Source organism: Chlorocebus sabaeus, chromosome X (genome assembly GCF_047675955.1).
Source record: "Chlorocebus sabaeus isolate Y175 chromosome X, mChlSab1.0.hap1, whole genome shotgun sequence".
Lineage (NCBI taxonomy): Eukaryota > Metazoa > Chordata > Mammalia > Primates > Cercopithecidae > Chlorocebus > Chlorocebus sabaeus.
The window spans coordinates 136,963,953-137,211,190 of record NC_132933.1 but is presented as its reverse complement, the minus strand read 5'-3'; the positions used below and the strand labels follow the sequence as shown (position 1 = coordinate 137,211,190).

Here is a 247,238-nt window from a genome sequence, read left to right as displayed (position 1 = left end):
TCCTCCTCCTTCTCCTTCTCCTTTCTTGACAGATTCTTGCTCTGTCACCCAGGCTGGAGTACAGTGGGGTAGTCTCGGCTCACTGCAACCTCTGCCTCCCAGGTTCAAGTGATTCTCCTGCCTCAGCCTCCCAAGTTGCTGGGATTATAGGCGCCCATCACCACGCCCAGCTAACTTTTGTATTTTTAGTAGAGGGGGGTTTTACCATGTTGGCCAGGCTGCTCTCGAACTCCTGACCTCAAGTCATCTGCACGCCTCGGTCTTCCAAAGATCACAGACGTGAACCACCATGCCCAGCCAATATTCTGCTTTCTATCTCTATGAATCGGACTACTCTAGGCACCTCATATGAGTGGAATCATACAGTATTTGTCTCTTTGTGACTGGCTTATTTCACTGGGTATAATGTCCTCAGAGTTCATCCATGTTGTAGTGTGTGTCAGAATTTCCTTCCTTTTTAAGGCTTAATGATACTCCATTATGGATAGACCACATTTGTTTATCTATTCCTTACCTTTTGGCTTTTGTGAATAACGCTGCTATGAACATGGGTGTACAAATGTCCCTTTTTGTTCTTTTGGGTATATGCCCTGAATGGGCTTTCTGGATGATCATTGGACTCACTTTTCAGTGTATGGAAAAATTCCCTTCTCTTTTTTATGGACGTTTCCTTCTAGTATAGGTAATATTTTTTTATTAACAAATACATATATCTCTGTGTACAGATTTTGTAATTGGTATAGAAGAAAGGGCATGAGATGAAATGAAAGCTTTACCAGAAATCTATTTTCTGTGTGTGTATGTGTTGAATAATGTACTAGTTTTCCTCTGCTGGCCTACTTTGCAAATAACTTCTATATTAAATAGTAATTCTATTTAATTACATTTTAAAATATAAGATCACAATACAGAGCAGAAGGATAATTAGGCAAGAAAAACACATTTTATATTTGTGGCCACCTAATAACATGTATGAATTTTATCATTATGTATCCAACATTTTCTGAGCGGCAACTATGTGCAAGGCACTGCACAAAGTGCCAGGAGTACTAATTGTCAACCACCCGAAGGGCAAAGTCTAGTGAAGGAAGAATACTTGAAATTAAAATTATAAAGCAAGTGTGATTTGAAAAATGTTTCTAAAAGGGCTATGGGACCACAGAGTAAGGCGTGTGATACAGACTAAGAGGAGTCTATGATGATTTCACTAAGGAGGAGCCATTTATATTAGGTATTAAAGGATGTATGGAAGTTTGCCAAGAGGATTAGAAGGGCATTCTGGACTGAGGGAATGTTGTGCAAAGGCAGATGTGATAGAATGTTCAGGAAATGACAAAAAAAAAACAACAAAAAACAAAATGATGCGGCCAGAATGTTGAATGTGTGTTGTGGGGAGAGGCAGTGAGATGTGATCATCGAAGCATAATAGGGTAGATGGAGGGCAGGCTCATCAGAAACTAGTTATTTGTAAACAAGAGAGTGGCATAGCATGATTTTGTCTAATTAGCCAGTTATTTTATGTTTTTAGATTAACCCAGGCAACAATGCAGGGCCACAAGTTGAGATTAATCCAAGTGATAGGTGGTTGGAGATTAAATGAAGGCAATAGAAATATAGAAAATAGCAACTTTTAAAAAGCATTTCTGAAATAAAAGCAACAGAACTAGGAGGTGACATCCTCTTCCAGAGAACAGAAAGCAAAGTTAACCAAGACCTTGAGGCGTCTCACTTAGGAGACTTGGGGGAATGGTGATGCCAGAAAATAAGTTCATGAGTGGTGGACAAGGAATGATTTGTAGAGAAGTTATCTTAATCCATTTGTGTTGCTACAAAGGAATATCTGAAACTGTGTAATTTATAAAGAGGTTTACTTGACTCATGGTGCTGTAGGCTGTACAGGAAACATGCTGCTCACATCTGCATCTGGTGAGGTCCTCAAACTGTTTCTCCTCATGTTGGAAGGCCAAGGGGAGCCAGCATGCAGAGATCACATGGTAAGAGGCAAAGGAGGAGGTACCAGGCTCTTTTCAGCAATCAGTTCTGTGACTGGACGCGATGGCTCACACCTGTAATCCCAGCACTTTGGGAGGCCAATGCGGGAGGATCGCTTGAGGCCAGGAATTGGAGACCAGTCTGGGCAATATAGTGAGACCTTGTCTATACAAAAAAACATTTTTTAAAAAAAAAACAAAACAGAACAGCCAGGCATGGTGGCACATGCCTGTAGTCCCAGCTACTTGGGAGGCTGAGGTGGGAGTGTCACTTGAGCCTAGCAGGTCAAGGCTGCAGTGAGTCATAGTTGTGCCACCGTACTCCAGCTTGGGTGACAGAGTGAGACCCTGTCTCAAAAAAAGAAAAAACCTAAATCAGTTATCTTGGGAACTAAGAGTAAGAACTCACTTCCACCCAAATGGCACCAAGCTATTTATAAGGGATCTGCCTGCGTGATCCAAACACCTCCCATGAAGCTCCACCTCCAGTATTGGGGAGCAGGTGTCAACATGAGACCTGGCAGAACCAAACAGACCATATGCAAACCATAGCAAAAGTATAGGGAGATCATAAGGAAATATAATTGCTTCTTATAACTTTTTTGTAATTTAGGTTTTGTTTAGTTTGTTGGTTTTGCTTTTTTTTTAATAGGATCTCACTTTGTCACCCAGGCTGGTGTGCAGTGGTGCAGTCATAGCTCACTGCAACCTTGAACTTCTTAGCCCAAGTGATCCTTCCGTCTCAGCTTCCCAAGTAGCGGGGACTACACAGTTGCGTACCACCATACCCAACTCACTGTAAAATTTTTTGTAGAGACGAGGTCTCACTGTGTTGCCAAGGCTGGGCTTGAACTCCTGGCTTCAGGTGATGCTCTTGCCCCAGCCTCCCAAAGTGCTGACGTGAGCCAACGCACCTGGCAGTAATTTAGTTTTAAATGTAATATCAACAATAAGAAGAACATTTTAAGTGGTCATCTCAAAGAAGTGTGTCTTCAACTTTTTTTTTTTTTTTTTTTGAGACGGAGTCTTGCTGTGTCACCTAAGCTGGCGTACAGAGGCACGATCTCGGCTCACTGCATCCTCTGCCTCCCAGATTCAAGCAATCCTTCCACCTCAGCTTCCTGAGAAGCTGGGATTACAGACACCCGCCACCACGCCTGCTGATTTTTGTATTTTTTTTTTTTTAGTAGAGACGGGGTTTCACCATGTTGGCCAGGCTGGTCTCAATCTCTTGACCTCAAATGATCCACCCACCTTGGCCTCCCAAAGTCTTGGGATTACACATATGAGCCACTGCACCCAGCCAGTCTTCAAGTGTTGTCTAATTCCTATAAGGATAATTTATTTTTCTCAATATAAACATTTTCTCTCCTTTAAATGTAAATGGATTTTAGATGTTAGTATTTCATGGAAAGCAGAATGGGAACGAGCAAATGTTGATCCCTTACTGAAATGCGACTCAGTTTGCTATATGAATTTTTTTTTTTCTCCCTAAGTCCTTTTATTCCAAAGAAATATTAATTGCTGTTCTTGCCTAAATTTCTTCCTGATCTTTGTTTCTATCTCATTTTAGATTGTCATATGCTTTTCTTGGTGGCTTTACTTTGGGTGAAGAAATGTGTTTAAATGTCGTAGGTTGATTGAGGCTGTGGGTTTATTCTGGAGAGAGTCTGTGTAGTCATGTGTTAACCCTCTTTCCATGGTGTTTCAGCTGCACTTAGTGCATTGGAATGCAGTCAAATTTGAAAACTTTGAGGATGCAGCACCGGAAGAAAATGGTTTGGCGGTGACAGGAGTATTTTTAAAGGTAAAAAATACTCACCAGCTTTAAATGATGTGTTGTATTCTAGAATGAAAAGATAGAACATTATAATATTGTTTACTTTAAGAATATTGGGATCCATACACTGTAAGATAAATAGTGCTTGAAATACAGGAGGATTGTTAAGGATATATTTTAAATGGCATGAAACTGTGCCGTCCAATAGAGTGGTCACAAGCCACATGTGACATTTGAGCTCTTGAAATGTGGCTGGTGTAACTTAGGAAATGAAAGTTTAATTTACTTCTAATTCACTTAAATTTCAATTAAAAAACTGATATTCAATTCAGTTATTGAAAAACTTTTGGGTCGGACGTGGTGGCTCACACCTATAATCCCAGCTCTTTGGGAGGCCGAGGCAGATGGATCACTTAAGGCCAGGAGTTCGAAGCCAGCCTGGCCAACATGGCGAAACCCCGTCTCTACTAAAAATACAAAAATTAGCCAGGCGTGATGGCAGGCGCCTGTAATCCCAGCTTCTTGGGAAGCTGAGGCACAAGAATTGCTTGAACCCACAAGGCAGAGGTTGTAGTGAGCCAGGATCGTGCCACTGCACCCCAGCCTGGGCGACAGAGCGAGACTCTGTCTCCAAAGAAAAAAAGAAGAAAAACTTTTAAGAATGTTTGGAACCATTTGGATATGTATATATATGTTTTCAAGTATAAATTTTTTTAAATCTAAATATAGATCAAGTATTTTGATGAAAAAAGTAGCATCCAAATTGAGATGTGCTGAAGTATAAAATACACAACAGATTTTTAAAACTTAGTATGGAAAAAACATAAACCATCTCAGTAACTTTCCTTACTGATTACGTGTTGAAGTGATAATATATTGAATATATTTGGTAAAATTATATTATTAAAAAGGATTTCATCTATTTCTTTTTACTTTTTAAATGTGGCTACTAGAAAATTAATTACCTCTGTGGCTTGTATCATACTTCTGTTTTTAAGCACTGGTATAAAAGGATAAAGGCGAATAAATAAATAATGGTTAAAATGTAAAATGTATTTTAGGCCAGGTGTGGTGGCTCACGCCTGTTGTCCCAGCACTTTGGGGAGGCCAAGGCGGGCAGATTACTTGAGTCCAGGAGTTTGAGACTGCCTGGCCATCATGGCAAAACCCCGTCTCTACTGAAAATACAAAACTTAGCTGGGCGTGGTGGCTGGCACCTGTAGTCCCAGCTACTCGGGAGGCTGAGGCAAGAGGATCACTTGAACCCGGGAGGCAGGGGCTGCAGTCAGCCGAGATCACACCACTGCACTCCAGCCTGGGTGACGGAGTGAGACTCTGTCTCAAAAAATAAAAAAATAAAAAAGAATACATTTTAAACAGAAGAATGTATTTTAAACAGAAAGATAAAGGCAGATAACTCTAGGAAATCCTCATGAAGGCAACTAATATTTATGAGTGCTAAGTGAGTCCATATTTGCCAAGTACTTAGTTTATCTTTCTAAGAACTCTCTGATGGCAATATTGTCTCCATTTTTCAGATGAAGAAAGTGAAGCTCAACGAAGTTAAGTGCTTTCCTGCTAGGTCACACAGCTAGCTAATGGAGGACTGGGGTTAAAAATCCATAGGCCACACTCTCATGGGGCCACTGAGTTCTTGCAGGTTCGGTAGCTGCAGGCTTCCTGCATGCTCCCACCTTTAATCTGCACTGGAGGCTGAGTGTTTTAATTGCCTGGGATTTGTTTTAATCAGGTATAGTAAGACATGCAGACATGGGAATGACTGTCATGAAGGAAGAAGTTGATCCTATTCCCAGATCCCTAGAAGCTGGAGGCATGACACACCGTGCAGGGCCACATAAGGAAGTACCAGGGTTGGTCAAGAGGCAGAGAAAGTACGGGGAAAATGCGGGCAAGAGCTTTTATTGTGTTTTCAGTGGGAAGGAACAGGCGAGGCAGGGTATGCAGGCTTGGGATTGGCTACTTCGAATAATTTCAGAGTGTTCTGTGGCCTAGGGGGCTGTCCCCACTTGGCTGATACCTGACCGTGGGGTGATTGGTGCAGGAGAACAGTGGCCCTGGTGTAAGAGCCTGATAAAGTAGATGGTAGGGCTGTAAGCTCTGGATTGCACATGAAGGGCGCTCTTGCAGCTGTCTGTTCTCTCTGGGAATTAGCCAACCTTGGGAGGGACAGTGCTTGTGGTGTCCCCAGTTGTCAAAGCATTAAATACAAAAGCTATTAATAGAAAACGTGCTTTATATACTGAGGCTCCTGGAACATGCCCTTGAGGACTTAGGGGTCTGTGCCGAAAGCCTGGCCTTCATGTGCTGTAGCCTGTTTGAAGAGCTTCAGCCTCCAGGGTCCCTGTGGGCCAAGGCTTAGAAAGGCCGGGGGAGGTGAGTGGAGCAGGAGCACCTTTCCCTGTGGACTACAGGCACAACTTCAGACAGCCTGCTCATGTGTTCTGTGTCCAGTTTAATTTGGCGATGTTTATAACATTCTAAATTGCCAGTTTCAGCAGTTTCAGACTGTGATTTGTTTTTAGATAATCACCAGATGGTCATTTTTAATTCATATTTCATTCCAATTCTACAGTGAGATGTCCGTTGTTTTTAATGTTTTCTCATTTGTTGTTGTTTAGCTAGGCAAACATCATAAAGAGCTATAGAAATTGGTGGATTCCATACCATCAACTAAGCGTGGGGTAGTATTTTTCCTAAATTGCCTGAAATATATTTTATGTTTCAATCTCAAGAGTGGCGACATTACCAAGGCACTTTGAATTGGGAAGTTTAACTAGGGGAACTGTATTCCGGTTCTCTTTGAACATTGCCTTAGAAGGAGACCTGTAATTTATGAATGACCCTGGCCCTGGGTCACATTGCAGGTGACAGAGGTGATCGTGTGGGTGGGCCAATGAGCTTCCTGGTTTTGCTGCAGTGCCGCTGAGGACTTGGGGACTCAGGAACATATTGCTGTCCCCTCCTCTGTTCCTGACACTGCCTCCTTCTAAGTCCTTGTGAACAGACCCAGAGCAGCCTTCTTGTCTGTAACTGTCACCCACAGGCAGGGAGCAGAGAGCAGGTCTACAGAAACTTGCCTTGTCCAGCTGGAAAGAACAATGACCCACATCCTTCAGGTCGGATGCCTTTGTCCAGCCCCCCAAGATTATTTCTTCTGTATTCAGAATCTCAAAGGGCTGTGCTCTGGAGGCCCATATATTCTCTCCTCCCTTTATTCCCCCACTGTATCCTTCTGGTCCCCACCTCTTTCCCCCTCTTTTCCTCTCCATTTCCCTCTTTCTTCCTCTCTCCCCTTTTAGTACAGAATTCTGGCTCCTCCTGATCTGCATTTCATTTTTTTGTTTCTATCAACTTTTACTTTAGATACGGGGGTACCATGTGCAGGTTTGTTACATAAGTATGTTGCATGATGCTAAGGTTTAGGGTACAGATTCCATCACTCAGGTAATGAGCACAGTACCCAATAGGTAGTTTTTTAACCCACCCTTCTCTCCAGTAACCCCCAATGTCTATTGTTCCCATCTTTATATCTGTGTGCTGAATGTTTAGTTCTCTCAAGAACATGCAGCACTTGGTTTTCTGTTCCTGCATTAATTCGCTTAGGATGGTGGCTTCCAGCTGCATCCATGTTGCTGTAAAGGACATGATTTCATTTTTTTTTTTATGGCTGTGTAGTATTCCATAGTGTATATATTATCACATTTTCTTTATCTAGTCCACCACTGATGGGCACCTAGGTTGATTCTATGTCTTTGCTGTTGTGAATAGTGTAACAATGAACATATGAGTGCCTGTGTCTTTTTGGCAAAATGATTTATTTTCCTTTGGGTTTATACCCAATAATGGTATTGCTGCATTGAATGGTAGCTCTGTTTTTAGTTATTTGAGAAATCTCCAAACTACTTTCCACAGTGGCTGAACTAATTTACATTCCCACCAACAGTGTGTATGCATTCCCTTTTTTCCACAGCCTCACCAACATCTGTTGTTTTTTGACTTTTTATTAATAGCCATTCTGACTGTTGTAAGAGGGTATCTCATTGCGGTTTTGATTTGCACTTTTCTGATGATTAGTGATGATGAGCATTTTTCATGTTTGTTGGCCACTTTTATGTCTTGAGAAGTGTCTGCTCATGTCCTTTGTCCATTTTTTAATGGGGTTATTTGTTTTTCTGCATTTCATTTTAAAAGGAAAATTCTCAGTCTCCCTTGAAGAAGTGAAGCCTCCTCCTTTATGCGCTGGCCACTGTCTAATACCTCCCAACAATACTTAGAGGAGACTACCTGCTGGAGCCTCACTAGAATTGAGGGATCAAATGGTTTTGGTTGTTTTCCCACTGGGGAATATTAAAAATACACAGTTAATTGCAGAAACAAAGGCTGGGCATGATTCCATCCTAAGCACCTCTGGACCACTGCTGATCTCCACATACTCCCTGAGAACCATCACCTCGTCGTCTGATTCCTGAGTGGTTTTCACTACTAAATAATGACTCAGTAACCCAATCTCTTGACCAGGACGCTCTCATGGAATTTGGGTCATTTGGCACTTCCTGCCTGGTGCCCACCTGTCTAGACCTAAGTAGGTCCAGTATCTCCCTGGTCCAGCCCTGTCTGAGTCCATCACCTGGATCATTAAGAAGCAGCCAGTCGAGGTTGATCATGATCAGGTACATTCTCTCCACAATTTTCATCTAAGGAAATCCTCGTCTCCCCTTTTAAAACAAAGCTGGGCTCAGATGTGGCATCAGTTTTAACATGTTGTAATGCTTATGCATTTTTATTGAAGTGTACCAATGTCTTATCTCAGGTTGGACATGAATTTAGAGGTATTTCAAATCAGCGAGAGAAGAGTTAAAGTGACATGTGTTTATTATACATGCATTGTGTAGTAGATTCTCTATGAAAATTAATACCCTTTTAAATAAAAAAAGAAGGCTGGAAATGGGTGTATTCAAAACCCTTTAAAATCCTTAAGGGAGTTTTGCTATAGAATCTCAGGGTAAAGACAGACTCCAGCAATATTCATCCAGAAATTTTCATGTAAGTCAGTTGTTTGAAACTTGGAATTTATTTTTCTCTTAGAAACTAAATCTAAGTAGTGGTCACTGCATCAGCACACAAAATCCTGTTTAATTCATAAACTAAACTGTAATAATAACAGCGTATACTTGTTCATATTGGATTTTTATTGACTAACAGCTTCCAGCCTCTTTTTTATGCAGCCAGGGTAACAGTGATACCAAAACCTATCAAAGATTAGACCATCCTGCCGGGCGCGGTGGCTCAAGCCTGTAATCCCAGCCCTTTGGGAGGCCGAGACGGGCGGATCACGAGGTCAGGAGATCGAGACCATCCTGGCTAACAGGGTGAAACCCTGTCTCTACTAAAAAATACAAAAAAACTAGCCGGGCGAGGTGGTGGGCGCCTGTAGTCCCAGCTACTCGGGAGGCTGAGGCAGGAGAATGGCGTAAACCCGGGAGGCAGAGCTTGCAGTGAGCCGAGATCCGGCCACTGCACTCCAGCCTGGGCAACAAAGCGAGACTCCGTCTCAAAAAAAAAAAAAAAAAAAAAGACCATCCTACCCCCAAAAAATAACAATAGGCCAATATCTCTGAAAAATATGTAACAACAACAACAAAAAAAGCTAAATAAAATACTAGAAATAGAATCTAGTAGTGCATTAGAAGAAATATATACTTTGTCCAGGTAGGGTTTATTCCAGTAATCCAAAGAGGGTTCAGTACTAAGAATGATATACTTACGATTAATGGATTTCATCCTGTCAACAAATCTATATGATCATTTCCATAGATTTCCTAAAATACATTAGATAAAACCCACCATCCCTTTAAAAAAATTTTTTTTAATAAAACAGAAATGGAGAATTCCCTAACTGGATGAAGTAGATTTATCTCAGCTCAAAAATAAATAGTATGTTTAATGTGGAAAGGATATCATTAACTCCATGATTATTAGTATACTAAATGCTAAATTTAATTGAATTAACCTCTTGCAGGAGCCAATAGAGTTAGACCAAAAAAGATAAAGAACATTAGAGAAACACTAAAAACTCCTACAAAGATAATTCAGCAATTAGTGGAGTACCATGTCAGTTTATAGACATCAATTCCTTTGACACATGTAACTCAACAATCAGAAGACAGAAGAAGGAAGCCTATTTATAATAGAAACTGAAAAACTAAAATGCTGTTGATAAACAACATAAAATGTTAACAAGAAAACTATAAAACATTTCTGAGGGACACAGAAGACTTGAATTTATAAAATTCATGCCCTGTTTTTAAATAGGAAGATATCATAAAGACACCTTTGATGTCAATTCTCCTTAAGTTGTGATTCCATAAATTTAATATGGTTTTAATAAAAATACCAACAGAATTTTAAAACTAGATATAGTACTTCTAGAGTTCATGTGGAAAAGCAAATAAGCATGAATAGCTGGAAAAATTCTAAAGGAGAAAATAAGGAATGATTAGACCCATAAGGCTTTAAAGCCGCAATAATTAAATAGTATGATACTAGCACATGAATAGAAAGATAAATCAAAGGAAGAAAATAGTTCAGAAATATGGCCAAGTACATGAGAATTTACTTTATGATAAAGATAGCATCTCAGCTCAATGCAGGAAAAGATAAATCCAGTAAATGGTATTGGGGGACAACCGAGCAGGCATTTAGGAGAAAAAGTTGGACCCATCGTTCAATCCTGACAAAAATATATTCCAGATGGAACAAAACTTTAAAGGTAAAAAAATGCCATAAAAGTACGAGGGTAGGAAGATTCTTTCATACATCCAAATGGAGGAAGCTTTTCTAACTATAAATCAAAACCCAGAAGTAATCAAGAAAACAACCAGCAATTAGACTACATACAAAAATTTTAAAATCCTTTCTGATGAAAATCACCATAAACAAAAGATAGATGACATACAGGGAAAACATTTGCAACTCTGTTTACTCATTCAGCTACTATTTATTGAATGCCTACTGTATGCCAGCTACTCTTCTAGGTGTTTGAGACATCATAGTGAACAAAACAGAGAGTTAATTGCTTTAATATATAAAGAGTTTCTAGAAATCAGTTTTTAGATAATCAAGAGCTAACGGTATAAACAGACAGCTTACAGTTAAGGAAACAAGAAGCCCAATACCATGTGAAAAAATTTTCAACCTTATGAAAAGCGACGAAACAAGATGAAACTACACTGAAATACAAATTTTCACGTATCAGATTAGCAGAAACCCCAAAATTGTACTGGTACAAGTGTGGAGCATGGGCAGCCTCATGTGTTACTGGTAGGTGGTAATGACACATGAATAAAGATGTAAGAGACTAAAAAGTATGTTGTTTTACTAACAGTTAATTACAATGTCAAAGGAAGATACAATGCTAAGTTGGTACTATTGTAGTAGCTATCAGAGGGCAATTTACCAAACAGCAATTTAGCCTACACATAAACTGCAGACCTAAACAATAATACATATACATAATTATTCTTTGCCCCATTGTTTGCAAACAACCTAAATACCAGTCACCTCTATGGCATTCCTCCTCCAAAATTTGTATCCCCCATCTAAATCATGAGAAAAGACAAAACCAAACTGAAAAAGGACTTCTACAAAATACCTCACCAGCCCTCTTCAAAAGCATCAAGGTCATGAAAAACAAGGCAGAAAAACTCAAGAGTGGAGGAGACCAAGAAGGAGTAGGTTCTGGAGAAGACAAAGGACACTGGGGCGGTCTAAATAAAGTCTGGAGTTTACTTAATAGTATCAACCCAATGTTAATTTCTTAGTTTGATGAATGCATCGTGATTATGTAAGATAACGTTAGAGGAAGCTGGATGCAGGGTCTCAACCTCAGCACCACTGACATTCAGGGCAGATCATTCTTGGTTATGGGGACTGTCCTGTGTATTGCAGGATGTTTAGTTGCATCCCTGCCTTGACTCACTGGATGCCCATAGTACCACCTCCGGAGGTTGTGACAACCAAAAATGTCTCCAGACATTCTCCACTGTCAATTGCAAACTCACCCCTTGTTGAACACCAAAAACACCAATGATATACATTAACCCCTAATATCAACTAACCAATAAAATGCTGTACCTCTTAGTGTATGAGAAGAAGAAACACATCTTCAATGTCTATGAGAATGGCTTTTAACTAATCAACACCTTGATTAACCAGTAGAAGGCATATTTAGTGGTGATTCACTTATGACTGCCTGTACCTCACCACGACAAAATTGTGGTTTGTCAAGAGAGTCTTTAGTCACAAACAGAATAAACAACCACTGGCTTATGTTGCAAAAAGGATATGGGAAATTCTATAGACATTGGAAAGAAAAAATACATTAAAAGAAGTCCACACCAGGCGCAGTAGCTCATGCCTGTAATTGCAGCACTTTGGGAGGCTGAGGCGGGCAGATCACCTGATGTCAGGAGTTCAAGACCAGCCTGGCCAACATAGTGAAAACCCCGTCTCTACTAAAAATACAAAAAATTAGCTGGGCGTGGTGGCAGGCGCCTGTAATCCCAGCTACTTGGGAGGCTGAGGCAGGAGAATTGCTTGAACCCGGGAGGCGGAGGTTGCAGTGGGCCAAGATCACACCATTGCACTCCAGCCTGGACAAGAGCGAAACTCAGTCTCAAAAAAAAAAAAAAAAAAGTCTATACCCACTCTGATGCCATTATCTTGAGACGTCTTAGATATGAATAAAATCCATTCCAATCATTATGAGAACCGTCTTTAGAAGAAAATTATACCATAGGAATATCTCTAGATTTTGAAAATCATATACCTAGAGATCATTCCATAAATATGGAGTCAGGCAAAAAACCAAAGGAATTCGTCGGTGAGTGTTAGGAATCTCATTCCCCCACAACTACTGGCTGACCCCAACCCTGCATTGCAAAACACTTGGCCCCCTCTGACCTCAAAAAGCATTTAGTGCTTCCTCGTTAAGCTCTATTTAGTGTTTTTACTATTCACCCATCTTCCTCAGTCTGGACCAAATCTATTGCCCGATCTTCACATTGGTTGCGACGTTTTTGTCTCTTCCCAATTCTGGCATTCCAGAGGGTCAATAGGTTCCTTCTGCACGTGCTTTTGAGGGAAGTGTCCCCCCAAAAAATTGTTTCACACTACCTTGAACAGAGTCTAAACTTAAGCACTACAGTTACTAAGCAGCCTTTGGATTCTTTGTTTTTGAAGTTAGATTTTTTCAGCTATTAGTGGAAAGTGTGCCTCACTCTACTCCAGGATTACCAATAGAAATGAAAGGACAGAAATGGCATTAGTGTTCAGAGAAGATGATCCATACATGGCTGTATGAACACTGAAAATTACAAGAGGGTCAACATAAAATCAGCATTACAGGTACTAAAACATAAATCCTGATGGCTTTCACCATTTTCTTAAGAGCAAAATTGCAAAAAGTGATATTAACAGCCATCCTAGACGAATATGAGTAAATGATTTGTTTTTCCTTAAAAGAGCATCCAAGTGTATTGTAATCGTTTTCACACTGATCAAAGAGAGCACCCTTCTGTCAACAGGTATCTCTGGTTTTCAGGACCTGGCAGAAATTCTTCTGTGTTCTGCCTTTAAAGGTCAGGTACAAAAAACTAGAGGTAGCTGCCAGGCCCCTTTGCCCAGAGCTAAGTGTCTGGGACACTTAGTGAGTGGGAAGGATTGAGGCTTGAACCTCCTTGGTCGGCCAGACAGCATGGGGCACCACCCGCCCGTTCTGCAGCTGCGTGCCGCAAAGCTCTGGCCTGGCCGTGGCCTCCTGCCCCATGCGACACTTGCTGGCCAGACCATACCCAGCACACGGCGCCTCGTGCACTTTCCGACATTTTGATGCCAAGGGTCGCTGGTCACTGAGCACTGACATTTGATCTCGGACCCTGACCGCAGATTCCGGAAACTTCTGGCACCCCAGTGTCTACTGAAAGGCCCCACCCACTGCCCTGCTCTCATGGGCAGCTACCTGAGCCGCTTCCTGGGCTGGCTCTGGGCCAGAAAGCCGCGCCCTTCCTCAGCCCCCTCGTCCAGGAGAACTGCAAGGTCACCTACTTCCAAGGGAAGCAGTGGGTCCGCACCCGGCCCCTCCCCACCGCTCCTCCCAGCTGGGACTACCCCCGCATCCATCCGCATCTGGAGAGAGATGGTCCCCGCCCCCATCCACCTCCGGAGATGGTCCCCCAGGCCTGGAGGTGCTTTCCCAACAGGTCGCCGCTGCTGAGCAACATCAGGCCTGGTTTCTCCGAGGCTCGCATGGCTTACGTGAAGCGGTGGCTTTGGACCACCACTCCCCCAGCCTGTCCACAGCCTGGTGACTGTGAACATCACCCCGCTGGAGCGCAGAGGGAGCCCGACGCCCAGGCCATCTGCCTTCAAGCCTGTGATGAGAAACGGAGTGGCTCGTTCCTTTGTGCCCAGGTCTAGGCCGCTGAGCAGAGGCCCCCCCCTCCCAGGCAGCGTTGTCTCAATCCTCCCTGGCGGCCGCCTGCCATGCTGCAGGATGTGCGGCTGCCAGGTGCCCGGTCGCCGAGTCACCGCAGGAGCGCTGGGCCTGCGGGCAGCACTGCCCTGACGCCTCAGGCTTGCCTGCGCCTGGAAGGAGGTTCGCCAGGGCGGCCATGAGCCTCTGAGCACACCCAGCCTGCTGCCCAGCTCCAAGAGTCAGGCCCCTGCCACCACCTCCTGAGCCTCCAGCCCTCAGCGCCTTCACCCTACTGACTGTGGTTCCACCCCCACACCAGCCACTGGCCCCACCAGGGCACTTTCCACTGCTCCAGCCAACCACTCAGCGAGCCCCAGGCCCACCTCTCCTCTCCCTTAAAGCCCTTCCCTTTTCCTTGCCCATTCGCCCCTGCCCTCTCCCTGGGGACAGAAGGCATGCTTCTCCCCACTTTCGCCAGTTTCTGCAATAAAATATTTGTTATTGTTAATAATAGGTGTCTTTATTATAGAGATTGTCATATGCTTTCTTTCAAAGACGACACCATGGTTTCTCCAGCTTGGCACTATTACTTGGGCCAGATGGTTCTTGTTGGTGGGGGAAAGGGGGCGGGGGACGCTGTCCTGTGCATTGCAGGGCCTTAGCAACATGCCTGGCCTCTCACCTCTAGGTGCCAGCAGCACACTCACAGTCCTGACTATCAACAGTGGCTCCAGGCGTTGCCAAATACTCCCTGGGAGGATAGAGAGGTCAGAAGTCATACTGGTGGAGAACCACTGAGGATCAGTGACCTCTAGTGGCAGAAACAGGCAAGCCTAGTCCCCCAAAATGTGCGGTTTTGTAATACATATCAAAGACGCAGGGACAAACCAAATGAAGTGGCGCATGCTGGACAGAAAACATTTTCACCAGTTTTCTAGAATGCTTGGGGTGTGAATGATTCCTGTGGTCTGGTCTTACCAGCAATCAGGAAATGCAAAATTGTTACAAATGAGCTACTATTTTAAACTTTTCAAACTGGCAACAATTTAAAAGTTAAATAATACCAAGGGCTGGTAAAGACGCATGGAATTGGAATCCCAGGTGACGCTGTAGAAGCAAGGAGTCCAGCCACTCTGGAATGGCGTTTGGAAGTGATTCCTAGATCAGAAAATGCAGCTACCAGAAACCCTGTGGCACACACACACAGACACTGGTGAGGATGTTCTTTGCCGCACTCGTCATCATAGCAGAGAATTGAAACAACCCAAATGTTCATCGGTACAGGAATAAAGTAAATATAGTATATGCTGTCGAGGGAATACTGTTTCACAGATTAAAGGAAAGAAATAAGCCAGGTGCAGTGGCTCACAACTGTAATCACAGCCCTTTGGGAGGCTGAGGCGGGTGGGTCACTTTGAGTTTAGGAGTTTGAGACCAGCTTGAACGATATGGCGAAATCCTATCTCCACAGAAAAAAGTACAAAAATTAACCGGGTCTCGGTGTTGTGCGCCTGTAGTCCCAGCTTCTCAGGAGGCTGAGGTAGGACACTCGCTGGAGTCCAGGCGGCAGAGGTTGCAGTGAGCTGAGATCAGCCACCGTACTCCAGCCTGGGCGACAGAACAAGACTGTTTCAAAAAAAAAAAAAAAAGGAAAGAAATAGTGCAGGGGTTTCTCAACATCAGCAGAATCAGACCAAATAACTCAGTGTTGCGAGGATACTCTGCATTGTAGGATGTTTAACAGCAAACCTGGCGTCTGTCTACCAGAGATCATTAGGACTACCAGCAGTTGTGACAATAAAAAATGGCTCCAGGCCTATAATCCCCGCAATTTGGGAGGCCAAGGCAGGCGGATCACTTGAGGCTAGACTTCGAGACCAGCCTGTGTAACATGGTGAAACCCTGTCTCTACTAAAAAATACAAAAATTAGCCAGGTGTGGTTGCACATGCCTGTAATCCCAGCTACTCAAGAGGCTGAGACACGAAAATCACTTGAACCCGGGAGGCGGAGGTTGCAGTGAACTGAAATTGTGCCACTGCGCTCCAGCCTGGGTGACAGAGCGAGACTCTGTCTTGAAAAAAAAAGAAAACCCAACCAACCAACCAAAAATGGCTCCAGGAGTTGCCAAATATCCCCTGAAGCACAAAGTCACCCACTGGTGGCAACCACTGAGCTAAGAGCTACATTTTTTTAAAAAAAAGGATAAATCCCAAAAAAGTACTTTCAAATGAAAAAGATTAGAAGTATTTTGTGCAGCACAATGCCATTTATTCAAATAATATATTTTATTACATACTATAGTGCTTATAATTCATATTTATATTTTGTTTATATATATAGCAATTGTTCGTTAAATATGAATTAAAATATTCATAAAATTGAGGTATTTTGAAATGTTAATATGTAATATATTCTATGTTAAGTTTCATATAAATATTTCATCATATAAATTACATAAAACATACAAGATAATATTTCTGGCATGATAGAGGAGGGCAGAAACCAGGTAAGAGGTAATTTGGATACCTTACTCATATTGATATTTTTATCTAAAGCCTCTTTAAATACTGTTCAAACATGAATTACATGGTATTCCCCTTTAGAGAGTCATAGAATATAGCCATAAACTAAAGCAAATTCCCTTCTCATGGAGCTTGCTGTCTAAGGGGTTGGAGACAGAAGATAAACAAGTAAATGCATACACTGCATACTGGTGGAGGGTAGGAAGGCAAGTGCTATAAAGAAAAATAGGGAGGGTCGCATTAAACTCAACCCAACTGGGGCCCCAAATACTCTCCTTGTCCCAGTTACCATGGAACGACACTCTCTTACTATGTATGCAGGTTCATCAAATGTTTCAGTGTTTTCTTTGGTGGCAACTCATACTTTAATAGAGTACCTCACAAATAAAATGAAGATATTTTATCTACTTAGAAATAAAGATTCCCATAAGATTTAAATTGTTGCTGAAAATATTAAACCTTACATTTTCAATGGAAACAGTTTCGGTTACACACAAAAAGTCCTGGACTGAAGCTCTAAAAATCTAGCTTTTAGTCTGAAATTTTCCACTTCCCCATCTCTGGGATTGACAAGGCGTCGCAATGTGAATGAGGTACAAGAAGGGACTTGGGCTCTGTGTGCATCAATGGTGACACTTTTGGCATTTTCGGTGGGATATTCCTTGTTATGTGGGACTGTTCTGAGCCTTAGACAACATTAATTATTTCTAATCCCCACCCTCTAAATGCCATAGCACTCTGCAGTCATAGATATAGCTCCAAAACAACCCTTCGACATTTCTGGATGCTGAGGCGAGAAAGACTTCTAAATCTTTGACATTTATTTTCACACTCCACTTGCCTGCTTCTTGCCAGAAATTTTCTAACAACCATCTATAGTTACTTATCAAGAGCTGGTAATTATTCATTCATTTATTTGGGCTACATATTACTTTCTTCTTGTGAATTATTTCACTTTTAGAAATTGTATTCTTTGTGTAGTTTTAGAGTTTACAGAATGATTAAAGGTCTTTGAAATGCTGTCTTGCTCATTTGACATAGGTTTTTGTGGGCATTAACCCCAAAGCTGCTTTCCACAAGACACTTCTGAGCTGTCAGTTGTATTAAAATATAATAGTGTGTGATAACACGAGTCCATAAATTGCTTGATACTCCTCCCTCCAGGAGTGAAGCTTAAGTCTCCTTCCCTGAGTATAAGGGTTTAAAGATTCCCTTCTGACAGTTACAGTTTGGAAAGGGAAACGTGGCAGGCACCACGTGATGCAAGGGATCAAGGTGAACTTAACAGTGAAGTCATGTGCGTATCAGGAACCCTGACACCATATGCTGAGAAGGGCACTTCACCTCATTTTCTTCCCCAATAATCCCTATGTTCTGGCTAAATTATGAGAAAACAGCAGATAATATCCAGTTGAGAACTTTTACAAAATACCCAGCCAACCCTCTTCAGAAGCACCAAGGTCATGAAAAATAAGGAAAGACTGAGAAACACAGAGTTGGGAAGACTAAGGAGGAGGAGATCTAATCTCCTGTTGTAATGGATGCATCGTGGTTAGGTATAATAATAGCATTAGGGGAACTGGGTGAAGGGGCCAGAGCAGGCTTTCACAACCTTGACATTTGGGGCCACCTCATTGCTGAGGGAACCATCCTATGCTTTGTAGGAAGTTTACCAGCATCCCTGGCCTGCACATGCCAGCAGTACATCCCTTTCACCATAACCCCCTACCTGGCCAAATTGTGAAACCCAACAGTAAGTACCTCTGTATAGTTCCAAATGTTCTGGGGTAGGGAAAGGGCGCAAATTGCCCCAGGTTCAGAACTGTTGTTACACAGGAACTCTGTATCTCTGCAACTATTTTTTGAATCTAAAATTATTTTAAATTATGACATATATTTGTATATGTATTGATATGGTTTGGCTTTGTGTTCCCACCCAAATCTCATCTCAAATTGTAATCCCCATGTGTCAGGGGAGAGACCTGGTGGGAGGTGATTGGATTATGGTGGCAGTTTCCCCCATGCTATTCTCATAATAGTGAGTTCTCATGAGATCTGATGGTTTTTTGTTTGTTTTTTGTTTGTTTGGCTGGAGTGCGTTGGTGTGATCTCAACTCACTGCAACCTCCGTCTCCCAGTTTCAAGCAAATCTCCTGCCTCAGCCTCTCAAGTAGCTGGGACTACAGGTGCATGCCACCATGCATGGCTAATTTTTGTATTTTTAGTAGAGACAGGGTTTCACCATGTTGGTCAGGCTGGTCTCGAACTCCTGACCTCAGGTGTTCCACCCTCCTTGGCCTCCCAAAGTGCTGAGGTTACAGGTGTGAGCCAAAACGCCCAGCCAGATCCTATGGTTTTAAAAGGGGCTCTTCCCCCTTCCCTTGCCTGCCACTATGTAAAAACGTGGCTTTGCTTCTCTCTCGCCTTCCACCATGATTGTAAGTTTCCTGAGGCTTCCCTAGCCATACAGAACTGTGAGTCAATTACCAGCATCCCTACTTCCTTTATAAAATACCCAGTTTCAGGTAGTTCTTTATAGCATTGTGAGAACGGACTAATACATGTGTATATCTATAAATTGATATATAGATGTATTTTAGCAAGAGCTAAGCAGTTATTGAAAAAGTTGCCTAGGCACTATAAATTAAACTACAGATAATGACATAAAGCACTGGATAAATTACAAGTTCTGATTGGCGTCATTGATAATGACATAACAGCTAGAAATATACTTCAAAAATAATGAGATATATTCAAATGCAAGATACTGGCACCTGCCAGGTGCAGTGGCTCATGCCTGTAATCCCAACACTTTGGGAGGCTGAGGCAGGAGGATTGCTTGAGCCCAGCAGCTTGAGACCAGCCTGGGCAACACGGTGAGACCCTATCTCTACAAAAAAAAATTTTTTTTAACTAGCTGGATGTGATGACATGCACCCATGGTCCCAGCTACTTGGGAGGCTGAGGCAGGGGGATTGCTCAAATCCAGGAGGTTGAGGCTATAGTGAGCCATGATTATACCACTGCATTCCAGCCTGGGTGACAGAATAAGACCCTGTCTCAAAAAAATTTTTTTAAAATACATTGGCACCCATATGTTATAAGAATAGTCTTAGTAATTATTCAAAATTTTAAAAACTTAGCTTTTTTCTAGGCATCCAATGCACTGTCCATTGCATGACAGAGCCAAAACTTAGCTTTTTTCTGTATTCACATGTTTCATATGTTCGTTTTTATGCCATCCACTATATTAATGCCTTCAGTAGCACCATTTCTGTCGTTTCTTACAGGACTGGCATTAGGAAAAAAGGTGAATGATTTTACTTGCTTAGGGTCTTCTTTAATGGAAGAATACTAAGCATCCCTCCTACAAGATGGTGCTGCCAAGAGAAGTAAAATCTCGGATTTTAAGAAAACAAAAAAGTTACCTTGGGCTCAATAAATAGCAGTCATAGAAATATACCTGTAGAGATGTGTTTAGATTTTGTTCACATACAGGCAGTTGAACTAGGAATTAATAAGCCCACTTCCCACAGTAGCAATGTTGTGGGAAGGGGACCAGGGGAAAGCCTAGCCCTGCTCTGAAGGCAGCAAAGGCTGTATATGAAGATAGAGACACACTCTGGGCTGGCGCTTCCTACTTGCTCGGATGGTGCTTTCAGAAACTAACTGATGTCTTGGCTTCCCCAAGAGTAAGAAACCGAGGTCCAACAAAAGCTAACACCCAGGCAATAGGGAGTTGCTTCTACTCTGGCCATTGTGTGCCAAGTCCACCATAGGAGCATCCTCCTATGGGACTGAGGCAAAAAAGAGGAAGAAATTGGGGGGATTTGGGGGGACACTGTTTTCTTGCATCCACTGCAACTCAGTAGACCGCTGATTTAAGAGCCAGGATGTTAAACATGCTTCATTCACTCACAACTGTTTACTAAGAGCTAACCTTGATTCGCCAATATGGTTAGGGATATGGTTAGGAAATGAGTTCCTACTACAGCGGCATTTAGATTCCGTGCCCCATCCCATGCAGGAATTTAGTGATGCTAAGACTCTTGAAAACCAAGACCAGAGTCTTGAGCCCACCAGAGCATTAAATACCAAAGTGGAAGCCAGTAACCCCCACGGTGGCAGAATTTGCACATAGTTCCATGCCCTGTGTGAGAATAGACCCAGGACATGGGGAGGACAAAGAGCTTCTAGATTTCACATGGCTTGTCTGCATTCTTTGTCAGGAGGGTCTCTAATCTCTGCCCTGATTTGAACTTCATGATCTCCAAGCAAAGAGCACCTGTTTTAATTTGATCAGTTGCAGGGTCACTAGGGAGACTATCAAATACTTTGTCCATCAGCAAGAAATAGATTTCTCTGTGCCCTGGGACATGAGGACATGAGGCCCAAGTGTTTCCTGTGCAGTAAGCCCCTGTATTCCCGAAGCTTGGCCAATGTGGACCATTCAGTAAGTGACTGTGAAATGAGTGGATGGATGACAAAAGGTTAACATCTCACTGTTTCTGGAATTTTTCCCCAAGAGACCCTGTCAAACATTTAGTTGTGTCGGAGCTGCATTAATAAATAAGAGAGGGAAGAAGGAAGAGAGATTACTTCCTTGAAACTTCCCCTACCCAGATACAAATATTCAGAGACACATTATAACAAAAACTATAGTGAAAGAAGAATCCTGAATATACTGTAGATTGAGGTAGCCAAAAGAAATTGTAAACATAAAGAGAGAAAATTTGTGCTAAAAGAGAAGTCACACGAAGAGCACAGCTCAGTAGTTAACTTCTTTAGCTATCAAAGGATAGACATTTCTTCTAATTATAAATTTTGTACAACTGGTGACTTCATGGTCTTTCTTCAGAATGTCACTACATTGAATGTCCTCCAAGATTTTAAGAGAATGAAAAATTAATCAATAAGCACTTACTCAGCTGTACATGTCTTTTAATAAACCAAAATACCATTGGTATAACTAAATAGAAATCCTGCATTTTCAAGGTGTTAAATGTAGATGGGTCTGATGAATTCACTTCAGTAATCATTTTGACCAGTTGTTTTTACTGAGAAATTATATTAACTCAGACACAAGTGTCTTCTTTAAGCAAATCACAAAAAAGAGGTAAAAGTGTTTACTCCCCTTCCTCAAGTGTGGGAAGCCCTGGTCTGAAGGTTTCTCTAAGAATTGGCTCCACTGCCATTTTTCATCAATGGCGCCAGACAGGGCCAACTGCCTCCAAAGAGTAGTAAGAATTGGGCTCTTGTTTCTGGAAATCAAAAGAACTAAATAGGCGCTGGGCTGCTGTTTTACAAGCACAAGACTGTTAATCCCCTTACCGTGGATACAACCGCACATTGTTCCTTTTTAGATCACAAGATTCATCCTTGAATAATTAGGTAGAGGAAGAAATCCATTATATATCCTACACCATTTAACTCAGAAAAAGAAAGCCATGCCTGAGCTAGACCTCTACCTCTCTTGCTAAAAATGATAAATTATCTAAAAGCCAATATTTGAGTAAACTAAGCAGTTGAATTTCCCAGTTGACCTGAGAAATAGTCAGGGGCCGTAGATAAATAAGAGAAGGAAGGAGAGAGAAAATTTCCCAGATGACCTGGGAAATGGAGTAAACTTTATAGCTTCCTTAGAAATTACTTTCAACATTGTAAAATCCTTGTGACATCGTTTTAGTAGATCTGGCCTAAATCTTATTATAATTAGTGGAAACACCCAATTTTTCAACCAACTGCAGAGTTGACATTTCCTATGTGAGTCCCAAGAAAACCTCAAATAGAATAACCTATAGATATTAGACCATTCTTCTATCAACTAAGTTTTTTCATCTACCATTCTACTTTGTTTGTTTGTTTGTTTGTTTGTTTGTTTGTTTTGAGACAGAGTATCACTCTTATCACCCAGGCTGGAATGCAGAGGTGTGATCTTGGCTCGCTGAAACCTCAGCCTCCCAGGTTCAGGCGAATCTCCTGCCTCAGCCTTCTGAGTAGCTGGGATTACAGGCATGCACCACCATGCCCAGCCAATTTATATATTTTTAGTAGAGATGGGTTTTCACTGTGTTGGCCAGGCTGGTCTCAAACTCCTGACCTCAGGTGATCCGCCCGCCTTGGCCTCCCAAAGTGCTGGGATTACAGACAGGAGCCACTGCACCCAGCCTATCTTGCATTCTACTTTTAAGGAAAAGCAGCAAATAACAAGAAAACCATTTAATGTAAAGATTTGTAAGTAGTCATTTCAAAAGAAGTGCCTTGTTGCTGTCACATTTAGTCCATCTTCAAGTAATTCTTATCTGGGCCAGTTTCTTGGGCATGGGACATGTGCAGTTACACAAGCCTGTGCTCTTAAGAGGGTCTTACCCATAGTTTAATATTCTGCTGTTGTAGTCTTGAAATTCTTAATGATTTAACAAGGGGTCCTCCATTTTCATTTTGCACTGGGCCCTGCAAATTACATAACCCATCCTGATTTCTACAACTATAGAATAGCACAATGGGAATTCCGTATGGATTAATAATATGTGACACTTATGGCTTTTTCTATATGCTTCCGAGTACTTCATATAAATTACTTCATTTCATTCGATGGTAAAATTCGTAGGTGCTTAACTTTTAATGAAAACAAAGTCAGATTCACTCTAAGGACTAAAAATTATATGTAGCATTACATTTTAAAGATTTTCAAATACATAATTTGTTGTGGAAATGAATTATTGTCATGAGGTATCCCCCACTAGATGGACTTCCTGTAGGATCAGGGGCCCTGGTCTTCTGTAGGGATGAGCAAGCTTTTCGGAAGGGCCAGGTGCTGAGTATTTCAGGCTTTTTCTGTCAGGACTACCCAACTCTGCTGTTCTAGCAAGAACGCAGTCTGCTGTGAGCAATAGGTACTCAAATGACCAAGCCTGTATTCCAATGACACTTGGTGTGTGGACACTGAAATTGGAATCGCAGATAATTTTCAGGCATCACAAATCTTTTTCATTTTCCAACTATTTAAAAATGTAAAAATCATTGTTAGCTTGTGAGCTGTATAAAAGCAGGCAACAGGCTGGATTTGGCCCACAGGCCATGCTTTGCTGACTGCTGATCTTAGCCCTCATTTGACTCTTAGTGCCCAGCACATAGCAGGCTTTCAGTAGAGGTCACTTGATCCTGTGGCTCCAGCCACAGCAATGTAGTTCCGTGGGCTGACCTCGTGGACAGCAGTGAAGGAAGAGGTTGATGTTGCTCACACTGTTCCTTTTGGGCACTCTGTCAGCTCCTTCTCCCTCGCCTCTTGACAGCATCTGGGGCAGATGGTGTGGCTTTCCTGTCACTTCCGGCTAGTAAGGCATCCAGGCCAGTCTAACCAAAGCTGCCTTCCTGCCTCTCACCTACAGCTTCTCTCCTTCCAGCAGTTCTGGCCAAAGCAGGGACCTGAGTGGCGGGCTCCCGCCATTTCCTCCGGGCTCCACTCCCTCCCTGCCTGTGTCCCCCCCTCCCATGCTTCATTCTCCTCGCTTAGGGACAGGAAAGCAAGATGGTGGGGGCATGAGATAGATAAGGAAAGGCCAAATTCTTCTTCCTGGACCAGGGCCCTTGTGGTTCCCCCTGCTGTGAGGGGTCCAGGCGTCCAGGCGGGCATCCAGATGCTCTCCACTCAGAATGCTCCTGTGGAGCCTTCAGGGGCCCCTCCCGGGACCTCTGCACTGCATCTTCCCCTAACATGGGTGACATGCTCTGACCGACTTCCTCCACCCCATCTCAGCTCTGCCTCCAGGGGTGTACACCTCCAGCCTCACTCTGCTGCCTTGCCTTGCCCTGTCTCACTTAAGGACATGGGCCCAATAGGCAATGACTCCATCTTGTTCCCTTCCAAAACCTCTGTTTGGCCCCAGGAATATATTTAAGTGCAGACTGCTCAGAAAACTGCCCTTTCTCTCCCCGGTCACAGGCGCTCAAGCCAGCCTTCCACCATGAGACTTCAGCTACGAGGCAGCCGCTAGCTTCAGAGTATCTTCAAGTTTTCTGAAATATTCATAGAATAAGGAATGAGAAAAAAAATAAACAGCCAATGTCCAAGACCCCTGAATCCATCTTTGGAAAGGATAATTCTACTGTGTTAGTTTCCTACGGCTGCCATAACAGATACCACAGACTAGATGGCTTAAACAACAGAAGTTAATTTTCTCATAGTCTGGAAACCGGAAGTCTAAGAGCAAGGTATCAGCATAGTTGGTTTCTCCTGAAGCCTCTCTTTTTGCCCTGTAATAGCTGTTCTCTCCCTGTCTTCATGTGATCTTTTTCTGTGCACGTCTGTGTCCTAACCTCCTCTTCTTATAAAGACAAAAGTCAGATTGGATTAAGGCTCACCCTCATGACCCCATTTTACCTTTATTACCCTTTTGAAGACCCTATCTCCAAATACAGTCACATTTTAAGGTACTGGGGTTTGGAACTTCATATGAATTTGGGAGGGTGGAGGACAAGATTCAGCTTATAACAGCTACCCTCCAGAATATTCACTCAGTCTCACTTTGGAACCAAAAGACCTCTGGAAGGCAGATTTAAAAGCTAACCCATTTGCCAAGCTACTGGTGTTTTCCATCCACCCACCACACTGGAGAGAGGTAGTCTCTTTGCAGAGTTATTTTCAATCCCATCTTGCATTATGTAGTGCCCTTTCCCATAGGAAAAGGCTGTTCACGTAGGCGTGCAGCTTCCTTTATGTCAGTGCATGTGGAATCCAGCCCAGCACCTGAATTGCATCCTAAACACATCCTGCTTCATTAAGCGGCCCTCATCACTCATCGCCCTGACAGCCAGTATTGCTGGAACTCATACTGCCTGGCAGCAAGATCAGCGTGTCCCTCCATGCAGGGCACCTGGCCAAGAACCAACTCTTCCTGCCTGGAACACTTTCCCCCTGGCAGGCTCCTTTTTGTTAATCCAGTCCCAGCTTAAATGGCACTTCCTCAGAAAGGCCTTCTCCTGACCACCCAAGAAGTCCCCCCCATCCCACCCCACTATATCATATCATTATCAAGGTAGTTAGTAGTTCTTTTCCTTTGTAACATGGTTTACCATCAATTTCTCCATTGGTCTACAGATGTCATGAAGAGCATTTCCTAAGGACACTCAAGTTGTCCCTTGTATGTTCCAATTTTGGCTTGGGAAATTTTGTGCACCATAGGCCTAACAACAGCCATCATTTATGTCACTGTGACCTATGCAGTTGGCTGCTACTTTTTCATGTAACTACACACAAGTAAAGGTGCAAGTATGTAGACAGTGGTGGCCCCAGGGGATGGTTTGGGGAGAATTTAGCCCATGATAAGTTCCATCAGTACTTCTCTCATAGCCACTCCATATAAATGTGAGATCTCAGTGAAAGGGGAGCTTGCTGCCAAAATGTAGCTTCAACACAAGTCCCATATAATCTCTCCACCCATCAACAAAGAAAATCTGAAGCCACCACTGTCTGTGAAGGTAGACATTCTCATTGACTCCTGAAAACTAGAAAGAATGTCTCATATGTCATTAATGGCTGTTTTGCTCATAGGATGGGTGTTTTGTTTTTTGTTTTTTGGTTTTTTTTTGAGACAGGGTTTTTCTATGTCACCCAGGCTGGAGTGCAGTGATATGATCATAGGTCACTGCTGCCTTGAACTCCTGGACTCAAGTGATTCTCCCGACTCAGCCTCTCAAGTAGGTGGGACAACAGGTGTGCACCACCGTGCCCAGTTAATTTTTAAAAAAATGTTTTCTAGAGACAGGGTCTCACTTTGTACTCAGACTGGTATTGAATTCTTGGTTTCAAGTGATCCTCCCGCTTCAGCCTCCCAAAGTGTTGTTGGGATTACAGGTGTGAGCCACTGTGCCCAGCTAGGATGAATTTCAAGCTAATTTACATTGCAGTGAAACAACTCCCTTGGGCATGAAGGAAGAACTGGCTTTAGATGTCCCCTTGTACTATCGGTAATAGGAAAAGAATAACTTGCTGAAATACAAATAAAATCCAAATCCTCACTGTGGTGAAGAATTTTGGGATTCTCTTTCCTCAAAGTTACTTTCATAAATATAAGGAAAAATAAATTTGAGTTTCACCCTCCCCTTGGTCCTTTTCCCTACTTAAGTAGCAGCAGAAGCACAGAAAGACCTCTAATCTACACACTTGAAAATCAAGAAAGACTATTGTTGATTAGGGGTTGGTACACACTGTTCAGATAGGGAAGGCTTATTAACACAATGTAGAGATGATGAATGAGCCTGTTCAAGTGTAGATAACAATGATGAGCTCAGTGCAGCAGATAAAAATGAAGATCCTACCTCCCAGGATGGCATCTGGAGAGCAGATAGTATTCTGCCAGTTCTGAAACTGGATGAAAAGCAAATGTGGCAGAGGTACCCATTCCATTCCCAGCTTGCTCAATAGCTGGTGACTGGAAGAAACTCTGCAACAATGTTCAATCCCTGGACAGGAAACCCTCCTTCCATGATTCTTCTTTAACATGGGTCTGAGAAAAAGAGAAATACTATATTTTTTTAAATGAAGATGCTAGCCAACTCTCACCAGAACACATATTTAAATTGTTTTTCAGTTCTTGGGGATGATTTAACCTGATCTGTCCTTTCATTGATTCCTCTTAAAACCAAGAGCTTGAGCTGGCTGGGTAGAGGTCCAGTTTTGGTCACAAAAGAAAGCCCCAAGCTATTTAGATCAGAACAGGATTGATGTAGTTCTAGATTGGGTTTTGTATCCTGCCAGTGAAACCAACTTATCCTGGACAAGTGTGAACAGGTTGAAAGCTTGTTCACTGAAATACATAGCATATTTCCCCTAGGGCATTCAAAACATTTCAAAGAGAGAGCCTCCATGCATAAGTGAAATTGAGCACATATACTAATGAGAAGGTGTAGAACTCACAAGAGGATAAGGAAAGAGATAATAGCTCTCAACATATGTATACTCTGCGACCCAAATTTCTACTCCTAAATACCCAACCAAAAGAAAGCATACAGAAAAAACATATACAAGATTGTCCATAGCAGTTTAGCCACCTGTTGTGCATATATCTGACACAAAATAGGTGCTCAACAAATGTATAAAATTGAACATATCTTTATATGCCACATATGGTTTCACAGGCCAAGTGACACATACTAGTTGTGTCATCAGTTCATATTTCTAGCATGTACTATAAATACTTTAATTAAAACCATTGTATTAACAATTTCCATTTTAGTCTATTATTGCCTTAATAAAATATTAGAAAGAGGTCTTTAGGAATGATTTACTCAAGCTTAAGTTAACTATGCAGAAGGGCCCAGCAATAACGAAAGTGTTATTAGAAAGCAATTCTTTCAAAATGAACACTCAGGTACTTCACTTACTATTTTAGTTCCCAGAGCTGCTCTGTCTCACTCTAAAAACATTTCTTGCCAAGGGGTTGGTTTTGATCAACCCAAAAATCTGGTAGCTGTGAAAATCAAAGTTAATGCTATAGAACAGCGTTGTCCAATGGGACATTCTGTGATAATGGGAATGTTCTGTGTCTGTGCCGTCCAATATGGCAGCCACTACACATAGATGGCTATTGAGCACTCGAAAAAGTGGCAATAATGCCAAAATATGTCAAACAGAGCCCAGTGATTCCTAATATTTTATGCAACTGGAGTGAACAGAAAACAGATCTACAACTAAATGGCTCCAAATTATTTACTGAAAGTTTACCCTCTGTCATTTTAGGTGGTTTAATGTTTTCTTTTGAAACTCGTAAAACAGTCACAGGCTCAAATTTCAAGCCTCAACACATCTGCAAATTTAGAGAAATAACAAGTCCTTTAAGTCAAAGATGCACTCAAGCAACAGAAAACTGGTTTGTTTTTATGTTTTTTTCTTTTTGCTTGGAACAGAGCTGGATGCAAAGTTAGTTAGGTTTTTTATTGCTATTTTTTAATATTATTTTTGTTGCTGTTTTGACAGTGGTTATTGTCCAGCCTTTTCTCTTACTGGCCCATGTTAATGTATTTTTAAGTTTCAAGGCTAACTACCTAGTTGACAGAGTTCTGCATGAATAGCAGTCACTGGCCAGGCATGGTGGCTCACGCCTGTAATCCCAACACTTTGGGAGGTGGATCACTTGAAGTCAGGAGTTCGAGATCAGCCTGGCCAACATAGTGAAACCCTGTCTCCAGTAAAAACACAAAAATTAGCCAGGCGTGGTGGCGGGCGCCTGTAATCCCAGCTACTTGGGCGGTTGAGGCAGGAGAATTGCTTGAATTCGTTCTCATCACTGCAGTCCAGCCTGGGCCACAGAGTGAAACTTCGTCAAGAAAGAGAGAAAGAGAGAAAGAAAGGGAGGGAGGAAGGGAGGGAGGGAGGAAGGGAGGGAGGAAGGGAGGGAGGGAGGGAGGGAGGGAGGGAGGAAGGAAGGAAGGAAGGAAGGAAGGAAGGAAGGAAGGAAGGAAGGAAGGAAGGTCACAACATCCTTTTGGAATAGAAAAAAAAAGGCAAACAAAAAAGGAAGAAAAACCTACTCTACACTTAAAGCTGCCTGAGCCATTCTGTGACCCAGATTAAGATATCAGAAAAAGAACAAATCCATCACGTAAAAGGTTTAATGATTAACACCCATCATTTGGGTTAATATTTTCATAGAAGTCGCCTGTCTCCTGTCAGTTATTTATGGAAATCTACAGATTCATTGTTTTTTTCCAGACTCTACCTCAAAAGAATGTTTCCTCTGCTGTCTTACAGTTGGAATCCTTCCCTCGCCCCTTCTGCGATTCTCTGGTTAGGTGCCTCATGGGAAGAACTGAGTCCTGTCTAGAGGTTTTCTTGGCATGCACTTTCCACCTTTTCGGGGCTAGGATACCTGGTTCATAGATAGACTATCTTCATTCAGGAAACAAACGTGACTCCTTTCTTTCTGGTAAACAAAGGGTGCCCTTCTGTGAAGGGCCTCACCTGACCCTCACCACAGCGGGTGAACATCCCAGGAGAGCTTCGGAGCTTCCTCTTACCTACTTGAGGGTAGAGGGTGGGAGGAGGGAGAGGATCAAAAAACTACCTATCGAATACTATGCTTATTATCTGGATGACAAAATCTGTATGCCAAACTCATGTGACACACAATTTACCTGTATAACACACTTGCACATGTACCCCTGAACCTAAAATAAAAGTTAAAAAAGAACCCTGAAGTTGCAACAAAACCTCAGAGATGCTCTGAGAATTAAGATAATGAGTGTAAAAGAATCTTTCCCCGGTGGGCATTCCACAGATGCCAATCAATGCCCCACCCAGAGGTTGATGTCAGGGCTTTCCTCTCTACCGTTCTGCCTCTTCATAAATTCAGTCCCCAAATTCCACCCCGTTCCTCAAAAATCATGAATGGCAGAATTAGATTGGGTGACCCTGGTGTTAAATAGAAATATTGGATTTTCAAAGCAACAATGAGGAAAATATCAACAATGAGACTTCTGCAGCACTTTGAGAAACACATCATTTCTCCCTCCTTGTAAGGGTGGTATTTTATTGTAAAGGACCCACGTCCGTCAGCTAAATCCAGCTGAGGAAGCTTTTTCTCTCTCCTTCATCTTGGTTGCAAGGACACAGAGTCAGGAAAAGCTGTACTAAAGGGAGAGGCAGCCACAAGTTAGCCCAGCCATTCTAGCAATGTCACTATATTAAGTGCGATGGAAATTTCCAGAAGGAAGAGCTCACCTAGCTAACCCCTGGGGGGGAAAAAAAAAGCCAGACTAGATGAAGTCATCTTGGGAAATGTTAAACTAAGTGAAGTCATCATGGGAAGGAAAAATCAATATGCATAGATAGAGATTATAACAAAGCATTTTGTTTGCATCAAGGAAGAAAGCTATGCTAAGGACATAGACATCTGCTTCAGCTTTCCTTTAGCCTTACACTTTATAAAAGTATCAAGTGGCTTTCTTTGGCTTTTACTTAGTCATCTATGTAACTAGGGTTGAAGACAGCAAAACAGTGGGTCTTAGTGTAAGTCATTCATTTGAGAAGACAATCTCTTGTGAATGATGGTTTCTCGATGTTTGTTGCATCATCTTTTAAAAAGAGCAATAGAAATTCTTTTTAGAAAATACAAAGAAGCACAAGGAGAAAAGTAGAAATCACCTGTAATTCCACCAGCGTCAACGAATGATCAATGTTAACATTTTCTAAATATTTGGAACGTACCTTTCTAAGCCTTGTGTTTTCTTTTGTGTGCATGTGTGTAAATACATATACATTTCTTCTTAAAAACAAAACTGGAATCATGCTATTATACAGCTTCGTCATCTTCTTTGTTGAACTTAACTGTGTTTTGTTTTTGTTTTTTGTTATTGTTGTTGTTTTGTTGTTGGTGGTGGTGGTGGTGTTGTTTTTATAGAGACAGGATCTTGCTCTGTCACCCAGGCTGGAGTGCAGTGGCACCATCATAGGACAGTGCAGCCTCGACCTCCTGGGCTCAAGCAACCCTCCTGCCTCAGCCACCCTCCGCCCCCACAATAGCTGGGAGTACAGGCACATGCCACCATACCCAGCTAATTTTAAACTTTTTTTGAATGGATGGGTTCTTGCTTATATTACCCAGGCTGGTCTCGAATTCCTGAGCTCAAGCAATCTTCCTGTCTCAGCCTTCTCAATTGCTGGAATTACAGACCTGAGCACTGCATCCGATCCACAGTGTTACTTTGAGTGTATTCCCACATCTTTTAATGACTGTCTAATATTTCATTCATTTTCTAGATCTATTATATGTTTTTAAATTTATTTTAATTACAACAAGCAATGGTATAATAAATATTCTGGAAACTGACACATTTTTATTCACTTCTATTAATATCTTTGGTGTAAATTTAAATTTTGGAGTCAAAAAGTATAGAAACATGTAAGGTTTTAGTACATGTGAATTTCCTTTCGAAAGGATTATGTCAGTGTACAGATTATTTGCTGTATATGAGTGTCCGTTTTCCAGAGTCCTGCACTGTATCTTATTGGTTTTCAAAACTCTTTTGGCAAAACAAATGGTATAGCAGTATATAAATACTGCTTCGATTTGCAATTCTTTGTTTCATAGTAAAACTGAACTTTTTATATGTTGAATGGTCATTTGTATTTCTTTTTCTGCTTATTTGATCCTTTGCCCTTTTTTTGCCAAAATTTTCATTATTCTCAATTTTTTTGCATGAATTTATGTGTGCACAGGCATTCCTTTTTTTCCTTTTTTTTTTTTTCTTTTTGAGACAGAGTCTTGCTTTGTTGCCCAGGCTGGAGTGCAGTGGCTCGATCTCGGCTCACTGCAACCTCCACCCACCAGGTTCAGGCGATTCTCCTGCCTCAGCCACCTGAGTAGCTGGGATTACAGGCACACCACCATGCCTGCCTAATTTTTGTATTTTTAGTAGAGATGACAGTTTCACCGTGTTGGCCAATCTGGTCTCGAACTCCTGACCTCAAGTGATGCACTGCCTGGCCTCCCAAACTGCTGGGATGACAGGCATGAGCCTCCGTACCCTGCTGCATGGACATTCTTTGCCAGTTGTTAGTTCCCCCTTTCAATTTGATATATGATTATTTTCTTGCATTTTCCCAGAAAGCAATCCCATATTTCATGTCATCTGCATATACTTTAAAGTTTCTCTCCTGCTTTTCAATAGTAATACCTAGTTGTTGATGTTTTGTCTCATTGTAGTGGCACTATCAGAACAGAGTGACATAATGGTGGGATAACATGGACACTTGTCTTCTTCCTTACTGTAATGGGACTGTTTCTACTCCACATAATCTGGTGAGTCACTGTTAAATATGATTTGCTTTCTGATAAAAGTATCCTTTTATTTCCAGTTTACTAAAAATTATTTCAATCAATAATCGATTTTGAAATGTAACTATCTTTTCAGCATGTATTATTATGATCATTGGGTTTTTTAATCATTTAGTACATTATACTGATAAATTTCTTTACATTGCTCTAACCCTTACATAAGTTAATTTTTGTTTTTATTTTTCATTATTTGATTTTGACTATTTTAGTTATTTTCAACAAGCTACTGGACATATTTTGCTAGGTTTTTCCTAAGATTTTTAGCTCTATTTTCATGAAGAATAGCACATAGGTTTCTTTTCAGGAGCTAATTCTTGAAGATGTTTTCTTTTTATTATCACCATGAATGTGGTATAGAAATATTTCTAGCACTTTCTGTGTTTTGAAATACTTTAAAAAGCATATGAAATAAAAACTTTATGGATAAATAATCTGAATCATGTATATTTGTGGTGAGAAGTTCTCTGAAAACTTCCCATTTCTTCCATGGTCATTTATATCAGATTTCATGACTCTTTCTAAATCCATTTAGACTCTACAATTTCCAAGAAAATCCTTTAATTCATTCAGATTTTTCAGTATTCTCATGAGCATTATAGGATATTTTCTATAAAATACCTGTTTTTGTTGCTATGTTCTCTTTATATTTGCTAGTGAATACATTAATGTTTTCTCAATTTCCCGTTGGACATGTCAGAAGTTTTGCTAGTTTTTTGTTATTTTTTCAAAGAACGTGCTCTTGGATTAATTTTCACTTTTATTCTTTCTGTTTCCGGATTCATTCATCTGAGTTCATTGATTAAGTCTGTTTACCAGTTGTTGTTATTGTTGTTTTGCTGTTTTGTTTATAACTCTTGAGTTGACTAATAAGCTTGTTTATTTTTGGTCTTAGTTAGTAATGAAAACATCTGTGGCTATGGATTTTCCTCTGAGTACTGCTCTGGCTATATAACATAAGAAATACAGATGTATAGTAATCTCATTATCATTAGTTTTCAGAATAGTCTGTAATTACAGTTCTCATTTTTTCCTGTAATCCAGTTATTACGTTTAAAAGTATTTTCTAAATGTCTAAGTTCTTTTCAGATTTAACTCTAAATATATATGTACCGTATTTTAAATATTGTTCTTATTCATCTCAAGCACATTAATACATATTTAATCTTAGAGTTTATGGGAAGAAATCTATACAGTTTACTTTTAATCTTCAAATATATTTTGTAAATAACTTCAAATAAGCATCTGACAATATTCGTTTATTATCGTTATTTCCTCTGGCATTTCTCCTTTTTTTTTCTTTTTTTAAAATTTCAACTTTTATTTTAGATTTTTCGGGGCATATGTACAGGCTTGTTCCAAGGGTATATTGTGGGCTCCTGAGGTTTGGAGTATGATTGAACCTGTCACCCAGTGAGCATAGTACTCAGTAGGTGATTTTTCGACCCTTGTCCCTCACCCTCCTCCTCTTGTCATCCCAGTGTCTATTGTTGACAATATTCTTTTTAAAGGAATCATGAGTGAATATTGCACTGTTAAATTTCTGTTTTTAAAATAAAAGCATCATCTTGACTTTCCCATTATTTTAAAGCTGATCTATCATATTAATATGATTAATACTATTAAAGGGCATGAAGTAGAAACTTTCTTAAGGTAGTAAGATTTTCCTATCAGGATAAAGCTAATTCTTGCCCATGGGCTGATGTGCTCATATGTTTAGATTTGTTTGACCACAGCAAAAAAAAAATTGCTAAATGTGCGGCCCAAAGTGGCAAGATTTCAGTTAATGACTTGTATAGGTTCTATAAGATGAATAAAAAGACAAAAGCTCAAATGACAAATTTGCGACACTGCCAATAACTTGATTTCAAATATGAAGACACCACAGGTGACATGTCACATAGAAGGTACAAAAAACAAATTCATTGTTAAATAGCTTGATGGAGATCTCAGTAAAATAAATGGAAAATGGAACTAGATACTAGGATTCTGGCCTTTCAAGATATTATCTTTATTTTCTTAAACTTTTCAAAATCTTGGACAAATTTAGTGCTTGTCTTGATGTACAACTTTTTGTGTTTTTTTTTTTTGTTTTTGAGACAGAGTCTCGCTCCGTCACCCAGGCTGGAGTGTAGTGGCGCAATCGTGGCTCACTGCAGCCTCGGACTCCTGGGTTCGAGTGATTCTCGTGCCTCAGACTCCTGAGTAGCTGGGACTACAGGTGCACACCACCACACCGGGCTAATTTTTGTATTTTTAGTAAAGACAGGGTTTAACCTTGTTGGCCAGGCTGGTCTCGACCTCCTGACCTCAAGTGATCTGCCTGCCTCAGCCTCCCAAAGGGCTAGGATTACAGGAGTGAGCCACCATGTACCCGTTTTAAGTAGTAAGTTTCCAGAGTATTTAGATCTGTGTAAATTGCTTCATAAACTGCTCATTTCAGCAATTTCACATAAGGGAGCTTAATAACTTATTAGTGACTTTGGAAATGATGACAAATAAAGCAGTTTGAATCATTCTGAATATGTTACTATTTACTTCCAAATGTTCAGAGTTTAGAGCATGTAGATTTAAAAGTTCAGATGACTGTTGCCATGAGCCACACAAAAGGGCATCAAGTCTCCTGAGATGGGAAAAAGAAATTGATTTCTCTGTGTCTTTTATACTCCACAACACTCTTGAAAAGCACTTTCTGGGCACTTAATTATTGATTTACTGCTCTGGGGTAAATAAAATATGAGATCACATGAAAATAAAACACATGTCGTTCTTTTGATTCATGCAAGATGCCTTTTAAAGTTCATCAGAGTCATAAAAGCATGAGGGCATATGTAGGCTCCATTCACCTGCAATAAAGCAAAAAGTAGGGAGGGCTGATGTTCCTTTTAAATTTGACTCTGAGTATTCTGTTTCATTATCACAGAAATGTAGTAAACATATATTGCCTAAAACTAGTATTATACATTGTGAAACCATTTCAAATGTGACATTACTCTGTAAATTTGTATTGGGTTTTGGGAAATTTCTCTGGCTGTGACACATTAAAAGAAATGAAATAAAACCTTTAATGGCTGAATATGAAAACGTTTTATAAGATTTTAAAATCGTGCATTTTTAAAACTAGCATCTAAACCATTTAGCACCATTCAGGAATTTTCTAGAAGTTGTAGATTTTTAATCAAATGCGATCCTTCATATTTTAATTGCAATGAAAATGATATGTCTACATAATAAAACAATTTCAAGAGGTTTATAATAATTAGCCCAATATTTTCTGAATAATTAAGAGGTAACAAAATGGTTCTATTCTCTTTAAGTTATCATCAGGTTAAGGTACATGTGGAGATAAAAGATTTTTGCCTCATGTGCAAACCCTATTGTACTTTAACCCAGGGGTTCTCAGTCAGGGGCAGTTTTGCCCCCCAGAGAACATTTGGCAATGTCTGGAGAGACAGTTTTGGTTGTCACAATTGCAGTGGGCAGGGATGGGGGTGCTACTGACATCTAGTGGATAGAGACCAGGGACACTGCTGAACGCCCTGCATTGTGTAGGGTAGCTCCACCAGAAAGAATTATCTGGGTCCCCAAGGACAATAGTGCTGAGGTGGAGAAACCTTGTTTCAACCTAATGTTGCTACTTTCATTGTATAAATGATTTTGGGGCCAGGTGCAGTGGCTTATGCCTGTAATCCCAGCACTTTGGGAGATGGGGGGCGGAGGGGAGGGGGGATCACTTGAGGTCAGGAGTTCGAGACCAGCCTGACCAACATGGTGAAACTCTGTCTCTACTAAAAATACAAAAATTAGCCAAGCGTGGTGGCACGCGCCTGTAATCCCAGGTACTTGGGAGGTTGAGGCAGAAGAGTTGCTTGAACCCGGGAGGCAGAGGTTGCAGTGAGCCAAGATCATGCCCCTGCACTCCAACCTGGGAAGCAGAGTGAGAGTGTCTCAAAAAAAAAAAAAAAATGGTGATTTTGGATAATGGATCACATATGCCTTCCTAGTTTCCCAATATTAGAAATAGTAACTTAGGGTCTAGTGTTTTAGAGACAATTTTGGTGCTGACACCTTGGTTAATTGGCATCATTACTTTTATTGTTGACATATATAAATAAGTAAGCCCTATACTGAGGAAACCTCCTAGATGTAGGCGTAGTGAATTTTCTCTATACCTGCTTAAGTGACAATGATTGAGTTCAATCTTGAACTCAGTCTTGACTGCTGCCTAGCAGCTTCTTGTCTCAGTACTGCACAGTTTACCTTGAAGAGTTCTGAACTTGGACATGTTAATCTTAAACTGAAAAGAATACAAAGAGTTTGCTTGTAAACTTTACACTGCTTGTACAAAATGAAGTGTTAATTTAACTTCAGTCTTTTCTTTTCTTTTTTTTTCTTTTGAGACAGAGTTTCACTCTTATTGCCCAGGCTGGAGTGCAGAGGCATAATCTCAGTTCACTGCAACCTCCACCTCCCAGGTTCAAGTGATTATCCGCCTCAGCCTCCCAAGTAGCTGGGACTACAGGCGCCTGCCACCACACCTGACTAATTTTTTTGTATTTTTAATAGAGACAGGGTTTCACCATGTTGGCCAGGATGGTCTCGAACTCCTGACCTCAAGTGATTCACCTGCCTCAGCCTCCCAAAGTGCTGGGACTACAGGCGTGAACCACTGCGCCCGGCCTCTTTTCTCTTTTAAAACTCTGTTTTTCTCTACAGTGAGCACAGCATTTTGATATATTATTCTTATGAAATTTCCCCCTATATTATCACCATCAACCTAACTTATCAATTTGCAAATTTCCTCTGTTTGTCCTTTTGTTAACTCCCGTTTTAAAATTTGAAGTTATTTCCGTTAACCCAATTGATAAGAAGAAAGAAATTACCAGTTAAAGGCCTAAATAATGTTTCTCTAAAGATTATCATTTCTTTTTTTTTTTTGAGACAGAGTCTCACTCTGTCGCCCAGGCTGGAGTGCAGTGGTGCGATCTCGGCTCACTGCAACCTCCGCCTCCTGGGTTTGTGCCATTCTCTTGCCTCAGTCTCCCGAGTAGCTGGGACCACAGGTGCCCACCACCACGCCCGGCTAATTTTTAGTAGAGACGGGGTTTCACCATGTTAGCCAGAATGGTCTCGATCTCCTGACCTTGTGATTCACCCACCTCAGCCTCCCAGAGTGCTGGGATTACAGGCGTGAGCCACCGCGCCCGGCCTAAAGATGATCATTTAATAAACTTATGGGATACTGCTTAAAATGAAAGATCAGTCAAATATATATACAATATATGTTATAAGCTTATCATTTATCATTTGTTCCATATTTTTAAAAATTTATTACTTTTTTTTTATTGTGGGTACCTAATAGTTGTATATATCGTGTACATGTGATGTTTTGATACAGGCGTACAATTTGTAATGATCAAATCAGGGTAATTGGGGCTTCCATCATCTCAAGAATTTATCATTTCTTTGTGTTAGGAACAGTCCAATTCCCCTCTTTTATATTAAAATATACAATAAATTAGGCCAGGTGCGGTGGCTCATGCCTGTAATCACAGCACTTTGGGAAGCTGAGGCAGGCGGATGACTTGAGGCCTGGAGTTCAACACCAGCCTGGCCAACATGGCGAAACCCTGTCTCTACTAAAAACACAGAAATTTGCCAGGCATGGTGGCATGCACCTGTAACCCCAGCTTCTTGAGAGGCCAAGGCATGAGAATTGTTCGAACCCGGAAGCTGGAGGTTACAGTGAACTGAGATCATGCCACTGCACTCCAGCCTAAGCGACAGAGCAAGACTCTGTCCCCCTGCCTCAAAAAAATATATAGATGTATATATATATATACACACACACAATAAATTATTGTTAACTATAGTCGCCCTATTGTTATGTGCACTTTTATTTTAGGAAATGCTGCTAAATAGCTTATTGAAATGTTGTAGCAATTTATACTTTCATGAGAATGCATGACTTTGCTAATATCCTCACATTCACCAACACTGGATATTATTACCCTTCTTAATCTTAGCCATCTTATAAGTAAAATTAATTTCTTTTTGTTTAAATTTGAATTATTAGTGAGATTGGGAATAGTTTTGTATTCTTTTGTTTTAACTTTCAGGTTCAGGGGTACATATGCAGGTTTGTTACATAGGTGCATTGCATGTCCTGGGGGTTTGGTGTACAGATTATTTTGTCACCCAGATAATAAGTATTGTACCTGATAGGTAGTTTTCCGATCCACACCCTCCTCCCACCCTCCACCCTCAAGTAGGCCCCAGTGTCTGTTGTTCCCTTCTTTGTGTCCATATGTACTCAAGGTTTAGCTTCTACTTGTAAGTGAGATCATGCATCATTTGGTTTTCTGTTCCTGTGTCAGTTTGCTTAGGATAAGGCCTCCAGCTTCATCCATGTTGCTGCAAAGGACATGATCTCATTCTTTTTTATAGCTGCATAGTATTTCATTGTATATATGTACCACATTTTTAAGATCCAGTCTACTGTTGATGGGCGTTTAGGTTGATTCCATGTCTTTGCTATTGTGAATAATACTGTGATGAACATACATGTACATCTGTCTTTATGGCAGAATGATTTATATGAACATACATGTACATCTGTCTTTATGGCAGAATGATTTATATTCCTTTGGGCATATACCCAGTAATGGGATTGCTGGGTCGAATCCAGTCCTAGCTGCTGGCATCACTATACTATTAACTGATTGTAACCTCAATACTACTTTCTTTGACCCTGCTTGTGGAGGTGACCCTATCTTATATCAACATTTATTCTGATTTTTTGGTCACCCCGAAGTCTCTATCCTTATCCTACCAGGTTTCAGAATAATCTCCCATATTGTAACATATTATTCCGGGAAAACTCCAAACTGCTTTCCACATTGACTGAACTAATTTCCCACCAGCAGCTTATAAGTGTTCCCTTTTCTCCACAACCCCACCAGAATCTGTTATTTTTTGACTTTTTAATAATAGCAACGCTGACAGGTGTGAGATATTCTCTCATTGTGGTTTTGATTTGCATTTCTCTAATGATTAGTGATGTCAAGTTTTTTTTCATATGCTTGTTTGACCACGTGTTTGTCTTCTTTTGAAAAGTGTCTGTTCATGTCTTTGCCCACTTTTTAATGGGGGATTGTTTCGTTTTTGCTTGTAAATTTGGTTAAGTTTCTCACAGGTTCTGGATATTAGATCTTTGTCAGATACATAGTTTGCAAATATCTTCTCCCATTATGTAGGTTGTCTGTTTACTCTGTTGATAGTTTCTTTTGTGTACAGAAGCTATTTAGTTTAATTAGGTCCCATTTGTCAGTTTTTGATTTTGTCGCAGTTTCTTTTGGAGACTTCATCATGAAATCTTTGCAAGGTCCTGTGTCCAGAATGGTATTTCCTAGGTTATCTTCCAGATTTTTATAGTTTTAGTTTTACATTTGGGTCTTTAATCCATCTTGAGTTGATTTCTGTATATGGTGTAAGGAAGGGGTCCAGTTTCAGTCTTCTGCGTATGGCTAGGCAGTTATCTCCCATCACCATTTATTGAATAGGGAATACTTTTGCTTTGCTTTTCTTTCTTTCTTTCTTTTCTTTTCTTTTCTTTTTTTTTTTTTTTTTTTGAAGATCAGATGGTTTTAAGTGTGCCTTATTCCTGGGTTCTCTATTCTGTTCCAATGGCCTATGCAACTGTTTTTGTACCAATACCATGCTGTTTTGGTTACTGTAGCCCTGTAGTAGAGTTTGAAATCGGGTCATATGATACCTCCAGTAATGTTCTTTTTGCTTAGAATTGCCTTGGCTATTTGGCCCCTTTTTTGGTTCCATATGAATTTTAAAATAGTTTTTTCTAGTTCTCTGAAGAATGTCATTGGTAGTTTGATAGGAATAGCATTGAATCTATAAATGGCTTTGGGCAGTATGGCCATTTTAATAATATTTTAGGTTCAGGGGTGTATGTGTAGGTTTGTCATATAGTTACATTGTGTGTCACGGGGGTTTGGTGTACAGATTATTTTGTTACCCAGGTAATAAGCAAGTCCCTGTGAGTCAGAGTCACTGTGTCTCACTTCTGTCCTTTATATTTGTTTTCAGGAGATTGCCTTAACTTGAATCCCATGCGTTTTTTACCTTTAAACTTCCTGCCATTTTTTCAGGTCTATCCTGATTATCACCTCCTTTGAGAAACCTTTCTTTGCTTTTGCTTTAGTTATAGCTTTATAAGTGACTTGTCACATCCAGTAACTTTTTATCCTTTCCTTGTCCTGTGCACCCATAGCATTTTGTTCACATTTGTACATGCATCTATTGTCAACATAATTTACATTTGTGTCCTACAAATTGTAAGTTCCTGGAAGATAGGGACTATATTTGGTTCATTTTTGCATTTTTCATAGCCCATGATTATTTGATTGTTGAATATAACTGAATTGACTAATCTTAATCATAAACTGGAGTTCCAAGAAGCCCAAAACTGTTGGGAATGAAGTGTCTTGAGGTATATTTGATTTTTTTTTTCTCATTCCTAGCTTAGGATTAAAAACAACAACAGCAAAGAAAACCAAACAAAAACCCAACTTCCAGAGTCTATCATAAAGAAAGAATCCTGGAATGTTTTTGTCTTCATCCTGATATTTTATGTCTTTTTTTTTTTTTTTAAGACAGGGTCCCACTCTGTCACCCAAAGTGAGTACAGCGGCGCCATCTTGGGTCACTGAAACCTCTGCCTCCCGGGTTCAAGCGAGCCTTCCACCTCAGCCTCCTGAGTAGCAGGGACCACAGGCATGCACCACCATGCCTGGCTAATTTTTTTTATTATTTGTAGAGATGAGGTTTTGCCATGTTGCTCAGGCTGGAATGCTCTATTTTAAGATGAGAAAATCTTATGAAGCTAGCATATTCAAAAGGCTCACCAAATTTTGTAGGTGAATTAACAGCCATAACTGTTATGAACTTTGACTTATTTTTCACAGGCTAATTTTTTTTACTTCAGAGAATTTTTTGAAATGGAGTCTCGCTCTGTCGCCCAGGCTGGAGTGCAGTGACACGATCTCGGCTCACTGCAAGCTCCACCTCCCGAGTTCACACCATTCTCCTGGCTCAGCCTCTCGTGTAGCTGGGACTACAGGTGCCTGCCACCACGCCCAGCTAATTTTTTGTATTTTTAGTAGAGACAGGGTTTCACCATGTTAGCCAGGATGGTCTTAATCTCCTGACGTCATGATCCGCCTGCCTCGGCCTCCCAAAGTACTGGGATTACAGGCGTGAGCCACCGCGCCCGGCTACTTCAGAGAATGTTAATTACTACTGTTTGGAAATAAAAATTAACTCAGAAAAACTGAGTGAGTGTCATTTTGCCAACATATTTATAAAGTGGGAATTTAAAGGACAGTTTCTTAAACGGAATGCATGAGCATCTGTCTTTTTGTGTCTCATTCTGTGAATGATTCCCAATAAGGAATAATGAGTCCCATGTAGTGAAAGCAAGACTGTATTGACTCTTCTGATATTTTCTCCTAGATACTCAATTATTTACACTGCTTCTTGGTGTCATATTGAAAGTTTTCCATGGTCTTGGCACATAATACTTATTTTTCTGGGCTAAAAACTCATGCAGCCATGCATGGAGTTAGGATTTTCAGTCTTTAATCACTTATTTGGCTGCCTGGTTGGAGTTTACCCTAAGGTGTTCAGCCTTGCCCATCCATACTTTAGAAAGAGATAGAGATAGAGGAGGCTGGGCACGGTGGCTCACATCTGTAATCCCAGCACTTTGGGAGGCTGAGGCAGGCAGATCACCTGAGGTCAGGAGTTGGAGACCAACCTGGCCAACATGGTGAAACCCTATCTCTACTAAAAATAAAAAAAATTAGCCAAACGTGTTGACACACGCCTGAAATCCCAGCTACTTGGGAGGCTGAGGAAGAATTGCTTGAACCTAGGAGGCAGAGAAAAGAAAAGAAAAGAAAAGAAAAGAAAAGAAAAGAGAAAAGAAAGAAAAGAAAAGAAAAGAAAAAGAAAGAAAGAAAGAAAGAAAGAAAGAAAGAAAGAAAGAAAGAAAGAAAGAAAGAAAGAAAGAGAAAGAAAGAAAGAAAGAAAGAGAAAGAAAGAAAGAAAGAAAGAAAGAGAGAGATAGAGGGGGCATTAGATCATATGCCACTTTGTTCAGATGCTCTCATTTTCATAACAGAACCTTAAACTAAGTTCCTCCTGGTTGGTATACAAAGCATATAAATTAATCAACACCTCAACGTTTGTGCCCTTAGGTTTTAGCCAGTGAAAATGACCTTGAATTCTCTACCAAGTGATAGTTATCAAGTGTACTGTAATGAGAAATGTTGTTTTGATAGGACTATAAAAGACCTGCATGCAAGGTCTCCATTCCTACAAATCAAAGATGTCACATAGGTTGTTGTAGGTAGCCACTCACCCATCTTGTACCCACGATAAACATTGTTAATCTATCACAGAACATTTTCCTTCTGAGCATGGACTCAGCCACAGAACTTCGCAACACAGTTTATTTAGGCAGCTAATATGAATGGATCAGAGTTGACATGCAAATTGAAACCTACTTGCCATGCTGGGGAATAATAATCTAAATGCTACCATGGATTAATCCAGACCATTCCCTGTTGGGGTGATTGGACCCAACACCAGATCATGGGGGAGACGAAGTCCGGCAGACTCCAAGGAATGAGAAAAGACAGTTGGAGAGAGAAAGTGGGACCAGGGGACCATCGCAAAGTATGGAGGCTGCGAAGGCCCCTAGCTCTGAAAGCCCAGACTATTTATTGACGATCAAACAAAGAAACAGGTGGTGAGAATGTGGGGTTGAAAGGGAGTGTTGCATTAAGCACATGATTTACATACAGCTGTGATGGTTTAGCATATGCTCTGCTACTTGAGATAATAGAGAGCAGGTTCTTTTAACTCAAGATACAATCGATGTTGGGAGAGCAAGGAGCAAGGAGCCAGCAAGTCTAGACACGTTCCAGAGGCCATGAGGGGTTTTACGCTCTGAGTCCTGGATTCTATCCAAGCACAAGGGGTTTTATGCCCTGGGCTTAGATTATGGTGCGTCAGGGTAGCCTTCCACCCTTTAGCAAAGAGCTTGGTGTTCCAAAGGCCACAAGGGGTTTTAGACCCTGGACCCCAGACATGTTCCAAGACTCTTTTACATTATGTCAGACATGCAAGCCCTGCATCAGCTTCTCCCAACACTCAGCTTTTCTCCCAACAATTCCTGACGTGTGTACAGTCTTTGGAGTTGAACAGGAAAGTTTGGATAGTCATAGAATTGACTAAATGGACTGTGCTTTGTGATTGTAACAATAGCTTACATTGAAGGAAACTGTGTGTAATTCTTTAGGACACTTATTTCCCACTTAGCTCACAACCTCATCTTTATGAGGATTCAGGGTTTCTTTTGGCACTGAAAATCAAGAAAAACTGTAGCTCTCGAAATCAATCAAACAAGCAAACAAAACTCTGGCTTTTATTTTATGAACATTGGGCTGGGTGCAGTGGCTCACACCTGTAATCCTAGCACTTTGGGAGGCTGAGGTGGATTACCTGAGGTCAGGAGTTCAAGACTAGCCTGGCCAGCATGGTAAAACCCCATCTCTACTAAAAGAAAAAAAAAAAAAATTAGCCAGGCATGGTGGCGTGTGCTTGTAGTCCCAGCTACTCAGGTGGCTGAAGCTCGACAATCCCTCGAACCCAGGAGGAGGAGGTTGCAGTGAGCCAAGATGACACCACTGCACTCCAGCCTGGGTAACAGAGTGAGACTGTCTCAAATACACACACACACACACACACACACACACACACACACACACATACATATATATATATTATTAACACTGGTAAACCTTAAAATGATGGTCATTCTCTCTTGCTATGGGCATTCAGAAGCTTAGAGTCAAATCTCTGGCCCACCTTTAACAAGAACGTTTTCCTCTGTGCTAAGAAGGAAAAAGTTCAGGCTTGGTGACTTGTTTATTTTATCATTGGCTGCATTACTCTCTTTCCTTTAAACTTCCCTTCCCTTGGTTCCTTCAGCTATTTCTTTTATCCAGTATTGTCTTTAATTTTGTAAACTGCCTCAAATCATTTGTGGAAGAAGATAAGCTGTTGCTAACTACATAAAAATGAACACAGTAACTTAATACAAACCATATTTGGTCCCAATTTTTGTTACTGTTTTCAGGCAAGAAATGTCTTACATTTGAAACATTTTCAATAAATGAGGCAGAATTCTCAGGGTCAGGGTGAACTTAATAAAAATGTTTTGTTGAAAAATTGTTCTTTTCTCTGTGCTCCTTCTAGCTCAACTTTGTGAATGTTCCCACTGTCTTCAAGGCAGAAATAGAACAGAAGGTGGGAAAAGAAGGGAACTAATATGTGATTCTAAAATCTTTACTGTTTAAAAAAATGAAAGTTAAATCTCTATTGCTGGCAGATGAAGAATTATATGTAGCAAATCTTGCTGCTATGAGGGGAAAAAAAGTGTAGCTCTATACACAAGTAAAAAGGGCATACAAACAGTGAAGATTGTGTAAAAGACTGTAGTAAGTACTATAAATGTGGCTTCCTGTGTTTGCTGCCCAGAAATATCCTACTAATCAGATCAAGAAAGCCTGGCTATGAAAAAATATGGCATCCTGGCCAGGTGTGGTGACTCATGTCTGTAATTCCAGCACTTTGGGAGGCCCAGGCAGGTGGATCACCTGAGGTCAGGTGTTCAAGACCAGCCTGGCCAACAAGGTGAAACCCCATCTCTACTAAAAATACAAAAAATTAGCTGGGCATGGTGTTGCATGCCTGTAATCCCAGCTACTCAGGAGGCTGAGGCAGGAGAATCACTTGAGCCTGGGAGGTGGAGGTTGCAGTGAACTGAGATTAGCCATTGCATACCAGCCTGGGCAACAAGAGTGAAACTCTGTCTCAAAAAAAAAAAAAACAAAAGGAAAAAAGAAAAAACATGGCATCCTAAATAACCACCGTGCTTAATGACATAGCAGATTTACATTCGAGTTCAAGCTTATCTCAGCTTGAACCAGAGTACCTAGCAGTTCATAGGCTAGCACTCGAGTAGCACTGCCTTCTATCATTTATAGTTAATTCCTGGCGTATAACTAAGCAGTCACTGAACAGATAAAGGAATTAATGAATCATAAAATCATTCCTTTAGCAATATTTAAAGGGCATTTGCTGATGCCCCAGGTACTGTGTTAACTGCCAGGAGTACAAAGTTGGACAAATTGGTCAGAGTCCCTGCTCTTAGGGAATTTACATTATAGTAAACAACCAACCAACCACAAATAATCAAATAATTTCGAATACTGAGAAACACTATGAAGAAAATAAAATAGGTAATAGAGATGGAGAGGTGAAGCTGTTACTCAAAGTGTCTTTTTTTTTTTTTTTGAGACAAAGTCTCGCTCTGTCGCCCAGGCTGGAGTGCAATGGCATGATCTCAGCTCACTGACCCCTCCGCCTCCTGGGTTCAAGTGATTCTCCTGCCTCATCTTCCTGAGTAGCTGGGATTACAGGCGCCCACCACCACGCCCAGCTAATTTTTGTATTTTTAGTAGAGATGGTGTTTCGCCATGTTGGCCAGGCCAGTCTTGAACTCCTGACCTCAGGTGATCTGCCCTCCTCGGTCTCCCAAAGTGCTGGGATTACAGGCGTGAGCCACCGTGCCCAGCCTCAGAGTGTCTTATAGAACCTCAGGATTGCATCTCCTGGCAGCGTGCTTGAAATCTAGAATCTCAAATCACATCACAGAACCACTGCGTCAGAGTCTGCATTGTAACATGATCTTTGGGTGATCTCTGGGCACAGTGCAGATTGAGAGGCTCTGGATACAACTTCAGATATGGTTGTCAGGAAAAACATATCTAAAGAGGTGACATTTTAGCTAAGTACTGAATAATGAGAAAACTGCAGCCATGTAAAGATCTGAGTAAAGAGTGGTCCAAACAATGGGAACAACAAAAGAAAATGTTCAGAGACAGGAATGAACATGGGAAGACCAGTATAGGTGGATCAGAGTGAGAAAGGGACCTGGAACTCTCTACTCTCTGACATTTATCAAAAACCCTGTGGCGAGAATTTTTTTTTTTTTTTTTGAGACAGAGTTTCGCTCTTGTTGCCCAGGCTGGAATGCAATGGCACAATCTCGGCTCACTGCAACCTCTGCCTCCCGGGTTCAAACGATTCTCCTGCCTCAGCCTCCCGAGTAGCTGGGATTACAGGCATGTGCCACCATGCCTGGCTAATCTTCTATTTTTCGTAGAGATGGGGTTTCTCCAGGTTGGTCAGGCTGGTCTCAAACTCCCGACCTCAGGTGATCCACCCGCCTCAGCCCCCCAAAGTGCTGGGATTACAGGTGTGAGCCACCACACCCGGCCATGAGAATTGTTGATTTTGAGTGGCTGCACGAAAGTTCTACATGCAAGACCTCTATTTCTACAAAGCAGAGGTACCAGGTAGGTTATTGCATGCAGCCACTTACCTGTCCTACACCCACAGCATTGTTAACTGAGTACTGAACTTTTTCTTTCTGAGCCTGGACAAAGCCCCCAAACTTCTCAACATAGTTATTCAGGCAGCTACTACAAATAGTTCAGAGTTAACATGTGAGTTGAAACCTATTTGCCATCCTGAGGAAAGATGATCTAAATGCTACCCTGGATTAAGCTAGACCATTGAGGGCTTGTGTATTCAAGTGAACAGAAATATGTTGATGGTTCATGGAATTATTATTTTTTTTGAAACAGGATCTCAGTCTGTTGCCCAGGCTGTAGTGCAGTGGTGTGATCATGGCTCACTGCAGCCTCAGCCTCCCTAGGCTCAGGTGATTCTCTCACTTCAGCCTCCCGAGTAGCTGGGACTACAGGCATACACTACCACACTCAGCTAATTTTGTAGAGATGGGGTTTCACCATGTTGTCCAGGCTGGTCTCTAACTCCTGGGCTCATGCAATCCTCCCACCTAAGCCTCCCAAAGTACTGGGATTACAGGTGTGATCTACTGTGCCTGGCCAATTCATAGAATTGATTTAATGCACTGTGCTTTGTGATTGTGCCAACAGTTTCCATTAATGGGATTTGGGTGTCACTCCTTATGACACATAGTTCCCACTAGGCTCACTACATCATCTTTATGAGGAAACTGTATTTCTCTCAGGACTAAAATTCAAGAAAAACTGCTTCTATAAAAACAAAACAGCCGGGCACGGTGGCTCACGCCTGTAATCCCAGCACTTTGGGAGGCCGAGGCAGGTGGATCACCTGAGGCCAGGAGTTCGAGACTAGCCTGGCCAACATGGTGAAACCCCATGTCTATTAAAATGCAAAAATTAGCTGGGCATGGTGGTGGGCACCTGTAATTCCAGCTACACGGGAGGCTGAGGCAGCAGAATCGCTTGAACCCTGGAGGCAGAGGTTGCAGTAAGCTGAGATCGCGCCATTGTACTCCAGCCTGGGCGACAAGAGTGAAACTCCGTTTAAAAAAAAAGAAAAAAGGCTGGGCGCGGTGGCTCACACCTGTAATCCCAGAACTTTGGGAGGCCGAGGCGGGTGGATCACCTGAGGTTGGGAGTTTGAGACCAGCGTGACCAACACGGAGAAACCCCATCTCTACTAAAAATACAAAATTAGCCGGGCGTAGTGGTGCATGCCTGTAATTCCAGCTACTCGGGAGGCTGAGGCAGGAGAATCACTTGAACCCGAGGGCCGGAGGTTGCAGTGAACTGAGATCGCACCATTACACTCCAGCCTGGGCAACAAGTGCGAAACTGTGTCTCAAAAAAAAAAAAAGAAAACCAGTTTTTATCTTATGAACAGTAAAGACCTCAAAATGATTGTTATTTTCCTCTTTTCTATGGCTATTCAACAGCTTAGTTAGGGTCAAATTTCTGGCCTACTTCTGACAACTGTTCTGGATCTGATGGAGTGCAAATTTAAATGTTAATCTTATCATTGGCCGTATCATTCTCCTTCCATTAAGCTCTCCTTTCCTTGGTTCCTTCCCCTATTTTTTAAATCTGGTAATGTCTATATTTTAGTAAACTGGCTCAAATCATTTATGGAAGAAGGTGAGGTAGAACTACTTGTATAAAGATCAACTCAGTAATTTATATAGGCTGTATTTGGACCAACTTCTGTGAATTCATTTTTCAGGCAAAAAATGACTGACAGTTGAAACATTTTATAAATGAGGCAGAGTTCTCAGGGTCAGGGTGAGCACAATGAAAGTGTTCTGTTGAAAGTTATTCTTTTATCTGTGTTCTTTCTAGCCCAACATTTTGAATATTCTCACTGTCTTCAAGCCAGAAATGCAAGGGAGGGTGGGAAGAGAAGACAAAAGAACTGTGTAGTTATAAAATCTTTATTGTTGGCATATGAAGCAATATACGTAGCAAATTTTACTTCTACAAAGGGGGGAAATTATATCTTTCTATACATGTGGAAGAGTAGATATTCAGTTAAGATTTATTGATAATTTACTGTGTAAAGAAATGTACTAAATACTATAAAAGTGACTTCCTATGTTTACTACCCCAAAATATTCCTACTAATGGGGTCAAGAAGACCTGAGAATACCAACTCCTTTTCCACCTATTAACCTTTTGCCACATCTTCCCCAATTTTCTCATCCAAACCCAAGTTGGGGCAACTTCAGACTGTAAGCTCCTTGAGGTTTGTCTTATTTGTCAGAGGAGCTTGTACTCGATAAATGAAATTTGCATGAATGAGTCAGAGATGTATGTACACAGAGGAAGAAAGCTGGTTATAGCTTCTTCACATTTTTCACATGGACCCAGAGTTGTAAGTGGAGGGAAGAAGGATAGCAGAGTAATCTCAAAGCACAAAGTGGGGATGATGTCTTCACGGGCCCTCAGCAGCAACGGGGCACTGGGTGCCCAGGAAAGGCCATCTGGAGGAGACGTCAGGAAGTAGAGGAATTCTGTTTTTTCCACTCATCTGCCTAGCATTTAAGGTCGACTGAGAGGCTAGAAGGAACACATCCATGGTTCTGCTTTAGAGGATATGAAAATTGGGCTGGAAGGAACACGGGTCCACAGTTCGAGTTCAGAGGATATAAAAACTGGCTTAAAGAAACTCGGGTAAATTAGACATGAAAACTAGCGGGAAAGGACACGTTCATCGTTTGTTTCCCTACTGAGTCACCTGTTCCCAGCACATAAAGTCGTGGTGTTTGGAGATGGGAGGAACCGAGGGAAAGTCACTTTTTAGATAAGGCTCTGAAGCCCCAGGTCTAGTTTCAATCCACAAACGCGGCCAGCGGAGAGCAGGAGGAGGGAGGATTGGTCCGGCGGGGGGTTCGGGGGCGGGGCCAGAGCGGGGCTCAGAGGCGTGGCCCAGGCTAGAGAGACGAGCCCAGGCGGAGCGTAGAGGCGTGGTCAGGAGGAAGCGGGGGAGGTGGGGGCGTGGCCCGGGCGAGAGGGGCGTGGCCGTAGCTAAAGGGGTGCGGCCAGGGTGGAGGGCAGAGACTGGCACGGTTTGGGCGGGCGTGACCAGGGCGGTACGTGCGGATGTAGTGGGGCGTGGCTCTGCCAGGTGGGGGCGTGGCCTCGGTTGAGGGGCGCGGCCCTGGTATGTGGGGCGTAACAGGGCACGAGGGGGCGTAGCTCTGATGGGCTGGCGTGCAGGCTGCGGATCCCCGGAGACGAGCTAGCGGCTAGGTTCGTGATCTGGAGAGACGCTCAGGTAAGGACGGGTGGCCGAGAGGAGTGGGGCGACAAGGGGCAGGCTGATCCAGACAGGGCCGAGATTCTTCCCACGACTCCCCGCCCCGGCGCACCGGGTTCCGGAGCTAGGAGAGCTGTTGATCCTGCGAGTATTGTCTGGGTCCCGGCAGGGCGCCCCGGAGTACTGAGTGGGGCCTAATGGGGTATCGAACTCCCCCACCCTAGCCCTCTTCCTCCACTATGGGAGTTACCAAACGGCTGTCATCCTTTAAGGTTCTTTGCACAGGACGCGATAATAGCTGTTCCAGAGAAAAGGGGGCGGGCGAGGGCAGTTCCTTGGTAGGTAGGGTTGCCAAGGTTGGTTGAATCCAAATAACTCCAGAAAGTCCAGCCTGCTGTGAATAGCTAGAGACGGGGGTAAGGGCAATAAATCTGAGGTTGCGGTTCCAGAAACCGAGGCGCAGTAAACTGGGACTCCCTCAGATCTGCATTGTATCCGCACCGCCCACTATGCTAGGGTCTGTGGAGAGACACAGCCACCCACCCCCAAGATAGGGGATCAGCATCACAATTGTGCCATGCGGGCAAATCTGAGTCTTCTTCACTCTGCAGTTCCTTCTGGCCTTTTTGTTTTGTGCTCAGCCCTAAAGCTTAAGGAGAGGAACCTCCAAATACAAACCGTGTTGGTTTTCGTGATTCTTGTGGCATTCAATGTTAAATGCTTCTGCCCTGTGGCTTGTGGCAATTGGTTAATATTGGTGTCAGTGCCCTTCCCTCCGGTGTATTTTCACTGGGAGAGTTTGAGAGATAAGGGGAGTTGATATGGACACCTTAGTTTGAAAAGAACTTGTTCTCTTAACCACTGAAAACCGCATTGCTTTCTGCTTCCCATTCTTCCTTTACTGATAATCTGGCCATCACTCTGCTGTTTAAAAGTCTTGCTGGAGTATGGAGACAAGTAGCCCTATTTCTGTGGTGAGAGAAGCTGCCCCAGAGCATACCCTTGAATTGTCCCTGCACATCCCTCAGGAGTGGCCACTCTTCTTGGGTATGTTGGAAGTGGAAAACCATAAAGCTTTCTAGGAATATTTTTTACTCAGGTATTTTTTTTTTTTTTTTAACCTCAGCACCAGGGTTGGAATTCACTGAAATGCCAAAAGCAGCAAGGGCACTGTTCTCTGTGCCTGTACACACCTGCCCCCTTCTCCCTGGAGCCAGGCAAAAAGCTGCGACCACTCACAATCGGAATGCAGTAAAGGTTGAGTGAATTGTGAGTGAATGAATGAATATGAATATTTGGGAAATTTGACGGAAAGGGGAAAATGCATTTCATCTCATTGGTGGCACTGGGCAATGATTAGAAACATATTTTGAAACCTTTGGCTACCACACATTGGGATCATGCTCCCAGGGAAGAAGTGGGTGAGAGCGGGTAGCTGAGCTTTCTCAGTCAAGATATTGCAACATAATCTCTAATTTGGGAATTGCAAAAAGGCTTGTTTCCTTTTGAAATCAGGAGGTGATCAAAGGAAGGGTCAATCTGTTGAGAATGAAGGAACTTTTTCCAATGTAATTGTAACCTTTAGTCAGAGTACATTCTTTTTTTTTTCTGTTTTGCCTACATATGAATAGCTTAATCAGGCAGAGTTCAAGCTACTTGTCGTTTAATAGATACAAGATTTATGAATGATTCATTGAGGGCTTTCAGAATCTTTGTTTCTACACATTTCTAAGTCTGGAAAACAGCTAAGCGGCAGGTTAGCAAAATCCGAGGATATACATAAATCTTCAGTGATGGCAAAGAGCATATAACACAGAAAGCTCCCCTGTAGTCCATCGAGCCCAGGGACCCGTCTTTATGGACAAACTTAAGTATGGACAGATTCTCCATGAAATACAGTAATGTATGGTATTAGTTGATTGTTACGTGCTGTGTTTGATGGTTAAACGTTATTTTTGGTTTCACAAACTTGGGTTTTATGAATGCAGTGAGTAAGTTTAAATAACCAACTCTTAATAAACTATAACTTTTAATTTAACAGAGAGGATAGACCTTAGGCCTGAACAAAAATAACCTCATGTGTTGTTATAGGTATTGCAATCTAGTATTAGCTAAATTGAATTTCTGTTTACTTGGATTTTCCTGGAACCTCCTCACCTGGACCTTCCAAGCTCTGTTCCTTCCTTGATTGCCTTTGACTGTTCGTTCTCAGTCTCAGCATCCTTCATGGCTCCTTTTTGTGAGTCTTCCTGTAACTGCTGGGAGCAGGGGATTCTGTTTCTATCTGTAGCTTCCTGACCGCTCCTGAGCACCAGAGCTCTGTTGCCAACTCTCTCCTAGACCTTTCCTCTCAGCTGTCCCATTGACACCTTAAATCCAATATGATTAGCGGGCTGGGCGCCATGGCTCACGCCTGTACGCTTGTAATCCCAGCACTTCGGGAAGCTGAGGCAGGTGGATCATTTGAGGCCAGGAGTTCGAGACCAGCCTGGACAACATGGTGAAACCTTGTCTCTACCAAAAATACAAAAATTAGCTGGACGTGGTGGTACGCCTGTGGTCCCAGCTACTTGGGAGGCTGAAGTGGGAGGATCACTTGAACGTGGGAGGCGGAGGGTACAGTGAGCCAAGATCATGCCACTGTACTCCAGCGTGGGTGACAGAGACCCCATCTCGTTCTTCTTCTTTTTCTTTTTTTTGAGACGGAGTTTTGCCCTGTCACCTAGTCTGGAGTACAGTGGCGCAATCTCGGCTCACTGCAACCTCCGCCTCCTGGGTTCAAATGATTCTCCTGCCTCAGCCTCCCGAGTAGATGGGCTTATAGGCTTGCACCACCATGCATGGCTAATTTTTGTATTTTTAGTGGAGATGGGGTTTTGCTATGTTGGCCAGGCTGGTCTGGGACTCCTGCCATCAAGTGATCCACCCTCCTCGGCCTCCTAAAGTGCTGGGATTACAGGCGTGAGCCTCCACACCTAACCCGGAGACCCTGTCTCAAAAAAAAAAAAAAAAAAAATCCAGTTTGATTAGAGGGATGACCTGCCATCATCTTTCTCTTCCCTGTTTCTCATGACAGGTTCTATTTTATTTTTGAGACAGTCTCGCTCTGTCGCCCAGGCTGGCGTGCAGTGGCACTATCTCAGCTCACTGCAACCTCCACTTCCTGGGTTCAAGCAATTCTCTGCCTCAGCCTCCCGAGTACAGGTCCTGCCACCACGCCCGGCTGATTTTTGTATTTTTTAGTAGAGATGGCATTTCGCCATCTTGGCCAGGCTGGTCTTGAACTCCTGACCTCTTGATCCACCTGCCTCGGCCTCCCAAAGTGTTGGGATTACAGATGTGAGCCACTGTGCCCAGCCTGACAATTTCTATTTTTCTGTACAGGGATTCATCCTCGTCCTACTGCCAGCATCACGCCAGCTGTTAAATGAGGTCTTCCTCCAGTTCTCCTTTTATTCTCCTTTAACTGAGTGACAGACCCTACATTTTAAAAATCACAATGGCTGTCTCTTGAATACCAAGTACCCTGTCCAACTCGACTGTCGCTGCCCAGTTCAGTGCTTCATATTCTCTCACTCGGATTATTGGAGTTTCACTTCAAACTCCACATGCTTCAACCTGACCTACTTACTTCCCACTGAAAACCTGTTTCTCCCACTGTCTCCCCTGTCTCAGTTTATGGTGACTTTATCTTTCCAGTTGTGTAGACCAAAAATCTTCCAGTAATCCTTAACTCCTTTCTTTCACATCTTATGGGCTGTATATTCAAGATATATCAAAAATCCAACCACTTCTTACCACGTCCACTGTGACATCTCTGGATTAGTTCAAGCCTTGGATTATCCCTAAAGGGTTTTCCTACTTCTTTCCTACTTCCTACTTCTTTCCTGTTCCTCCCGGTCTCTACTCCCCAAGGCAATTTTCAATAAGACATGCTGTGATTTTTTTTTTTTTTTTTTTGAGACGGAGTCTCGCTCTGTCACTGTGACGCCCGGCTGGAGTGCTCACTACAACCTCCACCTCCCGAGTTCAAGCGATTCTCCTGCCTGAACCTCCCGAGTAGCTGGGAGTACAGACATGCACCACCACACTTGGCTAACTTTTGTATGTTTAGTAGAGTCGTGATTTCACCATGTTGGCCAGGCTGGTTGCGAACTCCTGACCTCCAGTGATCTTCTTCTCCCGCCTCGGCCTCCCAAAGTGCTGGAATTACAGGCATGAGGCACCACGCCCTGCCTGAGTGATCTTTTAAAAGTGTAAATTACTGTATGTAAATGTCAAATGTTACTGCTCTGCTCAGAAACCTCCATTGTCTCCCCTTTTTACTTAGAGCAGTGGTTTTCAACCTGTGGTAATCCTATTCCCCTCCCCCAGGGGACATGTGGCAATGTCTGTAGATATTTTTTTGTTGTAACAATTCTGGTATAGGGTGGAACTGGCATCTATTGGATGCTAGCCAATACCGATGCTGCTAAACACCCTACAATGCACATGACATTCCCCCACAACCAAGAGTCATCTGATCAAAACTGTCAATAGTGCCAAAACTGAGAAACCCTAACTTAGAGAAAGAACCCTTGCAGTAGCCCAGAAGTCTTGATCTGTCATCCATTACCTGTGAACCTCATCTCCTACTGCCTTCCTCCTGGTTCACTCTACTCCTGCCATATTGGCCTCCTTACTATCCCTTGAATATGCCAGACAGACGCCCACTTCAGGATCTTTGCCCAGGCAGTTCCCCATGCCTGAAATGTCCTTCCTTTAGATAGCCATGTAACTAATCCCCTACCTCCTCCAATCCTTTGCTCGAATTTTATCTTCTTAACGAGGCCTCCTGTGAGCAATATATTTAAAAATATAACACCCTCTCTCGAGCGGCACTCCAAATTCATCTTACCCTGCTCCGCTTTTTACTGGACATATTCCAATGGTCTCTACAACTGACTTGTTTATTACATTTGTTGTTTGTTACCTGTATCCCCTACTAAAATGTGAGCTCCACGAGGGTAAGAGCTTTGTTCTGTTCCCCAATGAACCTAGAACCATGTTTCATACTTCATAGATGTTCAATTGATATCTTAATGACAAAAAGAATAAAAGAGTGATGGATTGAATGAAGGATGGTTAAAGGAATCACCTCCTCCCTGACTTTCCTGGCTCCACTTGCTCCCATGCATCCTGTACTCCATCGTCAGAATCATCAGAAACCATCACTGCTTTCTCCTGTACCCATGGAATAATATCCAAAAGCCTTCCAGTCTCTCGGAAGTTCATATTCCCCAAATTAATCTCAAATCCTCATCTAGCCCCACCTCCTACTGCATCCCCAGGGCATCTGCTTGGCCAGTGTGTTGACAAATATTAATAGCAGACTTGGAATGATGGGAAGTTCAGAAATACTCTTGGCTTTCTTTCAGAAAAACGGGTTTGAGGTTTGCGGGTTTTTGTTTTTGTTTTGTCTAAAGGAGAAAAAGAAAATCTTCAGCGTCAGGGTCCCCTGCAGTGAGCTCAGCACCATTCTGGGGCACAGATAGAGGTTCAGACTTTTGGACCACTACAAGCAATCTACCACTGAGTGTGGAGGAGAGGGTGAAGGTGAGGGTGAAGTCTGGCCCTCTGGAGCCCTCCTGCCCCCTAGCCCTAGAGAGTCAGTCTGGATGTACAGGAGAAACTTCCTCTAGGCCAGGCGCCATTGGCCTCCAGCCTCGGTGTTGTGCAGACAGTGTGATTACAGAATACAGGGCAGTCCTCAAGGCATGACCATGGCCCTGGCCATCAGCCCCAGCTCGCCATGCCTCAGTGATTTCCGGACGGCTCTCTGTGGAGCAGAGTCAAGGGTCATTTCCCAGACTTCTCTGAGTGCCATGCTAATAGGCCTCAGACCCACCCCCCCACCCCCAGCAACCTCTTGTGCAGGGCTCTGTGCCTTGGCCTGGTGTGTGTTCACTCATCTGTTTGTACCGCTCTCCTGGCTGGCGGCCATGCCCTTGGCCTCGTCTTATCACAACCTTCCCTTTGAAGGCAGAGCCCACACATCCTTTCTGTTGACTTTGCATTATACTTGCCATCATCTTCCCAAAAATTACTATGTCTCATTCTAACTCTATTGTGAGCAAGAAAGGAGGCCTTTTCCACTTGTTTGCCCATATTCCCCTGACACTGGAATTGTTTATTGAGTAAACCTAAGGTTCTGCCCATTTTGGCTCTAATTGTTTTCTTCGGCCTTGGGGCCTAATCATTCCCTTCCACCTCCTCATCATCGGGGAAGGTTCCCCTGTCCATCCCTCTGCCTTTGCTTCCCTGTTAAATTATCTCTCTCCTACGATACATTTTTCAGATGCCACCCTTTCCTGAAACTTAGAGCCCCTGCGCCATATATTCTCATTGCACTAAATCAAGGCTGTCATCGTGTCCAGCTTTGATTAAGAAATATTTGTTTATGGCCAGGCACGGTGGCTCATGCCTGTAATCCCAGCACTTTGGGGGGCCAAGGCGGGCAGATCACCTGAGGTCAGGAGTTCGAGACCAGCCTGGCCAACATGGTGAAACCCCGTCTCCTAAAAATACAGAAATTAGCCGGGCATGGTGGCGGGCACCTGTATTCCCAGCTACTCTGGAGGCTGAGGCAGGAGAATCAGTCGCTTGAAGCTGGGAGGTGGTGGTTGCAGTGAGCTGAGATCACGCCACTGCACTCCAGCCTGGGTGACAGAGTGAGACTCTGTCTCAAGAAAAAGAAAAGAAAAGAAAAGAAGTATCTGTTTAATTATGCTAAGTAAAATAAGCCAGTCACAGAAGGACAAATACTGTACCATCCCACTTATGTGAGGTACCTAGAATAGGCAAATAAATACACAGAGACATAAAGTAAAAGAGAGATTGCCAGGGGATAAGGGGTAGAGGAGAAGTTCTTCTTTAGTGAGTACATAGTTTATGTTGGGGATGATGAAAAAGTTTTGGGTACAGATGGTGGTGATGGTTGCACAACATTATGAATGTATTTAATGCCACTGAATTTGTACATTTACAGCTGGTTAAAATGATAACTATTATGTATGCTTTATCACAATTTTTAAAAAGGTCACAAAAAAGAAGTATTTGTTTAAATAGTTTTTCTTTGTAGATTGCAAGCTTGTGGGAATGGGGAAAGAGCATGATCTTTTCATCTTTACACAAGCACAGTGCTCAACATGAGATAATCGCTCACTATTGCTTCAGTTCAGGACTGGAAATCAATGGAAAGGAAGCACAGTTAACACAAGGTTTCCCTATATCTTTTAGAAGGTTTTGAAATTTCATTTTAATGTCAAATCAGTTTTATCAGAGGGAATCCTGATTAGTTGCAATTGTTTGTTTGGGGATATTCACTGGCTTTAAAAGAAAACAAAAAATGATATTAAAAGTCATCCAAAATGACTATTTTCTTAGCTTTCTGCATTTATACAATGGGTAGCATTTTAACAAAATCAATTTGAGTAATAATAACTTATATTTATATAACACTTAGCAGCTTTTTCAGAGAGTTTTCATAGCTTGCACCATTTGAAGCCACAGAAAGCGTCAACTTCTTGTTTTTTTGTTTTGTTTAATTTTTTTTTTTTTTTTTTTTTTTTTGAGACGGAGTCTTGCTCTGTCACCCAGGCTGGAGTGCAGTGGCACAATCTCAGCTCACTGCAGCCTACACCTCCCGGATTCAAGCGATTCTCCTGCCTCAGCCTCCTGAGTAGCTGGGACTACAGGCATGTGCCACCATGCCTGGCTAATCTTCTATTTTTCATAGAGACAGGATTTCTCCAGGTTGGCCAGGATGGTCTCGATCTCCTGACCTTACGATCCACCTGCCTCAGCCTCCCAAGGTGCTGGGATTACAGGCGTGAGCCACCGCACCCGGCTGAACTTCTTGTATACTATAACTGAGCAACTATTTTTCCTGCTCCTTGAGTTCTAGATTCTTGCATAAATTTAAGGGTGTACTTTAAGCATTAATCTTAACCATTTCAGTTCATATTATTGTAACCGCTCAAGGGATTCTTCCTACCTGCTGCACAAAGAAAGCCCATGGCATTGCAACCGCTGCCTGGACAGAATCCATTTACCAAGACGGGGGAATTGCAATGGAGAAAGAGTCCACTGTGTGGGAGACCGGAGTTTTATTATTACTCAAATCAGTCTCCACGAGCATCCAGGGATCAGAGTTTTAAAGATAATTTCGCGGGTAAGGGCTTGAGAAGTGGGGAGGGCTGATTGCTCAGGTTGGAGATGGAATTATAGGGGGTCGAAGTGAGGTTTTCTTGCTGTCTCTTGTTCCTGGGTGGGATGGCAGAACTGATTGAGCCAGATTACGGGTCTGGGTGGTGTCAGCTGATCCATCAAGTGCAGGGTCTGCAAAATATCTCAAGCATTGATCTTAGGTTTTACAATAGTGATGTTATCCCAAGGAGCAATTTGGGGAGGTTCAAACTCTTGGAGCCAGAGGCTGCACAACCCCTAAACTGTAATTTCTAACCACTAGCTTAAGTTGTTAGTCCTGCAAAGGCAGACTCGTCCCCAGGCAAGAAGGGGATCTTTTTGGGAAAGGGCTGCTATCAATTTTGTTTCAGAGTCAAGCCATGAACTGAATTCCTTCCCAAAGTTAGTTCGGCCTACATCCAGGAATGAACGAGGACAGCTTAAAGGTTAGAAGCAAGATGGAGTTGATTAGGTCTGATTTTATTCACTGTCATAATTTCCTCAGTGATAATTTTGCAAAGGCGGTTTCAGCATTATAGTAAAGAAAGAGTTTAAGTAGACACAAGGCCGGCCACACCATGTGGGAGATGGAATTAGTAGTGAAATAATCTCCGCCAAAGCTCATAGGTTAGGAGTTTTTCAAAAGCAGTTTAGGGGGATGGGTGGAGGTGGCTAGGCTTGCTGCTGATTGTTTGAGGAGGAGATGAAATCAGTGTCCTTTGATTTCAAAAATACAATGAGGGATAAATTGATAGGATGTCTGGGAATTTGCTTCAAAATAAACTGGGGAGGAAAAGTAGCGGGGGGGTAGGAGAAGTATAAATAAAACTTGATTGGCCATGAACAGATGGTTGAAATGGAATATTGGGTACGTAGGTGGTTTTATTATAGTGTTCTTACTATACTAGTATAAAATTGAAGTTTTCCGTAATAAAGTTTTTCTTTGTTAAGAAAAACAAAGCAGAGTGAGATTCTAAATTGAAGTTGCCAGTGGCCTATTGTTCTTTTAAGTATGCTCAGTTAATTCAGTTAAGGAAGTTATTTGAAAACAGGGTGCTAATGTGCGTCTTCTTTTTCTGGGGTATAGTGTCTCACCCCGAGAAGATTAATGACTGGAACACACACATGGAGTTGAGGAGAGGAAAGTTTAATAGGCAGAAGAAAGGAGAGAGGAGAGCAACTCTCTCTCTTGCGAGAGAGGCGTCCAAAAAAGGGACAAGTGGCGGACTGCAGCAGATTTTATAGGCAGGCGTGAGGAGGCGGTGTCTGATTTACATAGGGGCCACAGATTAGTTCCACCAGATGTGACATTTACATAGCATGTGGGAAGGCTGATCGTCCCACCCTAATCTTATTTTGTAGAGGGGCTTTCTACTTGGCCAGTGCCATCTTGTCTGCTCCTTATTGTACACTTGGCTGGCAAAGAGAAGATGGAGCCGCCATTTTGAAAGTGCCTAGTCCTAGGTAGTATTTTTCTATTGGCACAACTGCCAGCATTCGCCTGTGCAAGCTTCCAGCTTGCTTGTCTATGTCTGCAGCTCAATTTTACAGGCTTCTCTTTGTTAGAAAAGAAAATGATTTGGGGGCTGCTTTTTATTAAAAGGAAAACCTTACTGAGGACTCCCATACCCTCACTATCTGCCTAAGTAATTTCTTCTCAACTCCTATATCACTATTATTTAGCTCAAGGCACTATCAAGATAATCCCTTGAAAGTTTATTACCAGTCCATGTTTTAAATCCTGAGTCAAACATTTGCGTCTCTTAAATAAGGTCCATTTTTACATACATGCTCCCTTCAAAAATGTATATACACAAATACACACATAAAACTATAACCTGGCCAGATGCAGTAGCTCACACCTGTAATCCCAGCACTTTACGAGGCCCTTAAGCAGGAGGATTGCTTGAATCCAGGAGTTTGAGACCAACCCAGGTAATATAGTGAGACCCACCCCCCCATCTCTAAAAAAAATAAACAAAATTAACCAGGGATAGCCAGATGCAGTGGCTCACAGCTGTAATCCCAGCACTTTGGGAGGCTGAGGTTGGAGGATCACTTGAGGTCACGAGTTCAAGACCAGCCTGGCCAACATGGTGAAACCCTGTCTCAATGAAAAGTACAAAAAAGAGCATCTGCACAGGCCGGAGGGAAAGAAAGGAGTTGGAAGAACTGAAGCCCACGTAGCTGGTGGGCAGGCAGGAGTGCAAATGGATGTGAGGCCGAGATCTTAGCAGGGCCAGAGCACATGGCCTTGCAGCCACACCACAGTCATGGTTGCACAAATGGTGTCCTGAACAGCTGTTTGAATGTGTCTCAAGTACTCAGACTAAACACTTCTAAATCGGTAGTGGAATGAATGTGTAACCAAGAAAAATTGATTTTTTTTTCAGAATTTCAGAATGGAATAGGGATAGTTTTCAGGGAAAATGGATGAAGCAGTGCTGTGGTGGGGAAAGTGTTCAAAGTTAATATTACCATAATTTCAGAACACCATAGTGAATACCTTGGAAAGCATCATCTTCTGAGACTTTGACTGTGACCATGTGAAAGGTGGAGAGAGAATTCAGGATTAACTGTCTGTTTTCCCATGTTCAAGGGCCATTGTGTTACACCAAAAATTGGCAAAGAGTCATAGATTATATTTAAGCTCAGATTTCAAAACTGCCCATGACTATTTTGGCAGGATGTATCATGGGTTTTGTTTTGTTTTGTTTTTGTAAGCAATCTTGATACAGATGTTTGTTTTTAGTCAGACAGCCTGGAGGGAGCTTTAATGTTGGGGTTCTTCGTACATGTAAATACCATGCTGGATAATTAATTGGGATTTCCTGGAGCAATGTTTTTTTTTTTTTTTAATTTTAAGAAACTGTACTGTAAACAGTTTTTTCATTCTTGTGGCTAAAGAGAAGCTTTTCTCTGGACTTCTAATATTTGCCAACCCTGAGGGAAACGCAAAGCATGTGAGTCAGGCCTCAGGACCCTCCCTGCCCTCCACTGAGGGGACCAATGAGTTTGAGGAACAAGAGTGGATAAACCGTTAACTCTCATCTGCCCTCCCTCCCTCCACTTCAGGGTGTGTACTCCTAGTCTGAATATTGTCCTACTTAGAGGTTTCTCCATGATCTTAAGTCTCTGTTGTTTACAGCTTTCCCTCCTCTGCCCTCATCCCTCTAGGTTATTAGGTTCCTGCAACTTAACTGGGAACTGATCAAGATTTCAAGCTAAGATGGTGGTGATGAACAGCCTAAGGGTCATTCTTCAAGCATCTCCAGGCAAATTGCTGTGGAGAAAGTTCCAGATTCCGAGATTCATGCCAACGAGGCCCTGCAGCCTCTATACTTGTACTTACAAAACCCGGAACCGAGCCTGTGAGTACACCACTTCCTTAAAGAGAACAAAAAGGGCTCCAGCCTGAGTAACAGAGCGAAATCTCATCTCTTAGAAAAAAAGAAAAGAGGGAGCAAGTGTGCAAGAGCAAAAATACTTGTCTTTAAAATAATCACACATGTTAAACATTTGCAGCTATGCTGTCTTTGGCTTTTCAGTGTAGGATTATATGCCTTATGAACTGTGAGAATAGCTGTTTCTCTATTGATTCATGAAAGTAAATGTAGAATATTCTTTCTTGACTAATTTTAGCATGTTAAAACGATGTCATGCAGAAACTGGACAAGAGACAGATCCCAGTTTTTAATATTTTGGAACCCATTGTTTATTATTTCTTGGTAGCAATTGTCTTTTTTTTCTTCTTCTTCTTTTAAACAGAGTTTGATCCACAAACCACAAATTATTTCTGGGAACCTTACATTTCTGGAAGTTGCATGTACATGTTTGTAAGCAGTTTACTAGCTTCAACGTTCTGGAATATTCTGTCCTGAGTTAGGAATTACAAAGTTAATTCTAGCTGTTCAGTTTGCAAGTGTGTGCTCTGCTGTAAGGATGGAAGATTGAGTGAGGCAGGAAATGGTCTTCCTCACACCTCTCTCATCTCGTTCCCCTTCTGGAAATACAAGGCATTGTCCATGTCCGGATGTGGCAGGGATTCTCCACTGCGGCGTGATGGACATTGAGGATGGATCATTGTGTGTTGTGGGAGGTTGTCCTGTGTCCTGGAGGGTCTTTACAACATTCCTGGCCTCTGCCTACTAGTTGCTAGTAGCACCCTCATGAAGCTATAACAACCAAAACTGTCTGCAGATTGCCAAACATGCTCTGCATTACTGCCCTGGAGAGGGCAGTTGAGAGGATGGGAAAGGATAATGTGTGTATTTGTGGACAGATAACTTTGAGTTAATGGAGATATGAAATGGCTAAGTATTATCATTAAGGAGGAATTTTTCATGTTTTCCGTTACTTAAAAAACACAGGCACAGAGTTTTCAAATGTTGGGTTGCACTGAGGTCTAGGTTTCTCCATATGGGGTCTCCACTTTGACCCCATATGCACATAATAAAAAGACTGGGTAAGAATGGAATGCTTGTAAATTAGTAGTGCTAATCTAGCTACATACAAGGGCTTGAAACTGCTCCACAAATATATTTTCACTGTAAGTTTATTTTGTTTCCTTCAACATTGACTGTGTTCTTTTTCAAATAAACGGGCCAGAGGCATAATAAATTTCTGGTTGCTAGGTGTGGTTTCCTACAAATATGCCACATCCTACCGAGACTGGCTTATTCTGAACACTGGCACTTTGTGGTCTAGGGTTTATATTGCAAAGTATTAGTAGTTTTGCTGGTTTTTTTTTTTTTTTTTTTTTTTTGACAGTTGAAATTAAACATCTAAATCCAGTATGCTTATGTAGTTAGGATAGTTTGCTGCTTTTAATGCTGACAAAAGAAACAAACAGTAGTGGCTTCGGGAGGGGCAGCTTTACTTAGTGAATTTCCCACAACAGATGACATGTTTTTGTTTCTAAGTTACTAGGAAAAACAGGGGACAGTCACCATTTGATTTTGTTTGTAGCATATTACACTGTTCCAACCTATTTGCCCCAAGAATAATATTGTGGTCTTTGCTGCTCTGGGCCTTTGAGCAGGTCCTATTTCTATGTTCTGTACCCTCATCTGCTGAATTGTAAAGACAGTTCTCATTGTTTCTCACAGCTCGGTACCCCAACAGTAGGCCAGTATACACTTGTGACCAAGAATGACCCCAGATTCTTGAGGGTTTGAAAAGATAACATGTGTTGATGAAAAAAGCCAAACTCTAAAATATTTGAAGAGGTTCATTCTGAGCCAAATATGAGTGACCGTGGCCCATGATACAGCCTCAAGAAGTCCTGAGAACACATGCCCAAGGTAGTTGGGTTACAGCATGGGGGAGACAGAAGTTACAGGCAAGACATAAATCAATACCTGTAAGGTATACATTGTGAGGGCGAAACTCTGATTTTTTTTATCTTGCCCAAATTCCTATCTAAGGGGTCTGGGGAGTCATGCCCCACAAATCACAAATTGTTACCAGATGGGTTTTATTTAACCCATATATCATGATTTACTTTCCAACCTGACTTTGGCGTAACATTACAAGACAAAGAAGAAAATCAAAATATTTTACCCCAAAACATGTTTCTTTGCCATATTTTGAAATTGCCCTGCAAAGCTGTTCTTTGTTGGGGGGGGGGAAATTGTATCTGTAAAGAATCTCTATTAACATACCTAGATCTTTTTTTTCCAGACCCTCCCAATCCTAAAGAGATTAACTAAGATCTGAATAGGAAATATTTCTCATCTATTGTCTCTAAGGGCAGCCACTATAAGACTTCAAAAGAACTTTGGTCTCCACAATCTTTTTCTTAACCCGAACCATTCCCTTTCTACCAATCCCAAGTCTTTAGACAAATTCAACCAATTGTCAACCAGAAAATGTTTAAATTTACCTATAGCCTAGAAGCCCCCCCAACCCCCACCCCAGCTTTGAACTGTCCCGCCTTTCTGGACCAAACCAGTGTATTTCTTAAATGTATTTGATTGATGTCTCATGCCTCTCTAAAATGTATAAAAACAAGCTGTACCCTGAGCACCTTGGGCACATGTTCTCAGGTCCACATGGGAGCTGTGTCACGGGCCACAGTCACCCATATTTGGCCCAGAATAAATCTCTTCAAATATTTACAGAGTTTGACTCTTTTCGTCAACACTTGGTTTGGCCTGGAAAGGTAAGACATCTCTAAGCAGGGGCTTACAGGTCACAAGTAAGTGGATTCAAAGATTTTCTGTTGGCTGGGCGCGGTGGCTCACGCCTGTAATCCTAGCACTTTGGGAGGCCGAGGCGGGCAGATCACAAGGTCAGGAGATCGAGACCACGGTGAAACTCCGTCTCTACTAAAAATACAAAAAATTAGCTGGGCACAGTGGCGGGTGCCTGTAGTCCCAGCTACTCAGGAGGCTGAGGCAGGAGAATGGCGTGAACCCGGGAGGCGGGGCTTGCAGTGAGCCAAGATTGCGCCACTGCACTCCCGCCTGGGCGACAAAAAAACAAAGATTTTCTGTTTGGCTGTTTGGCAGTTGGCTGAAAAAGTTAAGCTTTGCCTAAAGAGTTGAAGTCAACTGAAAGAAATACTTCAGTTAAGATAAGGGGGATTGTAGAAGCCGAGGTTCTTGTTATGTAGATGAAGCCTCCCATTAGCAGGTTTAGAGAGATTAGATGGTAAACATCTCTTATGGGACCTTAAAAGGTGTCAGATCTTTCCTGGATCAGGAAAAGACCTGGAAAGGGACAGGGGCTCTCTACAGAATGCACATTTATCCCACAAGGGATGGCTTTGCAGGGCCATTTCAAAATGTGTCAAAGAAATATATTTTGGGATAAGGCTGGGTGCAGTGACTCACGCCTATAATCCCAGCACTTTGGGAGGCCGAGGCAGGTGGATCACCTGAGGTCAGGAGTTTGAGATAAGCCTGGCCAACATGGTGAAACCCCATCTCTACTAAAAATACAAAAATTAGCCAGGTGTGGTGGTGTGCACCTGTAATCCCAGCTACTCAGGAGACTGAGGCAAAAGAATCACTTGAACCCAGGAGGCGGAGGTTCCGGGTGAGCTGAGATCACGCCATTGCACTCCAGCCTGGGCGACAAGAGTGCAACTCTCTCCCAAAAAATAAATAAATACATAAATAAATAAATTTTGGGGTAAAATACTTTGATTTCTTTCAGAGCCTTCTATCTGTCATGTGATGCTATACCAGGGTCAGGTTGGAGGTAGGTATTTTATTGCTACAAAGATTCTATGTCAGTCTTATGATCTCTATTTGAGTGTTAATGCTGGTCAGTTGTGCCTAAACTCTAAAGGGAGGGAGTATAATGAGGCATGCCCAACCTCTCTTCCCCTCTTGGCCTGAACTAGTTCTTCAGGTTTCTTCGGGATCCCCCTGGCCAGGGTAGGGGGGATCCATTCAGTCCATTGGGGAGCTTAGAATTTCATTTCTGGTTTGCATGTGCAAAGTCCTTAGCTAGTGCTGTCACATAGTGAGGACTCAGTGTTGGGAGCTACTTCTAGTACTACAATTGTTATCATCATCATAGGCTCAGTGCCTGTCTCAGATGTTTAAATCTGACCCTTTTAAGAGGAGGCAAAGCAGAATAAGGAGTGAATGCAAGTAGGAGGTTGTGGCAAATTCGGAAATCAGCATTTCAGATTAGCCCTGTGCTCTGTGCTCATCATATCTTTGCTCCCAAGGCTCTCCACAGATACTCTTTAGCTGTCAACTCAGATTGCTGTTTGCTGTTATCTCAGGTAGCAGACAGTAACTGTTGATAGTCCTAACTTTGGAGACTTGTCATATAATAAGATAAAGATAAAAGCCTATACCTCTTATCCAATGTGGAAATAAAATCAGTTTCCCTTAGGTATCATCTGGTGAAATTTAGTCTAATGGTCACATAAAAAGATTTAGGCATGAGATCTTAGACCATAGGAAAGTGCATTTAATAATTCTTAATTGAATGAAATATAAAGAATATCAGGTAGAATGGAAATGATACTGATTTGTTATTCCAATGATTCATGATCTCCTTACTTGTAGAAGAAAGAGAAACCTGTTAGGATAATAGGGACTAAAGAAGCCAGCACTGTATAAAATGTAGCCACTAACCCCATGTGGGTATTTACATGTAAATTTAAATTCATTAAAATTTTATAGCTACCTATGCCTAGATCTTAATATACTGGACATTTCTATCATCAGAGAAAGTTCTATTTGACAGCAGTAATCTATATCATAACTGTACTGTGTTTGAAAGTTATTCTGTTATTTCTCCAATTAATTTTGAAGAATACAAATAAAGCCTGGAGAGTAATAAAAAGCTTCTTTTGCAGTGTTTTCACAAAGAATTCTGAAATATAGACTCAGGATGCTCCTAGATTGTCTTTATTAACATACAAGTAACCTTGAGAAAAAATGAGCTGATTAAGAGCCACTTAGAATTGCATTAATGGCCTCAGGGTTATCTTCAGCTGCCTGAGACTGACAAATAGCCCTGGAACTGACCATCAGGAAATGTGAGCTTTAGTCTCCTGTGCTGATAACTGCACAGGGAGGTATCCTGTGGCTAATGGACTCGGCATCCAAGTGCCTTTTATAGCCCTGATGATGCTCTAACAAGGCAATTTGTGATTCTGCGATCATCCTCAACCAAGTCATACGGAGGGTCCCAGTGTATACACCCATCACTGTATTAAGGCCAAGGCCTACACGGGTCGTCTTCAGCAACATGAGGAGGCAGACATCCCTCATAAAAAGGGCAGTACATAGCAAGGAACCAGATAAAAAGTACATGAGGGTATAAGGCAATGCTTTCTGGTAGATAAATAAAGTAAACCACAAATATGAGCCATATAGGTCATTCTATATTTTCTAATAGGCCAGGTACAGTGGCTCATGCCTGTAAGCCCAGGACTTTGGGAGGCCAAGCGGGGAGGATCGCTTGAGGCCAGGAGTTTGAGACCTGCCTGGGCAGCATAGCAACACCCCATCTCTTCAATAAAATAAAATAAAAATATGAGTAATTCTATATTTTGTAATAACCACATCTTAAAAAGTACAAGTAAACAGGTCAAATTAATTTGACTAATGTATTTTATTTAACCCAATATATCTAAAATATTATCACTTTAACATGAAATGAATATAAGAATTATAAATGAAATTTTAATATCTATTTTGTACTGAGCCTTCGAAGTTCCTGGTATTGTACATTTCTATAGTACATCTCAATTTAGGCTAGCACACAGGGACAGTGCTACCATATTGGGGAGCTCAGGAACAGAGATAATAGGTGTTGAGGAGTAAGAACAGATGAAAGATGCTTTATTTAGGGTGGGAGTGTCAGAGAAGGGGCTTGAACTGACCTTGAAAACCTAGTAGAATTTTAAGGAACAAACGAATAACAGATAGATACGATTAGGTGAACCTAAGAGGTGTTCAGGGTAAATCACCTTGCCTGGTAGAGAGATGGTGGCTGTGAGGTAATGGGTAGAGAGCCTTGGTATCAATTTGTTTGATTTTCTGTATCAGTAAAATAAGCATTTAGTACCTCTTCTGTGCCTTGTACCAAGTGAAGCCCTGGAGACTAGAAAAAGTGGAGTACACAGACCTCATGGGCTTGGAGTTGACACAGACCCTTTGGGCAGATAAAGCAAACACAGATTACGTGAGGAATGGTTGGATGCTAAATGGTGTGAAAGCAAATTCAGTGTGTATTCAGAAAAAGCAAAGCTCAGAGTGGTTGGAGAATATGTCATCAGGGAAATTAGACTTGAACTGGAAAAGATTTCTTTTGGGAATCTGGAAAGATTTCCAGACTTGAACTGGAAAAGATTTCTTAAGGAAAAGGAAGGGCTTCTAAGCACAAGCCAAAGTGGGGCTAAAGGCCAGGCATGGGGGCTCCTGCCTGTAATCCTAGCACTTTGGAAGGCCAAGACAGGAAGATAGCTTGAGCCCAGGAGTTCAAGACCAGCCTGGGCAACATAGCGAGACCCTATCTCTACAAAAAATTTTATTTAAAAAGTTTTTAAAAACCCAAGTAGACAGCTGGGTGCGGTGGCTCACACCTGTAATCCCAGCACTTTGGGAGGCCGAGGCGGGTGGATCACGAGGTCAGGAGTTCGAGACCAGCCTGGCCAAGATGGTGAAACCCCATCTCTACTAAAAATACCAAAAATTAGGCCGGGTCCGGTGGCTCACGCCTGTAATCCCAGCACTTTGGGAGGCCAAGGCGGGCAGATCACAAGGTCAAGAGATTGAGACGACCATGCTGGCTAACATGGTGAAACCCTGTCTCTACTAAAAAATACAAAAATTAGCTGGGCGTCATGGTGGGTGCCTGTAGTCCCAGCTACTCGGGAGGCTGAGACAGGAGAATAGCTTGAACCCAGGAGTCAGAGGTTGCAGTGAGCTGAGATCGTGCCACTGCACTCCAGCCTGGCGACAGAGTGAGACTCCATCTCAAAAACAAACAAACAAACAACAATTTTAAAAAAACACAAAAATTAGCCAGGCATGGTGACGGGCGCCTGTAATCCCAGCTACTCAGGAGGCTGAGACAGGAGAATCGCTTGAACCCGGGAGGCGGAGGTTGCAGTAAACCAAGATCATGCCACTGCACTCTAGCCTGGGTGACAAAGCGAGGAGACTCTGTCTCAAAAAAACAAATAAAACAAATAAACAAAAAACCAAAGTAGACATAAACTTATGTAGGTAGGCAGTTGTAAGAAGAGTAGCTTGCTAAGGGGAATAACATGACAAGAAAAGTAGCATAAGAACACCAGAGTTTGGGAAGAATGAGGAAAATGAGATTAGATAAGTGAGATGGGTTCTAATAGGAAAACCTGGGCATTGAACTTGGAAGTTACAACTTGATATACTGTCTTTAGCATAGCAGCAATGTGACAAAGGTGCTTATGTAGGAAAATTGCTGAGTGGCAGAACTCAGGAGCAGAGGAGAGTTAGAGGAGGAAATCAACCAAGAGGCTTTGTATGAAGTCTGGGGTTTAGGGTTCTGAACTAGGCTGCTGCGCTGAGCAAGGCGAAGAAGAGATAAACCTGAATGATTCTTAAAGAAAAATAATGAAATAAAACAAAAAGGAGAAACGAACTGTCTTATTCTGTTTGGGCTGCTATAACAACGTAACTCAGACTGAATAATTTATACACAACAGAAATTTGTTGCTCACAGTTCCGGAGGCCAGGAAGTCCAAAAAACCAAGGTGCCAGTAGATTCAGTGTCTGATGAGGGTTCTCTCTGCTTCAAAGAATTTGCCGCCTTGCTGCATCCTCATATGGCGGAGGGAGCTCAGGAGCTTTCTCAAGCCTCTTTTATAAGGGTATTCATCCTGTTCGTAAGGGCTCTGCCTTCGTGACATAGTCACCTCCCAAAGGCCTCAGCTCTTAATACCATCACCTTGGGGAAAAGGATTTCAGTGTGTACATTTTTTGTTTTTTTGTTTTTTTTGAGACAGGATCTTGCTGTGTCACCCAGGCTGGAGTGCAGTGGCACAATCTCAGCTCACTGCAACCTCCGCCTCCCGGGTTCAAGCGATTCTCCTGCCTCAGCCTCCCGAGTAGCTGGGACTACAGGCATGAGCCACCACACCCAGCTAATTTTTTGTATTTTTACTAGAGATGGGGTCTCCCCATGTTGGCCAGGCTGGTCTCAAACTACTGACCTCAAGTGATCTGCCCACCTTGGCCTGCCAAAGTGTTGGGATTACAGGTGCAAGCCACCGCTGCCTGGGTTAATTTTGAGGAGATGCATACATTCACACCATAGCACAAATCTTCCCAGTGATGCTTCTCATCTTATTCCGTCCACAAGTATTCACCGAAAGCCAGCTGGCTCACAGAGCAGTGAGGAAGGCAGATAATTAGACACATATGCATATAATTATAACTGCACCCATGTAATAAATGTCATGAAAGAAAAATCGGAGTGCTATGATTAAAAAATTATAATATGAAGTGATCATATTATAAGAGAGTAGCCAGAGATCACTTTGTCAAGGAGGTGACAATTAAGCCCAAGACCTAAAGATAATGGGGGCTAGCCCTGAGCCAAATGAGGGTAATTGATTTCTGTGGAAGAGGAGCACGAAGAAAGGGGACTAAGGCAGGAATGAGCTTTCCATGTTTCAGGGGCTAAAAGGACAGTGCCAAAGCTGGGGAAATAGGTGGTTGCAGCAAACTGAATGTTCATGACCCCCTAACATTTACATGTTGAAATCCTAACCCCCAAGGTGATGATATTAAGAGTTGGGGCTTTGGGGAGGTGATTAGATCATGAGGGCAGAGCTCTCATGAATAGGATTAGTTCCCGATATAAAAGAGACCCCAGAGAGCCCCCTCGTACCTTCTACCATTTGAAGACAGCAAGGAGGCTGTCTATGAACCAGAAAGCAGGCCCTTGCCAGACACCCAGTCTGCTGGTGCCTTGATCTTGGACTTCCCAGACTCCAGAACTGTGAGAAATAAATTTCTCTTATTTATAAGCCACATAGTCTATGACATTCTGTCATAGCAGGCTGAATGGACTAAGACAGTGCTAAAGCACAAAATAAATCAAACCTAGGACTACTCATATAAACAACTAAAATCAAGCACTTCCTCAACATGGAATCTTCTGCAGGGCTTTTGTTGCCCATCGGCTACGAATTACTGATACCTTTTTTTTTTTTTGAGACGGAATCTTGCCCTATCGCCGAGGCTGGAGTGCAATGACACAATCTCGGCTCACTGCAACCTCCACCTCCCGGGTTCAAGCGATTCTCCTGCCTCAACCTACCGAGTAGCTGGGATTATAAGCACGCACCACCACATCCAGCTAATTTTTTTGTATCTTTAGTAGAGATGGGGTTTCACCATGTTGGCCAGGCGGGTCTTGAACTCCTGACCTCAGGTGATCCGCCTGCCTCAGCCTCCCAAAGTGCTAGGATTACAGGCACGAGCCACCGCACCCGGCCGACACCTTCTTAATAACTGTGTGTCTTTGTTAACATAAACCACAGTTGATAAAATCACTGTCTGTTTATTTCATTTTCCCTATACAAGAAGAACCTGAAAATGAAGCTTCTGTTAAACCACTTAATCATCACCCCATTATCTTTAGGTCTCGGGCTTAATTGTCACCTCCTTGACAAAGTGATCTCTGGCTACTCTCTTATAATATGATCACTTCATATTATAATTTTTTAATCATAGCACTCCGATTTTTCTTTCATGACATTTATTACATGGGTGCAGTTATAATTATATGCATATGTGTCTAATTATCTGCCTTCCTCACTGCTCTGTGAGCCAGCTGGCTTTCGGTGAATACTTGTGGACGGAATAAGATGAGAAGCATCACTGGGAAGATTTGTGCTATGGTGTGAATGTACGCGTCTCCTCAAAATTTAGCCAGGCAGTGGTGGCTTGCACCTGTATTTTTTTTTTTTTAATAATTTAAATAATTTCTTATTTTTGAGGTAAAATATGAGCAACTACCAGGAAATTGTTTTGATCTGATTTTTCCTTAAATAGAGGAAAAGGAGGGGAGTAGGAGAGAACAAAAGTGTCAGTTTATCTTTAGCAAAACAAGCTGTTGGCAAAAAATTGGCTTCAGTAAGGGGACAGTGACCAAGGACCCCCTCCCCACACAGTAAGTTAGATGGTCTAACCTAGATGGTGTAGTTTAGTAAAGAAGGAGGTGGGTAGGAGGAAAGAAAACCTTCTGGAAGCTGAACTTGTAAACTGAAGGGTATAAATTGATCGTGTCATTATGGTCATTAAAGAGCAATTGCAGGAATAGGCCCAGTTTTCTTGGGCTGGTATTTGCATGAGTGTGAGTGTTGATACTTCCCGTTTCATGAATGAGATGGGGAACAATTAAGGGTGACCAGGGCATCTTCTTAGGTACCTAATCACTCCAGTTCTTCCCTAGTCTTCACAGGAGACCCTCATTGAATGGCTTTGAAGAATGTGAATTCTCACATTATCAACCACAGTCTGAGTGTCTCAGAGGGGAAGGTGCGTAGTCTCTTTTTGCCAGGAATCTTTAAAAACAGAATCAGGGCCTTTCAAGGGCTTTCTAGAAGTTTAAAAATTAACACAATTTGAATCATTTTTCAGATCGTTTGAATCCTTGCAAATCATTTGAATTTGAGCTTTTTTCCCTCTAACAATGGCAGTTGGATATGTCACAGGGCATATGTTTATTTTATTTTTTATTTTTGCCTTTAAAAGAGATGTTTATTCATCATGCATATGAATCCAAGTGTTTGGGTGGATATAACAGAACCAAATGTAACAGAAATTTAAGATCGTCTTTCCCTCTAAGATGAAAAATATATGATATTTTACTGAATAAAATTACTAAACATTTTTAGACCCTGAGGTTGTATATTTTATGATGTTGGCTGCTGCATAGTTGCCATGATTGCTTTTTCAAATTGTTAATTTCTTTCTTTTTAAAAATGTCCATTTTTATTTTACATTCAGGGGTTACATATGCAGATTTGTTACATGGGTATATTGCATGGTGATGAGGTTGGGCTTCTATTGATCCTGTCACCCAGATAGTGAACATAGTACCTAACAGGATGTTTTCCAGAAGGGCATATGTTTAATAAGATACCACAGGGCAACAAAAAAGGAGGAAGATGTGGCTCCTGCCCACAAGGAATTTGCATTCTAATTAGATTATGACAGTATAGCCCAGATTCTGTTTCAGATGTGCCAGTTCATGTGCATTTTCCATTTTAGATTTCTGAAACAGAAACTTCTTGTTCTTTAAAGTTCTTGTTCTTCACAAGTTGTTTTATACTAAGGAAAGAAAGAAAAAAAAACACACAGAACATTGGGTTCAGATCTCTCCAGAAATGAGAGTACTGCATTATATGAAGAAATAGAAAGAGAAGAATATTATGAGTTTGCATACACCTTTTATCTTTAGACCAGGGTTTCTCAACTTTGGCACTATTGGCTTTTGGATCAGAATGGTTTTCTTCTGGGAGCCCATCCTGTGCATTGTAGGATGTTTAGCAGCATCTCTGGCCTCTAACCACTAGATGTCACTAGCACGCTCTCCCAGTTTTGCCATCTGAAGATGTCTCCAGACATTGCCAAATGTTTTTGGGGGACTGAATTGTTCTCTCTGTTGAAAACCACTGATTTGGGCACTCTCAGGAGAGCTCTTTGTCTGTATTGCTGGAGCACTTTTATAAATAAAACAAAACAAAACACTAAGACACGAAGGTTAAGATACTGATTTACGGTCAGGCACTGTGGTTCATGCCTGTAATCCCAGCACTTTGGGAGGCCGAGGTGGGTGGATCACTTGAGACCAGGAGTTCAAGTCCAGCCTGGCCAACATGGTGAAACCCCATCTCTACTAAAAATACACAAAAGTTAGCCGGGTGTGGTGGCATGCGCCTGTAATCCCAGTTACTCAGGAGGCTGAGGCAGGAGAATCGCTTGAACCCAGGAGGCGGAGGTTGCAGTGAGCCAAGATCATGCCACTGCACTCCAGCCTGGGAGACAGAGCAAGACTCCATCTAAAAAAAAAAAAAAGAGAGATTGACTTCCAGCTTTCAGTAATTACCGAAGGAAGAGGATTATCTGCTCTGTCAGAGTAAACCAGGGGCAGGTTTCTGCTTTTTATGGAAATAGGAGGATGATGTTGCCACTGACGGGGGATTTGACAGAGTAACAAAACAACTACCTCAGTCTCATCTTTTTTTTTTTTTTTTTTTTGAGACAGTCTTACTCTGTCACTCAGGCTGGAGTGTAGTGGTGCAATCTCGGCTCACTGCAACCTCCATCTCCCGGGTTCAAGCGATTCTCCTGCCTCAGCCTCCCGAGTAGCTGGGACTACAGGCGTGTGCCACCACACTCGGCTAATTTTTTTTGTATTTTTAATAGAGACGGGGTTTCACCGTGTCTTGATCTCCTGACCTCGTGATCTGCCAAAGTGCTGGGATTACAGGCGTGAGCCACCGCGCCCGGCCAGTCTCATCCTTATTCTTAGTGGTAGGGCGAGATGCAGAGGGTCGTTGGTAATGATTTCTCTCATGTTTCTCCTAGTTTTCCTGTTGTTCTTGATTCTACCCATCCATGGTGCTTCTAAAGGACAGGGAACTGGACCACCCCAAACTGATACACATTGGTTCTGCTCATCACACATGGGGGTCTCAACAGGCCGATCTGTGTTATCAGCAAGTCTGCTGATACTTATCAGGGACTTGCTACAGAGACCTGGTGCTTGACTCTGGAGGACAATCAGCATCAGCAATGTCTTCAGTGCCTGTGGGGGATGAATTGTATGTGTACACCTTAATAGATAATCTCCACATCCCAGTGGCACACTGCGACCCCCAGGGACCTTAGCAATGCTGATGTTCTACCCAGGTTTTGCAGGATGGCTGCCTGGTCCTCAGAGTTTGCTTACATAGGAGGTGAACTCAACTCAGCATGCACAGTTATGTGGGGCGAGCATCTTAAGGATGCAGACTACGCAAGCCTTGATTTCTACCAGCCAACCAATTAAACACTGACAATACTGATTGAATGTTTCCTTTCCCAAAGTTCTGCCATTTCCTTTTTTGAAAATAAATCTGTTATTGAAGATTGAATTAATTTGTCTTTGTATTTAAAGCCACTTTGGGGAGTTGGGGCTTGGGAAATTCTCAATGAAGAAAAGAAACTCATTTATGAATACCCTATTTCCACATGGCACTAAACTCCATGCATTATGCTGTGATCACAGCACAGATTGCACTTGGTTTAGGTGAGCTTAGTAGGCAGACTGAGATGTGTTGGTTTTGCAACATGCCAAAATGCTATTCCTCTGCCAGGTGCTCTCTGACCTATCTTTATCCTCTACTTTTGTCTATCGATTAAACCCCTAAGTGGCTGTATTGGTCAGGGTTCTCCAGAAGCAGAATCAATAAGGTATATAGACAGAGAGATAGATGAGCGGGAATTTATTAGTGGCAATTACTCACACGATTATAGAGGCGGAGAAGTCGCATGACAGGCCATCTGTAAGCCAGAGACCCTGAGATACTGGTAGTATGGGACAGTCCAAGATAAAGGCCTCAGAACCAGGGAAGCTGATGGTATACCTATCAGTTTGAGGCCAAATGCCTGAGAACCCAGAGAGGTGCTGGTGTTAGTTCTGGAGTCCAAAGGCTGGGAAGCCTGTAGCTGTTACCCAAGGACAGGAGCAGAAGAGTGTATCCAAGATCCAGCAGATAGATGGGCACATTCAGTTTTTCCATGTTTTTGTTCTCTCTGGACCCCCAGCAGTTTGGATGATACCTGCCCACATTGAGGGCGAATCTTTCCCACCTAGTCCACTCAGAATTACATGCTAGTCTCCTCTGTAAACACCCCCAGAGACACACCCCAAAATAATGCTTTACCAGGTTTCTAGGTATTCTTTAATCTAGTCAAGTCAACACCTAAAAGTAACTATCACAGTGGCTAATTCCTAAGGCTTTTAGTTTCCATTGGCCCTGACAGGTTCTCCAGAAGTACAGTAGACAGGCTTTGTTTTCTTTTTCTCTTTTGAGACATGGTTTGGGTCTGTCGCCCAGGCTGGAGTGCAGTGGTGCGATCATGGCTCACAACAGCCTTGACCTCCTGGGCTCAAGCAATCCTCCCACTTTAGCCTCCCTGGTAGCTAGGACTACAGGTGTGTACCACCACGCCTGGATACTTTTTTTTGTATATTTTGTAGAGACAGGGTTTTGCCGTGTTTCCTAGGTTGGTCTCAAACTCCTGGCCTCAAGTGATACACCCGCCTTACCCTCCCAAAGTGCTGGGATTATAGGAGTGAGCCACCACACTCGGTCCAACAGTCTTGATAATAGCCTGACCTGCTTTCTCCTAGTGCATCCACTCTGGGAGAGCGTGGACCTGGTTCCCGGGGGTGATCGACAGTCACCCATCAACATTCGGTGGAGGGACAGTGTTTATGATCCCGGCTTAAAACCGCTCACCATCTCTTATGACCCAGCCACCTGCCTCCATGTCTGGAATAATGGGTACTCTTTCCTCGTGGAATTTGAAGATTCTACAGATAAATCAGGTGAGGGCAAGATATGGTGGTCTTGTAAGGAGTTAAAGAAACAGTGTCATGTTAACACGGACACATCAAACTCTCGCCATGACAGTATTGACCTCTTTGTTAGCAATGGCAAGGAACTCATTGATCTTAACTTTTTGAATGTGTGAAAAAAATTCCTTCTAGTTTTTAATGCATATTTTCTTCAACTAGTATAGGTAGTATTTTTAATTAATACATTTATCTCTCTCTCTCTATGTATAGATTTACAATTGGTATAGAGCATAGGTGTGAAATGGAAGTTTTGCCAGAAATTTATTTTGTATGTGTATATTGAATATGTACTAATTTTTTCCTTTGCTTGTTGACTTTACGAGAACTTTTACATTAAACAGTAACACTGTGTAATCAGATTTAACTTAGCAGATTACAATACACTTGAAATGGGGCCAAAAGAATAGTCATGTGTGCATTAGGTTGCAAAGACTAGTCATATATTAGAGAAATGGAAATTATGATCTGGTAATTTTGTTAAATAAACAGTGTTACCTACCTAGTTTAAAAGAACACTTTAAAAGAGTTTTTCAAATTCAAATATTACATTGATTTTGAATCTTTCTTTAACCTTCCTGGATATAAACTAATGTGAATGATTTCAAAGTTTACCTGAAACTTCTTAGTGTCTGTGGAAGATAGAAGGTGGCTAATTTTGTGAAGATTTATTTTCCCTTTTTTTGTTGTTGTTTACGTGTTTGTTTTACTGCATTTGATGATGTCAAATAGTCCAAATTAGTCTCAAAATAATTATTATTCGAAATAGTTTAAAGTAGTCATCAACCAGTGGTAATTTTGCCAACTTTCCCCCATACCCCTCCATATCCCTCACTCCCCACTGCAGGATCCAAAGGCGTTTTTGGTTGTCACAACTTGGGAAACAAAATTGGCGTCTAGTGTGTCAAAGTCAGGGATGCCGCTAAAGATCCTGCAGTGCACCAGATAACCTTAACGAAGAGTTATCTAGCCTCCAGTATCAACAGAGCTAAAACTGAGAAATCTTGATCTCAAGGAAACTTGTTTTCTCTCATGAATGTTAGGAAATGAGTCCATAAAAATGATAATGAGACCAGGAGCGGTGGCTTACGCCTGTAATCTTAGCACTTTGGGAGGCCGAGGTGGGCGGATTGCCTGAGCTCAGGAGTTCGAGATCACCCTGGGCAACATGGTGAAACCCCGTCTTTACTGAAATACAAAACATTAGCCAGGTGTGGTGGCGCATGCCTGTAATCCCAGCTACTTGGGACGCTGAGACAGGAGAATTACTTGAACCCGGTAGGCGGAGTTTGCAGTGAGCTGAGATCGCACCACTGCACCCCAGCCTGGTGTTAGAGTGAGACTCTGTCTCAAAAAAAAAAAAAAAAAAAAGTAAATATTCACTCTTGCATTTATTCTGGCTCTGAGTCTCAATTGTGTCTTTATTTTCTTTGTATTTTGCTAGTGGTGCTCTGATACTTAGACATGGCACTCTGGCCCAACTACAAACAGACTGCTCCTCCAATGGGCTTAATCTGTCTCTGGTTTTCTCCCTTCTGATATATTTCTCTGCTATGATTCAGAAGGTATTTGAGTCTGTCTTTAAGAGTTTAGGTGTCTCCATGTCCCCAACTTTCCTTTCTTCTCCATGGTATGACACAGCCCCCAAACCATGAACATCTTACTTTCATATCTCAAAGTAGGAAATTCTTTTTCCTTCCAGATTCATGGGCATCTTTCTCCCCCCCTTTTTTTGCATAAAGTTATTTATTTAAATTTTATATCTGTGAATTCACAGGTTGATGTGTTTCATTATATTGTTTCTAACTCTCTTAAAGTAACTTACTATATAAGTGAAAGCTTCTTATACCACGTAAAACCATCTCGTGTGCCATCAGCGGTATATGTACCATGCTTTGGGAAACACTGTTTAAGGCCATCTGGGTCTGTTGGTGGAACAGCTAGAGAAGGGAGGAATAAAAAAGATAAGAAAGAAAAATGATATTGATGTATGTTGTTTTAAAATATATTTAGTGGGTATAAGTTTAGTTTTGTTTTGTTACATGGATATATTGTGTAGTGGTGAAGTCTGGGCTTTTAGTATACCCATCATCACGCATCTTTCTTAATTTCCCCAAAACTCTAGAGTGTGCCCCCTTCTCAACTGGAAGCCCATAATATTACCTTGTTTATACGGATTCCAGAAATCTTCAAAACAACAAGCTAAATTCCTGTGTTTTGGATGACTATCTGGCACTCTGGTGAGCTCTACTTGTCCCCTTGCGGCTCTACCATTATCCCTGCCAGATGTAAACTAATGGGCAGACCCAGTCTATAGGATACCAACTCTCATCTATTTACTGTGCATGCATAGCAATCCTTTTGAATTCTCAACCCCATCTAGGGCCCTAGCAGCCTGCTTTCTTCTGGGGATCCTTTGTATTGGTCAGCTTTCTAGAGCCCTTGACAGTATAGGGACTCTCTGTTGCCAATATATCATTGCTTCGTTGAGTTGAAAGTCTTAGAAAGTTGCTTAATGAGTTTCTTAACCAAGTGACTTGAGCCCAAGAACTTTTAGAGCAAATAGCTATTTTATTTTTTAGTCCTGTCTTTTTCTTTTGAACAACAGATTCTAGAATTCTTTTTTTTTTTTTTTTTGAGACAGGGTCTCACTGTGTTGCCCAGGCTGGTGTGCAGTGGCATGATCGCAGCTCACTGCAACCTCAACCTCCTGGACTCAAGCGATCCTCCCACCTCAGTCTCCTGAGTAGCTGGGACTACAAGCGTGGACTACATGTGCCACCACGCTTGGCTAATTTGTTTGTTTGTTTGTTTGTGTGTTTGTTTGTTTGTTTTTGTTTTTGAGATGGAGTTTTGCTCTTGTTGCCCAGGTTGGAGTGCAGTGGCGTGATCTCGGCTCACTGCAACCTCTGCCTCCCGGGTTCAAGTGATTCTCCCACCTCAGCCTCCTGAGTAGCTGGGATTACAGGCGCCTGCCACTACACCCTGCTAATTTTTGGTATTTGTAGTAGAGACAGGGTTTCACCATGTTGGCCAGGCTGGTCTGAAACTCCTGACCTCAGGTGATCCACCCCCCGGCCTCCCAAAGTGCTGGGATTATAGGTGTGAGCCACTGCACTGGCCTTTTTTTTTTTTTTTTTTTTTTTTTTTTGAGATGGTGTCTGACTCTGTCGCCCAGGCTGGAGTGCAGTGGTGTGATCTTGGCTCACTACCACCTTCACCTCCTGGATTCAAGCAATTCTCTCACCTCAGCCTCCTGAGTAGCTGGGATTACAGGCACATGCCATCACGCCCGGCTAATTTTTGTATTTTACTAGAGACGGGTTTCACCATGTTGGCCAGGCTGGTCTCAAACTCCTGACCTCAAGTGATCTGCCCACCTTGGCCTCCCAAAGTGCTGAGATTATAGGCGTGAGCCACTGCGCCTGGCCCCGGCTAATTTTTGTATTTTTTGTAGAGATGGGGTTTCACTGTGTTGCCCAGACTGGTCTTGGATTCCTGAGATCAAGTGATCCTCCCACCTCGGCCTCCCAAAGTGCTTGGATTACAGGTGTGAGCCACCGGTCCAGGCCTCAAGAATTCTTATCTACCCATTTGCATGAGTAATCTGAGATGGAAAACAAGTCATCCACGTTTTCGTCATAATAGCTTCTTTTTAGATACCTACAAACCCAACCGACTAATTCACCCCTTGACCATGTCTTCCCTAGGTGTGTCAATCACACACTTACAAAATATGCAAGAAAAATTGTAGAGAGTTTGCTAATATTTTTCTTGTTTGGTTGGAAAGAACTAAAACTGATAGCCCTTTTAAATTACGCTTTAATAATTATTTTCTTTAAGATAGCATCAATTTTTAGTAATTGCCTAACTTTCTCTCTCTCTCTCTCTCTCTCTCTCCACCTTTCAGTGACTGCCTCTTATTTCCTGCTTATTCTTCGTTGCTATTTCTCCATGTTGTTGCAAATCAATAGCATGCAAAGAGGAAAAAAAGAGTGAATGAACATAAAAAATAAAAAGTGAAAGAAAGCAAAGACATTCTAGAAACAAAGAAAGGCAAGAAACAATTCTAGAAAAGTAAAAACCTAATAAATATCGATGTCTATAAATTTCAAAGAAAAAACCCTAAGAAATGCTGCCACAGTGTGCTTTATGAGGATTGGAATAAAGTGCAAGGAAAAGGAGCTGGGGAAGGTATGTGACAAAAACATCATACCAGTCCTTTTGGGATGCAGCTAAAGCAGTGCTTAGAGGGAAATTTATAGATGAAAATGCCTATAATAGAGAAGAACTTTCTCAAGTCAGTATCTCAGCTTTCCACCTTAAGAAACTAGAAAAAGAAGAACAAACTAAACCCAAAAGCAAGTAGAGAGAAGGACATAATAAAGAACGAGCAGAGATCAATGAAATCAAAAGTTGGTTCTTTGGGAAGATCAACAAAGTTGACAAACTTTTAATTGGGGGAGACCAAGAGAAAAATAAAAGACAGAAGACTCAAATTACTAAACTCTGGAATGAAAAAGAGGATAACATGACCTACCTTAATAGGATTATAAGAGAAGGTATGTGAACATCTCATACCGCAGTCCTCTGCTGGGCATTATTTAGTATTTGGTTCCCCTGAGTAGGACACTGTTACTGATTTGAATGAGTGCATATAAGAGAGTCGAAATACTGTGGGGAAGGGCACTAAATTATCCCTGGATGATCCCTGTCAATTATCATGTCCTCTGGAATTCCTCTTATTGGCACTGTCAACAGGCATTAAAGAGATGGAGAGGTGAGTGCCTTTGTTCTCCTCCTCAGGGTGCTTCCTGCTCCATCCTGCTTCATCCTGCTTCCCTGACTTTATACTCCTCTGGGGCAGTGCCAGTGAACCTAGTAAGAATGCTTTCACAAACATTTTAAGTTCTCCTTCCCTGTTTTGGTCCTACATTTACTTTAAAACACATGTACACAGTTTAAAACACACATACACAGTTTAAAACATGTACGCAGTTTAAAACACACATACAATTGAATGATTTTTAAAGGAAATTTACAAGAGTTGTGCAACCATCACTATAATCTAATTTTAAAACATTTCCATCACCCCAGAAGCATTCCTCGTGTCCATTTCCTGCATTTGCTTTTATCTGTATGGGTTCTATGTATTTCCTTTCTCTTCACCATCCCTTTCTGTGTCAGCTCCTTCTCTTTCACGTTGAAAAGCAAAAGGAGGGAGTGAATATTACAGATTGCTTACTACCAGCCAGACTCTCTGCTGAATGTTTTATATTTGTCATGTAATTTTTTACAAGTTTAATCCTTTCTCAGAGCATGGAAAGAATAAAATATCAGGCCAAGCATGGTGGCTCATGCCTGTAATCCCAGTGCTTTGGGAGGCCGAGGTGGGTGGATCACTTGAGGTCAGGAGTTCGAGACCAGCATGACCAACATGGTGAAACCCCTTCTCTACCAAAATGCAAAAATCAGTCGGGCATGGTGGCACACATCTGTAATTCCAGCTTCTCAGGGAGGCTGAGGCAGGAGAATCGCTTGAACCTGGGAGTTGGAGGTTGCAGTGTGGCGAGATTGTGCCACTGCACTCCAGCCTGGGCAACAGAGTGAGACTCTGTCTCAAAAAAATAAAAGAAGAAAATATCAACCTCAAATACATAAGTATATATTTATTTGTTATGTGTTATGACTACTCTGCTTTCCAATTCACTATCTTCTGTCTACCTGCCCCATTTCTTTGTTTCTTTCCTTTTTTTCTGTAGAGACTGGGTCTCACTATGTTTTTCAGGCTGGTCTCAAACTCCTGGCCTGAAGTGATCGTCCCACCTTGGCCTCCCAGAGTGCTAGGATTATAGGTGTGAGCCACTGCTGGGCCTGCCCCATTTCTTGATGACTATGTTTCCTCATTTCCTGCATTCATCTGCCCCACCCAACCCCACCTTTTTCCTTTAATCTTGCTGAGGTTACCAGTGACATCCCAATTAACTAGCCTGACAGCTGCTTGACAGCTGGGATTACAGGCATGAGCCACTGCGCTCGGCCACACTTTGGGAGGCTGAGATGGGTGGATCTCTTGAGCTTAGGAGTTCGAGACAAGCCTGAGCAACATGGCAAAACACCATTTCTACAAAAAAAAAAAAAAAAAAAAAAAAAAAAATTAGCCTGGCATGGTGGTGCACGCCTGTAGTCCCAGCTACTCAGGAGACTGAGGTAGGAGAATGGCTTGAGCCCAGGAGGAAGAGGTTGCAGTGAACTGACATTGTGCCACTGCACTCCAACCTGGGAGACAGAGTAAGACCCTGTTTTGAAAAAAACAAACCAAAAAAACACTTGTCAATATTTTGCCTATAATATATTGGTAATGTGTGTGTGTGTGTGTGTGTGTGTGTGTGTGTGTGTTTGAGACAGAGTCTCGGTCTGTCACTCAGGCTGGTGTGCAGTGGCATGATCTCGGCTCATCACAACCTCCGCCTCCTGGGTTCAAGTGATTCTTGTGCCTCAGCCACCTGAGTAGCTGGGACTACAGGCATGGGCCACTACGCCCAGCTAATTTTTTTTTTTTTTTTGTATTTTTAGTAGAGATGGGGTTTCACCATGTTGGCCAGGCTGGTCTCAAATTCCTGACCTCAGATGAGCCACCCACCTCAGCCTCCCAAAGTGCTGGGATTGCAGGTGTGAGCCACCAGGCCAGGCCAGTGTGTTTTTTCAGTTGACATATTTGTATATATTTACCAGGTACAATGTAATCTTTTGATATATGTATGCATGGTGGAATGATTATATCAAGCAATGAAAATATTCATCACCTCACATGCTTACCATTTTTTTTTTGTAGTGAGAAAATCTACGGTTACTCTTTTAGTAATTTTGAAATGTGCAATACATTGTTATCAAGTATGGTCACTATGCTGTGCAATAAATCTTGAAAACATATTCTTCCTAACTGAAACTTTGTACCTTTTGACCAACATCTCCAAGGTGATCGTTTTTGACTTGCAAATTTCCTATTCCATTTCAATGAAACGGAAAGCAACACCAGTATCTTAAAAAATTGAAAAACAAAGTGTCTGTGCATAAAAAAAGAAGGATCCCTTTATCCCCATATTTCAGTATTATAAAGTCATGTTGGATAAATATGCTGAGAGAAATTTGCATTTTATTGCACACAAAAGAAAACTGGACACAATAATATAGGATATAAAATTAAGTCAAGAATTGGCCTTTAACAATTGTTTGTAGCTTGTTATGTAGTTAAATCTTGATGTTATTTGGTCTTGTCCTTATACGTGCGTGCATTGACTTCATGAAAATCAAATTTATAATCACTTGTATATAATTCAGTGTAATCCATTTAACACAGTTCACATGGAGGGTCCACTGGAGATTTGGCCTTTCACCCACATTTCCCCACTGCACAAATAACTCTTCTCTGAATTGTTGGATGTGCCATTTTAGTGATCAAGGGAGGACCCCTGGAACACAACTACCGATTGAAGCAGTTCCATTTTCACTGGGGGGCCATCGATGCCTGGGGTTCTGAGCACACCGTGGACAGCAAATGCTTCCCAGCAGAGGTATGTTGAGAAGGTCAGGAACAGTGACAACTGTAGAGAAGTGGGGATAATTCTGAACTTTTAGTTGTAAGAAATTAGCAGAAAGAATCAGGTGATTCCTATAAATGCTAAATAGCTTTCTCAGGCAGTTTTGATCATTCTCAGCTAAGACATGTAAACATGTTAACTTCTCTCATCTCAAATAATATAGTTGAAATGAACCTTAAGATCCTGAAACTGAATTCTTCTGGAATTCGAAGGTGGACTCAAATAGTAGCCCAAAGTAATAACCCAGGGAACATTGTGGAGCCACAGGTCGAATTAATGCAAGTTTGCGGTGGTGGGAGCCTAAATGAAGGCTGTGGCAATAGAAATAGAGAAAAGGAGCAAGATTTATCAAGCGTTTTGGAAATTAAAGCAACAGGACTTGAAGGTGGGGTTCTCTTCAGGATAGGAGAAGGCAAAGTTAACCATGATTTTGTGGTATCTCACTTGGGAGGCTGGGTGATAACGCATTCATAACTGGTGGATGAGGAATAATTTGTAGGGAAATAAAGGGAGATTTTAAGGAAATAGAATTTCTTCTTACAACTTTTTTCCTAATTCAGTTGTAAATGTTATGTAAAAAATAAAAGCACATTTAAAAATTTATTTTATATTTGTTTCATTTTATTTTGTTTTGTGAGACAGGGCCTCACTCTGTCATCCAGGCTGGAGTGCACGGTTCACTGCAGCCTCGACCTTAAGCAATCCTCCCACCTCAGACAACAGGCGCACACCACCATGCCCTGCTAATTTTTTTTTTTTTTTTTTTTTGAGACGGAGTCTTGCTCTGTCGCCCAGGCTGGAGTGCAGTGGCATAATCTCAGCTCACTGCAGGCTCCGCCTCCCGGGTTCACGCCATTCTCCTGCCTCAGCCTCCTGAGTAGCTGGAACTACAGGCGCCCGCCACCTCGCCCAGCTAATTTTTTGTATTTTTAGTACACACAGGGTTTCACCGTGTTAGCCAGGCTGGTCTCGATTTCCTGACCTCATAATCTACCCGCCTCGGCCTCCCAAAGTGCTGGGATTACAGGTGTGAGCCACCGTGCCCGGCTTGCCCTGCTAATTTTTAAATTTTTTGGTAGAGACAGGGTTTCGCTATGTTGTCCAGGCTGGTCTCAAACTCCTGGGTTCAAGTGATTCTCCTACCTTGGCCTCCCAAAATGCTGAGATTACAGGTGTGAGCCACCACACCCAGCCTAAAAGCACATTTTAAATGATTATTCCTTGAAGAAAAAATTTGTCTTTAACTCCTGCGTAATTTCCATATGGAGGATCTATTTCTCTCAATATAAACATCGTCTCTCCTGTAGATGCAAGTGGATTTTGAATATTGGTATTTCATGCAAATCAAGATGGGACTGGACAGATGTTGATTGCTCACTGAAGTATCACTTTGTTATATGAATTTTCTATTTTTCTCCCCAAATAAATCCCTTCATTCTAAAATAATATTAATTGCTGCTCTTGCCTAAATTTCTCCCTGATCTTTGTTTCTGTCTCATCTTGCACCATGTTGTCATATGGTTTTCTTGGTGGCTTTACTTTGGGTGAAGAAATGTGTTTAAATGTCGTAGGTTGACTGAGGCTGTGAGTTTTATTCTGGAGAGAGTCTGTGTAGTCATGGGTTAACCCTCTTTCCATGGTGTTTCAGCTGCACTTAGTGCATTGGAATGCAGTCAAATTTGAAAACTTTGAGGATGCAGCACTGGAAGAAAATGGTTTGGCGGTGATAGGAGTATTTTTAAAGGTAAAAAATACTCACCAGCTTTAAATGATGTGTTGTATTCTAGAATGGAAAAATAGAACATTATAATATTGTTATTTACTTTAAGAATATTGGGATCCATACATTGGTAAGATAAGTAGTGATTGAAATACAGGATTGTACGACCAGGCATGGCAGCTCACCCCTGTAATCCCAGCACTTTGGGAGGCCGAGGCAGGTGGATCACGAGGTCAGGAGTTCAAGACCAGCCTGGCCAACATAGTGAAAACCCATCTCTACTAAAAATACAAAAAAATTAGCCAGGCGTGGTGATGGGCGCCTGTAATCCCAGCTACTTGGGAGGCTGAGGCAAGGAGAATCACTTGAACCTGGGAGACGGAGGTTGCAGTGAGCTGAGATTGCACCACTGCACTCCAGCCTGGTGACAGAGTGAGACTCTATCCCAAAAAAAAAAAAAAAAAAAAAAAAGAAATACAGGATTGTTAAGAATATATTTTAGGCCCAGGCACAGTGGCTTATGCCTGTAATCCCAGCACTTTGGGAGGCTGAGGCAGGCAGATCACTTGAGGTCAGGAGTTAGAGACCAGCCTGGTTTCCATGGGGAAATTCTATTTCTACTAAAAATACAAAAATTAGCTGGGCATGGTGGTGCGCACCTATAATCCCAGCTACTCGGGAGGCTGAGTCAGGAGGATCACTTGAGCCTGGGAGGTGGAGGCTGCAGTAAGCCAAGATTGTGCCACTGCACTCCGGCCTGGGCAACAGAAAGAGACTCCATCCCCTGCACCACCAAAAAAAGAATATATTTTGAATGGTATAAAAATGCACAGCCCAATAGAGTGGTCACACGCCACATGTGGCAACTGAGCACTTGAAATGTGTCTACTGCAATTGTGGAACCATTTTTCATTTTATTTAATTTTAATTCCAATTTAAGAACTTATACTTAAACGAAGCAGGGGGCACCTTACTCTGCAGGCATGCTGACCTTGTCAGCAAACAGCCTGCTCATGTGTTCTCTAATTTAATTCAGTAATGTTTATAAAATTATCAATTACAAGTTTAAGTGTAATTTCAGTCATGCAGTTTGTTTTTATGTAATCACCAGTTAGTTAATTTTAATTCACATTCTGTTACAGTTTCTACAGTGAGATGTCCATTGTTTGTAATATTTTCTTATTTGTTGTTCTTTAGCTAGGCAAACATCATAAAGAGCTACAGAAATTAGTGGATACTTTGCCGTCAATAAAGCATAAGGTACTATTTGTTTTCCATAATTACTTGAAATGTACTTTTATGTTTCAGTCTCAGAGTGGAGACATTACCAAGGCACTTTGAATTGGGAAGTTTAATTACGTGAACTGTATTCAGCCTTAGAAGAAAACTGTCATTTATGATTCCAGGGGACAGAAGTCATGATTCTGTGGGTAGGCAGTGAGCTTTTTGGTTTTGCCGCGGTGCCGCTGAGGACTTGGGGACTCAGGAACATATTGCTGTCCCCTCCTCTGTTCCTGACACCAGCTCTTTCTAGGTCCTTGTGAACATACCCAGAGCAGCCTTCTTGTCTGTAACTGTCATCCCACAGGCAGGGAGCAGAGAGCAGGTCTACAGAAACTTGCCTTGTCCAGCTGGAAAGAACAATAATCCACATCCTTCAGGTCGGATGCCTTTGTCTAGTCCCCCAATATTAATTCTTCAATATTTAGAATCTCAAAGGGCTGCTCTGTGGAGGCCCATATATTCTCCTTCTCCCTCTCATCCCCCACTGTATCCCTCTGGTCCCCACCTCTTTCCCTCTCCTTTCCTCTCTGGAAGCCCATATATTATCTCCCCCCATCCCCCACTCTCTCCTTCTGGTCCCTACCTCTTTCCCTCTCCTCTCCTCTCCACTCCTCTCCATTTTCCTCTTTTTCCCTCTCTTTCCTTTCAGTCCAGGTTTCTGGCTCCTCCTGATCTGCATTTCTTCCTAAAAGGACAAGTCTCAGTTAGCCTCTCTTGAAAATGCAAAGCCTCCTTCTTTAAGCAATGGCCGCTGTCTGAAACCTCTCAACAAAACTCAGAGGAGACTACCTGATGTAACCTCACTAGAATTGAGAGATCAAATGGCTTTGGCTGTGTTCCTACTGTGGAATATAAAAAACACACAGTTAATTGCAGAAACAAAGCCTGGACATGATTCCATCCTAAGCAGCAATTCTTCAGGAAGCTGCCCAGAAAGGCCCGGAGCTCCTCTGGACCACTGCTCATCTCCACATACTCCCTGAGAACCATCACCTCGTTGTCCGATTCCTGAGTGGTTTTCACCACTAAATAATGACTCAGTTATCTCTTCTCTTGGCCAGGACACCCTGGTGGAATTTGGGTCATTTGACCCTTCCTGCCTGATGCCTACCTGCCCGGATTACTGGACCTACTCAGGGTCTCTGACTACCCCACCCCTCTCCGAGTCTGTCACCTGGATCATTAAGAAGCAACCAGTAGAGGTTGATCACGATCAGGTATGTTCTCTCCACAATTTCAATCTAAGGAAATCCTTGTCTGCCCATTTAAAACAAGGCTGGGCTCAGACTGTGGCATCAGTTTTAACATCTTGTAATGCTTATACATTTCTATTGAAGTGTACCAACGTCTTGTCTCAGTTTGGACATGAATTTGGGGATGTTTCAAATTAACTAGAGAGAAGAGTTAAAACACAGAAGAACATAAGCTTTTTACATCTATATTTGACAATTACATATGTCTTCTTATGCCTTGTGTATTTTATATATAAATATTAAACTCTACAAAATCAAGACCCTTTTAAAGGAAAGAGTGAAGGCTGGAAATGAATGTGTTCAAAAGTCTTTAAAATCCTTAAGGGAATTCTACTATAGAATCTCAGAATAAATATAGAATTCAACAGTGTTTGTCCAGAAACTTTAATGTAAGTTTGTTTTTTGAACTTGGGTTCTGTTTTTCCCTTAGAAACTAAGCCTAAGTAGTAGTTACTATGCAAACACTCAAAATCCTGTATAATGTATAATGTAACTAAACTACAATAATATTTACTCATACTTGTTTTATGGGATTTTTATTGATTACAAAGCATTTTCATAAGAGAAAAAGCTTCCAAATTCTTTTTATGAAGCCAGCATAACTGATACCAACACTCACCAAAGATTGGAACCCCCTCTAAAGAATATAAAAGAAAAAAAAAGCTAAAAAGAAAGTATTAGAAACAGAATCCAGCAGATTCATCAGAAGAAATAGACACTTTGTCCAAGTAGCTTTTAGTCCAGTAATACAAGAATGGTTCATTGTTAAGAATGATATTAATATAATTCATTCTATCAGTGGATCTAAATAGAAAAATCATATTATCATTTCCAGGGAAGTTAAAAAGATATTTGTAAAAATCACCATTCCGTTTTTGAAAATTTTTAATAAAACAGAGCTGAATAGAGACTTCCCTATCTTGATAAAAGGGATTGATCTCAGTTCAAAAGCAAATAATAGGTTTTGAATGGAAAGGATTGTTACCGTATTAAGTTTTATATTAAGTTATTCATTCTGGAAGTAGCCAGTGCAGTTAGACCGGAAAATAAAAAATAAATTAGAGAAACAATAAAAAACTACTACAAAAATCAGAGATAATTTGGTAATCAGTGGAATACAATATTAATTTCTAGAAATCAATACATTTGACATACATAAATCACAATCAGTTAAAAGATATGATATAAAGATATAATGTAAGAAGGGCCCCTATTTATAATGGAAACAAAAATATAAAATACTTTGGAATAATTTTAACAAGGAAAGTTAACAAGAAAACTTAAAATGTTCCTGGAGGATACAAAAGAAGGCTTGAATTAATAAAGTTAACACATTATAGGATCAAAAGACATAAAGACACCTTTTTTGTCATAAATTACAACCTAAGTTGTCATTCTTCATGACTTGTTTATTCACCATAAATTTAATGTGTTCCCAATAAACATGCCAATAGGATTTTTAAATTGATATGCTATTTCTAAACTCATGAATAAAGACAAACACATAAATAGCCAGGGAAAATTCTAGAAAAATACGGGATAATTAGACTCACAAGGTTATAAAGCCTCAATAATTAAATAGCATGTTACTGGCACATGGATAAAGAGATCTATCGAGGGAAGTATATTAGCATTCTCCATAGAAACAGAACCAATAGGATAGATATTGTATTAGTCCATTTTCACACTGCTATAAAGAACTACCTGAGACTGGGTAATTTATGAAGAAAGGATGTTTAATTGACTCATAGTTCCACAGGCTTAACAGGAAGCATGACTGGGAGGCCTCAGGAAACTTAAAATCATGGCGGAAGGCAAAAGGGAAGCAAGGACCTTCTTCACATGGTGGCAGGAGAGAGAGAGAGAGAGAGAGAGATCAGATCTCGTGAGAACTCTTTCACTATCATGAGAACAGTGAGGAGGAAATCCACCTCCATGATCGCCTCCCCTGACACAGGGGGATTATAATTGAACGTGGGATTTGGGTAGGGACACAGGGCCAAACCATACCAAATATAGATAAAGATTTAAAAAAATTAAAAAAGACAAAGTTGATAAAGTTAGATAAATAACCCTATAAAGGTTAAATAACCTTAACTCTATAACCCTATAAAGATAAATAAAGAAAAAGATAGATAAAGTTTTATCATAAGGTATTGGCCATGTGATTATGGAGACTAAGAAGTCTTACAATCTGCCATCTGCAAGCTGGAGACCCAGGAAAGACAGTGGTGTAGTTCAAAGTCCTGAGAACTGGAGAGCTGATAATGTAGATTTCTATCTTGGTCTGAAAGCCTGAGAACCAGGAGCTCCGAAGAAAGGAGACAATTGATGTTCTAGCTCAAGCAACCAGAGCAAATTCAACCTTCCTCTGCCTTTTTGTTCTATTCAGACCCTCAATTTATTGGATGATTCCCATCCACTTTGGGGAGGGCCATTCTCTTTACTCAGTTCACCAATTCAAATTCTAATCTCCTCCAGAAACATCTTCATAGACATACGTAGGCATAGTATTTAACCTGTCTGTGCATCCCGTGGCCCAGTCAAGTTGACACATAAAATTAACCATCACAGGAAGAAAATAATAATTTCAGAAATATGTCCAAATACATATGAGAATTTATTTTATGATAAATGTAGCATCTCAACTCAGTTGGCAGGAAAGAGAGAGTATTCGGTAAATGCTGTTGAGGAACAATTGAGCAGGCATTTGGGGGAAAAAATTGGATCCACCATGCAGACCTTACACAAGAATACATTCCAGATATATACCACCATAAAAGTACTAGGATAAGCATAGGAAAATCCTTTTATGCCTGCAAATGTATAGGCTTTGTGGCCTGTACATTTAGTCTGTTTCTATTCTTTGGATTAAAAAATTGACATATTTCCTCAACTTATTTTCATTCTAGATAAACAAATGGACATAACATTGAAAAACAAAGTAAATACATCAGAGGGTCAGTGGCCCATGTGAGGACTTTGTAAATACAATTTCAACGAAATTTTAAAATTTATTTTTCAATTATATAATTTAAAATTTTATTTTGTATTTTCTGGTCTAACTGTACTGGCTACTTCCAGAATGTAATTTAATATAAAACTTATGGTAACACTGAAAATTTAGTAAGGAAAACAATGCTAGCTGTCATCTATAATATTATTCTAGTTGCCTATAATTTTACCACTATCATTGTTTGGGGAAATCCTTCTGGTCTCTTGTCTATCCAGATGCACATAAGTCCTTCTGGTCTTTTATCTATATAAATATACACAATTTTTGTATGAAAATGGAATCATTCTGTACATACCATTTTGCTGCTCTTTTCACTCAGTGATGCCTGGAACATTTTTTTTTTTTTTAAAGACAATCTCTAGCTGTTGCCTGGGCTGGAGTGTAGTGATGCGATCTCGGCTCACTGTAACCTCTGCCTCCCGGGTTCAAGCAATTCTCCTGCCTCAGCCTCCCAAGTAGCTGGAATAACAGGTGCCCACCACCACACCCAGCTAATTTTTTATATTTTTAATAGAGATGGGGTTTCACTATGTTGGCCAGGCTGATCTGAAACTCCTGACCTCGTGATCCACCCGCCTCAGCCTCCCAAAGTGCTGGGATTACAGGCGTGAGCCACCGTGCCCGGCCGCATGGAACATTTTATAGATAATGAACATCTTCGGTGTTTTTAAGGACTGTATACTAGTTCATTTCATAGATAGATGTCATTTATCTTTGATACTTAGACTATTTCTAATCTTCTGCAATTAGCTGAATAAAAAGAAACATTAATTGCTTGTACAGCTTCCTAATTAGTGAGGGCTTTTGTGTGATTTGCCGCTGTATGATAAACATTGCTTGTTTTCAGTGCTAGTTCTGCCTCTTCCTCTCTATTTGCCCTGAAGCCTTTGTTGCAAATGACTCTTCACTTGCTTGTCTACTGTGCCCCAGGCTGTCTTCTCAGTTTGAATGAGGGGAATGTGAATGGATTTTCCTGCTGGCCTGAAGTAAAATATTTCCTTTTATTTTTTTTTTTGTTTTGACATGGAGTTTTGCTCTTTTTGCCCAGGTGGGAATCCAGTGGAGCGATCTCAGCTCACTGCAACCTCCGCCTCCTGGGCTCAGTAGCTGGGATTACAGGCATGCGCCACCACGACCGGCTAATTTTATAATTTTAGTAGAGACAGGGTTTCATCATGTTGGTCAGGCTGGTCTTAAACTTCTGACCTCAGGTGATCCGCCCGCCTTGGCCTCCCAAAGTGCTGGGATTACAGGTGTAGGCCACCACGCCCAGCCTAAGTAAAGTATGTCATAACACAATTGGGTCTGAAACCAAGAGGCTACTGGTCGATACTGCTGCTACATCAGAGAACAAGCCGTTGATATTCTGGGTTGCTCCTTTTGCATTGAGCTATATTGTCTAATAGTGTAACCACTAGACATATGTAACCATTTACATTTAAATATAAGTACATTAAAAGTAAAATTCAGTTCCTCAGTTACACTGGCCACATTTCAGGTGCCCAGTAGCCATATGTGGCTTGTGACTACCGTAATGGACCATGCAGAGGACATTTCCGTCATTGCAGAAAGTTCTATTGGACAGCACCAGTATAGAGAATCCTGTCTCCAGTTAAGACACCTACATGCAGCCTGGTGTGGTAGCTCACACCTGTAATCCCAGCACTTTGGGAGACCTAGGTGGGAGGATCACTTGAGGTCAGGAGTTCAAGAGCAGCCTGGGCAACATAGAGAGACCCTGTCTCTACAAAAAATTTAAAAATTAGCTGGGTGTGGCAGCCTGTGCCTATAATCCCAGCTAGTTGGGAGGCTGAGGTGGGAGATCACCTGAGTCCCAGAGGTTGAGCCTACAGTGAACCATGATCACACCACTGCACTCTAGTCTGGGTGACAGAGTAAGACTTTGTCTTAAAAAAAAAAAAAAGGAAAGGAAAAAATAAAGACATCAATATGCATTGCTTTGCCCACAATACCCAGGTGCAGTGAGCAATCAGTAATACTGATTTTATGTTAATGATTCAGTTAAATTGTTTTATAAACCCACTTTTTTTGGTGTTGTTAGTATATGCATCAGACCTTTCCTTTCTCATTCTGTAAGCTGGCTCTTTTGCTTATTTAAAGAGGAGGTTCTTGAGAATGAAAGAGATGAATTAACTCATCATCCTTGGTAAATGGATAATATGTGGGGACAGGGCCTTTGCCCCAAGTCTTTGGATCCCAAGGGCCCTCCTGGTTTCACCACCTCCTGCTGCTCTCCTCCCCACAGGACCACCATCAGGATCACCACCACCACTGGGCATTTTATTCCCTGTCAAGTGGTGAAGGCATTCTTACCCAGAAATAACTTCTCCTTCTGTATCTAATTTGCAAGGAATGCTCAGAATTGTAAAAATGAAAGTAATTTATTCACGAGGTAAAGCAAGTTTTCTATTGAAATTATTTCTGCTTTCTGTTTCTATTTCTAGCTTGAGCAATTTCGAACCCTGCTTTTCACTTCTGAAGGGGAGAAGGAGAAAAGAATGGTGGACAACTTCCGCCCTCTTCAGCCACTGATGAATCGCACTGTCCGTTCATCCTTCCGGCATGATTATGTGCTGAATGTACGAGCGAAATCCAAGCCGGCGACCAGCCAAGCAACCCCCTAAAACGTTCATATCTAGGCAGTATTTTGCTTTTGCTATAATATATACTAGCTTACTAAAAATTGTTAACTAGACTATTCTAAGTGCCTGCATTTGATAATATTTACAGATGAGCATTTCTTAGCATGAGAGTGCTTCATCAGTCTTTGAGGAAAGTGATTCAGTACCTGCTAAGAGACACAAGTTTTTCTTGCAGCTACCTGCTGGTAATTGTAATGCCTTTTTTTTTTCTTTTTTTCTTTTTTTTTTTCTCTTTAAGAGACTAGGTCTTGCTCTGTTGCCCAGGCTAGAGTGCAGTGGCCCAGTGATAGCTCACTGCAGCCTTGAACCCCTAGGCTCAAGCAGTCCTCCTGCCTTAGCCTCTGGAGTAGCTGGGGCTACAGGTGCTGGCCACCTGGCCCGGCTTGTAATATCTTTTTATGTCTGACATTTTTGAGCTATCTTTTTTATGTTTATCCATTAGCGGTTCTATAGCACTATACATAGGGATTATAATCAAAAGTAAGGCACAGACACTGACCAGAACTCAGGCCTTTCAGAAACAGCCTGTTGGCCCAGACTGGTACTTCCTGGCTGAACATTGGCCATGGTTTTAGATGTATTTTATTTTATAACATGAATGTGTATTCTTTCATAAGGGCTTATCAATCAGTATATTATATTTGCCCCAGTGTTTAGTTGTTACAAGGACATGATACGCTTACTATCGATTTATGATGTAGAAAATATATTTTGTAATTATAAGAAAATAAGACTTTTCCTATACCCAGAAATCCCTTTGCATTTCCGAAGATCAGATATTTTACTTAAAGGTCTGATCATATAGGAAATATATGCAGAATATTTTAAAGAAAATGCTTGGCTGGACACAGTGGCTCACACCTGTAATCCAGCACTTTGGGAGGCTGAGGCGGGAAGATCACTTGAGGTCAGGAGTTCGAGACCAGCCTGGCCAACATGATGAAACCCTGTCACTACTAAAAATAAAAAAAATTAGCCAGGCATGGTGGTGGGCACCTGTAATGCCAGCTACTCGGGAAGCTGAGGCTGGAGAACCGCTTGAACCCAGGAGGTGGTGGTTGCAGTGAGCCAAGATCGCACCACTGCACTCTAGCCTGGGCGACAGAGTGAGACTCCGTGTCTAATAAAAAAGAGAAGAGAAGAGAAGAGAAAAGATGCTTAAAGTGCCTAGAACTTAGAATTCTTTCATTGTACATTTCCAGAAATATTTTTCAAAGGACTAGTAATCTAATAGCCTATGGTTTATAATATTATTTTGTATTATTTGCACACTGTTACATAGTATATAATGATAATGTTTTCTACAGTGAAAGAGCTATCCTGTCTTCACTTTACAACTGTCTGAACTTTATTTACTCATTAGTCAAGGTTCTTTGCAAGGCAGGTGATTAACTTAAATCTCTCAGTTTATACAGTGCTTTAAAAAACTTTTGTTATGGTAATAGGGAGAGAAACTTGTCAGATAGGCTAAAATCTAGATAATTCTACATATTCTGAGGAATTCTTTTTTTTTTTTTTTTTGAGGCGGAGTGTAGCTCTGTCGCCCAGGCTGGAGTGCAGTGGCCGGATCTCAGCTCACTGCAAGCTCCGCCTCCCGGGTTCACGCCATTCTCCGGCCTCAGCCTCCCGAGTAGCTGGGACTACAGGCGCCCGCCACCTCGCCCGGCTGGTTTTTTGTATTTTTTAGTAGAGACGGGGTTTCACCGTGTGAACCAGGATGGTCTCGATCTCCTGACCTCGTGATCCGCCCGTCTCGGCCTCCCAAAGTGCTGGGATTACAGGCTTGAGCCACCGCGCCCGGCCTTCTGAGGAATTCTTGCCCCCGTGTCTCTTGCTTATAAATATCTTGGAATGTTTCCAAATGCGTCTAAGCCTGTGTTCAGACTCAGTGTTGCATCAATGACTGGTAGTAGTTCTTTCATTAATATGTTTGTCATCTGGTCTGCAAGATAGGGTTGGATGAATATACTTAACACTACTGACTGTACACTTAAGATGGTTAGGAAGGAAATGGGACTACATCAGACTTAAAAATTTCTGTGTGTCAAAGGAAGCAATCAACAAAGTGAAAAGGCAAGCTCTAGAATGAGAGAAAATAATTGCAAATCATAGATCTTATAAGGACCCCAAATCCAGAATATATGAGGAACTTCTATAACTCAACAACAAGAAAACCAAATAACTCAATTTTAAAAAATGGGCAAAGGACTTGCACAGACATTTCTCCAAAGAAGATATACAAATGGCCAATAAGAACATGAAAATATGCTCAACATTGCTAATTATTAGGGAAATATAAATCAAAATCACAATGAGTTATCATCTCACGCCCATCATGTTGGCCACTATCAGAAGAACAAAAAAATAACAAGTATTGGGGAGAATGCAGAGAAGTTGAAACTCTTGTGCACTGTTGGTGGTAATGTAAAATAGTGGTCATGGAAAACAGTACACGGGTTTCCCAAAGAACTGAAAACAGAATTACCATAAGAATTACCACCAAAGCGGGATCTCAAAGAGATATCTGTACACCCATGTTCATAGCAGCATTATTTACAATAGCCAAGAGGTTCTGGAAGCATCCCAAATGTCCATCAACTGATGAATGGATAAAGAAAATGTGGTATATACGTTCAATGGAATATTATTCAGCCTTTAAAAAGAAGGAAATGCTATCAAATGTACAATGTGGATGAACCTTGAAGGCATTATGCCAAGTGAAATAAGCCAGCCACAAAAGAACAAATACTGTATGATTCCTCCATGTGAGGTGTCCAAAGTAGTCAAGATCATACAATAGAAAGTAGAAAGGTGGTTGCCAAGGGTTGGGGGAAGGGGAGAGGGTGAATTTGTATTTAGTGGGTACAGAGCTTGTGTTGCAAGAATTCTAGAGATCTGTTGCAAAACAAGTGTGATTGTACTTAACACTACTGAACTGTATACATATAAGTTTGAGAAATAGCTCTTTTAAAAAGGGGGAAATGTGAAGGCTTTTGCATGTATGCCCTAGGAAATGCATAAAATTCTTTTTTTTTTTTTTTTTTTTGGAACGAACTTCCGCTCTTGTTGCCTAGGCTGGAGCGCTATAGCGCCATCTCAGCTCACTGCAACCTCTGCCTCCCAGGTTCAAGCAATTCTCCTACCTCAGCCTCCTAAGTAGCTGGGATTACAGGCGTCCGCCACAACACCCAGCTAATTTTTGTATACTTAGTAGAGACGGGGTTTCACAGTGTTGACCAGGCTGGTCTTGAACTTCTGACCTCAGGTGATCCACCCGCCTCAGCCTCCCAAAGTGCTGGGATTACAGGCGTGAGCCACCGCGCCTGGCCGGAAATGCGTGAAATTCTTAAAAAGGTAAACATGGTAAAAAGAGAAGTCTTTGTTAATTTTCTGCAGTTCACCTGTTTCGAAGTATAGTTACCTTTAAAAGAGTAAACACACAAGATATGCATTTTCCAGAGCACGCAGGCTTTCCTCCTAGCTGTCTTGTGAAACGATCAGTGCAAAACCCTACTGCACTGAGTTTTCCAAATTGAAGGGAGAAGCAATGTACAGAATGCTGACTTGCCCTTACCTCTTATATCTAGTGTTCTGGCGTGATTATTAACCACACTCTTTTTCACTTTGAACCATGTCCTGGTTTGCATGGGCACCTTCCCTGCAGAGGTGATAGAAGCTGGCTTGAGGCAGTTTCTTTCTCCATGCCTTAGTTAGATGACCCTGAAAGGGGCACGGCGGATTTCCCTGGCTACTGATACACCTTAACAACAAGCTTGTGTTTTTCATGCCCTCAAGTGTTTTACTTGCACTTTCCTAGACATAAAGGTGGAAAATTGGGCCTAAGGTCTGTCAAAGGTCTTGGAAAAGAAGATTGTATTAAAATTGCTGCCCATCTTCATTAAATAATACTAGCTCAATAAAAGCCTTTCTTTACAATATTAGTGGTTGGTGAAAGACTTCCTTCCTATTGTTTCAGTCTCTATATATGTCTGTAAATTAATGAGATATCCTTTAACAGGTTCAGTGTACACTGGTTACCAACCTGTCTGAGTCCAGTGTGACAGAGCACACTCATACCCAATACATTACATGAAGCAGATGTATTACTTACAGACAGGAAGCAAGGGACAAAAGAGGCCCTGGCTCCATGGTGAGCCAGTACCCCAGGGCTCAAGAAAGCTGCCCGGGGCAGGGCTGATGGAGTCTTGACTGTAGGTGCCCCACTTGCACCATAGCCTGCCTTGGGTTATATACCATAGGAGCCCCATAACTCATTGGGCAAAGCTTTAAAGGACATCCTGCTTCCAGGAGAGAGAGGAACACAACCTGGCTGTCTCAAACAGTTCCTCCCTAACTCAAGATGTTACATTCCCTAGGAGGGACACGAACGGGGCCAGGCTGTTTCAGGCAGTTCCTCCATATCAGGACATTGCATTCTCAGTGCATTCTACAGTTACTCTTAAGAACTCCAAGCAAGGAAGAAGGGAGAACTGGGTCAGTCCAAGGCCACCTGGAGAACTGTCTTGTACATGGGTTAGGGTAAAGTTGGCTATTCTAAAACCAGGCATCCACCCAAAAGAAGTCTTGGAAGACATCTTTCTCTGTTAAATTCAAACGATGGTAATTATAGTTCGGAAATGGAATTGGCTTTTAGAGTTACATCTGTAATGAAATTAATAAGCAATTCAGGCCTATTTCTGAAAATGAATTCAGTGGTTAATTGTTAAAAATAAATGTCTAACTCCTATAAAAGGAAATTTACATTCATTTCGAACTCACTAAAAAATCTATGGCTGGGTGCAGTGGCTCATGCCTGTAATCGTGGCACTTTGGGAGGCCGAGGCGGGCAGATTACCTGAGATCAGAAGTTCAAGAACAGCCTGGCCAATATGGTGAAACCCTGTCTCTACTAAAAAATACAAAAATTAGCCGGGTGGTTGTGGCATGCACCTGTAATCCCAGTTACATGGGAGGCTGAGGCAGAAGAATCGCTTGAGCCCAGGAGACGGAGGTTGCAGTGAGCCGAGATTTCTTAGAAGGAATTGTTATTTATTGTTCTGAAGTGAAAGTCTGGTCTGATTCATAAGAAATGTTACAACAGCTCAAACACTGATGCTTTCAGAATGGGCAGCAATTCTCAGCGTAAATTCTCATCGCAAGGACCAGCAAAATTGGTGACTTGCATAGCTACAACATTCTGTGCCATCCAGGGCACTCTACTTTGGGGATACAACTCCCAAACCTCCAACTAGACAGTTTAGTTTAAGATTTAGTCAAGAAGCAGAAAGGTGAAAGTGACAATGTGTAGTAAACCATGATAGATGTTATAAAAGGTGGAATGCTTGTACTGGAAATGCATACACTGCCTCACCCCTCAGGAGGTTTTCACACTAATGATGATGGTGATGATGATGTAACAGCTAAAGTTTTGGAGGCATTCACTATTGCTAGGCACTGTATCAGCATATAGCATGGGTTATCTTAGTTTTCACAATAAAAGCGTTATGAGATGGGAACTATGATTACTCTCTTGATTTTTACAGAAGAGAAAACAGGAGTAGACATTAAGGAATTTACTCAAGACCCAACGGATGCACTGAGCTGGACAAGGTCACCTTGAGGCTGAAGGGAATATGTGTTGCTCCAAGTGTGTCGGTATAAGAGAGATTAGGGTGAGGTTTTATGCAGAGTTTGGGTTTCAGTTGAGTAATTCTAAGGAGGGATTAGGGGAAGCAAGGCAGTTTAGTAATTGAGTATCTCAGCAACTTTAATTTGGAGGAGAACGGAACAAAGCTAGGCCAAGGAATCTATTCAGTCACTCAAAAGATAGAGGTTGTTAGTTATTTTACAGCTGTAATGTATCCTTGTGAGGAACATTTTTTGCTTGGCCTTGTCCCTGGCCTTGTATGTGTACATTACAGTCTGATTATTAGTTGGGGTGATTTTTAGTTTCTCAATCCCTACTCTTATTGCCCCAGTTTAATTCCTCATCACCTCTCACCTAGATTATTGTGATATTCTAGTTTTATCTTTTAATCCTTTATATTGCAAAGCAGAGTAATTTACCTAAAACACAAACACAACCAAAATAAGCCTCTATTTAAAAGCTTTCAACGGTTCACTGTTGTCTCCACAGAATGTAAACAGAGCGTCTTAACATGGCACATCAGGCCCTCCTCCTTAACCTAGCCCTCCCAGGCCATCACTACAACTGTATTCCTTGATACTCTCGAATTGCACTTTATTTTTGTTTTGTTTTTTTGAGACAGAGTCTTGCTCTGTTGCCCAGGCTGGAGGGCAGTGGTGCCATCTCGGCTCACTGCAGCCTCCACCTCCCGGGTTCAAGCAGTTCTCCTGTCTCAGCCTCCAGAGTAGCTAGAACTACAGGCATGCACCACCACACCTGGCTAATTTTGTATTTTTAGTACAGATGGGGTTTCACCATGTTGGCCAGGCTGACGAACTCCTGACCTCTGGTGATCCACCCGCCTTGGCCTCCCAAAGTGCTGGGATTACAGGTGTGAACCACAGCATCCGGCCTCGAATTGCACGTTACATTGGATAGCTGGGCGGGCGTGGTGGCTCGCACCTGTATTCCCAGCTACTCGGGAGGCTGAGGCGGAAGGATAGCTTGACCCCAGGAAGTCGAGGCTGCAGTTAGTCTTAATTGCGCCTGCACTCCATCCTGGGTGAAAGAACAAGACCCTGTCTCTAATATGTAAGAAATGAAAAAATAAATAAATTCGACTGCCAAAATTCTTGCTGTTCCCAGCATATTCCAGTTTCACCTTTCAGTGCCTTTGCTTATGCTGATCTGACTGTAACCGCATTCCCACCTTTCTCCGTCTGGGTAAAGGGCATCTTCCTTCCAAACTCAACTCTTAGCATCAGAAAGCTCTCCTTGATACTGCAATTGAGTCACATGTAATACTGGGAAAAAGAAAAAAAAAAAAAGCTCTCCCTGAATCCCTAGGTGGACTATGTTAGGTAAACTTCATGTTTGCCTGCAACATATGATGTATTGGTTCTTCTCTGCCCCTCGATTGTAAACTCCTCAGGGGCAGAGGTAACAGCTTTGCAGCCCCGGGAGTTAGGTTTGCTTAAGAGACCAGAACAGGTGTGACTGGCAGGGAGCGGAGTCTGGAGCGTTGTCTGAAGCGCTGATAGGCAGATCGGCGGAAGGGCGCGTAACCTGGAAAAGTCGGAAATAAAGCCGGGAGAGCAGCTCTGTACGGGATGTGACTTTATGAGTGGATGCTGAGAAAAGCGGGAGAGTGTGACTTTAACCTGGCCACAACACGTCCTGCTAGGGCAAGGAGGGAGACAGTGATAAAGCACTGGGCAAGTGCTGAAGCGACAATTACTTCTAGGGCAGGGTAAAAGTTTTAGAGGATTTTTGTGGGAAGGAGATATTTATTTGAGCAGCGTTTTGGAAGACGAGCCGCCGAAGGGTACCTCCGGCTTTCCGTTTCTGGTCCCGCGCGTGCGGCGGCTGCTCGATACCCGCGCCTGCGCGTGCCTGTCTCGGCTCTTAGGCCCGCCCTTTCCTGCCAGACCTGGAGGGGCGGGGCGGTGCCGGCAAGATGGCTGCGCCCGAGAAAATGACGTTTCCAGAGAAACCAAGGTATGCTCCGTACGGGGAGATGAGCAGGCAAGCGGGCCGATCGTGGGCATGGAGGATGTGGTGGCAGCAAGAAAAGGGAAGCTAGGCCAAGCTAAGTGAGCCACCGCGGCAGCTCGATTCCTTCCTGGTGCGCGCCCTGGTCCCCTCCCCGGACTTTCACGGGCGGCTGTGGGCTCAGGCAAGCGAGGAGAGGATCAGGTTGGCGGATGGAGAAGAACTGCCGTCTGGGAGTGGGAGCATGAGGGGATGATAGATGCCTGTTCTGTAATTAAACTACAGGAAGCAAGATTTCTCTCCTCAGCACCCGAACTATTTCCTTTCATTGGGCACAGAGGAGCGGGGAGTTCGGGCAGCGCTGCAGTGTAGCCGCTGAGCGTCGTGTATGTATGTCTTAATCTTCCAGCCACAAAAAGTACAGGGCCGCCCTGAAGAAAGAGAAACGAAAGAAACGTCGGCAGGAACTTGCTCGACTGAGAGACTCAGGTAATGGACTCTCTATCCTATTTTCTGTGTTGTGAAATTGCTCTGTCCACTCCAGCCCTAACTTGAAGCCCCAGTGTCAGAAGGAAGTCAAATACTGTGTCAGAGGAAAAATAGCTGTGACTACTGCCCACCAAGTAGTTATTTAGAAACACCTGTCAGAAACGATGTTAACGTACTAAAGTCAGGAAGAGGAAGTCTTGGTGAATGATCGCCCATTGATTAGGTGTAACTGTTTATAAAGTATCTAATATTATAGTTGCAAGCTTCATGAATTACAGTAGCTAGCACAGTCCTTGCACACATAGTAAGTATTCGGTGAATATTTTTCTTCATAAAACCAGCAGGAGTTGAAAGTATTAGACGGTTTGCAAGTTTTTCTCAAACTTGACTAATATGAGACCCTTTGTTTACCCAAATTATTATGTTATTCAAATATATATCAACATACTACTAGTTATGAAGCTCATTTATTTATTTTTGAGACAGAGTCTTGTTCTGTTGCCCAGGAGGGAAATGCATCGGCACAACCATGGCTCACAGCAGCTTCCACCTCCCAGGCTCAAGCAGTCCTCCCACCTCAGCCTCCCAAGTAGCTGGGACTACAGGCATCCACCACCACACTTGGCCAATTTTCTTTTTTCTTTTTTTTTTTTTTGAGACGGAGTCTCGCTCTGTCGCCCAGGCTGGAGTGCAATGGCACGATCTTGGCTCACTGCAGCCTCTGCCTCCTGGGTTCAAGCAGTTCTTCTGCTGCAGCCTCCCAAGTAGCTGGGATTACAGGCGTGCGCAACCACACCCGGCTAATTTTTGTATTTTTAGTAGAGATGGGGTGAAACCCCATCATGTTGGCCAGGCTGGTGTCGAACTTCTGACCTCAGGTGATCCACCCACCTCAGCCTTCCAAAGTGCTGGGATTATAGGTGTGAGCTACCGCCCCTGGCCCACCTGGCTAATTTTTAAAATTTTTGTAGAGATGGGTTTTCACTATATTGCCTGGGCTGGTCTCGAACTCCTGGCCTCAACAGGAAGGCAAGAGGGAAGGCAACTTCAGGCCACCACGCCTGGCGTGAAGCCATTGTTTGACTATAAAACAATATATGAGCTGGGCACGTGGTGGCTCATGCCTGTAATCCCAGCACTTTGGGACACCAAGGCAGATGGATCCATCACATGAGATAATGCTAGGAATGATGTGAAACCGATGCTCCTCACAATATGTATATGGCACTGATGAGAGTTTGGAATGCCTCTACTAATGTTGCCTTATGGTTATTTACCACTTTTTCTATGAAATTACTGTAGAACTTTATTTGTACAGCTGGTCATTTGACCTTCACATGGCAAACCTAACATTTATGTATTAAATCTGCCTGCTTAATGCAATAAAATTAGGACTTAGTTATAAAATTATGTAGTAATTATAAATCCAGATGCGAGCACTGAAATCACACAATAGTACTGGATTATAATGATTGTCATTCACATTATCCAGAATATGCTTATGAAATTATCCTAGACAATTCTTGAAATCCGGAGACCATGGCCTCAAGTAACTAGGATTCTTGGGCCTTGAGAAGCATAGCCATAGAGGTTTTATTTACCATTGGAGTTCCCGAGTAATTATTTTAGCGTCAGTACTGGGATATTTAGAATGGAAGGAGCAGTTTGTTTACCTGCAACCTGTGTTAGCATTTCTGTCTTATTAGTTGAAAACTCATCCACTAGAGGCAGAACAAAGCATCAGGGATAAAAGGAAAACTAGGATAGGTTGGAGTTATTGAGGCCCTTATTGGACTTCCTCTCTCCCTCCTTGAAATTTTCAGCTACTTTACTTTGTTTATGTAACCTGTTTTATTCTAAATATTATATATTCTAATTTTTTTTTAACTTCTTCCTCTTTTTCTTTTCCTGCACTAAATCCTGTAACAGCTGGTATTTGTATTGTTTTGATTTTTTTTTTTCCTTTTTACTTAGCAAAATGTGTTCAGAATGAGCCTCTGTGGAGAGTCAGGCAAGTCGTGTCCCATGGTAGTTTAGTCCATTAAAGGATCCAGGTCACTGGTCTGTCAAGATTATATAACTAATGCCCTATCCAAGACTAAGCACCTGTCTCTGCACTTCTGCTCCTAGTTTTGCCCACTCCAACTCACAATTCTTTGCCTAGTGGTACTATATGAATACTGTAGACTATGGAATGGTCCTGTTTTTTTTTTGAGACAGAGTCTCACTCTCTCGCCCAGGCTGGAGTGCAATGGCACAATCTTGGCTCACCGTAACCTCTGCCTCCCAGGTTCAAGTGATTCTTCCACCTCAGCCTCCTGAGTAGCTGGGATTACAGGTACCCACTATCATGCCCGGCTAATTTTTGTACTTTTGTAGAGATGGGGTTTCACCATGTTGGCCAGGCTGGTCTTGAACTCCTGACCTCAGGTGATCCGCCTACCTTGGCCTCCCAAAGTGCTGGGATTACAGGCGTGAGCCACTGTGCCCGGCCAGGAACACTGCTGTTCATTGTAGCACACATTGGATGGCCAGAAGGCTAGAATGTTGAGTGTTACTGTGAGAGTGTCTTGGCAAATGATTGGAGCACCTTGGCAAATGATTTCTGGAATAGTGAGCTCTTAATTACAGATAGCTTCTTTGGCACCCAGTTCTACTTGAGATAACCTGAAACAAGCTACCTCGTCAGAAATTAAGATATTAAAAGCAAGCTGCAAAAGTATAGCATGATTCTGTGTGTACAGTTACGTGTACAGGTTGAGTATCCCTTATCTGAAATGCTTGCATTGTATTTACCAGTTCAGCATCCCAAATCTAAAAATCCAAAATTCAAAATGCTCCAATGAACATTTCCTTTGAGCATTGTTGTCACTCAAAATATTTGTGATTTTTGGATTTGGGGTGCTCAACCTGTATAATACCATTGGATATACATTTGATCCTTGAACAATGTGGGAGTTAGGGACTCTGACCACCCCCCGCCCCTCCGCATAGCAGAAAATTTGCATATAACTTTTCACTCCCCCAAAACTTAACTATTAAGTGCCTACTGTTGACTGTAAGCCTTACCAATAACATAAATTGTTGATTAACACATACTTTGTATGTTATATGTATTATATACCATATTCTTATAATAAAGTAAGCCAGAGAAAAGAATGTTACTAAGAAAATCACGAGGAGGAGAAAATATATTTGCCCTTCATTAAATGGAAGTGGTTCATCATAAAGGTCTTCATTCTCCTTGTCTTAATGTCGAGTAGGCCAAGGAGGAAGAGGATGATTTGGTCTTGCTGTTTTGGGTGGCAGAGGCGGAAGAGGTGGAGGAGGTGGAAGGGAAGGCAAGAGGGTAGACGCACTTGGTGTAACTTTGCAGAAATACTTTCTAATTTCTGTCTAACATTTTTGCTTTTTCATTTCTCTAAAAATATTTCTCTACAGTACCAATTCTTCCACCATTTGCTTTAGTTTAAATGCATTACTTTTCAGTTTAGAAGGGTTCATAGAAGAAGTCAAAAGCAGTCTTGAATAATTGGCCCTTCTGCCAGATTGTCTAGTGTCAATTTGTTTTCTGGCACTGCTTCACCTAAGTTTTCTTCCTCATCACCTTGCACTGCTTTGGAAGGACTCATCCCTATCAAATTGACTTTTGTTAACTACTCTGTTGTGTCTGTTAGCTTTTGAACTTCTTCAAGATCTATATCTTGAGACCCTTCACCCCAACACCCCTCCCCCTTGTTTTCCCCCATATTTACACTCTCTTTCGTGATTTCCTTGATTGGCTCTGTCTTAAGTCCTGTGAAGTCATGCACAATATCTGGACGCAGTTTTTTCTCCAGCAAGACTTTGTTTTGGGCTTGATGATTTTCACGGCTTTTTCTGTAATAACAATAACATCTTCAATGGTATAATCTTTATACACTTTCTTGATGCTCTCTGTGATAGGGCTCTCTTCCATAGCATTGACAATCCTTTCTGTAGAGTACCACGTGTAATGAGCTTTAGAGGTTCTTAACAACCCCCTGGTCTAGAGGCTGAATTGGAAACATTGTGTTTGGGGGCAAGTAGACCACTATGACACCTTCATTGTTGAACTTATGGGGTTCTGGGTGGCCAGGGGCATTGTCCAATATTAAAAGAATTTTAAAAGCCAGTTCCTTACTGGCAAGGTACTTCCTGACTTCAGGGACAAAGCATCAGTGGAACCAATTCAGAAAAAAGGATTTCCATTATCCAGGACTTCTAGTTGTACAACCAAAAGACAGGCAGCTGGCGCTGATCTTTTCTCTTCAAGGATTGGGGTGGGGATTAGCAGCTTTATAGATAAGGGCAGTTCTGATCATAAACCCCATTACATTTACATGAAACAGTGGAGTTAGCCTGTCTCTTTTTGTTTTCAATCCTGCTGCTTGCTTCTCTGCCTTCTAAATGTCCTTTGTGGTGCTTTTCTAGAATAGGATGCTTTCATCTGCATTCAAAACCTGTTCAGGCCAGGCACGGTGGCTCACACCTGGAATCCTAGCACTTTGGGAGGCCAAGGCAGGTGGATCATGAGGTCGGGAGCTCGAGACCAGCCTGGCCAACATGATGAAACCCTGTCTCTCCTAAAAATACAAAAATTAGCCGGGCGTCCTATTCAGGCAGATATTCTTTCTCCTCAATGATTTTCTTTTCTTTCTTTATTTTATTTTATTTTTTGAGACAGAGTCTTGCTCTGTTGCCCAGGCTGGAGTGCAGTGGCATGAACTCGGCTCACTGCAACCTCCGCCTCCCGGGTTCAAGCAGTTCTCCTGCCTCAGCCTCCCTAGTAGCTGGAATTACAGGCGTGCACCACACTGCCCGGTCATCATGACTTTTCTCTGCTTCTTGAGAGCACTTCCAGCATCACTAGTTGCACTTTGTGTGAGTCTCATGATGTTATTCAAGGTTTACCATTTTGTAGTAAACACGATGAAAAATACGCCAGAGATGACTTCTTACTGCCACACGCAATTTACTGAAGAGATGAACTGCTCATGCAGAGATGGTTAGTGTCACAAGGCATTTTAAGTGAATACTTGTATTTGAGCTCACTACAATAGCAACAGGAGGTGGCTATGAAATTATTACAATAGTACAGTATGTACTACAGTTAATTTTTTTTCTCCCTTCTGTGCCTCATTGGATGCATTTTTTTCCTTGTTTTGTACTATAGTTAATTGTATGCAGTTATGATTTAATACTGCATATTTATATTTGTTTATATTTTTTCTCAACTGTGAATGTGCCGTATATGGTCTATAAATATACGTTTTGATAAACTTTAAAAAAAGTTGTCAATGATTATGTTGTAGCACAACTTTCATGGTAATATTCAAGGAAAAATGTTTGAGACCAAACTTCTCTGTCTTACAGTGGAATGGAGTCAGAGATCATTTTGTTTCAAATGCTCTTTTTTTTTTTTTTTGAGACAGAGGCTCACTCTGTCACCCAGACTAGAGTGCTGTGGTACAATTTCGGCTCACTGCAACGTCTGCTTCCCGGGTTCAAGCGATTCTCCTGCCTCAGCCTCCTGAGTAGCTGGGATTACAGGCGTGCACCACCATGCCCGGCTAATTTTTTTATTTTTAGTAGAGATGGGGTTTTGCCATGTTGGCCAGGCTGGTCTCGAACTCCTGACCTCAAGTGATCCATCCACCTCGGCCTCCCAAAGTGCTGGGATTACCAGCATGAGCCACTGCTCCCTGGCCTGTTTCAAATGCTTTAAGCAAGGGAACAACAATAAAACACTTAACTTATATTGTAACAGTATCTGTATGTGTGCTGCTCAAGCCAGCACAATATTGCTTAACAGTATCTGCATTAAGTTTTTTTTTTGTTTTTTTTTTTTTCTGAGACGGAGTTTTGCTCTTGTTGCCCAGGCTGTAGTGCAGTGGCGCAATCTCCACTCACTGCAACCTCCACCTCACAGGTTCAAGCGATTCTCCTGCCTCAGCCTCCTGAGCAGCTGGGATTACAGGGGGCTGCCACCACGCCTGACTAATTTTTGTATTTTTAGTAGAGATGGGATTCACCATGTTGGCCAGGCTGCTCTCGAACTCCTGACCTCAGGTGATCCTCCTGCCTCGGCCTCCCAAAGTGCTGGGATTATGGGCGTGAACCACTGCGCCCAGCCCTGCATTAACTTTTTATAATAGATTTATATTTATGGTAGCAAATGATAAAATTAGTATATACATATATTTTATACATTCATGACATACCTTTTTCTTAATTTTTTTCAGTGTTTCTAGGCCATGCCACTTACCTGGTTGTTTTTTTTTTCAAATTGTTGCAGATCTCCCCTAAATGTTCCAGTGTATTTATTGAAAAAAATCTGTATTTAAATAGACCAAGGCGGTTCAAACCTGTGTTGTTCAAGGGTCAACTGTATTGTATCTATCTGTATTGCATATGTCTGATTGTACACATGGGGAAAATGCTGTGCCCAGAACTGTTAGCAATCACTTCTGTGGAGTATATGAGCTTGGTTTTGAGGCGATGGGGAGTTGAGTGAGTCAGTCAACAGGTGTTTGTGAGTGTCAGCTGTGTCTATGCCCTGTCTAATCTATGGGCATACCTCTACTAGTAAGTCAGGTCATATCCTCTGTGCCAGGTTCTCTGGCCCTTTAAGTACATTCGATCATTTAATTATCTGAACAATTAGATATTATTTTATGTGATTGAGAACGTATTCTACATTTGTTGCCCATTTTAATTCCAGTTGCTGAAATAATAAAATTTACTTACTTAAGAAAAGTAAATTATTGTAATGATCTAGGACTGGATGATCCTTTAGTTAGAACTGTAGTCAACACCTGTGACAAACACAGACTCTTGTTTTCTTTAAGCCTGACATCTGTAACATTAAGATTATTTCAGTCTTCCATTTCTCTTCCACTTTCACTGATTTTTTTCCCAAATTTTGAATAGGAGAGGATGTAAATGTCTCTTCTATTAAAATTATTTTTTCATGTTTTTATTTGGAAAATGTTCTAATCTACAGAAAGTTGAAAAAATAGCACAATAAATATCCATGAACCCTTCAGAAAGATTTGCCAGTTGTTAACGTTTGGCCTTTCTTTCTTTCTTTCTCTCTATTTAAAGAGATACATACATAGAACTTTTTTTCTGAACCTTTTGGATGGCAGTTGCAGATAGCAGCACCTCACCCCTAAATTCTTCAGCCTGCAACTCCTGAGAATAAGGACATTCTCCTACAGAACCACAATACCAAACTTACACCTGAGTACATGAGCAGTAATTCAGTGGTATGACATACAGGCCGTATTTAAACTTCCCCAAACCAGGATTGATTGTTTTGAAAAACTCAAGCCAGTTATCTTGTGGAATGCCTTGCATTCTGGATTATTCTTTCTTCTCATGATTAATTTCAGGTGACAACACTCTTTAGAACAAAGGATTATAGAGGAGATGTTGTAAACTTCTTATTGCATAAATCATGAGACCTATCACGCCAGGTTGTTGTACTCCCGGTGATGCTAACTGTGGTTAAGGTGTTACCCACCCAGGACCGGGCGCCGTGGGTCAAACCTGTAATCCCAGCACTTTGGGAGGCCGAGGCGGGAGGATCACAAGGTCAGGAGATCGAGACCAGCCTGGCCAACGTGGTGAAACCCCGGCTCCACTAAAAATACAAAAATTAGCTGGGCGTGGTGGCGCGTGCCTGTAGTCCCAACTACTCGGGAGGCTGACGCGGGAGAATCGCTTGAACCCGAGAGGCAGAGGTTGCAGTGAGCCAAGATCGCGCCGTTGCACTCCAGCCTGGTGACAGAGCAAGACTCCCATCTCAAAAAAAAAAAAAGAAAAAAAAAGTGTTACCCACCCAGATCGCTCCATTGGAAAGCATTGCATTTTTTTTTTTTCTTTTCTAATTAGTCCTCATGTCTGGGGTGATATGTTGAGATAGTGTGAATATACTCTTCCCAGCAAGCTTTCATTCAATGTTTTTAATGTCTTTGTCTAAATTTTTACAGTGAGGGTTGCAAAAGTGATAATTTTTCGACTTATGTTTTTCTGCATTTTTTAGTTGCCATTCTTCTGTTAGGATGGATGTTCCTTTCTACACCCCCACCACCTTTTTTTTTTGAGATGGAGTTTCGCTCTTGTCGCCCAGCTGGAGTGCAATGGCACGATCTTAGCTCACTGAAACCTCCGCTTCCCAGGTTCAAGTGATTCTCCTGCCTCAGCTTCCCAAGTAGCTGGGATTACAGGTGCCTGCCACCATGCCAAGCTAATTTCCTTTTTAAGTATAATTGTGAAACTGTTGATTAATTTTTAAATGTAATGTGCTATCTGCCACCACTATTGTCCTTTTTGATGCTTGCATTATATCAAAGAAGGTTGATCAGAGACTTTGTTAGAAAGCTTAAGAAAAAGATTTTTACCATAATTTTATACATTAAAGATTACATGTATTTTTTTCCTGAATTTTTGACCAAGGATTTGCAGTGCTCAGTTTAATAAAGCATTTAAATTCCCTAGAACTCTCACAGAAGGAGGAAGAGGAGGACACTTTTATTGAAGAACAACAACTAGAAGAAGAGAAGCTATTGGAAAGAGAGAGGTCAGTGCTAATTGAAACACTTAAAGTGAATGAAGTTACTTTATTGGAATATTCTCAGCCTTTACTAACCAGTACCAGTCTTCTGTATAAAATCTTATACAAAATAGTTCTTATAAAATACCCTGTATAAATTATTTAAATCTGTAGCTGATGGGCTAAAGCTAAATGTTATTTTTTCTAAAAAAAAAAATGGAAGTACTTTTCTTCTGTTTTTACTAATTTGTAATTTTTTTTTTTTCTTTTTTTTTTTTTTTTGACGGAGTCTCGCTCTGTTGCCAGGCTGGAATGCAGTGTAGTGATCTTGGCTCACTGCAACCTGTGCCTCCCGGATTCAAGCAATTCTCCTGCCTCGGCCTCCCAAGTAGCTGGGACAACAGGTGTGCACCACCACACCCAGCTAATTTTTGTATTTTTAATAGAGACAGGGTTTCACCATGTTGGCCAGGGTGGTCTTGATCTCTTGTGATGAAGCGATCCGCCTACCTTGGCCTCCCCAAGTGCTGGGATTACAGGCGTGAGCCACTGCGCCTGGCCTGTAATTGTTTTTGAAAACAGAAGAAAAACAAAAAAATTAACAAATGTAAAAAGGGAAAGGGCTTTAATAATTGCAACACACCCAAAGATAGCCACTGTTAAGAAAGAGAAAAGGAAAGTATAAATGTACTTTACATGCATCTTTCTATAGTGGCATGATATTTATACATATTTTTCTATAAATTGCTTTCCTGCTAAATATATAGTGCATTTATTTAAGTCCTGATGCAGGGATCTAATTCAACCATTTCAGTGGCAATACAGTACCCACTGTACAGAAGTAGCATAATTTATTTGCTATTCGTAGTTTATTCATTCGTAATTTATAGTTCTCTACTGATAGACTTTCAGGTTATATTGGTTTTTTACTCATATGTAAAAAGTTGCAGTAAGCATCCATGTTTATATATCCTTGGTAATCGTCAAATTATTTCCTTAAGAAAATGACTAAAAATGAGATTGTTGGAATCAAAGCGTAAGTTCCTGTAAAATGTAGATGACCAGGTAGAAAGGGCTTCCTGGTTTGCAGTTTGCAGCCCTTCTGGCAGTGAATGTAGGGACCCATCTCCCCATACCTTCACTCATACTAGGCACTGGCAGTTTATACAACTCCTGTAATGAAAAGTTGTATTTCACTGTTTCAAATGCACATTTCTGAATTAGGAAGAGTATCTTTTTATATGTTTTATAACCTATTTGTAGATTGCTCAAGTCTTACACCTTTCTCTTTTGGGATACATGTTTTTTAAAAATTTTGTTTTGTTTTGTTTGAGACAGAGTCTCGTTCTGTCGCTAGGCTGGAGTGCAGTGGTGTGATCTCGGCTCACTGCAACCTCCACCTCCCAGATTCAGGCGATTCTCCTGCCTCAGCCTCCTGAGTAGCTGGGACTACAGGCGCGCACCACCACGCCCAGTTAATTTTTTTTGTACTTTTGGTAGAGATGGGGTTTCACCATGTTGGCCAGTATGGTCTCGATCTCTTGACCTCGTGATCCGCCCACTTCGGCCTCACAAATTGCTGAGATTACAGGTGTGAGCCACCGTGCTCAGCCGAAATTTCTTAATGTCTCTAAGCTTCTGTTTCCTTGTCTTTAATATGGAGATAAAGTCAATCATAGTATCCACCTCACAGAATTGTGAAGATTAAATGAAGTGATGGATGTATAGTGTTTAACACAGTGTCAGCAGATAAGAGGTGCTGTGATAGCTCTAGTTCTTATTATAGATTTCTGTTGTGATTAAGACAATAGATATGGTATTAAATAAGAAAGTAATTTTTTTCCTGTTTATTTGAAATGCTTCTTTTAAATCACATACATGTATCTTTGTGCTCCTTAGATCTTTATTTCTTTATGAGTTGCGTACTATTGTTGAAAAGCAAGAAAATTATGTAAAAATACTGTATGACTTTATGTCCTATTTCAAAGCAGATGTATATTTAAGTTATTAAATTTTAAAATTTTTAACATTTTACTTTCTTGTGGTCTTAATTTATATATCATTTGGTTCAGTTATATGCAATTATATGTTTTTCAAAAGATTCGTAAATCAGAGTTGTGCACACTGAAGCATCTGTATGGTACCCTCACACATGGCATGGGAACACTGATATATGCAATGTGCCAGCCTCTGCCATGGCTAAAAGATGTGTTCCTGGAATCTGTATTTGGAAATGTAATATATTTTATTTAAAATTGTGGTTAGGTCCCCAGACTAGACAGAAAACTTTACTGAACTCCTGATACTGCTGAAGTAATACAGAACAGTTTCTCATATTTCATTTCCCTTTTATAAATTCAGTGGAAAAATGAATTTGGGGTTCTAAACACCTAATTGGCAAGCAGACTTTGGAAATCTAAGCCCCGCTTTAGATTAGAAATTTGTGATATTGGATGCCTGAGACACTTGCCACTTTAAGGTAATACCACTCATTATAATTGGTCATATAAAAAATAGACTAGACTCTCACTGGCTTATTTTTACTTTTTCATTTTTTGAGACGAAGTCTTGCTCTGTCATCCAGGCTGGAGTGCAGTGGCATGATCTCGGCTCACTGCAACCTCCGCCTCCCAGGTTCAAGCGATTCTCCTGCCTCAATCTCCCAAGTAGCTGCGATTACAGGCAGCTGCCACCACGCCTGGCTAATTTTTGTATTTTTAGCAGAGATGGGGTTCACCACGTTGGGCAGGCTGGTCTCAAATTCCTGACCTCAGGTGATCTGCCCACCATGGCCTCCCAAAGTGCTGGGATTATAGGTGTGAGCTATTGTGCCCGGCCCTCACTAATTTATTTTTATAACTTCATTTCTTAAAACCTGTAGCTTTATTTTAAAAACATGATCACAATGTACTTTTATTTTCCTTCTTTTGGCAGTTTAGGTGTTTGGAGGCAAACCACAGGAGTCTCTTAACTGTGTGGAGTAGTAGTCCAAACGTTTATGGCAGAGGATAACGAGTTTTCAGCGTGCTGCCATTGTGGAATTGCTACTTTTAAGAATAGGGGCTGGGTGCGGTGGCTCACACCTGTAATCCCAGCACTTTGGGAGGCCTAGGCAGGTGGATCACTTGAGGTCAGGAGTTCAAGACCAGCCTGGCCAACATGGTGAAATGCTGTCTGTACTAAAAATACAAAAATTAGCCTTGCATGGTGGTGGGCACCTGTAATCCCAGCTACTCAGGAGGCTGAGGCAGGAGAATCACTTGAACCCAGGAGGCGGAGGTTGCAGTGAGCCAAGATCACGCCACTGCACTCCAGCCTGGGCAACAGAGCGATACTCTGTCTCTAAATAAATAAATAAATAAAATAATTGCACAGAATAGGAAGGGAAATGCTTTCTGAATGTGAAAAGGTAGATGCTGCTTTGAAACTTGCTACCCATTTTATTGGCACCTAAACGGCACTGTGATCAGTCTAGAGGGAAAGTCATAGTGTCCTTTTTTTCTGTAAAGTATGTCACAGCCATATATACCTATGAAATGTAAGAGGGATTTTAAGTTATTGCCCATTAGGAAGATAGTTGCTGACACGTGGTGCTTTTCCAAAAGCTCTACTCTTCTTGTTCTCTTACACCCACTTGACTGCTTTAATAGAAAATAGCTTTCGTGATATTTGAATCAATCCCAAAATGTGTCATTTTACTCTCATGTGTGTGTGTATTTGTGGATTAATGCCCATTTCTTTTGTCTGATTACATCATTATACTAATAGGCAGAGATTACATGAGGAGTGGTTGCTAAGAGAGCAGAAGGCACAAGAAGAATTCAGAATAAAGAAGGAAAAGGAAGAGGCGGCTAAAAAACGGCAAGAAGAACAAGAGGTATGGTAGGAGTCACGTAACTAGTGAACAAACTGATTACTTCACCATAATAACTCTCATGAAGAGCTGCCTATCTTGGGAGGTCGAAGTGAGCCGAGATCGCGCCATTGCACTCCAGCCTGGGCAACAAGAGCGAAACTCCATCTCAAAAAGAAAAAACAAAGAGTTGCCTATCTTGAACTTTAAAAAAAGCAAAACTGATCTTATTCAGTATGCCAGTGTTTTAAAAGTTTTTCATCTATGTGTCCTGTATGTGAAATGTTTTTAAAAAGTGTCTGAAACAAAGTTACTTTTTCTTCCCCTTTAAAGAGAAAGTTAAAGGAACAATGGGAAGAACAGCAGAGGAAAGAGAGAGAAGAGGAGGAGCAGAAACGACAGGAGAAGAAAGAAAAAGAGGTGATTCCTGTCCTGGGATGTGCTGTGTGATGAGTTTGAAGAATAAGCAGTAGGCATGTCAGCGTTTGGGTTTTTGTTTTCTTTTTTCTTGTCACTTCATTTGTTTGTTTGGAAAGAATCATATTTCAGTCTAGACATACACCAGAGTTCCCTTCTGGCTCTCTTCTTTGGGTCCGTGCAGTGGCAGATTCCTTAAAGTTTTCTTCAGCTTTACCCTATTTACCCTTTATAGTGGGCATTGGCCAGATGGTAAATATTTTAGGCTTTATGGTTTGGTCTCTGTGGCAGACATCCAACTCTGCCAATGTACCCTGAATGTAGCCATCAGTAATTTGTAGATGAGTGGGTATGTCTGTGTTCCAGGAAAGCTTTATTTACGAAACAGGCAGCTGGCGCTTGCTTTATAGCAAGTTGTGTTTTTCTGAGGTTCTGCTCTATGTGAGTTGACTTCTTTAGAGAATAATATTTTGTTTTGTTTCCACATTTATTTAGGTCATAAGAGAACTTTTTACGACATGTCAGCAAGAATTAGAGGATTTAAAGAAATCAGGAACTCAAATATTGAGGAACTAGGAAATAGTTTTTGTTATTTGTATTAAATCTTGACTTCCTCTTCCACTTAGGCTATGAAGACAATTGTAGCTAATACACAGTCGCTTATTTAAAAAAAAAAAAAAATTGGCCAGATGCAGTGGCTCACACCTGTAATCCCAGCACTTTGGGAGGCAGAGGCAGGCGGATCACAAGGTCAGGAGATTGAGACCATCCTGGCTAACACGGTGAAACCCCGTCTCTATGAAAAATACAAAAAATTAGCTGGATGTAGTGGCAGGCGCCTGTAGTCCCAGCTACTAGGGAGACTGAGGCAGGAGAATGGCGTGAACCCAGGAGGCGGAGCTTGCAGTGAGCTGAGATCACGCCACTATACTCCAGCCTGGGCAACAGAGCGAGACTCCGTCTCAAAAAAAAAAAAGAAAAAAAAATCTGTGAGGCATATGTATGTATGCATCTTCTCTATCTTCCAGGATTCTTTTTAAAAGATTTATTTGGTATGTTTTGCCGCTATTCCTTAACAGTATATTTATTTGTGAGGTATCACAGCTCATCTTCCCTTGACTGATTGATCAGGATTTGTCTTTTCTGTAATATAGCTAAATTTAAATAGCATAAAATTGGATAATCACCTTATAATTGGGAAAAATGCATGTGTCTACGTCGTAGTCAATATGGGGCAGAAGCAGCCTCCACAATCTTTGTTTTTTGTATCTCAGGCCATCTGTTAATTTCAATGCAGATTTTAAACACCTTTATTTGAGCACTTCTTTCCAGATGAGGCAAGATCATGCTAGGTTTTTAGGGGGGAGAAAAATTATTTGGAGCTTGTCATTTTTTTATAGAGAGGAATTAATTCCTGTTTTAACAGTAGAGTGTTCCTCAACTGAGGTCTTTCAGGAATTCGGTAACAGCTAAGGCTTCCTTTAAATGCTTTTGTTTCAGAGGAAATCTGTGAGACATTAAGGAGAAATGAGGGACATGAAATAGATTCTAAGCTTATAAAAAAGAATCGGCAGTATGTGTTTCTGCTGTATGCTAGACACTTCGCTAGTGGACAGAGACAGCAGTGAAAGACACAGTCTTTGCTCTCATTGAGCTAGTTTTTTATATGGGAGTGTAAGATGATGAGTAAGCAAAACAGATCATTCAAAATGTGATCATATTAAGTGCTATAAAGAAATAAAGCAGGCTGGGCGTGGTGGCTCACGCCTGTAATCCCAGCACTTCGGGAGGCTGAGGCGGGCAGATCACGAGGTCAGGAGTTCGAGACCAGCCTGGTCAACATGGTGAAACCCCGTCTGTACTAAAAATACAAAAAATTAGCCCGGTGTGGTGACGGGCGTCTGTAGTCCCAGCTACTCAGGAGGCTGAGGCAGAAGAATCGCTTGAACCCGGGAGGCAGAGGTTGCAGTGAGCCAAGCTTGAGCCACTATACTCCAACCTGGGCGACAGAGCTAGACTTCGTCTCAAAAAAAAAGAAAAAAGAAAAAGAAAGCAGAGTGATGTGATAGAGTAATGAGAATAGAGTTGTGCTTCTATAGATTGCCTGCTCAAGGAAATTTCTGAGGGGGTGATGTTTGAGTTGACACCTGAGTGGAGAGATCTCAGCGGGAAGAGGCCTGAAGCTTGAAGGCTGAAAAAAGGCCAGGGAGCCTGAAATCTAGAGTCCAAAGGAGAGAAGGGAAGTGGAGGAGGTTGCTGGGGGAGGGTGGGTAGTGGAGGGTAAGCAGAGTCAGATCATGTAGGGCTTCCTGGATTTGAACGAGGAGTTTGGATTTTATGTTTCCTATAATGGTAAGCCATTGAAGGGGTTTAAGCAGGAAATGACTCTATCTCATTTATATCTGTACCTTTTAACAGATCATTCTTTAAAAAAAAAATTTCTTTTGAGACGGAGTCTCACGCTGTCACCCAAGCTGGAGTGCCGTAGCATGATCTCTGCTTACTGCACCTTCTGCCTCCCGGGTTCAAGCAATTCATGTGCCTCAGCCCCCTGAGTAGCTGGGATTATAGGTGCCTGCTACCACGCCCAGCTAATTTTTGTATTTTTAGTAGAGACAGGGTTTCACCATGTTGGCCAGGCTGGTCTCGAACTCCTGACCTCAAGGGATCCATCCGCGTCGGCCTCCCAAAGTACTGGTGTGAACGAACCACTGCACCAGACCTTTTTAACAGATCACTTTTACTTACTATAAAAAATGAGGAATGGGGAACAGTGACCAGTTAAAAGGCCTCTGATTCCAAATAAAGATGAGTACACAGATTTGGGGTGTGTCAAAGCAGAGTCCATGGGACTCTAGCTAGTAGATTGAATGGGAGGGAGGACAAAGAGAGAGAGGGGAATTCAAGTCATAGTTTTAGGTTTTTAGTCTGAATAGACAGATGACTGGCAGCGCTATTGACTGAGGGAGCATTCAGGTGGATGTGGGCCAGGGAGTGTAGAGGACAAGAGTTCTGTTTCGAGCACCACAAATAAGCAGCTAGACATACGAGTCTTATGTAATGCTTTAAGGGGCTAGGGAAGATAAGACTGTTAAACATAGGTACAACTTGTTCAAATGCCAATTAGGTAGAAATTTACTGGCATATTGCAGAACCTCCTTTGCCTTATTAAAATGTTAGAATTTTCTCCTAAGTGCTAATTACCACTGGTCATGTCATATTTTAGCTTCTGCTAAATGTTTATGATTTCATCTAGCATTTTTTTGGGGGTTTTGTTTGTTTGTTTGTTTGTTTGTTCGTTTTTTTAGATGCAGTCTGGCTCTTTCACCCAGGCTGGAGTGCAGTAGCGTGATCTCGGCTTATTGCAACCTCCGCCTCCTGGGTTCAAGCGATTCTCTTGTCTCAGCCTCCCAAGTAGCTAGGATTACAGGCACGTGCTACCACACCTAGCTAATTTTTGTATTTTCAGTAGTGATGGGGTTTCACCATCTTGGCCAGGCTGATCTAGAACTCCACCCACCTCAGCCTCTCAAAGTGCTAGGATTATAGGCGTGAGACACCGTGCCCGGCCTAGCATTGTGTTTTATATTCACTAATACTCCCTTTTACAAACTAGGACATGGTATATATACTCAAATATACTAAGTATTACTATTATTGAAACTCTTATAAGACTATTTTAAATATTTTGCAATGGGATCTAGTAAATTTTCTATTTGAATAGAATGTCTCAGCTATGGGCCGGGCATGGTAGCTCACACCTGTAATTCCAGCACTTTGGGAGGCCGAGGCGGGTGGATTGCTTGAGCTCAGGAGTTCGAGACTAGCCTGGGCAACATGGTGAAACTCTATCTCTACAGAAAATAGAAAAATTATCCAGGCATGGTGGTGCGTGACTGTAGTCCCAGCTACTCAGGAGGCTGAGGTGGGAGATCACTTGAGCCTGAGAGGCGGAGGTTGCAGTGAGCTGAGGTCACGCCACTGCACTCCAGCCTGGATGACAGAGTGAGACCCTGTCTCAAAAAAAAAAAAAGAGAGAGAGAAGTCTCAGCTATATATCGTTTGAAAGCTTTTCAAAAGATCTTTGATTCAAAAGAAAACTAGAACGTGTGTACTCGTGTGTGTGTGTGTTTTAATTGTTACACTTGAGATTCTTAACCAGAGAAACCAGATGTGACTTACCTGACTTCTGGGTTTTCATTAGTCCTATGTTTGCACCATTTTTAGGAAGCTTTGCAGAAGATGCTGGATCAGGCTGAAAATGAGGTATTTTTAAAACCTTTCATTGAGAATTTGAGACCAATTAATGTTTACTTAGAAATAATAGTTCCAGTAATGTTAGTTTTGTGGTAGGTTACTCAGATCATGTTTGGATATCTGGAATCATGTTTGTCGTGCTTTGATTTATACAACAACAACAAACTTTATTGATGAACAAATACAAATGGTATTCATGACCCCTGTGGACTGGACTTGTTTAGAGTCCTTACAGTGTGTTTAAGCGACATCACATACTGTAAGCCTCCAGTGGACAGTTTACCTTGAATCAGAGTAACTTCTATTTCTGAATGTGGTGGTTCCCTAATAAGTTCTTGGACCCCCTTTTTTTTCTTTTTTCGAGACGGAGTTTTGCTCTTGTTGCCCAGACTGGAGTGCAATGATATGATCCCAGCTCACTGCAGCCTCCGCCTCCTGGGTTCAAGCAACTCTCCTGCCCCAGCCTCCTGAGTAGCTGGGATTACAGGCATGTGCTACCAAGCCCAGCTTATTTTATATTTTTAATAGAGATGGGGTTTCTCCATGTTGGTCAGGCTGGTCTTGAACTCCTGACCTCAGGTGATCCACCTGCCTTGGCCTCCCAAAGTGCTGGGATTACAGGTGTGAGCCACCGCGCCTGGCCTTCTTGGACCCTTTTTAGAATGGATGGAAACCTTGGCAGCTGCCCCGGTGGCAGTAGTGATACCAGATAAAGGAAAGTGACCAGGAGCCAAGAGAGGCATGGAGCTCGTGTCTCAGGACAGTTTGTAAAGTCTTCATCGCCTGTTACAACTTAAATGTTCGCATTCTTAAATGAAACCATGTTTGTCTTTGAGGAAAATATTTTAATAGACTTTGAAACATCTCGTCTTTCATGGGTTTTTACTCCACCAGTAAAGTCATGGTTATTTTCAACAGTTGGAAAATGGTACCACATGGCAAAACCCAGAACCACCCGTGGATTTCAGAGTCATGGAGAAGGATCGAGCTAACTGTCCCTTCTACAGTAAAACAGGAGCGTGCAGATTTGGAGATAGGTAACTAATTTTGTTTTATCATGTCAGAATGAAGTGATTGAAAATGTTGAAGTTTGTGAGTTCTCCTTTTGGGGGAGGCGCAGGCTTTCATTTAAAATGTCCATCATCCGACATCTGCTGCTTTCTTGCTGCTGCTCTCGTTTTCCCAGCTGATCATTCTCTACTTTGACCATCCCTGTTCCCTCCATCCTTGTTCCCTGGGTGGGCTTAGCCTAGTTCTCTGAGGGTGCTTCCTTCGCATTCCACATCTTTAGGAAGCCACTTTGCTTGTCGGTTTCTTCCTGAGCTTGCATTAGTCCATGGTGCGCAACTGGGATGGGGAAATAATATATTTCAAGAGCTTGGAGCAGCTCGGCTTTATTTTTTGAAGGGCAAACACTGTCCCCAAAACAGGCTTTTAATTTTTAAAACTTGGCATGTGCCAGGAGTTCCAGGCTGCAGTAAGCTATGATCGTACCACTGCACTCCAGCCTAGGTGACAAAACAAGACCCTGTCTCAAAAAAGAAAACAAAAAAAAAAAACAAAAAAAACTTGGCATGTGTGAAGGGATATCTGTGAAAGACAGGATCCAAATGAGGAGAGTAAAAGTGTTTTAATTTCTGTTGTCAGTGAGTGTGCTCAGACTCAGGTACAGACCGCTGGGTGCAAAAACGGGCTTCAGTGGCTGCCACTCTGTGAAAGTTTCTTAAGCTCTGTGTGCCTTCATTCTCTCATCTATGAAATGGGATTAAACATAGTCTCATCTTTCTGAGGGGGCTGTGAGGCTGAAATGAGCGCACACCCCTGTAGAACAGGGCCCTGGGAGTGCTTGCTGACATTTGCATTATTGTGACTTTTGCTGTTATTCTGTGAGACACTCTTCTTGTTCCCTGCCCCTTTTGGGTCAATGTTTTTGAAAGAAGACATTCATGTGGAAATCTAGTGTTGATCTCTTCAGTCATTTAGCAAGTATTTGAACACCTATTATATGCCAGGTAATGGTGATTTTTATAATTTGGCCTGTTTATGAATGAACAACTTAAAGTGGGTAAATAATTCCTAATGGTGAATGAGTCCATCTGAAACAAAATCTAATAATTATCACCATATATTCTGCAGAAGAGAAGATCTAATCATAACCTTAACATCCTATTAATCCTGAAAAGGGATATGAATAGTAAAATGCAGATGTAGTTCATCAGAAACCATATCTGTCAGCTTTACTTTATTCATAAAAGTATTCATGTTGTGAGGTTTTTTCTTCTTCTTCTTCTTTGAAAATATATCCTCCTCTATGGTTCTTTTCTTTTTCTTTTTGAATGTAAGGTTCACACCGTTTTTCATTTTTTGAGAACAGTGGTTCTTCACTCTGGATGCACATTAGAGCCATCTAGAAAGCTTTACAAAATTATGTCCTACCTCAAGTTGAGTAAATCAGAATATCAGGGCCAGGTGCGGTGGCTCACACCTGTAATCCCAGCACTTCGGGAGGCCATGGCAGGCAGATCGCTTGAGCTCAGGAGTTTGAGACCAGCCTGGGCAACATAGTAAAACCTAGTCTCTATTGAAAAAAAAAAAAAAAAAAAAAAGAGAAATAAAAGAATACCAGGGACTTGGGTGGCCTTAGTTTCGAAATGTCCTCAGGAGTTTCTAGTGTGCCCTAGGATTGAGAGCCACTAATGTCGAGTGTGTATGTCCTTTTGTATTTTAGAGGTGGGATTGCAGATGTCCGGAATGGCTGTGAAAAGAGTCACAGGATCTTCTAATTAGTAGAAAGCCTCCTCTTGAAAAACAGAACTAAGGAAAGGAAAGAGACTTTATTCCCTTTGATACCTTTAGAAGTGTTTCTCAAATATACACTTAATCTGAACAAGAAATGGTAATAATTGATTGGTGTAAAAAACTTCCCACTAAAGAAAAATGCACTGTGAATTACCTTTCAGAGACAACTGAGACTCCATGTAAGTTCACATTTGCATGGGTAGTTGAACCAAATTGCATTTAATGTTTTCCAGCTGCAGGATCCCTCATGTAGGATCTATCTCTAACATTTAAGACCCATGGTAGCCTGATTCTTGATTCTCCCTTTTTTTTTTTTTTTTTTTTTTTTGAGACGGAGTCTCGCCATGTCGCCAGGCTGGAGTGCAGTGGCACGATCTCGGTTCACTGCAAGCTCCACCTCCCAGGTTCAAGCAATTCTCCTGCCTTAGCCTTCTGAGTAGCTGGGACTACAGGCACATGCCACCACACCCGGCTAATTTTTTTGTATTTTTAGTATAGACGAGGTTTCACCATGTTGGCCAGGATGGTCTCGATCTCTTGACCGCGTGATCTGCCCGCCTCGGCCTCCCAAAGTGCTGGGATTACAGGCGTGAGCCACTGCGCCTGGCCTGATTCTCCTTTTGTTGGGCAAAAGTGAGAGGAGGGGAGATGTCTTAAACGATTTTGAGAACTTGGTTGACAGGCCCTTCCTTGTGGGAAGAGGGAATGGCCCGTCATGCTCTCAGACCCCATCTCTCCTCAAGTCATTTCAAGGAAATATGGACAGTGGTCAAATTAGTTTGCGAACATTTCTCACAGTTTTCATAGGCATATGAAATTTTACCATCACAACTATCAAAGTATGAGAGCAGTGTGGAGATTTTCATCATTCAGGTGATAAGTTGTGACATGAAATTCTGCGAAATTAGCAGTTACAAAATCTAGTACCATCCCTTTAGACAAGTAGACTGCTCCGTTCCCCTTTTATGGAGAGCCTCGGTGACTTGCTCCAGATCGTACAGCCATTCTGCTCTGTCGTTAAGTTTTGTCAGACCATCAGAGGAACACTTCCATAATCTAAGCATTTCTTTGGTTGGTTGTTTTTGTAATTAGTACAGAGTTCAATTCTAGAGCCATGGTGGAATTGGTAATTTTTGGAGTCACAGCTTTGAGGGGAATCTGTTTGTTTTTCTCCTAAAAGGTAATAATTACTAATGGAAGGTAAAACTTAGTGGTCTATTTATACCTCACTTACTTCCAAAAGTGATTTAAAGAAGGTGCATTAAATTAAAGAAAGTAAAGGAAATTGAAAGCAAGGAAAGGAAGAGAAAGTGAATTATTTTCTCCAGGTTTTTATTTCTCCGTATTTGAATGCATCTCAAGCAGATAATAAGCTGTAATTCTTACCAAAAACGAAGAATGAGTGATATCTCTAGAAAGACAAAAATTTCCCTGGCACCCAATTCTAAAGGTTTCTCCCATGGAATATTTTACAAAGACATTAAATAGGAAAGTGGACAATAACTTGAATAGATGCTTTATAACAGTTGCATATGTAATTTTCATGAGAATGTTTCTTGCAGTGACCTTCGATCAATGATTGCAGCTTCACTTTAATGTGCAATGCGGGGATTCAATGTAGGACAAAGGTAGTGGGTACCAGGAGTACTTCCTTGAGAAGAAGAAAAAGAGGAGTAGTCAGTTAGCTATACCTGAGGGGGCATTTGGATACCCGCACCATTTATTGGCCATTCTTGGCCTAAGGTAATATCCAACAACTGTGGGTTTTTGCAGCACACTGACTTAAGTATCAGAATAATGGGTAATAGTATGCCCGAAACCAGTGGTTCCCAAATATGGCTGATCTTCAGGACCAGGTAGGGAGCTACTTTGAAAATATGGGTCCCCCACCCCTTGAGGTCTGATCAGATGGTCTAGGGTAGGAAGTAAGAAATCTCAGTTCTTTCCAGGTAATTCTGAGAACCACACAGACTTGGAACCGCAGCTTTAGACTGCCTTCGTAAATGTCACTTCTCTTAGCTGAGTTTTCGGTAAAAACTCTAGGGCTGGCCTTTTGTATACACTTAGATTATAAGGACTGTCTTTAGGCCAGGTGGGATTTTTCCCCAGACAGGGACTTCAGTTCTATTCCAAAACTGACAAATGCTTATTTGACATCCTGGGAACTAGGGCCAAGTTCATTCAGATCTAAGAATCCCTTGAGCAGAATTTTAACCTCATTAAATTGGTTTCTTGTTTAATTCTGTGCATGCTTCATACTTATAACATTTTGATTCACTGTTAGTGTTGCCAGCCAGGTTGAGTCTTTGCTCTTTGCTCTGTCAGTAGTTGGGAAGAGGGATCTAATTGCAAGGTCTCTAATTGAATAATCCAGGAGGTCATTTGGAAAATAGAAAATTTCACATTAATGAACAGTGATTAAGCATTTCTGAGCTGAGCATGGTGTATGCTGGGCATTCTGTAAGCATTATCTCAGTAGGTGCTTAGATAGACATTACAGATGTGGAGAGTGAGTGTGATTAAACATTTAGTCATTTCAGGACCAGTGTTGTTTTTTCCCAACATGTCCTATTCTTCAACTCTCTTTCTTCTTAAATTCTGTGGACTTCCCCCAGCAAAAAAAAAAGTTTTTTTCTTACCAATTTTTGACTAGCAACCTAACCAGGAAAATTTTGTTTATTTGGAACCTTGAACTACATTTTTCCTCCTCATTGCATGTTAGGAGAAAGAAGTAAGAAAGTAAACTCATATGAAGGATTTTTGAAATATTACTCAGGTACAGCCTAGTCAGCTTAGCCTTGGTCCAGTTTAAACTATGAAAAGAAAATTGTTCTTCATAATGGTTAGCCACCTTCATTAAATAAGAATTAAATGATGCAGGTATGGTAGCTCATACCTGTAATCCCAGAGCTTTGGGAGGCTGAGGCAGGAGGATCACTTGAAGCCAGGAGTGCGAGACCAGCCTGGGCAGCATAGCGAGACCCCGTCCCTACAAAAATAAAAAAGTTATCCAGGCATGGTGGCATGGCGCATGCCAAGATGCTGAGGCAGTAGGATCACTTGAGCCCAGGGAATTCAAGGTTGCAGTGAAGTATGATCATACCATTGCACTCCAGCCTGTATGACAGAACAAGACCCTGTCTCAAAAACAAATTATATTTATTACACCCTATCATGAACAGGCACCAGATAGTAGATTAATGCAGATGTCTTGGATCCCTCTCTTCCAAGCCATATGACTTGGGCAAGTGTGCTTTTCTAGGTCTCAGCTTCCTTCTTTGCAAAGTGGAGAAAATACTAGTCCCCACTGTCCTTTAGACCAGAGGGGAAAAATGTAAAAATGCCATGAAAGCTACAAGATGCTATACACAGATCAGATTGAATTGCTTCATTAACTGGAAATTCTTGGATTACTATATTGTGTAAACATGGAGTCCACTGACGATTGTACAGAACCAGGATTGCATTGTTACTTCCCACCTTCCTCTCGGCAGTCCCGCATGTGACATCTTCATGCCTATCACCACATCCGGTCACACCAATCAGCAGGCCTTCTTTTCCCCTATGGTTCAACATGTATAGGCTTCCTGAACTTCATTCAAAGGCAGCTGAATGGTATATGAACTTTGAAATGTTTCCAACTTGACATTAAAACAGCAAGTGCCAAGTTTCAGCACTTAAAAAAAATCCCCTTAAGCGCTGAAACTTGGCATCTGAGTGGGGCTTATTCTCTTTCAGTTAAGTCAAAACAACTAAATTACATGAGTTTCTATCTCAAAATTTAAAGCCAGTGTTGTTTTTGTTTGTTTTTTGTTTGAGATGGAGTTTCGCTTTTGTTGCCCAAGCTGGAGTGCAATGGCACGATCTCAGCTCACTGCAACCTCCGCCTCCCGGGTTCAAGCGATTCTCCTGCCTCAGCCTCCCAAGTAGCTGGGATTATAGGCGCTACAGGCGCACACCAACACGCCCGGCTAATTTTTTGTATTTTTAGTAGAATTGGGGTTTCACCATGTTAGCCAGGCTGGTCTCAAACTCTGGACCTCAGGTGATTCGCCCGCCTCGGCCTCCCAAAGTGTTGGGATTACAGGCGTGAACCACCACGCCTAGTCTAAAGCAGGTGTTTTGTGTGTAATTTTCAACTATTGGTCTAGTGAATTTAAGTTTTTCTTTCATATGCAGATGTTCACGTAAACATAATTTCCCAACATCCAGTCCTACCCTTCTTATTAAGAGCATGTTTACAACATTTGGAATGGAGCAGTGCAGAAGGGATGACTATGACCCTGATGCAAGCCTGGAGTACAGCGAGGAAGAAACCTACCAGCAGTTCCTAGATTTCTATGAGGATGTGTTGCCCGAGTTCAAGAACGTGGGGAAAGTGATTCAGTTCAAGGTGGGCATGCGTGTGGAGGAGGGGACTGATTTGCTTCACCCTGCAGTACTTAATGGCCCAAGAGAGCTGGGACACAGGCTCAGCTGGGGTCAGGCATGCTGACATTCTGTAAATATGACTTCCCTCTTTCTCTCTTTCCACTCCCTACCTCGTTGCCAATGTTGTGTCAATACCACATGAAATCAGAAACATGTGTTAGCATGGTATTTCCTGAATGCTAGGGGTCTAGATTGGAACGGATCTTTCATTTATTTGGTAGCTTTGTGCTCCAGTTCTTTTCCAGCACATGCATTCTCTGTATCAGGTCCCCTGCGCATAGCCATCCAGTCCTTCACTTAGAAGCTGCGTGTGGCAAACGGTGCATTCCCTTCCTTCCTCTGTAGGTGGCTTCACTCACTAAGTTTGTTGGTTCATTGTGTTGACAGTACCAACTTAGCTTCCACCCAAGGTGTATGTTCTTTCTTCTGGAGCCACACAGGAACATAAACCACATAAACCTAGATTCCACCACCTCCTCCACTGCTTTTTTTTACATTGTTTTTATTCATTGGATACTTTCAATACTGAATATAGTATTATACAAACCATGGTCTGTGATGCAGCATAGTTGGTGAAAAAGGCATTCAGATGACACATAATTATTTTAAAATATTCCTTAATGCAAGGGTAAGGCCAGATGTAATCTCTGCTGCTCCCAGGACCCATTCGTTGAATTCTAACAGGGTGAAGCTTCCTGCCTTGTCTGTGATTTCGTCACATCTGAACTGGAATGCCTTGGTTATGGTAAGGCAGGGAAATTGTCCCATCATTTGGGAAAAGACAGGAATAATACTGTGAATTTTTTCCTGCAAGTTGCAAATGATGATGAAAAGTTGGAACACCCCCCCCCCAAAAAACAAAGATATTCCTGACATTGAAGGCTATACTTCTGTCAACTGATTTCAATATTTTTAAAAATTCTTTTTTATTTTTTTTTTCCTCCTTAACCTTTGTTTCTGGGGCATATGCCTTTCTGTCTTCACACTACTTGTCAGCACGAGCAATAACTGCTAAAGTGGAACTGCCTGGCCACACCCACACAATACCATGTTACAGAAGCATTGGACAAGGAGGCCATGTGGTTTGACTGGCCTTGCCACTTCTTCCTGCCTTTTCCTTATCCTGAAAGTGAGGGGACTGGATTACATCAGCGGTTTTCCTCGTAGGGTTTCTTGATTATACTGCTTCTGTGAAGTGGTAGTGGGAGGGCTGCTTCCAGAACTTCAGAGTAGTTCATGGAAATTGCACCCTTACTTGCAACAGGCTGCACCCACAAACCACAACCACCACAACGTATTTTTTCTTTTGTTTAGAGTTCTCTCACCCTAGCTTGCACAGCTGACATGGACTCCCGAGGCCTTTTATTCTTCCTTCTAAGGGTGGTGTTACAAATTGTCATTGAGTATGGATCCTGCTCGTTTTTGGATACCCTAAGAAAAATACTCTGGGACAAATTTGTAAAATTATAGATTCATTTTGAACATAAATGCTAAACACTAGTATGAATATTTGAGGACCTTTTTATATACTATTATATAAAAACAAATCAGATTTGTCATCGTTGAAGGCAAATGATCAAATATTTAACCTAACTAGTAATAGGAACAGTACATATGAAAATGGGATGATATTCACACCTATCAGGCAAAAAGTTATAAATTCTATTAATACCAAGAGTAGATGAGGATGTGTACATTAGTAAAACCACTTCAGAGAGCAGTTTGTCAATACCTAGTGAAGGTACGTGTAACCTATAAATTGGCTATGCACAGTAGAGAGATCTTTATACCCACAGAGACCTGTTTAAGAATGCTGACTGCGGTACTGTTTGTGGATGAACAATTGGAAGCATCTTGAAAAACCATCATTCTAGAGGAGTAGATAAGTTTTATTTTTTGGTATATCCAGTATACAGTAGTTAAGTTTATGTGACTACATCTTGAAAAAAGAATATGGAATAAATACTATTTCTATAAAATTTTAAAACATACAAAGCAACACTATATGTTGTTTATCAATACATATTACCTGTTTCTTTGCATATGTATACATAAATATGTGTATACCCGTTATAAATAATAGACATTTATATGTGTGATACATATGTGTGGGTTTTGGCATGCATATGATATATGTATATATGCCTGTATCTGTGTATTTGTATTTGTGTCTGTGTAGGTCTATGTATGTAATATGTGTGTTTGTGTTTGGAATGTGAAGGCTACACTCAACCTGTGGAGAGTGTTCACCTTTGTGATGGAGGAGGGAGAAGAATGGGATAGAAGGGCTTCAACTGGGTCTTTAATGTTTTACATATGTAAAAATTCTCATTCAAAAGTGGAAAACGTTAGTGTTAAATCTGGGTAGTGTATATATAGGCTGATTGATATCTTCTGTATTTTTATGGATGTGTGAAACATTTCATATTTGTGGTAAAAACAGACCTGGACCAACAGGGATCAGGCACATTGCCATGTGCCAAGTACGCCTTAAATAGATGCCAGAGTCAGCCATATGTCTGTTTTGGAATCTTTGATTGGTAACTGCTTTGGGGAATGTTAGCCTGGACAAACATTTGCTGAATGGCTGGTTTCTTTTCCTGACTTTTTGATGATAGCATTCTTCATTGCTCCCTAGGTCAGCTGCAATTTGGAACCTCACCTGAGGGGCAATGTGTATGTTCAGTACCAGTCGTAAGTATTCTGCTTGTGAATGTCTTCCTGATTTGTCACAGTTTGTTGTTCTGTTTCTGTTGATGTCTGGGATTTTTCCACTGGATATATAACTTTCATATATTTTATTTCTAATGTTTTTATTTTTATTTTTTTTTTTTGAGATGGAGTTTCGCTTTTGTTGCCCAGGCTAGAGTGCAATGGCGTGGTCTCAGCTCACTGCAACCTCTACCTTCCAGGTTCAAGTGATTCTCTTGCCTTAGCCTCCTGAGTAGCTGGGATTACAAGTGCCTGCCACCATGCCTGGCTAATTTTTTGTATTTTTACTAGAGATGGGGTTTTACCATGATGACCAGGCTGGTCTTGAACTCCTGACCTCCAGCGATCCACCTGCCTCAGCCTCCCAAAGTACTGGGATTACAGGCATGAGCCACCGCACTTGGCCCAGCTTTCATATATTTTAAAATATTTAAATAAAATTAAAATTTAAATAAATCTAAATATTTAAAACTTAAATATTAAGAGTTGAAACAGAAATATAGAATGGATGTGAAAATAACATAAGCTGGGCATGGTGGCTCACACCTGTCATCCCAACACTTTTGGAGGCTGAAGTGGGAGGATCGCTTGAGGCCAGGAGTTCAAGACCAGCCTGGTTAACATGGCGAAACCCCATCTCTACTAAAAATACAAAAAATTAGCCAGGTGTGGTGGCAGCCACCTGTAATCCCAGCTACTCGGGAGGCTGAGACAGGAGAATCACTTGAAGAGAGACCTTATCTCTACAAAAAATAAAACAATTAGCCAAATGTGGTGGCATGTGCTGGCAGACCCAGCTATTTGTGAGGCTGAGGCAGGAGGATCACTTGAGCCCAGGAGGTCGAGGCTGCAGTGAGGTATGACTATACCACTGCACTCTAGCCTGGGGGACAGAGTGAGAGTGAGACTCCATCTCAAAAAGAAAAAATAATACATTTATATTTCATTCTTTGTATATTTACATAGCTTTGAATGTTTTACAATGTGGTTATATTATTACTCATAATTTTAATAATTAAAATGCAAACTAAAAAGGGATAACTAGAATAGAGAACATAAAAGCATTTATAGTGAAAGAGCCAGAGATTGAAGCCCAAAATCATCTTAGTGTGCATTTGACCAGCTAAGAGAGCAATTACTGTATCATTTCTGCTTATCTTGCTGTTTGCCTAGGCCATACTATGGCTAATGGGTTAAATTAACCAGCGTAATAAGAACAGCAATCCTATCTGAGAAAGAATAGGACCTAACAATGGAAAACAATTCTGCATTTTTAATGGTCCAGTCTTTTGGATTAAGAAGCTTTCATTCAAGCCAATTTCCATGCATTGAAACCTCTCCGAGGGTTAGTAAAAAGGGTTCCTGAATAAACTGTGAGCTTCGGGAGCTTGAATATTTTAATGACTCTTCCCTAGGTACAAAATCAGTGAACTTGGTGGTCCTACAATAAATTAATAACGGGATTAATTAATAGTCGGGCTAATCTACATATTAGGAAGTTACTGTAAAGCGTATCATTTGGTTTTTGGTTTAAAGGGAAGAAGAATGCCAAGCAGCCCTTTCTTTGTTTAACGGGCGATGGTATGCGGGACGACAGCTGCAGTGTGAATTCTGCCCAGTGACCCGGTGGAAAATGGCGATTTGTGGTAAAAGACAAAGTGATGATTTTTTTCCTCAATTGTTCCACTGCTATATAAAGGGATACTCTTTGGGGGAAAACCCAGTATTTTAAAGTGGTGAGGCATAGCTTTTTGCCTCACACAGTAGATGAGCAGAGAACTTTATATAAAGAACACCACAGTTTAGATCTGTAACCGACCTCATGAGTCACTTGATAGATGAAGTGATTGAGGTCACAATGTATTGGTGACAGAGCTGGGGCTAGAATTCCAGTCCTCCAATCTTCAGTCCTGGGCTCTGTGTCTGACAAATCAGGAAGCCTAAGGAGTTACGTCTGTTGAAGCCCCATTTCCCTTGTTGCAGTTTCAGAGGTATTTTCTATTCATTGGCTCACCTCACTTGAGCTGTTTGTTTTTTTCTTTCTTTCCATCTTTATCCCTAATGAATCTTCTGTCATCACCACCTACATTACCTTACTCATAGCATTTCCTGCCTTACTTGGAATACATGCTTCTGTGCCCTAGAGGCTAAGTGTAGGCTTGGGATCAGTTAAACATGCATGCAGTCAGACTGACATCGGACAGTGGCAACCCAATCAGGAAATGATCCAGTCTTGTGCAGAGAGTAGCCAGCAGTTTTGAAGGCCGAGTTATGCTGTGATTTCTCTCAGTAGGCTGTTCCCTAGGTGAAAACAGATGAACTCTAAATGCCTCTGGGGAGCACTTATCTTACCCTTTACTTACGTTTCTTTGCTCTACACATGCCTGCTTAACAGAATCTTTGGCAGGCTTGTCTTCCTGGATACTGTCATTTTGAAACCATTTATGAAGGGAGAAGAAAGATTTTAGGATCCCTTGCTAAGGGAAACTAGAAGAACCATTACACTTGAAGTTTAAAGACTCGGGGGAAGAAAGAGATGGAATTGTTTACTCTATAAAGGCAGCTACTTTTGTCAGTTCCTGGGAATCCAGTGTGATTTCAGTGAGGAGCTTCTGAGTGTGGCCTTGACTCCTCCAAAGCAGGGGACTATTTCATTTAAAAAAAAAAAAACGGTTCATTTTTTCCTTATTGACTAAAGATACTGAGCATCTTCTCATTATTGGCCATTTGTTTGTCTTCTTTGGGGAGATGTCTGTTTGGATCCTTTGCCCATTTTCTAACTAGGCTCTTTGTCTTTTTATTATTGAGTTGTAAGAGTTCTTGGTATATTCTCCATACAAGTACCTGGTCACAAATATGATTTGCAGATATTTTCTTCCATTTTGTAGGTTGTCTTTTCACTTCATGTTCTTTCGAAATACAAGTTTTAAATTTTGATGAAGTTCAGTTTACCTATTTTTTTGTTTGTGCTTTTGGTGTCACATCTAGGATGACATTGCTTAGCCCAGAGTCACAAAGATTTACTTGTATGTTTTCTTCAGAGTCATAGTTCATTTCTTAACATTTAGGTCTTGGATGCAGTTTGAGTTAATTTTTGTCTATAGTGTGTGGTACGGAGGTATTTCACTTCTAACTGTTGTGCATATCTGGGGAATTTACTGCTTTTAAAAAACGTTTGAGAACCCCAAAGATCTCAAAATTGTTCGAATAGATTTTATCTTTGATAAGAGTCTTCTGTATTAAAAGCATTTAGTGAATTTGAAGCATAAGTGTAATGTTTATAATCTTATACTTAAAGTGTAAACAAAATATAGACTCCTCCATGTTTAATAGGCCTTCTCTTTTGTTTTTTTTTTGTTTGTTTTTTTGAGAGTGAGTCTCACTCTGTCACCCAGGCTGGAGTGCAGTGGCATGATTTCGGCTCACTGCAACCTCCACCTCCTGGGTTTAAGTGATTCTCATGCCTCAGCCTCCTGAGTAGCTGGAATTACAAGCTTCTGCCACCACGCCCAGCTAATTTTTGTATTTTTAGTAGAGGTGGGGTTTCGCCATGTTGGCCAGGCTGGTCTCAAACTCCTGACCTCAAGTGATCTGCCCGCCTCAGCCTCCCAAAGTGTTAGGATTACAGGTGTGAGCCACCGCGCCTGGCCAGGCCTTCTCTTTTGACCAGTGGTTCTGGCCTGTCACCTCCATGCCATCAAACCATGCTACCACAGGGACCGAAAGAGCTGGCTATTTGATGTTAATCAGGGATCAAAATCGTCAATCAGTGGGAAGGTGAAACCTGGAAGAGAGAACGTGGTCACCATTTGTTCAGTTGCGGTCTGCACCATAATCCAGTAGGGGCACGGGCTATTCTGCTTAATGAAAACTTCTGATTTGTTACCTTTCAGAGTGTCATTTGTTAGAGCATGTTTGAAATTGTGGGAACCAAACTATGATATCAATTTATGTAAGCCCCTTTTACATAATACACAGTAGAAAATAGTTCTAGCATATCCAAACATCAGAAATGTACCTTCTGAAAAGGATAAAGTAGCATCTTCAGAATATGCCGTGATAAGTGCTGTTTCATCACTGTGCCCTTGCAGGGTTATTTGAAATACAACAGTGTCCAAGAGGAAAGCACTGCAACTTTCTTCATGTGTTCAGAAATCCCAACAATGAATTCTGGGAAGCTAATAGAGACATCTACTTGTCTCCAGATCGGACTGGCTCCTCCTTTGGGAAGAACTCCGAAAGGAGGGAGAGGATGGGTCACCACGACGACTACTACAGCAGGCTGCGGGGAAGGAGAAACCCTAGTCCAGACCACTCCTACAAAAGAAATGGGGAATCCGAGAGGAAAAGGAGTAGTCACAGGGGGAAGAAATCTCACAAACGCACGTCAAAGAGTCGGGAGAGGCACAATTCACGAAACAGAGGAAGAAATAGGGACCGCAGCAGGGACCGCAGCCGCGGCCGGGGCAGCCGGAGCCGGAGCCGGAGCCGCAGGAGCCGCCGCAGCCGGAGCCAAAGTTCCTCTAGGTCCCGAAGTCGTGGCAGGAGGAGGTCGGGTAATAAAGACAGAACTGTTCAGAGTCCCAAATCTAAATAAACTAGTTTTGTTCTTAAATGATTGTATATCTTATTTATTATGGTTGCTACATACTCGGATAGAAGGCTATGAACGCAGATGGGTTTGCAAGTCTGGCTGAACCCTATGTAGCCTGAAATTCTATTTAAAAATATTTTTTATTCTTTTATAATCATGAAGTATGGTTAGTATAGAAAACATAAAATACATAAATAACAACATGAAAATTACTTGTAATCCTAACCCTGAGAGCGAACTAAACATTGGAGCATTGTTTTCGTGTGTACACTTTTTTCTTTTTTAGAGATGGGTTCTCACGAGCAGTGACATGATCATAGCTCACTGCAGCCTCAAACTCTCGGGCTCAGGTGATCTTCCCACCTCAGCCACCCAAGTAGCTGAGACTACAAGGTACACAACACCACACCTGGCTAATTTTTAAACATTTTTTTGTGGAGACAGCGTTTTGCCATGTTGCTCAAGCTGGTCTTGAACTCCTGGGCTCAAGTGATCCTCCCACCTTGTCTTCCCAAAGGGCTGGGATTATAGGTGTGAGCCACCACAGCCAGCCCTATGTACACATCTTTTTACACAAAGAACATATATGAATGCAGTTGAATATGCTTTTATTCACAAGAAGCATTGTCATATTTCATCAAGCCCTATTCTTCGTTTTATTCACTGCACAATATGGATCTATCAGTTTTTTCAACCATATCCTCATTGTTAGATTTTTAATTTTGTACTATTAAAGAATCCTGTGCTGAAAACAATCCTGTGATGGATTTTCTTAAATACTTCCACATGTTTTTGATCATTTCCTTAGGATAAATTGTATCAAGGAGATGAATACTAAAATATTTCCAAGTTGCCTGCCAGAAGACTACAAAAAAATTATGTCAACAATAAACTTCACTGTTCCCACAATGCTAAGTAATTTTAATCCTTACCAATTTGATACATTTTATGTGTTCACATATTTAATGTTTTTTGATTCTTGCTTGCCCCCTACCCCTTTTTTTTAGAGACAGGGTCTTGCTATGTTGCCCAGGCTGGAGTGCAGTGGCTGTTCACATGATCATTGTGCACTATAGCCTCAAACTCCTGGGCTCAAGTGATCCTCTTGACTCAGCCTCCTGAATAGCTGATATTACCAGGTGAGCGCCACTGTACCCTGCTTGTTTGCCTTTTATTAATAATCTATTGGATTTGTCTGTATGTAATAGCTGAACAGCTTTTTTGCTTTAAAGTTCACTTTCTCAGTTTTAAAGTACTGATGGGCAAAGTCCATTTTTTTCCTCCTACTCTTCAGCTGGGGGCTGTCACGGTGTACTTTTTCAAATAGTGTGTTGGAAAGTTCTTTATATAGGAGTAAAGTTTATTTTTGTCATTTCCAGGAATATTAGGGTCATTGGTACTAAATATGCCTAGTGTGAAAGCAATCCTGGTATAAAAATCATAACAGAATGGTCAGAGAATAGAACCTAATGCAGAAAAAGCTTCAGACAAAATATTATACCTAGATTTCAGATCATAAATAAGATGCTCCCCAGCTTTATCAATTTTTTGTAACTTTCTTTCCATTGACATACTTGGGATCTTGAATTTTGGAGTATGTGACATTTGTCAATTTGAGATTTGGGAATAAGGACTTAAAACATACATAAAATACTGAAACGTTAACGAAATTTAAATAGGAAGAAAGTTTCCTCAAAATTGGGATTTCTGCATATCCGTTAAGGATGCGAGTTCTTTAATGTGTAGTCAATAAAAGAAATCATGCATGTGGTCCAGGGTAATTTCACTTTAAAAAGTTGGATTTGTTCCAGACTCTAAATGCCTGCTTCACCCTGAAAATGATTGACCTAGAACTATCTACTGATTTCAGTAATGCCGAGTAATTATCATTAAATTCAGTATTTTTTAATACTTTTCTAAGTACAGTCAAGATATATGCAATTAGATGTGGTCTGCAAAGCTGAAGTCTTAATAGATCATGGAAGAAAAGAAACAAAACCACCACCATCTTGAGCTCAAGACAACTGAGATGTTGATGACTTTCCCTTCAAATATTAATAGGCAGGGTAGAAGGGCAGGAAGTTTTTAAACCACTGACTGGTTCATTATCCTGATAAATGTCCATCTTGAAAATTTATTAATGTTTTTTGTATATATTGCCTGATTACTATTTATGTTTCAAAAATTCCAACTATACATTGCTGGCAGAAGCCCACAGGCCTGTTTTCAGTGAATAGCTAGCTGCATGTTGGAGGCTTTTTAAACCTATACATGTCTTTTTTTCCAATAAACTAGCAACTTAATTTGATGGTAGTTCCTGCCTCCTTCTTAAATATCCGAGTTTTAGAATGTAACATTTCCTATCTGTAGTAATAGGAGGTCCCTTAACTATCATGATAACCATGTATTTGATTTGTTGCATAGATTAGGTAGTACAGTCTGCAAATATTAGTCCCTTTCTGTTGCATGTGCTAGCACCTTCAGTTCACAAGGGGGTAAGAGGAATCCAGTTGATCTGAAATACCTTTTGAGTAATAATCTAAGTTGTTCATTCAGAAAGAGTAGAAAAGTCAACTGCATCAAGGTTTTAAAAGCAGCATTTATTGATTGAAAATAAATGTGTAGATAAGCTCTCAGTAGCATGGAATCCACGTTAGTTTTTAATGAAGTACATGAAGACTCAGAAGATCTTCCACCATGTATCTTGTGTGTGCTTATAACCACCACCATATTCAAATGGAGGGGAATTTTCAACATTTTACTGAAAAAAAATTAGAAATTCTTCCTTCAGCAGCTCTCCATAGTTTGACAAACTTGGAAAGAGATAAAAACACACTCCAGTGTTTGCACGTTGAACGTTTATTACAACTAATTGGCGATGTGATAAGACAGTGCTCACGTGGCCTGAATATTGGTCACAATCACAACAAAGCTTAATCCAGCCCAGCATATACAAGTGAAAATATAAACCGTGAAGACATGTTTAGATATGTATAAGTACTTAGAAAAGTGACGCTGAACAATTATATAGCTTTAAAAAATAGAGCCAACTAATGCCATTTTACCTCATTTAACTCTCACTTTTTTATAGGAAACGTGTCTTTTTAAATTTTTCTAAGACTTCTGTTAACTAGGCAGTGCCATGGAAAGAAAGGAAGTTGCTGTAAAGTGTGCAGCACTTCTAAGTGGAGGGAAGCAAAATAAATTTGGCTTTAACAAGTACCCCAGAGGGAATATTCGTGCTTTAAACAATGACTTTACACATAACACTGTGAAGACAGCAACATGTTTTTTGTAAGATACTGTTATGAAGAATTCCTGGAAAATTAACATTCTCACTTTATTTTGGGGCATCAAAAACAACTCAACTAAGTATGTGATTATGACCACAAAAAATTCATCTCAGGAGTCAAATGTGCCTTGGCCTTAAAAATTATGTGCTTACTATTGTGAAACAATCCTGTTTCTCATCCCAGATTCAGAATGCCTAAGAAATAATTTTTAGTGTAAGAAGTATTCCAATTTAGTCATTAAAAATAATCTGTATTCCTTTTAAAAAAAAAAAAAAAAAAAAAAAAAGGCATGTAATTTCCAATACAAGTCTTTGGAGTAAATTTGCTTTTTAAAGTTTCAACGAAGTTAAGTTTCCATTCATTTGATATGTGACATGTCAATTACCTTTTTTTTTTTTTTTTTTTTTACATATACTGAAATGCTGCACTAGTCTTTGGTTTCATAAAACCAGGTTTCACATTATAATTTAAGAGTTTCCTTTGTCAAATGCAATAATAAATGTATACTGCCTGATTGATTTTACATGTATATGTGCCATTTTCATATGTGCACATAATCAGATTAAGAGAAACTGACCTTTAAACCTTAAAATATCCAGAAAAGGATCTTTTTCTGCACCGTTCTAATTCATATTTAAGTCCCTTATCACTTAATTAACTAAAGTTCCCTTTAAAAAAAAATTGTGTAGGCATGAGTGAAGCGGCTTAGCAAAACAGTAATACTGACAAGACATCATCTTACACCATTAGCTAACATGGACATGAAGGGAGTGACCATCTACAGTGTGTGAAATGCCACAAGAAGTCATCAACAAGGGAGGAGAGTTATGTCAGTCCAATTTCTTCAAGAACACTACGTGGGGTTTCAGCTTCCTGTGGAGGGAAAATGTGAGACTCTGGTAAGCAGATCCAGGGAGTCTTGAGAATGTGAAAAATTGACATGGAAGAACATGCTTGTTTTAGAGACTCAAGAAAGCAATTTTGTGTCACTGTAGCATTCTATTAGTGACAGTCATTGGTTATTTAGGGTTTTGTGCCCCAAACATTGGAGACCACAAAAGGACGTTTTCAGCATTCATTAAGTACCTGCTAATTACCTACCAATGTGCTAGATGCCGTTGCTGTCATGCAAAAAGCAGTCAAGCCCAATGCAAACCAGTTGGCAATTTATGAAATCACTGCTACTCAATTATATATATGAAAGATAAGTTATCTTAGTGGTAAAATTCAAAACCTCTTCCCTCCAAGTTCCCACAGTTCTTAGCCTAATGTTGTGTTCCATGCTTTTTGTCACATGCATTTATAGAAATGTCTTCCTCTTGGAGTTTTTAGTTAACTGTGTCCACAGCAGCAAGTCTTCAGAAACAGCTATCTTCCCAGACCTCCCCAGTGCAACCAATGGCATCACTAGAGGCCACATATAGAAAAAATGCCCTGGGCCAAAGGCATTTTTATTCTATGTAGCAACCAATACTGGTTTTTAAATGTCAAAGGAGTTCAAAACAAAGCAAGTATATCCAGAAAAAAAAAATTTAAAAATTTTCCGAAGTGGCTGATTTTGCAAATCACAAAATAAAGGACCAAGGAGGCCAACTTTCAGGTATTACTAGCAACGAATTTTGTAATTAAAAGGCAACACTATATTTTAATGAGGGAAAATAATATACATTTTTGGTATCCAGTAATAAACTTACTTTTGCATCCTAATCATGGTACAGCACAAAACAAGGAGAAGAGAAATTATATTAAACCATAAATCTTTAGAATATTAATTGCAAGTAAAGCACTTCATGGTGTAATCTTAAGTAAATCACTTAAACTCTATGGTCTGCTTCCTTATTTTGAAAACATGGATAATAGTACTTACCTTCATATGTTGAGATTGAGTTAAGGCTCTGCCTAATTTATAGAAAGTGCTCCAAAATGTTAGGTGATATAGTTACACAATTGAAATCTAAATGATTTAGCATTTATTATTAAATGCAAGTACTATATACCAATTCTACTTATAAAGCTCATATGATGACCTTTTAGTATGTCTGCATAGTAATAAAAATGGGTAAAAATCAGCTTTAGTGAAAAAGGTATTTTTTTTAATAAGAGTCTAACCTATGAAGTATTCTTGCCCCCTCAAATTGAACCTCAATCTAGTCAGGTTACAGATCTAAACAGAGATGAGGGATATAAGAACAGCTAAACATTGCCACATGAATACAATGGCCAAATCCGTAAGGTAGGATATCCTGCAGCATAAATGACCTGGTTTTTTAAAAAAAAATGGCAAGGGGGGATAAAGCAGAAGACTTGTTAAAGATTAAAAGAGACTTAAAAGACACATCAATCAGATACGTGAAAGTCTTGGTTGGAATCTGATTCTAACAAACCAAATATAAAAAGGCATTTTTCAGACAATTAGGAAAAACTGAGCCAAGCACAAGATATTAATTATTAATTCCTGTTAATTTTGTTGGGCATGGCACTTTATCTGTTAGGGACACAGACTGAAGTATTAAAGACAAACTGACAAGATGTCTAGGACGTGCTCTAAGATACTGAGGCAAAAATCCGGGGAGTGGTTGGGGAAACAGTATTAAGTTGATGGTTCTTGAAGCTCAGTGATGTGTACACGAGGGTTCTTTATACCATTTCCTATACTCGTGAGTCTTGAAGTTTTCATGATTAAGTTTTTTAAGAAAGTCCAGTGGAAATGATGCAACACCCAAGAGTGATGTAAGTCAATCTCTTTCATTTATATTTAGCCTTAAGCATTAAATACACTGAGAGAATGACATCTAAATCACATATTCAAGAAAAATTTAAAATAATTATATCCATGTAATGTTAAATAGTTTAAAAGTTCATGTAGCCTTGAATGTATCAATTAAATAATGCCTCCATTGAATTCTACACAGTTTACATTCTCAGGTTCTCCATGTAAAAATGTCCCACAGCTACTCCTTGGAGCTGGTCAGACTTTTCCCCATGTGCTCACTGCCTGCAATCTTATATAGCATTTCCTGAAGATAATCATACTGCTTATCAAATATGCATTATTGAAAATATTTGTCCTTTCTAAAAGGCCTAGTTTCAAATAATTATTTACATATTTTATTATTGTGAGACTTGTACAGGTAGAGTTTTAAAATAAATTGTGTTGATAATATAAAATGGAACTTACACATGTTCACACTGAAATTGTAGCTCAAAATTACGGAGAAAAACTGTTATCTAAAGGTGTAAAATTTACAGAAACAGAAAGTCGAATTGTGGTTGCCAGGGGCTGGGGGAGAGGTGGATATGGGGAATTGCTGATTAATGGGTATAGAGTTTCAGTTCTGCAAGACGAAAAAGTCCTGCAGATCTGCTGCACAACAATGTGAATATACTTAACACAACTGAACCGTACACTTCAAACTGCATAAGATGGTGAATTCTGTGTTATGTGTTTTTAACCACAATTTTAAAAATTTGCCTAGAAAATGAACATATAAAACGTTATTTTATGAGGGATGGAAAAGAAAAAAAGTCATTCACATGAGACGAAGTACATGCAATACTTTTATTTTAGACATGCAAGGAAAGCTATTTCAGAATCTACTAATTTAAAGCAAGCAGCTGTATACAGATAGCAAAAGAAGCAACATTTTGTTACAGCTTAGCACAAGGCATCCAACACAAACAGGCATGAGACAATGCATATTTATGTAGCATTAAAACCAGATGAATAACATATTGTGGGGCAGGAGGAAGAAAGGAGGGGAAAAACAGAAATGAAAGACCAGTGTTTCTCAATGCTTCCAATATATAATGCTACATTTCCCATTTGATAGCACATCCAGGTGCTTCAAATGTAGCGCATTACAGTGAGAATGTTAAGCATGGAAAATCTTATCTGTGTACCTGCCTAATACTAAGTTTGGTCAAAACACATTTTCATAAATCTTCTTTCAGTGGTAAATCGATTTGAACATCTTGTGAAATTATTGTTTAATAACTTACTTAGGCTTTATGCTCTCTAGATATAAACAATGAATTGTTTTCCTTTTATAATAAAATAGGCTGCATGTTTTATTAAAAGAATATGCAACAGTTACCAATATTAAAGGTTTTAAAATTCAGAAATATAATGCCACAGTTAACAAAGCATTAAGTATTTAAATGAGGACTCAATATATTAGAATGCCATCACTAGTAAAATATAAGTATTTAGGTATTAAAACTGAATATTAGAATTTTTGAACTATATAAACTCAGTATTAATGCTTTGAAAGAGTTATTAAGCAACAGATATTGCAGAACAGACTTCAGACATAGCTCTCTAATAAGTTCTTAAAGGGACCGTTTGATATTATTATATAGCACAAATGTGATTCAATAAATGTGGCACTACAGAATTTCTTAACACTGAATGTTTTAACCTTAAATGTTATATAATGGTACAAATTAATTTTAGTTTCTTGTATTATTTTCACATATACTTTTATGTGATACATTAGAACACATTCGCTCATACAGATTGTAAGATAATCACACAAAATAGTTTCTTTTTTTAACCTCAATATTTGAAGACCAAACCATACTATATATTACAGCACTGCTTATTTTGACCTAGCACTTCAGCTATATTTTCTTTGGTAAACATTTTAATGATTGTCATGTTTTCCTCTTATAAATCACAGATAGTTCATTAATGATAGTATGTATGTGTTTAAGATTTAATATTACTCAAAACACTTCTAGGTTATATTTTGTCAAGATGAGATTAAATCAGTTGCAGAGAGGAATGAGCTATATCAAGATCACATATAGAATGAAATAAAACAGTAAAGTTTGGAATGTGAACAGGAAAAAAATACAATCATAAAAATACTAGTTCTGAAATGTTCTACTATTATTATACAAGATAATAAATCACCATGCTGTGGATATTTTCTTTCATATGTATATCAGCATTCTATTTCCTCTGTGAAATTCTGCATACTCGATGAGTAGTCATTTAGTACACAGGGACATTAAAATATTCATGACGTGGCTACAAAAGAAATGCATACATTCTTACACACAGTATACAAACTGACACAGACACAATCAGATTTCTAGAACATTTAGTTCACAGTAAAGATGACTAAAACTTAAGTTTCTGTTTGCTTTCATTCTTTGGTTTAAGGCTGAGTATTTAACTTCTAAACAATGCCCAAGACTTTAGATTCATTTTTTTCTAACTTTACTATATATAGTGTTCAAAATGATGACAGACATCCTCCAGAAATTTTACAAAATCCTAAAACACTATATTTATTACTAATATTATGAAAAGATTTTCAGTGTAAGTCATCTGGTCAATACTGAGTTGACCGAAAATTCAATTAGAATATTCCCCTTCCACCAGTGTTTAAATTCATTAGTTCATTTGTATTACAAAGAACCTAGAGAAAAATCTTTCCCAATAAAAAGTGGAAAAGTAGTCACTCATCTGGTATTTTAAGTAGCAATGAAGGTTTTTTAACTGTTATACCTACAAAAGCAAAAAATTCAAAAACTTTGACTGAGACTGAGGATATTACTTTTTTAAAAATCCTCAAGACAGATTTTAATGAACTCTCCAAACAGATTTGAGTATCTACAGAAGGACTTCTAGGGGCTCCGAGAGTTCCCTGAAATTAGAAACAAAATGATGTACAAATTTTCCTGGGGAGAGGGCCCATCATCCTTCAGACTCTCAAAGGGATTATATCCCCATCAGAAAGCAAGTTTAAAATTGCTTATTTGAGTGTCTTTAAAGTATCCTCATTTTAATATTTATTCAAGTTGAAACTTTGAAATGTTGAACTACAAAATCATGTAAACTGTTCCAAGAAAAATATCTAACAAATCCCTAAACTTACACAACCATTAATTACAAAAGTATCTGAGGACAAAAGCCAGTTACATTTTAATCCTCAAAGAATTCCTAAATATTTTAGAGAGATAGCTGCCCTTTTCCCCCAACTCAGAATATAGTGGTATGAAGCAGCAAGTTAAAGTCATATTAATAAGAAATTAAACTCCCAACTACTTCATTTTCTTACAGAAGCTCTCATTTTCATAGGGAAATTCTTCTGTATCAATGGCATTAGTGATTCACAGTATTCAATGAATGCTTTTTTGTCAATGAACCTCTGAACCTATTTCCATATTCTGTGTAAAAAATAAATTATAAGCCCCAATAATGGATCATTATCCAAGCAAAATTCCCTATGAAAATATCAGTTTAATGAAGTAATTGGGACTATCCCTTGGGATTTAATGTAATTAGACTTTTCAGGTAATGCTAAAATATAAATAACAAACTTGACAAAATTGTAATTACAAACTGAATTTATATATCCTACTACATTTTGATGCATGTCAGTACTCCAGCACGTATTCTAGTACGCTTTCTTAAACCCAATGAAACTCTTGCTGTGATACATAGTCTCTGTTTTCTGGAGAGAGAACAAGAAAAGTTTAAGTCTGTCAAATAACCTTTTGCCTAAATAATACCAATCTGTCAAATAACCTTTTGACTAAATAATACCAGTTCTTTGAGCCTTTATATTATAGTTTTTCATCTTTTTCTTTTCTCTCTTAATTTTCTATCATACTATGTAAAAACCAACCATCGAGAGCTTATGCTCATTAAAAGAGGTGGTTTCCCAAATAGGGCCGAGTATGCAACCATTCCTCCCCAGGAGACTTACTATGAACTACACCAACAATTCTACAGGAACAATTCTCAATGTGACCACCCACGCATTTCCACCACTTATACTCTGACACACCTTTTACTACTTTTAGGAAAGAAAAGGGTTGATAATAAGCCAAACTATTCTTTACAGCCAATGATCCATATTACTGTACTTAAGTAAGAAATTAGCATCTATTAATTGTGAGAATATTCTTCATAGAGAGAAACCCCTCACTGGAAAAACATCCTTCAAGAAGAAAAGAAACTCTAAAATGCACAAAAATAAATGTATTATTTTTACCATTTTAAGTTGCTTTAATAACATTTTAAATAATTTCCCAGTTTAGACTGCTAGGGTCTGAAAAATTCCGTTATAAATGCCTTAAGGACCACTTAACATTTAAGGTAATTTTTTAGCTAAATGATATGCCCATAATTAACAAAAATATTTTTCTTTCAGATACAAAGAAAGTAGATTCAATTACAAACTCCAGCTTATAATTGAATCGCCTCTTACCACCAGTACCTCTTGTGAGTCACATACAAATTATATCAATTAGGAATTAGGGAGGGTGAGAGTAAAGTCTGTCATAGCACACAAGGGACCCTGTGCAGGCCTAGGCCTACTATTTTGTTCTTCCCCTGGGTACCTGCAGGAAACAGTCACATATAATACTTAGCATAACTATCAGTTTCTTACAACACTAAAACCCCAGTGATTTCAATTAAGTGGGAATAAAGGCCAGAATGAAAACAGTAAGAAAAAATTTTTTTAATCCAGTTGTATTATACAACTATAAACCACGTATTGTCCTTAGTACAGGTTCTCTGGAAACCTATTCTTTGAATAAGGATGACAATGTATTATTTCAACCTGAAACGGGCCTTGAATCCCAGGAAATCTTTTTTGCTCCTCACTAATTTGCTCCCCACTAAGTCTACTGCCAACTCCTCACACTGTCTTCAAGCTATACACCCCTCCCCTTCTCCCCAGTCCCAACAATTCTCCTTTAGATAATGTCATTTCTCAAGGCCAAGAAAATGACACTTTCTCAATTTTGCTCATCTTACTCATGAATTAAAGAAAAAAAAAGTCTACAGCTTTACCCCATTATCACCACAAAACCAAGGAGAAAGACTCTTCTCATCCAAGACCAATGATTTTGATTCCATTCCCATTCTCCCTTCCAATATACTTTTTTTTTTTTTTTGAGACAGAATCTTGCTCTGTCACCCAGGTTAGAGGGCAGTGGCATGATCTCACCTCACTGCAACCTCCGCCTCCCGGGTTCAAGCGATTCTCCTGCCTCAGTTTCCTGAGTAGCTGGGATTACAGGCACCCGCCACTGCACCCGGCTATTTTTTTTTTTTTTTTTAGTAGACATGGGGTTTCACCATCTTGGCCAGGCTGGTCTCGAACTCCTGACCTCACGATCCACCCGCCTCAGCCTCCCAAAGTGCTGGGATTACAGGCGTGAGCCACTACGCCCGGCCCCAATATACCTTTCTTGTATTCTATTCCTATTTGTCCTTCTTAGAAAACATGCACTTCTACTTTCTCCTGCATGAAGAATAATGTTGTTCTCAGCACCCTAAAAAAAGGACCAGATGTAGTGGGAAGTGTAGGATGACAAACAGCAGAGAGAAGTCAAGTTACACCTGTTCTCAAAACCTAAGACAAGCCCTGTTACCATGAAATTTCCTAGATATTCACCATACTAGGCTTATGACTCACAAGTAAAACCAACTGGGAAGCTATAACGAACACTGATAAACTAGGAGTTATCTGCAGGCTTAAGTCTTGTTGACATGAGAAGTGCTTAAGTAAACCAATGGTATTGAATATCCATGACTGAATGCCTAAACTGCTGATTATCTTTCTACTAGTACAATGTAGTAAAAGAAAATAATTTACATTTAATGAAAAGTAAATATAAATAAGTGTAATTTCAAGTTATTGCTCTACTGCAGTTTTCCTTATAAAAGGACTTCTTCACTTATTCCTTGCACTATAAAGTGGTATCCTTCGTCCTTCACATTCTAGAACACAATGGTCCTTTTTATTGACCCTAATCGAATTCTATGGCAAAGGATGCAAAGTCCGTACTCTCAACTCTGGAACCCTCTTCCTTGTGTCAAAGACCAAGAAGGCCAGAGAGTATCTAATCTTACTACGATCTATTTTGAGCAATGAATGAAAAAAACAGAAGAACTGAAAGCACTCTATAAGGTGCCTTTTAGATGACAGGGCTCCCGGTGTCAGTCTTACAAGCATTTGTGAAGTGTTAAGAAACTCAAGTGATTTTTTTTTTTACATTAAGTTAGCAATGAGTGGCAAGAGTTACATGGTTGCTCCAGATGGTTAGTGTCTAAAATGGCCAAGAGCAGAGAAGTGCTTTACTTTACGTGCTGAAACTTTATTTTAGTAAATTCTACTCTAGTTTTGCCATCTGGAGCAACACGATGTATACTCTTTCATTCACACAGCAGCATTTTTCCATTTTTTAAAAATGTATAATACTAAATATATGCTTGTTTTTACACTTCTGGAAAAAAGAGCAGGGGGAACTTCAAAGATTTTCAGAGGTAACACAAGTTAGCTAATATCCTGCTCCTAAGCCTGGGCAACATGGTGAGACCCTGTCCCTACAAAGAACAAAATAATAATAATAATAATAATAATAATAATATAAATATCCTGTTCCTAGATCTTTTCTCACATGATATACTTTGAGTATCCTTCCATATCATTACAAAAAAAAAATCGATCTCATTTTACAGGTACATCAATTTCATGTATGGTTGTACCATAGTTTTCTTAACCTATTTCTCATTGATGAATATTTAGGTAAGCTTCAATGGCTTATTATACTAAGCAGTGTGTCTCAGTACATTTTTGTTGCATAAAATTCTCTGAAGTATAACTAATGGGTCAAAAGGTATGCACACATTTAGTCATTAGTAGACATAACCAAACTAATCATCCAAAACAAAATACAACTTTTAAGTGCTCATCTTTGCCAATCCAAGAAGAAACAAACAAAAAAAAGGGTCTAGTTGATTTTTAAATTTGCATTCCCTTAATAAAAGGACCATTTGTTTTGCCTTCATCTGTGAATTACATATTCATGTTTTCTGCCATTTTTTTCTATTGTGCTATTAATCTACTTCTATTACATTTGTCTTATAAATTTGTCTTAAAAATAACGATGAGGATAATTTACTACATCTTATAAACAACGCTCTAGTATAGTTATCAAATACTAAAGACAAATCACTTTATCTAGCAGTTAATTGTGCTTTTAAAATAAAAAAGAAGAGGCCAGGTGCACTGGCTCACGCCTGTAATCCCAGCACTTTGGGAGGCCAAGGTGGGAGGATTGCATGAACCCAGGAGTTCGAGACCACCCCTGGCAACATGGCGAGACCCCATTTCTACCGAAAATTTTTAAAAAATTAGCTGGGCATGGTGGTGTGCACCTGTAATCCCAGCCACTCGGGAGGCTGAGGAGGGAGGATCACTTGAGCCCAGGAGTTCAAGGCTGCAAGTGAGCCATGGTGGCGCCACTGCATTCCAGCCTTGGTGACAGAGTGAGACCCTGTCTCAAAACAGGGTTTCACCATGTTGGCCAGGTTGGTCTCGATCTTCTGACCTTGTGATCCACCTGCCTCAGCCTGCCAAAGTGCTGGGATTACAGGCGTGAGCCACCACGCCCGGCCTAGGAATGATTTGTATAGCTATTTGTGTGTTCTTAAGCACATTTATTTATCCTTTCTTGATTTTTTGCATTTTAGATTAATTTTTAGTCAGTTATTTATACTGTGGCCTACATATAATATTGAAAAGATATAGCAGTCTATAAATGTAAATGGAATATTTACTCCATAGTGTTAAATTAAACCAAGGCTTCTTAACCTGGGTACAGCTGACATGTGAGGCCAGATAAATCCTTGTTCTAAAGGGGCTATCCTGTGCACTGTAGAATTCTCAGCAGCATCCTTGGTCTTTACTTACTGGATGCCGGTAGCACTGCACCCCAAGTTGTGACAACCAAAAATGTGTCCAAATACTAACCAATGTCCCCTAAAGGGGCACAACTGCACCACTCCCACCCCATGGGAACCACTGAGTTAATCTAATTGGCTCTAGTTGGTGGGTAAGAGTATATTCTAGTGTGTTTGCCTGTATTTGCTAATTTTTCCAGAATGGGAATTTTTATTTTTAAAAAAAGGCATCAGAGGAAACAAAAGAAAATGTCAGTAAGTGAAAAAAGGACTCAAACCTGAAATTTTTCAGAAAGTATTTTTTAATTAAAAAAAAAATCACCGCCGACACCACAGACTATTCTCTTCGCAGGTCCCTGTGCAGGTTCCAACCCTAGGGCTCATGAATTCAAATTACTAGGTCAGGATCAGCATTTAAGAAAAGAAAAGTAGAATAGAAATAGCAAGGGGAAAATCCTCAAAATTTTGAAAAGCATACAAAGAAAAAAGGCTCAAAAACACACAAAGCAAAATGATGACAACCTGACAACCAGTGAATAAGGACACTGGCCAAATTGTTTTATTTATTTATTTTTGAGACAGAATCTCACTCTGTCACCCAGGCTGGAGTGCAGTGGCCAGATTTCGGCTCACTGCAGCCTCTGCTTCCTGAGTTCAAGCCATTCTTGTGCCTCAGTCCCGCAGGTAGCTGGGACTACAGGTGTGCGCCACCACGCCCAGCTAATTTTTGATTTTTTGTAGAGATGGAGTTTCGCCATGTTGGCCAGATTGGTCTCGAACTCCTGGCCTCGAGTGATCCACCCACCTCAGCCTTCCAAAGTGCTGGGATTACAGGTCTGAGTTTGACCGTGCCCGGCCAAACTGTTTCTTATTAAATGTAAAATGAAAGGCAACATTTGTCCTGCTTTCTGCCCTTCTTTTCAAGCATTTCCATTTCAAGCATTAATGTAATCAAACTTCATTTATCTAGAATTTGTTATAATAAACCCTGATTGAGTTTACCTATAAAAAAAAACTACAGTACACTGGCAAGAAAAGACTATAGTCTTGTTAACTTTAAACCCAATTTAAAAGAAAGAGTTAGGCTTGAAGGTTTTAACATGAACAGTAGTAATTACAAAGGAGTTACATGAGTTTGTCTTATTTAAGCAAATTCTAAGAGGATTTATATCAAAATGCTTTTTGCTATTAAATGACATTATTGTATATATTTGGAAGCATCTCGTTTTTTAAAACAATTTAAGATATTCTCGAGTTTGACTAGCACACCCAAATATCCCTCCCCTCCCCTCCCCTCCCCTCTCCTCCTCTCTCTCTCTCTCCTCTCCTCTCCTTCCGGCAAGGTTTAGTTCTGTTGCCACCCAGGCTGGTATATAGTGGCATGATCATGGCTCACTACAGCCTGGACCTCCTGGGCTCAATCAATCCTCCCGCCTCAGCCTCCCAATTAGCTGGGACTACAGACACACACCATCATGCCCAGCTAGTCTTTTTTTTTTCAACTTTTTGTAAGCATGGGGTTTCACCACATTGCCCAGACTGGTCTCAAACTTCTGGGCTCAAGCGATCCACCTGCCCCAGCCTCCCAATGTGCTGGGATTACAAGCGTGGGCCACCGGGCTCAGCCCAAATACTCTTAATTATATCAAGAGCTGACCTTTAAAAAATCCAAAACTTCATATTAAAAGATATGCTATTCAATACTTCAAAAAGTACTTATTAAAATAATTTTAAGTTACAAAAGCTTCATTTTTTAAAAGAAATCACTTTTCTCCTAAGATTCTTACCTTTCCATTTGTGTGCAGTCCCACAGATTATTACTTTCACAAAAATATAGCATAGTACTAAGATATATCATGCAGCCCCCAGCACTAAAACAAATCAATTTTAGCAGCACTAATCCTCGGTAGAGTACCACTTTCTAGATGAGGCAGATAAACAGCTGCAAATCCAGTAAATCTATTCATAAAGTGGATCATCTCGAAGTAAAAGCAAATTCATGAGTATAATGCTTGCTTTTGGTACCTCACTTATTTTGCATTTCACAGATTACTTTAGTGAGAAAAAATACCAACAGCAAACAAAGCTCAAAAGAAAAAAACACCACAAATTTCAAAATGATGCTGTTAGTATAAAAAAGAAAGGTTGACACATCTCAAAGCGCTAATCAACACCATCATGCATCAACCGCTAAGGGTTAAAGCCCAAATGCCCAGTATTTAGCTATTTGATCTTCACGGATCAAGCAAGGACTTAGATATCATCTCACGTGCAACAGTATTTGCATAGCACTCCATTTTATCCATGCCACAAAAATGGTAAATTTAGTAGTTACCAATAAATAAGTTGGGGATCAAAGGGACTAAAGCCTTAGACTGCTCTTTATCATAAGATATCCTCAGACAAACCTCCCCATTCTTCATTCTGGCTCTATAAAATTAAAGAGCAGAGAAAAACTGGTAAGTGCTTGACTTTACAGAAAAAAAGCCATGCTATTATTGCCTTTCTCATTATATATGTGTGTGTTTAAACAAATCCAACTACAACACCACCCCCCACCCTATCCCTCCAAAAATCTAGCTTAAAATAGGTGGTGGGGAAGAGTATTCCAAGTATTGCAAAGAGTATCAATTTAGGAATTTCAGCATGTTGTACTTTAAGAATCAACTTTAGTACCAGTGGCATGTTAAGACAGCCAAATATTAAAAAATGGATAATGGGCCAATTTCTGGGCTTTACCCCCAAATCTAATTATGTATTCATACAACCAAACACCAAAAGGAATAAACATGAAGTTTGGTCTAGAAATGTCAAAACTAATCCCTTATTTACCAAGTAATGAAGTAAAATAAAAAAAGATATCTTTATTATCTAATCACAATGTCTGCTAATATTTTAGCAACTATTATTTGAATATACATTTAATGTTACATTTTTATTACCGACTGTAATATGCTAACAGAAAATCTGTATCCACTGACCTTCTTCCCTATTTGGCTATAAAATGAAGGACTACCTTAAACTACGTGTTTATACAAATTGGGTAAGAGACATTTTTAAAAATTTTTTTCTGAAGAAAATAAGCATTCTTAAGGATAGAAATGTATATTTCACAAATTTTTAAAAAATCAAAATCATTGAGATTTGCATATACCTTTAAGCCAACAGATATAAGTTCAAAGTCATCTTTGGTGCTTAGAAATAATCAATTCAAGTAAAAGACCTGACACTAAGTGGAAAAATCATGATGCATGAAAAATTAGATTAAAATTAACCAATTAGGACTTCTACTACAAATGTAAGTCTGAATTGAGATCTTCACAGCTATAGTTACAATTTCGGAAGCAGAATCATTTCATGAAATTGATTAAGTGAATGCTATATCCCAAACTATAAAACCCAAAAAGTTATAAATCCAGCATTTTGATCAATCCAACAAGAAATAGGTTGAAAAGTATTATTTATATCTACATATCCAATAAAAAATTCCAACTGCTGATAATCTGGACAATAAAAATTTGCAGTCTAAGAAGTCAAAGATAGCACTGTCTTTTCCACATAGAAAAACCTCTGGGAGAATTATGAATTTCTCACTATATGACTGAGAAACAAAGAAGTTCGTATCTAAAACAGAACATTTAAAATATATATACCAAGACAATACATAACTGGGGTTGGGGGGAGTACACAGTGGTTAAGATTTTACACAGCTGTGAAGCCTAGTAGATCTGGATTTAGAATCCTGGTTTTGCCAGTTGCTAACCAGGTGGCCTCAGACAAGTCATGGAACCTCAGTGAGCTTCCACTTTCTCATGAGGCTACCTCTAACCTTTCACAGGATGTCTGGAGGATTAGCACAGGATGCTTAAAGCAAACTGCTGAGCCCAGGGCCTCACATACTCAAGCATTAGTTACCATCATAATTATTTTTGTTGTCATGGTATCCAAAACAAAAAGTTTTCCAGCAGTTTGTGGAGTGCTTTTTCTCTTATTCCACTCGCTATTTTATGAACATAATATTCAAATACTCTCCCACAGATGTAAACCTGTATCATGCATCAAAAATATAAATGAATCTATTTTTAGGAAACATGCATCTTGTCATTCCTACATTTCTTTTCAGAGTATGTTGATTAAGAGAACAGAATAACCTGAAGCCTTACTGCTCCACACAGACTTGAGCTTGGCTTCATAATGGCCTTAACCTACAATGAATTCTCACTCTAAATTCAGAATGGACCACCACCTACTGCTTCCCCAAGACCTACATGGCTAAGAAAAATGGTTCACTCAGACTGCTAAATAGACAATGTCTCAATGTAGAACTCAGTTTCGTTTGTGTACAAAGCAATGTAAAAGTAGTCACAGAAGAGAAGTAGGACCACAGCTTTCTTCTAAAGACAAAGGAACTGTAATTAACAGTAGTCATTTCTTTATTTTAAACAAAGGTTACAAGGGGGTAAGGAAAATTTTACATGGGACCAACCATAGTCATCCTATGCTTTTCTCTCTACACTTACTTTCTCCAATTAAAGACATAAAAATAGGCCGGACACGGTGGCTCACACCTGTAATCCCAGCACTTTGGGAGGCCGAGGTGGGTGGATCACCTTTCAGGAGTTTGAGATCAGCCTGGCCAACATGGTGAAACCCTGTCTCTATTAAAAATACAAAAATTAGCTGGGCATGGTGGTGTGCACCTTTAGTCCCAGCTACTTGGGAGGCTGAGGCAGGAGGATTGCTTGAACCCAGGAGGCGGAGGTTGCAGTGAGCCGAAATTGCACCACTGCACTCCAGCCTGGGTGATAAGCAAAACTCCAACTCAAAAAAAAAAAAAAAAAAAAAAGGACATAAAAATAGTACTTCAAACAGAAGGACAACATTAACTATTAAAATACTCCCATAGGGAAATATATATACATATGTACATATACACACACAAATAAATATGGATCTGCAATAATGTTTTTATCCTCTAGTATATTTAAATACTAAATATATGCTCTATGGTAAACTTAACATTGCTGTCATATTCTAAGGTCTACAGCAATTTCCCAGTAGCATTTAAAAATCTAGGCACAGCCGGGCGCGGTGGTTCATGCCTTTAATCCCAGCATTTGGGAGGCCAAGGGGGACGGATCACTTGAGGTCAGGAGTTCGAGACCAGCCTGACCAACATGGTGAAACCCTGTCTCTACTAAAAGTACAAAATTAGCCAGGCATGGTGGTGCAAGCCTGTAATCCCAGTTACTCGGGAGGCTGAGGCAGGAGAATCGCTTGAGCCCAGGAGGCAGAGGTTGCAGTGAGCCAAGATCATGCCATTGCACTCCAGCCTGGGCAACAAGAGCGAAACTCCATCTTAAACAAACAAACAAAAATTTACTCTCCAGGAAAAATATTAAAATTAAAAGTTGAACTTCAATAACTTTAAATACATTCTAAAGCAAATGTAATTAATCAGGAAATGATGGGAAAACTTGGAAGAAATGCCATGTTCTGACAAAGCAGAATACAGATCTGTGACAAAATATGAAAGTGATCAAGGGAAGACATATATGAAAAATTTCCAATTTCTAATCCTGGTTTTGACCTAATTTTTTAAAAAGTCTGATAAGTGAACAGCAAAATAAGGAGATACTAACTTTAAAAACCAATTTTACAATAGTAGAGTATATGCTTATAGTCAGCACACCTGATATTAAAAACAAACCTCCAGAATAACATTTCCAATCAATTGGTAAACCACTGTCGCAAACTGTACACACAAGGCAAAGGGTCTGTGTTCATTTCACTACTGTAGAGTAGATGGCATGAGGGCTGCCAATCTAATACTTCACCTTTGCAGGCACCTTAACCACTCTTCTGATAACTACAAGATCATTAAGTGTACAATGCATTGTCTGACATTTAGTAGATGTCTATTCAGATGATGTCATCTCAGCTTCAAGCAATCCCCACAACTGTCCCAGTCAGTGACTGATGCAGTGAGATTCTCAAATAGCTTTCCCTTCCTCACAGAGTCCAAGAGTTAAGAAGTTAAAATGGAGAAAGCAAGTTACTCTTCTCCCCTTATTTCATTCCCTTAAAACTGAATGCATCCAAGGCTAAAAAATGGGACTTAAAGTCTCCTTTGGTGACTAAAAAAAGAACTGATAAACAAGTATGTAACAAAGAAGGGACTAAAATAAACTGGAAATACAAAACCATATTTTCAATGCTTCTGGAAAATGAACCAGTGAGCCAAAAATATTCAAGACTTTTATATACATGCATACACACACTTAACAACTACTTTAGTGAAAACACATTTCATTTTTCAGTATTTACTAATCACTTCTCATGCTGTAAGTTTTCCATGAGATAAAAATCACAATTAGCTCTAAAGTATAATTCAATTTGGTATCTGAATTAAAGTATCATTAAGTTTTTAGAAAAAGGTAGTCTTATCTATGAAATGTTAAGCTTCAGAAATAGAAAGTACATCAGCATCAACTGCACGATTAACCCAAGATGACTATGGTAATTAGAAAGAAAAGGGAGTTACACATCTGGGGATATGGAGGTAAGACAAAAATGCAGTTTGACAGAACATGGTTTGTTATTTAAGAAGAGCAAAGAGAAATGCAAATACTATTTAGTTTTGCTAACGCAAAAAAACCTAGAAGTTTCTACAAGAAGTATAATTAGAAGACACTATCATGCTTGGCTACTTTTACATTTAATGGACATGAGGTAAAAATATGAGCCATTTGGAATTAAAATGTCATAATCTCATAGTCAACTCCTGATTATCTACACTAATGAAAAAGGGGGTTATCTTAAACAATTTGAAGCAATAGATGGAGAGTTCTCAACCTACTGCTACTTTCAGCCAATCTTTTCCCTTCTTCAAGTAGTCTGTCCTCTAAAGGTTTAGACTCCAGTGTTTTAGGGTCCAAAAAGGGCCATCGGGAAGAGGCCTGACCGATAGACCATCTCCAAACTGAACCATCCAGCCATAGATAACTGAGTTGACGTGACTGACACATATTCCAGTCAATAAACTGCAAATGGATGGACACTCCATGCCAAGCATGCTTCAGAGTAATTTCTGAAACTGTAAGAATGATGACTGAGACTTCCCCAGCAAGAGCAAAACATGCTAGTGCCTAGTGAAGAGAACAAGTAGCTTACCTCCTGCAGTAGATCGGCCTGCTCAATTGCTTTAAGGACATTTTTCTTGGATGTTTCCTGAACTTCCCCTCCCAAAAGAAACTCATCCAAAATAAAATAAGCCTTCTCAAAATTAAAGATGATATCTAGTTCACAGACCTGAAAAGGAAAAAAAGAAAAAGAAAAAATTGTTAAAACTTGCAGAAGCAGAAGATGCTTATTCACTACCAGGTAGTGAATAAAATCGAATCAGAGTGAATCAATCTTAACTCTTTCTAAATATGACTAAGTATCACCGGTTTAAGTAAGCTTAATTTCCAAATCTCAAGTACTTGAAAACATATTCCTACAAGCTAAATAAGATTGGGCTCTGCATGTTCCCAATGTGGGCAACTTAATAATTTCTAGTAATAAAAACTGATCTTTAAACATATATTTCCTGGGTAACATGATCAGAACTGCTAACCAAATCTAAATTCTATACTAAGCACTTACAGGATATTAATGTTTGTCGTTGGACTTGTTTATATTTCACTGTTTTAAACCTCATCCTCACCATCTTAATTAAATGAGTTACGTCTGCAGGGCCAGCAATTCTGAAAGTGAGGAACTGACCAGGCCCACTGACAAGAAATAGTCATTCCCGCCCTCTCCTGCGGTTAGAATCCCCAAGACAACCAAATAATAAACTTGTTAGAGAAAAGGTTCCAAAAAATACTATGGCATTCAATTTCCTAAAATAAAATACTACTCACACTGCCGAAATACTTGTCAAGTAATTCCACATAACGATGAATTATTTCCAGGGTAATTAGTTCATTGTCCTGATCCTCAATAGCACAGCAAAAATATAGACTAGCATATCTGTAACGAAGTACAAATGTGAAAAAAACTATTACCCTGTAATCATGTTTTCTAAATATATTTTCACATCCTATTATGAAAGGCCCCAAGTTTATACAGTTTATTTCTTCTTTCACAACAGTACAGATTTTTCTCGTAGACTACAAAAGTAATAAATGCATAAGAGAAATTTTGAAAAGCATAGGCAAGCAAAAAGAAAAAAACAAAATAATCATACCACTTAGAAAGAATAAGTGATTTTGCCCTTCTTCCTTTCAGGTTCTTTTCTATAAACATTTTAAAACACAGCACACCCAGGTTTTTCCTAAGTTTACTTAATTAAAACAAAATACATAACAGATTAATTCAAACTATAAGTACAGAGAAGAAAATGAAACCTTTCAACTGATGGAGGACTTGTTGAAGATAATGTCAAGATGAGGTCAATATTTTGGGATATTTTATTGGAATATGTGTAATATACACACAGAGAAGACCTTAAGTCCTACAAGCTCAATACATTTTCAAAGTGAACTCAACTATATACCAGCACCCAGATCAAGAAGCTGAACACTAGTGAACCCTGAAACTCCTCTGCTACCCTCTCCCAGTCACAACCTCCCATCCCCAAGGGTAACTATGCTCTTGACTTCTAACAGCATATAATTATTTTTAAAAAGGTTTCTAGGATTGTGGAATAAACCACACGAAAAGAACAACAGCTCCACGTTATTACAGAAGTTAGAGAAAGAGAACAGAAAGTTCCTATCACTTAAGGGAAACAGAGACCTGTCCTCAAATTTACCAAGTTCTACACTGTTGAACTGAAGTGTAGTTTATTTACCCTAGAAGAGGGAATAAGGTTGGGAAACTTATATTTTCCTTCAAATTAGGATTCTAGCATACGGAATCAGGTGATGCTTGACCCAAGGAAGCAAAACTTCAACCTTGAGGCACAGCAAGTCCTTTGAGAAGGATTAAAAAGGCATTTTAAAATGGTTTACATGTACTTAAGCCTTTTGAAAAGAAAGAAAATAAAAACCTGAGATAGGCTAAACACAGAATATCTCAGTGGAGATTATAATTTTCACTGAAGATCACTTAATTGATTTTTAGAAAACACAATGGGCAGTTACTGCTCATAGCATTAATGTAAAATAATACTGTATACAAAATAACACAAACAACCTGTTTTGAGTCTCAGTGAATTCTTGCTCCTTAGTGTGAAAATAACTAGTATTCACACAACAGCATTAATTTCATTATTAAAACATTTCATCTTATTTGATGTTTTCAACAGCAAGTATTATCTTTCATCATTGATTACAGATTAAAAAAAGACAAAAAAAAAAAAAAAAAGAAACGAGGCTTAAGAGTACAGCGCCTACAAGTGCTAGTAGTGGGATAAGAGACCTGATCTTCTGACCTTAACTCCAGGCCTTTTTCCACTGTGTCATACAAACTCACTTGGCATATTTATCATGACTTTGTGCATGTCTACTCTACGTGTCTTCCACACTCAGTAAGTTATTTAAAATGGTGGGGCTCCTGCAGTCTTATTGAGAGGAGGTATTCACATGTGTTCATTTATCATCATTGTGAAGGGAATAAGTCATGGAAGACAAAACAGGGCATCAATGCCAACTTTAACAAAGTGCTCCCTCTCTTTCCCATCACTACTCTGTTTTTGTCTATCTATTTAAAAGAGAATGGAGTATTCCAACTCTCCATCCTCCCTAACCCGTGCTCATTAAATAGAACTTTGAATTTGGGGAAACTGATAAATGATACATAAGATTCCCTGATTTAAGAAAACTAAAGATTAAAGGGACTGACATAAAAATGGTAGATTAAAAACCAGATATGACTAGCTGATAGGAACAGAATGCTAAATAATTTATTATACAAAGTTTACTAACAGTTTCAAGTAAAATTCCTTTCACTCTAAGATTTCCTCATGCTACTATTAAACAATCTAATGCTCTTACCATCCTCGCTCCTTATCCACAGTACTGCCTCTTTCCTTACAAATAAAAAGCACTTAAACACTAGTCAAAGGTCCTAAACTGCACGAATCACTTGGAAGCATTAATTTAAAAATCATCAGGAACGATGTGTCTAAGCCCCAGCCAGTAATGTTTACTTTCACTCAGAATGGAAAAAGAATAATCAAATTAATGAATTCTTTGGTGTAGGTGAACAGATAGCTATCAGGATAATGATGTACCTCTTTCCAGAAAGCTTAGGGAAAGAAAAAACAGAAGCATAATAATTAAGTACCATTCACTGAATCCTCGCCCTACATGGGACACTAAATGTTAGTTAAGGCTTTCGCATATTTTACCATTCTAAACCTCACAACAACCGTATCCATGAGATACCATTATTACTTGCATTGATAAGAGACCCAGGTTTGAGTAACCTGCCTAGGAACAGCAATTTGACTCTAGAGCCCACGTTTTACATTAAAAACTATAGCCAGCAATTGCATTAAAGTAATCCCATACCTGGCAAAAATTAAAATATGCTCAAAACAATATTTTAAGAGCTTTGAAGAGGAGAGAAATAAAAAATGCCATACTGATTTAGTAAAAGATTACCAAGAGAACCTGAAGTGTACTTCCTATATTTAGGACTAAGTGGTTTTTAAAAATTCAATAATGAGCTCATTTTGTTCTCTTAGTGCCTATTTGTAAGTCTAAAACTGAAGTAAAATTAATAATAGACTAGTAAGAAGAAAGGTATGTTTGGTTATTTTTAGCACAGTGGATTAAGGCTTACTCTAATTACTGGCACTCAGAGAACATCTGAAAGTGCCTATTCTTATATTCAAAACACATGACTTCTCCGCAGTCAGCTAAATATCAGCTAAATATCAGCTGACTGTGGGTGACTGTAGCTAAAGTGTTCTCAATACTCACTGGTATGTCATTAAAAATTCTTTTGTTAGTAAAGAAAATCAATAATTATTCTTTAACAAATTCTCAAGCTAGTAATTTGGAGACATATATGTTTTTAAATTAATTTTAAAAGACCTTAATCCAGTGACTCTTCCACAAAATGCTACACAAAACAGAAATCAAAAAAGCATAGTATTCTGTCTTGAAAGGATCCTCAAGAACATTTATTTTAGAGATAAGGAAACAAAGTGACTTGTTTAAAGTCATAAAACTAGCTAATGTTACAAAGGGAACGGAACTTAAGTCCCCAGATTTTCAGTCTGTCTTTTCAGCTAATAATTATTCTTATCCATCATTCCCCCCTCAAAAGGGGGAATTTGTATGCCAAATACTCAGGATGAAGAATGTAGATGAGATAATTTAACAAAAACAACAAAAATCACTTGCTGATATGAACAGCAAAAGTCCCAGTCCAAAATTTCTCAGGAGCTAAGCAGTAATTATCTTGCTTAAAAAGCTCTTCACTTCCAGCAGTAGGGAAAACAAATCACCTGTTTATACCAACAAAAAAAATGTCCATAAGTGGTAGAGCAGATGAGGTTTTTAGTATGAAATGGAAGGGGGAACACATAGAGAAAGAGCTGATAAATTCCACCTTTTGTATATGACTGATATCTCAATAAAGCTGTTATTTTTTTAAGTCCACCTTTTATTTAAAGGTGCTTGATGTAAGTATCAGAGTTGGGTCGGATACCCTTTGTAGCTTTTAAAAGAAAACGCAGTGGCTCAACACGGACGGACGGGCTGAGTGACATGTGCATGAACACCAAGCACTGCTTTCCTTTCTTCCCATAACAGCCCATTCCTGGGATTGAATCCCTTGCTGGTATTTTCCTCCTCCACACGGGGGACTCCTTCCCCTATCTAGAAATAAGCTTAAGCCTCTCACACCTTCTTTTTTAAAAACCTTGTCCCCTATTCCTATGTCTATGAGTGGTTACCACCTCGTCTCCTGTCCTTCACAGCTAAGTTCCCCAAAATAGTCTACACATGCTATTTAAATTTCTCCACCTCTTCACACTTCGCCCCATTACATCGAGAGTTCTATCTCCACTATTCCACTGAAAATGATCTGGCAAAGGGCATTATATGAAATGCTCACTGTAAAATCTACCAGATTCCTTCCTCACTTTCATTGAACTTTATGCAACATCTGGCATTGGTGAAACTTCTCATTCCACTCTGAAGGTCCCTTCTTCACCTCCTTTGCCTGCCACTTGAATGCTGGTGATCTAATACTTTGTCTTATTTTCCCCAGACTTCCATACCTACGCCAACCACATCCCACCAGAAAATCAGGCTTCTCTTAATGAAAGTCACATAGACATTCCCAAATCAACTTGCCCCAAAATAAGCTGAGTTCTCTAGCTCACCTTGTACCCCATCAGCAAACCAGAAATGTGGAGGTCACACCACTCCTCCCTTTCCTTCGCTGCTCTCTCCACTTTTTGTTGTTGTTGTTGAGGGTCTCACTCTGTCACCTAGGCTAGAGTGCAGTGGCCCAATCAGGGCTCAGTGCAGCCTTGAACTCCCAGGCACAATCAATCCTCCCACCTCAGCCTCCAGAGCAGCTAGGACTACACGTGCATGCCACCATGCCCAGCTAACTTTTTTGTTTGTTTTTATTGTAGAGACGGCGGGGTCTCACTAAGTTGCCAGGGCTGGGCTTTAACTCCTGGGCTCAAGCGATTCTCCTGCCTCCGCCTCCCATGTTCTTCCCACTTCTAGAGGTGACCAAGTCTTATCAAACCTACCTATTTGATAATGGCTATTTAGTAACAGCCCTCCTTTCCAGCGAATGGGTTCAGGATCTCAAATAGTCTCCTACTGATTCTGCAGGTGCCAGTCTCAGCCCCTCCTGCCCTCCATCCATTGTCCCAGTTCAGTCTTTTAAGATATGTAAACCTGATCTTTTTCCAGCCCTGTTTAAAATCTTTGCCTCCAAGCTTAAGATCTGAGTTGCAGCCCCAGGTCAATCACTAACTGGCATATGGCCCTAGACAAGTCACCTCTCCCAAATTCGCATTCATTAAAAAATTGAAGTTTGATCAACAACGGCAGTTTTCAAACTCAGGAACTGTCTCCTGTGCAGAGGGGTAAAGGCCAAGTGAGCCAGGATACAGGATCCCCGTTTCTGATTTCACGTGGAGCAGCCTCACTTCCAGTCATTTTATTTAAGGTTCTACCCATGGGGCAAAAAGCTTAAAACGAAACAAAACAGAACAAAATCACCTGACTAGATTACTGTAAAACATCTCTCACCTCTCAAATGATATGATTTTTCTATGATCTTTAATAAGACCAAACCAAACACTGGATACAAAATCACCCAAAGATACTAAATCACCAAAGATCATTCAATAATAAAGAGGAGTCCTCAATATTTAAGAAACTCTCTATGTCTTGTAATCTCCATTTCTTCCCAGCCATCTCCCTGACAAAATATCCAACCCATATCTGGAGTGCAATAAATGGAAGCCAAGAAGAAAACCAGACTTCTCTCCCACCCTCATTTTATCCCATACTGTTACTTCCATGCATATTCCCCACACAAGAGAACTTTTTATATGCAGAAATGCTCTTATCTTAAATTCAGTAAATAATTCAAAAAGAAACAAATGGGGAATGAAGTAAATGTCCCCTCAAAAAATGTTCTGTAAAAGAAGAAAGTTTATTTCTTTTACCCTACTTAGAACAATCTTGAGAAATTTATTTTAGGGTATTCAGGGATTCAGATATTTATAAAATAAAGAGGTATAGCATTAAAAAAATTTTCAGTGTTAAAAGCCAATCTATGAGTCATTTTGTAACATCAAAATTTTAAAAAATCTGTCCTTGGCAAAATTATCTGTCATATTTAACTGCACCCCCACCATAGCAACAAGGGTACTTAAAGTTAATAAACACTACTCACAAACAGATCTCTTATACACACAAAGTTTTTAAAACAGCTATGTGATTGAAATAGTCTACATATTCAAGGTATTTATACGTAAGATTCTAAAAATCAGATAAAAGGCATGACAAATATTAGTCATTGCTTTATAGATTTTCGGAGAAAAAGGATTAGACTATCTATACTTGTCTAAATTCAGATAATTACTCACACAATTTAAAATACTGACCCTACTTTCCCCTGCAATGAAATGAATTCATTAAACTCTTCTATAAAGATGATTAAGCATGAATAATCATTTATGCCTTCAATTATATAACTAGTTTTCAAATGATTTCCCTGCCTTTATCATTCCAGCCTCAGTAATTACCAGTGAAAACACCAGTTATTTTAAAAACACAAAGCTTTACCTTAAACCTATTTCATCTAAATCTTTATTAATCATTATTTATAAATGTCATCACTCAAAAGTGCAATTTCCTAAATGACCTAACATTTGATTCTATTTCACCTTTATGATAAATAAAAATTATACCTTTTGTAAACAATCTTCAGATCTCGCCACTCAAGGAAGCTGCACATTTTAGGTTTCCGTGCTAAAACGGTCTGAACAAGTTCTCTTGTGATCTTTTTCTTCTCTTTGTCTGACAGTGGGACATACCATTTTTGCAGTCGAAGCTTTCCCTGACGACTAAAAAGCAACATAAACTGCATCTGTTAAGATAAATAAAATCAAGATTACATGTAATACTTTGAATCAATAAAGTTAAGATTATGTGTTTCACAGAGAAGCTTTGGGGGATGCGGCATTTATATGCCAAATGATTACTAGCCATCAATATTTCTATGCCAATTAAAATAGCAAGAAATTCTTTTGGACAGATCTTCTCTAGATGCAAACCTTCCAATCCCACCCTGTTCCACGTTAAGTTTGGAGGGGAGTGTGCAAGAGAAAAAAGAAAAATTTGTAATAAGCTGAAGCGAAATTTTTGAGGAAAAATAAAGACCACTCTTTCAATTTAAGAAACTATTTTCTACCTGTGCTATACATTGCGCACTCTCTATATGTATCAAAAGAAAATGGTAGACATCAATTGGTTTGGGTATTTTTGAAAGAAACGGAAGACCTGCTATTTTTCACCCTGAGAGCGTTCTAGTTCCAGGGTGAACTACTTGTAGACAGTAGCTTATATCTTGGAATGCTCTCGTCAGTTTATGATGGCATATTTCAAGCAAAACAGAATGATCCAAAATATTAACCGAAAAATCCCATAACTACAAATTTTCCTTAATAAAAAAGTATGTTTTCATCTTACTTTTAAAACATTCCAACTTAAATATGTACAAAATCTAGAACTGAGTTAATGTAGTAAAACAGTATTTTAATGTAGTAATGAAAAAGAAAACAAACATTTAAAAGGCCACAATAAGATTTACACTTGTTAAATAAGATTTAGTATTGAAACATTACATGAAATACTTTAAAAAAATAGTATCTACAGAGTGGATGCCGAATTCTAGTGTGTTTTATACTTAAACTAATTTGTATGTATTTATTTGTGGTCGCAAATGTGTTGATTAGTCTGCATGTTTCATTTTTAACGCCAAGCTTTTTGTAATTCCATTGGTCATCTCAACTGCAAACAGAAGTATTGTTTCTACAAAGGTAATTTAAAGCCAGAATTCACATAGGTATCCTTTTTTCTTTTAACCACTGTAAGTTCCTTTAACAGCGTTACTGCAAGTAAGATTCAAGCATGATTCTCAAGATTCACCACACCATCTTGAATTTGAACACGGGGAGGGGAAATTTATAGAACCAATGCAGAATAAAAATGGGCCCTAAATTTCGTAAGAAATCATCGTCGTTTTTTGTAACCACCCAAAAAGGTATCAACAAGATATCTAGAAATTTATGACGTGGCAATTCAACTTTAGTAAAGTTAAAATGGTCTTATTACCTCACTTAAAATGCGTCAGGGGAACAAAATATAAGGACATTATTAGATGATACCAAAGTGCCTCCCGTGCAAGTCCTGAAGATAGCGGCATTCGAAGGGGGCAGTAAGTGAAGCATCAACTGGACATTTACTGCAAACCCGTTACCAGAACTTGGAAAAGAATGGACCTCGTATTCCTAGATCTTGGTGACCAGAAAGGGTGAGGGTTTGCTTGCAAAGAGTATGGGCTCAAGCCTGTCTGGAGCAGGGTCCTGTACCCGCCCTAAACTTTGCAGGACGAAAAAACAATGTATTCTCCTTAAAATAAATTATGTCCTAACATGGGACGAAACCCGGTTGCAAGGCACGAGTATTCCTTCCCTCGTGTTAATAAACCAACGCTTTGATTTTGCCGCAAATCACAGGGCACCACAATTCCTCGAGATTGGCATTAAAAACAATGGGCTCAGCCGCGGCGCGGGCTCGGGGCCAGCGTTCCTCGGGTCCGGTCGTCGCCGGTGCCTCCCCCCCACTCCCGTGGCCACACTCCATCACTGACCAAGCCCGGGCGAGGTGACAGGCAAGGAGCGGAGCAGACAATGGCATCCGCCGCCGCGCAGGGGGCGCCAAGAGTCCTCGGCCGCCACCGCCCCCGGCCCCTCCCGAAAACGCCCCGCAAAACTTGAGACGATTCCCGAACCACAGGTGCCGCGGGGCTGTCGCGGAGCCCGGGACTGGCCCCCACATCCCCGGGCGCGGCGCGGAGTGGTGCGGAGGGCGCGGACCCTGAGAGAAGTGAGTTGCGGGCGCAGCGACCCAGTGGCGGGCCGGGCAGGCTTGGGGTGGGGTCGCGCGGCGCGCGCGGGGTGGCGGGGGGCGCGCCCAGCCCTCCCTCCCCGTCTCCATCCCCGGCGCCCCCTTTCGTCCCCAGGGACTTACGGCGGCCGCGGGCCGCGGGCGCGGCGGAGCTCGGCCGGCGGCGGCGGCGGCGGCTAAGGGGAAGCCCCTGTCGCCGTGCTGAGGAAGAGAAGCCGTGGTGCTGTGGGGAGGGGACCCGGCTGGCGGAGGGCAGGCTTAGGCGGAGAGGGGAGGGCGAGCTGACAGACCCCGCCCCGGGGGCCGGACGAGGGAGGAGCCGGGGCTGCGGCGAGCTGAGGGGCGGGCTAGGCGACGCGCGGGAAGCGGCTCAGCAGTCGCCAGCGGCACCGGAGGCAGCGCAGGTAACCGCTGAATCCAAGGAAGCCGATTGGAGGCTTCTTCGCTGAGGGGGTGGTGCGAACCGGAAGCCGGGCCACGTGACCCGGAAGCGGCGTCCGCCGGGCCCGCGCGCCCGCGCACTCCTGCTGGTGGCTCCGGGACGCGCGCGGGCGGCTCTGCTGCTTGTTTAATGATAGGAGGACGGGATTCTGCAGCGTCCTTAGCCTAGCGGGAGTTGCGGGGCCGGGAAGTTCCAGACAGCGAAGAGCCTCGTTTGAGCTCTAATGATTCTCTGTGTCCCCAGAGGGTGGGTCGGGGAGGTGTGACGGCTGACGACAAGGGTGGGAGGAGACGAGGGAGTGCTGCAACTCTGGAAAAACAAGTCAGCTCTTCTGTGGAGCTCGTCACCCATTCACGGGCCTTTTGCTATCATTCTGCCTCAAAATTGTCCGGAATCCGGCCTCTCCTTCCCTTTGCACTGCTCCAGCCCTAGCCCAGACACCTTTCACCCCAAGCTTCGCGGGACTCTGTTCCCTGGGCTCGCCTTGCCCATCCTCGGTGCTGCGGACTGGATGAGTTACCATCCGTTCGGCTGAAAAGCCCGAACAGCACCTCACCTTCGAGATCCCGCTTCCTTCACACTGGGTCGCCCCACCAGCCGCCTGGGTTCCAGTTTAGCACTGCCGACGACTTGCTGTGCCTGGCATGTCCTTGCTCTCAAATGTCACATCTCCTATGAAGCCTCACCCTAAAACCCTGTAAGAGCGATTCCCTCTTTCACCCACATGCCCGTTAGCCTTTATTTAGCACACCTTAAGTTGTATTCATTTTGCATCCCAGTCTGGTTCACTGCCTGGTGTATAACACAATAAATGTGAGTTGACTGATAAAGACCATAAAATGATAAATTTGTTAAGAGCTGTAATGCTGAGCGTAATGCCTGGGCATAATGGATGTTCGTAATTTTCTGAATGATAGAATGGATGAATCATCTAGTCATTTACAGATAAGGAAAGGGGAGTCCCACGGGATTAGGTGACCTTCCTTGAAGAGCCACGGGTTTCCCATATCGCATGCTATTCATTATCCGAGTCACCTAGGTTCCTACAAAGGAAGCGAGAAAATTGCTTTTGTTGGGCCATGTCCCTTTTGCAGAGGTTCCTAGGTATAGTCGCCAGAATTTTTTTAATGGCCTGAAGTAAAAAAAGAAATGCTAATTTTTTCACGAAGCTAAATGTAATCAATGTAAAGGAATCCTTTATTAGGAATTATATTCTTTTTGTGTGCATTTTAGTATCTACGAAACTAAGACAGTAGTTTTGGGGGCATTTTAAAAAAGGCCTTTGTATGACAAAACAAAAAAATGTGTAATACTTCCCCTTTTCAAGCACTACTATGCTGCTTGGAAAGTCTCCTACTAACATGTATGATTAATGTATACTGGAATATTAAAGAAAGGGGATGACACATGGCACAGAGCTGACTTTCTGTAGTTCTTTAGGTCCCCTTCGCCCCCAACAGATTTCTCCCTACCCAGTCATGCCCCAAAGGTACTTTCAAATGTCCCATTTCTCTCTTACTACAAGAAACAGATGCCATTAACCAGTTAAAAGATAGCTCTAATGCTACACAATGAAAACTCGCCCTCTGAATTCAATGCTTCTTTTCTCTTTTTCTGGACAAAACACTTACATCCTCAAGGTTCCTGAGATAGCCACCTCCAAGTTTAAACTGATTATCCTCCTAATGTTGCTCTGTGGCTCTGAAAATGAGGACGGGAGACTTGCTGATGACATACTGGCAGTCTCCTTTCCTGCTCCTAGCCAAAAAAAGGTGGGGGTAGGGGTAGGGAGGGGAAGGAATTGTGGGAAAAATAATTAGCAGCTGAAAGCAGCTATTACATAATCTTGGCTGCTTATTAATTTAGCAGAAGGAATGGCTTATTAAATTCTAATAGCAGCAGCACAACTGCAAACAACCTAGCAATTACCAGTGCAGGGCCCATTATTTTGTTAATATGTTCTCTTCTTTTGGCAAGTGTATGAGAACAAAATTTATAGAAGCAGATGGTCTTTTTCAGTAGATTATAGATGGTTTATTCCCTAGTCTTAGTATTAAGTGCTAATTATGCATTCACTGTGAAAGACAAAAGAAACATGGTTGCCATCTTTGTTAGTAATTAACTGCTTGACTTTGATTCCCACAATTTCCCAGTGGTAGGCTTTGTTACATACATGTTTCTTCTCACCTAGTATCTTCTTCATCTGTCATGTCAATTGGTTATCTTTTCTAATCCTCTGTTTTTGTTTTCTAGATGGTCCTGATTTATTGGTATTAATAATGATATAAGAATTATATACAAAATTCATTTCATGAAAAATTAAAAATCAGATTTTATACTTGTTTCTTAGATTTGAAAAAAATGCTTCACTGTCATTTATGCTAAATGCAAGAGGTGAGGGGAAAATAGAAATCTTTACCTTCTAACAATAAAATTTTGAGACTTTTTATGTAATCTTTCCAAAGTTTTCAAAAATAATTTTAGTTTCTTATTAATTGTGTGATGGCCATATACTTTTATCCTCTTACTCTCTCAAAATACCATTAAATTTTTTTTTTAAAAAGGGACTATTTAAAACACATACCCATGTGGAAAATAAGAGAGAGAACATTTACATGAAGATGTCGATAAGGATGTCAGGATACACTGTCAGCTCGTCATTTAAACATTTAAAGAAAAATTGTAACATATTGATATTATGGAGGAGCAGAAGTGAGGGGAGGTTGAAATAATGCTAAATCCTCATGTGCTAAAGGGAAGAAAATAGATAACATCTAAAGTAAATCACGAACTAGAATTGTTAGCATATTCTTTAGATACCGGGAAGTAAATCCCAGAAGCAATGGTGACTTTCTTTCCATGGACAGAATCTTGCAGTAGGAAGTAATAAAAGGTATTACTACATTTTACTTAGGTTTTTTCTTAAATAATTTTTTAAACTATTGTAACGAAATAGATAAAAACCATTCAGTTAGTTGCTAGCTCTGTATTATGGACTTATACAGAGTTCCTTTAGCCAGTCTATAGATTATTTAGAAATTATTAAATAAAAATGCCCAATAACGGAATTCAGTGCTGAAGCCTTGTAGAAGATCACAGAAAGTGTAAAAAAGATGCTTAGAGTTTGTGAATTTGCATCTCCAAAGATAAAGTTGTTCCAGGGAGAAAAATGGCCTAAAATAATGAGGATTTGTGAACCAAATCATTTCAAAATAGATAGAGCTGTCACTGCCAAAGTCCTCAACAATGAGCTAAAGAGAAATGTGGAACATATGCTCTTTCTCGAAGCCTGTTTCCATAGCTTTGAATAAAATGCAGGAAAATTACTACTGCCCTATTAACATTAGGATAGAGCAGTGATTCTCAGCCTGGGCCCTTTTGCCTCCCAGGGGACACTTGTCAGTGTCTGGAGACATTTTGATTGTCACAACTAGGAGTAGTAGGTGATGCTGCCAGCATCTAGTGGGCAGAGACCAGGGATGCTGCCCAGCATCCTGCAATGTACAAGACAGATCCCATAGCAAAGAATGATCCAGCCCCAAATGTCACTAGTGCCAAGGTTGAGGAAGAAATTCTGGGTTAGTCACTGAAAAGATTAACATGCAGTAGCATATTTTTGTAGACATTTCAAGAAATGGAACAAACACTATCTTCATGTAAGTTTCTCTTTCTCTCTCTCTGCCCCAACCCCCCCTTTCTCGGAGTTGGAGGCATTGTTCTTAATATCTGCTAGATAAAATCCTAAACTGCCGAAAAGACTGGCGGCATACATAAAGCAGTCAGTATTATATAATAGCAACTAGAATAAACTATCCAAAATGATTTTTTTAAAAATGACCCCAGAATATTAGTAAAAGTTACTTAAGCACTTGAATCCATGAGATGCCTATTCCATCCATCCATATATTGTAAATGTTTGTTAGGTATCTGCTTTATACTGGGGCACTCTGGAAGGTAATGAAGATATAAAGATGAGTAAGATATTGACTTGGTCCTAAAGCTCCATTTCTTCTGACACAGAATTTCAAGTTTAGAGACAAACCCTGGATGGTCAAAGGATAGTCATCAACCAAATGTATGAACATTTTCTTTTAGGAAACCCCTAAAAGATGCATCTAGAGATGCTTCATAGAACTTTAGATTTCTGTAACCAACACGTTTGAAAACTGTGTGCTCTCATGACCTCCCAGGGCTCTTCACAATATTTTCATTTGATGAATTTCTTTGTCACTCTTAATTCACAGCAATATAAGAGAGAGATTCTGTATGTTTTAAACAAACGATTTCAAATAATGTCTTGATTTGATCCTTGAAGTGAAATGCTTCAACAATGATCTAACTGAACTCCAAATTGCTAAACCAGTGGTTCTAGAATATTCTCTTAGAGGACTTGTGAAAATACAGATTGCTGGGCCTCATTCCTATAGTTTCTGATTCAGGAGGCCTGAGGTGAGGCCTGAGAATTGCGTTACTAACAAGTTTCCAGGTGATGCTAATGCTGTTGGTCTGGGAACCACACTTTGAGAACCATTGCTCTATACCAAAAAAAGCTATGATATCCAACTAGAAAGTTGTGATATAATTTTCATGGTCTAAAGGAAACTTGAGATCTGAATATTTTTTTAATCACTGACCTCATGAAACCCGAGAACATTAGAAGAGTAATATTCCCAGTTATATTCACCTGAAGCTAAATCTACATGCACAACTGAGAATGACATATGGTCATTGTATGTCCTGCACAAACTAATGCACTATAATATTCTAAGGCAGAAATTGGAGTGCTTAGGGAAACTTGAAGGTTGCATCATAAAAGTCAGATGCTTACTTGATGAAAATCACTACCTTAAAAATATTTCCCAACTACTCATGGCAAGTAGGAGTCACCTCTGAAATATTTTGTCAACAACTAAAGACATGGGGTAGAAAGGAAGAAGTCCAGAGGGAACAGCTAGAGAGAATCAATGTGCCCTGGGGGTAAGGCAGAGACCAGAGACCGCTAAGCAGTAATCAAAACCTGCCCGTTCTCTTCCTTAGCACACAGCTAGACCTCATTGCGCTGCTTCCTCTGCAGTTAGGCGTGCCCATGAAGCTGAGATCTGGCCAATGAAATGGGAATAAAAGTGACAGGTCTAGCCCATAAAAACCTCCCACAGGAAAGTCTGTTTCCTTCCTCCCTCCTTCCCTCCCTCCCCTGACCTGCTTTTGCCACTTGGATGATGACACCCGGGTGAGTTCCCAAATGACTGCAAGGAAGAGGAGTACACAAACCACCACCACCATCATCACTCCTACCGCCAATTGTACTTGAAATGAATGAGAAATAACTTTGTATTAAGCCACTGATTTTTTTTCCGAGGTTCATTTATTACAGCTGCTAGCATTCCTGTTCATTCTTGAAAGCTCGTTGCATACTTAGTTACAAAGAGAAGGAGCCATGCATAGTGATGGGAAGAGCAAGTGAATTTTCAAGTGGATACTTGATTCTAATCCTGCTTTTTGCACTCTTTTATATGTCTCCCTTCCATTGAAATTTGAGAAGAATTGTTAAACAGTCTGAGCACAGAATTTTAAACTACTTGTCTATCAAAGAGGGCAAAAAGAATGATTCAAGGCTCTTTTTTACATTCCTCTGACAAAGCCTAGCATTCATAGTAGGCAATAGATAAGGCAAAATTTTAAAAATCATAAGGCTGACAGGGCTGAGGAAGTGAAGTGGGATGGTGGGCAATCACATTTGGGTAAACTGTCCCTAACTGGCAAAAGTGAATACAGTATTAACATCAACCTCTTAGAATCAAAAAACCAAAGGTTGAGATTTATTTTTGACTCTATTATATCCTTGTCTTCTAAATACTATACAAAAAGCTAAGTTAAAATATTTATCCTAAAGCACTATTTAGAATACATGAACATTTTAATTAGATGATTTGATGAAAAATTTTAGAAATACTGTACACATTTTAAATATAACACATGTATAAGATAATAGAATTTTAAAGGTAATTTTATTCAAAAATTTTATTTTACAAGTGAAGAACGAAGTCCAGAGAAGTTAAGGAAATTGTTCAAGATCATAACAGTTAGTGGCAGGTGGAGAAGTAAGACTCCTATATTCTGTCTCCAGGCAATGTTCTTGCCACCATGGGACACTGTCTATTGCCCAGAAACTACTAGCCCATTATCTTTAGACAAAAACAAGCAAACAAATAAATAAATAAACTGAAAAACCACACTAGCTTACCCTTGAAACAAAAACTCTTCAATTGTACTTCCTTTTGCCTCTCTGCCTGGTATTAAAGTATTTATGTCTTTACTAGCTGACTGAAACCCTTGCGATCTCCAAAACTGGGATAGTATCTTAAGAAATGCTTTATGGCATAACCTAATGCAATGCTTTGTATAGAGTAAGTACTCTAAAATGTTAACTAAGTTGAATTGAGGTGCCAAAAGAAGGTTTAGGCTGAGCGCGGTGGCTTACGCCTATAGTCCCAGCACTTTGGGAGGCCGAGGCAGGCGGATCACCTGAGGTCAGGAGTTCGAGACCAGCCTGGTCAACATGGTGAAACCCTGTCTCTACTATAAAAATACAAATATATATCTATATCTATATCTGTATCTATATCTATATCTATATATATATGTTAGCTGGGCATGATGGTGCATGCCTGTAATCTCAGCTACACAGGAGGCTGAGGCAGGGGAATCACTTGAACCTGGGAGGCTGAGGCAGGGCAATCGCTTGAACCCAGGAGGTGGAGGTTGCAGTGAGCCGAGACCGCACCACTGCACTCCAGCCTGTGCAACAAGAATGAAACTCCGTCCCCCACCCCCCCGCAAAAAATAAGATTTAATGGACCCTGTCTCATTACTTCTTGAGTGTTATCAGTTTTTCTGGAGTATTCTCCTTCTTTCCATCCCCACTAATATTGCGCTAGGTTAGACTAACAAACTGAACTTTATATCTCAGCTCATTCCCTCCACCTGATTCCATTGTGGTTCTTTCTGCACATGGCCACACGCTTTTCTAAAACATAAATCCAATAGAGATTAAACCTTCTGCTTAAAATGCTTCACCTTCTTTATTACTTCATTCAATTTGCATACATGTGCCAGGTACTCACTGACGACTGGGGGTAAAATAGAACACAACTTAGACATGGAAACTTTCACCAGGTTCTTAAACTATAATAGGGACAAGAGGGATGGCACAGTATACAATCAGCAATCCCAGTACAATGCAATACAATGTTTCAAAGTAGGAAGTTTCAAATAGTACAATGTTTCAAACTAGGAAGGCCAGGGACCTGTGGGAACACACAGGACAGTGCCTAGCCCAGAGTTTTTGTGGTAGTGGTGGGTGGTGGGGTCAGACAAGGTTTCTTGGAGGACAAAGCCCTTAGGCCAAGATCGGAAAATAATGGGGGAGATACTCAAGAGAAGACAGGGCAAGAATGTTCCATTTAGGGAGAATGACATTTGCCAAGACAAACAGATGGGTTCATATTTTAGGTACCTGAATGGAAGGTTAGTGTGGCCAGAGGGTTCCTGGGTAAAGATGAGTCTGCAGAGAATAGGAAGACCAGGTCATGCAGGATCTTTCAAACAAGATTAAAACATTTGGACTTTATATAAGGATATTGAAAGATTTTAAGCAAGGGGAATGCCATTATTGGATTTGAGTTCTAGAGTTTCAGAGAGCTCACTCTGGATGAAATGTGGTAAATCATAGGATATACTGTAGTCAGAGTTCAGTTGTAGATAAAATAAACCATACAAACAGAAGCAGTTTAAAAATGATTGGAATTGCTGGAGGAGCAAAATCTGGGCTGAGCTTCCAGGAAAACCTTCCAGAATAGCACTGCAGAACTTGACTGCCAGAGAGCTGATGCCTCTGCTGTGATCAGTGAGCTGGAATATTAAGCCACTGTTTCCATGTAACTGCTGGCTCCAGGACTATCACTTCCCTGCCATGATCTGGAAATCAGAAAGCTGTTGCCAGCAAAGAGGATGCCTTTTTTCACTGCTGCTTGTCACTCATGTAGCTAGGGACTGGACACTGGACTCCCTCTACAACTGTTACTGAAAGCCAAATGCTTTCATAACCCTGCTTGCCCCAGAAATAGCAGAAGCAGGCCCCCTGTTCATGATATATCACTTCCACCTTCCAAATCTTGCATGGGTGCACCTGATTGTTGGAATCTACATCGCAACCAGAAGCCTAGCTAAGACATGTAGTTTTTAATTTTCCAAAAGGAACACAAGGAGGTTGGAATGGATATTGAACAAGCAGATCCAAATGTCCATTGCAGAGATCAAGACTGGCGGCCAGGAGACCAGTTGGGAGGCTGTTGAATAATTCACAGGAGAGGTGAAGGTAGCCGGAACAAGGAATAAGCAGGGTTATTCTTATTTTCTCCTTTTCTTTATTAATCAAGAAAAGGAGGTATACTAGAGAGCATTTAGGAGGTTGGATTGACTGGTATAAGTTGTTTTGATGTGGTGGCAGGGGGAGTGGGTATACAGTCAGAGATGACACTGGGAGATGATTCCCTGGGGGAGAGAACCCACGAAGAAGGCAGGCTGGTGGTGAAATGATGAACTCATTTTTCAGCCTCTAAAATCAAATATCTGTGGGGCGTCCAAGTGAACAGTGGGAGTTGTTGATACAGGTCTAAAGGCTCAGGAGTGAGGTTGGAACTGAAGTTAGAGATTTGTGAGTCATCAGCATAGAGCTGGTAAATAAAGCTGAGTAGGAGGATGAGATCACTACAGGAGAATATATAGAATAATAATATATTTTTTTTAAAAACTGTGGAAAACAGAATTATAAGATGGTTACCATGACGTTCCCCACCTGGTGTTATTCTCACAATTAAGTTGCCTGACAAAAGGGAATTTGCAGATATAATTAAACTTACTAATCAATTGACCTTAAGATAAAGAGATTATCCAAGCGTGCCTAACCTAATCATATGGGCCCTTTAAAAGAAGAGAATTTTATCCGGTTGGTAGAAAAATAAGTCAGAGAGATTGGAGCATAAGAGAGGTTCAACAAGGAGCTTCTCCATTGCTCAGATGGACGGGCCACATGGAAGGATCTCAGAGTAGTCTAGGAGGTGAAAATGAACCCAGCCAACAACAACTACAACAAAAACAGAGACCACAGAACTGAATTCTGCCAACAATCTGAATGCATTTGTAAGGGGACCCTGAGCTCCAGATGAGAATGCAGAGCCAGCTGACATCTTAATTTCAGCCTTGTGAAAGCAGAGCAGAGGACCTAGCTAACCTGTGCCCGGACTCCTGACCCACAGAAACTGAGAGATAAGAAGTGGATGGTGTTTTAAACTGCTGAGTTTGTGGTAATTTGTTATCTATTAATAGATCACTTATACAAATACTCAGGACACAACTCAGGAACACTAACTTTTAGGGGGCAGACAGCAGAAGAGTCACAAAAGAAGATACAGGAGGAGATCCAGAAATATGTAGAGTCACGAAGCTAAAGGAAGAGATCCTGATAAGAAAGAGAAAGTTGTCAAATATGACAACTATTGGTGATCATTCAAGTAGGAACCAAAGGGGCCCATTGAATGTTTTTAGCCATTTGAGTGAAGTTATGTGTAGAAATACTGACTGTCACATATGGAGGAAAAAATGGAAAGGAAGAAGTGAAGACAGCTCTTTTAGGAGGTTTAGATTTGTTTGTTTATTTTGAGATGAAGTCTCGCTCTGTCACCTAGGTTGGAGTGCAGTGGCAATCTCCGCTCACTATCGCCTCCGCCTGCCAGGTTCAAGCAATTCTCCTGCCTCAGCCTCCGAGTAGCTGGGACTGCAGGCGTGCGCCACCATGCCTGGCTAATTTTGTATGTTTAGTAGAGATGAGGTTTCACCATGTTGCCCAGGCTGGACTCCTGGGCTTAAGTGATTCGCCTGCCTCAGCCTCCCAAAGTGCTGGGATTATAGGCGTGAGCCACCGTGCTGGAATTATAGGAGTGAGCCACCGTGCTTGACTGGAGGTTTGCATTTAAAGAGGAGGAAAAAAATAGAGAGGTAGCTGGATAAGGGAATGTGGACTCAAGCTAGAGGCACTGTTGTTGCCTAAGAAGGGAGAGACATGCTAACAGGAAAGACTCAGTAGAGAGGGAAAAGCTGAAGATGGGTTGGGGAGTGAATAATACTACAAGGACACTGAGTAGTGAAGAGGGCTACAGCACAGGTAGAGAAACTTTAAATAAGCAAAGGGGATTTCTGCCATTTTGCTCGGAACAATGGATAGTAGCGGAGGAAGAAAGGATGTAGGTAGGCAAGTGGTTTACTTATAGCTAAGCATATCCCCCAAATGTATTCAAATGCTGATCCTTTATTCTTATGCTAGTAGGCTTGTCTCTAGGGTCTATATGACAGCCTTGCCTGAGTAAGGGGAAATGTCAACTAAACTTGCTGTAAATGTATATACAGGTCGGGCACGGTGGCTCACTCCTGTAATCTCAGCACTTTGGGAGGCTGAGGCAAGAGGATGGCTTGAGCCTAGCCTGGGCAACATAGCAAGACCCCATCTCTATTTTAAAAATACAATAATTAGCCGCTGTGGTGGTATGAATCTGTTGTCCCAGCTGCTCGGGAAGCTGAAGTGGGAGGATCACCTGAGAATCACCTGAGTTTGAGGCTGCAGTCACACCACTGTACTCCAACAGAGTGAAACCCCATCTCAAAAAAAACAAAAAAGGAAAGAAAAAAAGATTGTCTGCTGGGCATGAAGAGGGAGGTGGAAGTAGAGATGGATTGAGAAGTATGGAACAGGTTTCTACTAGAAACCTTGGAGAAATGGAGAGAGGCTTCTGGAGCAATATGGAAGGATAACTGAGAGTACAGTTGAGATGAGATCTGTGACAGGGTCACTCTATAATTAGTCTCATTGATAGAGTTGAGATTGGCCAGATGACTGAGATGGAAGAATGAGAGACTGAAGTGACAAACCATGGGATTCAACCCAGGCAAAGAAAGCAGTAAAAATGAAATTGGGGAGTTTCAGCTCAGGGAGGGAGGTTGTGGGTGCTGATGGAGCAGAAAGAGAGAATGTAATGGAGTTGAGGAAGAGGAAGACTCTGTGCCTTCAAAGTCCAGGTTATAGTCAGAGCAATTCCGTGAGACATCTGGAAGTGCTGGAGGCTGTGTTCTGAGAGAATGCATTGTTTCTGTTGTAGAGAGAGTGAGGGAGTCAGGTGAGGCTTGTAACAAACAAGGGTGGAGTGGGTGGCCAAGTGGAAAGGAGGTGAAAGTCACTGGAGAAGCAAAGACCAAGGAAAGGACTCACTGGGGCGTTGAGTGCTGGCTCATCCATATGGATGTCAAAGTCATTTAGAATAGTAATAGGACCTGATAGAAAAGGCAACAGTGATCCAGTTTCTAAAGATTCCAAAGAAGGAGAATATGTAATGGTAACAGGAAGAGTAGAGTTTGATTTTTAAAAACAGCTTTATATTGAGATGTAATTCACACACCACACAATTAACCCATTTATAGCATACAATTCAATAGCTTTTAGTATATGCAGAGTTGTGTATTCATCACCACAATTGATTTCAGAACCTTTTCATCGCCGCAAAAATAAATTCCATACCCCTTAGCCATCACTCCACTATCTCCCCATTCCCCCTAATCCCTGGCAACCACTAATCTATTTCCTGTCTATGGATTTGCCTGTTCCAGCCATTCCACACAAATGGAATCATGCAATATGTGGCCCGTTGTGCCTGGCTTCTTCTACTTCATATAAAGTTTTTAAGGTTTATCCGTGTTGTAGCATGTATCAGTATTTCATTTCAAAGCATGATTTTAAAGGATGGAAAGAACCTCAAAGGAGCTTAGGGGAAGATACAAGGCCAAACATTTCCCTTGGACACCAATTCAGCTCTGGTCATTAATATTCAGTGCTGAAATTGTTATAAGTACCCCTTTCTCTTTTGAGTATCTAAAATATGTCAATATTAAATGCTAATTCTTGCTTATTTCCTCCCCGCCCCCAGCAAATGTAACTGAAAGCCTTGCTTAATTACAAAAACGGAGTCAGTCATTGTTGCTTCATGTTAACTACTTGCCCAAGAAACACATTCATTTTGTGGAGGAAATAATGAGCAAGACTGGCAATGCCCTAATAAGCTCTAAATTAAGCATACATAATGTTGAACAAAATATAAGAATCAGCAAAAAAAAAAAAAATTCTACTTATTGATCATTAGTGTTAATGAGAACAGCAGCAAGTGGCTTTGTTCCTGTTCACTTAGAAAGTATAAAAACAAGGTAAGCAAGCAATCAGGAAGGCTAATGTGAGGATTCCATTTTCATCCTGATAAGAGGAATAATTTATTTCCTAGCCTGTTGGCCTTGGAAGCCCACGATGGCTTCATCTTCTCTGGTCTCTGACTAATTTTCAACCACGCTGGTAACAGAAACCGTGGAAATGGGATCAGGGCCTACTAAAGGCAACAAAACTGAATGAATACATTTACCTCCAGGAAATGTCAATTACAAACTAGCGTGAGGGCCTGTTGTCTATATGGAGGAATTAGAGCTTTTAAATAATAATAGTGGAGTTTCTTAGTCAGTTTGAATGGCTGTAATAGAATACCACTGACTGGGTGGCTTAAATAACAAGTATTTATTTCTCACAGTTTTGGAGTCTGTGGATTTCAAGATCAAGGTGCTAGTAGAGTCAGTGTCTGATGACGACTCTGTTACTGGTTTGTAGACAGCCATCTTCTCACTATATCTTCACAAGGTAGAAAGATAAAAGGAGGACAAGCTGGCTCTCTTGAGCCTCCTCTTATAAGAGAACTTACTTCATCATGAAGGCTCCACCCTCAGGACCTAATGACATCTAAAAGCACCCATTTCCAAATATCATCGCGTTGGGGATTAAGGTTTCAACATTTGAATCTGGGGGGTGGGGACATGAATATCAAGTCCATAGCATCGAGGAAGTAATCCAAGAGACTATATTTACTGGTAAGAGGGCCTAAGGATCTCTGAGGAGCTCAGATTATAAAAGATACATAAGAACCTGGGAGGAGGAAGATAGCAATCAAAGATTTCAAACCACAAGAACAGCATAGACCTGTAATGGTAATGCAAGAAAGACTAGATAGAGAGAACAGAGCCTTGCTGAAGGGCATCTGAATTTGAAGGTTCACTGCTGCAATGGAATCTCTTTTGTTTGCCTATATCCCTCACTCCTTTTGAAAACAGTACCCCCATTCTTTGGAGAAACTGTTCTCTCCCCCTACTACCATCACTCCCATTCCAACAATACAAACTAAAAAAATGTGAGTCTTCCGGTTTGGACAAATCATATCTGAGAATATGAAAGCAATTTGCAAAAGAGATCTATAAAATATTTGCAATCTATGGGAAATAGAAGCACTTCCTGAAGACAGGAAATGGATAAGTGTCTTGGTTTTCAAAAAGGGAAAGAAGGCTAGCCACAGTAGCTCATGTCTGGAATCCCAGCACTTTGGGAGGCCAAGGTGGAAGGTTGAATTCCTTGAGGCAGGGAGTTCAACACCAGCTTGGGCAACATAGGGAGATCCCCATCTCTACAAAAATAAAAAATTAGCCAGGCATGTTGACACACACCTGTGGCCCCACCTATTTGGGAGACTCAGGCAGGAGGGCCACGTGCGCCTGGGAGGTCGAAGGCCGAGGCTGCAGTGAGCCGTGATCATGCCACTGTACTCCAGCCTGGGCAACAGAGTGAGACCCTGTCTCTGAAAGCAAGCAAGCAAGAAAGAAAGAAGTGGGGAGAAGGTTGATGATACAGATGTTAACTGGGAATTTAATGTTAATTCTCTCTTAAGAATATCAAATGGGTGGTGTCTGAACTTCCAGAGAGAAAAGAGGTGATGCTGAAAAAAAACAACAACATGAATTTACTAACAAAAAACAGCATGACAGACAGGTCCTGGTTTCTTTCGTGATATATTTATTAGACTAGTATATCAAAGGAATCCTGTGGAGATAGACTTTCCGTATTTCTGCAAGACATTTTTCATTCTTTCATGGCATCCTTCTGAAAAAGGTGGAGAAACTGGATGGATGATAAGATAACTTAGTAGCATAACCACTCCAAAACCAGAATGCTGATTAATGGATCTATCTTTGTCAAATCTAGAAATTTTGTCAAAGGTCTGTATTGAACAGGGCTGTTTTCCTAGCATGGCCTTTATCAACACTTCTTTAAGCACTCTAGATATGGGCTGAACAGGCCTGGTTATCAGTGTATGGAGAACAAGAAGCTGGGAGTGAGGGTGAATAAATCAGATGACAAAGCAAGATCCAACTTGGCTTTGGCCGAGGGATGATGTATCAGTCACCTAGTATCTTTTGAAATAAGGCGGGGATAAATGCATAAATACATGCATAAATGGCCATGTCTATTAAAATGAAATTTAAATAGGACAAGTTTTAGTGTTCTATCCTTGGAACTAAAGTTAAGGCTGTAGGGAGGACTTGCTAAATAGCAGTATGTGGATAAAAATACTTGAAGATTTTAGTGCCCTGAATCCAGTAAGAGCCAAGGGCATGATGAGACTGTAAAACCAAGTGTGTGTGTAGGGGCAGGGGGACCAAAGGATTTCTGGACTGTTTAAATAGAAATATAGGCTGGGCACAGTGATGCACACCTGTAATCCTAGCACTTTGGGAGGCCGAGGTGGGTGGATCGCTTGAGCTGAGGAGTTTGAGACCAGCCTGGGCAACATGGTGAAACACCGTTTCTACAAAAAATACAAAAATTAGCTGGGCGTGGTGGCACGCACCTGTAGCCTCAACTACTTGCAGAATTGAGCGGGAGGTTGAGGCTGCAGTGAGCTGTGATCATGCTACTGCACTGCAGTCTGGGTGACACAGCGAGACCTAGTATCAAAGAAAAAAAAAAAAGAAAGAAATGTGATATTCTGACTGTTCTATGCTTTGATAATCAATCTTAACTATACTTTTATTTATTATGTTCAATTCTGGGAAACATATTTCATGAAAGACATAGACCAACTTCAACTCCCTCATAGGAATCATATCATATAGTGCTATAAATCATGACATACGAACAGCCAACATGAATGAGAATAGTTAGTTCAGGAAATAAAATATTTAGGGGCAAAAAGATGACTCTCTTACAGCATTTAAAGAGATGAGATATAAGAGAGAATTCTGTTTCATTCCAAGAGGAAAACAAAGATCAATGGATGAAAGTTACAGGGTGGTAGATTTCAGATAAAATATAAATAAGTACTATGTAAAAATAGGAGTCTGGTGCCAGGCGCGGTGGCTCAAGCCTGTAATCCCAGCACTTTGGGAGGCCGAGACGGGCGGATCACGAGGTCAGGAGATCGAGACCATCCTGGCTAACACGGTGAAACCCCGTCTCTACTAAAAAATACAAAAAACTAGCTGGGCGAGGTGGCGGGCACCTGTAGTCCCAACTACTCGGGAGGCTGAGGCAGGAGAATGGCGTAAACCCGGGAGGCGGAGCTTGCAGTGAGCTGAGATCCAGCCACTGCACTCCAGCCTGGGCGACAGAGCGAGACTCTGTCTCCAAAAAAAAAAAAAAAAAAAAAAAAATAGGAGTCTGGAATTGAAGTAGGTGATTTCCTAGTTGTTGGAGATGTCCAAGGAAGGGCTGAACAGTCAGAACCTTAAGGGTCCTTTCAGTTTGGTGATCCCCAAAAGCTTAATTCGAATCTGCTATTGCTTTGGGGGTGTGTATGTATGTGTGTGTGCATGCGTGTGCTTCCACTCTTAACAGAAATGAAGTGTTTCATGAGTTATGTCAGAAGTCTAGGAACAGTCAGGTATAATGGGTGAGACCAATGTCTAGAATTTCCTTTGAATTGCCCCAAAGCACCTAACACACAAGCACTCAATGAAGGGGCTCTTTTCTTGAGGCTTTTCTGTGTTTCTCATGAAGATGCTTTCTTATTTTATTTATTTACTTATTGATGAGACAGGGTCTTGCTCTGTCACCCAGGCTGGGATGCAGTGGCATGATCATGGCTCACTGCAGCCTCCACGATCCTCCTGCTTCAGCCTCCCGAGTAGCTGGGACTACGGGCGCATGCCACCATGCCCAGCTAATTTGTGTATTTTTTGTAGAGATGAGGTCTTGCCATGTTGCCCAAGCTGGTCTTGAACTCCTGGGCTTGTGTGATCTGCCTGCCTCAGCCTCCCAAAGTGCTAGGATTACAGATGTGAGCCACCATGCCCGGCCACTTTGTTATTTTATACCTAATTTCTATTCATGATTTAACCTTGAATTGAGGCATTTTCTTCCTCTTAAATAAAAGTCTTTCCTTCGACTGCTTCTTTTGTGCTTGTGGGTATCTCCCAATGTAAGAGTGGAGAATCATGTCTCTTTACAACTCCTTTAGAAACTGTAACTCCTCACTGTGATTTCCATCACTGCAAATTCACAGTAAGTAAATACGCTTTTCTAATTTAATTTTTCATTTGTTCTTTCTGCAACAGGGCTTTGCTTAGGAAGGCACTTGGCATTTGTCACAAAAGCCAGAAAGAGCTTTTCAGGGCACCACACAAAACAGTATGCCCTCCAAGTCAGGCAGACCCAGGTTTAAAATCTTGGCTTTTTCTCATACCTTAGCTTGCTTAATCTCTCAGAACCTCAATTTCCTCATCTATTAAATTAGATCAATATTATATATACGTTTGAGAAAGTTATTTTGAAGATGAAATAAAGTATGCCAAGGACCCATCATGATGCTTAGTACATAGTAGGTACACAATGACACAATGGAATGTGAATGTTAGTATTAATTCCCCACACAGTAACTTCCCAACAATTCTCAGCTCTCCTTAAAATAACAGAAATTTAATTTCTTTTTTTTTCGAGACAGAGTTTTGCTCTGTTACTCAGGCTGGAGTGCAGTGGCACAATCTCGGCTCACTGCAACCTCCGCTTCCCAGGTTCAAGCAATTCTTCTGCCTCAGCCTCCCAAGTAGCTGGGATTACAGGCATACGCCACCATGCCCAGCTAATTTTGTATCAGAAATTTAATTTCTTAAGACTGTAATATTTATATTTAAAATATTTAGTGCCTGGCTGGGTGCAATGGCTCACGCCTGTGATCCCAGCACTTTGAGAGACCAAGGTGGGCAGATTACTTGAGGCCAGGAGTTCGAGACCAGCCTGGCCAACACAGTGAAACCGGTCTCCACCAAAAAATACAAGAAATTAGCCAGTCCTAGTGGTCTACGCCTGTAATCCCAGCTACTGGGGAGGCTGAAGCGGGAGAATAGCTTGAACCTGGAAGGGAGAGGTTGCAGTGAGCTGAGATCACGCCACTGCACTCCAGCCTGGGTGACAGAGAGACCCTGTCTCAAAAATAAAACAAAATATTTAGTGTCAACTTTTCATTTCTTTCTCTAACCTAACCATTTAACTACAGCTAAAATACTTCATATTTATTTCTAGGTTTGTTTAAAAAGTTTGTCACAGTGGTAACCAAGTCCAAGGGATGTGTTTGTCAGTAGCCTAGACTTTTTTCTACTACCTGTCCTCAGTGTAGATCTGAAGCTATAGTTTTTTACAAACATCTTGCCCAGAGAAAAGCAATTGCAGGGTTCCTGCTTCTGTAGCCTGCCCTAACTGAGCTGAAGGCACTGGTATTTCCTTCTCATACTTTGCAGAAATTGGCTTCCTCTGTTTGATTTGAAGTCATGAATCTGGATCGCAGTGAGCGGTACACTCTGTTTAATGAATCATTAGTAGAACAGAGAAAAGAACAGACTCAATTACATGCTGGGGTGGTTAGCCAGCCTTTCCCTGAACATTGCCCTACTCCAGCCTATGCTGAAACAGGGAGGCCTTTGTATGGCAACAACTCTCTCACCAGTAGTTCTGTCTGTTGAACTTAAGACCCATATTCTACATTCTTGATTGATTTTAATCTGACTTGGCAGCTTTCTTAAGTACTGTGGCCATCTGTAAGCAGAAAAAATGAAGGCTTTGTACAAACAACATAGCTGCTGGGCTCCCCGCCTTGTTTTCCCCCTTTTTGTCTTCTTGACCACATACTCCATCACCTGTGGGTATCAAATTCCAATTAGTGACCCTTCAGGGTGAGGCTTTTTAATATTTTTATTTTTTTTGAGACAGGGTCTTGTTCTGTCACCCAGGCTGGAGTGCAGTGGTGATATCACGGCTCTCTGCAGCCTTGACCTCCTGAGCTCAAGAGATCCCTCCACCTCAGCCTCCTGAGTAGCTGCAGCTACAAGTGTGTGCCACCACGTCCAGCCAATTTTTTTAAATTTTTTGTAGAGACAGGGTCTACCTATGTTGTCCAGGCTGGCCTTGAACTCCTGGACTCAAGGGATCCTCTAGCCTCAGCCTCCTGAAGTGCTGGGATTACAGGTGTGAGCCACTGTGCTCAGCTGAGGGTCAGGCTCTTGGGGCTTGCTCAGAACGTGATAAGTCAGAGAGGTAAGGGGAAAGAGAGTGGGGGATAGATAAACAGATAAACAAATAATCAAGTGATGATAAGTGCCACCCTTCTCTCCTGTGCATCTGGGACTCCAGCCTCAGAATGTTGAAGTTTCCCGAACAAGCTATGTTCTCTTACACCTCAGTGACTGTGAATGCCTGTGGAGCCCTTCCTCGGCCTTCAGAAACATCTCAGTCCTTTTCAATCCTTCAGTGAGGCCTCCTTGATATTCCCCACATCATGGCCCCTCCTGTGACAAATGGTTGTCCATCCACTCCTACTAATCTGGAGGCTCTTTACAAGCAGGGACCATGTATTTTTATTCCCTGCATCTCGGAAACCTAGTGCAGTTCCTGGAAAATAAAGATTGCTCGATAATTCTTGGCTGATTGACTGCATGGGTAAGGGGAAAGTTGAAGCCCAACCTTGATTTATCACATAAATAATTACTGAGCACCTGTGACATGCCAGGGGTGCCAGACAAACCAACAATAAACCCATAAATGTGTCAGGTAGTGAAAAGTGCCAAAAGGTAAGATGAAGGGAGTAACAGCAGAAGACACACAATAAGTAGATAAATAAATAAGTCAGGAGGTGATAAATAAATCTCAAGCAAAAGAGATGCCAGAGAGGGGCTGTGGGGGTTGCTCTTTCGTATAGAGTGGTCAGGGAAGGCCTCTCTGGCAAAGTGATATTTTAGCACAGATCTGAAGAAAGTGAGGGAATGAACCAGGTAAAATGTGGGAGATGAGCTTTCCAGGCAGAGTGAACAGAGTGCTTAGCAGGAGGAAGCATGGCATATTTGATGTAAGGAATTGGAAGGAAACTAGTATGGGCTAGAGTAGGGCAAGCAAAGAGGAGGGTGGTGGGAAGTGAGATCAGAAACAAAGAAGAAAGGCTGGGTGTGGCAAGCTGAGGCAGGAGGGCCGTTTGAGCCCAGGGTTCAAGACCAACTTGGGTAACATAGTAAGACATCATGTCTACAAAAAATAAAAAGAAAAAAGAAACAAAGGAGAAAAAAACACAGATGAAAGATGCAGCACCTGTTGGCTGTTAGTATGAGTTTGGGCCCCGGTGAATATAACAATCAGAGAAAACTTACAAATGAGACCCTTAATGCCTATAGTTGGAAAGTAGGAGAAACACCAGAGAAATGGAGGAGATGAGTCGTGATTCTGAAAAAGGAGACAATATCAGACATAACAGTCTAGCATACTTGATGTTATTCCCAGGTAATGGATTACGATATTCAAAGAATGATTTGCAAGCACCCACACAGGAAAGTAGTGAGCTGTGGAAGGAGGACAGAGGGGTCTCAAAGAACATCATGTCTGATCATCAGATTTGCTTTTAATTATACCTTCACTGATGATGTTAGGCTGCTTGATCAAAGTAATGTGGTACGAGTAGTGTGCAGTTTTCTCCAACGCATTTGGCAAGGACTTGGTATCCTTATGGACAGAATGGACAAGCATGCTCTGCATGATCACTGTTAGATGGCTTTGTTCTTTTTTCCCATTCTTGCTTTTTATTGCGGTAAAATATGCATAACATTAAATTAACCATTTACATTTTTTAAGATATACAATTCAGCGGCATTAAGTACATTCACATCATTGTAAAACCATCACCACTATCTAGTTCCAGAATTTTCCATCACCCCAAAAGGAAACTCCATATCTATTAATAGTACCTCCCTATTCCCCGCTTTCTCCAGTCCCTGGAAACCACCAGTCTGCTTTCTTTCTCTATGGATTTGCTTATTCTGGACAAATATAAATTCTCTTTATATTCTTTTTATATAAATAGAATCATACGCTATCTGACCTTTTTTGTCTGGCTTCTTCCACTTTGCTTATTTAAAAATAAGCAAATTATTTTCAAAATTCACCCATGAAGTAGCCTATAGCAGTACTTTCTTCTTTTTTATGGATGAATAATTTTCCGTTTTATGGATAGACCATATTTTGTTATCCATTCACTTGTTGATGGACATTTAGGTTGTTTCCACCTTTTGTCTGTTGTGAATTAATAGTACTGCTATGAACATCTGTATACACATTTTTATTTGAACATCTGTTTTTATTTCTTTTGGGTATACATCTAGGAGTGGAATTGCTGGGTCATATGGTAATTCTATGTTTAGCCTTTTGAAGAAATGCCAAACTGTTTTCCAAAGCAGTGACACCATTTTACATTCCCACTAGCAGTGTATGAGGGCTCCAATTTCTCTACATCTTCAACAACACTTGTTATTTTCTGTTTTATGGAGTTTTTATTTATAGCTATCCTAGTGGATGTGAAATGGTATCTCATAATAGATTTGATTTGCCTTTCCCTAATAACTGATGATGTTGAGCATCTTTTCATGTGCCTTTTGGTCATTTCTTTATCTTCCTTGGAGAAATATCTGTTCAAGTTTTTTTTGAAATTTTAATTGAGTTGTTGGTCCTTTTGTCATTAGATTGTAAGAGTTATTTTTATATTTTTGATATTAGAACTTTATCAGATATACAATTTGAAAACATTTTTCCCATTCTGTAAGTTGTTTTTTCACTTCATAGTGTCCTTTAATTCACAAAAGTTTTTCATTTCCATGAAATCCAGTATATCTGTTTTTTTCTTACATTGCTTATGCTTTTGGTGTCATGTCTAAGAATCCACTGCCAAATCCAGAGTTATGAAGATTTACCCCTAGGTATTTTTTCTAAGAATTTTATAGTTTTAGCATTCTTACTAAGCTACTACTCTATATATTCATGGAGAAGTTGGAAGGGGCAGGGAGCACTCTATCTATCATGTAACAGTGGGAATTGTGAAGGCCTTGGGCAGTCAGTCAGAGGAAGAACCTCTTGGTTAGAGGAACATCTTGCTGTCAGAAGCCTGCCAGGGGAGTTGGCGTCCCAGCACCCACTCAGTTTGAAGAGCTGACAGACCTTCTTCCAGGGGCATTAAACACAAGCTTCCTTTCAGGGGCAGAAGTTAACTGGACCTTAAGTGGGCTTTCTACAGTGAAATCAGAGATTAGAAAAGACACTGTATGAATAGGTAGGCTACAAAAAGTAATGCAGAACCAACTGTGCAGCTCTGCAGAGCTCTCCTGATGCACGTATGGGTAAGGAGTACTGAAACAAAATCCCAAGAGGTGATCAGAAGCCTCTTGGCTGCTTTTCCAGAAGCCTTGTAGAAACTGCTTGACTTGGTCTGGGGTGATGACCAGACAGAACAGGAGGTGTTAGCCTCTGCACACACTCTTCCCTTGGCTATGTCTATGTGGTTTTCCTACATGTTCTAACTCTTTGTCCTCCTTTCACTTAAAAAAATTTTTTTTTAGAGACAGGGTCTTACTCTTGCTCTGTCACCCAGGCTGAAGTGCAGTGGTGTGACCACAGCTCACTGCAGCCTCAAAGTCCTGGACTCAAGCAATCGTCCTGTCTCAGCCTCCCAAGTAGCTAGGACTACAGGCATGCCACCATGCCTGGTTAACTTTAAAAAGAAAAATTTTTTTTAAAAATGAAGTCTCTGTATGTTGCTCATGCTAGTCTTGAACTCCTGGGCTCAGGTGATTCTCCAGCCTCAGCCTCCCAAGTAGCTGGAACTACAGGCATGCGATACCATGCCTGGCCGTCTTTCTTTTATTTTTAAGAAACCTTGTGATGACATCAGGCTCACCCAGTAATTGGGGACAATCTCCCAGTCTTCAAGTCAGCTGATTAGCAACTTTAACTCCTCTTTGCTGTGTAAGGTAACTGTATTAGTCAATTTTCATGCTGTTAATAAAGACATAACCACGACTGGGTAATTTACAAATGAAAGAGGTTTAATTGATTCACAGTTCAGCATGGCTGGTGAGGCCTCAGGAAACTTACAGTCATGGCAGAAGGGGAAGCAAACACGCCCTTCTTTACATGGTGATATGGTTTGGCTGTGTCCCCAACCAAATCTCATCTTGAATTGTAGCTCCCATAATTCTCATGTGTCATGGGAGGGACCCGGTGGAAGATAAATGAATCATGGAGGCAGTTTCCCCCATACTGTTCTGGTGGTAGTGAATGAGTCTCATGACATCTGATGGTTTTATAAGGGGAAACCCTTTTCGCTTGGTTCTCATTCTCTCTCTTGTCTGCTGCCATGTAAGATGTGCCTTTTGCCTTCCACCATGATTGTGAGGCCTCCCCAGCCGCATGGAGCTGTGAGTCCTTTAAACCTCTTTCCTTTATAAATTACCCAATCTCAGGTATGTCTTTATCAGTAGCATGAAAATGGACTAATAGACATGGTGGCAGCAAGGAGAAGTGCAGAGCGAAGGTGGGGTAGCCCCTTATAAAACCATCAGATCTTGTAAGAACTCATTCACTACCATGAGAATAGCAGCATGGGGGTAACTGTTTACGTGATTCAGCTACCTCTCACGGGGTCCCTCCAATGTCATGTGGGGATTATGGGAACTATAATTCAAGATGAGATTTGGGTGGGGACGTAGCCAAACCATATCATTCTGCCTTTGGCCCCTCCCAAATCTCATGACTCTATCAAAAAAAAAAAAAAAGGAAAAAGAAAAAAACACAATCATGCCTTTCCACAATTCCCCAAAGTCTTAACTCATTCTAGTATTAACCCAAAAGTCCAAGTTCAAAGTCTCATCTGAGACAAGGCAAGTCCCTTCTGCCTGTGATCCTGTAAAATCAAAAACAAGTTAGTTATTTCCTCAATACAATGGGAGTACAGGCACTGGGTAAATATACTCATTCCAAATGGGAGAAATTGGCCAAAATGAAGGGGTACAGGCCCCAGGCAAGTCTGAAATCCAGCAGGGTAATCAAATCGTAAAGCTTTGAAATGATCTCCTTTGACTCCATGTCTCACATACAGGTCATGCTGATGCAAGAGGTGGGTTCCCGTGGTCTTGGGCACCTCTGCCCCTGTGGCTTTGCAGGGTACAGTCTCCCTCCTGGCTGCTTTCACAGGCTGGCGCTGAGTATCTGTGGCTTTTCCAGGTGCATGATGCAAGCTGTTGGTGGATCTACCATTCTGAGGTCTGGAGGATGGTGGCCCTCTTCTCACAGCTCCACTAGGCAGTGTTCCAGTGGGGACTCTGTGTGGGGTCTCCCACCCCACAAATTGCCTTTTGCACTGGCCTAGCAGAGGTTCTCCATGAGGGCCCTGCCCCTGCAGCAAACTTCTGCCTGGGCATCCAGGCATTTCCATACATCCTCTGAAATCTAGGCGGAAGTTCCTGAACCTCAATTCTTGACTTCCATGTACCTGCCAGCCCAACACCACGTGGAAGCTGCCAAGGCTCGGGGCTTGCACCCTCTGAAGCCATGGCTCAAGCTGTACTGTGGCTCTTTTTAGCCATGGCTGCAGAGGCTGGGACACAGAGCACCAAGTCCATAGGCTGCACACAGCAGGAGGGCCCTGGACCTGGCCCAGGAAACCAATTTTCCCTCCTAGGCCTCCAGGGCTGTGATGGGAGGGGCTGCTGTGAAGGTCTCTGACATGCCCTGAAAACAAGTTTTCCTAATTGTCTTGGTGATTAATATTTGGCTCCTCATTCCTTATGCAAATTTCTGCAGTCAGCTTGAATGTCTTCTCAGAAAATAGATTTTTCTTTTCTATTGCATCGTCAGGTTGCAGATTTTCTGAACTTTTATGCTCTGCTTCCCTTTTAAACATAAGTTTCAATTCCAAACCATATCTTGGTAACTGAATAAAACTGAATGCTTTTAAGAGCACTCAAGTCACATCTTAAACACTTTGCTGCTTCGAAATTTCTTCCACCAGATACCCTAAATCATCTCTCTCAAGTTCAAGGTTCTACAGATCTCTAGGGCAGGGGCAAAATGCTGCCAGACTCTTTGTTAAAGCATAGCAAGAATCACCTTTGGTCCACTTCCCAATAAGTTCATCATCTCCATCTGAGACCACCTCGGCCTGGACCTTATTGTTCATATCACTGTCTCAGCATTTTGGTCAAAACCATTCAACAAGTCTCTAGGAAGTTCCAAACTTTCCCACATTTTCCTATCTTCTTCTGAACCTTCCAAACTGTTCCAACTTCTGCCTGTTACCCAGTTCTAGTCACTTCCACATTTTCAGGTATCTTTACAGCAGCACCCCACTACCCAGTACCAATTTACTGTATTAGTCTATTCTCATGCTGCTAATAAAGACATACCCAAGACTGGGTTCTGTTCTCATGCTGCTAATAAAGACATACCCAAGACTGGGTAATTTATAAAGGAAAGAGGTTTAATTGACTCACAGTTTGCAGGGCTAGGGAAGCCTCAGGAAACTTACGAACGTGGCAGAAGGGGAAGCAAACACGTCCTTCTTTGCATGACAACAACAAGAAGCAGAGTGAAGTTGGGGAAGGGGGAAAGCCCTTATAAAACCATCAGATCTTTTGAGAACTCACTCAGTATTATGAGAACAGCAGCATGGAGGTAACTGCCCCCATGATTCCATTACCTCCCTCTGGGTACCTCCATGACATGTGGGGACCATGGGAACTACAATTCAAGATGAGATTTAGTTGGGGACACAGCCACATCATATCAGTAACATATTCACAGCTTCTAGGGATTAGGACAGACACAGGCATCTTTGGTGGGGGCATTATTCTGCTTACCACATCTTTGTCATCTTTAGGACTTGAAAGGCTCTCCAAACTTCTGAGGAGTTGCTCAACATTCTTACCTGGAATGGAATGAAATTATGGGAATCTTTATTGTCCCACATTTTTCTTTCATTGCAAATAGTCTGCTCCAGGACTTCTGCAGTCTTTGGGCATAAGCCTTGTGACCACCTAGTCACTGGTCATTTCAACTCAACCAGGTGACTTGCCAACAACAACCCCAAGGAAGACATATCCCACCCACAAGTGAACCCTTCTGTCTTTGGAAAACACAGAAACACCTATAGCATTAGGTCAAGTGGTATTTGCCCCACATTGAGTGCCAGCTATTACATCCTGGGGCAAGGACAAATACTACACACAGCACATAATGCAGGAATAAAGCAGATTGGCTGAGGAAGCTTAGAGATAGAGTGTCAATGAAATATATGGCAGACAATGTCATACATACTTTGTGCCACCCCTCCCCCTACCTAAACTCTTCTCTATCTGTGCATAAGTGTTTTGGGGCTGGGTATGTTTGGAAGCATCAATGCTTGGCTCCAGGAGAAGGACTCTGCTCCCCAGTATTGATACAGAAGTTGGGAGAGGGTAAGGGACACCTGACTGGGAATGTGTTATTAGGAATTAGAAGGACATGGGTTAATGGGTAATGGAATGGCCTTGCCTAGGTAAGGATCATCCTAATGCTGTATGTGAACCATCTGAAATTTACATATAGCAACCACGACTCTTGGCTGAAAATCTTGCAGTCATTTCTAGGAGACAGCCTGTTGCTAGGCTCCCTGAGGAGAGGCACAGGGTGGTCCAGCAGACTGCCCTTTTTGAGATGGCAAACTGATCAAATTTTCAGATGACACTAGAATGAAAGGAATACCAATTTCAGAATCAGGATTTGAAAGATCGCAGCAAGCCAGAAAGATGAATAAAACCTAACCAGATGACATATATTTGTGATTTCTTTCTTTTTTCTTTTCTCTTCTTTTCTTTTGCAAGTGTGTCTGAACACCTCAACAGCATTAAGTTCAGAATGTGTAAGATGGGTCACCTGTGGAAAAAACTTAGAGGTTTTCTAGGCCAGTTGAAAGACTAAAATATGTATGAATTGGAGATTAATTTTAAGGATTTGATTTTTCCTTCAAAGAGTAAGAACTAGAAAAAATAAGCATCTGCTTAAGAAAAATCAACAATGAAATTGCTACTAGTGCTCTTAACAAGAGCTCAGAGGCTACCCCACTAGTAATAAACCAAGGAATGCAATAAAAATACTTGGATTTATTTCCAATATCCGTAACAGATGAATGCTAAAATTTCAGCAATATGTGTTCTTCTAAACCAGCAAACTCAAAAGCCACTGGTTACCCAACATTTTGCTTGATGTACTGATATCTCTCCTCCACTCATAGGAGCAGATTTTGCTAAGAACTCTACCTACCAACCTGTCCCCTGACCCCCATGCCATATGTAATTCAATTAATGAATGGAACATGTAATGGGGGTGTGAGTGGGAGTAGAAAAATCACAATTTAGACACTGAAGGAAACCAAAACATTTTACCCCAAAATACGGCTTCTTGCTATTGTTACCAGAAAGGAGCCCCAATCCAGACCCCAAGAGAGGGTTCTTAGATCTCTTGTTAAGAAAGAATTCGGGGTGAATCCATAGAGTAAAGTGAAAGCAACTTTATTAAGAAAGTAAAGGAATAAAAGAATGGCTACTCCATAGCCAGAGCAGCAGTATGGGCTGCTCGACTGAGTATACTTACAATTATTTCTTGATTATATGCTAAACAAGGGGTGAATTATTCATGAGTTTTCCAGGAAAGGGGCAGAGATTTCCCAGAACTGAGGGTCCTGTGGAGTCCTAATTAAGGAGAGGGAGTTGGGCTGGCAGGACCAAGGGAAAGCAAAAAGAGAAAGCAGATAAGCTATAAGTCTGCATTTCTTCATGGTCCCAGACATGTAGCCCTCCTGTGCCCAACTTATCACCAGACACCTGCAAGTTAGCTCACTGCAACCTTGGCATTATCAGTACTACACAAAGCCCTCTTGAGCACACAGCACAGCACCATTCTGTAAAATCCCCAGCAAGCCTTAGTCTTTGTAGTCAGCTCCTCTCTTGCTGTCTTCCTGTTGCTACCTTGCAACGTATTTTCCTACTTTCTTTAACAAATCTGCCTTTCTTTACCTACAACTGTCTTGGTAAATTCTTCTTTACCAGCTCCAGGTAGTTGCTGCTCACCTGCAACAGATACCTCCCCTTTTTAGACCATACAGGGTAACTTTTGAATGTTGCCATGGCATTTGTAAACTGTCATGGTACCGGTGGGAGTGTCTTTTAGCATGCTAACATATTACTATTAGCATACAATGAGCAGTGAGGATGACTAGAGGTCACTTTCATCACCATTTTAGTTTTTGTGAGTTTTGGCTGGCTTCTTTACCACATCCTGTTTTATCAGCAGGGTCTTTATGACCCGTGTTTTGTGATATCAGTCCTGCCAACTTCCTACTTCATCCTGTGACTAAGAAGGTCTGACTTCCAGGGAATGCAGCCCAGTAGGTCACAGCCTTATTTTACCCAGCCCCTATTCAAGATGGAGTTGCTCTGGTTTGATTGCCTCTGACAGTATCAGTAGTATTTTGAATTAAAGACCATTAAAGATCAACATATACTGGAAGACTTTCCCCTAAAACCAGACAGATTCCCCAAGGAGAACAATTGTTTTTTCTTCCCCTATCTGTTATCTCATTATCTATTGCAAAAAATAAAACTGAAAATTGTAACTACACCTGAACTAACCCTTTCACAAGATAATGTCTCATTCAATTTCCGAAGAGAATCATTTACAAGTTAATCTCCGATCCCCATCTATTCATTCTTCCTAGTAATCATTTATTGCCCCTCAATAGAATTACCTGTACTCCCCATCTCCCTCCCACTCTCTAAAAAAAAAAACAAAAAACAAAACTAAACAAAACAAAACTAAGTAAGTATCAGGGCCCTATTGGGATATTTGTTGTAATCACTCTGTGATTCTCCCCCGTACCTGTTAATGCATTTGTATGCCTTCTCTCCTATTAAATAAATTTGCATGCCTTCTCTGCTTTTTGTGAGTATATTTTCAGTGAAGCTTCAGAGGGCAAAGGGGAAGTTTTCCCTTTGCCCCTACAACACCAAGTCAGAAACTATATTATTCTAGAGTCACAAATTTTTTAAAACTTCAAAATCTATCAAAATGCTAATGTAATATTTTTCATCTTCAATATCATGAGAGCACCAAAGAACAAGCCAATTTCTTTTTAAAATATTTATGAAAAAGTAAATTATAGAATTCCATTCAATTTTTAACTATGTATAATATTTATGAGTCCACAAATTGCAAATGAAAACTATGAAAAAGGTAATAAAAGTGATTTGTTTCCAACAGGGAAACAGGCATTAGAAAATTTGAATCTGCTCTTGCAAAGTCTTATTCACCACATTTCCCCTGGGTGCCTAAATTGTTTAGCATCATACTTATAGATTTTCGGTTAAAGAATGCCTCCTAAGGATTGAATTTTTACAACTGAGTTTAATTTTGACAATTTTAGCTGATGTCCAAAAATATAACTCTTAGCCAGACGCAGAAAAAAATCTGCTTAAAATGACCCAGGAATATTTGTACAACCTGTCCAATTCCAATATTCACCATTTATATCATTTGCATGACTTCAACTTAAATCTTTTGGCTTGTACTGTTCCTTCAACATGCAAACAGCAGGAGGAGAAAGGGAGCTGATAAATAATACATCCAAGCATATTACAGTTTTCAAGTGTTGAAAGGAAATTCATCTAAACGTTACAGCAGGTATAATTTTAAAGTAATATTTTGTGTTTGAAAACACAAACAAGTATTCTGTGTAATGTGGTAGTGTTTGAATGTAAGTTCTGAATATTTAAAACTTTTCAAAAAAACAAATTCATATTTCAAAAACCTATTTCTATCCTAGCAGAGAGGAAAATAGGGATCTTTCTAAAGTCGAGGGTAAAATTATTTAAGTGCTATATCTGGAGAATATGACATTTTCATGAGCAGCACACATAACATTTAAGTCAGTATGAGGCTATTGGATGATTCTAAAATAAGTAAGCTGAGTCTCAGACAGTACTTAGGTAGGAAACACCAAAGTTGTCTTCTCAATTAATCTCAGTCCTATTCATTTCAAACCTGTTTTTTCTCTTCAAGTTTCTTGCAGACTAGAATGTTGGTATTTTGTTTTGTTTTAATTTTTGTAGGGACAGAGTCTCCCTATGTTGCTCAGGCTGGTCTTGAACTCCTGGCTTCAAGTGATCCTCCCACCTCAGCCTCTGGAGTAGCTGAGATTACACCTTGCCAGGCCAGAATGTTGGTATTTGATAAGTTACCAAAAGGAAGCATAGATGAGGGCAATACTCCTAATAAAAATAGATTTTTGGAGTGCTGAATTACAAATAATCACCTCTTTTAGTTATAAACCTGCCTCGAAAAAGATATGAATGTATTTTAAGTTTTGTCTCCAGTATATATATATATTTACATGTAAATGTATTTATAGATACATTTACATTCTACCCTTTTGCAATCAATTTTTTTTTTTTTTTTGAGACAGAGTCTTGCTCTGTCGCCCAGGCTGGAGTGCAGTGGCGCAGTCTTGGCTCACTGCAAGCTCTGCCTCCTGGGTTCATGCCATTCTCCTGCCTCAGCCTCCCGTGTAGCTGGGACTACAGGCGCCCACCACCGCACCCGGCTAATTTTTTGTATTTTTAGTAGAGACGGGGTTTCACCGTGTTAGCCAGGATGGTCTCGATCTCCTGACCTCGTGATCCACCCGTCTCGGCCTCCCAAAGTGCTGGGATTACAGGCGTGAGCCACCGCGCCCGGCCTTTTGCAATCTATTTTTAAGTCTGTGGTAGTAATTCGTATCATGACCTGGAACACTACTACAGTTTTAACTAACATGAACATCCCCATAGCGTTATTATTATCAGGAATGAAAAAATGGCAGATTATAGACCAAGCCCAACTCACTAATCTCCCCATGCCTACACAGAATGTCCTGGTATAAGTGGACTGATGGCTAAAACAGGAATTGTTTGTGTTTTCTAGAAATGAGGAATATATTGAGAACATGAAATATGCATTTACTGGCAAATTCATCCTCTTTCTGAGGGGAGAGTCCACTGATTTCCAGTGTCTTTTATTCTACATACTTGCTTTCTTCTCTCTCTCTCTTTTTGCTTTTTTTAAAGAGATGGGGTCTTGCTATGTTGTGCAGGCTTCAGTGGCTATTCACAGGCACAACCATAGTGCACTACAGCTTCAAATTCCTGGGCTCAAGCTAAGAGTACAGGCGGGGGCCACTGTCCCCGACTCTGCTTCCTTCCCCTCAAAGTTCTTCAAGTGGCCCCAAATTACCTCTTCAGTTTGCAGGCCCTTCTGTTAAGTGAGTCTAGAAGGGGTGGCCACAAGGAATGTTTCAGATGTTGCTTCTGTATCTGGCCTGCCGCCTCCCTCAGTCGTGAATTAGGATCAGCACTATTTCCTGTTTTTCCCTCAGAAGCAATTTGTCCTTTTTCACTGTCACATCTTACCAGGAAACATCCAGCTTTGCACCCCAGTTTGTCAGAGGAATGAAATTGTGTGGTTTAATTAAGGTCAGGGCCAATGGATTAAGAGAAAAAAATTCTGAAAGTTCAAGGCTCGTTATATAGCATATACATATATACACACACACATATATAATTATGTAGCTCATTATATATAGTTATAGCTCAGACATTTTATTTTCTTGAAAAGTAAATATAAAAGTAAAAAATCTATATATTATTATATATGTTTATTATATATAGTTATAGCTTTTCTTTTCTTTTCCTTTCTTTTTTTAAATTTTAAATTTTTTTTTTTTTGAGACGAAGTCTGGCTCTGTCGCCCAAGCTGGAGTGCAGTGGCACAATCTTGGCTCACTGCAACCTCCGCCTCCCAGGTTCAAGTGATTCTCCTGCCTCAGCCTCCTGAGTAGCTGGGACTACAGGCACGTGCCACTACTGCCCGGCTAATTTTTGTATTTTTAATAGAGAAAAGGTTTAACCATGTTGGCCAGGCTGGTCTTGAACTCCTGACCTCAGGTGATCCACCTGCCTCCGCCTCCCAAAGTGCTGGGATTATAGGTGTGAGCCACTGCGCCCGTCCAGCTTTTATTTTCCTGAAAAGTAAATACAAATGTATAAGTAAAATTAAATTAAATATAAAACTAAAAGAACCCTAACTACATGGTTAATATGTACCCTCCGATATAAACGTAAAACTTCTAATCTTATTTTTAAAGAGGTGCTTTTAAATTCCTTAAAATATGAGTAATAGAAATCCAACCAGCAGTAAAGGGGTTCAAACTGTAGAGAAAAAAGATTGCAATTCTACCAAGAAGGAGCCGTCCTTTCTGTGAAGGAACATGCAAGGTGGCCAGCCCTGATCAGCACAGATGGGACAATAATAGCTTAAATCAAATTCTTCTACTGCAAGATTATCCATTTCGTTAGGGATTTGGATTCCGAGAGAACTGTGCATTTTTGCTCGTTCTTATTCTCAAAATAATAATATCCTTTCCTTGAGCCAGTCAATTTTATTTAAAGTTCCCTATAGCTAAGACTGCTATAAGCTATAATATCCAGCAGAGTCTTTTGTATGTTGCAAAGAAATGTCAAAGTATATTACTTTTTGTGGTGCAACTCCCATAATCTCCCCCTTTCGATCTCATTTTTATTTAACTTGTAGCAGGACAGAAAACAAATATTGAATTTCTCTATTACCCCTAATTTGTGACCCATGACAAATTATTTTTATCTCGATGAAAAATGTTTCCACGACACATATTTTTAATATATAATTTTACATAATGAAGTATGAATGACTATTCATGGTAAAACTTGAAAAAAAAGCATCGATGTTGCATTAATTGCTTGAGCATCCTCTGTATAAACAATATAATTATTTCTAATATTTGCTTGAATACACTCTTTTTCTTGTGAAGAACCCACGAATGGAGTCAGCAGAGTACATGCATACAGGGAAAAATTAATCTATGCCTGTCTTTATTATGATAAAGGTATCCTTTTCTCTCAAGAAATTAAAACCCATTGCATCCATCCTGAAACCCCCTTGTAATGGTGTTAGAAGATGTTATCCTTCATTACTTATCAAAATGATAGTGTTTTTGAAAGCTCTTTGTAAGCGATAAAGTACTATTCATATTTAAATTGGTGTCTTTGTTAGCTTAATGCTTATTTATATCTGAAGTCAAAATGAGACACCTGGAGGTTGTTCTTGTTTGGTTCCCCTCAGTATCCTTAGATACTGAGACTAGGATTTGGATACAGGGAGTAACCAGGGGAGGTGATCTCAGGCAGCCTAGTGAGGGACTGGGGAGCATTACACAGGCGAGGGAAGAAGTCACCGAAAAAGGGTGAATTACTGAGTAACTGTAACTGTGGAGAAAGGCAGCTCAGGAGAACCAGGCAGCCTGCTAATTGTCTCACTGAGGACAATGAAGCTGAGGTATTTAGCCACTGACTTCTGTCCTTCATTTGGTTAAGGGCTGCCCCTGGCGTTGATAAATCCCTGGCACTTCCTGGACACCCTGAGCACAGGCTAAGCCAGCGCTGAAGGTACTAAAGAAAACTGTTGGGCAGAGATGCAGAGAGACAAGGGTGGCTGCTTGAGGTGAGGAGCATGTGCAGGGCTTCCACAGTAGCTGCAACTGGAACCCAGGGTCAAGGGCATATAGGGCAGGGCATTTGTGGTGGGTGCTAAGAAGTCAGCTACCATATACAGCTCAGAAGCAAAGCTAGGAGCAGATTTCTGGGATCTGATTTGTGCAGCCTATCTCGGGCCCAGGTCTAACATAAACAGTTTGCATGAGTGCAGCATCCCAGGTGAAATTACCTTGAGTTCCTCTAATACTGTGTGTTGGTGCCACAATTTGCTATTTTTAGATGTCAGGATTGAAGTGCTGTTCAGCCTCTGCTATGTTTTATGAAATTTATTGATACAGCTTGAGAGGCAGCACATCCTAGTATGATTTGTTCTGACCTTGGGTTTTCATTAGAATCATCCAAAAGGCTTTGAAGGAAAATTCTAACGCCTGGGTCACATTCATTTAAAGTAGGATCTCTAGGGTGGGGCCAAAGTCTTGGTTGTGTGTGTTTTCATAACCCTTCAGATGATTCTTATGTGCAGCCATTACTGAAATGACTGCACATAAGAATGAAGATAACAAAGAAAGCATAACTTTGGAACAACCTTGAAATCAGATGGCCTTGAGTGTAGATTTCCAACTTTCTATGAGTAGCATACATTCTCTGGGGCTCAGTTTCCTTATTTGTAAAGCAGGGATATTATATCTATGTAACAGACTTATTTGAGAATTAAATGAATGCTGAAAAAAGTTACTGTCATGCCAGGCACACAGTTGGCACCTAATAAATGTCAGTTCTCACCTTCCCAGCGTTGGCCAACTTGCTCAGAAAAGTACTACTGTGTCTCTGTACTTTGGTAAATGAAAATTAAGTTTTCACATGTAGGTGGAAAGGATACAGTTGTAAGAACAAATGGAGGAGGGCAGGATAGGATTGTTACTCTGGTAGGAGTTAATGAAAGAGAATATAACAAGAGAAAAAACAACTAGTTGAAAATGAAAACAAGAAACCCACTAACTGGATGAAATACAATTGGGCAAAGGCTTCATCTGGAAGGAATTTAGGTTGGCATGACGGTCAGTCACCGTCAGAGATTAGTGGATACTGTGAAGTCAGGCTTTACCCTCATGGAGTATCTATATGGAGTTTATGTCCTAATTGGAAATACCTTCAAGTGCAGGTAAAATGTTTACAGGGAGCTTTTATAACACTCTATGTTAGGGTAAGTACCCTCCTCTGGGTTTATTAGACTACCTTTCAATTAGCATTCAATATTATATTTAAAGTAACTATGTATTGACTAGTAGACGGTGAGTTTCTTTTGGGAAGAACTGTGTTTATTCATCAACAATATCTGGTACACAAGTAGAAGTTTGTCAATTATCAACCTAAGCCAAAACAGAGGCTGGGTCATTGTGGTAGACCTTGAGGTTGCCTCTGCCAGCAAGTGACGGCCTTAATCCCTTCCTTTTATTTCATGAATGCTAAATTTGTCCAGTTAGAGATTTCAGGGGAAACAAAATTCTACACGCATTTTGCTTCCATAAAGAATGTGAGTCCTACTGTTAGGGTGGCTTTTGTCAAAAAGATAAGAGATAGCAAGTGTTGGTGAAGATGTGAAGAAAAAGAGACCCTTGTACACTGTTGGTGGGAATGTAGATTGGTACAGCCACTGTGGAAAACAGTATGGAGATTCCTAAAGAAATTAAAAATATAACTACCATATGACCCAGCAAACTCTCTTCTGGGCATACATTCAAAGGAAATGAAATCAGCATTTCATTTCCTTTCATACAAGGTATCAGCAAGATACCTTGTAAGGATATCTGCACTCCCATGTTTATTCCAGCATTATTCCCAATAGCCAAGATATGGAAACAACTTCAGTGTCCATCAGCAGATGACTGGATAAAGAAAATGTGGTACATATATACAATAGAGTATTATTCAGCCTTATAAAAGGAGATTCTGCCGTTTTCCACAACATAGATGAACCCAGAGGACGTTATGCTAAGTGAAATAAACTAGGTACACAAAGAAAAATATCACACGATCTCACTTACATGTAGAATCTTTTTTTTTTTAAAAAGAGGAATTTATAGAAACAGAGTAGAACAGTGGTTACTAGGTGTGGGGGAAATGAGAAGATGTAGGTTAAAAGGCACACAGTTACAGTTATGTAGAAAAAACAGGTCTAGAGATTTAATGTACAATATGAGGACTATAGTTAATAACATTGTATTGTGTACTGGAAATTTGCCAAAAGCATAGATTTTAGGTGCTCTTACCATCAAAAAAGAAAAGAGAAAATGAAAGGAAGAAAAGTAACTATATGATAATTTACTTGACTGTAGTAATCACTTCGCCATATGTATCAAAACATCATGTTGTAACAGTTAGATGAAGAAATAAGATCTAGTGTTGGGCAGCACAGTAGGGTGCCTATAGTTAACAATAAAGTATTGTATATTTCAAAATAACTAGAAGAATAGATTTGGAATGTTACCAACACGAAGAAATGATAAAGGCTTAAGGTGATGGATACCCCAATTACCCAGATTCGATCATTACCCATTGTATGCTTGTATCAAAATATCACATGTACCCCATAAATATGTATGACTATTACGTATCTGAAAAAATTAAAAATAAAAAAAATGTTGTACAACTTAAAGGTATAAAATAAAAATATTTAAATCATGCTAATCTTTAGTAGACAGTATTACGTGGGAAGGCAGAGAAAAGAGTCACACATAAATGGAGATAGGGCCCCTACTACTGGACTTTATCAGTTATGTGAGCCAATTTTGTTTGAGTCGGGTTTTCTGTACCTTACAATCCAAAGTTCCCATATGGATATGGTTATATATAGTCATATGTTACACAAAAGTATAGTGAATGCATTCACTTTAGATAAGCAGGATGATGATTAAATTTCTGAGCATGAATAGTTGCATTAGTTGGAATTTTCTGAAGCAGATGACAAAGCAAGGAAAAAAGACATTAAGTGAAAAGGGATTTATTGGAAGGATCTTGGGATAACTTATTCTGTGTCTGTCTCAGCAGGACAGTGATATGGAAAGATGCCCATAGACACAATTAAAGGAATATGTTTTCTGTGATAGCAAAAGATACAGAAATTTAACTGTATCCAACAGCCTCACAAAGCAGGCGATGATGCAGCTTGCATCCTGAATTCTTCAGAGATCTCTTTAAGGAAGGTGAGCACAGATTGAGAATTTTGCTGGGTGGAAGAAGCTCTCACCTTCCTCTGCTCTTGGGATCTCTCTCTCTTAGCTCCTTCAATCATGCCAAAGAGCCTGGCTACCTGCTTGCCTACTCACCAGTTTAAGAAATGGAAGCAAAACAATGTTCAGCACATTTTTCCTGTTTACCACAAGACTGGTGACATCAAAAGTTAATTTAAGGTCGATACACTTGCTTTTGCCTGTAGTATCAGCTACTTGGGAGGCAGACGTGGAAGGATCATTTGAGCCCAGGACATTGAGATTGCGGTGAACTATTGTATTAGTTTGTTCTTGCATTGCTATAAACAAATACCTGAGACTGGGTCATTTGTAAAGAAAGGAGGTTTAATTGGCTCACAGTTCTGCAGGCTGTACAGGAAGCATGATTCTGGCATCTGTTTGGCTTCTGGGGAGGTCTCAGAAAACTTATAATCATGGCAGAAGGAGAAGGGGGAGCTGACACTTCACATGGCTGGGAGCAGGAGGAAAAGAGAGATGGGGGAGGTGCCACACACTTGTAAACAACCAGATCTCGCAAGAACTCACTATTGCCAAGACAGCACCAAGGGGGATGGTGTTAAACCATGAGAAACAGAAACCACTCCCATGATCCAATCACCTCCCACCAGGCCCCACCTCCAACATTGGTGATTACAATTCAACATGAGATTTGGGTAGGGACAGACACACATCCAAACCATTTCAGCTATCATTGCACCACTGCACTCCAGCCTGGGCAACAGAATGAGACCCTGTGTATCAGTTTGTTGTCGAATTGCTATAAAGAAATACCTGAGAATGGGTAATTTGTAAAGAAAAGAGGTTTAATTAGCTCATGGTTCTGTAGGTTGTGCAGGAAGCATAGCAGCTTCTGCTTCTAGGGGGGGCCTCAGGAAGCTTCCAATCATGGTGAAAGGCAAAGGGGAAGCGAGCCATCTTGCATGGTGGCAGCAGGAAGAAGAGCAAGAAGGGGAGGTGCCACACACTTTTAAACAACCAGATCTCATGAGAACTGTACCACAAGACAGCACCAAGGGGATGGTGCTAAACTATTCATGAAGGATTCACCCCCATGATCCAATCACCTCCCACCAGGCCCCACTTCCGACATTTGGGTTTACAATTTGACATGAAATTTGGGTCGGGACACAGATCCAAACAATATCACCCTGCCTCTTAAAAAAAAAGGTTAATTTACCACCAGTTTCTGGGTCTGAGCCTTCAGGCCTGCCTGAAGTCCATTCCAGGCTCCCAGAATAAAAGATAGGCTCAACGAACTGAGTCTTGAGGAAGCAAGAAACAAGGCCACCTTGGGAACCTCAGGGACAAGATAGGAATCCTCCTGTCATCAAGACTCTACTTGTCTCCTGTATCTGCTTCTCTTTGCAGGTTTCAACTAAAATGTTGAAACCTTGGTTGTTATGCAGCTTCAAGGGCTCACATTCTCCTAGCATAAACACCTGAAAAGAAATGATTCTCTTAACATCTAGGGCAGGCCTCCGACAGAGCAGACTTGGGTCATGCATCCTCTCTTATGAATTGGATTAAAGTGGGGGTGGGAAGTGGAGGAGTGGTGATGAGGGTTGGGGAACGGGTATTATGATTAGCTGCCATTAAAACCACACAGTTGGAGCAGTGAGGACACATCCACCAAGAGAAAGAGTGAGTCCTTCTCAGAAAATGGGGCGGTAACTATGTAAAATAAGTAGTACCACAACAGTAAGTAGTAAACTTTCAAAATCCAAATAACCTTCACCACTGACAGCACTCATCCTGTTCAGGAAGAGATGTCATCCCTCAGCAACTCATTTCTTTAAAAATGGTGACTGACAGGATTGTTTTTCTAATCATGTTCATGACAAATATTGCTCTGCTCCTGTCCCTTTAGGAAAACATTAAAGGTTGGGCACGGTGGCTTATTCCTGTAATGTCAGCACTTTGGGAGGTCAAGAAGGACGGATTGCTTGAGCCCAGGAGTTTGAGACCAGCATGGGCAACACGGTGAAACGCCATCTCTACAAAACAAAAAACAAAAAACAAAAATTAGCTGGGTATGGTGGTGTGCACCTGTAGTCCCAGCAACTCAGGAGGCTGAGGTGAGAGGATGGATTGAGCCCAGGAGGTTGAGACTGCAGTGATCTGTGACTGTGCCACTGCACTCCAGCATGGGTAATAGAGTGAGATTGTGTCTGAAAGAGAGAAAGAAAGAAAGAAAGAAAGAAAGAAAGAAAGAAAGAAAGAAAGAAAGAAAGAAAGAAAGAAAGAAAGAAAGAAGGAAAGAAAGAGAATAAAGAAGAAAGAAGAAGAAAGAAAGAAGAAAGAAAGAAAGAAAGAGAAAGAAAAAGAAAGAAAGAAAGAAAGAAAAGAAAAGAAAAGAAAAGAAAAGAAAAGAAAGAGAAACAAATAAATGAACAGAAGGTGATTGTATGGTTATATTCCTATGAAATGTCTAGAAGAGGCAAGTTCACAGAGACAGGAGGTAGATTCGCGGTTGCCAGAAGCTGGGGATCTAGGAGACCAGGGGGCAGGGGTGTGATAGCTAAAGGATATAGTGTTTCTTTTTGAGGAGATGAAAATATTCTAAAATTGTGGTGACGCTTGCTTAGTCTGTTTGTGCTGCTATAACAGAATACCACAGACTGGATAAGTTATAAATAACATAAATCAATTTTCTCACAGTTCTGGAGGTGGGGAAGTCCAAGATCAAGGTGCCAGCAGGTTCAGTTGTCTGGTGAGGGCTTCATCCTCCAGAGGAGAGGATAGCTGTGTCTTCATATGGGGGAAGGCAGGGGGGCAAGAAAACCAAAGGCTCCATGAAGCCTGTTTTACAAGGGTCTTAATCCCATTCATGAGGGAGGACCCCTCAGGGCCTAATCACCGCTTAGAGGTCCCACCAGGTAATCCTGTCACATTGCCCATTAAGTTTCAAAACCTGAATTTTGGAGGGGACACAATCAAACCATAGCAACTGTACAACTTAGTGGATATACTAAAAACCATTGAACTGTACACTTTACATTGATGAACTGCAGGATATGTGAATTATCTCTCAAAAAAGCTGTTAAAAAAAGGATAGGGGGCTGAATGGTTTCCTTGAAAAGAAGCTTAAAAGCTGGAAAAAATAAGAAAAGCAGACAAATATCCGTTCAGCAAACCAGACATAAAACTGAAGACGGTGGGAACAAGGTCATTTTTTTTGACTCAGAGCTATTCCAAGTGTAAGCCCCTCATCAGCAGCTGTCTCCTGGGAGCTTATTAGAAAAGCAAATTCTTGAGTCTTACCCCAAACTGCTAAATCAGGATCTCTGAGTATCACTAAAGTTTAGGAAGCACAAATTTAACTTGTTGTTTTTAATAAACAATAACTCCTTCCCTAACATTGTGCAAGGTATTGTTGGAAGTGCTCTTCAAACCACAAACTGCAGTCCAAACAAGATGTAAAAGAAGCAAAAACTGATTTTTAAAAATGTCACTTGGATAATGGCACTTTAGCACTGTACTTTGCAGATAATGATTCCAACATAGCTGGGCTTATTAACAACCAATGGTTAACAACCAACTTGCATCAAAGGTGGTTTATTTGCTGGAAGCTGCTGAAGCAGTTAACCAGACTGATGTGCCTTGAAGCTGCAAGTATTTCCTGCATGACCTGCAGGAAAGATCCTGCTATCATTTTTCCCCAACAAAGATGCTGAAATTGGTGTGAATGCAATGAAAAGCTGAGATGCAGGTGGAAATTCATAGATAGTTTTGTCATCTTGAAAGCCAATTATTTGCTCCAGTGCCACATTTCCAGATCCAAGGTTTGGGGACAAATTTATCTCTAGTGATCATGTAAAGCATTGTAACTGTAGCACACATTTCAGAAATAAAAAGAAGGAGCAAGAAAAACAATCTTAAGGTTGCTCTTGAAAATATTCAGAAATTATCTTCCTTGAACCTTGCACAAAGCTTGGTTGGTGAGTCTGCTTCACTGAAATTGCACTGTCACCATCAACTTAACCTTTTAGTTGGGAAAGTAAATGTTGACCTTGGTAAGTGACTATTAGGAAGGAAACTTAATAAATCTGTGGCAACGTCACTAGCAGCACAATCTATGCTGGCAGTGCTGGCCAGACCCATTATGCACTTTTTCTAATTTCAATTGAAAGAGAATGTTTCGTTTGGTACAGAATTGCGAATGTGTGGTTCGGTGGATGAAAGAGCCACCCAGCAGTGACTCAAGCTGATATTCTTGTAGCTACAGTAAAATGGCATACTTTAAAAAATGATGATGATAACTCTCCATAATAAAACTGTAATATTTTACAATGAGGCTTTATATACGGATGTTCATTCTAGCATGAATATTTGGTTCTGGCCTTGGCTTGGGCCATTGGGCATGTAGCTACAATGTGCATTTTGTGCACCCCTGGTTTACAATGGACAAAACTTAAAATTAACAGTGGATATGCAGGTTCTTAAAATGATTCTTTGGCCCCTTCTGCAACTCAGCATCAGCTTCTTGTTTCCTTATTCAGGTCTCTCTCTTTGCTGCTGCTTCTCTGGTTTGTCTCTCTCAGGAGCCAAACACAAATTCCTTCCCTTTTCTTAAGGAGCAATTTGTCCCTCTGTCACCTCAGTTAGTGCCTTCCCCCGCACCCCCCCACCGCCCCATAACTAAGGCCTATACTAAGTACTGAATCCTAGAGGAACACCTTCCTCAGACACTTACAGAAACAAAAATTTATATTGGCAAATGTGTATAGTATACATAATATACATGCAAACAATCCAAGATACTGAATATTAAACTAAATAAAAATTTCCAATGGGTGGAAATGAGGGATGTATAGGAACTCTCTATACTATCTTTTACATATATAAATAAATATACTAGTATTTTTATATGGTTTGGCTATTACTATCATTATAATTTTTGATATTCAAGTTGTCCCATATTTTTGCCAGTGAGAACACTCCCAGATTGACTTCTGTGTTCTTTTTTTTAACCCGTTTATGCTGGAGGCTGCAAAATTTTTTTGTGAAAAGTCAGACCTTGGCAATGACCTTGAGCAGTAGGATACACATAACTCCCACAGGTTTAGCGTTCCAATAATGGAACACTAGGCTTAAATGGGTTAAACATCGTCGTAAAGCTGGGTGCGGTAGCTCACACCTGTAATCCTAGCACTTTGGGAGGCCGAGGTGGGAGGATTGCTTGAGCTCAGGAGTTTGAAACCAGCCTGGGCAACACAGTGAGACCTTGTCTCTACAAAAAATTAGTTGGGCTTGGTGGCACAGCTGCTTGGGAGGCTGAAGTAGGAGGATTTCTTAAGCCTGGGAAATCAAGCCTGCAGTGAGCTGTGATTGTACCACTGCACTCCAGCCTGGACAACAGAGTAAGACCCTGTCTCAAAAAATTGAGGTAAAAAACACATAGCACTACATTTACCATCTCTTACCATTTTTAAGTGTATGATTCTGTAGTATTAAGTATACTCGCATAGTTGTGCAATAGATCTCTGGAACTTTTATTTTATTTTATTTTATTTTATTTTATTTTATTTTATTTTAGAGATAGAGTCTTGCTCTGTCACCAGGCTGGTGTGCAGTGGTGTGATCTCAGCTTGCTACAACCTCCACCTTCTGGGTTCAAGCGATTCTCATGCCTCAGCCTCCCTAGTAGCTGGGACTACAGGCGTGTGCCACCACACCCAGCTAAGTTTTGTATTTTTAGTAGAGACAGGTTTCACCATGTTGGCCAGGATGGTCTCGATCTCCTGACCTTGTGATCTGCCTGCCTCAGCCTCCCAAAGTGCTGGGATTACAGGCGTGAGCCACCACGTCTGGCTTAGAACTTTTTCATTTGGAAAAACTGAATCCGTATACCCATTAAACACTACTTCCCCCTCCCTATCCCTGCTTCCCCAGCCCTTGGCAGCCACCTTTCTGTTTTCTGTTCCATGATTTTGATGACTTTAGCTATTTCATATCAGTGGAATCATACAGTATTTGTCTTTTTGTTGCTGGCTTATTTTGCTTAGCATAATGTCCTTGAGGTTCATCCATGTTGTAACACATGTCAATATTTCCTTTCTTTTTAAGGCTGCATAGTATTCCACTGCATGGGTATACCACATTTTTTTTATCCATTCTTCCATCAATGTGTTGCTTCCACCTCTTGGCTATTGTGAATAATGCTGTAATGAACATGGGTGTGCCAATAATGTCTTGGAGATCCTGCTTTGAATTCTTTTTGATATATACTCAGAAATGAAATTGCTAGATCATATGGTAATTCTATTTTTTAATCTTTTTGAGAAATCTGCAGAGTGTTTTCCATAGCGACTACACCATTCTCTCTATACTATCTTTACAATTTTTCTGCAAATCTAAAATTATTCCAAAATATTTTCTAAGTTTATTTAAAAAATAGAAGAGGCTGGGCATGGTGGCTAATGCCTGTAATCCCAGTGCTTTGGGAGGCTGAGGATTTCTTGAGCCAAGTAGTTCAAGGCTGCAGTGAACTATAATCTTATCACTGTAGAGACTGCACTGCTGCAGAGAAGTATGATCCACTCTGTGCCTGGGTGACAGAGTAAGGCCCTGTCTTTAAGAAAAAACAAAAACAAAATTACAACACATTGTTATTAACTTTAGTCACCATGTTGTACAATTGATCTCTTGAACTTATTCCTCTTGTCTAGCTGAAACTTTGTACCCTTTGACAAACATCACCCCAATATCCCTCTCCCTCTGCCCCTCATAACCACTATTCTACTCTCTGTTTCTATGAGTTCAACTTTTTTAGATTCTACATATAAGTGAAATCATGAAGTATTTGTCTTTCTGTGCCTGGCTTATTTCACTTAGCATAATGTCCTCCGGTTGTGATGCCAACTTAATATAATTTCATGTTGTTGAAAATGACAGAATTTCATTCTTTTTTAAGGTTGAATATTATTCCATTTTGTATATATACCACGTTTTCTTTATCTATTCATCCTAAGTTGATGGATACTTTGTTGATTCCTTATCTTGCCTATTGGGAATAAAGCTGCATTGAAGAAAATAATTTTAATGTAACCTCACAATATCCAGTGTAGAAGACATGCAGCAAAGAGGACTCTGATATTCTGCTGGCAAGGATGTGAATTTGTAAACCCGTTTGGAAAACAATTTGGCATCATCTAGAGAAGTGAAAATGCACCTAACCCATGGCCTTACTTCTATACTCTAAAGAAACTCTGGTCTCTGTGCACTAGGAAACATAAAAAATGTCCACCATGGCATTATTCAAAATAGCAGTAAACTAGAGACAACCCAACAGTCCACTGATAGAATAAATGGATAAATAAATGGTGATATATTTACACAGTGGAATACTGTAAAAAAGTGATCATGATTGAACTAGAGTTTCACCCATCAACAAGGATGAATGCCATAAATATACTCTTGAATAAAGAGTCACAGAATGTATAATTTGAAAACATATACAATATATATACAACATTTAAAAGCAAGCAACTTTTCAAGTATTCTTTATAGTCTTTTTAAAAAATGATATTTATTTGTTTATTTATTTATTTATTTTTGAGACAAGAGTCTCTTACTCCGTTGCCCAGGCTGGAGTGCGTTGGCATCATCACAGCTCACTGCAGCCTCAACCTCCTGGGCTCAAGCAATCCTCCAACCTCAGCCTCCCGAGTAGCTGGGACTACAGGGGAATGCCACCATGTCCAGCTAATTTTAGTATTTTTTGTAGAGACAAGGTTTTGCCACATTGTCCAGGCTGGTCTTGAACTCCTGAGCTCAAGTGACCTGTCAGCTTTGGCCTCCCAAAATGTTGTGATTACAGGCATGAGTCAACACACCTGCCCTAAATAAGTATTCTTTAGGAATACATATATATGTTCTAAAGCTATTAAGAAAATGAATACACCAGGCATGGTGGCTCATGCCTGTAATCCCAGCACTTTGGGAGGCCAAGGCAGGAGAATCCCTTGAGCACAGGAGTTTGAGACCAGCCTGGGCAACATATGGAGATCATGTCTTGTAAAAAAAAAAAAAAAAAAGAAAGAAAGAAAGAAAAGAAAAAGGAAAAGAAAAGAAAATGAGTAATAAAAAGAGAATAATTCACAAAATTCAAGATTTTCAAGATAGTAGTTACTGCTGGGGATGAGTGGGATGCCATGGGGACCCTAAAACCATTGGTAACATATTGTTTCTTGGATTGAGTGGTGGACACAGATATTTGTTTTATTAATTTGTATACCTTGTGTATTAGTTTGTTCTCATGCTGCTGATAAAGACATACCTGAGACTGGGCAATTTACAAAAGAAAGAAGTTTAATGGAGTTACAGTTCCACGTGGCTGGGGAGGCCTCACAATCATGGTGGAAGGCAAGGAGGAACAAGTCACGTCTTACATCAGTGGTGGCAGGCAGACAGAGCTTGTTCAGGGAATCTCCCCCTTATAAAACCATCAGATCTCGTGAGACTTATTCACTACCATGAGAACAGCATGGGAAAGACCTGCCCCCATGATTCAGTTACCTCCCACCAGTTCCCTCCCACAACATGTAGGAATTCAGGTTGAGATTTGGGTCAGGACCCAGCCAAATCATATCATTCTGTCCCTGGCCCCTCCCAAATCTCACGTCTTCACATTTCAAAACCAATTATGCCTTCCCAACAGTACCCCAAATTCTTAATTCATTTCAGAATAAACTCAAAAGTCCACAGTCCAAAGTCTCATCCAAGACAAGGCAAATCCCTTCTGTCTATGAGCCTGTGAAATCAAAAGCAAGTTAGTTACTTCCTAGACACAATGGGGGTACAGGTATTGGATAAATACAGTCATTCCAAGTGGGAGAAATTGGCCAAAATGAAGGGGCTACAGGCCCCATGCACGTCTGAAATCCAGTGAGGCAGTCAAATCTTAAAGCTCCAAAATGATCTTCTTTGACTCCATGTCTCATATCTAGGTCACACTGATGCAAGAGGTGGGTTCCCATGGTCTTGGGCAGCTCCACCCCTGTGGCTTTGCAGGGTACAGCCTCCCTCCTGGCTGATTTCATGGGCTGGCATTGAGTGTCTGTGGCTTTTCCAGGCACATGGTGCAAGCTGGCAGTGGATCTACCATCCTGGGGTCTGGAGGACAGTAGCCCTCATCTCACAGCTCTACTTGGCAGTGCCCCAGTAGAAACTCTGTGTGGGGGCTCTGGCCCTACATTTTCCTTCTGCACTGCCCTAGCAGAGGTTCTCCATGAGGGTCCTGCCCCTGCAGCAAACTTCTGCCTGGACATCCAGGCATTTCCATACATCCTCTAAAATCTAGGCAGAGGTTCCCAAACCCCAGTTTTTGACTTCTGTGCACTCACAGGCTCAATACCATGTGGAAGCTGCCAAGACTTGGAGCTTCCACCCTCTGAAGCCACAGCCTGAGCTCTATATTGGCCCCTTTCAGTCATGGCTGGACTGGCTGGCACGCAGGGCACCAAGTCTTCAGGCTACACACAGCATGGGGGCTGAGCTGGGCACATGAAACCACTTTTCCTTGTAGGCCTCCAGGCCTGTGATGGGAGGGGCTGCCATGAAGACCTCTGATATGCCCTGGAGACATTTTTTCTATTGTCTTGGGGATTAACATTCAGCTCCTTGCTACTTATGCAAATTTCTGCAGCCAGCTTGAATCTCTCCTCAGAAAATGGGATTTTCTTTTCCATAGCATTGACAGGCTGCAAATTTTCTGAACTTTTATGCTCTGCTTCCCTTATAAAACTGAATGCCTTTAACAGCATCCAAGTCAGCTCTTGAATGCTTTGCTGCTTAGAAATTTCTTCCACCAGATCCTCTAAATCATCTCTCTCAAGTCCAGAGTTCCACAAATCTCTAGGGCAGGAACAAAATGCCAGCAGTCTCTTTGCTAAAACATAACAAGAGTCACCTTTGCTCCAGTTCCCAACACGTTCCTCATTTCCATCTGAGACCACCTCAGCCTGGACTTTATTGTCCATATCACTGTTAGCATTTTGGGCAAAGCCATTCAACAAGTCTCTAGGAAGTTCCAAAGTTTTCCTGTCTTCTTCTGAGCTCTCCAAACTGTTCCAACCCCTGCCTGTTACCCAGTTCCAAAGTCATTTCCACATTTTCTGGTATCTACAGCAGTGCCTTACTCTACTGGTACCAATTTACTGTATTAGTCTGTTCTCATGCTGCTGACAAAGACACACCCGAGACTGTGCTTTTTTACAAATATTTAATTGACAAATACAAGTCATGTATATACAAAGTGTGTTTTATTTTTCTTTAATGGATGGTAAAGACAGTAAAAGCTAAGGGAGAGATTAGTGTTGGCAGGATTTCCATCGCAGAGCCCTTCAGGAGGAAGTGAGACTTTTGTTGGGTCTTCAAAGGGAGAAGTCACATAATCTTTGAAAGTGGAAATGGACGTTAGAGTTCATTTGCCCCACCTCTTCCTTTAGCAGATGAAGAAACAGAAATCTAGGGAAGTACCATTTTCAAAAAAAGCTTTAATAAAGTTTCAACATTATCAGACCAACCGCAAGGTAATTGTAAGAGGAGAACTCCATGGCCCTACAACTGCAGGTTGTTTCTTTTTCTAGGTCTTTGCCTCTCTGCTCAGTGTATGCTCCCAGTACTATTCAAAGGGCCCTGAGTGGGTGGTTCAGATGCTGTTAGTCAGGCATGACTGGCAGGGAGGAGCGGACAGGAACCTCAGATCTCTCCTCTTCCCCTCTTGACCCCAGCAGGTGTTGCCTGTAGCCTATTAGATTACATCTGGGGCAGTGTGGTGCCAGCCGATGAACCATCTGTTGTGGTTTATGTCTGGGGCTACGGCTCACCATATCCAAAGAGTACCAAGTGCTTAGAAATGGTACATACTATTCACATCACCTTTAAAGAGCTACCTCTCTTTATCATACAATTCGCATTTAGGAGGCGATTTGTGTGATAATAATAATACCAGTAAGTAATTATCTTACTAGTCTTAACAGTGACTAGTAAGAGAATTCTAATTCCCTCTCCCACCCCTAATCCCCACCATTTGTTAAAAAATAAAAGATGAAAGGGAGACTCAGATAAGTTAGCTTGCCTAAGTTATCTCCAAAATGGCAGAGTCAGGTTCTACCTCAGATACCTGGCTCCAAAATATGTGCTGTTTTCGCTATAACTCACTAACTGTGAACTGTCATCTTTGTCATTTTGTTTAATCCTGTTTTCCTCTGTCATAAATTGGCAATTTATTTATAGTAATTTTTTTTATGGTATTAGCAGTTCACTGAAAATAAGGTTGCCAGATTAAACACTAAGCAATATTTGGAACTTTTTTTTTTTCTTTTTTTTTTTTGGCAGAGTCTCACTCTATCTCCTAGGCTGGAGTGCAGTGGAGCAATCGTAGGTCACTATAACTTCAAACTCCTGGGCTCAAGTGGTTCTCCCACTTCAGCCTCCTGAGTAGCTGGGACTACAGGTGTGCACCACCATGCCTGGCTAATTTTTATTTTATTCCTTTTTGTTGAGACAGGGTCTCGCTATGTTACCCAGGCTGCTCTTGAACTCCTGGGCTCCAGCAATCCTCCTGCCTTGGCCTCCCAAAGTGCTGGGATTACAGGCATGAGTCACTGTGTCCAGCCTGGAACATGTTTATAGTAAAAAATTATTTGTTGTTTATCTGAAATTCAAATTTAACTGGGCATCCTCTATTTTTAATTTGCTAAGCCTGGCAAACCTAACCAAAAATCTTTGAAAAAATATTATTTCTGGTGAGGTTGTCCCCCTCATAAGGTAGAGAAACACATAGAATAGGTTGGTTACTGAGTAAAGACCTTAAAGAAATCTTCTCAAGTCTTAACAAGGGGTTAAGGACGTGCCCCGTCCACCCACCAAGGGAATTTGGCAATGTGTGAAGATGTTTTTGGCATCCTAACTGGAGAGGGGTGGTGCTACTGGCATCTAGTGGGTAGAGGTCAGGGATGCTGTCAAACATCCTACAATGCACAGGACAGCTCCACAGCAAAGAATTATCTGATCCAAAATGACAATTGTACCAAAGTTAAGCGACCTTGCCATAAAATTTTCGCTGGTCAACCAGTAAAGAGGATTCTAACTTCAATTTGCATTAAAAATCACTTAGTATTTAAAAAATCACTTATTTATACTAAGATAGTATACATCCAGAAGTATTATATATATATTAAATATATAATATAATATTAAATATACATATACATATTTAATCCCTTTGAGGCTAGCAATACATTTCCATATAAAGATTTGTCTTTTTCTATTTCCCAGGAATATAATGCTAAAGCTGTTTATTTATCTGGACTAGTTAATTCACAATTATGGATGCTGGTGGCAGCAAAAGTTGACTCAATTTTTAAAAAATACCTTAGCATTTATGATCATAGACTATTGATTTCAGATTTGAGTCTTTAATTGTCTTTAATTATGTTCATTGAATAATGTTCTTGTACTATGGGCAGGCTTAGAAATAGTGGTCTTGGGAAGCAACCTAGATATCAGGTTGAATCATATGGTGGTCAAAACTGGTTGAATACTGGCAATTTAATATGGTTTGACCTGATGTATGCTGTGCAGTTAGATGGCACAAAATGAAAATGAGCTTTAATCCAATTCATGCTTCGAATCACAGTTAGAGCCTTTGTTGGTCCCCACAGTTGCTGTAGCTTTTGGTCCTGGGTTAGAACTTTTGCTGAGCAGTTGGAGAGGCCATTTTAATTTTTTGTTTTAATTCCCAATGGAATTTGGGGAACTGTCTTTCAGCTCTTTGCAGTGCCAGCCTTTTTCTCCTTTATGTGCATCCATGCATTTCACTGAAGTTGGTCATATAGAACTTGGGTCCCCAGGTGCACAAAATGTGCCCAAGCCTTTAATAGCAAGTAAATCAACCAGTAAAGAGAATTCTAACTTCAATTTGTGGCCTTTAAAAAGTTGTATCCAGATTTATCTCAGGGTCCTGAAGTAGGAAAAGGAAGAGTATATTATAAATGTATTTCTTTTAAAGAGCCCCTAGAGGTAGGGGACACAAGAGAAATGCCAACTGCCCCTTGTTCAACATTCTTGAAGATAAATATTTGTTACATTTTAGTGTAATCAATTTATAAAAAGAAACTTCTGTTTTTTTTTTAAAAAAAAGACTAAAGACAACATATACTAAAATGATTTGAATTTTACAGATGATACCCTGCTAATATTTTTAGTTCAGCACCATCTGTTTATCTGAAATTAAATTTCTAGCAAATGGTCATGCCAGGAGATGCTGTTTTTATTTTTATGTGCAGCTGAAACAGAGAATAATAAAAATCTGCTTGAGTTGAAGAAATATGTTCATAAAATGTTTCTTTTTTAATCTGAGTTGGCTGAGAAAATGACTTTTTAATCTAGTGGCAGCTGCTTTCATTTGGCTGGTTTTCAGTCTAAATAGTTTATGTTGGAGACAGATCATTTGTTTTATATTTGGATGTAGTATAATAAACAGTGTCTTTTGAGCTATGAGGAAGACCCAGATATCACAAACATCTTATTCTCCCTATTAGGCTACCTTTCTAATTATTTCTTGTTTCTTTAACCAACACAAGTGGCATGCAATAGGTCTGTAAATTAAAAGTACAAGTGGCAAATTGCATATCACCCGATTGCTGTGTTATTTTTATTCAACTCTAAGAAAGTTACATCTTACACATTAATTGGTGTTTGTTTACAGGAGGGAAAAATGATGGCTTTTGAAAATATGACTCAGTGGAAACACTTCTCATCACACTGGCTTGCAAATAGAATCACTGCACTCCCGTTGGGTACCACGGGTGATTCCACTGGGAGTGCGGAATTCTTCCCAACAGAGTGTTAATTAAAGAGAGCCACCTCTTGGCACCTCTCTCACTCCAGCTACACTTCACAATCCTCCAGGCACCTCTTTAATCAACAACATGTGTTGGATATCTACTTTTAGTGTGAGGCACTGCAGCTACCACCCTGATTTCAAAGGCAGTGGCAAGGACAGGTTTTATTGCATTACTTCAAAGTCAGGGCACCTAAATCTACATTAGAAATGCCATTAATACCTGCCATTGATGTGGAATAATGGAAACTTTCCAAGTAAAGCATGAATTTCATAGAAGAGAGAGATCTTGCCTTTGCACCCCAGCACTTTGCTCATAGCTCTCATTATGTTTATCTAATAAAACCACTTTTCTTACTGGACAGTATTAAATTAATTTTGTGTGCCGACTTCTCTTAATACTGACAAAAACCAATGTGTTATTTTGAAATGTAGAGGCTGGTCTTTGGTAATAAACTTTACTCGAAAGTTTTTACTCAAAAAAGTGAAATACAGTTTACTCAGGAGGCTGAGGCAGGAGGATTGCTTGAGCCCAGTGGTTGGAGGTTGCAGTGAGCAATGACCATGCCACTGCACTCCAACCTGGGTGACAGACTGAGACTCTCTCTAAAACAAATAAAAATGTCAAAAAATAAAATTAATTTAGAAAATAAAATACATTAAAAAAATAGGTGCTACAGAGTGGGTGCCTTAAACAACAGAAATATTATTTCTCACAGTTCTGGAGGCTGGGATGTCCAAGATCAAGGCCCATGCAGATTTGGTTGCTGGTGAGGGCTCCCTTCCTGGCTTACAGATGGCCACCTTCTCCCAGTGTCTTCACTTGGGTAGGGGTGGGGGTTGGAGGATAGAAATCTCATTCTCTTATTCTCTTCTTACAAGGTCACAGTCTTATCTGTTTAGGGCTCCACACTTATGACCTCATTTAACCTTAATTTCCTCTTTAAGTCCCTAACTCCAAATACAGTCACATTGGGGGGTTGAGGCTTCAGCATATAAATTTTGGGGGGACATGATTCGGTCCATAGCAATTGGACTGGCCTAAAAAAAAAAACTTTAATATTAGGATCCTTAAGTTACTATTAAAAAAAAACCCGACTTACAAAAATTGGTGTTAATAATTTAAAGTTTGAAAGTACACTAATCTGTGGAGTGTTAAAAGTCAGGATAGTCATTCCCTGGGGGAACAGCGACTGAAAACAGGCACAAAAGGGGCTTCTGGGATGCTGTAGCGCCCCATTTCCTGTTTGAGTGCTGATTGAAAGAATGTAATTGGTTTGTGAGTATCCATTGAGCTGATCATACGTAATTTGCACACTTTCCTGTATGTGTGTTGCAGATCAATCAAAAGTTAAAGCATAGGCCAGGTGCGGTGGCTCACACCTGTGGTCCCAGCACTTTGGGAGGCCAAGGCGGGAGGATCACTTGAGCCCATGAGTTCCAGACCAGTCTGGGCAATGTAGTGAGACCTCATCTCTACAAAAAAATTAAAAAATTAGCCAAGTGTGGTGGCACGTGCCTGTAGTCCCAGCTACTCAGGAGGCTGAGGTGGGAGGATAGCTTGAGCCTGTGAGGCAGAGGTTGCAGTGAGCTGAGATCAAGTCCCTGCACTCCAGCCTGGGTGACAAAGTGAGACCCTATCTCAAATACATAAATAAATAAAAATTTAAAATGAAGCATAAATAAACCTGAGCGATGCATTTAATACCAGAGATAAACTACACAATTGTTCCATTGTCTCAGCCTAGACAATAAACAAGCTGCTTCTCGTTTGTCCTTTCTACTTTAAAAAGTCACAAGAGGTTAAAATGTAATGAGTTGGAGTATATGAAGAAGACTAGCCTTCTAGTTGAGTATAATACTGTCCTCCCAAAGGTACAGGCAGAACCGCAGACACAGTTAACGTTTCTGCGTGACGTTGCTTGATGCTGTTTTGCTCAGACTGGTAGCTTAGCAGCTGGAGGCTAAAAAGTCAGGTTTCCAGGGAGAGGAGGAAGGCTTTCTGGGCAAAGGGCAACGTGGACTCCAGGCCAGGGGCATAGTCAGTGTCCTCTCAAGAGTGGTGGCAGTTTTAAACGGGTTATAAACAAACACTGCCATGTGGTTCTGAGAGGTTCCAGCTGCCTCAGGCAGAGGCTTTGGGTCTGTGCAAGCGCCAAAGCCGGCTTTCACAGGTGATGGGTGGAACTGAAGGATCACTTAAGACATTTGTGACCCTGAATATCCATGTCCCTTGAAGCTTTACACACACACATCCAAGGTAGAGCTGGTCTTCCCAAAGACAATTGCAGCTAAGGAGTTTGAACTGTGTAACAGTTTAGACCAGCCAGTGGCTGTGTAGAGACCTTTGAGAGTTACAATTAGGTTACTGCTCAGATTGCATAATGCCAGGACTGTGCTCCATTGTTCCCAGCTCTTGCATTCAGTATTTTATTGTTTCACATTGTGCTTTAACTTGCTACAGAACATTAACAGCAGTAGCCAGTAGTTGAATGTTTTCCAAACCTTTCAAATTTGTAGAGCTGACTGTGCCACACTGGCTAATGGAAATTTCATGGTTCCAGGAGTGCTGGCTTTATCAACAATTATCTAGGTGATCTTGTATGGTCTATCGTGTGTAAAACAGCATTATGTGCTTTTGCTTAACCTTTATAATTGTTGAGAAACAATTGTTTAAAATTACTGCATAAATACTTTTAAAATAAATTTTGAAGCTCTTTGACGTCAGTGCCCTCTGCCTGGTGGAAAGTAATGATTTTTTTTAATGTTCTGATTTGGTGTTTGTTGGTGGAGTGCGTCTGTATGTCTGTGTGTGTGTGTGTGTGTGTGTGTGTGTGTGTGTACTAGGAACAGGCCCTATCTGCTGGTGCTTTTACTAAATTAATAGATTCTAGACATTAAAGGAAACCAAAAATATTTCACCCGTAAATATACTTTTCTGACATATTTCGAGATGGCTATTCAGAAGGCCTGAAGACAGGAATAGCCCAGCAAAACTGCCTTTTGTGGAGGAGATTTGCATCTGCAGAGAAAATCTGCATTGGTGAAATAAACAGCCAGGCTTTTTCTGAGGCTCCTCCCTGGTCTACACCTAGGAAAGATTGACTGAGAACCTGACACCTTTAAAGGTCTGACAGAAACATTCACCACAGGCTACCATCTATTCTTTATGAGGGCTGCTCCCTGTGAAGTTTCATCTACATAAAAAGATGGCCTTTGCTCCGTGCCTTTCTTCCTCTTCTCTACCTCCCATGACTTGCGTGCTCTAAACCCCTATTCTTTCTGTAACCTTAAGACGGTACAAAAGCATCAACCATCTGGCCATTTCTTTGCGTTTTCATATTTTGTATGACTCCCAGCATGTAATAAATATTTATGGATTTTTTTTTCTGTTAATCTTTGTATTATCAATTTGTTTTATAGGCTTAAATGGTTGAAACTTCACGGGAAAAATGTAAACTTTTCTACAACATTTATGATCACTTTAGGCTCTAGGTGTTGGTAAGTTTCTAAGCATTTGGGGATGTAGCTCTCTTTGCTTCACCATTAACCGTCCTTTGACATTCAAAATGTCGTTGGACCACCAGCATGGCATTACTCAGGAGCTTGTTAGAAATGCCATCTCAGAGGCTTACTTTAAATATGGTATCTAGTGGCAGAATCTGCATTTTAGCAAGATCTCCACGTGATTCCTATGCACATGCAAGTGAATCAGCAAGTAGGCCATGGAAGGGATTAAGAGATCTCTTTTCTCAAAACATCGCCCACTGAGCCAGGATTGTCATTATTTAGAATGAATTTCTCTAGTTTATGCCCCTTTTAAGAAATATCCCTGGTCTGCATACATAACTCAGCAAGTCATTTTCAGTTCAAAGCCTTCACGTGATCCATCCACTTGGGACAAATGGCAAAGAGCAGGTTGATTGGAAGGTTAGGGTTGGGGGAGGGAAGTAGAGTAGAACAATGCAGTGCCGGCTGGGCGCGCTGGCTCACACCTGTAATCTCAGCACTTTGGGAGGCCGAGGCGGGCGGATCATGAGGTCAGGAGATTGAGACCGTCCTGGCTAATACGGTGAAAGCCTGTCTCTACTAAAAATGCAACAAAAAAATTAGCCGGGCGTGTTGGCGGGCGCCTGTAGTCCCAGCTACTTGGGAGGCTGAGGCAGGAGAATGGCGTGAACCTGGGAGGCGGAGCTTGCAGTGAGCCGAGATCGTGCCACTGAACTCCAGCCTGGGCGGCAGAGCAAGACTCTGTCTCAAAATAAATAAATAAATAAATAAAAAGAAAAAAGAAAAGAAAAATGCAGTGCCTTTGGTGGAAGAAAGTGAGCCAGCTCCATAACCATGGTGCCCTGGGACCGCAAGGCTGTGCCACAGTGGTGGGCAGGAAGTAACAAAAATACCAATCCCAATGCTCACAATAATTGTTGGTTAGGGGGTTCCTAAACTTGTTTCACAATCAGAATCACCTGGGGCAGGTAGAAGGGGACTCCTGTTTCTGTTTTTAAAATTATTATTATTATTATTATTATTATTATTATTATTTTTTTTTGAGAGGGAGTCTGGCGCTGTCGCCCAGGCTGGAGTGCAGTGGCCGGATCTCAGCTCACTGCAAGCTCCGCCTCCCGGGTTTACGCCATTCTCCTGCCTCAGCCTCCCGAGTAGCTGGGACTATAGGCGCCCGCCACCTCGCCCGGCTAGTTTTTTGTATTTTTTAGTAGAGACGGGGTTTCACTGTGTTAGCCAGGATGGTCTCGATCTCCTGACCTCGTGATCCGCCCGTCTCGGCCTCCCAAAGTGCTGGGATTACAGGCTTGAGCCACCGCGCCCGGCCGGCTTAAAATTATTTTTAAAGAATGGGGTCTCGCCCTGTCACCCAGGCTGGAGTGCAGTTGCACGATCCTAGTTTGCTGCAGCCTGGAGCTCCTGGGTTCAAGCCATCCTCCTGCCTCCACCTCCCAAGTTGCTGGGACTACAGGTGTATGCCACCATGCTTGGCTAATTTTTTAATTTTTATCTTTATTTTTGTAGCGATGGAGTCTCAATGTGTTGCCCAGGCTTGCCTCAAATTCCTGGCCTCGAGTGATCCTCCCGCCTTGGCCTCCCAAAATGCTGAGATTACTGGTGTGACCCACCTCACCCTGCCAAGGCTTCTCAAAAATATAGATCCCCAAAGGCAGGGACCCACCCTGGGTTTACGCCGTCAGAGAGACCTGAGAATCTGTGTTTTAAACTAGTGTCTCAGGTATTAAAATGTATGCAGGACCAAGTAAATGGTGAGCCTGGATCCTGTGGCTGATGCTCCAAAAATGTTATCTCCAAGGCTCACAATAAGCCTAGAACATATTATGATATTTTCCTAACTGCATTTTATAATGCAGAAGTTGGGTTGCTTGCCCAGTGTCACACAGGCAGCGGGCTCCAGATGGAGGATTCCATCCTAGATCTGTCTGACTCCAAAGTCTTTGTTCTATCTATTCTCATACCACCTTCCATAAAGCCACTATGGCTGAAGTGCTGTCTTACTCAGGGCACACTCTGGTTGCCTCGTCTCCCTTCTGTGGGGGTGACGGTTTCTGCAGAAGTTCCCTAATCTGACCTCAAATTATGACATCAGTATCTAGGCTTGAGTAGAATGGTGCAAGGAGACCAGACTGGTGAATTAACAAGGATGGCCCCCTCCTTCTTCCCCTTCTGATGTGGTTAATAACTAGTAACCCAGAGCTTACGATACTGATCCCCATAGGGATGAGAAACAGGGCTCTCTTGGGTAATTGAAAATTTCTGTTGCCTGAGTATTGAGGCAGTTTCCAAAAGTGATGGAAACAAGCACATATTGCTCCTGCCCTCTGAGACCTTATTTTGTTCCAAGAAATCCCTAGAAAGAAAATACAGCAATTTAATACAGCAATGTTAAATAGTGATAGTAGCGGGAATAGGGCACCATCTGGTACATTTGAATAATTGTCAAGGTTGGATTTTCTTTAAATGCTGCTTATTGCTCAGTCCACCCATATTAAATCACTAGAGCTACAAGTCATCTGATGGTGATGTTTTGGCATTACAAGTCTGTGCTTGCATATTAAATTCCTCAACTTGGGCTCAGTTTGAGAATTCAAAATGCAGCATTTGATCTTCATCTATATTTAATCTCCTGTTATTGGTTACAGCTCCTTTTATAGGTTTATTTCAAAAACTTTTGATTCTGATACTGTCATGTTGAATAGTGGTTTCCCATGCAGGGTGTGCAAACCACCCAAAAATTATCTTTTTCATGGCAACATTAAAAAATTTTAATTTATATGTATGTTATAATGTATATAATATTGGACTATAGTGGTAGAACATGTATATAATTTGTAAATAAATACATATAAACATGGGGGGAATACATGATTCAAAAGTTTTCTCCCTTTGAAATGTTGGCTCAAAGTTTACAAACTTTTCATCCAATATATTACCTTCTCCTACCAGCATCATGTTATCTTCTCGTTTAATAGGAGAGCCTTCATCTTTGTCAATTCATGTTTACTGAACTACGTAGGATTATGTGAATGTTCCAGCATATATAAGAGGATAAGGCATTTGCTGTTCTTAGGATGTTTAACTATCTGGAATGGAGATGATGATACTAGTGGTAATTTTGGAGGAGGTGACAATGTTAATGGTGGTGACGTTGCTGATGTTGCTGCTGCTGCTGGTGATCATGATGGCCAAGAAAGAGATAAAGAAGAAAGTCTTATTTATGGTTGAGATTAAAGCAAAATGGGAATTGAAGGCTTCTCCTCCCTGCTATCTGGTAATGCGACATCTTTACCTAGCAGTGATGCTCTTCCCTGCTTGTTCATCTTTCTTCCAATATAGCTTAAAAATACTTTTTAGTCATCCTCAGCATGTACTATAAATCTCAGCTTCCTAGGATTTGAGCCTTGGGAGCAGGAGGTTTTTCTAAGCCCCTTCCACTCTTCTGTATGTATTTTGGTCCTCGGTGCTCCACAAGCTGTGAAAGCTGTGAGTCATGATTTCCATATGGTGGGATTCCCTCCCCTCCCCTCCATCGACATGCCTGCCCTGCCATCTGCTGCCACTCTCAAGGTTATAGAGCAAGAGATAATGCAGGGAAGGGAAAGGAAAACACCAGGAAAACCAACACTGTTCTATAAGTAAAACAGAAAAAAAAAGATGTATTTTTCTTACTACAAAAACAACTTGTATTCACTACAGAGAAATGAGAAACTGAAGCACAAAACCAAACCAAACCAAATCTAACCAAACCCAACCCAACCAACCCAACCCAACCCAAACAAAACAGTCTCCCTCTGAGCATCATTCATCACTTTAACCATCTCCATGTATGTTTTTCCAAATCGGTATTCTGTATCTATCTATGTAGCTAGCTATCAAATAAAATAAGATCATTACCACATATTTTTGTGACCTGTTTCTTGTTTAACTGAATCATGAACATATTTTCATGTCTGTAAATGTACCCCTAAACTAGCTTTTTTTTTTTTTTTTTTTTTTTTTTTTTTTGACAGCATCTCATTCTGTCATCCAGGCTGGAGTGCAGTGGTGCAATCACAGCTCACTTCAGCTTTGACCTCCCCGGCTTAAGCAATCCTCCCACCTCAGCCTCCTGGATAGCTGAGTAGCTGGGACTACAGGCATGTGCCTCCATGCCTGGGTTCAAGGAATCCACCCACCTCAGCCTCTCAAACTTCTGGGATTACAGGCGTGAGTTACCGCGCTCGGCCCACACTAGCATTTTTAATATTTAATGAACATTTTCTATGCAAAATATTATTCCAATTGCTACAGTTTATATATAAAAATAGGTAAGATAGTCTCTGCCCTCATGTGGGTATTGCATCATTTTTTTCTCCCTATCTAACATTTAGGTCATTTCCATATATTTGCTTTTACAAATAATGCTGTGATGAATATCCTTGTAGCTAAGTCCATGCATATGCTCATAATTTTAGAATAATTGTGCTGGCTACTCTCTGTTTGCCCCTCCGGTCTACTCTCCATCCTTGTCTGCCTTGTTCCATGGACCACATAAGGGCTCATTTGCCCTCTGGCAATATGCAGCTCATGCAGGGCTTTTAGGGAGGGCGGTAGAGAAGGGTGGGTGATATATTGTGACTCCTACCCTGCCTCCTTGTAGGCTGTCATTAGCTGCATTCTTGTATTAATGGTTGTGGTGCCTGGGTAGCCCTCTCCCAGAGCTTAGTTCTCAGGAAGTTGCTAACCCCAAGGTAATTCACCATTCCTTGTTAGTTTCCTTTAACCTTGCCCTTGCCTTTATAGAGAGTTCTTCATTAAACCTTTCTCACTTACCCCATGTGAGTTTGCCATCTGTTTCCTGGCAGGACCCTGGATGATAAATGCGTGCTCCTATTCCTAGCATATTCTGCATCCCTAATTGCTCACCTGCATTGGGAACTTGGGAAGGATTGTGTAGAAAGGTCAAGAGCTCCCTTTTTGCTGACTGAAGGACTGGATACCTGTGATCATTGAGCAGCCATCTTCTATTTCTTTCTCCTGGACACCTCCAGGCTCTCATGGGGATTTCTCAACCTATGCCTGTGGCACTCTGCTGGGGCCCGGAGGAAACAATCAAGAGAGCCCTTAGCCCTCCTGCCCAGAGCTTTGGCCTCAAGTATGTGAGAATTTCACCTTGTTCAGGATGCTCAAAACCTTCTCTGGAGTCCAAGTGAAGTGGGAAAGGTTGTCGTGGTCATTTCTTATCCTTTTAAACACCTGAACTCACAGCACAATTTGTTTATTAAATTATTTCTCTAGTTTTAAACGGTATTACAATTTTTTGTTTGTTTGTTTGTTTTTGTTTTGTTTTTGAGACAGGGGTTCGCTCTGTGGCCCAGGCTGGAGTGCAGTGGCATGATCACGGCTCAATGCAGCCTCAACCTCCTGGGCTCAAGCGATCCTTCCACCTCAGCCTCCCAAGTGGCTGGGACCACAGGTATGCACCACCGCACCCAGCTAACTTTTGTATTTTTCGTAGAAGCAGGGTCTCCCTGTGTTGTCCAGGCTGGTCTTGAACACCTGCGCTCAAGCCATCTGCCCACCTCGGCCTCCCAAAGTACTGGAATTACAGGCATGAGCCACCTTGCCTGGCCTACGGTACTCTTATTAAATAGCCAGAAGTATATTTTCAGAGCTTCTAGCTTGGATTAGAGTCCCCTGATACTATTTCTTCTGTGATTCTATCTTTTCTGTGCATCAGTAGAAATGTGTTTTCCTAAAGTCTATATCCAGTTTTACCTTCCTTGCCTTTGGATTTTCAGATAACACAATCAGTCCCTTTATTCAAAGGTTCTTCACACTTCTGTTTAATCAATTGTTCTTGACTGTTCAGAATGAAGTTCTGTCGCATTTCTTTTGTTACCTTCTCTTCAATGAAATTGTTAGCAAGACTAGTCAAAAATGATCAAATACTCTTCTTTTTGGTGGGAAATGAGAGTTTTCCATGGAGGAACTTTGGAGGAGGGCGGTAGAGAAGGGTGGGTGATATATTGTGACTCCTACCCTGCCTCCTTGTAGGCTGTCATTAGCTGCATTCTTGTATTAATGGTTGTGGTGCCTGGGTAGCCCTCTCCCAGAGCTTAGGGAAGTTGCTAACGCCAAGGTAATTCACCATTCCTTGTTAGTTTCCTTTAATCTTGCCCTTGCATACCCTGCATATTTGGGGTCCCCATCTTATTGCTCCAGACCCCTGCTCCTTAATGCATTACTGCCTTTGGGAATTCCAGTTCCCAGAGGTGGGCACTAGGAGAAAGTTGGTTTCAGAGGCAGAAAGATCTAGAGTTTAATCCAATCATTATTTATTTATTTATTTTTTATTATTATTTACTTGGCCTTGCCTAAGCAGGACCTCAAAAATTTGGTTATTAATTAATAATTGTTCCTCTTCATGGAAATCTTTAGTAAAAGGCCCAAGATTTATTTGTTCTGAAGAGAAACCAGAGCATCCAATATTATTGACTGTGTGAATCTAAGGCTTCTGCCTTACTGAGTTGCAAGCTTCCCGACCCAGCTCACAGATTATGAGAAGTAAATGGGATGACCTCTATGGAAATAATCAAGCACAGTGTGTGGAACTGTGGTTGCTCAGTCTGTGACTTATTCTCCCCAACTCCCTTTCCCACTTCCTCTCGCCATGCCTTTTCCTCCTCCCTCTTGCCATCTCCCTCCCCCTTCCCTGTCTTCTACAGTTCCCCTTTTCTTCCTACTTCCCATTTCCTGTCCCCACCTCTTCTCCTCCCTACTCCTCGTCTCTCCTCTACACTTTCTATGTGAGACTAACACGAGGACAAGAGGAATTAAAAGCCAAGTCAGAAATATGTCAGATAGTTCCATTTCTCTTTGAAACAAATCATAGATGTGCAGGGCATTGCACTCAGAAGGGAAACTCCCAATCATAAATCCAGGCTCCAAAAGGCTTTTCCAATACTCCCTATTTAGTTCATGAACTCTCACCGTGGAGCATTGAGAACACAAAGAACGGCAGGAAATTGCTGATAATGTTCATTATTTTCCCAGTCTTTGAAAAATGCCTATTTAATGTTTTGGACTGAAGATTTTTCCTGGTGAATCAAAAGATAAACTCTTAAAATGGTTACATAATATATCAAATGGTCTTATCTGGTGGAAGCCAGCCAGCTAGCTAACATGAGCCAGTTCAGTAATTCTGAGGTGTTTGGAGTCAAGTTGGGAAAGGGATCCTGGGTTTCAGGAAACTGCTGTAGCAGCTGATGGGGCTGCTCTAAATGTTGGCTGGAGAAATGCACTTTGGGCCCTTTGCACCAAAATTTAGATTTACTTGGTTTCTCTTCTCAATTCTTACAAATCCTTAGCTTATCAAGAAAGATCAATGATCTTAAGATCTTTTAAGACTGCCCCACAATATGATGACAGAAAATATATTTTATCCTAAAATTTTATTACATTGTATTATATATATATAAAATAAATAATAAATATAATGTGTAATATATGTGTAAGTTGTGAAGACTATTGACATATAAACACACAGGGGCTGGAACATTAATATCTGGGTTGTCCTCCATGATGTCTGCCTCTCCCACCAAAATACCTGCTCTCCTGAATTTTGCATTCCCCTTCTTTAAAAACAAATTACTGAGTTTTCTGAGCTTCCTCCTAAGGAGTCAGGAGACTCATGGTCTGGTTCCTGGACTTTCCTCACAGTACGGCTCCCATATGCCTGTCTCCACTCATGCCTCTAAAGGAGAAACCAAGACTGCCTTCTGCTCTGAGACAGGCAGAGACATCAGCCTCTCTGGGCTTGCTGAAGAAGGGAGAAAAAAACTGCAAGAAGCTATTGAACATACTGATGAAATAAAAAATGAAATAGATAGATTTAATGAACTAGCCAGTGAGAAGATTTTGACAGTAGAACAGAAATATAACAAACTCTGCCAACCATTTTTTCAGAAGAGGTCAGAATTGATCCCCCAAATCCCAAATTTTGGGGTAGCAGCATTTGTCAGCCATCTGTAATCACCCAACGGATTCTTCCTGCCTGCTGCACAGATAAAATCAATTCACTGAGACCATGGTACTGTAGTAGAGGAAGAGTTTAATTGACATGAGGCCAGCCACGCAGGAGATGGAGTTATTACTCAAATCGGTCTCCCTAAAGGCTTGGAGGTTAGGGGTTTTCAAGGATAGTTTGGCGGGCAGGGGACTAGGGAGTGGGAAATGTTGATTAGTTGGGGATGAAATCATAGCTGTGTGGAAAATGGTCTCTGTGCACTGAGTCAGCCTCTGAGTGGGGGCCATAGGACAGGTTGAGTCATGAGTTGCAGTCACAGTCCAGGTAGAGTCATCTGGGTAGAGTCATCCCATCATCAGAAATGCAGAAGTCTGAAAAAATATCTCAAAAGGGCAACCTTAGGTTCTGCAGTAAGGATGTTACCTGCAGAAGTAGTTCGGGAAGTTACAAATCTTGTGACCCCTGGAACAGTTGTTTATGCTTACAATTTAGCAGAATTTTGGCTCCTCTCTTGATTGGCTTTACAAAGGTGGTTTAGTTTTGGGAAAGGCTATTATCATCCTTGCTTTGGTTAAACTCTAAACTAAATTATTCCTCAAATTAGCTTAACCTATACCCAGGAATGACAAAGGACAACTTGGAGGTTAGAGGCAAGATAGAGTCAACTATGTCAGATTTATCTTACTCTCATAATTTTGCAGAAGTAGTGTCACATCCATAAGTTTCTGGACTACTTGGGGAAGAGGAAGAAGAGGCACCTTGAGCAATACACAATGGGAAAAGAGTCTCTACCCCTTTCTGTTTGAATTCATCTTTACCCATGTCCATCTCAACAAAACTGTATGGAACCAACACCACTGAGCTCTGCGGGAAAAAAGAAAAATCTGCTTCCTTTGCTCTGCTGGAAGCAGAAGGGTGTTAGGCCCCTGTGTGGTAGAGCATAGACTTCTAGCTTTTTCCTTCTCAGAAAGAACACTGTGTCTCTTTGTGAATAAGGACAATTAGCATTTACCAACATGCATCTGTCTACTTTCTCTTGTTTAAAAAAACAAAAAAGAATTTTTAAAAATGGGGTTCTAGAAAGTCAGTAAAGGTTAGGTTTGAGATGTTTGGGTGGGTGAAGTGGGCATTTTGACAACATGGCTTCTCCTTTGGTATGTTTAATTGTGATTTTTTTTTTTTTAAAGCATCAGTTTGGTGAAAAATAATTGTGATGTTTACCAGGCATCCTTGCAGTTTAAGATGACACTAAAAATGAATTCTCTCCTACTGACGACTTGAGCCCAGCCACTTGCTAGGAGAATCAGCAGAACCTGTAGGATCTCATTTGGAATTGGCATGCTCTTTTGTAATTTTGTCCTTGTTTATTTTTAAATTTTGGTTTACTGGAAAGGAAAGATGATACTCAGTTTTAAATGTTAAACTTCTACAAGTGGCTTTGTTATAAAAGACTAAATGTATACACAAAAACAAAAAGTTACTCTTACCAGATGCATTTCTAAACAATTTGTTTAGTTTTGTTTTTGAGCTTTATACAAATGTCATAATAATGTATGTAGTGTTTTTTTCCTTCAAGTTTCTAACATTCATCAGTTCATCCGTATCATTGTTTGTAGTTGGTATTTATTTCTTTTTACTAGTGCCTTTGGCCAGGCATGGTGGCTTACGCCTGTAATCCCAGCGATTTGGGAGGCCGAGATGGGTGAGGTCAGGAGTTTGAGACCAGCCTGGCCAACATGGTGAAACTCCGTCTCTACTAAAAGTACAAAAAATTAGCTGGGCGTGGTGGCAGACCCCTGTAATCCCAGCTACTTGGGAGGCTGAGGCAAGAGGATCGCTTGAACCTGGGAGGCAGAGGTTGCAGTGAGCCGAGATCGCGCCACTGCACTCCAGCCTGGGCAACAGGAGTGAAACTCTGTCTCAAAAAACAAACAAACAAACAAAACAACACAACTAGTGCCCTTACATTTCATTTGCTGAATGTATACAATTCATTTATCCATACCACTGTCTATAAATATTTTGGTTGTTTATCGTTTCTGGGTGTTTGCATAATAGTCTTGCTAATGTAGATGAGACATATATTAATAAGAGAACTGGGCATGGTGGCACATGCCTGTAGTCTCAGCTACCCAGGAGGCTGAGGCAGGAGGGTCATTTGAGACCAGGAGTTCAAGGCTGTAGTGCACTATGATTGTTCCTGTGAATAGCCATTGCACTCCAGCCTGGGCAATATAGCAAGACCCCATCTCTAAAAACAAAAAAGAAACATAAGAATTTTTATTATTCCTCTGTCAAATTGTCATAAACACTAGGTTAATTTTTCTAGTGTCCCTTTGCTGTTTTTTTCATTTCATCATTGCCATTTATCACCTAAAGAAACTTAGATGAAGGAAAGAAATAAGTGATCTGCCCGTGCTCTGTTATCACTGCTGTTATTTTCACTGCTGTCAACTCCAAGAATGAGTTAAGTCCTCTCTTGATTCTTCTTGTCCAAACAAAGAAGAGTGCCTTCCATTCTGATACCAGAATTTTAAAGATATTTATTATGATCTCACAAATTTATGACCCAAGAGGCAGTGTATTATAGAGAAAATAATGTAAGCTCAGGAAGCAGGAAGATTTGGGTTTTAATATGCTGGCATCAGCACTTGTACTAGGGGGAGTGTTGTGCAAATTACTTTATTCTAAACCTCATTTTCTCATCTGCAAAATGGAGATAGCAATGCCTTCCTCTAAGGATGGCACACTGATTATATCAGGGAAGATGTGTGAAAGGTCCAATCATCACATTATAAAATAAGGAACAAAGGAGGCTCACAGCCTGACCAATGGAACTCATGATCCTACCCTAAAACTGACTCAGGTGGAATAGAAAGAGATCAGTTCTGGCTTGTTCAATTTCTGACCTTTCCATGGATGGGTCTGGCCCAGAACACAGATTAGTGAGGTCTTTTGTTGACTGGATGGTAATATAATGTCTTGACTTTCTTTAGGATATCAGATTTTTCTTCCCAAACCTATCTTATGGGTTTTTTGGTTTGTTTGTTTGTTTTTGTTTTGTTTTGTTTTGTTTTTTTAGACAGAGTCTGGCTCTGTCGCCCAGGCTGCGGTGCAGTGGCGCGATCTGGACTCACTGCAACCTCTGCCTCCCGGGTTCAAGCAATTCTCCTGCCTCAGCCTCCCAATTAGCTGAGACTACAGGTGCACACGAACCATGCCCGGCTAATTTTTTGGATTTTTAGTAGAGACGGGGTTTTACCTTGTTAGCCAGGATGGTCTCGATCTCCTGACCTCGTGCCCACCTGCCTCTGCCTCCCAAATTGCTGGGATTACAGGCGTGAGCCACCATGCCCGGCCTCTTGTGGGTTTTTTTTTTTATTTTTTATTTTTCGCTATGAGGAGGGGTTTTAATGAAGAGACTCTTTATAAAGATTCACCCTCATCTTGTGGGTTGTTTTTAACAGTTCTTTCGCCTGGGCACCGTGGCTCATGCCCGTAATCCCAGCACTTTGGGAGGTGGAAGCTGGTGGATTACCAGAGGTCAGAGTTTCAGATCAGCCTGGTCAACATGGTGAAACCCCATCTCTACCAAAAATACAAAAGTTAGCTGGGCGTGGTGGTGGGCGCCTGTAATCCCAGCTACTCTGGAGGCTGAGGCAGAAGAATCTCTTGAACCCGGGAGGTGGATGTTGCAGTGAGCCAAGATTGTCTGCACTCCAACCTGGGCAACAGAGCGAGACTCTGTTTCAAAAAAAAACCCAACCAAACAAACAAACAGACCCTCCTCCTCACCCCCCACCCCCGACAGTTCTTTCATGCTGGGATAATAGTATAACATTTCTTTGTACTTTCTGTTTGGCTGTGAAGGAAACCAGAATGTGTCACCTCAAAATATGCCTCTTTGACATAAATATTTTTGAGCTAAAGGCAAATAAGAATCAGCAATCAGAGGAAGAGCTCTTTCTATTCCCCATCCCTACACTTTTTGCCTAAAGAGAGGATACAAATTCTCCCTTACTAGAGACAACTCTTATCAGCTCAGAGATGGCACCAGAGGAATCTACAAACAAAACTTGCTCCATTAGATTACTCCCATGTATTGACCATGGTTTCCCACCTTTGGAAGCCTAAAACTGCTTTTCTTTGTGTGTTACTTCTCTAAAATTTATGGTTCTTTGTTAAAGATGCTATATAAACCAGAGTTCTAAGCCACTGCTTTGAGTTACCTGTCACTGAGATTTCTTTTACGTGATGTGCTCTGCATGGTTAATAAAACTGCTTGTTTTTCTGCTGTTAATCTGTCTTTTGTTACAGGGGTCAGTCCTAACTATGAACTTATAAGGGTTGAGGAGAAGTTATACTTCCTCCCTGACACTGGAAAGAAAGAAAAATAAGTGATCAGTGTCTAAAAATTAAGGAGAACATGCTGGATTCTATTGGATAGAAATTTAAGTTAATTCATGTGACTTCATGTTAAGGCTATCACATAAAGCATTTAAACCCAGATATTGAACCAGAGCTCATAAGAATTGTGATCTTGTCTGTCTTGTTCTCTACTCTAGCCCCAATGCTTAGCCCAGTGTCTGCACAGAGTACTTGTCCAATAAATATTTAATAAATGAATGAATAAGTAAAAGGGTTACCTCTTTTTGTATTTTCTTATTGTTAAAATTATATTCTTGTTCTGTTCCAAATCTTGAATAAAGGCTTGGAATATCATGAGAGTTTGTTAACAAGTAAGCATTTCCCTTTTGGAGCATTTATTTTTGAAATGCAAATATTCCTAGGAATAACAGTTTAAAATTATATATACTTAATACATACAACTTGATAATTTGATATATGTATACATTGTGAAATAATTACCACAATCAAGATAATTAATATATATACTACCTCACATAGTTTCTTGTGTGTGTGTGTGTGTGTGTGTGGTGAGAACATTCTGGATCTACCTTGCTAGCAAATTGTAAGTGTATAATACAGTATTGTTACCTAAAGTCACCGTGCTATACATTAGATCTCCAGAACTTATTAATTTTGCACAACTGAAACTTTGTACCCCTCACCCAACGTCTCCACATATCCCTGTCCTCCCAGCCCCTGGTAACCACCATTCTCTGCTTCTATGAGTTTGACTATTTTAGATTCCACATATAATAAGATCATACAGTATTTGTCTTTCTGTGTCTGGCTTATTTCACTTAGCGTAATACTCTCCAGGTCCATCCATCTTGTTGCAAATGGCAGGATTTTCTTCTTTTTGAAGGCTGAATAATGTTCTATTGAATGTGTATGCCACATTTTCTTTATCCAATCATCCACTAATGGACAGTTAGGTTGATTCCATATCTCGGCTTTTTATGAATAATGCTGTAAGGAACACAATACAGGTATCTCTTTGAGATCTTGCATTCATTTTTTTTGGATAAATACCCAGAAGTGGGATTGCTAGGTCATATGGCAGTTCTATTTTTAATTTGTTGAGGATTCTGTCTTCATACTATTTTCCATAATAGGTGTACCAATTTAACTTCCCACCAACAATGTGCCAGCATATCCTTTTCTCCACATTCTCACCAGCATTCATTATCCATTTTTTAAAAAATAAAAACCATCCTAACAGGTATGGGTGACATCTCATTGTGGTTTTGATACGCATTTTCCTGATTAGTGATGTTGAGCACTTTTTCATATACCTGTTGGCCATTTGCGCATCTTCTTTGGAAAAATATCTATTTAGATCCTCTGCCCATTTGTAAATTGGGTTCTATTTTTTTTGCTATTGAATTTGAATTTTAAGAGTTCCTTATATATTTTAGATATTAACCCCTTATCAAATATGTGGCTTGCTAATATTTTCTCCTATTCCAAAGGTTGCATAATTATTTCTTTGCTGTGAAGAACCTTTTTAGTTTGATATAGTCCCACTTGTTTATTTTTGCTTTTGTTTCCTGTGCTTTTTGTGTTGTATCCAAAAAATTGCTGCCAAGATCAGTGTCAAGCAGCTTTTTATCCATTTTTTCTTCTAGAAGTTTTATGGTTTTAGGTCTTACATTTACATCTTTAATCATTTTGAGTTGATTTTTGTGTATGGTATAAGATGAGGTTCAATCTTATTCTTTCGCATGTGGATATCCAGCTTTCCCAGCACCACTGATTGAAGAGACTATTTTCCCCCATTGTGTATTCTTGGCACTTTTTTCCAAGATTAGTTGACCATATATCCATGAGTTTATTTCTGGGCTCTCTATTCTTTTCCATGGGTCTATGTGTCTGTTTTTATTCCTGTACCACACTGGGCTTTTCTTTGCTTTTGATTACTGATTCAATCTCTTTACTCACAATCTGTTTTTGGCATGATTTACTGAATATTTTAAACCCACTGTTGAGACTTACTGCTCAGAAAAACAATTCGTTTCAAAATATTATTTCCCATTTACAATGTATCTGATCACCCAAGAGTTCTGATAGAGATGTACAGCTCTGATAGAGATGCTGTTTTCATGCCTGCTAATACAACATCCATTCTTCAACCCACGGATCAAGGAGTCATTTTGACTTTCAAGCCTTAATATTTAAGAAATACATTTCATAAAACTATAGCTGCCATAGATAGTGAGTCTTCCAATGGATCTGGGCAAAGTCAATTGAAAATCTTCTGGAAGGGATTCATCATTCTAGATGCCATTAAGAACATTTGTGATTCATGGGAGAAGGTCAAAATATCAACATTAACAGGAATTGGAAGAAGTTGATTCCAATCCTCATGGATGACTTTGAGGGTTCAAGACTTCAGTGGAAGAAGTATTTGCAGATGTGGTAAAAATAGCAAAAACAAAACAAAACAAAAGCAACAACTGGAATTAGAAGTGGAGTCTGAAGACATGACTGAATTGCTACAATCTCATGACAAAACTTGAATGAGGAGTTGCTTCTTATGGATTAGCAAAGCAAGTGATTTCTTGAGATAGAATCTACTCCTGGTGAAGGCGCTGTGAGCATTGTTGAAATGACAACAAAAGATGTAGACTATTCTATATTCTTAAATGATAAGGCAGTGGCAGGATTTGAGAGGATTGACTCCAGTTGTGAAAGAAGTTCTACTGTGGGTAAAATGCTATCAAACAGCATCACAGGCTACAGAGAAATATTTTGTGAAAGGAAGAGTCAATCAATATGGCAAAGTTCATTGTTGTCTTATTTTAAGAAATTATCACAGCCATCCATCTCTACCTTCAGTAACCACCATCCTGATCAGTCAGCAGCCATCAATGTGGAGGCAAGACCTTCCACCAGCAAAAATATTATAACTCGTTGAAGGCTCAGATGATTGCATTTTTAGCAATAAAGTATTTTATATTAAGGTATGTACTTATTTTTAGACATAATGCTATTGTACACTTAATATACTATAGTATTGTATGAATGTAACTTATATATGTACTGGAAAACCAAACAATTCCCATGACTTGCTTTATTGTGATATTTGCTTTATTACAGTGGTCTGAAATCAAACCCTCAATATCTCTGAGGTATGCTTGTATTTCTTTCCTTCTGCTGACTTTGGGCTTAGCTTATTCTTTTTTATTTATTTATTTATTTTTTAAAAAACATTCCTTGAGGTGATCTTTTTCTTCTTATTTTGGATATCTTTCTTTTTTCTTATGTAGATGGCGATCACTATAAACTTAGAACTGTTTTTGCTGCATCCCATAAGTTTGTATGTTGTATTTCCATTTTTGTTTGTGTCAAGATATTTTTTTGATTTTCCTTCTGATTTCTTCTCTGACCCATTGGTTGTTCAGGAATGTGTTGTTTAATTTCTCCTTATTTACAAATTTTTCAATTTTCTTCCAGTCATTGATTTCTAGTTTCATACCATTGTGGTTTAAAAGATATTTGACATGATTTTGACCTTTTAAAACTTATTGAGACTTCTTTTGTGGCCTAATATATAATCTATTCTGCAGAATATTCCATGTAAACTGGAGAATATTGTGTATTCTGCTGCTGTTGGATAGGATGTTCTGTCTATGTCTGTTAGGTCCATTTGGTCTATAGTGTTGTTCAAGTCTACCGTTTCTTTATTGATTTTCTGTCTGGATGATCTATCCAATGCAGAGAGTGGTGCTGAAGTCACCTGGGAGTAAAGTTGTGATGCTAAAGAGCTAATGGATAAGGTGAACGTAGCTAATGCTAAGACTTGTCTCTCAACCTGGATTCTTATGGAGGGGACATGAGGAAGGGAACAGGACATCACAAAGACCTTTTAAAAATGGAATTAGGTTAACCTAAAGCTTTTCTGCTGACAACTTGCTGATATTCATGGGAAGCAGGAAGGAGACTGGCTGAATGGGAGCAGAAGAGGAGGAAGGCTTAATCTTAAAGCCCAGACCACTGTGAGAGAAGGGAAGTTTGAGTGGAGGGGCTCTGAGCAACCTGAAGGGAAACTAGAGGATAGTACACCCTACATGAAGAAGTGGAAGGCCTGGCAGACAAACCTTGTCTACATGCCCTTTCCGTAGGGAGTATATGAATAGAATTATGGTATCCTTCCAGAAAGGTCACAGAGGTTTCAACGTGAAGAGTAATAGCATTCATTCATTCATTCATTCAGCAAACATACAGTGACTGCCTTTGTTATGTCAGGCACTCTTCTAGGTTCTTGAGATACAGGAGGGAAGAAAGCAGACAGAGATTCCTGCCTGCATGGAGGTTATATTCTGGTAGGGAAAGACAGACAATAAATAGAAGACACAATATAATATGTTAAGAAGTGAAACTAGGCTGGGACATGGTAGTGTGCATGTCTGTAGTCCCAGCTATTCAGGAGGCTGAGCCAGGAGGATCGCTTGAACCCAGGAGTTCAAGGCCAGCAGCCTGGGCAATCTAGCAAAAGCTTGTCTTCTTGTCTCAAAAAAAAAAAAAAAAAAAAAAAAGATACTAGCAGTAGAAAAACAAAACCATGCAACAGAATAAGGGGCATTGGATGTGGGAGGAAAAGGGGAGCCATTGGAGAATTTTGAGCAGATAAAGCAATATAATCTTAGGTCATAGAAGGGTCTATCCCTCTTGCTGCTAGTGTGTATGTGTGGCAGGGACAGGTGTAGGCGGGAAGACATGCTAGGGGGCTATTATAGTTATTCAGGCAGGAGGTACGGTGCTTGCACCAGGGCGGTACCAGTGAAGTGGTGAGAGATCAGATTCTGGATATATTTTGAAGATAAAGCTATCAGGGTTTCTTGATGAATTGGATATGGGGTGAGAACTTGAGAAAGCGTCAAGATTTTTTTGCCTGAGCAATTGGAAGCCAGCTGTTATCATTCCCTGAGATAGGGTAGACTGCTGATAGAGAAGGTTAGGGAGGAAAAGATTTGGGAATGTTGATTTGAGACGTCATGGAATTGTTGAGTATACAATTGAAAGTAAGAGCCTGGAGTCTGGAGAGAAGTCTGAGCTGGATATATAATTGGGAGGGAGTTAAGAGCATGTAGGTAGAATTTAAAGCCTTGAGACAGAATGAGATCATTCAGGGAGTGACAGAGAAGAAGAGACAGCCAGCATTGATTCCAGGGATTGAAGAGGAACCATGCAAAGGACACTGAGAAGATCCAACCAGTGAGATGGGAAAACCAAAAGAGGGTAGGGTTCTGGAAACCAAAGGAAGACCACGTATCAGGGAGAAGAGTTTATGGGTTGTGCCAAATGCTGCTGCTAGCTCACAGGAAGAGGAGACTTGGCCATAGATTCAGCAATGTAAAGATCACTAGTGCACTGTAGAGAGCGGGGTCAGTGGAATGAGGGGGTCAAGGGCATAACTGAAGTGGATGTGAGGGAGAATGAGAGGAGAGGAATTGAAAATGGCAAGAATAGAGAACTATTTTGAGGAAAGACTTACCTTCCTAGAAAGTTATTTGGCAACACATTTAAAATAAATAAAGAAATAATTTTTATTTATTAAATGCAAATTATTAACATGAACAAATTAAATACTATAATTTTTAATCAATATTATTTAAACAGGATTTTCCCTGACCAAGTAGTTCTAAGAAGTTGTTGTTATTGTTTTGAGACAGGATCTCACTTTCTCATCCAGGCTGGGGTGCAGTGGTGCCATCATGGCTCACTGCGGCCTTGACCTCCTGGGCTCAAGCGATCCTCCCGCCTTGGCCTCCCAAAGCGTTGGGATTACAGACGTGAGACCCCACATCCAGCCTGTTGTTGTTTTTAAGGAAAAAAAAATTAGAGATTTGCATCAAACTCTATATCTTTTTACACAAGGATGCACATCATGGCATCATTTATGATATGAAAGAAATGGAGACAACCTGAATGTCCAATAGTAAAGACGTTAAAACTAATCATGGTACTTCCACTTTATAAAATGAGCCATTAAAATACTTTTTTAAAAAAACTGTTGGTGAAGTAGGTAATGGTTACCAGGGATTTTAAGTGAAAAATAAAACAGACTGTAAAACTAAGTAGCGAGGTTATCTTAATTACAGGGACAATGTTGACAAAGAAATAACATATGTGCCAGCTGTGTTTCTCCAGGCCTTTCCTCTCTGCTTATACAAATAGAGTTAGAAGAAAAAAACCAATGCAAATACCATTGGCTATTCTTCCCACCTATGTCTTGGACGTCAGGTCACTGTAAAGGGCCTCTTGAGAGATTCCAGGAGTTCCTCAGAAACTGTCATTCTTGCTGGGTGCTGTCATATTCACTGTGCATTTTCAGCAACTAGACCCACAAGGTCCTGGAGCAGCAGGGTGGTCTGTGGTGGAGGGAGGTCTTTGGTCTCCTTTTGCCCTTGCCTTGCTCTGAGTTTGAGGGTACTGGGCAGAGCTCCTTATTTTCAGAGTCCTACACAGTTTCGGGTTTTATAGTCCCCTGCTCTCAGCTGGGGGCTGAGCCAGGGGAGGAATCTGAGTGGTGGAGCCTGGGCCCTGGAACAAGACTATTCTGACCCTGCCACTTACTGTCTGCCTGGACTTGGGCAAGTTACTTCCTCCATCCTTGCTGCCTTCATTTCCTCATCTAAAAATGGAAATAAATTGTTCCAGTTTTCTGTTGCTGTGTAACAGGCCACCACCTCGAGGCTTAAAACAACATTAATTTTGCTCATAAATCTGCCATTTGGACCAGGATCAGTGGGGACAGTTTGTCTTTGCTCTGCTTCACATCAGCTGGGGTGGCTGGAAGGCTGGGGCTTGAATCATTCAAAGGCCCACTCACTCAGTTATCTGGTGGTTGATTCTGGGTGTTGGCTGGGATCTGAGCTGGGACAGTGACTGGATCTCCCACTCATGCCTTTCCATGTGGCTTGAGCTTCCTCAGAGCACAGTGGCTGGGTTCCCAAGGCAAGGGAACAGGTGAAATCTGCACGCCAGGACCATCTGGGGGCTTTTAAAAAATGTCTGGCTTCAAACCCCAGAAATTCTGACTTCGTTGGTCTGGGATGGATGCAGGTATTGCTCCCCAGGTGGTTTTGTGTGGCCAACATTAAGAACCACTGCTCTCATGGAGGGCACATGAAACAGATTTGGCCTCCCAGCCAACTACTACGAGTAGTGAATGTTATTCATCATCTTTTGGGCTCAAGAGGTTCCAGTCATGTGATGTGATGTTCGAAGGGCTGCCAAAGAAATAAGATCAGGAAAATGCTCAAAACAGTAGGATAAATAAGTATAATTACTACAGAGCTCCACAGCTACCCTCCGGCTGTTTCAGGTTGAAAAGTGGATGAACCTGGAGCCTGTGTATTTTGCCAGGGATATTCTGGCAAAGTGGAAAGGCTGAGCTGAAGAAGTAGATTGAGACTCCCAGGTGGCCTGTACTTGAGGTGGCAGTTTGATGAGTCAGGTGTCAAGTAGAGTTTTCCCTGTCATTCCTGCACGTCAATTAATCTCTACATCTGGGAAAGCCTCTGTGTTATTATTTTATCAATAGCTAACAGGAGCAGATGAAGATGAATTTTAGTCAGGGCACATCCGAGGGGCTCCTAGTAGACACCAGAAGGAATTAAGATCCTGTTACGTTTTAACCTGACACAAGATGTCACCATTGCTCCTGTGCTTTTAGCAATAACAGTATGAAGTCAAACAGCTGTAAGCGTTGGACTCCCCAGTTATACAAGCTGTTTGTTTTTCCACCTCACAGGGAGAAGAGTGAACAACGCTGTCAATGAGGCTTATTAATCTGTAGCCCATTCCATCCATTCAAGTTAAAGTATTTATTGCATAAACACTTATTTGATTTTCCCCCCTCATTCCAGCTATGGATCAAGATTAACATCTCCTTGCGAACACTTCACACGGAGACTTTGGTGAAGGTGACTGTAAAACAAGATAAGCTGAAATTTTGTAGGATAACTGGAAAGTTGCATACTGTGTTTTTGTTTGGCTTCACCGCTGCTGACAATGTTGAAATGATCTCCAGGTACCATGCTAGGAAAAAAGGCATGGACATTAGTCCAGGTCACCAATGACTAAAAAGCAGAGTGGGTAAAAGCCCTTTGGAGCACTAAAACATCATTGGCAATGTTGCCAACATGGAGAAAACTGCGTTTACAGAATTTTTTTCACACACAGCACTGCACATGGTTGGAAGGAATGCTTTGCAAAGTTGGTTGGAGGTGAGGATGGTGTGAACTCAAAGTACAGCTGAGTGAAGTGTGGGATTTTAGGGTGGTGTTGCTTTACTGGGAACGTTAAGAGAGGCTGGGAGTACCAAGAACACTTAGGGTCTGTTGTTCCCCTACACTACCCCTACTCTTCTCTCTAGAGACACTGAGCATCATCTAAAGAATATCTCTTTGAGGAAGTTCCAAATTATGACTCTGCTCTGTGTGTGTGTGTGTGTGTGTGTGTGTGTTTCTTCTGTCACCCAGGCTGGAGTGCAGTGGCATGGTCATAGCTCACTGCAGCTTCCACCTCCCGGGCTCAATAGATTCCCCCACCTCAGCCTCCTGAGTAGCTGGGACTAAAGGCACATGCCACCACACCCAACTAATTTTTGTCTTTTTTTGTAGAGACAGGGTTTTGCCATGCTGCCCAGGCTGGTCTCAAACTCCTAGGCTCAAGTGATCTACCTGCCTCGGCCTCTCAAACTGCTGGAATTACAGGCGTGCACCATGGCTGGCTGCTGTGGTTTTTTTTTTTTTCTTTTTTTTTTTTCCACCAAAGTATTAATATCGATTGACTGAAGCTTGTGGAATTACAGTGATAAGTTTCTTTGTTTTCCAATTTTTCTATAATGAGTACATAACTAGAAACAAACTCTTCAAAACCATATGATTCTAGAGATTTATAGTGAAGACAGATGTTGCATGTTATTAGTTAAAAATATATTATTGTCATCTACTTCCTAGTCAACCCAGATTAAGATGTAGCTAAAGCTCTGGATCAATCAGGGTCCTGGGAGGAGGTACATAACCCATTCAAATTAGGTGGTTTGAAGAGAATTTAATAAAAGGACTATTTCCAAAGGTGCGGGAAGAGTGTAGGGAAACTGTAAGGGAGAATGCAGTACCTGAGGATAGATCAGTGGAGCCATTACCAGCATTAAGTCTGGAGAACAAGAGGAGAGAGAGCCTTGTGGACCACCCAATGGGTGTCGTGATCTGCATTGGAGAACTGTAGATAGCCTGTGCTGCCAACACATGGAGGGAGCTGGCACATTAATGACCTGACCTAAATCAATCTTCTGTCTCACTCCAGTCCCACCTATTAGTAAATTCAAGTAGGACTGTTAATGCGGTCCATAGGATTAGACTTCCCAGGACACTGAACAGAGAGGAGCTGGGCAGCGTGAATCTGAGAAGGAAATGGAAGATGTATAGCAATGCCTTTTTTTTTTTTTTATTTTAGAAGCACTACATTTTATTCAACTCTTACTTAACTCAGAGATAAAACTGAGCCCCCATTACATATTCTTTTTGTAAGTAAGTAGGAATATAGTTTAAGGAGGCTGGCTGGTACTCCAGAGCGAGGCCATGAGGTGTTGTGGTTAGAATAGTTCAAATTCCCACTCTGTTACTTACAGGCTAGGTGATCTTGGAAAAATACTTAATTTACTTGAGCCTTTGTTTCTTTATCTGCAACTGGAGATAATAAAACACATTTGATAGATTTATTTTGAGGATTATGTATATAATTTATTTTGAGGATTATGTATATAACACCTGACACTTAGCAAGGGCTCAATAAATCCATTTGTTAGCAAGGACTCAATATAAGCTCAGTTTAGTGGAAACAGTGCATACGTAAATGGGGCTTGTCATTGGTGGACCTCATTGTAAGGTGATTAATAGGGCACCTGGATGTTCATTGGGGATCCCCATAGGTGAGTATCTTAGGTGTTTTCTCAGGGATCATTCTCTTATCTGGACAGTAAGTGAGTGGCTGTTGATGTTCTCAGAGCCAAGTGGGGGAAGAAGTTGGGAGGATATCACTATTTGGGATGTAGTAACTTTGAGTAAATTCCTCTGTTTTTAGTTTAGCACGCCTGCCCTCAGCTATGGCTTTTGTTTTTAAGGCTTTCTGCCACTTAACCTTTAGAGGTACCTGGTGCCTCCAATTCCTGAGCATCCCTGAGATTTTGCAGCCTGTATTGGTTTTTTCTTGCCACTGCTACCTGACTCCGAATCCTTGTAGAAACTTAGGTTTCCAATGGCTAAAAATCCTCAGAAACAAAATCATCGTTTTGTTTTGTATCTAAAACTGAATGGGTGCTCAGGAGAAACTACAAGCAGCTCAATATTATTCAGCTTCTCAGGGTCACTCTTCCCCAAGCACTCACATGCTAGAGATCTCAGGAAGCCCCATTTCCACCTTATAAACTTACTTTTCTTTGCTGTGTTGATTCTTCCTCAGACATCTGGCCCATGAAACCCAGTGCATTACATATTCCCCCATTTCACTTTAGAGTCAATTTTTTTTTTAATTTCTGAGAAGACTGGAGGTGTGGACATGATTAGGGTTGAAATGAATGAATTTATACTCTATTTATAGAAATTTGGTGACATGTCTCCCAAGGTATAAATAGAACAATGGGTGTTGACAAGATTTTCTGTAACCATGGATACTCTGCAATTATTCCTGAATCATACTCATTGTTTATCTGTATCTGCTATTTAACAAACAAAGCTCTTGCTACTAACTCAGAATTTTTCCAATGAAAACATATCTCCCATTATTATCCTCTTCTCATGGGTCAGGCTCCATCTTTCAAGTTTAAATGCAGCTAATACATTTCAGTGAGCTGAATCAATCACTATTCTTGGATAATGACTGAAAATTCATGATGAAAATAATAACAATGGTGATAACAATGATGACAGTGTTGTAATGAAAGCAAAATATTCCAACAGAGTAGTTTGAAAAGCACCTGGCACTAGATCATTTACAATGATATCTACAATCCTTCCAGTTCATCTACTTGGATGCAACACTTGGGAGAATATCTGCAGAATGCATTGGTCCACCTAGCTTTACATGCTTCAGGATTGTTTTCAGTTTTTGTATTCCACAAAAGCTCTCTGCAGAGTAAGTAACCCTATGTAACCAGTTCAGTGAATATTCCATTTGATATACTTAAACTGGTTGACCATTCAGCAATTCACTTCATTTTACACTCCATTTCCTCATTCGTAATATAGTACGCCATAGACATTTCAAGTATAACTTAAAAATTTTTTAAAGCTTCTGAATTTGTAACAAAGCACATCTTTTTCTTGGATGTTTTCTTTCCTCTGGGGTTCTGGCATTCTCTAAGTTAGCCATACTCCATTTATAATGATCCACTTTATTATAGCTAAAACCTGTCATATCATTACATCTCAAATAACCAAAATACATCTCTGAAAAATATTCTAGAATGTTTTTCTGATGCCAGGAGCAGATTTGAATTATTCTTATTGTTATAATGCATGTTAAAGCAACTGGTTTTTATCCAGCTCTCTCTCTTCTTTTTATTAATCCCATAGTTCTATAGAATATATGCATAATATTTAATATAAGTTAATATTCTAATAAAAATGAAGTCTTCAAAATGCTTAGGCTCATTTAAAAATTAGCATGAAACTACAGCCTCGGGGAGGTATTCCCTTTACGCGCTTCTGGATGCAGAATTACATTGGATTTGATTTCCATATGGTTTTATGGTTTCCCTGGAGAAAGTCAAATGCTTTGGGAACTGTGACAACAATGCAAGGAGTTAAGGGGAAGTTACTTCATTTCAAGGAGTAGAAGGGAACAGTATTCACTGGGGAGGATTTCCACTGGGAATAGGGAGTGTTGGACCAATAGTTAAAGTACTTATGGGTAAAGGAAGTATAAAAATTAAATCTGGCACCAGAAACTCACTTGAAACCCAACCTCTAGGTTGGGATGGAACTCTGGGCCTCTGTGAACGAGGGCCTGTCCCACCTGAGAGTTTGTATCTAGTTCTGACTAACACCTGCCATAAAGAAGCATTGCTCAGGTGAACGCTCCTATAATTCCTTGTACAATGTAACATTGGCTTTCTTTGATAATCTTACCCATAAAACATTTACCTTTTCCATCAAAGAATAAAAGATAATGTTTCTGATCTTAGTTATTCTGTGTTCTGTATTAAAAAAATATCACTCTGGAAGATGTCTAGCTTTAAATCATGGGCTAATGTGAAATTCATAAGAATTTTGTTATGATAGAAAAATATTAAGTTGGACATAAACATTTAGAATAGCTACTTTATTCTCACTGGTATTCTCATGGCAGAAGATATATATTTTTATTCCTCCAAGGAAAATACGTAGTAACTTTACCCCAGAAGCCAGTCTCCATTCTAATTGTATTAGGTGTACTCTATCTGTAGCATTGTCATTCCATTAGACAATTTGCAATAAATCTTAGTGATACATGCAAATAAACCAATCTAATAGTCCATTATAAAAGAAATGACTGACTGTTATCACTTTTTTCTAGCAATTTATATGATTTCTCACCTCCTGCTGGTAAAAAGTTCCATAAGGCAGGGAACGCAATGTTTTCTTGTTTTTTAACAGCAAGACATATCAAAGCGAAAAGAGAAGACTGAAAAAAAAGTAGTATTTGCTCTTTTCTTGTATCTGTATTAAGGTTTTTTATAGATTTTCATAACCTAGCATAATTCTGAGTTTTGATTTAAAAACCACCCACAAGTAGTTACGTGTAGATGCTTTTCTTGTTTCCCTTGCTTTGGCATTCTTTTTGATCCATTCCTCAGTGGAGCTATCTCTATACACCAAGTGCAGAAAAACAGAGGGGAGTAGATTAAAAACTAGGTAAAAAAATTTTGAATGGGGTTTCTTCTTCTAAGAAATTCTAAGAAGTCGATGTCTTCCCCCCCTTCCCTTCTGCCTCTATGCTATTGAGTCATCTTCCAACTGAGAAATCTTAGCTCTTCCTTGCTAGATACGGCTCGTGGTGCATAAAAAACACTGTAGTTTATGAGTCACTTATGATGTCAAATTATAAGTTCCTGGGCAGGGTCCATGTCTCATTCATCTGTGCAGTCTCCAGACCTGGCCCAGTGTAGAACTCCGATTGAGCTCAGTTTCTCAAACTGAATTCAATAAGTCAAACCAATTACCCAAACTCTTATCACTACTTTTATCTCTTAATACCCGTTTTAACATATGGCAGGCCGGATGGCTCTATTGGCAGAAAGTAACAGATATCCACTCAAAGACATATGCGCTGGGTGGAGGCTGGAGAACACATACAACAATCACCAAATTTCATACTGGTTCTAGTGTTTCACACAGAAAGATCACACAGGGAAAAGTTCGGGATTGTATTGGTTAGGTCATAATCATAAAGGTAGTTTGGAAAGCACCCAACACTTGCTATACCAGCTATTTATGGTCTTTTCAGTTCACCTAATTGAATGCAGCATTTGGGAAAATATCTGTGGAAAGTATTGATCCACATAACTATAGCAAAACAAGGGCTGTGTCATGTCTGCTTCCCTCTCCTCTGTCTGAAAACTGGCTTTTTTTGGTAGTTTCATCAACATGGCGGAAGATGGTTGTCACTGACATTTCTGAGTTTACTTCTCCTTTGTTTAAATGACCAGTGGAGGCTGATTTGTGATTTTGATCCCAGTTCCAAATTCTCAGAAGAGAGAAACGGGTCTGCTCGCTTGGGTTACTTTCTATACCTGGCCCACTATTTGAGGGCTAGGGAAGTGGATTAGGAAGTTATAAATATAATGCTCAGTCAGAGGCCACTCTTGACTGGGAAAGCAGTTTGAAGAGCGGGGTGCTAGTGGGCTGGGAAGATAGCCTAGAAGGGTACTAATAGAATGGAAAAAAAAAAAGAAAAGGAAAGGAAAATTTATTTTTGCTCACAGAGGAAAGAAAGCACAAAATGAATAGGTATGTGGATAAGGCAACCAATAAACAACATGTGCAAATTTATGGACCGCAATTAAACTGGATGAATGGCTCTCATAAATATTCATTCATCTGGTAACACAGGAAAAAAATCTCATAAGTCTTTTAAAATTAAAACTTTTTTAGAACCAAGCCCAAGAAATGGCTGTGACAAAGAATACCTGCCCAGTATTTATTCTCCCCTTCCTCTGTGAAAACAGTTGGGGTAGTTTTCACGCACTGCTAAGATAATACACTTCTGAGCCTCCCGTGTAGCAAGGTGTTGCCAAAGAGTTGTGTGCTTAAATTGTCTGCAAACAGTGGGACTTCCCAGGAAACTTTTTTTTTTTTTTTTTGAAGAGACACACAGCTAACAACTTTCTTTGGGTGCTTTCCACTCCTTATCCTTCATTCTGGTTGGAATACAGACATGATGGCTAGATTCTCAGCAGCCATTTGGTAACACGAGATATCCTTGAGAATGGTAGTCATCCTCTAAGAATGAAGGAATATAAATATAGGAGGTGCCTGGGTCCAGGATGACACCACAGAACTATCATACAATCACTTCACTGCTTAACTACAGACTTCTATGAGAGGAGAGTAAATCTCCATTTTGGTTAAGCCATTTTTATTTCCAGTCTCCATGTAAATCCTGACTAGTTAAGAAGTCTCTGTTCAATAAGGAACATTAAGTGATTGAATGATGGTGACTGGTAAAAACAAAGTTTGTGACACGACGCATCACTGAAATTAGTTTGTTCAGATCCTAAGTTTCCATACTGGCTATTAAAACAAAATGATGTACAGATAAGATAAACAAATGCATGTCGCCTTTAAAAAAAAAAACAATCTGTAGAGGTTATGAGAATGTGTCTTGGAGAACTGCAGGGAGCAAAATGGACTGATGGCCTCAGCTGCTGGGCTCTGAAATTCATCTCCATGTTTGAACTGAGACCTTGCCTCCCAAGGGCTGCTCCCAGCCAATGTTGGAAGAATGTCGCAGGGACATGAAGGCAGGTTTATTTTGGAGGGACCTGGGATTCCTCTGATGCCTAATTTTGGCTTGAGGACTCTCTGATGGCCTTGCCAAACCTTTGTTAGAATACATGGCACCTTAGGACACCCCACCCAGCCTTCTTTCCCTCTCTTCTTTACTTGGGGTCTGGCTTGTTGCATTGTGCTCTAATGACTCCTTAGCACTCCTGGCTCCACTTTCCATTTTTTCTCACAGGCATTTGGCTTAGTAAAATCCTCACATGATGAATCCTATATTAGCATCTGCTTCTACAAGGACCTGGACTAACACACTCATTTGAAACAGGGTTTGTTGTAAGTTGTTGTTGTTGTTGTTGTTGTTGTTTTTGAGACAGGATCTTGCTCTGTTGCCCAGGCTGGAGTGCAGCTCACTGCAAGCTCTGCCTCCTGGGGTTCACGCCATTCTCCCACCTCAGCCTCCTGAGTAGCTAGGACTACAGGTACCTGCCACCAGGCCCAGTTAATTTTTTTTTTTTTTTTGTATTTTTAGTAGAGACAGGGTTTCACCGTGTTAGCCAGGATGGTCTCGATCTCCTGACCTCGTGATCCACTCATCTCAGCCTCCGAAAGTGCTGGGATTACAGGCGTGAGCCACCGTGCCCAGCCTGTTGTAAGTAATAAGGCTGCAAGTAAAAAGACTATTGCAGCTAAACATTTTCTCCATTCCTGAAGCTGATCTATTTTCTGGGTCCAAGTTACACAAGGATACACAGATTATTGGGCAAAAAAGTCATGGAATGTTAGGCTTTTACTTCTTCTTTTCTCATCTCTTTTTAAAATGAAGAAAAACTGGGAAAAGGAAATAATCTTTTATAGCGGTAGAAGTGTTTGGTAGTATGTTGTGCCTGAGATACTAAGAAGAATGAGGATTAGATGATGTAGTCTCTCTTCTGCTAGGTCATAATGTGATTAGGAATATGAGCAAGTGGAGAGGGGCTCAACCCTACACAGTGTTCAGGGAACAAGGCAGACCCACTTTTGCCATCTTTAACATGTGGGAAGAAAGAGGGTGGAGAATTACATGGGCGATTTTTTTCTTTTTTTTTATTATTATACTTTAAGTTCTGGGGTGCACATGCAGAACGTGCAGGTTTGTTACATAGGTATACACGTGCCATGGTGGTTTGCTGCACCTGTCAACTCGCCACCTACATTAGGTATTTCTCCTAATGTTATCCCTCCCTTAAATCCCTACCCCCGACAGGCCCCGGTGTGTGATGTTCCCCTCCCTGTGTCCATGTGTTCTCATTGTTCAACTCCCACTTATGAGTGAGAACAC

At 40.8% G+C, this 247,238-nt stretch overlaps 3 protein-coding genes, 1 long non-coding RNA gene, 2 other non-coding genes and 1 pseudogene across 10 annotated transcripts; 3 read left to right on the top strand and 4 right to left on the bottom strand.

The window, feature by feature from the left end:
- The first annotated feature begins 3,698 nt into the window (after positions 1–3,698).
- CA5B (carbonic anhydrase 5B) lies at positions 3,699–95,901 on the top strand. 2 transcript variants are annotated; one of them, XM_037986358.2, is made up of 9 exons: positions 3,699–3,798; positions 32,495–32,590; positions 61,760–61,953; positions 76,454–76,651; positions 84,134–84,252; positions 85,928–86,023; positions 87,197–87,259; positions 88,345–88,500; positions 94,018–95,901. In XM_037986358.2, the coding sequence occupies exons 3-9, from the start codon at positions 61,812–61,814 to the stop codon at positions 94,195–94,197; spliced, it is 954 nt and encodes a 317-aa protein (XP_037842286.2). In that variant the 5' UTR covers positions 3,699–3,798; positions 32,495–32,590; positions 61,760–61,811; the 3' UTR covers positions 94,198–95,901. The 2 variants fall into 2 exon arrangements, with proteins under 2 accessions (XP_037842286.2, XP_007989305.3); XM_007991114.3 differs by lacking the exons at positions 3,699–3,798; positions 32,495–32,590 and adding an exon at positions 50,249–50,374.
- On the bottom strand, positions 11,445–14,210 carry LOC140710712 (uncharacterized; annotated as a pseudogene).
- Positions 27,108–27,246, top strand: LOC119620038 (small nucleolar RNA SNORA7). Its single transcript, XR_005236434.2, has one exon. It is a non-coding gene; the product is annotated as a small nucleolar RNA SNORA7 (small nucleolar RNA).
- A 5,839-nt stretch (positions 95,902–101,740) lies between the features above and the next one.
- Positions 101,741–133,984, top strand: ZRSR2 (zinc finger CCCH-type, RNA binding motif and serine/arginine rich 2). 2 transcript variants are annotated; one of them, XM_007991118.3, is made up of 11 exons: positions 101,741–101,839; positions 102,243–102,322; positions 110,846–110,927; positions 114,669–114,777; positions 115,087–115,173; positions 119,398–119,436; positions 120,346–120,464; positions 126,406–126,619; positions 129,296–129,351; positions 130,906–131,015; positions 133,575–133,984. In XM_007991118.3, the coding sequence occupies exons 1-11, from the start codon at positions 101,799–101,801 to the stop codon at positions 133,964–133,966; spliced, it is 1,329 nt and encodes a 442-aa protein (XP_007989309.2). In that variant the 5' UTR covers positions 101,741–101,798; the 3' UTR covers positions 133,967–133,984. The 2 variants fall into 2 exon arrangements, with proteins under 2 accessions (XP_007989309.2, XP_007989308.2); XM_007991117.3 differs by having other exon boundaries at positions 133,461–133,984.
- Positions 123,262–125,788, bottom strand: LOC140710909 (uncharacterized). The gene is made up of 2 exons (XR_012092081.1): positions 125,123–125,788; positions 123,262–123,877 (listed from the first exon to the last, which is right to left on the bottom strand). It is a non-coding gene; the product is annotated as an uncharacterized lncRNA (long non-coding RNA).
- A 2,554-nt stretch (positions 133,985–136,538) lies between the features above and the next one.
- On the bottom strand, positions 136,539–164,982 carry AP1S2 (adaptor related protein complex 1 subunit sigma 2). 3 transcript variants are annotated; one of them, XM_073013861.1, is made up of 6 exons: positions 164,698–164,826; positions 162,354–162,532; positions 155,875–155,983; positions 155,141–155,278; positions 138,951–143,720; positions 136,539–138,129 (listed from the first exon to the last, which is right to left on the bottom strand). In XM_073013861.1, the coding sequence occupies exons 2-5, from the start codon at positions 162,530–162,532 to the stop codon at positions 143,664–143,666; spliced, it is 483 nt and encodes a 160-aa protein (XP_072869962.1). In that variant the 5' UTR covers positions 164,698–164,826; the 3' UTR covers positions 136,539–138,129; positions 138,951–143,663. The 3 variants fall into 3 exon arrangements, with proteins under 3 accessions (XP_072869962.1, XP_072869963.1, XP_007989312.1); XM_073013862.1 differs by having other exon boundaries at positions 138,951–142,288; XM_007991121.3 differs by lacking the exon at positions 138,951–143,720 and having other exon boundaries at positions 164,698–164,982.
- A 59,876-nt stretch (positions 164,983–224,858) lies between these two features.
- On the bottom strand, positions 224,859–224,973 carry LOC119620013 (U5 spliceosomal RNA). Its single transcript, XR_005236412.2, has one exon. It is a non-coding gene; the product is annotated as a U5 spliceosomal RNA (small nuclear RNA).
- Positions 224,974–247,238: the final 22,265 nt, after the last annotated feature.

What these genes read in the sequence shown, in the direction of transcription:
- AP1S2 (XM_073013861.1), bottom strand. Translation starts at nt 162,532, where the DNA reads ATGCAGTTTATGTTGCTTTTTAGTCGTCAGGGAAAGCTTCGACTGCAA. An exon ending in CTGAAGATTGTTTACAAAAG is followed by an intron (nt 155,984 to 162,353) that starts GTATAATTTTTA and finishes ACTTCGTTACAG; the next exon opens with ATATGCTAGTCTATATTTTT. An exon ending in TTGACAAGTATTTCGGCAGT is followed by an intron (nt 155,279 to 155,874) that starts GTGAGTAGTATT and finishes TTTCCTTTTCAG; the next exon opens with GTCTGTGAACTAGATATCAT.
- CA5B (XM_037986358.2), top strand. Translation starts at nt 61,812, where the DNA reads ATGGTGGTGATGAACAGCCTAAGGGTCATTCTTCAAGCATCTCCAGGC. An exon ending in TGCCGTCAATAAAGCATAAG is followed by an intron (nt 87,260 to 88,344) that starts GTACTATTTGTT and finishes TCTCTTGGCCAG; the next exon opens with GACACCCTGGTGGAATTTGG. An exon ending in TAGAGGTTGATCACGATCAG is followed by an intron (nt 88,501 to 94,017) that starts GTATGTTCTCTC and finishes TTCTATTTCTAG; the next exon opens with CTTGAGCAATTTCGAACCCT.
- ZRSR2 (XM_007991117.3), top strand. Translation starts at nt 101,799, where the DNA reads ATGGCTGCGCCCGAGAAAATGACGTTTCCAGAGAAACCAAG. An exon ending in AAGCTATTGGAAAGAGAGAG is followed by an intron (nt 110,928 to 114,668) that starts GTCAGTGCTAAT and finishes TTATACTAATAG; the next exon opens with GCAGAGATTACATGAGGAGT. An exon ending in GGAAAGTGATTCAGTTCAAG is followed by an intron (nt 126,620 to 129,295) that starts GTGGGCATGCGT and finishes ATTGCTCCCTAG; the next exon opens with GTCAGCTGCAATTTGGAACC.